Source organism: Macaca mulatta, chromosome 17 (assembly GCF_049350105.2).
Source record: "Macaca mulatta isolate MMU2019108-1 chromosome 17, T2T-MMU8v2.0, whole genome shotgun sequence".
Lineage (NCBI taxonomy): Eukaryota > Metazoa > Chordata > Mammalia > Primates > Cercopithecidae > Macaca > Macaca mulatta.
In genome coordinates this window covers 29,106,066-29,394,423 of record NC_133422.1, presented here as the reverse complement: position 1 = coordinate 29,394,423, position 288,358 = coordinate 29,106,066, and the positions used below count along the sequence as shown (strand labels likewise).

At 40.1% G+C, this 288,358-nt stretch overlaps 4 protein-coding genes, 4 long non-coding RNA genes and 3 other non-coding genes across 20 annotated transcripts; 6 read left to right on the top strand and 5 right to left on the bottom strand.

Moving 5' to 3' along the window:
- Nucleotides 1-60,611: 60,611 nt before the first annotated feature.
- LOC707459 (uncharacterized) lies at nt 60,612-83,141 on the bottom strand. Its single transcript, XR_001440784.3, has 3 exons — nt 83,002-83,141; nt 82,342-82,394; nt 60,612-60,750 (listed from the first exon to the last, which is right to left on the bottom strand). It is a non-coding gene; the product is annotated as an uncharacterized LOC707459 (long non-coding RNA).
- A 380-nt stretch (nt 83,142-83,521) lies between these two features.
- On the top strand, nt 83,522-168,858 carry LOC144336339 (uncharacterized). 3 transcript variants are annotated; one of them, XR_013408003.1, is made up of 5 exons: nt 83,565-83,740; nt 89,930-90,024; nt 97,342-97,408; nt 138,108-138,151; nt 168,499-168,858. It is a non-coding gene; the product is annotated as an uncharacterized LOC144336339 (long non-coding RNA). The 3 variants fall into 3 exon arrangements; XR_013408002.1 differs by lacking the exon at nt 168,499-168,858 and having other exon boundaries at nt 83,522-83,740; nt 138,108-140,121; XR_013408004.1 differs by lacking the exons at nt 138,108-138,151; nt 168,499-168,858 and adding an exon at nt 106,492-106,627.
- MIR15A (microRNA mir-15a) lies at nt 115,363-115,445 on the top strand. Its single transcript, NR_032066.1, has one exon. It is a non-coding gene; the product is annotated as a microRNA mir-15a (primary transcript).
- MIR16-1 (microRNA mir-16-1) lies at nt 115,503-115,591 on the top strand. Its single transcript, NR_032067.1, has one exon. It is a non-coding gene; the product is annotated as a microRNA mir-16-1 (primary transcript).
- On the bottom strand, nt 145,069-150,500 carry KCNRG (potassium channel regulator). The gene is given in 3 exon segments (XM_002808147.4): nt 145,069-145,309; nt 149,783-149,871; nt 149,874-150,500. Coding segments are annotated over 3 exon segments (819 nt in total). The 5' UTR covers nt 150,363-150,500.
- On the bottom strand, nt 151,425-228,240 carry TRIM13 (tripartite motif containing 13). Of its 6 annotated transcripts, none has more exons than XM_015121093.3 (3): nt 228,186-228,240; nt 168,140-168,235; nt 151,425-153,774 (listed from the first exon to the last, which is right to left on the bottom strand). In XM_015121093.3, the coding sequence occupies exon 3, from the start codon at nt 153,766-153,768 to the stop codon at nt 152,548-152,550; it is 1,221 nt and encodes a 406-aa protein (XP_014976579.3). In that variant the 5' UTR covers nt 153,769-153,774; nt 168,140-168,235; nt 228,186-228,240; the 3' UTR covers nt 151,425-152,547. The 6 variants fall into 6 exon arrangements, with proteins under 6 accessions (XP_014976579.3, XP_077830508.1, XP_002800814.3 ...); XM_077974382.1 differs by lacking the exon at nt 228,186-228,240 and adding an exon at nt 169,353-169,722; XM_002800768.4 differs by lacking the exon at nt 228,186-228,240 and adding an exon at nt 169,170-169,318.
- LOC144336340 (uncharacterized) lies at nt 175,001-175,879 on the top strand. The gene is made up of 2 exons (XR_013408005.1): nt 175,001-175,132; nt 175,409-175,879. It is a non-coding gene; the product is annotated as an uncharacterized LOC144336340 (long non-coding RNA).
- Nucleotides 187,291-187,351, bottom strand: MIR7194 (microRNA mir-7194). Its single transcript, NR_128380.1, has one exon. It is a non-coding gene; the product is annotated as a microRNA mir-7194 (primary transcript).
- On the top strand, nt 188,367-190,746 carry LOC114673551 (uncharacterized). Its single transcript, XR_003724301.2, has 2 exons — nt 188,367-189,215; nt 189,588-190,746. It is a non-coding gene; the product is annotated as an uncharacterized LOC114673551 (long non-coding RNA).
- Nucleotides 228,241-228,467: 227 nt separating the features above from the next.
- On the top strand, nt 228,468-252,317 carry SPRYD7 (SPRY domain containing 7). 3 transcript variants are annotated; one of them, XM_015121095.3, is made up of 5 exons: nt 228,468-228,680; nt 234,065-234,181; nt 237,541-237,707; nt 244,328-244,430; nt 251,397-252,317. In XM_015121095.3, the coding sequence occupies exons 1-5, from the start codon at nt 228,575-228,577 to the stop codon at nt 251,492-251,494; spliced, it is 591 nt and encodes a 196-aa protein (XP_014976581.1). In that variant the 5' UTR covers nt 228,468-228,574; the 3' UTR covers nt 251,495-252,317. The 3 variants fall into 3 exon arrangements, with proteins under 3 accessions (XP_014976581.1, XP_014976583.1, XP_028693341.1); XM_015121097.3 differs by lacking the exon at nt 234,065-234,181; XM_028837508.2 differs by lacking the exon at nt 244,328-244,430.
- A 23,714-nt stretch (nt 252,318-276,031) lies between these two features.
- LOC106994264 (cTAGE family member 2-like) lies at nt 276,032-278,498 on the bottom strand. The gene is given in 2 exon segments (XM_077974337.1): nt 276,032-276,146; nt 276,149-278,498. Coding segments are annotated over 2 exon segments (2,355 nt in total). The 5' UTR covers nt 278,456-278,498; the 3' UTR covers nt 276,032-276,098.
- Between the last annotated feature and the right edge of the window lie 9,860 nt (nt 278,499-288,358).

Here is a 288,358-nt window from a genome sequence, read left to right as displayed (position 1 = left end):
GTGGGTTGTAGGAATATTCCTACAAGCCATTCCTCACCCAGATGACTATGAAAGGGACTGCGAACTACATTAAAATATCACACTAAAATACATGTATCCCCAATTCAACTTCCTCTAGCCAGATCCAAAACGTGCCCATCACTTAGATACCATCTGACCGGAGGAGAATGATGATGGTGAGGAAGTCAGAATGGAAAAAGAAAGTGATCTTCAGTGACTACACTTAACACATCTTGGTTTTGCAAAATTTAGAAATACGCATGACCATGTGAACGTACTGCTAGCCTTCATTATATTGCCCGAGACTGACTTCTGGTATGCAGTAGATCACCTTATAGGAAAACAGAGTTGGAAGAGAAATAATTCAAGGGCTGAGAGGACATTTGATGGGTCATTTAATAGGGTCTCTATATATTAAAGACTTGGTTCAAAGCAGACACTGTGTAAGAGAAGAAAAGTAAAAGTCTTCTTAAAGAGTAAATGTCGTTCTTAAAGAGTAAAAGTAAATGTTAAAGGGTTAAACTTGGCCAGATGTGGTGGCTCACGCCTGTAATCCTAGCGCTTTGGAAGGCCAAGGCGGGTGGATCACCTGAGGTTAGGAGTTCAAGACCAGCCTGGCCAACATGGCAAAACCCCGTCTCTACCAACAATACAAAAATTAGCCAGGTGTGGTGATAGGCACCTATAATCCCAGCTACTTGGGAGGCTGAGACAGGAGAATTGCTTGAACCCAAGGGGCAGAGATTGCAGTGAGCTGAGATAACGCCACTTCACTCCAGTCTGGGTGAAAGAGCGTAACTCTGCCTTAAAAAAAAAAAAAAAGAGATAAAATCACCTATGTCTCAATGATTTTAACAAACTACAGTCAACCAACTGAGAATCTCCTACAAATGTCACCTCTACAATCCACTCTAAAAGAACTTCGGAAACCAACACAGCACAGTTCAATAATTAAGATCAGCCTCTTGGCCTTTTTTTCCCCTCATATTGGTAGTTTCCAATCTTGCACACATGCTTATAAAGGGGCACTTTGTAGAGAAGCTAGTAATACTATTGTCCCATGTATTATTTTTAAGAGCCTAATGTAGACTGCAAGGTTATTGTTGTCTGTCCGTCCCCCCTTTGTCAGCTCATCAAAGCTTAAATGTCTAGTTTCAGGAAAGGCAAAGTGGTTTTCATCAAGGACTGAAAAAACAAGTATGATCCCTCACAAAAAGACAGTGTGAGGTCCCCGTATTCTATTGGATATAGCCTGTAGAGTTGATCCTTCAAAGGAAAATATCCATTAATTTCATCTCCAAAGGACACACGAATTGACCCTACAGGATTTTCAGCCTTCATTTACATGCCTTATACAAACAACTGCCTCTTTTCTCTCCTGTTGCTACCTGAACTGGGTAGGATGGGCCAGGAGCTTGAGAATGCCTCTCTGCCCAGATCCAGATACACTGCAAACAAATCCTACAATCTTGCAACCCAAGAAAGAATCTCTCTCCTAATACCTAAACATAAATGTACAACACAAGTTTTTCTAACATCTGTGAGGTTGAAAACAAACAAAAAATATTTGCCATGCTTGCTTAGGACTATAAACCAAAATCACATCACAAATTATCTTGCCATACGCTGGTTCCCCAAAACAGGAAACTAACAAAATTTAGTTCCTGGCTACTATGTGCCAGGAACTTTCATACATGCTTCATGCATACCCTTTGGAGGTAAATACTATTATCTATATCTTAAAGATAAGGAAACTGAATCTCAGAGAGATGAAGACATTTTCCCCAAGATCTTTCAGCTGTGAAGAGGCAGGGGTGGTATTCAAACAGAAGACATGACAGCTTTTGAAGTAGTACCTACAGCATGAGGTGGGAAGCCCATGGACTTTGGGTTTACCTCATGGCTTGTACACAACAGCATTGTGATCTGAGACAGATGGCTGGGCCCCTTTTCTCATCCTAAGACAAGGATAAGAGTAACACTCACCTCAGAGGTATTGCAACAGCTGAATGAGTCATGGATGTAAAAGGCTAGCAATTAAAAGATGTTCAAGGGGAGGGGGAAGGGGGGAGGGATTGCATTGGGAGTTATATCTGATGTAAATGACGAGTTGATGGGTGCTGATGAGTTGATGGGTGCAGCACACCAACATGGCACAAGTATACATATGTAACAAACCTGCACGTTATGTACATGTACCCTAGAACTTAAAGTATAATAATAATAATAATAATAAATAAAAGATGTTCAAGAATTTGCATTACTCTCCCTTCCTCTCAAGCTCCTTGGAAGCAGAGGCCACATCTTTTTTTTTTTTCTTTTTCCACACACCCAGCCCTTAGCAAATATCTGTGGAAATAAATTCTGCCGTGTCCAGTGCTGGTGACAGCTGATGTGGTGTTTTCAAAGCAATACTGGCAACATTATGCCCGCAACATTAAAATTCTCATTTCAACAGATTGCTTATATGAAATATCCCATATGACAATGCAAACAGAGTAGGAAATAGGTGGGAAAATAATTTTAAAATGTATTAAACCATCAGTTCCAGTATCTCTTTTATAAAAGAAAGAAAGAAAGAAAGAAAGAAAGAAAGAAAGAAAGAAAGAAAGAAAGAAAGAAGGAAGGAAGGAAGGAAGGAAGGAAGGAAGGAAGGAAGGAAGGAAGGAAGGAAGGAAAGAAAGAAAGAAAGAAAGAAAGAAAGAAAGAAAGAAAGAAAGAAAGAAAGAAAGAAAGAAAGAAAGAAAGAAAGAGAGAGAGAAAGAAAGAAAATAATTTAAGCCAGTGGAATGTAAGTGAAACAGTAATTAAGTTACCAAACATTTTAAGCAGCTTCAGGACTCTGCAAGAGGCATGAATGGCTAGTGGGCCAGGATTACATCTGACCCTGTAAGGTGGTCCAACGGGGCCAGGCTTCTAGGCATCCAGGCCAGTTTCTAGCACATTAACCCAAGCATCAAAATGCTGGAGCCAGCCCCCAGCTTTAAATGAAGGCAACACTAATACAAGAAACAGGGTTCAGCTTACAAATATATGTTGGCAAGAATTGGTCCACTTCTCTTCATTTCTACTTCAACCATCCTAGTCTAAGCCACCATTAATTATCTCTAGCCTGGAATTCTGCAATAGCTTCTCTAACTGATCTCCTCCTCCTGCCTTTGACCTCTATCATCCATTCTCACACTGCAGCCAGAGACAGATTGTAAAAACACAAATCGGACCATGTCAGTCCCCTGGCCTCCCACAGTTCTTAGAATCAAAACCAAATTCTTCATTATGGTCTGGAAGGCCTAACGGAATCTGGCCTCTGCTTATCTCTTTATTCAAGGAATAAATGAGCAAATGAATGCATGAGAGTGATAGAGCAAAGCTCCACCTGTCTTGGATGAAGCCCAGAATGTCTTGCATAAGAGGGGTGACTGCTACTACAGTCATTTAACCTTTTTGGAATGTCTTGAGCACACTGGGCTGTGTACAAAACACAAAGATAATTCAATCTCTACATTTCAAGAGCTATATTCCAAGAGGTAGTTTTCCAAACATGGAAAGAAGAGAAGAGTCTTGCTTGGCAACACTTATTTCATTCTCTTTTTACTTCTTCAGACTTAGACAGTGGTGTGCAGAGAGCCATGAACAGCTGTAAGAAAAAAAAAACTAGGAATACTAGGAAAAAGTAGATGTATGACTAGGAGGAAGGGGGACAGAGAAATCAGTAAAAAGATAAGGAATGGGGCATGGGGGTCAGAGAAGGGAAGAAGCAATGAGGAGGAAAGGGAGAATCTATATAAGGCTTTCTGTCTTCTGTGACAGCCATTTGACTGGGACTCATCAAAAACAAAAAACAAAAAAAAAAAAACAGAAATTAAGGTAAGCTTTTGGGTCTTGGAAGGCCTATGACTATCTAGGAATGGAATTTAGTAGTTAGAAGAGTACATACGTACACTTGGCTCTCTGAATGGATGGATGAACAGAAGGCAAGAGTTATGGTTGGAAAATATTCCACCATGACTGCTTTCATTCACCTCCATTTCTGAAAATAATTTTCCTGTCAGTCCTCAAGTTTCCTTAGACACCAACTGTACATGAACAACATTGCATAAGGAAGTAAGAGATGAGTAAGCCTCCTTCCATTCTCCCTATCCCCCTTCTTCACAGAGTTTTGGAATCATCCACCAATAAAGTAAGAGCAGCAGGCTACAGGTATTTTAACTCTTTAAATAACCCTGCTGTTCCTTCCTTTTTCTAAACTTCTAAAGCATTTATGTGTCATATACTGTCTTTTCTCATTAGTTAACTGGTTCAAGTGCCTTATGTCTCTTAATAAATTGTAAGTTCCTTGAGGGTAGAAACCATGTATTCTTTCTTTCATTTGCATTCCCCACAGCGCTCAGCACAGGATCAGAAACACCAAAAACATTCAAGAAACATTGACTGCTCAAGATGATCAAGAACTTTGTGGGATTGCCAATTTATTTATTTTCATTTTTAAAATTTGTCTTCATTGCCTCTCCCAAAAAATCCTTGTTCAAGGATATGAAAATGTGTATCTTGACATTAGAGAAGAAATTGAGAAAGAATCACAGTTAAAATGTCAACAATAAATTCATAAATGGATGCATTCTACTTCCTCACCTGAATAGCTGGTCTACGATACCAAAAAACATCCTGATACCTCATGATGTAAACAGTACTAATAATAGTTCATCCTGTTGCCATGTAAACACTGAGGAGCTAGCCCATCAATAAATGTGCTGGAAATACTGATCCCGTTCTAAAAATATCACTTCCTTTTCTCTTCAAGAAGCAATTTTCCAGGTTAATACAAATATGCAAGGAGAAGTGCTGAAGTTCATCAGGGCCGCCTGGAACTCTTGTAGATCCATTAGCTGGATATCCCAAGTTCTTCTCACACTGTGAGAACTGGACTGAGCTGTCACTGCCATTGCCGACTTACTAAACCCTCCAAAAATGCAGCAGAGTCCCAAGTTGTGATGACCACTCCTTCCTGGATCCATGGCACAAATCATGAAATGAGGGAATTCTTTCCCTTGAGTCTGAACTTGGCCTGAGAACTTCTCTTGAACCCCTAAGCACCTTCAAGCAGCCTCGATCAAGCAGAATAAAGACTTCACAGGAAGTCTTTTCCCCATACCTGAGCTAAGGCCTTCTGATCTCCCATAAAGAGCTACCGTGAAGACCAAACTCCAAATTAGGCTGTGAAATGACCTATATTTGTCTTCAGTGACCCTTAAGCTCTCTTAACAACAATCCCCCTTGTTTCTAAACTGCCAAAGTTTCATGCTGTATGTCTTCCCCTGACCTACCTCCCATGAATGTTCTCAGGATCTTTCTTCCTCCAACCTGGTTCTCTGTTAAGACCCTTCTTTCTTAGTTCCAAAGATAACTGCTCATTTAGCCTGACAAACTCACCGAATGTGCAAATGCTCCACAGGAACACATTTGCATTTATGAAAGTCCCTTCTGGAAACAATGGCCAGAATGACACCAATGGGGGAAATTTCAGACCTTAATGTGAACTGGCTAGAGGAGAAATTTGGGGACCTAAAAGAGAAACTGCTCTCAGTCATACCTCCTTAATTTTCTCTCAACTGTTTTTCAACCAGTCACTGACCTGGGTCTTTTCTAGATCCATTTCAGCAAGCCTACTTAACCAACATATAAGAACACAACCCGTAAAACACCCTCAAATTCCTAAGAGAAGCTAAGGTAGCTGAAAAAAGAAGTACCTGATTTCCATGGGCACGTCCAGAAAAGTTTGCTGCCTTCACCCAAAAAAAAATCTTGCCTCTGCAAGCATTAGCCTGGTACCTTCCAGAAGCTGAATAAATTAACTTTCCAATACCACTTAAGGTAAATGGCTTAATGTCTTCACCAGATGCGACCAGGCCCCAACAACAAGGAGTGGGTGGAGATGAGCGTGTATTTTCATTTATTTCATGAGCCCTATTCTCTGTGGACTTGTTGTTTCTAAAACTATATACAAAAAAAAAAAAAAAAAAAGCTTTAACTGCATGAGTAATTTTTGTTTTGTGGTACATTATTATTCACTTTCAATAATGTAACTCAAAAATGACTTATAGGATTACAAGAATATAGTATAAAATTTCTAATACAATTCGATGACCCTTAAGCAAAAACATGATCACCATTGACTGAAGTTATCCTGTACAATGGCAGGAAACTGTCAAGCCCAATTATGTGAAAATGCAAGAGAACTGTTTAGACAAGCTCCTCACCAAGACTTTCCATTGCTCGTACAATAGAGGAGGCTTAAGATCAAAACTATAATATTAGATCAGTTTTATGATTATAAAACATGCTTTTCAAGTTAGTTCAACTTGTCTGTCCTAGTACATATATTAAGATAACATTACAATGTATTTCTAAGAGGCAAATCACAGAAACCACTTGCCAATCAAAATGTGTACACTCCAGGTGAAGCTAGACAAAATTCTTGATACAAATTTTCTCCAGAAGAATGATTTAGGAATGCAAAATACTCTAGACATACCACCCATCCACAGTTGGTGGGTCTTGTTCTATCAGATGCAATCCATTTCCTTAGACACTTGTTCAATTGAGGTTTTGTAAAACTATTAGATTAACATTGGGCATATAGTAAGTGCACAAAGAAATGTTTAATGAAAGAATGAATGAGTGAATTGTTGGATAGACTAAGTATCTTCAATAAATGCAGAAAATGCCAATGTAGAACCATATTACACTTTCTTCAAAAATGCTATTCTACTCTGCTTGTTAATTATCTCAAGATAATTTCACTTTTTTTTAATGTTTTAAGGTATTTGTTTTACTAGCAATGAATTAAATGTTAGTTAAGAATCTGCACATCTAATCCATTTAGATATAGCATGTATTTTTCTTCCCAGCTCATACATTTCATAAAATGCAAAAATTGTATAACCCTGCTAGCATAAGTCATTAGCAGACAAAGATAAAAACTCATGAGCTCTGTGTTTTATTTTATCTCACACTCTACTTCATAGTCCAACCAAGTTTCATAATGAAAATTTTTCTCAGCCGACACCTCAAAAGCTTTATTTTTCAAATACAGTTGATTTGACCAATATCACTGTGGTTTGGAAATGTTTTTCTTCCTGTTGGTCTCTGCCATGATCTCCTCTGGATATAGTTCAATTAGATGCCTTCTCACTTTTTCACAAGTTGCCTGTTATTGTAAAAGTTTGGGAAAACTTTGAAAAAGAACTATAAAACGTTTTCACTGTCAATAGAAAAAAAAAAAAAAATGGATTGCTTGAGCCAGACACAGCTCCCCGTAGAGCTAACCTTTTGATCCTGGAATCCTTTCATGCACTTAAGTCTTCACTAGCGTCAATGGGAGTGTTGTGTATGCAAGGGCAGCAGGATCAAGTTCAGTCTCTTCTTTAGTACTCTGTAGCCAAGTGGGGTAGCCAGCTGAATCTGGTTTAGTTAAGAAAAAAAAAAACTTTCCTGATGCTTTGAAGTTTTTTGGGCAGTGTAATAATGTCAGGATTTATAGGAGGTTATTTTGCATAATCCTTAATAAGATATTCTTATGGCTTCAAAAAGTTAGTGGGATAAGAGAAGCAAGAACCTCCAGCACTCATATGAAATATTTTTTTAAGTTCTGGGTAGAAATGGCTCATAATGCATCTTGGGAAGACACATAATTATAAGACTGTCCAACTGTGTGTTCAGGCAGGAATGCACCTAAAACTATTCTTGATAGAAAATTTCTACTCTATCTTTAAAAGATAGAGATATAATATAATATCTCTCAAAAGCTCTGATGAAAAAAAGAAGCTTGCTGGAGGATTCTACTATGTGTGTGGATTAAATAACTTTGTGACTAATCCAACTATTTGAATCAAAACAAGGCATTCCTTTAGAATCTTTATCACTCTAACCTCACACTCACTCACTGATGAGGACTTTTTTCCAGGCAAGGTCAAAGGGCTGACCAAGGTGATTCTGCACCACCAAGTAGAAAGGAGGCTGGAGAAGGGAGAAGTGCTGGAGCAGGACACAGAAACCACAAAATCTCTCTGCTGGAAGCCAGTTCACTTTATTATTACCAAGAAACTGAGGTTCACTTTCTGGCATTTTGGCCTGAGCATTAAAATTTTAAACTAACACCATTGAATACAACCTACTATTTTTTTAAATGAGCATTTTATTATCACTTTGTGGAAGGGTACTCAAACCTCTGATTTAGTATAATCATATGAATATGATTTATTCATATTGGGAATTCAGCAGCATGGGCAACAACAACTCGGGTCTGGGGGGAGGAAAAAAAAAACAGCCTCACTAAATAAGTGATGGTCCCACCAGGGGTTAGGAGTGAGTTTCTCATTGGTTAAGAGTGAGTTTCTCAAGCATGCATGTTTCAGTAGCGCAATGAAGCAAAAACAAACAGAATAAAGGTGAACATTGTACTTAGCAGTTGGAAATGAAGTGTGTCATTTTAATATATATGAATAACTGATTTTTCCCCCACTTTTTGGAATCCAGATGTTGGTAATCTTTGCTTCCAAATAATGATTGCCTTTTTAAGAAATCTCTTAAAACTTTAGTAGTTTTAAGAGACAAAAAGACACTGGGTCTGGGTGCGGTGGCTCATGCCTATAATCTCAGCACTTAGGGATGTTGAGGCAGACAGATTACCTGAGGTCAGGATTTCGAGACCAGCCTTGCCAACATGGTGAAATTCTGTCTCTACTAAAAAATCAAAAAAAAAAAAAAAATTAGCCAGGTGTGATGGTGCATGCCTGTAATCCCAGCTCCTCAGGAGGCTGAGGCAGAAGAATCGCTTGGACCCAAGAGGCAGAGGTTGAAGTGAGCTGAGAACGTACCACTGTACTCCAGCCTGGATTACAAAGTGAGACTCCATCTCCAGAAAAAAAAAAAAAAAAAAGACACTGACCTAGAGGTAAAAATATTCAAATTCCCTACTTTGCTACCTCTGACATGAGAACTATGGGTCCACACAAGTTCGCTTATCAGTATACCCAACTAAAAGATGCATCTTTCCCTGTTTGGGGGCATATGATAGAATTATAAAAGTAAATGACTTCATTAAGATAAAATAGGTCTCTGGTGTTTCAAGACAAAACCACTGGACAAAGAACAGACAATGCATAAAAGAAATACATAATGGCCAATAAATATACAAAGAGATGCTCAGCCTTGCTTGTAATGTAAATAATGCAAGGAAAATGAGTACAGCAATTTTTATATCAGAATGGCAAACTCTAAAAGACTAACAGCAATGTACGCATGCAGGGGAATGTGTGGAAACAGACACTTTTGTGTACTGCTCATGATAATGTAAATTTGTATGACTTGAGCATAAACTCAGCCAACTCAGCAAGTTTATCACTATCAAACTGTTAAATGTTTCCACCTTTTGACCCAACTTTTAAGAAGGTTTCCTTAAACAGATAATTGTACATGTGAACAAAGAAGATGCAAAAACATATTAATTGCCATGTGATTTATAATAGTGAAAAACAGAAAATAAATTATGTCCACTAATAGAAGATTGGTTAAATAAATTATTGCTCATTCATTCAGTCATTGGTTGAGGGCCTACTGAGTGCCAGGTAGTATTCTATATACAATATATATAATGCATCCATTAAAATAATGATGTAGATCTATAGTGATTAGTATGGAAAAGGTTACAAAAGTTTGTACTGTATTTTTTCATTCTGTAAGAGTATGTATATGTTTACCTATATATATTTATATGTGAATATATATGCATTGAAAGTCATCTGTAAAGATGACCACCAATATGTTATATTACCAGTGGTTATCTCTAGGATTGTTGTTGTTAGTATTGATCTTTATGAGAGTCATCTGTAAGGATGATCACCAATATGTTATACTACTAGTGGTTATCTCTGGGACTGTTGTTGTTATTATTGATCTTTATATTTTTTCAATACTGCTTGAATATTTTTATATAAAGCTATATAATCTTTATATTCTAAAAATATTAGGAAAAATTTTGGAGGAAAAAAAGAAAACTTTTGGTCAATTTAATCTTATTAATATGCAGGAGAAAATACCAGACAGCCACAGAATTCCAGAAATCCAGCTGCAGTTCTAAGAAGTAAGACACAAAAGCAGATGCTTGCCCACAGGATGAGGTAAACAGGGACGAAGCACAACGGTTCCATAGAGCTGAAATGCAGCTGAATGTACTCTACTAAACTCAAAATCCAGGCCAGCAAAGTCTCCAAAGACTGCAAAGGCTAAAAACTAATAACAATAAACATATCATACACAGGGCTTTTATATAACTTGGATGTCATTTGCATTGAAACATTGGTCCTTTAACAGTCTATAATGTTCCTTTCTAACTCTATATATTATTCTTCTGCCTTTAAAAAATAATTTTCCATGCACCCTCCCCATCCTTTTAATCCTACAAGACAGTTTTCAGTCTGAGCAGGTGGGGAATGCATACCTTGGTTTAAAGGCTAAAATACACTTGGCTTTACCTGATTTATGATTATCTTAGCCAAAGTATCAAGTGCATATCAATGACACTATCGTAATGCACATATATTTCCTTATTCTGCCATAATAAGTAGAATCAACAGGATGTGCATCGTAAAGATAGAGAAACCATAACACAGAGTGATATACCAGACAGAACTCATGCTAGAAATTCTCCCATGAATCTGATGAATCTGAATACATGAGTAGCTGGCTCAATATGAGCAACAGCACAGAAACTTACAATCATATCCGATCTTCTTTCTGTTAGGAATGAACATTCACAGATTTCTCATGTTAAATGCTTGCAGCAATTTCTTAAAAGCCAGGACTTCTACTGTGAGAGGTGTACTACATATTCAACTTTGAATTTTTTAAGTTTTTGTTATGCTGTTATTTAATCTTACTGGGTTACATTACATTTTTCTACCTTGTACTATGTATGCACATAAAACAGCTGCTTTCTGAAATCCATATAAACTTCTGCTCCAGGTCTTTAAGATGGAATCAAATCCCAGCAGTAAGCAAACACCTTGCTTTCACGGTTTTTACGATAAAAATTGAAAACGAAACTTGAAGACATTTGGTTCAGTCAAACGGAACAAACAAAGCAAGTACTGTAGTCTGGTGTCTTTTATTAGGCCAACTTTTAGTTCTGAACACTCAGCTCTCTTGACTACACAGAAGTCTTAAGAACACATGTTCATATGCACATGTATCTAACTCTACCACAGACCCATAAAATGCATCAAACATTCTACCTTTGTTACTTTCAAAAAACTGTTTTAAGGAATCAGGATAACCAGTCAGGGGATTTTTAAAAATTGAGAAAAATCTTCCGTGGCATATGACCTTTCTGATTAGAGAAAGGGCATATACAGAGGGTTGACCAAGCTTCAGGTGGCCATTGTTAGTGAAGCCAAAAGACTTGTTGACTTGAGTTAACTGTGTTACCTGTGCCAGAAGCACCAGGCTCCCTCTGGTTTCTCAAACTTACTCCCCATTTGTTATATTCTTTAGGCGAAAACTCCAACCTCAAGTACTCCGCTAGTGTTCCTAAAAACCAATTAGGCTCTATAGATCTGAGTGTCTTGCAAAAGCAAAGAAAATTTAGGAAGTCCCAAAAATATCACACTGACCTATGTATTTTTCGGACGTGCACCAAGTTAGTGAGAATAGGTCTTGTTATCCCTGTTGGGCAAGAAATGGTAACAGTTCAGGTTTCTGGGATTCACATTAATAGTTCAAAGTTAGACAGTGGGGTGGGAGATAGAGTGCAAGTCCTCTCCTTGCCTGCCAAAGCACGTCCTCACTGTGGTTGCTTCTTTAAGAATCTTTGTGAATGAAGCATTAAAGGAAATGATTAAAAGAGAAAGAATACACCATGTTCATTATTCTGATGCTGCACAGTAAAAAGTTACTTTCATTTTCTTTAATGACATTTTTGTAGAACAGTATCAGAAGTATAAAACAGTTTAATCTCAAACCTTCTTAAATAGTTGAAAGAAAAATCTCTAGGCTAACAACTGAAGTAGTATAATCTTTTCTCATAACTATTCAGGAATAAAGGGCTTATGTTTGGTTTTGTGTGTGTGTGTGTGTGTGTGTGTGTGTGTGTGTGTTCATAATCAATGATTCATACTGAATCAATACCTTTTGTGGTTTTATTCAATAATATGCTTGAAGTAATCAAGAAAATGTTTAACCTTGATTCAAATTTCAAATACTTAAAGCTTGGTAAATTATTTAAAACTTCTGTGCATTCAAAGGGAACAACCAAAAGAGTGAAAAGATAACCTTACAGAATGGGAGAATTCACAAATCATGTATCTGATAAGGTGTTAATATCCAGAATATCTAGGGAACTTGTATTTTTACAACAACAACAACAACAACAACAACAACAAACCTGATTTAAAAATGAACAAAAGACTTGAATAGACATTTCTCCAAAAAAGATACATAAATGACCAAAAAGCACAGGAAAAGATACTCAACATCGCTAATCGTAAGAGAAGTGAAAATCAAAACCACAATAAGATATCACTTCACACTCATTAAGATGGTCACTATCAAAAGAACAGAGAATAACAAGTATTGTGAGGATGGGGAGAAACTGGAATCTTCGTGCGCTGTTGGTGGGTATGTAAAATGGTGCAGTGATTATGAAAAACTGTATGGAGGTCCCTCAAAAAGATTAAAAATAGAACTACCATATAATCCACAAAGATATTATGCAAAGCAAAACAAGCCAGTCTCAAAGGACAAGTATTGTATCATTCCACTCAAATGAAGTATATAAAGTAGTTAAAATCATACAAACAGAAAGTAGAAAGGGAGTTTCCAAGGGCTGGCGGGGAGGAGAGAGGGAATCGGTGTTTAGTGGGTATACTTTCAGTTTTGCATAATGAAAAAGTTCTAGAGATCTGTTGCACAACAATATGAATATACTTAACACTGTTGAAATATACATTTTAAATGGTTAAGATGGGCAGGCACAGTGGCTCATGCCTGTAATCCCAGCACTTTTGGAGGCCAACGCAGGAGGATAGCTTGAGACCAGAAGTTCAAGATCAGCCTTGGCAACATGGAGAGACCCCATTTATACAAAAAATTAAAAAATCAGCCAGGCCTGGGGGCATGCATCTGCAGTCCCAGCTACTCAGGAGGCTGTGGTGGAAGGAGGATCACTTGACCCTAGGAGGTCAAGGCTGCAGTGAGCCATGTTCACACCACTACACTCCAGCCTGGGCAATAGAGTGAGACCCTGTTTCAATTTAAAAAAAGAAAAGAAAAGAAAAATTAAGATAGTTAATATTGTGAAATTTTTTTTACCACAATTTTAAAAAATCTTCAATCTAAAAAAAAGGAATATATTGTCAACATAAATAATGAAATAAATTTAAACAACAGAGTTCAATTCATTGAAAAATATTATATTAACATATTGTTTGACAAAAATAGTAAATGCACTGAGTTGTTTTTGTTAACATGATTATACTTAAATTCTTGTGATATTTATAATAATGTATTTATGTCATGGCAATATAATTTTGGGATTATTAAGCCTAGAAGTCTAGAAAAACTTACCCACTGTGTTAAACTAAATGATCTCTCCAACATTCCATCTGAGTCCAAAATCCCATAGTCCTTATCTGTTTATTAATAAGAACTAAATGGAACACTTCTTCCATTTCTTAGAGACACACATACACTCTGTATCTCAAAAGCTTAAAGGAAGGAGCAGTTTACATGAAGAAGGTATAGTGTTGAGGAAAAACATTTGAAGTCTTAAAAAAAAACTACAAGGACCCTTCACACTTCATAGGCCTCACCTTTATTCACTGAAGTATTGTTTGAGGGAGATCTTATGTATGTTTTAGCTGGGTGAATTTTTTAACCTCCTTCCCATCCCTGCTCCAATTACTACTTACCACCAAATAACAATTAGATATCAAGAAAACTGAGCCTGTGACAAGGTGAACACTGGCTCAGCCTCTGCTGAAACAGTCAAAGGCATGAACTAGCCTGGCTCTTCTCCATATCTTGTCTGGCTGAGGTCCACTTGGCTTGGTGTAGACTCAAAGGACCAGCAAAGAGCTTCCACAGGTCATCTGGTTGATTCTCCAGGAACTTAGGCAAGCCTCCACCTATCTAAACCATTCCTTCCACATCAGTTCCTGTCTTTTTTCCAAAGATCTCCAGAAAAAGAGACGCCATGGTAATGCCTTCTAATGTTTAACAAACCTCACCATTGGGAAATCCTTCTTTATTTCCAAGCTAGCTCCCCGCTGCTGAAGTTAAAGATTATTTCCTTTTGTTCTCTTCTCAGCAGCAGGAGAACAGCTGGTCACCAGTCTCCATATAATAACCTTTCATATACTTGAAAACTTTTACTAAGCCACCCACTAGTTTCTCTTTTCCAAGCTGAATAATCCTAGCTCCTTTAACCTTTCTTCATAAGTCTTATTTTTCCAAACTTTTAATCAATTTTGTTCTTCCCGCTGTATTCTCTTCTTGCCCTAGTTTGTGTAATAGCCCTAGACTACTGGAAGTGAAATCTGAGCTGTTAAGGCACTACAGTGGACTGGAGGGGGAGTTCGAGGCCTGTGAAGCAGGAGCTAGGGGTGGCAAGCTGGGATGAGAGAGAAAAAACTGGAGAAAGAATTCACACAGTAAAGATAGTCTTAGGAGTGGTCTTAACAGCCATTCTAAATTTCCCCCAATTTCTTGCAGATTCATCATATTTTCAAGGCTGTCATTGGATAACATTACGTCCAGCTTTAAATTCTGTGAATGTCAGTCTTGACCAACATTTGGAGAACATGTTTTCCAAGGCATCCTTCAGTACAACTTTAGACTGCAATAAAATAGTTAGGTCATACTGGCTGACTCAGAAGAATGCAAATCTCCAGTAACTCATCAGCTAATAAATGCTGAACACAAATATTAAACACACACCAAGACACATGGTTTGACTCTATCCCAGTCTTTCATCAAGAGATAGGGCATAATAATGTCTGAGACAAACATTCCTCGTTCTGAGATGGTCTGACACGCACTGCAGTTTTTATCTAAATCCCAGGTGGCAGAAAGTCCTGAAGATGTCAAGGTGTTTAAGAGCACCCTGAGTTCCTGTGCCCCAAAGGAAACATGCCATTTGTAACTCACCGAAAGTTTTCTTTACAAGTGTATTTTTTCTATTTTTATTAAATAAGAATCCATGAATAAATGTATTCAGATGTATAAAGTTAAACTTTTTACTCTTGATTATTATAGGAGAGTTCAGAGAAAGAAAAAAGGAAGGAAAGAAAGATAGAAGAAAAGATGGAAGGAAAGAAGGAAGGAAGGTGGGAAGGAAAGAGAGAGGGAGGATGAGAGGATAACAAGGAAATAAAGAGGAAGAAAGAAAGCTGGGTTTTGCAAAATTAAAAATAAAACCTTTCCTACTTTGTAGCCTCAATAAGGTTAAACACCTTGGCAAAATACTACTTCTGTTATACCCATTTTAACAAAGTGAAGCGTTCCACAAGTTCTCGTTTCTCAAATACAGCATTTCTATTAAAAGTGCCTTTTTTTGGCCGGGCGCGGTGGCTCAAGCCTGTAATCCCAGCACTTTGGGAGGCCGAGACGGGCGGATCACAAGGTCAGGAGATCGAGACCATCCTGGCTAACACGGTGAAACCCCGTCTCTACTAAAAACACAAAAAATTAGCCGGGCGAGGTGGCGGCGCCTGTGGTCCCAGCTACTCGGGAGGCTGAGGCAGGAGAATGGCGGGAACCCGGGAGGCGGAGCTTGCAGTGAGCTGAGATCTGGCCACTGCACTCCAGCCTGGGCGACAGAGCGAGACTCCGTCTCAAAAAAAAAAAAAAAAAAAGTGCCTTTTTTAGGGCATAATTTTTCCCCAAATAAATGGAGTTCAGTTTGTATTTCTCAACTGTAGATGAAATTATATTCTTCAGGACCAAGGCAGCTGCCTTAACAGTTGTACGCATGTACCTGCATACATCTGTGAGTTTTGTGTATATTTAGAATGTGTCTTTAATTAACCATCCTATTGTGTTGAACGAGTTGGTCTTAACCACTGATTGAAAGGGTTGAGTTGCTTATCAAAAACAAATTGTTACCATCTGTATAATAAATGACGAATGGTATTAACACCATAATGAAATTCAGAAATCAAGATTGATAAGGAGAGGGATATTTTTAATACCCAAATATTGCTTTTTTCCCTCTTCCAACCTCCAGGTACTGAAAGAAAGTCAGGCAGCAAATTGTACAGATGGGCTCTTACCTCCTACTGCGGAGCCGGAGGTAGTGAAGGTCTTGACAGGGGCATTTACATTGCAATGTAGAATCCAGGGGTGCCAGATGTACAGTGGGCTCCTTTTATGTGTCTTCTGGCCTGACTCCTCTGACTCCCACCACTATAAACTGAAATGGATAGCACAGGACCTGGCACATAGTCTACATGGCCATGTTCAAATAAGCATTTGCTGAACAAATGAAGACAAAAAGTCATAGCTTCTGAATCTCATGTTATATTGGCACCAATACTTTTCTGTAGCTGGAAAAATTAAGACAGATGAATAAAAGGCCTATCTGTATAGCATAAACTGAACACAGTGGCCAGGTGATCTTTTTATCCAGTTGTATTGTGATCATCTGATCTAATGAAGATGTCATGGAGTGTTAGGAGCCCACTTTGAACTGCTTGGTTACAGTGCTATTTATTAGAAGCATATAAAGCATGTATTGTCATGACCTAAGTTACCTACCCAGAGTAATTCAGGATACTAATTGCACAGGGCTAAGAATTAAATGCAGGCATCCTGCATTAGGGTTGTACCTGTTCCCCATTATATAATGATCTCAGTTCCTTTGTGACTAGTTATGGCTGTATTCCATTGTCATAAACTGAACCCCCACAGTGGAGTGCTATATTAAAATGATATTGGCTATATATCAAAACATTGCCTATTTGTGAACTTTCTTTCCAAAAAAAAAAAAAGCATAGCAATAACTGCAGTGTATCTTCAGAGTCACAAAATCTAAAGATCAAGAAACTTTCAACTAAAATGTAACACATGATTTGTCTTCATGGATTTAATGAATGGCTTATTACTAATGGTAGTAAATCAACAAAGACTCTTTCCCTAGGACCAGGTGCCCTACCTACTGATCTTGGACACTTTTCTCCTCCCTCCCTAACAAGGATTTTTAGAAGCTCAATCAAACCAGACTCTAGCTCCTGGAATACAAATCATAACATTTGATAATATGTTATCATTCCCAAAGGACTTTATATTTTAATAAGAGAGGAAATCTAAGTCAGTCAGTTTCTAAATTTAAGCAAAGGAATAAATTATCAATCTACAAGTCCATCATACCAAATAAAAATAGAAATATAGTATAGTGGAACTTATAACTTCCCAGGATTCTTTACAAAGTCTCATCAGAAAAGTCAAAGATGATCAAGGCACCAGGGAATCTGGATGACCTTTTCCCCCATACTCTGAAAGGAATGTCCTGGACTCAAATTGAGATAAAAACTGGTACAGTAATGATGAAAAATATGCCTTAAGTTTTGATCAGTTCAGAGTGGGAAAAGGTCAGAGAAGGGCCTCTTATATACATTTTGCAGGAATGTAAAACAGGATGACCTTTCTGTAGGGAAACGCAATATCAAAAGCCACACTTACATCCCAGTGGACTCAGGACTTCATCCTAGGGAAATAATCAAAGATGCACCCAAAGATTTGGATACAAGATATTATGCAACACTTTTTAAAACAAAATAAAATAACTTCAACCAACCACAATGTCCAGCAATAGGAGATTGAGTAAATAAAAACAGACATCCGGTCGGGTGTGGTGACTCATGTCTGTAATCCCAGCACTTTGGGAGGCTGAGGCAGGTGGATCATGAGGTCAGGAGTTCAAGACCAGCCTGGCCAACACGGCGAAATCCCATCTCTACTAAAAAATACAAAAAAATTAGCTGGGCATGGTAGCACGCACCTGTAATCCCAGCTACTGAGGAGGCTGAGGCAGGAGAATCACTTAAACCCATGAGGCAGAGGTTGCAATGAGCCAAGATCATGCCACTGCATTCCAACCTGGGCGACAGAGTGAGACTCCATCAAAAACAAACAAACAACAACAACAACAAAAAAACAGATATCCACAGTGGGAATCACTGTGGAGCCATTACTGTGAACTAGCTGGGGCAGTGGATATTAACTAGAAAATACCTCCTCACTCCTAGTAATGCAGCATGAAAGATCACAGAGTGTAGAATACTGTGAATGGAATGGCCTGATTTAAGTAAAAAACTCTCACACATGGCCATATATAAATATTTAAATACTTACATCTATTACATTTATATACTTACATCTATTACATGTATCTACTTACATCTATTACAGACCTTAAGAATATACCCCAGACTATAAATGGACTTCCCTATAGGGAATATGACTGAGAAAGAGAGAGTGGGTTGGCAGAATGCAAGAAGAGAGAAAGTTTAATTTTCTGCTTTATAAAATAAAACTACATATATAATTATAATTATATATAAGTATATATAATTCAAAAACAAAAATTAAAAGCCTTTAAAAACCATCTTTTGGAATCAACACATGGGAAGCAACTCACAATGTTTCCCCAAGTGAAAAAAACAGTACAAAATGATAGAAACAGCCAGGCGCGGTGGCTCACGCCTATAATCTGACCACTTTGGGAGGCTGAGACGAGCAGATAAGTTGAGGTCAGGGGTTTCAGAGCAGCCTGGCCAATATGGTGAAACCCCATCTCTACTAAAAATACAAAAATTAGCCAGGCATGGTGCCACGCTCCTATATCCCAGCTACTCGGGAGGCTGCGGCAGGAGAATCATCTGAACCTGGGAAGCGGAGGTTGCAGTGAGCAGAGATCACATCATTGCACTCCAGCCTCGGCATCACAGTGAGACTCCATCTAAAAACAAACAAATGGAAAAACAAACAAATGATAGAAAAAATATGATTCCAACTTTGTAAAAATAAATCATAGATGGCATAGAATATGAGAGAAATATAGAGAACCAAAAGGAATGGAAATATATCAAAATATTGCTAGTTAGTTCTGAGTGGTAAGATTAAGATCGATTTTTTTTGAATTTTATAAACTTTCTCAGTGAACATCGATTACCAGTATAACGGATAAAAACATTAAATATTATTAAGACACAAATTTTTAAAAATTGTAGGTTCAATAAGTTAATGGCATTTGCTTTTCTAATACTGTTTGGACTTCAACCTTCTGACATTGATATTTGTTTTTAAATACTAAGCGGGGTTACTCTGAAGCTTAAGATGTCAAATTTTTACAGATGAGTTTGCATTTAGCTCACTATGTTGTGCATATTCTAACAAAGACGTAAACTGTTCAATGAAGGTAGGGACCTTATGTAGTGGGCCGACACAGCTGACAAAACTGAGGTCCAAAGAGTTAAAGTGATTTTCCAAAAGCACAAATCTTTTCATTTAATGGAAGAGCTGAGACGAGAATTGATTCTAACTCCCAGTCCAGTGTTTTTCCATGACATGATGTAGCTATGTTTTGGATGAGAATCACTGAAACCACAACAAAAATAGCACTTTAAGAAATGTACAGCATAATGGCCAATGGATAAAATTTGTATGTGGCTTCACAGAAAACTGGTAAGTCCAGCAAAATACCAGGTTCCAGTGTCAAAATGCCATTGGCTTTTATGAGAATTATATCTAGAGAAATGATTAGATTCGACCTAAAAGGATACTTAAGGGAACTTAATTTTTATTCTAATAGTAACACAATTCAAAGCTGAAATGAACACATCTGGTTTCATTTTCTTTACTGATTAGGATAACCAGAGATTCTGAGACATCATGTATGACTCTGTCCTTTATTTGATATGCAAATAAAGTTCCTGGCTTGAGTGTAAATCTTCTACTTTCAGCATGCCCCTCATAACTAATTATTTTTTATATCCCTTCCTGGATCCAAAAAAAAAAAAAAGCTCGAGGTATAGTTATTCGTTAAGAAAGGCATCCTTCCCACAAAATGCCTACAGGCACAATTCCCTAAAAAAGGGGAAAAAAAGTAGGCCTTAATTAATTAGAATCCAGATTACTGGGATAATTGCCAATTCTGCTTTTTTTCCACCCTTCCCCAAAGGTTGTGACTCAAATCCAAGGATAAAACGCCAAATGGAGGGAAGGAGGGACCACATGGCACAGGGGTCAATTTCTATTGCAACTATGAAGCAGACCCATTTATTAAGAGCCACATAATGTATTAAATGATATTCAAAGATTACCAGAATCACGTTGCTTTCAATGGGACCAGACCCTAAAAACTATTCTCACACTGCCTGACTCACATTAAACATCCCCTACACACATACACACCCTCCAAAACAAACAAAAACATCCACAATCTTCATCCCTCTCATTAATCAATCAAGTTTGATATAACAGGATATTGGGCACTTTCACCTTTGCTAACGAAAACCTTGCTTTGTACCACAAAGCCAAACATGTTATTCTTTTTTTTTTTTTTTTGAGACAAAGTCACTCTGTGTCACCCAGGCTGGAGTGCAATGGCACAATCACGGTTCACTGCAACCTTTGCCTCCCAGGTTCAAGTGATTTTCCTGCCTCAGCCTCCTGAGTAGCTGGGATTACAGGAGTGAGCCACCACGTCTGGCTAATTTTTGTATTTTTAGTAGAGATGGGGTTTCACCATGTTGGCCAGACTGGTCTTGAACTCCAGACCTCAGGTGATCCGCCCGCCTCAGCCTTCCAAAGTATTACAGGTGTGAGTCACTGAGCCCAGCCAAACATGTCATTCTTGATCTCAGCAATGAACTACAATTGCTTGGGACATGTCGCAAGCAATCCTCACACTTAAAGGGGCTTAATGCCTATCTTTCCTACACAGGGCATCCCATCCTAGTTATGAATTATGCGCATAACTGACTGACAGATTCAGGGAACCAGAGTGTGGCTATGCATTCATTCATGTCAGACAACATGATGTTTTAAGAAATGGGGACCTGGAAGCCCCTCTCCCTCAGTTCTATTTCATCAGACCTAGATATAAATGATAGTTCCCGCTGAACTAGAGACACCAAGAAGAAAACTTGGTAATGGGGTACAAATACATCCCTTTCCACACTCAAGTATCATTGTCTCCCTTCACAATATTCCCAAATTTGAGGCAGAGGAAGTAGAATCCAGAATATACAGTACCTTAATTTATTTAAGCAAACAGAGATTAAATGAATGGGGAAGAAGTGACACACAAACCACAATTTGTTAAACTGCTGTTTAACTTTTAAAGTAAATAAACAAACTAGCTAGTTCATATAGCCAGATTTTTATTTGTTTATGTATTTTTATTTATTTATTTATTTTACAGAGACAGGGTCTCACAAGCGATCCTCCCATTTCAGCCTCCTGAGTAGCTGGGCCTATAGGTGTGCACCACCAAGCCCAGCTCATTTTTTTTTGAGACAGAGTCTCACTCTGTTGCCCACTGCAAGCTCCGCCTCCCCAGGTTCACGCCATTCTCCTGCCTCAGCCTCCCCAGCAGCTGGGACTACGGGTGCCCGCCACCACGCCCGGCTAATTTTTTGTATTTTTAGTAGAGACAGGGTTTCACCATGTTAGCCAGGATGCTCTTGATCTCCTGACCTAGTGATCCGCCTGCCTCGGCCTCCCAAAGTGCTGGAATTACAGGTGTGAGCCACAACGCCCGGCCTTATTTTTTTAAAGTCTTTGTAGAGATAGGGTCTAACTATGTTGCACAGGCTGGTCTTGAGCTCCTGACCTCAGGCCATCCTCCAAGTTCGGGATTGGTGCTAGGATTAGACATGAGCCACTGTGCCCGGCCAGAATTTTAAAAATATGTTCTGCGACCTACTTGTATGAGATAAGGGCAGATGAACAGCATACAGAATAACAGCAGAATTATAATCAAGTAGGCAACTGCCAGGTTATACACTAAATTTGTATTAAGCCCAATCCCTATACTTCCTACATGCCTGATGCTCCAGAGTAACAATTGAATGAACAACATTCATAACCCATTGAAGTTCACAGCAGTAATTGTGGTATCCTAAAATGCCTATTTAAAAAGTCAACTAGATTAAATTATATTTGGTATAGTTATACCAATCAATATATCTCATATTTTTTCTCATATGTTAACTAATTATAAACTGGCAAGTCACATGTAATGCAGTCTAATTAGTCAAAAATAGTTCAATACTGACCATTTAAAACCACACCTGTTGGCCGGGCACGGTGGCTCAAGCCTGTAATCCCAGCACTTTGGGAGGCCGAGGCGGGAGGATCACAAGGTCAGGAGATCGAGACCACAGTGAAACCCCGTCTCTACTAAAAATACAAAAAATTGGCCGGGCGCGGTGGCGGGCGCCTGTAGTCCCAGCTACTCAGGAGGCTGAGGCAGGAGAATGGCGGGAACCCGGGAGGCGGAGCTTGCAGTGAGCCGAGATTGCGCCACTGCACTCCAGCCTGGGCAACAGCGTGAGACTCCGTCTCAAAAAAAAAAAAATAAAAATAAAAAAAATAAAACCACACCTGTCTTAGTACAAATATGATAAGTAAACCAGAAATACAGAGCCATACTGACAACCAGGAAGCTATCAGTGCTGTACTGTCTCATCATCTAATATTACATACTGAAATATTTAAGTATTTCCAAATTTTTACATTAGTCCTGATAGCACATCAATAAATAAACATCAACAATGTCCTAAGTGCAGAAATCAAGCTGGTTTTTCTTATCCTGGCTTCCAGAATGTTCTGACCACTGCCCTACCACCACCACCCTCTCCCACACACAGACATTTTCACCCTTGAGACACTGCAGTGTGAGGAAGAGAATGGAGAAAGAAAGGGAAGTCTCATGACTTCTGAAGTTGAAAGAGGAATTATGTTCTGAAAAGGAGAAAGAAGATGGCAGTTTTGCTTAATTCAAGTATTGAGTAAATATTGTTGCTTAATCATTTTTTAAAAGAGACATTAGTGGCTATTTTTTTGGCACAACTGTTTTTATATTTAATTTAAAAGGATGACACCATGATGTAATTGAAACTTGTGTCACACACAAAAATCGCTTTGCCCCTCATGCATAACAACATCCTGCTCCCCCAAACCCAAATCATACCTTTCATGACATGGCCTTAACCTGTGTCCTCAAATATGAAGCAACCTAAATGCTAAAGTGAAGAGCCTGACACAGCTAAACTGGGAAAAACATGAAGTGGAAATGTATCTCCCTTGGAAAAGTAAGTAAAATGCATGTTAAGGAAATGGGTAATTCAGGGAACCCGAATATTCAAACAAATTCCCAGATGTTTGTGCTGCTGTCTGTACATTTTAAAAAGGAAACAGCTTTTCATTACTTCATGAATCCTCCCTCATTGTGAAGACGATTTCAAAGCCTCCAGCATTTAAGAGGGAAGGTCCGTTCTCAGAGTCGTGGGATTCCCGCTGTGTCTCCAGCACCAAAACGTTCCAGAAACTCACGGAAAAAGCTCAGGCCTGTAAACATGTCTGATTTGGATCTCCCCCTCCTAAGTCTATGTTTATATATTGATAATTAAGATGGATTTATGAAGTTCAAATAATATCACATTTCATATTTCTCTAATCAGTATCTCAAAACAATTGAAACAACAGTCATTTTAACATTAACAGCATAGGGAGGACAGCCATGAATCCCCACACCTTCCCCTGGCCATCTATATGCTCGCACCGGGAAGTTGTAACTAGTTCTGGCAGTGCCAATGAATGAACACGGTTAAAAATCAAGCAGAAAACGGCTGAATGTGCACGCTCAGCTACATGATTTTCACTGTCTAAAACTGGGAAAAAAAACTCAAACAATTTTCACCCAATTTGGCTTGCCTTTCTCGCCTGTAAATTGCAACACTGCCAAGTTGCAAGTAAAATATTCTGCCAATTTCTCAGTTTTGTGAGCAAAGAAAGAAAAGAAAGCATACTTTCCCTAAAGGAATAAAGTGTGTGTCTCTGTGTTTGTGTGTGCCTCTGTGCGTGCGTGTGTGTATTTACAGCTGATTAATTCAACATCATATGGGACTGCTGTCCAAATTTTTCAAAATACACATGCACACACATACTTGGTGTGAGATCATGAAAAGTAAATCTCAAATCCAGACTTAACTGAGAGAGACTAGGAGAAATATTGTTAGTATCTCACTTTCTACTATTGTGCAAGTTAGATAGGAACTATCTACCGCTCTTCTAGATCTTTATTCCAACATGACTCGTATCACAAATGTGATCAAGTGACTAGTTTCAGCCTCCACAAAAATGAATTTAACTTCCAGAAAAGATCCCCAAAATGAATTGACAGCCAAAGACAGTTTCACTTCAGAAGTGCTGGTAGTCACGGTGGTAGAGGTTCTAGGGTAATGTCTCATTGAGATGCGAGGATGAGGCTCTGAACTCAGGAAGGAAACACTCAAAATGTCCTGCAGGCATTATGAACAGCAGTCACTGAATGCACTAATATCCTTCCTCAGACCTCACTGCTTTTTAAAGACAGCAAAATATTGAGATAGATTTTTAATTGCAAATTCTGAAAAACAGCCACACCTAAGCCTTTAATACCTCTCTTTCTTCTCAAAGTTAGGAAAGTGGTATGCTCAGTGTCAAATAACTAATGCTGATTGAAAATAGTCAGAATGCCATTGCAGATGAAAAGTGAAGTTCTAGTGTGTGGGACAAGAACCCAAATGCATTGTCCACAATGTCTACTTCAGTACAGCCATTCTAGAATTTGCCCATATGCATCAAAAGCCTTAAAAAGTAGTATGCCATCTGGGCACAGTGGCTCACACCTGTAATCCAGCACTTTGGGAGGCTGAGGCAGGCAGATCACTTGAGCCCAGGAGTTTGAGACCAGCCTGGGCAACATGGAGATACTCTGTCTCTACAAAAACTGCAAAAACAGCAGTGTGTGGTGGCGCATGCCTGTGGTCTGAGCTACTCTGGAGACTAAGGTGAGAAGATCACCTGAGTCCAGAAGGTTGAGGCTACAGTGAGTATGATCACACTCCACTGCACTCCAGACTGGGCGACAGAGTGAGACCCTGTCTAAAAAAAAAAAATAGCATGACATTGTACCCCATAAATAGATACACCTACTCAACAATTAAAAATAAAAATTAAAAAAAAAGTAGCATGCCATAAATACTCAACAGACACACACTCAGACTACAGGATACTCAATGTAGCACTATTCATAATAGAAAAAAGGGGAAATAACTCAAACTTTCAACAATAAGAAATTTGTTAGACAAAATGTGGTACATTCTTCCATCGGTGAGGATACAGAAATTTAAAAATCATATTCTAGAACAATATTTAACAACATAAAAATATCTGCATATATTATTTAGTCATAAAAACAAGTTAAAACATATTTGGATGTTATATATGTTATCCTGCTTTATAAAGATATAAATGGAGGGATAGACATCAATGACAGCATTATCTCTGGGTGATGGCAGGGAAAGTAAATTTTGTTTCATTCGTTGGGCTTTCCTGTATTTTCCAAACTTTCTACGATAACAATATATTATTTATATAATTAGATGAATACTTTTATTTTTTAAATTAGCCATGTGTGAGTCTTACAAGAAAATTGTTTTCTTTCTCCCTCTTGGTCCTATCCCACCACTCGCCCCCTAAAGTGCAGCCTGAATTTCACCAAGTTTCCTGAATTCATGTGGGTTCTTTTCCTGATTGTGTCAAATGGAAACAGTCCTAGAGGAAATTGGACTGTAAAAGCCAAATGCTTCATGAGTTCATGTTCAAAGAAGGCAAGTAAGGACCCTGAGTAGCCAGAAGAATCTGGTGATGAAAATGAGCTGTTAAGTGGGTTCATTACCTTGGTTTTTACTAATGAAAATGTTAGCAGCTTTGTGTTCCTCATTTACATTTTGAAGCAAAATGATGGCATTTCATTCATTTATTCATTCAGTCATCATATACTTACTGTGCACCTCAGATGTGGCTGCCTATTTCCAGGCCTGGAATACACAGAAGGCAAGACTTGATGTCAGGCCCCTCAGTCTACTGAATGCATGGCTGTTCTGGTGGTTGTCAGGGCATCCCTCTTTCTCATCCATCTTCTTCAGCCACTGCAGTTCCTTATATATTAGATTTTTTTAAAGTTTTATTTGAATAAAACATTCCTTTGCTTAGAAAAAAAAATGTTTAGAACTTTTTACTGTACTGTTTTTTTTTGTTTGTTTGTTTGTTTGTTTGTTTGTTTTGAGACAGGGTCTCACTCTGTTGCCCAGGCTGGAGGGCAGTGGTGCTATCTTAGCTCACTGCAGCCTTGACCTCTCAGGCTCAAGTGATCCTCCCCCTGAATAGGAGAGACTGCAGCCACGTGCTACCACACCCAGCTAATTGTTGTATTTTTTATAGAGACTGGGTTTTGCCATGTTGCCCAGGCTGGTCTTGAACTCCTGTCTTTGCTGTACTCTTACTAGATCGACTAGATGCCCTAGAAGTGAGTGGCATCCACTAATAGTTTTAAATGAACTCAGGGGTAAAACTATTAACCAAAATGCTCCCCCTCTCCATATAATGTTTTATAATTTATGTTGCCTATATCTGCTTTGAAGACTTCCCATCAACCTTTCCCATCCATGGCACACTGAATTATCTAAATCTGTTTGAATCCTTAATCTCTGCTGGTAGAATATAACCACATCCTTGTCAACATTGTCAGAGGCTGTAAAGCTGTCTTTCTCTAGGCCACCTGACTCTAATCAAGTGGTCCAGCTCTCTTTCGCAAATGCCTGTGGAAGCAGACTTTACAAGAACTATTGGAAAACTTTAAAATGAAGAGTTGGGGCCAGGCACAGTAGCTCACACCTGTAATCCCAGCACTTTGGGAAGCTGCTTGAGCCTAGGAGTTTGAGACTAGCCCGAGCAACCCAGGGAGACCCCATCTCCACAGAAAATCAAAATATTAGCCTGGCATGGTGGCACATACTTGTGGTCACAGCTACTTGAGAGGCTGAGATGGGACCATGGATTGAGCCCAGGAGGTTGAGGCTGCAGTGAGCCATGATTGCACCACTGTACTCCAGTCTGTGCAACAAAGACCTTGGGCATCTGTTACAGCACATTTTTATAATTTACCTATTTATATGTCTCTCACCCACCAGACTTGGGCTCCCTTTTGGATAAGGAATTTTCCCTTATCCCATATCTCTGTATCTATAGGCTCAGAAATCTCTGTATCTATAGGCTTGGCATAATTCTACTGTCTCCAATAAATGTTGGGTGTTAAATTAATAAAAGAAAAGCAACAATAATAATTTATCAAAATCTGATCCTATTGAACTAGGATTGTTTTTCTACCAACAGATTATTATGACACACCTGTTATTAGGGTTCATATGCTTTTTCTCCTATAAAATTAAATTAAGCTAAACAATTAAAAAGCACTATAAAAAAAACTTTTTACCGTGTTTTGGGTTTTAAGAGTGTTCTAGGAGGTGAACAGTATAAAAATAGTCACCCAGCTGTTTTAATTGAGGAAACAGGCCAAGGAGGGATAAAATGACTAACAAGTACTCACAATTTTTACTAGTTTCATGGTCAAGGATGTAGTATAGCATAGTGAAACAAACTTTGTCTTTATTGCTGGGTTTGAATTGGAGCTCTGCCATTTATAAGCTGTACGATCTTGAACAAGTTATTTAATTTTTCTGAGGCTCACTTTTTTTCTGCGCATGTACAGGGACAGACAGCAGTCTCGTCTGAAGGATTAAGTGAATCTAGGAGAGCGTTTGGCACACGGCAGAAGCCAAGCAAGCCTTGTTTTCCTTCCTTCCTGATAGGCTGTCTCCAGTAGCAAGGACCCAGTTTGTCTTGATCAGTGTTATATCCTCAGCACACAGCACAGTCCTTGGTAGGCAGAAGATATTCAACAGATATTTGCTGAATTGATTGATTGATGTAATCCTAGGATTTTCATTTTAAGTAAAAAGCTTTTTCTTGTACCTATAAAGTTTTATCAACTCATAAAATTATAGCATGACCATAATCCCTTCTCCAGTCACAAACCTCACATGGCCTAGATGTTAATGACAGCCATCTTCAGTCACAACCCAGGGAAAGTGACCTAAGGGAATTTCCACTTAAGTGTAAGGCTAGACACACATGTGCTTCTCTGTATAATAAAGCAAAACTAATAGGTAAGCATCTCTTTATTCTGAAAATTTTCTAGCAAGCAATGGTAAAGAGAAATTAATTGCATTCTGTTAATTTAATTTGTATAAAACATTCTTGGTGTTTATTTTGATCTCCTTAAGTTTTTATATTGGTAACCCTAAAATATAATTTATAGAGATATTATAAGTTCATCCAACCCTATTTTTTTCATAGGAATTTAAAATTTTCAAACGTGAATTATCTTAATATGTTTCTTTTTTAGACTCATCACCCTCTGGGTTGGGAAGGCACTCCATGAGAAAAGGGAAGAGAACGCAGGCTTGAAATCAGATAGGTCTGCCACTTACTCGCCAAGTGGCCTTGCATAACCTCATTGAGCCTCATTTTTCTAATCTAAAAAAATGGAAATAAACATACCTACCTGATGGAGTTGTCATGAGGATTAAAAGAGACAATATATGTCAAGGGCCTATGAAACAGCAGGCACTCAAGGAATTGCTGTTCCCTCCTGCCCCTACCAATAATGCTATAAAAGGATTCAATTAAAGGCATCAAGCCTGAATATTTTCATAATTAATCACTGTAACATCAAACTACCACTTTTTTTAGTCTAGTTAGTTGCAAGACCTTTCTTTTGTTTCTTTGGCAGAGTTAGTAGCCTTTGACAATCCTGAGCCCTGGAAATATTGTGAAGGCCTTAACATTTCCAGAGAGGACTTTTTAAAGTCTAATCAGTTGCAAGAATTTTCTTTTGTCTTTCTAGCACAGTTATTAATTTACGGCGATTCTGAGCCCCAGAAATACTGTGTCTGCAGAGAGGATTTTGAATGCTATATAAGAATAAGGGCTCAGTCAATACACAAAAGTCATTCTTCTATGAATGATCTCCCAGATTTCTTTATGGGACCTCCCCAAGCTACCTTGAACTAAATGCCCCACTCCTATAACCCAACTTTCTGATAGCATAAAGCCTGCTCTCTATTCTCCAGTGAATTCATATGTCTTGTATATATTTCTCTGTATCTTCCACTGGATGGTAAACTGTGAGGACAGGACAGTGTCTTGTTCACTATCTACGATTTAATCTATAACACCAATTCTCTAACTACAATATTCTTACAAAACTTTCTGCTAGATGAGTTCTCTCAAAAGCACTTTTTAGTTGCATATTGTTATTTTAAAGTCTGAAGTATTAATCATGTGCAATAGCACAGGGATATATGTGGGGCCTGGCAGGCAAACATCAGCTCCCTTGATAAAAGTGAATCCTTCAAATCTTCACATCAGAAGGAAACGTAGTGGGTATCTGATCTAACACAGCCCTCGGCTTCATCTGCTGTGCACCATGAAAGTCCTATGATGAACTATTCACCCCTGGGTCCCCTCTCAGGGCCCAGGCTCCTCTCCTCAAGCTGTCTCTCTGTTCCCCCAGCAGGTCCTCTGCCCTCTAAGTTTCAAGGATACTGAACTTCTTGTGAGTAGCCCCCAAATAGCCACGCTCCCTTCACCCTGGATCTACCCAGGTATCCCTTTTCATGGCATCCTTTAATTGCTTTTTTTCTCTTAAGATAAAAATTGGATTGTAAGCTGTAAGGACAAGAACTGTCTTCTTCACTATCCTATTCCTGTGCCTGACATGCAGTAGTCTCTCAATAAATATCTGTTAACTGAATGATTTCCTTTTGGCAAGATTTTCAGAAACACTTGACTAAAGAGTAAACGGAAAGCAAATGAGAAAGAAGCTTAAAATACAAGAAGTTCAGCCAGGAAAATACAGATTTCCGATCCTAGTTTGGTTGCAAGGAACTCTGGCCTTGTCCCACCTTGAGACTGAGCATCTTGTCTTCTTACAACAGGCAGCAGAACTTCTCAGGCCTCCTTTTCACTGGGAGAGAGTTTTCCCAATGCCTCCAGATCCCCACTCTTCACACATACCGGCCTAGGTCCTGTCTCCTGGTCATTTTCATGCCTTTCTGCAGGCCATGTGGGACTCTCCCTACCAAGTGGGCCAGATAGGCCTTTCCCTCCACACTCTTCCTAGAGGGAAGCCCACCTCCCTAGCAAAGCACAAGACCTCTCCTGACTGGCCCAGGAATGTGGAGAACACACAATGTCCCAAGAAAGAGGTACATGTGTGAACAGGGGATGATGAATCTTTCCTAGGCCTGTAACCCACCTTTTGTCTGTGACCAGCTGTGTGAGGAAGAGAAGGAGGAAGTCCAAATTCACTTTACAGGCAAAAATACTTAGAGGATTCTAAGAAGGTAATCGGCCTTGAGTTCCCAGATTGTAGAGTTGGGAAACTTGTGTAATTCTTTTTGGTCGCAGAAGAAACCTGAACCTGAGTTAACCCCCTGCTCAGAGGCCACTGGGGCCTGGAAATGCCCTTGTGAAAGCTCTGTTCAGGCCGTAGCCTGAGGCTTCCCTGCCATTGGACCATGGGCAGAGGCTCTCTCTGAGGGGTAGGCCGGCCCCTATGTGAACGATCTTGGGCCAGATTGTGTCCTGCACCCAGAAGGCCAAGGCCGCTGCACTGCAGTGGCTGGAAGCTCTGGGTCAGGCAAGGTTTTACGGCTCCGAGCGGCGTCCCGGACCCACACCCCAAATGCTTCTGCTGACTGACAGAGACCCGAAAGATCCACAACTAGAATACAGAGTTCCCTCCACCCCTGATCCGTTCCCCGCCAGACTTGCCTGCGCTACGAAGCTCTAGAAGCGGTTTCCCCTGCGCGCCCCTTGCTCCGGGCAGAGCCAAGCAAACGCCTCCAGTTTTGCTGCTGCGCCAGAGCCCGCGTGAGCTTCCCTTGGCCGCCGTTCCTTCGTGCCCCTGGCGGGGTCGCCAAGCCGTCCCCTCTGCCCCGCTGCCGAGCGTCCCTAGGTGCCGGGACACCAGAGGATCCAGGGAGCCGAGACCGCCCCGACCCTAGACATCCAAAGGGGAGAGCCCTTAGAATTAATTATTCCCTGGCCTCAGGGCTTGGGTGGGAGGCTGGGGGTCCACTTCAAGTCTCGGTTTGCAAAAATAATAGCATCTCCTGGTCACACTGATGCCAGTACCCCACAGAAGGCAAGCGATTGATTCCGCTGGCCCTTCAGGCGTGGCGTCCAATTTGCGCAAAGCACAGTAATCCAAGACCTTTGCGCACTGAGGACTTTGAGGGGACACTGGACCGAGATCCATCTTTTCAGAGCAGCTCCGGGCCGGACTTAGAATTTTTTCTCCCAATTCTAACCGGGATGTACAGCTCTGAACTTACAGTGACCTCCGCGCAGTGTTCTCGGCTCTGCGTGAGCGGGAACCCGCTCAGGACTCAGAAAGATTCACACTAGCACCCGGGGCTTGCAGACCATTGGAGTGGAGGGCGAAATAACTGTATATGTTCACGTAAGGTGTATTTTTCTAAACTAGCTAAATAGAACTAAAATAAAAATAAAAATAAAAATAAAGTCCTGGTCCGGAAGCCAAGACTGCGCCCCTCGATCTGTCCAGATTCCCTAAGGGCGCCCGAGTGATGAGACGATATTGATGCCCCAAGTTTTCATAAGCAGGGCGCTTTGAACTTGGGTGTCGTGTGCAAGATGCACACACTGTGCCCACGCACTCATCTCCGCCGCAGCCGCGTACTAATTAGGTGCGACTATCCTCCCGCTCTCTCAGCAGGGCAGCTAGGCTCCTAGAGCCTGAACCCTTGCGGCATACACCAAGGTCATTCGCTGAGACTTGCCTTGTCATTGGGAGAAGGGGCAAAAAGACTGCGCGGAGCATTTAAAACAATATGAGGCGGGAAAGCCTATAAGGGGAGGCAAACTGAGGGAATTCTCTTCTATTTAAAGAGTAGTGCAAAGTTGCCAGGAAACTCGCTACTGTCTATTTACTCCCCGAGAATGGGCCCCAGAGAAAATAAGCCAAGACCAGGTGACCCAGTGGGATCCGCGAAGCGGCTCCAGGAGATTCTCCTCTCCAACGACTCCGCACCGGGACAAGAGGATCAGGCAGATGGGTTTTCTCCACCCGTGGGTACTACAAACTCTTTCTCCATTTTCTTATGATTTTTAAAGGGGAAAAAAAGCGCACCCGTCTCTCTTAAAAGTGGAAAGCTGAATAGCCTCAATATAAAATTGGCGCTCTGAAAGAGACAAGGTCTAGATAGATCAGTCTGCCGGCGAAGGCTGCTCTAGCAGAAATGGTAGAAGCAAACGAGTGCTGACAAATTTCGTTTTTACTGTGGAAACTGGTAAACGAAATCAGGTGGTAATAGTTACCTATTGGAACCACCAAAAAATTCGAGTTAATTTAATGTGTTTTGGATTTAGCATATGTAATCACCATTATTTTTATTTTGCCTAGATATTTCCATTAAGGTTTAATAAGCTATTAAAGTTTCCTGGACACATTTTGTGTGTGTGTGCGTGTGTGTGTGTGTTTAAATAAGTGGAGATTACATGAACCAGAAGAGAAGTTTGAGCATAATTTTTTCAGCCACTGGGAAGTCTGTATTTCCTGCCAAAATTTTCAAGGACGGGGATTAGAAAATGGAGAGAGGGACACTAAATACTCATTAAGCACCTATATATGTAAGCACCCTGATAGAGCTAGCTTTACAAATTTCATTTCATATTAATAATTGTCCACCAATAGGGGTTCTTTTTTAAAATACCGAAACCTCCTTTTTCTGCACCCAGACCTCAGATGGACAATTTCCATAATTTTATTTAATTCGAAAGAATTTCGTTCTTGAGACTTCCTTCTTCGAAGTGACATAATTGCCAAGGTTAACGGGAAGATCCATGCTTAGTGGTATTAAAGTCTGTTTTAACTGATTACATCGTTAATGTTAATCCTAGTCTGGAAAAAAAAAAGTGAAGGTGAGTCTTAGCACATGCTGGATTTCTCCTAACTCTTTGGTCCCTGTAAAAATAGATCCCTATAACTGTTTGAAAGGGAAAGGAACTTATCACTTGTGAGGAGAGCACCGTCACTAAACTCGATGTGCAAAAAAGAGAATATGCAAAGCAAAACTTTTCCGTCGCTGCAGATCAAAGGAACCGAAAACATGACCCATTTTGTGAGGGCTATGCAAACACTGTGGCTTATATTGACCATTGATACAGGCTGGGCTAGACTAGCGGGATACACACACACACACACACACACACACACACACACACACACAACTGGATACGATGGACTCCAGTACCCGGAGCTTTAAAAGGGATGGGGGGCGGGGGGTAGGGAAAGGAGTTGACAACCAGATGAAGTGGGGAAAAGGAGGGGAGAAGAATATAGTCAGGAACTGCAGCAGGCAGGTAAATTATCAAAAATTCAGTTCCTGCAACTAATGAAAAAAACAATCTCACTATAGTCTGGGGAAAATGGTTCTCTGACGCAAGCCTGATGGTGAGTCTATTTATCGTGTTTATTTTCCGGACTATCAAAAAAGGTATTTCGAGATTCAACCAATTGTTTTGACTAGGAGACAGAAAAACGGACCAAGCGTTTCCTGATGTAACGCACCGACCGCGGCAGGGCCCAGCGCAGAGAGCGCCCGGAGCTGCCCTCCCGGGGCTGCTCAGAAAAGATGCTCCCCATGGCCCTGAGAGAGGCGAGCCCGCGATCGGCCTGAGAGGACTGCCTGTGTTCTGCGTGGGGCCTGACTTCACCCTTCCTTTGGAGGAATATGCCTTCAGTTTTGTTCTGGAAGGGGAAATGGGCGCAGCTCTCCACGCGGAGACCAAGATTCCCAGGCGCTTGACAAACTTGGAAACTCTGGGACCTTCTAAACTGAGTTTCCCTCGATCCGCAGAGTTTCTTGTTATCTACTTTACCAGTGCTAAAGGACTGCAGGCCGAGGGGTGCTATTTGAGAAGATTTTTTTTCCACGTCGACTGGAGAAGCGCCGCCGCCAGTTCCGAAGGCGACTTGCCGACCTCAGCGCCCCGGGCTCGGCGAGGCACACCGCCCGCCCCTCCGCGCCCGCCCAGTCCCGCTCACGGAGAGAGCCGGCGAGGGAGTATCTTCTCCAGCAGCCAGAGCTCGGTGCCAGGGCGCTCTCCTGACATAACCCTGTCCAGGGGGGCCGAGACGTGCAATAGCCACCGCTGGGCTCCCCTGCTGCCAGCCCCATCCTATTCCAGCCAGCGTCTTCCCTGGAAGAGCCCCCAGTAGCAGAAACTCTGGCCTCACACCTCCCGGTGCTCCCGGCTTTTCCGGCCCTTTCCGGGATCCCACACCCCCACCCCGTTTCTCCCCCGCGTCGGGACCGAACACTGGCAACATTCCCCACGCCCATCCAGCCGCGCCATTTTAACCCCTCAGAGGTTTCCGCTGCCGAAGGAGCCGGCCACGGAGAATGTCCATCTTCCCCACCACTCTCCCCGCCCCGCCACCCCGGGCCCCGCCTGGGTCCTCGCCCGAGGCAGCCTAGAGGGGATTAGGAAATAACCCGGTGGTGGGCGGGGGTGGGAGGCACGCTACCTCCGGACTCTGGAAACTTTGGCAAAGTCTCGGGAACACTTGTGCTCCCCCAGGATAGTTCTCTTCGCCTCGCGGCGAGAGCGGGGTGTTCGAGTTTCTTGGCACCAACTGCAAAGAGCCTCTCCCTCTCCCCAGATCCTTTAAGGACATGTGATCTGCAGCCTCAAACTTTCTCCTCTGGTCGAAAAGCTTCGTCAGCCACTGCTAGCGACCCCAGGCGAGGCCGGGAAGGGAGCGCGCTGGTGTGGGGTCAATCAACCACAAGCCTGGCGCGCAGAGGTCGACTGAGGCCCTGCGGGTCGAGATCCCGTGCCTTGTTTGCAGGAGAAGCCCCAGGGGACCCACGCAGGGCGTGTTGTCCCAGCTGAAACAGGCGTTCCCTTTTCCAGATCATATTCCCCATAAAATCTAAAGCCAGATGCATCGTTTAGGCAACTTCCCATTTCACCGAGAAAGGCACGGATTTGTTTCCAAATTGGACTCTAAATCGAGGTTTCTGATGCCGGTTCCAATGGGGTGAGCAAGTCTGGGGCTTTCGATAGCTCTTGGGGACTGCCCAGACGCATAACGTTTTAGGTACTGAAGTCTGAACCTAGCCCAGGCAGAGCATCATTTGTGAACGCGGAGAAAAAAAAAAGGTGGGGTGCACAGCAAAGGCAACCACAGGCTTTCACATCCGTGTGCGTCCTTTTTGTTTAAACAAAGGCGAGTAGAAAACAGCAACTTCATAATTTTAGACGCACAGTTTAATAAGATAACCCAATCGAACCTGTTTCACAAAAATATATTACAAAGGAAAAAAAAGAACTTGCAACAAAGTGAGAAAAGTGACTTCGTATGAAACCAAAGGGCGAGCATGGTGAAAGCAGGCATTTTTATAGTCTGTTAAGTCAAAAACAGCTTTTGCTAAGTATTTTCAAAGAGGAAATAGAAGGCTTTTTCTAAAAGAAGTGCCTAGGAGGCTATTTCACCTGTAGCTCGCCTGTCAATTTGGGCGGAGTGGGCCGTCCTTTTTACAGTTGGGACTTTCTGGTATTTACCGTTGTGGTAAAGAGGGGGGAATAAAAACCAACAAAGCTATCTGGGATTGACTACTGCCTGTTACCTGCAAAACATTAGCAGGAAACCAAGACTGCCTTCCCGAGATTCGCCTAATCGAACTCCATCGTGCATCTTTGAAAATTACAGCTGTTTTTGAGTCCTGTTAGTAAAATGAATAATCTGCGATGCATAGGCTAAACAATGCAAACAGGTACACAATTACAAGTCTCCCAGGTTTGAAGAGCGAGGGGGCGCAGTGTGAAGATGCCTCCGAGCAGCCAGAGGTGTAATAGCCCTTGGCTGCGCCCTGCGTCAGGTGCCAGTGAGAGGAAGCACAGAGTCATTTACTCGTTGAGAATACTGCATTTCCACTTTTGACTCATTAGGATCAATAGATTTTAATACCTGCCAAAATCCACAAATATTGCCACAACAAAACGTGTTATTAAATAAAGTTAAGTGTTTATTGGGCTTAAAGATGGGGTTTTTCGACCGTTTGGCTACATAAATGTGCGAGAGCAACAGAGCGAGCGGCTCGCAGGCCAATCTGCCAGTGTTGGTTCGCTGGGAAAGGGGGCGAAACCGAGGACACTTTTAAGCTGACCAGATTGGGGTTGGCTGCCCTACCTGCGGGGTGGCCGTGGGGAGTTACCCTCAGCTCTGAAGATGCCTCCCCTTAACTGAAAACGTCATTGACCGGTAAAGCCGCCCATGCGGGCCGCGCCTCTTCCAAGTCTGCGCAGGCCGCCTTTGTCCCTGCAGTGACTGCCGCGAGGGCAAGGAGCGAGAGCGGAGGATGTCACCAGAGTTTACTGAAGTGTTTATAAGCCTAGAACTCTGGTTTTTGCGGGGAGGCGGGGTGTTTATCCAACTTCACTGTAGCAACAATTCTGTGGGCCTCGAATCCCAGGAGGCCTCCGTGCACCCTCGCTGGCCGAGCCGGAGTCCGGGCCTCTCCCGAGGATCCGCAGCCAGGGGTCAACGCTCGCCCCCGCGCCACACTCCTTTGCCTCGTCGTGCTTTCAGCACGGTCCCATTCAGTCTGGAATTTCAGCTCAAGACCCGGGCCAAAAGTTCCCTGCGGGGCTGGTATATTAACATCCGCGTTCGCTTTTCCCAGAGGCACGAGGGGCTCCGGACAACTTCTAGCAGCTCCCGGGCGCCCTCCAGGGACCGCCCCCACCCAGTTTCTGCGCAGCTTGGGCCCCCACCTTCGCCTCGCGACCCCAGATCTTGGCCTCCCACGGCCGCGCTCGGGGAGGCTATTGCGACTGATGCGCCCCGGGTGCTTTCGTTTTACTTTCGCTCCCTCCTCTCCGCAGCTGGGAAGACTGCGCAAGAACAAAGTAGTGGCGAAAAGCGCGTGTCCTGACAAAGTGTCGGGGACACTGCAGCTTGGCCCGAAGCTAGGGCGGGGAAATGAAGGCTGAGGCCCGAGGCCTCGGTATCTCTGCCTCTCGCTAGTGTGGGACGGGCCAGGGGGCCCTGCCTAGTTTTCTTCATGCAAGGAAAAGTGGTTTGTAGATATTCAGAACAAAATTGGGGCGGAAACGAATTCGCCGTCTTAGGAGGGCTGTGGCAGGACACAGCAGAAGCAGGAAGACGGGCGGCCAGGGCCTTTGCCTAAATTGGAAGGAAACCAGGAGAGACAGCGCCAGCTCCCGTACCAGGCTCCGAGCACCATCAGGTGTGAGGGGACCAAAGCGCCGTCCGGTTAACTGGGGGGTCGACTAAGCTCCACGTTTTGGCAACCCAGCAACCACTGCACAGGTTCGCTTTGGTTCCCCTCGCCTTCTTTAGAGCGAGTGCACACATTGGCAGCTGATGATCCCACCACCTAAAGCCTCCCTCTTAAAAGGCAAGCCTGGAAAGGTTTCCCAAATAGAGACAAACTTACTACTGTCTTGACTGCCCCAGCGAAAGCGCTCCCAGGTTTGGAGGAGCCCAGTGCCCAGCCAGGAAGCTCGGCTCGGGGTGTGCGAGTCCTTGAAGAGTCCCCCACGGCCTGCAGTTGGGCCGAATGACGGTCTGTGTGCGGGAACGGTTTCCCCAAATTCCGTAAGTTAACTTAACCCTTCCAAACTGTTCATCACACTGTTCAGCTGCCAGGAAAGGTCTGACGCGCTTCTTGCCCTCGTCCTAGCTCAGCTCTAGTTTCTTCCACCAGTGATCTGAGAAGCTAAATTATTTTATTCCCACCCTGTAAACAGCAATATACATAAATCACTCAGGGAAGCTGCTAAGGCAAATAACACTCAACTGAGCTACTTGCACTTGGTTTTATTGTAAGGCCTTCCTCTGGTGTTCACCGCCCTCCTTGTTTACATCAAGCTCAGGAACAGAGGCTTTAGGCCGGTAGGGAGCTCAGTTTCATTTCAAGGGTATGGCAAGGCCTCTCATTTCGTCATAAGGTTTTGAAGGATAGTTCGTCTGTTTTTGTCTCACATCTAACTCCCAGTAACTTCTCAAAAACTATATTCCTCAAACTGTAGCTCCGGTCCGCAAACTCCTGGCTCCCTAGCTGTCCGGGAAGGGGGACTCGAGCTCGCGCAAAGCCTCGCTGCACCTGCGGAGGAGGGAGAGCGTCTGGGTGCGCCGTGGAACGCCCGCACCGCGCTTCCCGCGCTCCGCCCGCCTGCCCGCGAGCGGCTGCGAGCCACCCCCACATCCCTCACACCTCTGCCCTCCCCAGTCCTGCGCGTGAGCAGGGGCTAGCACCGCAGGTCTGGAACAGCGGCGCGCGAGGGGCCTGGGGACAGGTCAGGCTCCCGGCTCCGAGGCGAGGCCCGAATGCGCGCACACTCAGCGAGCGGGGCGGCGATTGGGGAGCCGGAGGGGAGAGGGGGCGGAAGTTCGGGACGCTCCGCAGCACTCCTACAAGTCCGGGGCCCAAGATCCTCGCCGGGTGGCGAGGGCGTGGGTGCCCACGCTGTGCGTGACGCCTGAGCCGTGGCCTGAGCCCACGAGCTGGGTGAGGCCGCTGCCGCCGCCGCCGCTGCCGCCGCCACGAAGCCTGGCGGGCGGCGCGGAGCCCCGGGGAGCTGGTTTTCCCGGGCGGGCACGTGACGGGGTTGGCAGCGTTCGGGCCCTGGCTGGGAGGGGGAAGAAGCGGGGAGCAGAAGGCCGCGGGCGGGCGGCTGGCGCGCTGTGTACTTAGGTCGTGTGCTGGGGCTTTTCTCTCCCAGGAGCCGGCGGGGGGAGGGTAGGGGGAGGGGCCACCGCTCCGCCTTCTCCTTTTCGCAATGTTGACGCAATCTATAAATAGTGGAACAAAAGGACCAACTTCCTCGGAGCTTTGCTGAAACTGCACAAAAAATCGAGCCGGGGGGTTCCCTGGTCCCCGGCGATGGGGCGGGGAGCGCGGCGCCGGGGGAGGGGGCGGGCGCGGCGGCGCGGGCCCCGCCGAGGGGGGACACCTGGCTGAGGCACAGCTGCCGCCGCGCCTTTCCGCGCGAGCCCAGAGCTCCGATCCCTGCGCGGGCTCGAGAGCTCGCCCGGAACGGGGGTCTTCCTCCTCCGCCGTTGACAGGTCAGTCCGTACCGCCCCTTTCAACACTGTGGGCTTTCTTTTTCCTCCCCCGAGCCTCCACTTTTAGAAGGGAACTGAGAGGAAAAATAGAACGAGGCGCTGCAGCAACTGCCACCAAATCTGCAACCCCAGCAGTCCACGGCAGGGGTGGCCGAGGGGGCTCAAGGAGGCGGTCCCCGCCTGGCCCCTCGTCGTATGGCCAGTGTCTGCGCCGCAGCCAGAGACGGAGGAGGCAGGACTGGCGTGCGCCACCGGGGCGGTAGGGAGAGCGGAGGCGCGGGCCGCCGGGCAGGGGTCGAGGACTGGCTCCCGGCTGCTTCTCCCGCCCGTGGGCCGACCCCCGGAGGCTACGCGTCAGGGCCCGGAGGCCGCTGCGCGCGCCTCGCTCCCTCCAAGCTCGGACCCGGCGCCTCCGCCTCGTCCTCTAACTGCGGTGGGAGGATGGAGCGAGAAGAGCTGTCGCCGCACGCCGCCGTGCCCCTTGGCTCTGGTGCCCACGCAACCAGCAAGCACTGAGCTGGGGGGCAGGGTGGGACCGGGGCACGCTCGCTTCTCGGAGCCTCGACCTGAGCGCGAGCGCCCGCCGCGCCGCCGTGGCTGTTCCACAGGGCGCGGGGAGGGGGCGGAGCTGGCGCTGTTGACAGCGGTGCCGGAGCGGGGAGGGCGAAAGTTGGGGAGAGGGGGTGGGGGAGAGGTGGGAGTTGGGGCTGGGGGAGAGCGCGCGCGCGGGCTTCGGCGGGGATGGGGGGGCCGGGTCATGTGATGTACAGACACCCCCGCTACAGGCTGGCTGCAGGGGTGACGTCACCACCCCTGACTGCAGGGGGTGGCACTTCCGTTCCCTCCCGGGCTGCTGCCCAGCCCCTGGTACCGCCGGCTGGAGCCCTTTCGCAGTTTGAGTGGGCAGAGGGAGAGAGGGGTTTTCCTTCTGGCCCCAGCCCCTGACTGCCTTTCCCGCCGTCCGGAGTCCCCGTCCTGGGACCGGAACGGGAGCCGCTGCCGCCCCCTCCCGACGCGTCCCATTGTGTGAGCCGGCGGCGCAGGGCGGAGGCTGGTGCCGGCCCCCCGCAGCTCCGCGCTCCCGAGGGGGCGGGGGCGGACCCTGAGCAGTCATGGCCAGGTCCAGCCGCCCGCCAGCTTCTCCTTCCCCAGAGCGCCGTCCGCGCGCGGGAAGTCCGACGCTCTCGACTCGGTCTGGACGTCGCGGCCTCGCCCGCGTCCCCGGGGCGCCGGGTGGTGAGAGACCCGCTGGGCCGTGCGGGCCCGCGGTCCAGCCCAGCGGGTGTGTGGTTGGAGTCTGTTACAGCCCCGAGGGACGCGATCCCAGCAGTCGTTACGCGCTATTTGGGGAAACTCGGGGTTTTGGTGACTCAGCGCGGTGAGCGCTATTTATAGGTAGAAGCGTTAGGAGAAGGGAAATAAGCTTCGCTTGAATCCGTCCGTTCCTCCGCCCGAGGACTGCAAAGAGCTCCGTTTGGAGGCAACAATTGAAAGACTTCTGAAAAAGATTTGGCAGTTAGAGCCTGTGCTGTAAGACAGCAGGCCTCGCCAGGAGACTAGTTACAACAGTTTGTCTGAAAAAGTTAGAACGTTTTCTGGAGTAGATGGAGGAGTTTAAGGACACGTTATGACCCGTAGACTGTCTTTTTGGGTGTTAGTGTGTGAACCACGAGCAGTAATTCAGGTGAAAACCGAGCAGTCCTCCCAGTACATCGCAGACTATCGAGAAATGCGTTGTTAGTTGCAGGATTTGTAAAATACACATCATGTGGTGGATAGGTATAAAAGAAAACTGAATGATATTGAAAGTTACTATGCAATATTCTGTAACAGGAAGGTGTGGGTGCCGTTTATCTAGAATAAAAAATCTGGGGATTATAAATTAACACGTTTATAATCCAATTTCTCCCTCCCGAAAAGCACTACGAAAAAAGGCCTTTGGTTCTTCAACAGTGTATAAATGCTACACAAACAGTTTTGGCTTTACTTTGTGATTTTGATTCTTTTTTCCCACCTCCACCCCAGTTTGTAAATCCAAGAGGTAGATGTTAAGAGAAAGCAATTGCCAGGTTAGCTGCAGGGAGGCAAGAGTTCACCCTCAGTTTGCTTAGCCTGCACAGCTTTCTGTAAGTAGTGTGACCGGAGGTGTTTCTTGAAAGAAGGTGTGGTTTCTTGGATGGCAGAAGTTAGGCCATTTAAGAAGGAAGGAAAGAGCCTCTGAAGCTGAGCACGCAAAGTGGCATGTACCCGGGCTTGTAGTGAAGAACTACAGCTAGATCAGTATAGGTGGAAGGTGAGGCCAGGTCGGGCAGGGCTTTGTATACGTTGCATGCTGAAGAATTTGGACTTTAGCCTGAGACGTACAAGTTTTTGGGGAAAACATACCTTTTGAGGGGGGGAAAAAAAAAAGCAATGGGCTCTTTTTCCAGAAGAAAAAAAAATGCGCTTACATACCTATGCTAAAATTTTCCCTATAATTTTAGGCGGGTTACTCTGCTTTGTGAGTAAATTCCTATTCTGCCTCAGGACTAAAATATAGGAAAGGGAGAGCCATGAAAGGATTTTTAATGGAAATGTCATATTGAGGTGTACACTGGTTGAAGTCCTGGAGACTTGAAGATGGAATGTAAAACAGCCTGTGACCTAAGTAAGAATCAATTAGGACCACAGCTGTGTACCTAGGGATAGTGGGGATAGAGAAAAGAGGAATTCAAGGAAATAATTAAATTGGTGGAATTCCATTGGTGGAATGGGAAAACTGGTTGGTTGGCTGTATAGGGCAAGAGCAAGGGATACCCAGATTTCTGGTTTAGGATGTGGACTAAAAGGAGAAGTAGGCCTCAAGTCCAGGGGAAGGAACTCTGGTTTGTCCCTGTAGAATCTGAAGTATCAGAGAACTTCAGATTGGTAGCAGGGGGTGTTGAGGTAGTCTGGCTCTCTGGAGTCATTAAAATGTAGGTAGTAGCTAAAGCCTTGTGGGGGCTTAGATGGACCACAAAGGGTGCCTTGTAAGAAGTGGTCTGAGGAGGGAACCTTGGGAATACTCACATTCAGGGGAAGAAGGGGAGCAGAAGGAATCTTTGAAGAACAGTGATGAGTGACTAAAGACAGAGCGGTGTCCTTAGCATATAACTGATGAATAAATCCTGCTTCCTTGATAATAGAAACATGTTGCTGCTTTGTTCCCTTTATATGACTGAAAAAGCTGTGTTCTCTTGAATTTAGGAGGACAGTGAAGATAGGAGAGGATGAAATCTTGCTTTTCCCTTTTTATGAAACTAGAGATACCTAAGGAAGAAGAAAAGGAGAAATGGAAGAAATCAAACTTTCTCTTTCCCCTGCTCAGTCTCCAAGCCCTCAAGGAAAGGAGTTGGGATAGACTGAGTCCCCTTGATGGTGTTTTTTGCACTTCAAAACCACACTTAATCTCCAACAGTTAGTAGCAGAAGGTGCTAAAATCACTGTCTGGCTAAGGAAATAAGGAAGCAAGCGTGGAAGGAAATGGTTTTCCTTTGCCTTTTCCATTTCCTTCCTTCCAACAGGTTAACCTGTTTCAGGTAACCTGACTAGGGATTTATTGGAAGCAGTGACTCAAGTACAAAAACCACCCCAAAATTTAGTGGCTTAAAACAACATTACCTTGCTCAGTATAGAAAACTTGTTTCTAATCCACTGGATGACAGCTGGGGCAGCTCAAAGGCTGGGGCTGGCATCATCTGAAGGCTTGTCCACTTGCCTGTCTAGTGGTTAATACTGAATGATGGCTGGAACCTTAGTTGGGGCTATCAGCCAGAACACCTACACGTGGCCTCTCCATGTAGTCTGGCTGCCTCACAACAGGGTGGCTAGTTCCATAGGTCCTAAGACTGAGAACCAGATGGATACTGTATCACAGAGTCTCGCTCTGTCACCCAGACTGGAGTGCAGTGGCACAATGTTGGCTCACTGCAACCTCTCCCGGGTTGAAGCGATTCTCCTGCCTCAGCATCCCGAGCAGCTGGGACTACAGGCGCCCACCACCACGCCCGGCTGACTTTTGTATTTTTAGTAGAGATGGGGTTTCACCGTGTTAGCCAGGATGGTCTCGATCTCCTGACCTCGTGATCCACCCACCTTGTCCTCCCAAAGTGCTGGGATTACAGGCGTGAGCCACCGCACCCGGCGAAACTGTATAATTTTTTATAACCTAGTCTTAGAAGCCATGCTGAATTATATCCATCACTTCCGTTTGTTAAAAGCAAATTACTAAGGCCATATATGTTCTGGGGAGGGGAATTAGACTCCACCTTTTAATGGTAGGAGTGTCAAAGAATTTGCAGCATGTTTAAAATCACCACACATAACTTCAGATAGATTTATAAACAGTACATTTGTACATTAGAAAAGTTTAAACATAAGAAACCTAATAAATACTCTCTTTTTTATATTAGAATGAAATATAAAAACCCAAACATTTAAATGTTCCAGCAAACCTAATCCTGAGCCAACTTAAGTAGGCAGTCTGTCTCATAATCTTCCCATACCTTCTTCTCCCTGTGACCATTCCCTCCACATCAGGCCTCCTGTACACACATACCTGTCTGCCAACCTAGATAGGACATTCATAGTAGCTGTACCTCCAGGGTGATGAAAACTTTTTTCTTTGACCTCCATGAGTTGTCCCAACTTTGGACCTCACAGGATCACTAGCAATCAATGGCATAATGTCCTTACTTCTCAAAAAAGCAAAATGCTATGGAGAATATTCCAGTAAGTAATTTTATAATAATAATTAAAACAAAATGACATTTCCCAAAAGGGACAATATGCTTTTAGATGTTACAATATTGATGTTTATTGGGGCTTGTTTATTCATCAAAGTCAGTAATTCTAAAGGAACAGTTGAGGCTTTAAGTATTTCATAAGAATATGCATGTTTCCTATGAAGGCAATGTAACACTTGATTATTACAATAAAAAAATGGATACTTCTCCCACCTTTATAATGCAAACTGATTTATTTTTATTTTAAACCAGCATATATAATTATTTGTTTGGTAGAGATGCTCAAGAGTTATCCCTCTAAAAATCTAAAAATACTACTTTTCATTGAATAATCAAGGTTAAATAATCTTTTCTTATAACCTAGTATCTTGTAAAATTCTCCCTAAGCTGATAGTAACTTATACCTCTTTGGTGGTTTTTTTTTTTTTTTTTTAAAGAAATACTAAATGTGCTTCCTCTGTTACTTAGATATAGTGCTTAGGCCATTTTGATAATTTGTACTTTCCTAAAGGCTAATCCCTCTAATTTTGCATATTTACATTTATGATGAGTCAAAATCACATTGTAAGTTCATACTGTAGAATACAGGTTTTTAAATAAGTACATCCAGATAAGAAGCAAATGTATATTTATGAGCCCTTTATTTTTTGGTGTATTACTTAATGATGTTTGAAGTAGCTTTTTTAAAAAATAAAATGAAACTATACCTTTGTATTTAAAGTTTCTCGTACAGTAATGATTAAAAAAAAAAAAGGGATGCAGCATTCAGGATAAACTGATAGACTTTGCTATCAGATCCAAACTGTACTTACTTCTCTGTGAGCTCATAGCTACCATGGAGGCAGCCCAAAGGAGCTTAAGTAAACACTAAAATTACATAATGCGGTTCTGAAGGAGCAACAACCCCAACCAAACTGTGCCATATAGTTTCACAGATGCTGTTTTTCTGTATGCCAGAATGCTCTCCTATCTATAGAATGACTTCACAGTAATGATAACACGAAAGAAAATTGGAAGAGGGCCAGTCTGTCTCCAGACATTTTGAATGAAAGCAGGGTTGAGGAAATTATTTCAAAAAATTTTTAAAACCTTATAAACTAAGCATTTAGTAGCATTTGGAAAGTGCTATAGTGAAACTGGCACATCGAGAAATAAATTCAATACAGAAAATAGGATACCAGGATCACATAGCTTAGGGTCTTAAAAAAGAATGTATGATCTTGCTAGCTAATAGTAATAATGCTCTGTCTACAAATACATTAAGAAGTAAATGCAGTCTTCTTAAGTAAAAGACAAAGAATTACATGTGCTTAAGGTAGTAACGTTATTCCTATGAATATGTGAGTAAAAATTCAACTTTACCTAATTAAATTACAGAAACAGACCCCTCCCCCGTCAGATTAACAAAGATTGAAAATAAGTGCTAATAACCAGTGCCACTAAGAATGCAATAAAACTTTCAGTCTTGGCTGGGCTAAATGGCTTAAATGCCTGTAATCTCAGCACTTTGAGAGGCCGAGGCAGGCGGATTATGAGGTCAGGAGTTCGAGACCAGCCTGGCCAACATGGTGAAACTCCATCTCTACTAAAAAATATATAAAAATTGGCCGTGCAGTATGGCGTGTGCCTGTAATCCCAGCTACTCGGGAGGCTGAGGCAGGAGAATCACTTGAACCTGGGAGGTGGAGGTTGCAGTGAGCCAAGATCATGCCACTGCACTGCAGCCTGGGTGACAGAGCACACTTGGTCTCATAAAAAAAAAAAAAATTCAGTCTTATCTATTGCTGTATTACCTTTCTGGGGTCTTAAAAATGTCCAGCTCTTTGACACAGTAGTTCCACTAACAGGAACCAATCTAAAGGAGATAATCAGATATGAAATCAAAGATTTATGCATATTCACTAGAGTATCTATACAGAGGAAACAGTATGAATATTCAACAGTGAGACAGTGGTTTAATAAACCATGGTATATCAATCTAACAAAATATGTATCTCTTAAAACTACTTAATGACACAGAAATATTAATATTTAATATACACTTAAGGTTTTTAGGTTATAAAACATTTCTCATTTATTTAAAAATACATGTATAATGCATTTGTAAAATGCATAGGAGAAGGATGCAAAAATTACACCAAAATGTATTCTGTGATTATGGTCACTTTTACCTTTGTATATTTTCTAAAATGAGCACATATTATTTTAACAATTAGGAAAAAAAATCATTAAAGCTAAAAGATTTTCTTCTAAATATTTAAATCAAATGACATATATTTACAACTTTATAGCACAAGGATATTTAATAAAGTAACATAACCTATTAGTTACTTTTCATAAGTAACTTTTCATTTTGCATAGTTATAACAGTATCTACCAGTGAATAATCTGCTTACTAAAATAATGTATAGGCAAATATAGAGTATTATGCAAAGGTATAATTTGAGGTTTCACATTTTGGTGGAAAAGTTTTCAGGCAAATGTTGGTAGAATCTGTAAATTCATCTGTAAAGCTATTGTACATTAGCTATTTTACAATAGTATTTTTAAAATTTATTACTTTTAATTGTGGCAAAAGTTATAAATGGTAAATATAAAATTTACCATCGTCACCATTTTTAAGGGTACAGTTCAGTAGTGATAAGTATATTCACATTGCTGTATATGATACTATTTTATGGATAATGGCTATTGATTTTATAAAAATACATGCTCATTTATAAATAATTCAAACAATATAGAAAGTTACAGGAAAGTTTTTAAATCTCAGATGCTAGCTTTTACCATCAATATAAATGAATATCATTTTAGTATATATTTCTATGCATTTCTATGAATAAGATCATTTTATTTAAGATGAGAACATTACAGTATCTTTTTTTTTTTTTTTTTTTTGAGATGGAGTCTCGCTCTGTCGCCCAGGCTGGAGTGCAGTGGTGCAATGTCGGCTCACTGCAAGCTCCGCCTCCCAGGTTCATGCCATTCTCCTGCCTCAGCCTCCAGAGTAGCTGGGACTACAGGTGCCTGCCACCACGCCCAGCTAATTTTTTTTTTTTTTGTATTTTTAGTAGAGACAGGGTTTCACTGTGTTAGCCAGGATGGTCTCGATCTCCTGACGTCGTGATCCGCCTGCCTCGGCCTCCCAAAGTACTGGGATTACAGGCGTGAACCACCACGCCCGGCCGAGAACATCACAGTACTTTTAAATTGAAAAGTATTAAATTTAAAATTATTCTAATTTGGTGGAAGAGAAATGGAAGGAACTGCTGAACTTTTGAAAATGTTTATTTGTCACCAGAAAGCTTAGTTCCTAAAATACCCAAGATTTTAAAAATTAAGGCTTTAGAGACTTTTTAATCCGTATGTTTCAAATTCAGAAATGCCAGCAGACTCTGCTATGAAAAATATATTTTTATTGGTTATGTTATTGTTTTTACAAAGTCAAGTTTTAATGTTTGTTTTGTAACTTTCATTTCTTTAGTTATTTCATCTTGATCTGTACTTAAAAATCCAGAGCTTACAACATGCTGTGGTTCTGTATATCTTACTTATTAATTTTGATTCATCACTTAGTCATCTGCTCTTTACTAAGAAGTTTTTTTTCCCCTAGATGGACTCATAGATGCTATATTTGCCTTTTTTTGTTAATTCCTGAATGGCACTTATTATTTAGATATAATAGTTTTGGGTCATGCTGGCTTTGCCTTAAAACTGTGCAGACATTTTTCCTGTTTCCTGGCTTCGAATATTGCTTAGAGGAAGTGTAAGGCCAGCTTGATTTCCTCCCTCTTGTAAGTGATTTAGTTTTCTGCCAAGAGATTTGAAAAGTTTTTTCTTCACTCTTTATGAGCATATACCTCAATGTTGAATATATGTCCATTTTACATTGAACATTTTATTCTGCAGACTTGTTTATTTTGTGGAAATTCTTCTCTATTACATCTTTAATTGCCTTTTCTGATTCATTTGTTGCATTATATATGCAGGGGATGGATCAGCTTATATTATGTCAGCTTTGTCTTACTTCCACATTATCTTCTTTGCAATTTCTTCCGTCTATTTTTCTTTTTTTTTCTTTTTTTTTCTTTTTTTTTGAGACGGAGTCTCGCTCTGCCGCCCAGGCTGGAGTGCAGTGGCCGGATCTCAGCTCACTGCAAGCTCCGCCTCCCGGGTTCACGCCATTCTCCTGCCTCAGCCTCCCGAGTAGCTGGGACTACAGGCGCCCGCCACCTCGCCCGGCTAGTGTTTTGTATTTTTTAGTAGAGACAGGGTTTCACCGTGTCAGCCAGGATGGTCTCGGCCTCCCAAAGTGCTGGGATTACAGACTTGAGCCACCGCGCCCGGCCTTCTTCCGTCTATTTTTCTACTACATTCATTACAATATATTAATTTCTAGAATTTCTTAAATTCATTTATTAACTAGAATTTGAGTACCTACTATATATGTCAGGCACCAGTGGTAAATATGATCACATCCCTGCCTTTATGAAGATTACATTTCAGTTGAAGATGGAAGAGGAAGAAATAAACTTGTAGTGATAAGAAAAATAAATGGAGGTAAGGAATTGGGGCGGGTGGGGTGTGGGTACGGAGAGGATTGTGCATTTCAGATAGAGTAGTTAGAGCAGGCCTCTCTAAGAGGGCATTTGAGAATAGGCCTGAGTGAAGTGAGGCAGTGAGCTAGGCAAAGACCTGGGCAGTCCAGAAACGAGAAGAGCACATACAAAGGCCCTGAGGTGGGAAAGCAGTGTGCTCAAGACAGAGTGATTAGAGCCAAACGAGTAACAGGAAGTGGGTGGGAGATGAGACTAGAGAAATGGATAGGCCAGCCAGATCACCAAAGGAGCTATACACCCTAGGAAATAATTTGATTTTTGTTCTAAGTGTGATGAGGAGCCGGCAGATGGTTTATGCTATAGAAGAACCACTCTGGCTGCTGCTAAGTATTTCAAGAGTAATCACTGAGTATAAGAGATTGGTTAAATGGGTGTTACAGGACTGAAAAAAGCAAAAAGAGAGCACTGAGATAACAGAGTAACTTGGGGAAGCAGCTACTGCCCCTGGTACTGGGTAAACACAGAAAGACCTCAAGTTCCTAGAACCCAGGAGCTAGGAGGAGGGACTTGGCAGAGCTGGAACCCTGACCTCAGAGAAGGAAGTGCTGCCCATCAGCTGCTGGTACCCCTGAGAGGGTCTGTTGGGACTGGTGTAGGAGAGCCAAACATAGTTGCAGTTTTGAGCTAACTACCATTGTCAGGGTGAAGGCCCATAGCTGGGGCAACACTGACAGGTACAGAAGGCCTATGAGGGAGAGCAAGTTATTTTCCCCTCTTCTTGACTTCTAGTTTTTCCCTACTACTCTGTATTGATGAAACATAGCAGGAATTCAGCTGGCAAAGCAGAAATAAAGTTTGCAGAGTCCCAGTCCCAGCGTCACAAAGCAGTGTGTATGGAAAGGTTTATTGGTGAAAGACAACAGCTTAATAACTGGGACAAAGAGGAATTAAGGACAATTTCTACATTTTTGCCCATAGCAACTAGAAATGATGCCATATATTGACATGGGGGAAGATGTAGGGAGAAGTAAAATGTGGAGGAGAAGAAAATCAAGAGATTTGTTTTAAATATGCTAGCTTTGAGGTTCTCTTTAGACATCTGAGTGGAGTTGCTGGACAAGCAGTTGTATGTGAGTCCAGAGCTCAACAGAGGTATCAGGGGTAGAATATAAGTGTTAGGAGTCCTATGATGGTAGACAGTATTTAACACCAAGAGATTGAAGACATGACCTTGGAGGGAAATGAATGTTGATGGTGGGTATGAGGAATATGCCTGGGACTCCCAAACATTTGAGAAGAGGAAAATGATCTGGCAAGAAGGTAGTTGGTAATCTCAACAAGAGCACTTTAACTGGTGCTGTGGAGACAATAATCCAAACTGGAACGAATTCAAGAGATAATGTAAGGTAAGGAAGTGGAGATTGCAATTATCGAGTCTTTGAAGAACTTTGATATAAAGGGCCTCCTATTCCCTTTCTAAGCAGATGTGGATATGGACTGTAGGGTGATGAGGGAGAAACTGAGAATGCAGGATACGGAGGGGATAATAACAGGAACAAAATGTTTGATGAATATGCAAGAGAAGATGAGACCTAGGACACAGTAGAGGGGTTTGCCTTAGATAAGAGCAAGGATAGTTGATCTTTATAACAGGAAGAAAGTATATTTGAGTACAGATAAAAGCATATTGGTAGATTCTATGTGGGAAGATAAGTTTCTCTTGTGACAACTTCTATTTATCAATGAAACAAGATTTGAAGTGAGGAGCATGGAGATGTGGGAGATTTAGGAGAAAAGAGATGGGACGTAATCATTTTGGAGAAGAAAAGAATGAATTCATTAGGGGAATGTTCTGGGACTGCCAGTCTTCCCTCTTGGTGAGAATTTGACTTCCAGCTATGTCTTATTTCATTTCTTGCTGTTCCAAATTTATTTTGAAATAATTGCATTCTTTTGGCCTCTGTTGCCTTAGGTTGTGGACATTTGCTTTTTCTAGCTGATTCTAGTAATGCTTTTAAAGGAGTTCTTACTGTTAAAAGAGTTCTTTTAAAGGAGTTCTTACTGTTGTTTTTCCAGTATACAAAATATACTGTTGTATACTTTTTGTAAGGTATATGTGCAGAGAGATTCTGTGGTCTGTTTTCACTCCCCATTTTTTCTGGAAGTCTAGAAATGTGTTTTTATTTATTTATTTATTTATTTATTTAACTATCTATTTATGAGACAAGGTCTCACTCTGTTGCCCAGGCAGGAGTGCAGTGGCACAATCGCACTTCCTTGCAGCCTTGACCTCCTGGGCTCAAGTGATCCTCCCACCTCGGCCTCTCAAAGTACTGGGATTATAGGCATGAGCCACTGCATCCAGCCCTAGAATCATGTTTTTAAATGGGGTACTACACTTCATATTTTTTTCAGATCACCCTATGTATAGAAATATAACAAAAGGAGTCATATTAATATTATATATTACAATAGCCACTATTTACTGAGTGCCTGTGAGCCAGGCACTATGCTAGGTACTTTACATACATGAGCTTTAAAACTTATAATGACCATACAAGGTAAATCTTATTTCCAGTTACTTCCACAAGAAACCTTTTTTACTGATCGTAAAATCTTACCTGAACCTCACACAGCTGATCAAAATGAACAAAGTAAGCACAAATTTTTCTTTTTTGTGTGTCAAAAATTAGCATTTAAGGCCGGGTACAGTGGCTCATGCATGTAATCCCAACATTTTGGGAGACCAAGGCAGGAGGGTCACTTGAGGCCAGGAGTTCAAGACCAGCCTGGGCAACATAGCGAAACCCCATCTCTACTAAAAATACAAAAAAAATTAGGCAGGTGTGGTGGCATGTGACTGTAATCCCAGCTACTTGGAAGGCTGAAGCAGAAGAGTCACTTGAACCCCAGAGGCAGAGGTTGCAGTGAGCCGAGATTGCGGCACTGCACTCCAGCCTGGGCGATAGAATGCGACTCCGTCTCAAAAAAAAAAAAAAAGAAAATAAATGCAAAATAATAGTTTGCAAAAATGCACCACACAAACCAACTTTTTAATGTCATATTATATTATTAAATTCTTGGTGGGAGGGTTGCTGACAGACTCAAGGAACTTGGTAAATTAATTGAGGTATCCTTTCTCAAATTACCTTCATCATCAACTAACATACTGAAAGCCTGCTATGTCAGAATACTTAGTACATTGTATTAAACCATTATAATTTTATAAGTGACAGGATATGTATGTGTTTTTTGGAAATTTCATTATTTGGATTTAAGTAATACCAACTTTTCTCTTGGTCAACAATGTTTGTACACACACATAAACATACACACATATATTTATATTCGTGATGATACGGAAAACAGTATATAAACACGTATCTGATTATAGAAGTAGTACATGGTAAGTGAAGAAAGTGTGAAAATAGGTTAAAATAAAGAAAAAAAATATTTTAAAGGACACCAGGAAAAAATAACCAATAGGTCCTTTATTTAGAGGCAACTGTTGAGAGTTGACATATTTCCAGGCAGTTGTTTAAGCTGATGAGGTTTCAACTGCTTGTGTACACTGCCTTTTTATGTGACAATGTATCATAAATGTTTCCTCAAATGTATCATAAATTGAAAACTCCTCAAAAGTTTCAGTGTCTGCATAATGTTCCTTGTATGGATTACTACTTCCCTAAGTGGTTATTTATTTTCTTTACTTACAAATAATATTGCCATGAGCTTTTTTATACATAAATCTGTTTTCCTAAACTAGAATTCCTAGAAATGAGCTAAAAGGTCAGCATTTTTAAGCTTCATTATCTGGTAAAATTTTTGCTGTAAAAATTAAATTTCACTTTTAATTCTCTGTATATTTTAATATCAAAAATAAATCTAAGGAGAAAAATTTATGTGGACTACCTTTTAAAGTTGAGAGTCATATTCATATTTAGACCCAAGGTTTTTCTTTTGATTTTATTCTTAATATTTTAACTTTTAAGGAAAAGTCTGCTCTTCAAAACCAGACAGGGTTGCCTCCCAACTCAGCATCAGTTTAATCTCACATGTACACCACTAATTCATAGAATAAAATGACAAAAGCAAATGAAAAAATAAAATAGTTATCAACTGTAATCTAGTCAGCTCCATTACTCAGTATTATTTAAGTGAGACAAAGAAATGAGTTGGGTTCTCCCCTAAGAATGTTTAAAGTTGTACTGAGTATGATACAGAATTTTTAGGAAACATAGGATCTCTATACATCTTTTCTGACTCTGATCATTATCATTCCATTGTGCCCAGTACTACTCCTCGAATTTTCTTTTTTTTTTTTTTTTTTTTTTTGAGACGGAGTCTTGCTCTGTTGCCCAGGCTGGAGTGCAGTGGCGGGATCTCAGCTCACTGCAAGCTCCGCCTCCCGGGTTTACGCCATTCTCCTGCCTCAGCCTCCCGAGTAGCTGAGACTATAGGCCCCCACCACCACACCCGGCTAGTTTTTTGTATTTTTCAGTAGAGACGGGGTTTCACCGTGTTAGCCAGGATGGTCTCGATCTCCTGACCTCGTGATCCGCCTGACTCGGCCTCCCAAAGTGCTGGGATTACAGGCTTGAGCCACTGCGCCCGGCCTACTCCTCCAAATTAAAAAAAAAAAAAAAGACAGATTTAAAGTAAGTTCAAACTCTTTGGTCTAATTTTCAGTACTTTCTATAATCTGGTCTGCTCCAACCTCAAACATAGCATATTGTAGTAGAAAGTAGAGAGTGCTGAATTTGGGAAGTAAGCAAACCTAGATAACACAAGTAGCAATGCTGGGATTGAAACTTTAGGTGAGATATTTAATTTTCCAGGTGTTAAGTTTCCTTTGCAAAATAATGGATTTTGATTAAATGATCTCTAAAATCCCTTCAAACTTTAAAATTCACTGTTTATGTATCTTTCCTACCCCCAGTATATACGAATTTGAACCTACATCTATCTGATTCCCCAAGTCTGTGCTCATAAACTGAATGTGCCGCTTGCCACTTTCCCCCTTAAACCTTATTTTAGCTGCAGAACCCTTTTTTGACTTAACCTATGAAACATATGACAGAAAATTATTTATCTTGAAATTTTGTAATATGCCACAGTTTCATTGACAGAAATAATTAGAAAAATGTAAAAAAAAACAAAAACAAAAACAAAAAACTAATTTTAAAGTCTGAGTTTAGGTCTCTCCCAGAAAAGCATCACAAAATTAAATACCCAGAAAAATGCATTAAAACTGCAGGATTAAGAGTTCTGATTTGGGAGGGAGTAGAATCCAAAATATTTGCAAATTTGTAGCCAATAGTATGAATAACTTCTATTTCTTAGTTTTGCCCAGAAAATCAATTATTCCTCCAAATAGTTTGGATCTGTAGTATATCCAACTTTTTTTTTTTTTTTTGAAATGGTATCTCACTCTGTCGCCCAGGCTGGAGTGATGTGGCAGGATCTCAGTTCACTGCAACCTCCGCCTCCCAGGCTCAAGTGATCCTCCCATCTCAGCCTCCTGAGTAGCTTGGATTACAGGCGCGTGCCACCATGCCCTGCTCATTTTTTGTGGTGGTGTTTTGTTTTGTTTTGTTTTGTTTTTTTGGAGAGCCGGGGTTTCACCGTGTGCCCCAGGCTGGTCAAGAACTCCTGGACCCAAGCGATCCGCCTGTGTTGGTTTCCCAAAGTGCTGAGATTACAGGTGTGAGCCACCACACCTGGCCAACTATATTTTCATTTATTATTCTTTGAAAAATATTATTACTAAGTGCTAACTGGCCACCAATTCTGTAGCTTGGAAAACTAAGACATTCATTTAGTATGTACAAAACAGGTTGTATTAAAATTCAAGATGTGAAAATTGAAGAATGCTTCTATGCTTTTTTATACTATACATGTCATTTCAGAAACTCTGAAAGTACATGCCTCTCTCTAGTCCTTTCACTGCCATAAGGAGCTCAACATAAAATGAGGGTCAAGAAAAGTATTCTGTTACAGTGTCACTTTGAAAACTGTCAAACTCAATATTTTTGGTCTGGTTTTGATATACATAAATAAAATACATATGTATACAGATTTTATATAACCATATTTACATATATCACATTTTTTCTTTGAAAGTAATGTTTTAAAATTGTAAACAGAATGTGTTAACTAGAGAAATGTTGGAAACCACAAAAGTATTGTCATCTGTAATTCCACCAGCCAGAGAAAAACCAATGTTAACACTCATGTTTCCTTCCTGTATTTAAAATATATAGTTGCTAATTACTACAGTTGTATATCTTATTTTTGTCACTCAGTAGTCTATAATGACCGTTTTTTCATGTTACTGAATAGTTTTGAAAACCGGTTTTTAACATCTGCATAGCATTCCAACATACAGATACACCAAAATTTATCAGTCTCCTCATTTTTAAACATTTAGATTATTCCTCAATTTCTGCAATTATGTAAAGATATTTTTAGAATCTATACTCGTCAACTAATAGTCAAAATACTATTGTTGGCTCTCTCTTCTCTCTTGTTCCTTTGTGTGTGTGTGGGCGGGGGGAAGTTGTTATTCCTTCTTCTCATGTACTCCGGCCTATACATGGCTTTCTCTCAACATGAAAACTCCACTCTGGACAATGTTATACAGCTTGTCCTTTCTCCTTTCTAAAACAGTTATCATCCCTGAGTGAGGTCCATATTTCTGCAGCTCTCCTGCAGCAAAAGAATGTGAATTAAAGCCAATTCATGCTTGTATAAAGTCTGGATAGTGTATATTTTAGCTTTAACCAAAGTTGAAATCCAGGAGATTAAAACTCCACCAGCAGACAGACAAAAAATCATTTCTGTTAGCTATACTGAAAATATGACTTAGCACTACATAAGTAGGGAGACAGGGAGTGTGTGTTAACTATGACTTAGCTGATTTTGCCATGATCCTGAATGTGCTATTATATGAATTGTTATTACATTGAAACATTACAGTATAAACATACAATTAGGAAAAGTAAAATTTAAGGTTTTTAACTGGTAAATTCACTGAAAAACTATAAAATCTGCTGTCTAGTTTTTGACTTTTAATAGTATTATTTCAATAACTATCACATTCTGTATTAGCTTTGATATTATTTCTCCACTCATGGAGTAAAGTATAGAAATCAGAGAAGTGACACAGTGCTTTAAAATTAACTAGCCGGGCACTGTGGCACACACATGTAGCCCTTACTACTCAGGAGGCTGAGGCAGGAGGATAGCTTGAGCCCAAAAGTCAAGGCTGCAGTGAGCCGATCACACCTCTGCATTCCAGCCTGGGCGACAGAGCAAGACTTCATCTCAAAAAAATGAATAAATAATAATAAATAAAATTACTCTCAAAAACTTCGAGTGAGTTAAAAATCTTTTCAATTTAATAGCTTGTTTGGGAGAAGAGTAAAACCTCTGTTGTGCCTTGGTGAGAGTTAAACATTTTAAAAAAATAATTTCAAGTTTCTGTGAAGCACTTGGGCCTCTATAATGTCAACTTGAAATCTGAAGAAATGCTCATGTTAAGAATTATTTCAAATAGGCCGGTCGCAGTGGTTCACACCTGTAATCCCAGCACTTTGGGAGAATGAGATGGGCGGATCACCTGAGGTCAGGAGTTTGAGACCAGCCTGACCAAAATTGAGAAACTCCGTCTCTACTAAAAATACAAAATTAGCCAGTGGTGGGTGGGGGAGGGGGGGCGCCTGTAATCCCAGCTACCCGTGAGGCTGAGGCAGGAGAATCGCTTGAACCCAGGAGGCAGAGGTTGTGGTGAGCCGAGATCGTGCCATTGCACTCCAGCCTGGGCAACAAGTGCGAAACTCTGTCTCAAAAAAAAAAAGAAAAGAAATAAAAAATATTTTGGCCAGGTGCAGTAGCTCATGCCTGTAATCCCAGCACTTTGGGAGGCCAAGGCGGGCAGATCACGAGGTCAAGAGATTTAGACCATCCTGACCAACATGGTAAAACCCCATCTCTACTAAAAATACAAAAAAAAAATTTAAAAAAGCTAGGCGTGGTGGTGCACGCCTGTAGTCTCCGCTACTAGGGAGACGGGCAGTAGAATCGCTTGAGCTCAGGAGGTGGAGCTTGCAATGAGCCGAGATTGCACCACTGCACTCCAGCCTGGCTACAGAGGGAGACTCCATCTCAAACAAACAAACAAAAAAATCGGCCGGGTGCGGTGGCTCACCCCTGTAATTCCAGCACTTTGGGAGGCCGAGGCGGGCAGATCACGAGGTCAGGAGACCATCCTGGCTAACACAGTGAAACCCCGTCTCTACTACAAATGCGAAAAAAATTAGCCAGGCGTGGTGATGGGCACTTGTAGTCCCAACTACTCGGGAAGCTGAGGCAGGAGAATGGCGTGAACCCAGGAGGCGGAGCTTGCAGTGAGCCGAGATCGCGCCACTGCACTCCAGCCTGGGCGATAGCGCGAGGCTGCGTCTCAAAAAAAAAAAAAAAATCTACCAGTAGCTCTGGACATTGTAGTCATAGATGGGAGAATATTTAGTGAAAAAAGGAAAGTTTTTAAGGGATATAATCCAACTCGCATTTTACAGATGAGGAACATGAAGCGCAGGTATGTGAAATATCTTTACCGCTCAAATAGTGTACTTTTTTTTTTTTTTTTTTTGGAGAAAGGAAGGGGCTTCTAATACTAGTATGGCCTACTGCCTGCCGGTACATAAAAGGTTATAGGACTAATGTGTAGCCATCGCTATTGGACAAACCCAAGAAAGAGATCTTATTTTGATCCTAAGTATATATTTTCCCCTCAAGATTCTTGTTGGAAGATCCATTTCACCTTTATCTATTACCACAGACACAAAAGGGAAGTTCCTTTACACAAATCGATATTCATCCACAATAAAACCCATGAGAAGTTGGAGTTAGTTGGCAAAGCCACAGCATTTTACCACTCCTAGGAGGAACATTTACCTATATTCATATGTATGCATAGCTGTAGCCTCAGTTGTGCTTCAGAAAAATCCCGTTTGCATACATTACCATGTAAATGGTGACCAGTGGAGTTGTGTATCATAGGGACATTGCATATATGTTTTATATATCAAATTAATGAGGGTAGGCTAATTGCCATAATAGATCATCCCAAAAATATATAGTGGCTCAAAGCTGTTCTTGCTAAACAAGTTTACTACTTGTTTACTAGTTTCCAAGGTCTTTCTGTACCTAAGCATTTAGGAGCTAACTTCCAAGGTTTCCTTGGAGGGGTCAGTCTGTTGGGAGTGTTTTTTAGGGACAGGAGCTTAAAGTTGTTGATTTCTTTAGTTGACTTAAAGAGCTTAAAAGTAGTTGACTTCCATTCTCATCCCACTAGCTAGAGCTTAGTCATATGCCCACATCTTAACTGCAAGGGAGGCTAGGAAATGAAATTTATCTGTATGGCCATGAAGTAAGAACATGGATTTTGATGTCTAGCTGGCTGTCTTTGCTTACTTGAGTGCCCCCCTCCTTCCCAAATTCCTAAGTGGTTACCAAAAAATAAACTAGCTGACACAATTATGCTTCAAATAGAAAAAGTTAATAGTGAAACAAAGGGACTTTTATTTAAGAATTAACCTCTATCCTTTACCTCCTTTAGGCAGAATTGTTAATGCATACCAATAGTCAACTAGCAACTGAAATCTCAAAATGAGGAAAACCCAAATTTTTACAAGCATTACCTTTACATACATATTTAAATGCAGTTTGGCTTGGTTTTCTTATTCCATTACTAGTCAAATTCAGAACTCAGACTTACAGTTCCTTGCTTGTTTTAGGGGCTACCCTATTATTAAATGATGTTTGAAAAATACTCAGCTTTTTACAACAAAGATAGCAATTCCACAAATGAAAACAGCAGTAAGTTAGGTCTGTTTGTTTCCTTTGGATAAGTTGTCATAATCCTCAAACTGTACTCAACTATTCAGTTTTTCATAGAAGCACTGCATGGTTGCACTTCTGAAATCAAAAACAGGAAGTATGCCATATAAATGTCAGTAAAACTAAAACTCAGTTCTATGGTTTGATGTTTCTCTTCCCCCTATATTTTCATGTTAATGTCTGATTTTATGTGTACTTAGAATGACTGCATAAAGGTAAATGGTAATCTTACCTGATTCGTTTTCTTTGACAGCCTAACACAGTTTTAGTTTGGGTATGGGGGGCATGGAGGAAACCTGTGAAATAACCTAATATTGTAACTTTCATGGAGGGAAAGGAAAGGGCCAAAGAAACTGCTGTTAATTTGGCATCATTAGAAATTGCTTTATTACTGCCAGAATACAGTAAAGATAGATAAATAAAAGAGGCCAGAGTCTTTTAATTTAACTATTTGAAAATCTACTACAGAAAAAACTGTTACACTTTGTATAGTCTTATTTTGATACCTGAGCAATTCCTTGAATGTGTTCCACTACCTTAATTCCTTCATGAGACAGTTAAGGAGTGGCTTAAATACTGTGAAAATCCAGGATATCCCTGTTTGTTCTCTGTGAAGAAGTAGGAGTCTTCTTATAGTTCATTTAATATTTCCAATATAACATAATTCCACATAAGTTTCTATAGAAATTCCAAGAAAATATTTAAACTGACCAGTGCAGAAGTTTTACATTACTTCAAATATTTCTGGAGAAATGTTACACATAGGTGTCTCTGTTAACTTTAAAATGTTTTTCTTTAGGAAACTGTTTCTCTTCTTAGTTTGTACTTAAACTGAACACTGAAGGAACAATTTACAAAGTCACATACTATAGGAGTGAAGTAACAAAAAATAGAGCCTATCTAAACTCCCTTGAAAGACCACACTGACCCAGAAAATATGGCTTAAAGACAAAAAGGTACCCTTATTGTTTACTTTTTTTTTTTTTTGCAGCATATGAGGCACTGTTAAGTGGCACATACAATATATATACAACATTTAAGGCATTATCTTTTGATTTAAAATACAGAAGAGATATGGGTGTATGTGAGAAGTAACATAAATAAGGGTATGTTAATGAAGTGCAAACTACACGTAATTGCTAAAGAGATGTGGGAAATGAAGTTATTTAACTCTAGACTGATATTGGGTAGAAGTTTGCTGGAATAGGCAAATGTTGTTTTTTTTTTTTTTTTTTGGAGACCGAGTTTTGCTTTGCCCAGGCTGGAATGAAGTGGCATGATCTCGGCTCACCGCAACCTCCACTCCCCAGGCTCAAGTGATTCTCCTGCCTCAGCCTTCCAAGTAGCTGGGATTACAGGTGCCCGCCACCACGCCTGGCTAATTTTTGTACTTTTAGTAGAGACGGGGTTTTGCCATGTTGGCCAAGCTGGTCTCAAACTCCTGACCTCAGGTGATCCACCTGCCTCGGTCTCCCAAAGTGCTGGGATTACAGGCGTGAGCCACTGTGCCCAGCCAGCAAATCTTACATAGAATTTTTAAGGAGTAGTGAATTTGGATTGCCAGAGAAAAGATAACCATTCATTCATTCAGCAAAGGTTTATTGAGTGCTTACTGTGTGCCAGGCACTGTTCTAGAGGCATAGCAGCAAACAAAACTGTTATAGAACAGGAACAGGCAGGTCATCTCCCAGATATGACACTTTGATAGGAACACAAAATACAAATAGGAGAGCAGAAAGAGATGAAATACAAAGGGAAAGAGCTGGTATTGGGCTTATATTAATATTAAAAGGCCTTACATGCTAGATGTTTCTAAGTGGGAGAAACATGCTGAAAAGATACATGGCATGAATGAACTTATGTCCCTATGTTCAGAACAGACTGCTTTCCCTTCTCTGTTGGTTGGCTTCTAGCCTCCTAGGAACCTTTATAATCATCAGTGTGATCCAATATAAATACTGCACATATGAAGGTTCCCCGTTGAGGAGTTTGAAAGCAAAAAGGGAAAGAATGGCTGGAAAAGACTTCAATCTTCTGTCTCCTTTTATCTTCCCAATGGCTAGTAGAAAATACTATCATCAATCTCTTCCTTGCAATAATCTCCCATATGATATTTGTCTGCATTGTGACTCAATTCCTGAAGGTTCTGTTCTTCATTGCTTTCTGGTAGAATAACTGAAAAGAAAGGAGATTACATTTACATTTGCTTTTTCCAGTCAATTAGGTTTTTCTTATTCGCCCAGCAACACTTCTCTACAGAGAGTTTGATGCAAAGTATTTTATGTTTTATATAGGCTAGTGGGGACATGGGTATGGCATGATGAGGCTATATAGTACAAGCTTGAGATTTAATAGCTTGAATTAAATGGGCAATTTTTAAAATGAAAAGAAACATATCTGCAGTGCCTTACAAAGAAGTAACTATAAGAAGTAACATGTTTAGTGATCATTTATAGGGAAGAAATAAAATAAGGAAATGAACCTAAGATTCTAAACTTAAAGGTCCAAAAACTTGTGTTATCACCAATAGTAGCCAAGAAATTTGGAAGAAATACCTTGAAAAAAATAAACTTAATGTCAGATCTAAGTGGGATATTACTAGAAGACAGAGGACAAGCTTTCTTGATAAGCTATCTGGCCTGCTGATGTACATGTGAAAGTCATCATCATACAGAAATTGAGTCCAGGCGCAGTGGCTCACGCCTGTAATCCCAGCACTTTGGGAGGTCTTGAGCCCGGGAGTTCAAGACCAGCCTGGGCAACATGGCAAGGCCCCATCAATACAAAAAAATTTTAAAAAGTTAGCCAGGCATGGTGGCACACCCCTGTAGTCCCAGCTACTCTGGAGGCTTAGGCAGGAGGATCACCTGAGCCCAGGAGTTAGAGGTTGAAGTAAGCCTGCACTCCAGCCTGGGTAACACAGCAAGACCCTGTTTCATTAAAATAAATAAATAAAAGAAAGAAAAATTGATTGACTCTCTATGGACTAATGAGGGAATGGAATGAAGATCAAATGTTTACATATGAACTTTGATTGTAAGATAAGTTATCAATTTCTGACAAAAAAATTGAGTAACATACTGTATGATTCCACATATATCAGTTCTAGAAAATGCAAACTGGTCTATAGTGACAGAAAACAGGCCAGTGGTTTCCTAGGGAGAGGTAAGAGGAGGCAAGGATTATAAAGAGGCAGGGGGAACTCTTAGGAATGATGGCTATCATCAGTTGTATTTCTTCCTTTCTAACTTGAATGTGGTTTATTTCTTTTTCTTGCCTTTTCCCTGGTCAGAACCTCTGATGTTGAATGAAAGTGGTCAGAGCAAAGAAAATATCTTTGTATTATTCTTTATCTTAGGAGGAAAATGAAAGCATGCAGTTTTTCATCGTTACGCATAAGGCTATCTGTAGGATTTTTATAGATGTCTTTGGTTGAGAAAGTATCCTTCTATTCCTAGTTTGCTAAAAGGTTAGTGTTTTTGTTTGTTCGTTTGTTTTTAAATCAGGAACAAATATGGGATTTTGTCAGATTTTTTGTGTGTGTCTATTGAGATGATCAGATTTTCTTTTTTAGCTTAATATAGTAACTTACAATGATTTTTAAATTTAAAGCAATGACATATTTTTGGGATAAACCTCATCCAGTAATACTTTCTTATATTTTGTTAGATTTTACTTGTTTAGTTTAGAATTATTGCATCCACGTTCAAGAGGGAAACTGGGCTATAGTTTTCTTTTCTTTTAATGGCTTTGTGTGGTTTAGGTATCAGGGTAATGCTGGCGCCAAAAAATAAACTGGCAAGTATTCCTTCCTCTTCAATTTTCTGGAAGATTTGTGTGTAATTGGTATACACAGTGTTTTCACTAAGTGTTTGGAAGAATCTACCAGTGTTTTGTGAGAATATTTTTTTTTTTTTTTTTTTGAGACGGAGTCTCGTTCTGCCGCCCAGGCTGGAGTGCAGTGGCCGGATCTCAGCTCACTGCAAGCTCCGCCTCCCGGGTTCACGCCATTCTCCTGCCTCAGCCTCCCGAGTAGTTGGGACTACAGGCGCCCGCCACCGCGCCCGGCTAGTTTTTTTGTATTTTTTAGTAGAGACGGGGTTTCACCGTGTTAGCCAGGATGGTCTCGATCTCCTGACCTCGTGATCTGCCCGTCTCGGCCTCCCAAAGTGCTGGGATTACAGGCTTGAGCCACCGCGCCCGACCGAGAATATTTTTAACTATTAATTTAATTTTAAAAAAATAGATATATAGCTTTGGGGGTTATCTATTTTTTTTTTTTTTTTTTTTTACACAAGGTCTCAATCTTTCACCCAGGCTGGAATGCAGTGGCATAATCAGGGCTCAATCTTGCGAGCTCAAGTGTTCCTCCCACCTTAGCCCTGCAAGTAGCTGGGACTACAGTCATGCGCCACCACACCCAGCTAATTTTTTTGTATTTTTAGTAGAGATGGGGTTTCTTCACATTGCCCAGGCTGGTCTCAAACTCCTGGACTTAAGTGATCTGCCCACCTCAAACTCCCAAAATGCTGGGATTACAGGCGTGAGCCACTGCACCCAGCTCTATTTCTTTTTGAGTAAGCTTTGGTAGTTACATCTTTCAAGGAATTTGACCATTTCATCTTAAGTTGTTGAGTTTTATTTGCTTAAGGTTTTTCATAATATTCCTTTGTTATCCTTTAAGTATCTGTAGAATTTGTCATATTTCACCTCTCATTCCTGATATTGGTAATATGGGTCTTCTCTTTTTTTTCCCCCTGAGCAGCCTGGCAAAAGTTTATCAATTTTATTTATCTCAAAGAACCAGGGTTTGGTTTCATTAATATTCTCAATGGACTTTGTTTTCTATTTCATTTATTTCTACTTTGATCTTTATTATTTCTTTTGTTTCTTTCTGTTTAATTTGTTCTTCTTTTCTAATTTCTTAAGGTGGAAGCTCACTGACTTGAGATCTTTAATATTTTCTAATAGAAGCATTTTGCTTATAAATGTCTTCCTACATACTGCTTTAGTGGCATGCCACAAAATTTGATATGCTTTGTTTTTATTTTCATTCAGCTCGAAATGCCTTCTAATTTCACTGTGCTCCTATTTTAATCAATGGGTTATTAGAAGGTTATTTAGTAGCATGTTATTTTGTTTCCAAACATTTGGGGATTTTCCAGACAGCTTTCTGTTATTGATTTCTAATTTTAATTCTACTGTAGTCAGAAGACATACTCTGCATGATTTGAATCCTTTAAAATTTACTGAGACATGTTTTATTGCCTAAAACAAGGGCTGGTAAACTTCTATAAAGGGTCAGACAGTAAATATTTTAAACTCTGTGGGCCACATATGATCTTTTGTCACATATTTTCTTCCTTTTTAAAGAAATCTTTCAAAATGTAAAAACCATTTTTAGTTCATGGACTATACAAAAACAGACTACATTTGGCCTCAGGGCCATAGTTTGCTAACCTCTGGCCTAGAACATGATCTATTTGGGTAAATGTTTCATGTATACTTTAAAGAGAATATATACTCTATTACAGGTTGAGTATCCCTTATCCAAAATGCTTGGGACCAGAAATGTTTCAGATTTCAAAGTTTTTTGGATTTTCTGAATATTTGTATATACATAATAAGATATCCTGGGAATAGGACCCAAGATAATTGGGTCATGTTGGTGCTCAAAAAATTTTGGATTTTGGAGCATTTTGTATTTCAGATTAGGGAAATACTCAACCTGTACTGTTAGTTTGGTTACAGTGTTGCTTGAGTTTACTATATCTTTTTAAGTTTCTACTTCTTTTAGCAATCATTTAAAGAGGGGTATTGAAATCTCTGACTGTAACTATGGTTTCTTTCTCCTTGCACTTCTGTCAGTTTTTGATTTACGTATTTTGAAGCTTTATTATTTGAGACAAAACTATGTAGGATTATTGTATCCTTCTGATTAACTAGCCCTTTTATTATTGGCCTTCTTTATTCCTGGTAATATTATTTGCTTTGAAATCTACTTATTTCATGTTAATATAGCCACACCAGTTTTCTTTTGACTAATGCCAGCATCAGTATATCTTTTTTCATCCTTTCACTTTTTTTGTTGTTGTTGTTTTTTTTGAGATTGAGTTTCACTTTGTTGTCCAGCCTGGAGTACAGTGGCATGATCACCACTCCCTACAGCCTTGACCTCCTAGGTTCAAGCTATCCTCCCACCTCAGCCTCCGAGTAGCTGGGACTACAGGCATGCACCACCACACTTGGCTAATTTTTTGTGCAGGTCTCAGACTCATGGGCTCAAGTGATCCTCCTGCCTCAACCTCCCAATGTGCTGTGATTACAGGCATGAGCCACTGTGCCTGGTCATCCTTTTACTCTTAATGTTATTATGTCTTTGTATGTAAAATGTCTTTTTTTTTTTTTTTTTCTTTCTGTCTCCCAGGCTGGAGTGCAGTGGCGTGATCTCTGCTCTCTGCAACCTCTGCCTGCTGCATTCATTCAATTCTCCTGCCTCAGCCTCCCAAGTAGCTGGGATTACAGGCACCCGCCACCATGCCTGGCTAATTTTTGTGTTTTTAGTAGAGACAAGATTTCGCCATGTTGACCAGGCTGGTCTTGAACTCCTGACCTCAGGTGATCTAACTGCCTTGACCTCCCAAAGTGCTGGGATTAAAGGCGTGAGCCATCGCACCCAGCCTAAAATGTGTTTCTTATTGACATTATATAGTTGGATCTTGTTTTTTATTTTCCCCCCAGCATCCAAAATTTTTTGTTTCAAGACAGGGTCTCCCTCTGTCACCCAGGGTGGAGTGCAGTGGTACGATCATGGCTCACTGCAGCCTTGACTTCCTGGGCTCAAGCGATCCTCCTGCCTCAGCCTCCCAAGTAGCTGGCACTACAGGCATGTACCACCACTCACAACTAATTTTTTTTTTGAATTTTTTTTATAGAGATGGAGTTTCACTTGTTGCCCAGACTGGTCTTGAACTCCTAGGCTCAAGTGATCTGCCCACCTTGGCCTCCCAAAGTGCTGGGATTACAGGCATGAGCCACTGCGCCCAGGCCAAAGTCTTTTTAATAAGAGTAGAGGATCCAGGTTTAGTTTTTATAGCGTTGGCTGGCCCATCAGCCTCTGATGTGCTTGAACTTGGAGTGGTCACAGGGCTTAGTGTGGCTGTGCTGGGTTCCCAGGGCCTTGCCAAAATGCCAGTACACCTCTTGGCCCTTGTAAGGACCAGAGAGCAGGATGGTGCCACAGCCTTTGAGGGTGTCCAGGGCCAGCTGGTTGAAGGTGAGGATCTTGTCCCCAGCCTTGGCGATCTGGCTGCAGGCCCAACTGCTCACATGCAGTGCACACACCTTCAGTTGTGTGCACTCTTCACCACAACTTGGTTGAAGGTAGAGTTTCTTCTGGCCAGAAACATATACAGCTTAACCAACAGCCTTCAGTAGATGTCCTGGCTCTTGGGCTCCTGGTGTTGAACCTTTCAGTCGTTGTTGTGGCAGGAGACGACTTCCATGATGGTGCTTCCTGTTCATCCAGGTCCAAAAGCAGTCTTGCTTTTTATCTGACAATCTTTGCCTTTTAAGTGGGATATTTAGATAATATACATTTAATGTGATTGCTGATACGATTACAGTCTATTGCCTTGCCATTTTTCTATTAGTTTCACCACTTATTTGTTCCTTTTTCCACCTTTTTTTTTTGGATTCTATCTTATCTCCTTTGTTGACTTATTAGCTATAACTGTTTTGTTATTCTACTGGTTGCCTTAAGGCAGTATACATCTTCAACCTACCACAGTCTACCTTCAGTCTACCTGATGGTAAAAAATCATTTGTTTTCGTATGTCTGAAAACATCTTTATTTTTGCCTTTGTTTTTTGAATGATATTTTGCTGAGTATCAAATCCTAGGTTAACATTTTTTTCTTTCAGTACTTTATGTTCTACTATCTCTTCACTTGGAATGTTTCCAATGAGAAATCTGCTGTCAGCTTTATCTGTGTTACTCTATAACATGTGGCTGCTTTCAATATTTTTTATCACTGGCTTTGAATAATTTGATTATGACATTCTTTAGTGTAGTTTTCTTCTTGTTGAGTTCTTGGATCTGTGAGTTAATAGTTTTTGTCCAATTTGAAAATTTTGGCCATTATTTTTTCAAATATCCCTTTTGTATCTGCTTTTCTCCTCTCCTTTGATGCCTTTGATTATGTTTACATAAGGATTCTGGAAGTTTGTCCCATAGCTCACTGATGCTTTTGTCATTCTTTTTTCTCTCTTTCATTTCTGAATAGTTTCTTTTGCTATATCCTTCAAGTTCACTAACCTTTTCTTCTGCCATGTCTAATCTGCTACAAATATCATTAGCAGATCTCAGATATTGTAGTTTTCATCCCTAGAACCACACTGAGTTTTTAAAAATGTCTTTCATGTCTCTACTTTCTGAAAATATAGAATATAGTTATAATAATGTTCACTGTCTTTACTAGTTCTAACATCTTTCTCTGCTTAAGGTCACTTTCAGATGATTGATTATTCTTATCATTGTGGATCATTTTTCTGGCTTCCTTGCGTGCCTGGAAAGGCACTGTGAATTTTATCTGTTGGCTGCTGGATATTCTTCTGTTCCTCTAAATGTTCCTGAGTTTTGTCCTGGGATGCAGTTAAGTTACTTGGAAAAGTTTGATTCTTTGGGTCTTATTCTTGTGATTTGTCAAGGAGTGCTCAGTCTATAGCTCATTACATAAGGAAGAATAATGCAATACAGCTAAATAATATACTTCAAGGCAATCTTTAAGTTTAGACTTAAGATTAAGTCTAATCTTAAAAGACTGCAAAAGACTTAACTAAATGATCTTAGCAACAAATTTAATCCTCTAATAAAAAACATGAAAATAATAATTTCAGAAAAAAAATCACTTTCATTAAAAACTGCAAAGCACTAGAAAGAAAAAGTGAGAGGGACAGAAACTGAGAACAGTGGGTACTTCACAGATTAATTTTGTGAGTAAAGATGACTTTTGTTTAAGAACTGGTCTCTACTATATGAATGTATTTCATTCTGAGGATAGTGGTTAAAAACAGAGACATTAGGGGCAGACAGACTTGGATGCACATCAGACTCCTCCACACATTAAAACTCAACATGTATGAGCCTCAGTTATCTCATAGATCTATAAAATGCCATGTTATTTTACAAAGTAATCTAGAAGAATAAAAACTCTTAATTTCACCAATTAAAATATACAGAAAAAAGGAACTTAACCATTCCCTGATAAGCAAGCAAACTATACATCTAAATTATACATCCAAATATTGTCCCCTTTTCTGGCTCCCTCACAATTTTCAAACGGTTTTGAATGAATCAACAAACAATCACAATTTTAAAAAAAAATCTCTAGTGAGAGTGTATGATTCAAACCCTATACAATATTATCTTTGCTTTTTTCCTTGTAATACAACTATTATTCTATCTATATCAACTTAGTAACACTTAATTCTAGAGCCCCATAATTTTTCATTTGAATATAAAAGATAATGCTATCTCAAATAGATTCCAATGCTAAAATTTAATTCCATGTAACTCTTTACGTAGACAGCATACTGTTGAATATAAGCAGTCCAAAGTAAATTAATGCTTGAACCCATAACTGACAACGTAAGTTCATTATTCTTGAACAAATCTTACTTGAAAAAATCAGGTGAAATCATTTCCATTCCTAAAGTATGTATTAGCTTTTATGGCCAAATACGCCTTTTTCAAGAAAACAGTACAAAAGCTATATGAATCCCTTTTGTTTTATTCTACCAATCACTTATTTTACATTGTAAATTATAGCAATTTTTGTTTTGCCTAATAACTGGAACTGAAAACTTACCACACGAATAAACCAGGGACACTCTGTAACTCTTGACTAGGTTTTAGGTTTTTAAAAAGTAATGCAACTCATAATTTGGTAAACATATTAGAATACCACTAGATAGGAATCTTCAATAATTAGAAATCAAGAACCTCTGCTCACTCATTTTTGTGACCTACATTTTTTTTCTACCAATGAAGGCTTCATTTCAGAAGTATTGATTTGCTTATTTTTACTCCAGTTTTTTCATATTCCAGCAGCCTCTTTCATGTATCCTATCTATTCCTTTCTAAAATTCTACTGTTCTGAGCTCTGAGCTTTATGTCCCAAGCTTGAGAAACAACAACAACAAAAAAAAAAAACTCTAGTAGTCTACTTTGTATCTTGGAGAGTACTAAAATATTTTTAACCTTTTAATTCTGAGAACTGGGGTGCTTTGGAGTTACCCAAAAAAAAAAAACGTAGGAAGAAGAAAGGAAAGCTGAAGGGAAGGAGAGAGGGAGGGAAAAAAAGAGACCACTCTTAGGATGGCTTAAAGTGGTTTTGTGGGGTCAGGTCGATAACTTATGTCTTACCTCTTGTTATATGTAACTCTTTCCCTTTTGGTTTAATTGGAAAGACCCTCAACTAGCAGTTAAGAAACCCAGACTTTAGTTCCAATTTTGCTACTATCCTTCAATGTAATCACCAATCTTCTGAAATGGGACCAGACATGAAGAACAAAATTATTACAGGCTCACGCCTGTAATCCCAGCATTTTGGGAAGCCGAGGCGGGTGAATCATGAGGTCAAGAGATCAAGACCAGCCTGGCCAACATGGTGAAACCCCGTCTCTACTAAAAATACAAAAATTAGCTGGGCATGGTGTCACGCACCTGTAGTCCCAGCTACTCGGGAGGCTGAGGCAGGAGAATCGCTTGAACCCAGGAGGCAGAGGTTGCAGTGAGCCGAGATAGCGCCACTGCACTCCAGCCTTATGACAGAGCAAGACTCTGTCTCAAAAAAAAGAAAAAAAAAATGTATTACACCTGAAAGGGTTTACAAGTCTCTGGAGTCATAATGCATGGATAGTTGAAAAGTTAATACTCTTTGGAAAGGTGGGGCTATGGCCCTAGCCAGCACGTGAAATTATTCTATTTGTATAATAAGATTGTCTCATGGCATTAATAATGATGAAGTATGCATGATTACTAGGGCAAATATAATATAAAAGGATACTTCTAAATTTTTACTCTGTGAATTTCACAGTTTCTGTGACACTCACATTCGAAGAGGGTGAAAATCAATCAGTCTACTCCTTGACATACACTAATATAAGTAGTCTTGGCTAAACCGTAAAAGAAAAATGAAGGCTGGGTATGGTGGTTCACACCTGTAATCCCAGCACTTTGGGAGGCCAAGGCAGGCGAATCACCTGAGGTCAGGAGGTCAAGATCAGCCTGGCCAACATGGCAAAACCCCCTCTCTAATAAAATACAAAAATTAGTCAGGCATGGTGGCGCGCACCTGTAATCCCAGTTATTCAGGAGGCTGAGGCATGAGAATTGCTTGAACCTGGGAGGCAGTGGTTGCAGTGAGCCGAGATCCCAAGATGCCACTGCACTCCAGCCTGGGTGACAGAGCAAGACTTCGTCTCAAAAAAAAAAAAAAAAAAAAAAAAAAAAGCCGGTGTGGTGGCTCACGCCTGTAATCCCAACACTTTGGGAGCCAAGGCAGGAGATCTCTTGAGGTCAGGAGTTCAAGACCAGCCTGGCAAACATGGTGAAACCCTGTCTCTACTTAAAATACAAAATAGCCAGGCATGGTGGCGGGCACCTGTAATCCCAGCTATTCGGGAGGCGGAGGCAGGAGAATCGCTTGAACCCAGGAGACGGAGGTTCCAGTGAGCTGAGATTACACCACTGTACTCTAGCCTGGGTGACATGGCAAGACTGTCTCAAAGAAAGAAAAAAGAAAAATGAAAAGAGGCATATTATTCAACCATGAAATGGCTTAGAACCTTGCCTCTGAAAGTCCTGCTTGGGGCAAGGGGGACTTTTGGTGTGCCAGCACCAAACATGGGGCATCTCCTTAAAGATCAGCCTCCCTCAGAGATTTTGAAAAAATGTATAATCATTATATTTTTACTAAATATAGGAACATTATGGTAAGTAACACTACATTTACATTAAATCTAAGACAAAACATGAAGCTAAAAAGAATTCTAGCTTGGGACCAAGTTTTTAAGGCAGTTGTTCACTCCTCTCTGCTATTAACCATACTTTTGTGGAAAAGTTTGAGGTAGAGTGACTTTGATGACTATTCAAGACTGGTATATTAATACCTCTACTAGCTACAAAGATGAATGGTGGTGATGGTTACAACATAATGAATGTATTTAATACCATTGAAGTGTACACTTAAAAATGGTTAAGTTGATAAACTTTATGAAGTATTTTGCCACAGTTTTAAAATTTATGGAAAAAAACCTCTACTAAAGTTCAATATTATCAACAAATATAGACTATTATAAGAGGTTTTTATTTAATTTGAATATGCATTTCTGAATTGACTACTATATCCTGTATTCAGCTCATGAATCATCTTACTGTGCTCATGAAAACTATACTTGATTCCAAGTTTTAAAAATACCCATCATTCTTCTTGTGAAGAAGGACCTATGATTAACAGTTCTCACTTTTGTGGCTGTCAGCATGCCTGCATCAGTCAATACCTGCAACACTGTCCATTGTCCAGGATTCCAATCCTGGATGGAATGCACATAAATAAGCCTGTTAGAAATGGCCATAAAATAAAGATAAATAGGATCTCTATGAAGCCACACTAGAAAATCTACTTCTAAGAATCCTTATAATATAAGTAAGGCAAAAATTTAGCTATTATGCTGGGCGTGGTGGCACACACCTGTAATCCCAGCACTTTGGGAGGCTGAGGTGGGCAGATCACCCAAGGTTAGAAGTTCAAGACCAGCCTGGCCAACATGGTGAAACCTCATCTCTACTAAAAATACAAAAATTAGCCGGGTGTGGTGGCTGCGCCCGTAATCCCAACACTTTGGGAGGCCAAGGCAGGCAGATCACCTGAAGTCAGAAGTTCAAGACCAGCCTGTCCAACATGGTGAAATCCTGTCTCTACTAAAAATCAAAAATTAGCCAGGCATGATGGCACGCGCCTGTAGTCCCAGCTACTCAGGAGGCTGAGGCGGCAGAATTGCTTGAACCTGGGAGGCAGAGGTTACAGTAAGCCAAGATCATGCCATTGCACTCCAGCCTGGGGTGACAAGAACGAAACTCTGTCAAAAAAAAAAAAAAAAGCTATTAGATTTTTCGTTTTACCCGTAGAAGAAACTTGGGTGGAATCAATATAAATGCCCCAAAATAAGGACCTGCTTAAATTATAGTACATCCTTATATTCCATAAGAAAATACTTATTTAGACATTAAAGTATACAACTGAATATTGCTAGGGAAAAAAATATATGAACAACAAACAGATTTAAACAAAAAGTTTAATAACAAAGGGTGTTGGGGGTAGGTATTTCAGGCTGATGGGATTATTTTTTCCTACATCCTGCTCATTTGTACTTTCTTTAATATCAATTGCTTATAATAAGAAAAAAAACCTGAAGTTTTCTGAAATACTTATTCAACATGAGCTTATCATTCACTTATTAATTCAACAAATATTTGCATTTGTTGAATTAATTCAAACATAGTCCTTACCCTCTCCTTACCCTCATGTCTCTTAATTTACAAGGAAAAAAAAAAGGCATGATGAAACGATCTTGGAAATTTTTTACTCCTTTCTTTCATTCTTATTAATTACCCAGTCATTCCTTTTTGTTGAGGACTCTGGCCCTTTGTTGACAGTATCTGCCTCCCCTGCATTTTCTGCCATCACCTCCCACTTCAGTGTCCATATAGAAAACCCATTGAAAAACTATGAACTCTGACTCCGTAAAACCACTTCATTCAGTAATCCATACCCAAAGCTACAGCCTCTATATTCTGATAACCAAGAAATTATTCTACAGCCTTAGAGTCCAACATATGGATCTCTGACTACAACTATTCTTGCAGTTTTTTACTCCATTACTCCCTAAATACCTGCTTTCTTACCTAATTTTGACACCCATTCCTTAACTATTCTCATTTCTTCAAACTACAATCTCCCACATGCTTCGTGTCTTTTCCTATCCAGCCTAGGTTCTCAGGTACATCACCCTCTTCTGCTAACAACCTTCCTCCCTCGTTAATTCCCTCTTCCATTACCTAGAGCATATGTTTTGTACCATCTTACTTCAATTCAAACTTGCTACTTCACCTCTACCCTTATCTCTTTTATGACTCCTTTATCGGAAAAAAAAAAATAAAAAGTAAAACTATTAGCTATGAACTCCCTCAACTTCCTGCTCTAGATTTACAAGTTATACATAAAACTCTCTTACCTGTTCCCTTCTAGTCTCAGAGGAAAAGGGATCCTTTCTCTTTTCTGGGTTAATTCCTTTACCTGCACCTTTATCTCCTACTAGATCTCACTATACTTTATCCTTTCTTATTTCTCCTCTCTGATGAGTCTGTCCCCATACTTTATAAAAATGTTAAGCTCTCTTCTCCTGTAGATCTCCTCCTCTATTCTGTAACCTCCTCCCTAAAATTATCTTTTGTTTTTAAGAAAATGTCAAGAGCCTTGAAATAATACACATTTATTGTAACCTTTCTCTTTTTTCTTTTTTTCTTTGTGTTTGTTTGGGACGGAGGTTTGCTTTTGTTGCCCATGCTGGAGTGCAGTGGTGTAATCTCGGCTCACTGCAACCTCTGCCTCCCGGGTTCAAGCAATTCTCCTGCCTCAGCCTCCTGAGAAGCTGGGATTACAGGCATGCGTCATCATGCCCAGCTAATTTTGTGTTTTTAGTAGAGACAGGGTTTCTTTATGTTGGTCAGACTGGTTTTGAACTCCCGACCTCAGGTGATCTGCCTGCCTCAGCCTCCCAAAGTGCTGGGATTATAGGCAAGAGCCACCGCACCTGGCCTCTTTCCCTATTTTAATATACTTTCAACTCAACACAAACAGAATTCTGCCACCATTGTTTCATTGAAAGTGTTCTGGCAAACATTACTAATGACAGAACTGCCAAATCTTTCTTTTATCTTTTTCAGTTTACTTAGCCTGTCTTTACCTTCTGACACTCCTAACTTCTTTCCTTTTGAAACCTCTCTACCACTGGCTCCTTTAACTCTGAGCTCTGTTGGTGTTCCTGCCCCTCTTTCTCGGCCATTCCTTCTCAGTCTTCTGCTGCTTCCTCTTACTTTGCCCATTTACTAATTTTGGTTCTCATTTCTCTATGTTTAGTCTCTATGAGCAATGGCATCCATTTCCCTCATAATCTCAACTACCACCTATTTAGTGATATCCGTTTCCAGCTCAGGCCTTTCTCCTAAGCCTCAGTCATGTACGTTGAGCTCCTTACTGAACTTCCTACTTAGGTATCCCATGAGTGCTTAATCTTTCATATTCAAAATGTCCTCACTGGACTTGTCATCTCCCTCTCCTGTCCCAGCGTTCCATCCCACACCCATAAACATACACACACACACACACACACACACACACACACACACTCTCTCTCTCTCTCTTTCTCTCTCTCTCTCTCTCTCTCTCAAAAGCCATGATCCTCCTCCACTCGTCCCTGTCCTGGTTAATGATACCACCATTGTACTCTACAACCAGGACAGGGACCAGGGAGTCATTACAGATTTTTCTCTCATCTTGTATACCAGTCATCACTGCCCTAGTCCAAAAGCTCATGATTTCCCACCATGACTATAAAACCACACAAAAATACTTCCATTTAAATAACAATAATAAAGGGCATTTTTACAACATTTTTACAACATTCCCCCTAGTATTTCAATTATGAAATGACAACAGATTACCTTATTAGCAAACCATGAAGGCTATACAGCTTACACTATTCGCAGCATTTAAAACCCTTGTTTATCCCAGTACCTGATACTGTTCAGCACATGGCAGCTTGTTGCTTATCAGTTCACTTCTTAATAAAGTGAATGTGGCATATTTAAAGATATCCATAATAATTATTAAGCTATATGTTAAGCAGTCTGGGGGTCAATAATATGATATATAACAAAATACAATTATCACACCTTGTTAGTTCACCAGAATCTCTTTAAAACACACCACCCACACATACCCATAAATCAGGAAGTAAAACTGCTATTAATGAGCTTCCATTCACTCCCACCCTACTGTCATGGATAATACTTAACCTATGTATGCTCCTTCAGTTTCTAACCATTCCTCACCCCAAAATGATGAAAGTAAATACACCCTCGTGGCCCCCTTAGAGTAAAAACAGTGTATCATTAGGTGAATCAGAGGGACTTTGCTTCTCTAAGTCTTTCCTACTTTGCTCTCTGATGACTGAAAGATGCAACCTTCTGTCTCACAAGATATCAAACTGTAATTTTCCTGAAGAGAAACAAAGTACAGTATTAAATACGGCTAACTGGATGAAATGCAATCATGCTAATATACATAAAAGACAAACATGGAGCATTCTTTGGTCAACTGGGAAAGGAATTGAGGAGACAGGTATATTGGTAAGAGGCCTTCAGAAGCAATGGCTTCCAATCATTCCTGATTTTTTTCTCAGTTTTCTTTAATGTACATGTATTTTATAATTAGGAGAGAAAATGTTCAAAAGCAAGTCCACAGGTCTAGTTTAAAGGGCAAATAAGGTGGGTGCCATGGCTCATGCCTATAATCCCAGCACTTTTGGAGGCTGAGGCAGGAGGATCACTTGAGATCAGGAGTTTGAGACCAGCCTGGACAACATGGAAAAACCCTGTCTGTACTAAAAATACAAAAATTAGCTGGGCATGGTGGCTTGCGCCTGTAATTCCAGCTACTTGGGAAGCTGAGGAACGAGAATTGCTTGAACTGGGGAGGCAGAGGTTGCAGTGAGCTGAGATCACGCCCCTGCACTCCAGCCTGCATGATACAGCAAGACTCTGTCTAAAAAATATTGTAATAATAATAATTTTAAAAAGGCAAATAAAAGTTATGTACAAAGTAAATTACATCAAGTGGTTTAAAAGAAACCTTGAACTTAATTTAACTGTATATACTAACGTTTTTTATATCTAAAAGCTTAAACTTTAAGAATTTCATTTTTCTATAAAAGAAAGTAAATGAGCATAAATAAAGGTAGAGGGAGAATTGTTAGATTCAGTCATACACTATAAAAATTTCTTATCAGGAAAGGGTTTTATAGCTGCTATATTAGTAGTCTTGCAGTTTATTAAAAGTATTGCAGTTCGGTCATGTCGGCTTTGGGTTGTTTTGCCAATGGCATAAACATCTAATTATTAAAAAACAAAAAACAAAACCTCTATGCTGATAAAAATGCATCCTCCAATAAGGGGGAAAAAATTCTTTGATTAAATACATACGATATTTTTCTACATGGAAAGTTGAAATGAATTTAATCTTCTGAAGTTTCATATCAAACCTATCTTATTTTTTAAAAGAGTTTCCTTAAAATTAGGTGAACAGTTTGTATATACTGTCCCAAGTTCACTAGGTCAAAAATTAACAGTATGGGGTCATCAAGTAAATTAAACATTAACAGCAAAACTTAAAGGACTTAAATTAAAAACATAGGGTCTAATCCTATGATGAAAAAAATAAGGAAAAAGTATTCCTATAAGAGCTATAAACTGCTCACCTATTTAAAATAAATTACTTCTTCAGAGCTGCCTTAAAAGGTTAATTTATTTTAAACATATAAGAATTTCCTAGCTCCTAGCCAGAAGGGATTTGCACTATAAGAAATAAATTTTATATATTAGGAATAGAAATGTAGTATGAGGCTCAACTGATCACACATCCTCAGTCATATCTCCTACAGACCAGAGTCTCAATTTTACTCCTGTTTATTAAAAATAAATAAGACATGAATGTAATAGATTCCTGGTTCCCTATCCTCCACAACTTCCAATTCATCCCAACTCAATACAGTCTCTGAGAAAGTCATAAGTTGTAATTTTTAAGTTTTTTACTCCTGCAGTTTACATTAAAACTTTCTTTTGATAAATTTCCAATACATCCATTTCCATTATTTATGAGTCCTTGTTATGATCTAAAATTGTTCTGTAAATACAAGAATTGTAATGGATAGGACAAAAAGTTAATACCCACCCATGGTATATTTCAGACTATATATAGTGTGTGTGTGTGTATATATATATATACATATATATATATATATATATATATATATATAATTAATACCATTCTGGGGGTCACTGTTTGAGAGTGGCCTTGTTAAACAAGAATAACCAGAAGAAGGAAACCAAGATGGTGAAGGGTTTAAGATCATAAAACAATTAAAGACACATTAAAGGATGTTGGGGAGTGGGAATTCTGCTGTCATCATGATTCAAAAAAATAATGATCATATTTAAAGGGTTATTGTAAGCAGGTAGGAATAAATTTGTTCTCAGTAGCCTCACACTTAGACAATAGGTGGCAGTAAGAAGAGACATATTTTAACTCTTAAGATTCTATGATTCCAATCCTGAATAGGTTTTTATTAAGTTCTTACAATCCTTTATTAAGTTCTCACAAAGTATATATTATTTCAAAAGCAATGTTTCAAAACACTGTATTTAATATCTCATTTAAGGCCAACATTTTAACATTAATTTTAGAAAGATTAACAAAAACAAATGGGTTTATCCCTTTCCAGGAATCCTTATTGGTAGGTGAAAAAAAAAGTTCATACTTCCCGGCCGGGCGCAGTGGCTCACGCCACTTTGGGAAGCCAAGGTGGGTGGATCACCTGAGGCCAGGAGTTCAAGACCAGCCTGGCCAACATGGCAAAACCCCATCTCTACTAAAAATAAAAAAATTAGCTGGGCCTGGTGGTGCGTGTTGTACCAGCTACTTGGGAGGCTGCGGCAGGAGAACTGCTTGAACCCGGGAGGCAAAGGTTGCAGTGAGCCGAGATCATGCCATTGTACTCCAGCCTAGACAACAGAGCAAGACTCTGTCTCAAAAAAAAAACAAAAAAGGTCATACTTCCTCAATAAGTGTTGACCATTATTAGTTGTAAATGAATTTTAGTTTAGTTCCATGATTTGTGGCCAAGAATATTGTAAGCAAAATAACTCCTCATACAGGAAAAAAAATCTTAACTCAGTATCTTCAGAGAATCGAAGTTGAAAATGCTATATATGAATCTGTTCTAATCACTTTTAGAAATTGGAGCTCTAAACCATGTAAATTTCCCAAAACAATTACATTTCCTGATGTGTGTATAAATTTTCCCCCATGTAACTAATATTGGTATCCTTTAAAAAAATCACAAAAAGTTTCTTGTACATAAAACATTTATAGATAATTAAGTACTTGTATTAATCTTCCATTAAAATAATCTACCCAACTGCAAAATAAATCTGTTTCTAAACAGTTTATTCTCTTGAGCTGATACCTAAGTAATTGAAACATGTAGTTATATACTGTTTAAATAACCTCTGAGGAGAATTTTCGAATTGTTTTTAATCTGTCAGCTACAGGGAAAAGAAATTATCCAAGATACTTGACAGAACAAAGATACTGTCAACGTAACTGTAAATCAAAATGTTGCATTTTAAAAAGGGAATGTAGATGGATAAATTTGTGGGAAAAGCTCATCACATTCTTACCAAGAAATTTCAGTAAATCTTGTGTAGGTATATAATTTCAGTAGCAGATAAGATGCTGTATCTAATTAAATAGTTGTCCATCTTGAGGTCTGACACTTCACAGACCTTTAAAAAAGATAAAGAAGTACTTTTTATGGATTTGTTAATCCATTAAAAAAAAGTACAGAACAGCCCAGGCAACATGACAAAACCCCACCTCTACCAAAAAATACAAAAAACTAGGTGGGCGTGGTGGTCCCAGCTACTCAGGACGCTAAGGTGGGAGGATCACTTGAGCCCAGGAGACAGAGGTTAAAGTGAGCCGAGATCACTCCACTGAACTCCAGCCTAGGAGACAGAAACCCCACCTCAAAAAAAAAAAAAAAAAAAAAAAAAACAGAAAAATACCTAGGTGGTATTAAAAATATATATATATGTATACATACACACTTAATTACTACCATAACCACACATCAACATACATACAAAATGACTTTTCACATCCTTTATTAGTTTCCTAATGCCATAAAATTACCATAAACAAATTACCATAAACTTAGTGGCTTAAAACAACAGAAATGTATTATCTTACAGTTCTGGAGGTCAGAAATTCAAAATGGGTCTTAGCGGGCTAAAATAGAGATGTAGGCATGGCTGCCTTACTTAAGAGTCTGTTTTCTTGCCTTTTTCAGCTTCTAGGGCTCATGAACTATTCTTTGGCTCATGGCCTCCTTCCACCTTCAGAGTCAGCAATGGCTTTCTCACATCTCATCATTGATACGGATTCTTCTGCTTCCCCTTTACACACTTAAAAGACCATGTAATTAGGCCTCCTCAGGTGATCCAGAATAATCTATTTTCAGATCATCTGAGTAACAACCCTAATTTTTATCTGAAACTTGAATTATCTCTCACCATGTAACATATTAACAAGTCCCACATAGATTAGGACATGTACATGTTTGGATATCTTTGGTAGACCATTATTCTGCTTACCATATGTATGAATGATTTTTTCTTTACTTTTCTTCAGGAACTCCATGGACCATCATCCACCTCTGAAACTATATGCAAACTATTCACATATATGCATGATTCTAGAGAAAGGGTCTATAACTTTCAATAAATTTTCAAAGTTTAAGAATCACTGAGCTGGGTGCAGTGGCACTTGCCTACAGCCCCAGCTACTCGGAAGGTAGAACGGGATGATCACGTGAGTCCAGGAGTTCGAAGCCAGCCTGGGCAATATAGAGAGACCCTGCAAAAATCGGACTAGCTCATAGAACACCAATGTTCCTTAAAAGAATGGTTTCGCAGTGTCAACAATGCAAAATTTTAGATTGGCTTTTTGATATGTATTTTTTTTTTTTTTTTTGAGACGGAGTCTCGCTCTGCCACCCAGGCTGGAGTGCAGTGGCCGGATCTCAGCTCACTGCAAGCTCCGCCTCCCGGGTTCACGCCATTCTCCTGCCTCAGCCTCCCAGTAGCTGGGACTACAGGCGCCCGCCACCTCGCCCGGCTAGTTTTTTGTATTTTTTAGTAGAGACAGGGTTTCACCATGTTAGCCAGGATGGTCTCGATCTCCCGACCTCGTGATCTGCCCGTCTCGGCCTCCCAAAGTGCTGGGATTACAGGCTTGAGCCACCGCGCCCGGCCTGATGTGTATATTTTTAACTATAATCATAAAACCTTGATATGGATTGAAAGTTTTTTTCTTGCATTTTTCCTCTGTGTGTTTTTATAGACTGTGTATAGAGAGAGAGAGAGAGAAAGAAAACTCACCCATGTACAAGAGCAAGAAAATGATATGGATGTTCTTGGAACTCTTTTTAATATTGTAACTTTTTGTAAATTTGAAATTATTTCCAAAAAAAAATGTATTTTTTAAATTAAGTCCATCTCAGAGAAACAAGACCAACAGGAAAATAAAAGGAACCCGAAAACCCTGCTAAGCAAACTTTTTAATACATTCAATAGTATATACTGTTTCAAAGTCTGCGTTCTTTCTTGAAAGACGAACAGACCTATAGCTTTCACAGTTTTATCTAAATAAGTTAATATGTTGAAGCCAACATTGCATCAGTTGTAGCTTACTCATTATAAACAGCAGGAGGGAAAAAAAGCATAGAAATTACAAGACCTCTGTTCTTCACACTACCCATATTTACCATCCATTTGCTGGTGACTGCATTTCAGTTTCCAAGAGCAAAACCCCAGATTTTAAATTATGACTTCAGTTCTACTCCTATGACAAGTAAAGAGGGGTATGCAGAGACACTAACTGTGAGTGGAAAGGGGTAGGGGAGGGATGATTAACTCTTGACTGTATTGAAGAAAGCAAGCTGACACTTCTGCCCTAATTGAGCACCTAAGTAATTGAGTTCTTTCTTCTTATAAAGTACATTACTTTTAGGGTATTAAAGTTCCAGGCAGGAATTCTTACTAATTTTTAACCCACGAATTTAATGGTCTGAAGTAAAAGCACTTTTTCCGTTTTTTCTTTGAAATGTAACTCAGGAATTTGCACCCCCTTGTGGTCAAACATAAATTTCTTAGTTTTCAAAAGACCATTTTTTACAATTGGGCTCTCTGTTCAGGCACAGGAACTACTGTATGTTAGTTGGTTTTGTTTTCTCCCATTTTAGCAAATCAAGAAGCTTTCATGAAAGAATTTTTCGTAAGACTTTAAACACAATTGGACTTAAATCTTCTAAAAATGACTTCCACATAAACTTCAGTCTCTGCAAAATAGAGATAATTGCACCCACTTCATGAGTTACATGAGGATTCAATGGGAAAATGCATGTACCTGTTTAGCCCAGTGTCTGCCACATATTAGGTCTTCAATAAATGTTATCATTTATCATCATCACTTTAGAATTCTCTTAACAGATTATATCTAGAAGGGGACTAAGATAAAAAATTCTACAGTGAGGAAACCAGATTGTGTTACTTACTTATTTGTAAGTTCTATTACAATTTTACAGATGTCTCCCAAATATGCCACTTATCCAGACCCCCCCAACTGATTGTCCCCAAAGGTACGTTATATTTTTAAAATATAAACAATATGTAGTTATCCCTGGATGCTAGAAATTTGGATGACTTTTACTTTATATATTTTAGATGGGCCTGGGTTTTTTAACTTTAACAATCAGAAAAAGCAATAAATCTATTCCATTTCCATGTATTATTCTTATGAGATGGTAAAATAAATTAACATCCTTATTCGCCTAACAGGGATCATTATTCATATTTGGGAAAAATCATTTGTCAGTCTGATTTATCATTTTAAGGAGCTCTTGAAAAAGAATGCTAACCCCGACTGGTGTGGTGGCTCACGCCTGTAATCCCAGCACTTTGGGAGGCAGAGGCGGACAGAGAGGTCAGGAGTTAGAGGCCAGTCTGGCCAATATGGTGAAACCCCGTCTCTACTAAAAATACAAAAATTAGCCGGGCGTGGTGGTGCGCACCTGTAATCCCAGCTACATGGGATGCTGAGGCAGGAGAACTGCTTCAACGCGGGAGGCGGAGGTTGCAGTGAGCCAAGATCGTGCCACTGTACTCCAGCCTGGGCAACAGAGTGAGGCTCCCTCTTAGAAAAAAAAAAAAAATGCTGACCCCTAATTGCACTAACTGTAGTATGATTTTTTTAAACAACCATTAAAGAAGCCAGTTTAAAAGATCAATGACTGACTGACAATAACATTTACTAATATGCCAGGCACTGTTGAAATTCCTTTAATATTAGCTCATTTACATCCTTACAACAATCCAATGAGGTGTTAATAATACTTGTTTTACAAAAAGTCCAACAGATAATTTACCCAACAAGGCCACACAGCTAGTAAGTAGTGGAGCTGGGATTCAAACCCAGGCAGTTCGGTTCCAGAGTCAAGCCCACTTAAGTAGTGCACAAAAGTACCAGAGATTAAGTAGTTTATTTATACTACTCTGCCATGTTACTTCTTGATCTGAAATTGCTAAAATCCATTTATTTTCCAATACACTTCAATAACGCAAACCATGCTACCCTTCTCCCACTTCCTTATTAGTACTTCAGGCACTTTCATATCTACTGTCTTATTTAACATTCACAATGAAGGTTTTAAAATATTTACAACTTTATTATCGTTAATTGTCCTATCAGAGTGCCCATTTTTTTTAAAGTAGACAGGTTTGCCTAGATATGGTGCTTCTACTTACCAGTTCTAAGACTTTGGGGCAGATTTCTTAATCTGAGCCTCAGGTGTCCTCATCTGTAAAGCGAAGATAATACCTACTTCATAAGGTTGTTGTGAGCAATAAACACGATTAATCCGTAAATCATTTATTTAGCACAGTGCACAGCACACAGTCAATACGTGGTAGCTGTCAGTTTACCAATGCGTTGCACAACAGAAACTCGTCTTTGCTGGATTCAGTTCACTTACCACGCCATTAAAAAAAAACAAAAAAAATCCTAAGTGACACAGAAAACTGCCCATTCCTATCTCAAAAGTTTAAGAACAAGTTAAGACGTAGGAGAAACTGGATTCAATGAAAGCGCGTTCGCAATAGGCAGCTTAGGACCGGAAAGAAGGGCTTCAGCAAACTTAATCATTAACTCTAGGCAGGCAGGCGCGCGCGCGCGCGCACACACACACACACACACACACACACACACACCCGTTGAGGAAGGAGACCACGCCTCCTGTGTGGGCTCAGGTTGGAGCGTACAGCGTGGTAGAGAACTCCAGGGCTGCTGAATCTGACAGATGTGGATTCATCCACTTCTGTGCCACTTGTGCTGTCTTGGGCAAATTACTTAATGTCTCTGAGCCTAGGTTTCCCGGTCTTCAAAACGAGAACAGTAATAGTTCCTACCTGGTAAAGTTGTTCCGAGGCTTAAGTGCGATAACCCCTGTAAAGCGCTGGCGAACAGCAAGAGCTCAACACGCCGGCGGGGCCGTTTTAAATGCACGTGTATCCATATGCAAGGTCTCATTGATACATTCCGTTGTTTGGAGTTTAGACACTGGCTGTAAGACGTTTTTCTTTTCTCCTAAGCTGGACCCGTATTTGTTTACCTCCAACGTAGACTAAATGCCTGTGGGCTGATAGCTATAAGTGGACCCTCGGCCCCACAGCCTCTACCTTCACTTCACCTCCGAGTCTTTGCAAAAGCGCTACACGCACGCGCAATAAAAGAAGCAAGAGGATTGCGACCGTAGAAGCAAAGGGAGAGCCGCGCACAACGATGATTCTGCGCATGTGCACGGCGGGAGGAGAGCGAGAGTTGGAGTTTGCGCATGCGCGAAAATGTCGGGAAAGCAAGAGAAGTGGGGGTTAAGAGGCGGTATTGACAGCTGTGGAGGCAGCCCGCGTTCCCGGCATGCCCCGGGGCGGCGGGGTTGGCTCTAACGAATTTGAATGAGGAGCCTCAGCGCTTTCGGCGCCATTTTCGAGTGATGCCTGATCTCATCAATCTAGCGGGAGAGACAGGATAACCTGTCCGAGAGTATAGCGCCACTGTGACTCCGCCGGAAAAATTACTTTAAAAATCACCAAAAATTACTTGGAGCAAAGGGCAGTCGGCGGAGCTTCGCCAAGGCTGGCGCAGTCGGTAAGAGCCTGAAGAAGTAGCAGAGCGGGACTTGGGAGGTGGCAGTGGTGGGACCCGGAGGCAGTGGGGGGTGCAGGGAGTGGGCGCAGGGTCTGCTCTCAATCGCGAAAAATCCGAGGAAGTGGGGTTAGGGGCAACTTGGGCGTCTGCGAGTGGGCGGCGGCGAGCGGAATGTGGCGGGAGCGCAGAGAGACGGGGCTGTGGGGGGAGGGGAGCTGCAGTTTGAGCGGGACCTGGACCGGCTGCGGCGGAGCAGCCGCCGCCCAGCGGATCTGTCAGCAAGACCCCCCGCCCGGGACCGGAGCCGGGGACGGCGCACGGCGTGGTCTCTGCAGGCGGCCGCTCCTTGACAGGAGGACTGGACGCGCGCCCCTCCCCCATTTCCGAACCGGGCCGCCTTTTCTCGCCTTTTTCCCGACCCGGTGATGGCCGTCATCTCGTGACAAGAAACTTAAGGTCGACAGAAAATTCAGGACCCGGAGTCATGGGTCCCTCCGGTGGGTCGTGGCAACAGTTCCCCCCGCCACCGCCCGGCACCCATCTTTCTATATTGTCTTTTGACGCTAAATGGTGAGGTGCCCCAGGAAAGAGAGTTTCCCAAGCCCTGGCTGCCCTCCCCCGGCGCGCCGGGTCCCGGTGAGGTCTCTAGGTAGGTTGGACTGGCCGCGGCTCGCGCTTCCAAGATGGGGCAGGGGCAGGCATTTGAGGTTGTAGCGGGCTCTTAGGAAAGATGCTGGACTTTAGCTTCTTTCTGGGGATTTTTGTCATTTGCTCTCGCAGCGTTGTCCTTTCTCAAGGGGGAGGGGTGTTCACGGGTGAGATGAAAGATGGGGCTTCGAGCTAGCGATTTCCTTCTGGCTATTTCCTCCGAGTCGCACTTTTCTTAGAAGACTTTTTTCTTCTCCGGTGTTTGAAACATTTCGAAAAGAAAAAAGCAATCTGTGAAACTATTGATGTTTTCCTCCCCCAAAAGTCTTTACCCGGACAACTTAACGGTAATTTTGCGATCCCCACCTTTTCTTGACGCTGCGGAGGAGGGACGAGAGTTGTTATTTGTCTTTCCCTTCGGTGATTTTTTTCCCCCCTTAGCTGGTGGTTTCTATCAATTCCTACTCCACAGCTCTTGAGTAATGTGAGCCAGTGACGGCATTAACTTTAGGTAATACTTTTATGGCCTTTGTAAAAATCCCGCGTTAAGGATGTATTAGATCTTGAGTTCTTTTCCGCGCTGGAGGCACCACTACATTAACCCTTTGCCGGTGTATTGCGTGTCGGGCGCACGGCTCTGGGTTGCAAATACTCCGGAGATGCTTTTTGCAGCAGCTATTCTGTTCAGTTGTTCGCAAAGAGGAATAACGCTTCCTGGGAACCGCAGTGACACGCTTCTTTAGGACTGCCTGCCTACAGTTTTTCCCCCTGGAATTGATATAACGATTGATTTATTTTTTATATTCTATGAAGACTAGGGGACCCGCCCTCGCTTAGAATGTTTCCCGGAGGAGAATAGAAGAGTGCAGTGTGATGTTTTTCAAATTGTGTCTAACGGAGCTCCCTAAACTCTGGACTTGTTACCCCCTGATTGGCTGGAAGGAAGCGGGCCTTGGGGGGTTTGAATGTTGAACGCTAGTTTATAATTCTCGACTTTACGAAAAATTATACTTTTAGCCAGAGAACCACGGAAATAGCTACGAAACGTTAGGACGAGAGTTTAGAAAAAAAAAGTTGGTTTTTAATAGTTTTTTTCTCTCGGAAAGGATTTTCGTGTAGTTATCAAATGTATATTAAAAGTAAAACTGAAGAGGCTGTTTTCGCAAAATTATGTTTCTGCTGGTTGAAATTACAAGACATTTATATATTTGTCACTGTTCTTTATTGGTTAAAAACTGAGTGAAATATTTAGTTTTTTTCCTTTGATAGGACTTTTTCACCTTAAACTACATATATTTGTTGGATGCAGATTACCGGACAGTTGTTTCTTTCATTTTGATGCAAATAAACTTTAATTTTCTTAATGTTCACGAATGATCTTTTTAACATTTTCCATAAAAATTGAACATCTTGTTTAAAAAAACTTTTCGCATCTAGTGAAAATAGACATTTTGCTAATTCAGTAACTGCAGTGAACTAAAACTTTAATTTACAAGACATTCATGTTAATTTAGACAACAGGTAAGCACAGGTGCGTATATATTATTTCGTTCCTTTGATAAATTCATTATGAAGAAATATATTGTATACAACAGTGTCAGTGTGCTGTTTTTTATGTGGTGATTTTCAGTTGATTTTTGTTCGATGTTGCTTGAGATAGCCGTCAATATATTTCCATTTATTACCGAGCTTGTCATTCTATTTAATTGCATCTTGATAAAAGGCAGGTGTGGTTTTCAAAGAAAAGCGGTAACCTCACTGATAAACAGCTGTAGATACTTTAAGAAAGAATTGTTTTAATTTAATAGAAGTTTATATTCTTTTATGAATAGTAGTTAAAATTTTGAAGCTTATAGTGTGTATGTTCGCATTAAGTCAAATACGCATTGTTAAAAAATATTCAAATAAAAAATCTTATGGCTTTTATAAATCTCTGTAGGGCTGTAAATATAATTTATATTAGTAAGTGGAATGGCTGAGTTTATAATTCATACCATTTTGTACTGCCCTCATAACAAGAATTGTGATAACAGACCCCTTTTCATTACCTTTGTTCAGAGCTATTTATTTTGAGTCATCTTATGAAAATTTCATAAAAAGTGCTAATTATCTTCTCTATAAAATTTGATTTAATGAAATTGTAGGAGATCTCATTTCTATTTTAAACGTAATTATACCTAAAGTACCAGAACTCCTGGGTTTTGCTTTTTACTGATGGTTTTTGTTTTGAGTTTTGTATTTTCATTCAAATTATGTGAGTTTTGGGGAGAGTTGGGGGCAAGCTTTAAATTCCACCAGGCTGGTTAAGTATAACCATACATTTTTAGCACTTTGGTTTATGGGATTTTTTTGTTTGTTTAGGGGGTAATGGGTAAAGGATTGTTTGTTTAATAAGCCATTTTTAAAAGAAGCGAGTGATTCCTTTATTTAAAATACATCACTTCAAACTTGAGAATACACTAGCGCCTAAATAAAATCCACAGCATTCAAAATATTTTCACTTTTATGTGATGCTATATAAGAGGAAGATGTTGGTTTTAGATTTGTGGGCATATAGATATAAGGTACAACAGATGTGTATTTTTTAATGTTTATGTGCACTTATCCATATTTTTCTGTAGAAATTGACAGCTGTAATTTGTATTATAAGGACTAGTAAAGTCATTTATTACCATAGGAAAGCAACTGCGGGGTGTGGTGTTGCTATAATAGGTCACCTCTTTTTAAGGCTATGTTTACATATTGTGGGGGAAAGGGGACTAGAGAGGGTAAGGTATCAGTCTTCCTGGTAGCATTGATTTTCATTTGTTTACCTCCACACTATTTTTAAAAATTCAAATAAAAGTGCAGTTACAGACTTTAAAAAAAATGCTGTTAACCTTAGTTGTACATTTACAAAATGTAGCCTCGGGTGTTTGTATGTAACACTGCATATTTTTTCTAATCAGATTAATATCAGTTTTAATGTTTTGCATGAACTACAGCTAAGGATAAAAATTTTAAAGTAGCTTTCATAATCTGAATTCCTAGTTTCATCATGCTTTATGTAGTTTGTTTTTTGTTTTGTGGAGACTTGTATATATTTTTGTTTGTTTGTTTATTGGTAGGTAGTAACTATTTAGAATGTCACAGAATACTTAAAGCCAGAAATATGGGTCAGTTGATTTGGTTTACAAAATGAAAAAAATTCCTAGAGACTGTATTAGATAATTCTTATATATGACACATTAGTTTTCTTCAAAAGATTATAAATTTATAGTTTCGAAAAATTATTCTATAAAAATTTCTCTTATTTTAAAATATTACCTAAAATTGGCTCGTCTTTTTTTTCTTTTGTCTAATAAAGCTTAAAAAGTCACATATTAATTTCTTTTTAACCCCTTTTTAGAAGACAGATTTTTGGTCTGATTATAACTAGAAAAAACATTTTAGAAAAAATTATCATACATATAGTTTCGTGGGGGTTTTTGGTTTTTTTTTGTTTTTAATTCAGCAAACTTTGAAACATTGTATGCCAGGCAACTAATTTTGGCACATAATTAGAGCTCAAACTATGACTTGCTGAAATTTTGTAGCCCCAAATCTCATAACACCAAAGGAAATCAGTAGTAAAATACCACTTTATTTCAAATAAGCATTGAAAATGAGATTAAGCATTTAATTTTTAGAAGTGACAGTATTAAAACTTTAACGTGATTGTCTTAAGAGTAACAAGATGGATTTTTAGAATATCACATTACTATTATATGTTTATCTCGTTATTTGCAAGTACAAATGATTGTAGATCCTTCATATAAATATTACTTTCTGGCGGGGAACTGAATTTTTTTTATTTTTTTGACTTGGTTGGTTTTTTGTTTTTATTTTTTGGTCTGTATAAGAGATGCTCTAAAGGATCTTCCTTTTAGAAAGACAAGTTTTAAATATTGGAATTGATATTAAATATATATTTGAATATTAATATTTCTTATCAAATTATAAGAAGTTTACTATACCTTTGTTTAATCCTGCCTTATTTCAGTAAAGAAAATTTGTACTGGAATAACTCATAGTGGTTTCTAAGAATAAATAGGAAGCTCTATTTTGTAATAGATTTTAGATTTGAGTTTTACTATTTGAAGTGTTTTTAATATCGTCTTTTTTATCATACACATTGGTTTATTATTTTATTTATCTCCAAACCTCTTTTGCTTCTTATTGCTTAGTATTTTTCGTCTCCCTACTATTTAAAAATTTAACATTTGGCATGTAGTACATTTTGTTTTCTACTGTTTTCCTTCTATGATTTTTAAACTTAAGATACCTTAATTTTCAGAGTGCTCAAATATAGAAAACTGTGTCTTTTGAGGAAGACTGTGTATAAATGATTGTAATTTTTTAAAATGTCATGGCATTTGGATTGGTGTTTGTAAGTTATGGATAATTGTGTGGGTTTTGTCATTAAACAATCAAATATTTGGAAACAGAGCAATAAAGGTTCTTCTAGTTTTTATTCTTTCATTTTCCTAAGCTATTCTTAAATATAAGTGGAAAATTTATTCAGAGCATTATGATTTACATGTAATACATGATACACCTTTGGTAATTTAATATTTTTATATAGTCGATTGCCACTGAATCATTATAATTCAGAAAGGTGAAACAAATGAAAAAAAAACACTTAACATATATTCAGCTACATCTCACTGCTACTTAGAAACATTAAAAAACCATTTGGTCTAGTAGTGGTCCATTTATTATTTGTAAATATGTTAACTTGTTAAAAAAAAAATAAGCTCCACATTTTGGTCTGTTAGGACTGTAATGTATTAAAATATTTGGAAATACTGATGTTTTTCACTTAGGCTTGGCAATAGATAAAGTTGAAAATAATGGTAAATTCTTAGCCAGGCATGGTGGCGGGCACCTGTAATCCCAGCTACTTGGGAGGCTGAGGCAGGAGAATCCCTTAAACCTGGAAGGCAGAGGTTGCAGTGAGTCTATATCGTGCCATTGCGCTCCAGCCTGGGCAACAAGAGCAAAACTTCGTCTCAAAAGAAAAAAAAAAAAAAAAAAGAAAGAAAAGAATGGTAAATTCTGTCATCCTTAAAACATTTGATAATTTGGAGAGAAAGTTAAATTTTGTCCCTGTCCCTTCAGTAACTTTTTAAACTGTGTGGAATTTATGAGTTTTACAAGTACAAACTACGGTTCTGATATTTTCCTTATGAACTCCTCTTGTACCAGTCCTCTTAACAGCTACCCGCATACACACTCACTCATACTACTTTGAACATGAATGCCCTAAAGAGAAATGAAAGCAGAAACATATTAATCTGATTTGTTTGAAGAGGCTTCGGATGATAAAGCATATCACAGGTGTTTCTAATCAAGTTATTTCTATTTTAAAAACATTTTCAAGTTAGAACTTCCCTGAACATTGGCAAGATTGGGGTCATTTTGAAGACCATACCCCTGTGTTCAGGGATCAACTGTGGAACTGCAGGAGATGGAAATCTGTTGAGTGTCTTCATGCTATAATACATGACGTTTTTATTGCAGGTTTTGACCTGTAGCAGAGAACCAATTCTGGAGAACAGCCTCACTTCTTTGATTGAATACTCACATAATGCATTGGAACATGACATGAGATTAAGGTATACTAATGAATTTTAAAACCATATAATTTTATGCCTTCGCAATATTTATTAATTGGACTATGCAATTGGTAAAGCTGAAACTTTTATGTGAACTAAAATCAATAATTACTAATAAACAGAAATCATCATGTGAAGTGGCCATAGCTGAGTTGTCTAGCTTACTAAAACTCCAAATTTTTTTTATACATTTAATGTTCTTTTCATCATCCTAAGGTGTAACTCCAACTGAATTTATTCCAAAAATATGTATATATAGTAATTTTTATTTTCTTAAGGTTATTACAGTGTACTCAGTAAAATATGAACTTTTTATCTTATAAAATGGAGAGTTTAAATCAAATGGAATTTGGTGCTTAGCTGTTTGACAGGTGGTAGAGTAGTAGGTAGAGCCCACAAAATTAGGTAAAATTGATGAGAATATTTTAAGAAAATGTAAAGTATTCCAAGTACTGCCCTAACCAAAAGTGGCAATATGGTCGAAACTGAAAAAACCACTTTCTTAAGCAGAAATTACTAGTGTCTTACTCAAGATACGCTGAGTAAAATAAGTTGTTAATATCAAAAGTTGCAGACTCTAAAAATAAAATTGTAGAATCCCTAAACCTCCAGTGATTTTTATAGTTTTAGTTGAAAATTTCAGATAGTATTTAACTAATACAGCTTTTATTTTCTAAAATAGTAATCTAGTATAGTGAAAATGAACTTATTGAACAGTATTACTAAGTATTACTTGGTTAATTCTTTCATAGTAAAGTATTATATGTACATATGTATGTGTTTATGTAAAAACTACTTGCTAAAGTAAGGTTTACTAACATAGTACAATATTTATTTTGATTTTTTCACCTAAAATATTTATATACTTAGAGGAAATGTCAAAAGTTGTTTTCATGAGAAAATTATTATTTAGTCTTAAGAATGAAGTATATCATCATGATCATAGAACTGCTTTTAACTTCCAACAATGTAAAATTTTTAAAGGTGAATTCTGAGATGTGTTTAAGAGTGAATGTTGAAATACATATCAAAATACTAAAAACTGAAATTTGATATTTCTATATTGTTGGATATTAGGTAGATAATCCAGGAATTAATCGATTAACAGTTGAAGTTAAACAAAATGTAAAAATGTTTAGAAATCAGAGTTTAATATAAGGGTGAAGTTTAAATACTTTTATATTGGTGTCATATTGTAATGTGATTGAGATAATTATAAGGTGTAGAATGTCTTCATATGTTTGATTTGATTTGATTTGATTTTTTATGAAAAAGCAGCTTAGTTTGAATAGAATGAAAATAAATGCAATTTTTCCCTCCCTGACTTAACAAGTATTTTTCAGGTTAGAGAACATTAAGATGAAAAGTGAAAAATATGGTTACATGAGTGTCTGGGGAAAAAAATCCAGGTTCAGTTTATCACTTTCAGTGCGTATCTTTACAACAACCTTAATGAGTTAAATAGGAAAAGAGAGACAACATTTGAGTTTATATGGTAGATAAGATATAAATCCACAGAGTTGTTCCAAATTTAGAGAGTTTATGATTTGTGATCTTTGAAGATATCCAAACTTATTTTGAACACAAATATATAGCATCACATAATTGTTCTTCCTATAGTTATTTTACTAGGTTATAAACTTCTAATAATTTAGCTTAGTAAATAATTTCATATCTAGAAGAATCAATACAAATATTAACAGTTTACTTGTATTTGGTAAATTCTTACAGGGTGAGAAACTTTAACCTAATTAGGAGTATGTTATTTTAGGAGACCAATTAACAAAGGGTTTAACGCTATGTATGATTGGCTCTCTTTTAACTACCCCTTGAAAGACATTTTGTAAAGATTTTGGCTGTTTTAAATTTGCAAACCTGATTATCTAAATTTAAGCACTGATATGTAGTTAATTATGTCAGAATTTGGGGGAAGAGATTTATTGTGTTAATTTTTATCTTTTTTTCAGTGATTTGTATCGCCTTTGTTCAATATTTATGTTTTTGGCTAAATGCATAATCAGGGTTAAATAACATTCACTTTTGGGAAAAATTCTTAGCTGTCCCTAAAATACAGTTATACCATGGTTGTTCCTGTCTTACTGAAATAGTTTTTTTAGGATAGAAAGAATATTTGAATAAACTAGAATAGAGGAAACTTAACATATCTACATATGAAGGAACTTAAAATTATTTGTTATTTGTCAGATGTATAATACTAGTTTATAAGGATATGTTACATTTTAGGCAGTTTGTCAGCTATGACAATTTTAATAGAGGTTTTATATATTGCTTAGAATTTGTTAAATAATAGATACAATTAACTTTTTAAATAAAAGTTTTAAAAGTATTTATTTGAAGCAGTTTTGTACATGTGTGTATTTTATATGTTTTTTCTTAAACTAGCAAATAACATCCTTAACCTATTTCAGTTGTTTTTCTTCAAATGAGATCTAATGTATCAGAATTATATTTTCTGATAAGCATTTTTCAAAGGGTAATAATTAATGTGAGGGTTTAAAATTCATATTAAATACATTTTGAGGTGAAATTTCTATTCACAGCACCACAAACCATACTTTTGATACTTCATTAGCATATTATTTGATTTAGTTTTACTTTCCAATTTTCATGGTTAGAATCTTGGAGGAGATATGTGAAGCATATTTCACATGTGGCTGCTGAGACTGATTAATCCTACTGGTTAATAGTTTATTAATCCATTACTGTTTCTAAGTGTCTAGATTTTTTAAAATCTTTCTTTAGGATTTGCTGTTAGTCTTTTTTATTTTATATCCTTCATACCAAACAAATAAAGTATCTTGGTATCCTCTGATCTTCAGAATTATTTTTATTATTATTAACATTTTTTGTTCCTCATTGAGCTGCTAAGCAGAAAAATTTTTCAATTTTGATAAAAATAGAAGATTGGGGTTGGGTTTTCATTTTTTACAAAATATCTAAATTTAAAATATTGCTACTGTTTCATACTTTTATTTTAAAATGTCTCAAACTTAGCCTTCTTGATTAAGTATTATTATTTAAACTTACTAGCCAGTTCTAGCCTATGTGGGTTTTTCTTTTTAATAGTTTATAGATCTCCAAATTTTTCTGACTTTTTATATTTTCCTGAATCACAAATTGCTTAAGGTTCTAAAAGATGAGTTGCCTTTAGAGTTAAAGCTGTAAATCTATAAATAGCATCACATTACATTTAAAGGTAATTGAACAATGAATATTTCTGTTACTCATCAATTAATACTATGTACTTACCGAGTTTTTAACTTTGTATTGCATATTTAAAATAGGTAAATTGCATATGGAAGTTTTTCTAATGGGATTTATGCAAAAACATTATGGACTAAAATCTTACTTCTTTGCTAATAGTAAGAAGTATTATTACAACTCATCTAAAGTCAAACATATGGTGGTAATTAGATATGGGGTTCTTGGGAGCCAGAGGCATTTTGTAAGTAAAATAAAGTGTCATTTCTTGATTGGAGTTTGACACTTTCTTATTTTCCAGGAGAATAGGTAGGGAAGTTACTCTCTTTATGAATTTACCCCAACATTGGTTAAAACTCTTCAGAGAATTTTGATAATTGAGCGGTTAAATCTAAACTTACAAGGGGAAGATTATTATATACGTCATTAATTTCCTTTTCCTTGCATACATTATAGGTTCCCTTCCTAATCAAAACACCAATTTTGTCTTTTTTCTCTCCCCACCCCACTTTTTAAAGAAAAAATTATTTTAAAAATAATTTTATCATATAGTGATATAAGCAGACCTTGAGAGGTAGGTTGATCTCTGAACCATTTTTCCTCTGTGTGTCAGTTGTATAGTCTTTTCTCAGCTTGCTGTTTAAGAAGCAGCAGCAGCAACAGCAGTGAATAAACAAGATATCACCACAGCCCTTGTTCTTACCCCTTACAGCTGGGAGCAGAGGCTGGGAGATCGATGCTGCTTGTCAGCTGTTGTGCAGAATAACATCAGTATGCAATAATGGTAGCCAAAGGAGCCTGCACCCATCCGTTTTTACAAACCTAGGTGGGAAGAGCCCAACTGTCACTGTACCACATACACAGTATAGAGAATACATTCTTTAGCAGAAAGGTTGCAGCATAAAGAGAACAGTAGATACTTGTAGTTCTTAGACTCTATTATTTTTTTACTATTTACTCTGTGGCTTTAGTTCATTTAATTTTTATTCAGTTAATTCCATCCATTAGAATGGAAAACCTGTCTTGTTTCTAGAGGTATAGGTAGTATGTTTCATGTATATATGGTATGTTTCATGTTTTCACTTTTAAGCAGGTAGACTAAAAAAAATTATAATTAGTTGCTGATATCACAAGTTAGGTAATATATTGAGGATAGAAAAGAAAAGTTGGCCATGGCCACACAGGAGTGTTTCTTTCACTTTTGGACCATATTATCTTTGTTTTATAAAAGCCCAGTCTAACAAGGCCAAATTCTTGTTGATTTCACTATAATAGAAGAAAGAAAACAACATTCTATGTTAACTTAGTGTTGTAAATAACTAAAAGCAGGCAACAGATGAAAACTTATGTCTTTTTTCTTACTACTAAACTATTTTTCTATTTACCATTTCTCACTGAAATATCTTTTATCTGAACTTTTTATCTAGAAAGCTCAGATTATTCTAAATCTTTTGGAAATAGGACTTTGTAATTTCAAATACTGTAGAAGAATGTTTTTATTTTTATAATTTGAATTTGCACAGATTTTTATAACCTAAATATTCAATTTTTTTTCTTCCTTTTACATCTAATTTCAATAGGTGAGAGTTACAGAGAAGTGTGAATATTGGATTTCTATAAATGTTCTGAATTTATTCGTAGAATTCTTGGTGGGAAACTACTAAGGGGGTGGGTGTGTGTGTGTGTGTGTGTGTGTGTGTGTGTGTGTGTGTGTGTATGTATAAAGCCAAATGTCCTGATTAAAGTTTGACATTTGCAATAGCTTTCTGTTTAAAAGGTAATCATAGTTGCTTTCTGGTCATCTTCATTAAAATCACTCCTGATCACTCTCACTCTTAATATTTTCCTGTGCCATTCACAGTAAATTCAGAACATTACTTCCCTGCTAATATTACTAAAAAGAGCTTTGTCATAGTATGTGTCTAGTTATCTGAAAAAATAAATGAGCCCACAACCTTTTCTGGCATTGTGAAGTCAAGCATATTCAGCCATAAACTGAGGTTACTTTTTCGTTGTTGTTGACTAATGCTAGAGGTTTTTAAAAAAATATGTTTATGTAATTTAGCAGATAACATATTAATTACTGTTACCTCCCCTAACTAAAACATGAGTTACATAATCCTCTGTGTTGAAAACACCTCATTTTTAATCATTACTTACTGCTTAATGCCTGCGAACCACCTGTATGAGAATAACCTAGAATCTAAAAAATAAAATAAAAACATTTTTCCAGACCTGGAATTTGCATTTTTTTACAAGCTCTAAGAGATTTTTCTTAGGAGCACCAACCACATTTGTGAGAAGCACTACCCAAAATGAACTTGGGGGAGGGATTGTTCATACCAACTAACCAGCTACTTTTCCTGCATGTTTTTTTCCCTCTTTGGTCATCTTGAATCTAAGCTTAATATTTAATTAGGAATCTTATCATTTCTAGATTAAGTTCTTGAATCTTAAATTCAGCTGATTAAAAAATAGATTAGGTCTTGGTATTTCCTCAGTCGTATAAGGAAAATCTGTGTTATCAGAGCTTTGTTTTCATGTAAGTGCCTTGGGCCAAATTTCAGTCTATTCTCTTTGTTTGGAACATTTAGTATACCTATGTTAAACCAATACTTGATGAAAACCAAAGGAATTGATCACTTACGAATTTTTAAATTTTCATATAGATAGTAGCTGTTTTTCTTAAATATGCTTCCAAATGTTGGAGGAAATATAAAATGAGGAACTTTTCATATGCTGCTTGTGGGAGCATTTAGCAGTATCTTTGTAAAATTGAAGATACAATAGGCTTTCACCCAACAATTTTATTCCTAGATGCTCTAGATAAACTCAGACATGTAAAAAAAAAGTCTTGGTTATTTGTAATTGGAAAAAAAATGAAAGCAATGTAAATGTTAAGCAAGAAGAGAATGGCAAATTGTGACATCGTCATGTGATGAACTGTATAGCTACTAAAATGAGAGCTGTGTTTGTCATCATGAGTGAATATCCTACCTCAACAAACAAAAATAAGTTGCATAAAGGTTATATACGGAGTAACATGTGTATAAAATATGTATGATATTATACCATTTATCGATAGCTTGAAAGCAATGATAAAATTGGACATCATCTGTATGTGTAATCAATTTTCATAAAAAACAAAGCAAAGTAAGCATGGCATAGTTTTAGATTTCAGTACAGCTGGATTGGGAGTCCAGAGATAGGATGTGGAGGTTCATTTTGGTATTCCCTTGATTTTTCTATGAATTTTGAAGCAAATGATTTTGAAATTTTTAAAAACATGCTGTTCTTCTTCTGTGAAGATTAGTCTACATTAAAACATATACTTGCAGTTCTCCGTTAAGAAAATGGATGGGTTTGTCATATTCTTTCTATTCTTTATCTTATAGTAAGTGCTTAACTATTAGTTGATGTAACAACTACATCTTAGAATCATGACCCACAGAAACCAAACATGCTAACCAACTCAAATTACCAGCATATCTTTAAATATATGTCATATGTTCCTTCCTTTGTGTACTTGGAATTGTGCAGTATATAATACATGGATTATAGATTATGCAATTGTATGTGTGTGAGAGACATGAATCAGTCTTGGGATGTGATCTTGAATTTATCTTAAAATATCTGCAAATATATGATGTCCTCCAGAAGCTCATTGGACTCCAAGTTAGAGTTTTAGCTTTGACTAAAATTTTTGAGTTAAACTTCAAGAGGGCAATAGTAATAGAATAGCAAATTATAAAAGCCAATGATAAGCAGGATGTAGTGGCATGCAGGCCTGTAATCCCAGCTACTTGGGAGGTTGAGGCAGGAGAATAGCTTAAACTCAAGAGTTTGAAGTTACAGTGAGTTAGGATCACACCATTGCACTCCAGCCTGGTTGATAGAGTAAGACCCCATCTCTTAACAAAAAAAACTAACAAGAATGCTGCACTGGGCTGAAACATACAAATGCTGCTGGGTGTTTATAATCTGATTGTTCTGTGCTATATAAGGATCAGAATACAGTTGTGGCAACCTCAGTTGAAATGTTCTAACTTACATATAATGTGATGAAATTTTTAAAATCTTCCCTCTTTTTCCTAGGTTTAATAATGATAGAATGAAGACCATAATAAAAGAGATCTCTACTTAGCTCAGCAATTCTTACCTTGTAAGTATTAATTCTGAGTCTCCCTATCATTGTCATAAAAGGTTACTGTTTGGTGTCATGTTCTGGTTTATTTCTGATTTTTTTTTTCCTGCTTATCCTAGTATGCTCACTTTCTAGCCTCTCCTAGCCCCTCTACACGTTGAGATTTAATGTTAATTAATAGTTTAGAGCAAGAATAATGCCATTGCCCTGGTAAGTTATTTAGGGAAGTATTTTATACCCGGGCCCTATAATCTCCAAGTCTGAGAATCACAATTTTGAGCCCTTTTCCTTCAAAGGAATTAACAGATAAGTAATTGTCTTTTTTAGTACTATCATTATTCAGGTTTATTGGTCTTATAGTTTTATAAATTGAGAATATTCTCTCCACTTGAGAAATTATTTTGTAAAATTTGTTTTTAATTTCATTAGGTTACACTGAAGACTTTGTGAAGAGCTTAACATTTAGCTGTTAAAACTTGAGGAGGTGGGAGAAACATGAAAGCAGTCCCTTTTCCTTCCCTTTTGTTTTTTTTGTTTTTTTAAATTTATTCAGTACATATTTCTTGAGCATCTACCATGTTCCTAGTACTTTTCTAGGAGCTGAAGGTATAGCAGTGAACAAAACAGATAAACAAGTAAGTACATAAATTAGAAGATTTCTGACATGGATTCAAAGTCAGAGGTTTCGGGTCGGGGCCAGGACCCTGCATCTTTAGCAAGCTTTACCCGAGTAGGATGGCAGCTGATCTGTGGTCCATGCATCGTGTAAAGAACCCACTCCAAAGAGCCAGGGAGCAGTGTCCAGCTGCAAGTCCCCCTTTCTTCTGTCAGGGAAGTTTGCAGAAGTGAATCAGTGGATAGCAACACCCAAGTGATACCTTCAGGGTAGACAGGAAGACAGTCTGTTTAGTTGAAGGTCAGGAGCAGTCACCTTAATTATTTAAGACATCATTTCTTGCCCTGGATTGCCCCATCACCTCCCAACTAAACCTCAGATATTTCCTGCAAATATCAAAATGAGGATTTGTTTTTCTCCTTTTTCCTTCCTTTTATATATACACATGCATACCTCTTTTTTAGAATAAGAAACATTTTTCCCCAATTCATTTAACTTTTGAGACACTTAGAAATTCTAAAAGAATAATTTTAACAAGTTAACTGAAATTAATATTATGCCTCTGGAAAAACTCACAAGATCAAGGGCATATAAAATGCTCAGGATACTTGTTTCCATAGAATTATTTGAGACCCTAAAATCAGTTACCAAAAAATGTCATTTCCATCCATTCCTTGAGCTAATTCTGCATCTCTGAAGAAAAACTCAAGGGCAAGACTTTCTGTTCTTAATGATGTTGAGGGCATGTCTCTGTTTAAATGAAACAAGTGCTTCAGATGCTTTTATTACATTATCTCACAGTGACTCAAATGTGTATGTGTTGGGGATGGCCTTATGATCATAGACAATCAGCCATTGAACTCAATAAGGTGAGAATTTTTAGGTGGGGGATCAATTAAATATTGAAAACTGTTAATAATAAGCCAGTTTGCAAAGTAGTAGCCAAATACCACAGGTCACTTTCTTTTTCTAATTTTCTCCCGGTTACGTTTTTGTCTCTGGAAAATTAGAATGGAAACATTTGCAAATCCCTAAAGAATCCTATATAGTCCAGGCTTGAATTCCTTAATTAGTCCCTTGGAAGCCAGCTCAGCCCTTCTTCAACTTAACTCTTAAAAAAAGAAGTCTTTTTAATTCTTATTACACTCGGACTGGAGGGCAGTCCACTTTTCAAAAAGAAATAGGTATCATTTAATTTCTAACAGATACATAAGCACAGATAACATCACATTCTTCATTTCATCTCCTTTATAAATTTCTAAGCTAGCAGTCTTTCTTGGATACTCTCCAGCATCTTTTAAACATAAGCCATTTATCATATTTCATAGTTGGAATGCTTTCTGTTGTCTGTTCTAGGTAGATTCCCCTTAATCTTAGATCCTAAAATGGTGATGTTTCCAATTAAACAATACCCACAATAATAGGTACATAGTGACTTACAATAGTGAGTGATGCTGTGTGATTGTGTGTTCCCCTTCTCTCATTTTTTTAATGTTTGTTTAATGCCATTTTTTTAAGATGGGATATATATAAATAGGGATATATATAGAGATATATATTTTTTCTTTTTTTTTTTTTTTCTTTTTTTGAGACAGAGCTTCACTCTTGTTGCCCGAGCTGGAGTGCAGTGGTATGATCTTGGCCCACCAAACCTCCACCTCCCGAGTTCGAGTGATTCTCCTGCCTCAGCCTCCTAAGTCGCTGGGGTTACAGGCATGCGCCACCACGCCCAGCTAATTTTGTTTTTTTTGTTGGTGTAGACGGGGTTTCTCTATGTTGGTCAGGCTGGTCTCGAACTCCCGACCTCAGATGATCTGCCTGCCTCAGCCTCCCTAAGTGCTGGGATTACAGGTGTGAGCCACCTCGCCCAGCCTAAGATGGGATTTTTTTTTTAAGCTGTTCGTTTGTGGAATGTGGATGTTCTAGAAGTTGTAGAACAGTGATGTTCATGTATACAATGCTGTCAAACAATGGCAGTTTGGGATTCATTTTTACAAATTAAATATAGAGATGGAATATTTTTCAAGTTTATTTTTCAATTTAGAGATCTTAAACTTTCGTTGCTTAACAAAAAATTAAGAAAGAATTATATGTCTTTTTCTTTTTTGAACTATTTTTATTTTTCACATGGCATTTTTGAATAGATAAATTATATATTTCTGTTTGTAAATGTAAACATATGATTACCTGCAAAGGTAAATGCATGTTTGCATCTTTTATGTAAATTTAAATATATATTTGGTGCTTAAAAAACATCTTTAGGTACATTGTCAGCAGTTAAGAACATTACATCTCTCTTTTTAATAATCCACAACAATAAAAAATCTTAAAACATTGACTTTATAAATAGAGAAAGAAAAGATGAAGCAGAAAATTCACCAGTGCTGTCAATGTTAGTTCCATAAACAAAAATGATAGACATAAATTACTTCCTAATTCCAAAGACTTGCTAAATTTGGCTGCTATCAAGAACAAGGCTAGTAAAAAGAAATAACAAAATATTTCTCACTTATGACTAGTTATCAATAAGTTTTTAGAAGTATTATCAAGTTAGCAATAAAAGCAATGGCATGTAATCATATTGGCCTAGAAAACATTGTCAATTGTTAAATTATAAATAGTACAAATGTAGGACTGACTGAAAATACTGCAAAAAAAATCACAATATTTTAATTAGTGTAGCAGTAAGTAATCGATGATAGGGCAAATGATATAAAATCTGTTGTGCTTTCAATAAAATCATAATGATGTAATTATGTTATACACTAGACATAGCCAAAGTTTCTCCTATTTTTAATTATTGTGACAGAAATTTACTGTTGTGTAAATTGCTGTGTACCTGTGCCACTGCTGAGGAAATTCTATCTTGAATAGTTTTAAAAATGGGAATGTTTCTGGGAGAAAGGAATTTCCCAAAAGAGAAAAAATAAATTGCTCTTTTGCCAGTTGGATTAGTGGTGAAGAGTGTTATAATCCAAAAATTTCATAAAGGTACCAGCTATTGTCAGCATTTGGTAGTAAAGAGAATGTCTTATAAACTTATTGATATGAAGTGCCATTAATTTAGTAAATATATAAAATCTAGGCTCTTGTGTATTCTATAATTTATGAATATAGAGAAGGTTCACAATATGCTGCAACTGTGTTTCATTGTTCAAATAATTGCTGTTTTGAGAATTAGACATTTAATAAAAATGCCAGGTGTTCCTTGTCCTCATTCTTCCATATTTGTCTTATATATGTTTAGCAAAATGATTGAGTTAAATATGAGCTTTTATGTTCAAACGATGGCTGTGTTTTTGCTCTTAATAAAATTGCAGCCATAAAATTTGATTTTTAGTGCCAAAATTATAAAAAGGGGTTGGGTTTGTTTCAACCCGAACAACTTCTTACCTTCAAGATGGATGATTCAAAGAGGAATAATAGGGAATTTCTTATTTATGAAGTTACTTGGTTGTTTTCTTAGGAAAACAAAAACAAGGTAGAATTTAACAGCATGGGGCCTGATTTAAATAGAAAATAAGTGTACCGATATAATCAACTCTGCTGTCATGGGGATTTCAAGTTATAAATGTAACAGGTAATATCCCCTGACTTATTCTATATACTTTTGCCCTAATCTACTACCTATTAGTCTGAAACTTGAGTTTTTAAACTTAATCTCCATGTAAAAACAGGAATAAATTGAATGCATAATTAAAATATATGTTGTCAATTATCATATCTTTTTGCTTAGACTATAAATAAGCTTCATTTTTCCTGTTATAGTCACTATATTAATTTATGCTTGTTTTTCCATTAAAACAAGTTACTTTGACCGGGTGCGGTAACTCATACCTGTAATCCCAGCACTTTGGGAGGCCGAGGCGGGTGGATCATGAGGTCAGGAGTTCGAGACCAGCCTAGCCAACATAGTGAAACCCCATCTCCACTAAAAATACAAAAATTAGCCGGGCATGGTGACCGGCACCTGTAGTCCCAGCTGCTCAGGAGGCTGAGGCAGGAGAATCGTTTGAAACCAGAAGGCAGAGATTGCAGTGAACTGAGATCACGCCACTGCACTCCCACTTGGGTGAAGGAGTAACACTCCGTCTCATAAATAAATTAATTAATAAGAAAAATTAGCCGGGCATGGTGGTGCACACCTGTAATCCCAGCTACTCAGGAGACTGAGGCAGGAGAATTGCTTGAACCTGGAAGGCGGAGGTTGCAGTGAGCTGAGATCGCACCATTGTACTCCAGCCTGGGTGACAGAGCAAGACTCCATCTCAAAAGAAAAAAAAAAGAAAAAAACAAGTTACTTTAAAATGTCTTATAAAATCTCAGTTTCTTATAGTAAAACTATTTGTAGCTAATGAAAAGGAAGTTTTGATACATTTAACAGTATTACCACTAAGAATGCCATCCTTTCAAGTACTCTACCACTGGTCAAATTTCAGAACCTCAGTTTAAAATGTTTAGGGAGGCCAGATGTGGTGACTCATGCCTGTAATCCCAGCACTTTGGGTTACTAAGGCAGGTGGATCACCTGAGGTCAGGAGTTCAAGACCAGCCTGGCCAACATGGTGAAACCCAGTCTCTACTAAAAATACAAAAATTAGCCAGGCGTGATGGTGAGTGCCTGTAATCTCAGCTACTGGGGAGGCCGAGGCAGGAGGATAGCATGAATGCAGGAGGCAGAGGTTGCAGTGAACCAAGATCAAGCCACTGCACTCTAGCCTAGGCAACAAGAGCGAGACTCCATCTCAAAAAAAAACAAATGATTAGGAGAACAGCTGGGCATGGTGACTCACACTTGTAATCCCAGCGCTTTGGGAGGTCGAGGCAGGTGGATCACTTGAGGTCAGGAGTTCAAGACCAGTCTGGCCAGCATGGTGAAACCCCGTCTCTACTAAAAAATACAGAAATTAGTTGGGCATGGTGGCACGTGCCTGTAATCCCAGCTACTTGGCTGAGGTGAGAGAATAGCTTGAATCTGGGAGGTGGAGGCTGCAGTGAGCTGAGATCCCACCACTGCACTCTAGCCTGGGCAACAGCACGAGACTCCATCTCAAAAAAATAAAATAAAATGTTTAGGGAAACAGTATCTGAATTAAAATTCAGAACACTTCAATTTTAAATTTTCATTATTTTTAGTTTTTATATCCTTAGTTCAACTGTTTGTTTCTTTATGCCTCTAGTATTTGGTGCCCTGTAGTCAGAACTTAAAACTGGCAATCTGTCTTCCAAATCCTTAACAAGACAAAATAGTAAAGTACACTGAATTTTTCTAAGTCAGTTTTATGTTAAATTAAACTTTATTTATTTTATTTTGACTCTAGAATATTAGAATTAGAACCAGAGTAAACAAATGTTTTCCTTTATGTTATAAATTACATTTATGTTAATTAACATAAAATAAATTTCTCATCAGGGGGCAGGTTTAAACTTAGGACAGTAAGTCCTCACTTAAAGTAATGAATAGATTCTTGGAAACTGCAGCTTTAAGCTAAGTGACATACAATAAAACCAGTTTCACCATAGGCTACTTGATAAAAACAAGAGTTAAGTTCCTACAGGCTATTTCTGGTCGCAAAGAACATCACCAAACTTCTAAATAAAGATCTAACACATTTCAACATTGTGAAATAAATGTGAGTTATACATACATTTAAGAAAGATTAATAGAAACAAGATCATTATTTACCCAATTTTTGATGAGTCAATGAGCGATGATGGTCATAGTGGTGGTGAGTTAAAATAAGGAATAAATGTTTGTAAAGCGGAAATTATAAGGAGCACCTTCTACCACCATGTTCAAAAACAAGCAATGACAAATAGGGCATGCTTGCTGAGCACTTTAATACTATATCATTTGTTGTCGTGCATTTGTATGATGATTGTATATTTGACAAGTTTTTATTTTGCAATAATTTACATTCATTCATTTTCCAACCCACTTACTCCACTTTGGGGTTGCAGGTGGCTGGAGCCTATCCTAGAAGCTCAGGATGCAAGGTGGGAACAAACCCTGGATAGGATGCCATTCCATCACAGGGTGTCCTCATACCCCCACACTCAGCCATACTGAGACAATTTAGATGTGCCAACTAACATAACATGCACATCTTTGGGATGTGGGAGAAAACCCACGCAGACATGGGGAGAACATGGAAACTCCACACACCGTGGCCCCAGACAGAAATCTATATATTTTCCCTCTTCAGTGTTAAAAATGAAATGATGTTGAATGAAACAACATCATTTGAAGATCTTCTGTGTATAACTTTGTTCTCTGGCCCTAGATCTGTCTAAAAATTGTTTTTATGTCTTTTCTCTAACCTGTACATTCTCAGGTCCTTCCACTGTTGTCATAGCATTAATTTCTAGACCATTAATATCTTGGATACCCCACTTTGCATCTGTTACATTTTGTTAGTATTCCTTTTAAAATAACTGTATATAGAATTGAGCTCAATATACTTAATGTGGTATAGGTACAAAACACATTGCATTTATGAAGTTCTATAGTGCAGTCTGATTGCACTAGCTTTTTTGTTTTCATCAATACTATTGGGTCATGTTGAGCTGCAGTTCACTGAAACACTTAAGTGTGTTAGAATTTCAAATCCTAGTGTAAATTTAGATTCAGTAGGCATTTATTGAATACCTGTTCACTACTAGATGTGCTTGTATAAATTTCTACTGTTTATTTTACTGATAAAAAAATGTGGAAATTGACCAGTAGATTTATTGTACTGAGAATGATTTTATAGTTTAGGAGACATGACAAGAATTTCAATGAGAACAGATTGTGAGGACAGAAATAAATTTAAAAAAAAGAATTTCTAAATGGTTTTGTTAAATGCGATAACAATTTTATATAAACTACAGATGAACTAATATTAGAGCTCATGTAAGAAAATGTCTAAAAATGTTATTGGAAATAAAATTAGAGCTGTAAATCATTAACAAGAAAAAACCATTATATACAATTTATTTTTTCCATATTTCTTAAAATAATTAAATTCTAATATAGAAAGAAAACCAACTTAAGATATTTAAAGATTCCCATCCACTCAGATTTATTATATTCAAGTTGGATTATTAAGCAAAACATTTACTTATTTTGTCTCACCTTTCAACATAACTACTTTTATTCTTGGAAGATTATAAGAATGGAGAGTTCTGGTATATCAAAGGCCAGTAGAGATGTTAAAGACCCACACCCCAGAATATAAGCCACCAGACCTGGAACTGTGGTTGTTGTATAAAGGATAAGGACTGAATGATTCTGTCTTCGGAATATTTTTGTGTTTTTTTAGAAGCTCTTTTCTTTGACTCTACATGTAGCCATTAGGGCTCTTTCTGTATCTGGTTAGGGAACGTGGCTTTTCTTTCAACCAGCAACGTAAAAGCAGAGATTTAAGGGATGGAGTCATGATGGTATTTCCAGTGGACTAAGATAAAGGATTAAAGAAATGGCATGGTCTATACTAGTAAAGATTTCCTCACAGCTAGTCCATTTTGAATGGAGAGATAGGTATGGAATAGGGAAACCAGTTACCTGCCCAGCATAGTACCTAATAATGAGAATATTCTGTATTCAAAAGTTCTTAGTGGTTGTTAATGTCTTAAAAGAGACCATTTAACTGGAATGGAAGTGTTTTCTTTGGAGAAAAGTAGGAAACATTGGATAGGTCTTAATTATACAGACCTTAGACAGAAAGTAAGATTCTACTTAGGAAACTAGAAATTACTTTTTTTATTTTTTTTGAAACAAGGTTTTGCTCTGTCACCTGGGCTACAATGATGCAGTGCAGTGGCATGATTATGGCTCAGTGCTGTATCAGACTCCTGGGCTCAAGTGATTTCCCCCACTTCAGCTTCCTGAATAGCTGGTATTACAGATGCCCAACTGATTTTTAAGTTTTTTGTGTAGGGGGGCTAAATGATGAGAACACATGGACACATAGAGGGGAACAACACACACTGTGGTCTTTCAGAAGGTGGAGGGTGGGAGGAGGGAGAGGATCAGGAAAAATAACTAATGGGTACTAGGCTTAACACCTGGGTGATAAAATAATCTGTGCAACAAACTCCCATGACAGGCCTGGCATGGTGGCTCACGCCTGTAGTTCCAGCACTTTGGGAGGCTGAGGTGGGTGTATCACTTGAGGTCAGGAGTTCAAGACCAGCCTGACCAATATGGCAAAACCCTATCTCTACTAAAAATACAAAAAGAGTTAGCCCAACTTGGTGGCACTGGCCTGTAATTCCAGCTACTCGGGAGGCTGAGGCAGGAGAATCACTTGAACCCGGGAGGTGGAGGTCACAGGGAGCCAAGATTGAGCCACTGCACCCTAGCCTGGACAACAAAGCGTGACTCCATCTCAGAAAAAAAAACAACTCCCATGACAAAAGTATACCTGTGTAACAAACCTGTAGTTGTACCACTGAACTTAAAATAAAAATTAAAAAATAATAATAAATTTTTTTTTTGTAGAGATGGGATGTTGCTATGTTGTCCAGGCTTATCTCTCAAATTCCTGGGCTCAAGCAGTCCTCTGACCTCAGCTGCCAAAAGTGCTGGGATTACAGGCATGAGCCACTGCGTCCAGCCTAGATACATTCTTGAATATGTAAGTTTGGGAAGTTTTATTAATTGATTAAGGACTAGGAGGTTCAGCTAAAATGCAATTAGAGTTACAAGGTACTTAAACCTAGGTTTAAGGTATGAAATCAAGAATGGCAAAGAAAGCAATGAACTGAGGCCTTAAGGAATCAATTGGCTTTATTGACTATCTGAATACAAGGGATGATTGACACAAGATGAAAATTGAGTGTTAAAGAATAACAATGGGCAATTATGAATAATTAGGACATAAAAGGAAGCAAAAGAAGAATGTAAAAAGAAAAAATGTAAATAGTGTATTTATTAAACCTTTTATATTATATTTCTTGACTAACATGATGTATTTGTAATTTAATCACTGTTAGTATTTAGGAAGTAAAATCATCAAATAAAATATGAATGTTTGATTTCTAAGAAGTTTAACTTTTTGTATAAGGAAATGATTATAAGAGAATCTAATATTAAATGACATTTGGGGAGCTTGTATAGTCTTGACTTTCTAGAATAAATTTTCCAGATTGGAATCTACTTCATACATAGTTTTTAAGCAATCTTTCAGTCATTTCTTCATCAGAAGAAATCAAGGCAGTTTAGAAACAGTAAAAATTTATATTTGCCTAAACTCAACAATTAGGTTTTTTGTATTATAAAACAGTCATTTTGGATTAAATCTGATTATTTTATTGAATGCCTATTCCTAACACTGAATTTTAAAGGTATCCTCTCTAGTTAATAGAGACTTTTTGTTTTTAAGTATTTATATTCTAGAAACAAGAATCAAGCAAAAGCACATTTTAATCTTTCCTATAAATGTTATATATTTGGACACTTTATAAGACTTTCAACTTCATAGTAGGGTAATAAAAAATTACCATGTTTCCCCAGGCATGATTACAGGCTTATGCCTGTAATCACAGCACTTTGGGACGCCAAGCTGGGATCATCATTTGAGGTCAGGAGTTTGAGACCAACCTGGCCAACATGATGAAACCACGTCTGTAAAAATACAAACCTTAGCTGGGCATGGTGGCACAGACCTGTAGTCCCAGGTACTTGGGAGGCTGAGGTGGAAGGATAGCTTGAGCCTGGGAGGAGGAGGTTGCAGTGAGCTGAGATCATGCTACTGTACTCCAGCCTAGGTGACAAAAGAACACTCTGTCTCTAAAAAAATAATAATAATACCGTGTTTAGTGAAATTGTCATGCAATTTAGTTTAGACCCCATAACTCAGGCCTTTACATAAAAATATTAAGGAATAGCTATTTATAAATTTTCCATCTGGAAATAACATACTGTGTATTATTCCACTGTCATTGAGCAAGGATAGTCGTTCTGTGTCCCAGGCACTGTATATACACAGTTCCTTAGAGCTTCAAGTGCAGAATAAAATTAAGGCATATTTGGAGAAAGTAATTACCATTACAGATTGTGTTGATGCTGGATTGAAAGTAAAATTAAATGTTCAGAAAACCTAAAGTAACATAGTGCCATATAAGGACATGTCTAAACAACAAACTAGCAAAACCATATTGACGGCATGTATTAGTATCTGAATATCCCTATCGTGTGAGTAGAAATAGTCTAAACTTATAGGCTCAAGGAAATTTTAAATGTAAAATAGTCCCAGTTTGAAGGCATAGTACAAAACCTACTTTCGCAGCCCCCAAGTCAAAGATAAGTAGAAAGGAAAAATCAAACCGTACCACACTGGGAGGAGATTATTATTGTTATTAAACACAAGAAAAGAAAGAGGTATATCTTCTCTGTTGCCTGGAATTGTTCCACTAAATCTTTCAATTTGTTATACATTTAAATGAAGAATTTTCATTTTTTTCCTGGAGAATTGCAATAAATATTAATGTATCAGGCTTTCAAATATAAATCAGATAGTTAGAAATAAAAGGAAAATAGGTAAGGAAAAAAATCTTCCACCATGGTTGTTTACTAAACATCAGTGATAAAATTGCAGCGTTGTTACAGATAGTAACAATCTTTAAGAGATAAAATTATGCTGAGATAAATTGTTGCACATTTTCTGATAGGAATCATGCAACAGAGAGGAAGATTAAAGATGCAGGAGAATATCTAAAGGAATATCCTTAAGTAAGCAAGTGAGGATAAAAGAGAAGGAATTTGTCTTATGAACAGTGAGGGTTCATTGATAACAGAAAGAAGGAAAAGTTGTATGCGCACAGATACATGTTGGATCGATTTGGTGGGAACTGAGGAAATCTCTGATGGTTTCTGTTTTGTCAATGAAAGTAAGAGTGAAAGGGAAGGTGTTGGAAGTTTGAAAGAAGAGAGGGGACACAGCTGTCTGATGTTTTTCTAGGAGAATTAGAGAATGAATGGACCAAGATTGCCAGAAAGCCCTTAAACCAATTTTAGATATAAAAGGTAATAGTAAAAGAAAAGTTATCTCTGTTCACAGATGACACAATCATGTATGTAGAAAACCGTTAAGATTCCACCGAAAACGGTTAGAACTAATGAGTTTAACAAAGTTGTATGATACAAAATCACACAAAAATCAATTGTGTGTCTGTTCACTAACAATGAACAATTCAAAAAGGAAATTAAAACAATTCCATTTACAAAACATCAAAAATAATAAAATATATGGGGATAAACATAACCAAGGAGGTAAAAGACTTGTGTACAGCAACTACAAAAAAAAAAATTGCTGAAAGAAATTAAAAACAATAAATAAATGGAAAGGCATCCCACATTTATGGGTTGGAAGACTTAATATTGTTAAAATGACAGTACTACCCAAAATGATCTACAGGTTGAATGCAATTCCTATCAAAATCCTAAATTTCATTTAACAGAAATGGGAAAATTTATTCTCACATTCATATAGAATCTCCAAGGACATGAAATAACCAAAACTAATTTTAAAAATAGAGTTGGAGGTCTCACTACCTGATTTCAAAACCTCCTTCAAAGCCACGGTAATCAAAACATTATGTTGCTAGCATACAGTTAGACATATAAATTCATGAAAATAGACCCAAGGGCCCACAAATAAACCCTTGCATATATGTTCAAGTAATTTTCACCAAAGGTACCAAGAAGTGCCAGAGATCCTCATTCAGCAAAGAAAGGACTGTCTTCAACAATTGGTATTGGGAAAACTGAATATCCACACCAGAAAAGAACAAAGTTGGAACCTTGCTGTACACCATATACAAAAAGTAACTAAAAATTAATTTCTAAATCAAAGACCTAAGCATAAGAGTTAAAAATACGAAACTCTTAGAAGAAAACAAAGGGCAAAACCTTCAAGACATTGGATTTGGCAGTGATTTCTCAGATATGACACCAAAAGCACAGACAAAACAAGTAGATCAATTGGACTTTATCAAAGTAAAACTTCTGGCCAGGCACTGTGGCTCACACCTGTAATCCCAGCACTTTGGGAGGCCGAGGCATATGAATCACAGAGTCAGGAGTTCGAGACCAGCCTGGCCAACACGGTGAAACAACACAAAAATTGGCCAGGTATGGTGGTGGGCACCTGTAGTCCCAGTTACTCGGTAGGCTGAGGCAGGCAAATCACTTGACGCTGGGAGGTGGAGGTTGCAGTGAGCCAAGATCGCGCCACTGCATTCCAGCCTGGGCAACAGAACGAGACTCCATCTAAAAAAAAAAAAAAGAAAATTTAAACTTCTGTGCATCAAAGGACACTATCAATGTGAAAAGTCAGTCTACAGAATCAGAGAAAATATTTGCAAATCATGTATCTAATAAGAGATTAATATCCAGAATGTATAAACTCAGTAAAAAGTAAACAACCCAATCAAAAAATGGGCAAAGGACTTAAATAGACATTTCTCCAAAGAAGGTATACAATTAAGAAACACAAGATGCTCAACATCACTATTCATTAGGGAAATGGAAGTGGAAACCACAATGAGATACCACTTCATTTTCACTAGAATGGCTATTATCAAAAACAAAACCAGAAAATACATGTTGGCAAGGATGGGAGAAGTTGTAAATTGTTGGTGAGAATATAAGTGTAGCCACTGTAAAACACAGTATGGCAGTTTCTCAAAAATATTAAAAGAATTACTGTATGATCCAGCAATTCCACTTGGGCATATACCCAAAATAATTGAAAGAAGGATTTCAAAGAGATATTTGTACACCATGTTCATGGCAGCATTATTCATAATAGCCAAAGACAGAAACAACCTAAATGCCTATCATGACATGAATGGACAAACAAAATGTATACACACACAATGGAAAACTATTCAACTGTAAAGAGGAAAACTTTGTTGCATGCTACAACCTGGATGAACCTTGAAAAAGTTACGCTAAATGAAGTAAGCCAGACACAAAAGGACAGATACTGTATGATTCCACTTACATGAGATAACTAGAATAGGCAAATTCATAGAAACAGTAGAATGGTGATTTCCTGAGGCTGAGGGGTAGAGGAGATGGGTGGGCAGTTAGTGTTTAAGCAATATCACTTGGAGAAGATGAAAAAGTTCTGGAGATGGAGGGTTGCAACACAGGGCAAACATATGTATACCACAGAAGTATACACTTATAACTGGTTAAAATGGTGACTTTTATATATATTGAACCACAATTTTAAAAATACAATTGACCCTTGAACAATGTGAGGATTAGAGGTGCCAGCCCCGTGCAGTTGAAAATCTATGTATAACTTTTGGCTTCCCTGAAACTCAACTACAGATAGCCTACTGTTGACCAGAAGCCTTACCGATAACGTAAAGTCAATAACATATGCTATATGTTATGTGTATTATATATCATATTAAAGTAAGCTGGAGAAAATATATTTACTTTTAATTATATAGAAGTGCATCATCATACAGGCCTTCATCTTCACTGTTCACATTGAGCAGGCTGAGGAAGAAAAGGGGTTGGTTTTGCTCTTTCTGGAGTGGAAGAGGTGGAGGAGGTAGGAGAAGAGGCAGGAAAGGCCAGGCACATTTGATGTAACTTTACAGAAATACATCGTAATTTCTGCCTGACTTTTTTGCTTTTTTTATTTTTCTAAAAAAATGTTTTTATATATTACCAATCCTCTGTCCACCCTTTGCTTTAGTTTTAGTGCCCATATTATAGACGGGTCCATGTCATAAAAGAAATCAAAAGTAGTCTTGAATAATTGCAGCCCTTCTGCCAGACTCTCTAATGTCAGTGCCAGTAGTGTATGTCTGGTACTGCTTCTATGTTGTCTTCCTCATCATCTGGCACTAGTTCAGAACCAATCATTTCCATCAAGTTGTCTGTTAATTTATCTGGTGTGGTGTCTGTTAGCTATTGAATTTCTCAAAGATCCATATCTTGAAACCTTTCACCCCCCCGCCCCCCTGCACCATACCTTTTTTTTTTTGTCATATCCACAGTCTCTTTCATGATTTCCTTGATTGTCTCTGTCACAAATCCTGTGAAGTCATATATATCATCTGGACACAGTTTTCTCCAGGAATGTGTTTAAGACTTGATGGCTTTCACAACTTTTTCTGTAACAACAGTGGCATAATCAGTGGTATAATTCTTCCAGACTTTCATGTTATTCTGTCAGGGTTCTCTTCCACAGCATTGATAGACATTTCCACAGAGTGCAATGTATAATGAGCTGTAAAGGTCCTTATGACCCTAATACAGAGGATGAAATATAGAGACATTGTGGGGGCACATAGACCACCTCAGTGCTTTTGGTGTTGAACTTGTGGTTCTGGGTGGCCAGGAGTATTGTCCAATATCAAAAGAACTTAAAAGGCAGACCCTTATTGGCAAGGTACTTCCTGACTTTGGGAACAAAGCATTGATGGAAGCATTCCAGAAAAAGCATTCTCATTGTCCATACCTTCTTGTACAACCAAAAGACTGGCTGCTGGTGTTTTTTCCCTTTGAGGCTCAGGAATTAGCAGCTTTATGGCTAAGGACAGCAAACTGACGGCATTTGCACAGAACAGTAGAGTTTGCTTATCTCTTCCTGCCTTAAATCCTGGTGCTTTTTTTTCTTCCTTACTAATAAATGTCCTTTGTGGCATTTTCTTCTGGAATAGGGCACATTTATCAGCATTAAAATCCCATCGTGGGCTCAGCGTGGTGGCTCACACCTGTAATGCCAGCACTTTGGGAGGCCAAGGTGGGTGGATCACGAGGTCAGGAGATCAAGACCATCCTGGCTAACATGGTGAAACCCTGTCTCTACCAAGAACACAAAAAATTAGCCAGGCATAGTGGCAGGTGCCTGTAGTCCCAGCTACTCGGGAGGCTAAGGCAGGAGAATGGCGTGAACCAGGGAGGCGGAGCTTGCAGTGAGCTGAGATGGCATCACTGCACTCCAACCTGGGCAACAGAGCAAGACTCCGTCTGAAAAAAGAAAAAAAAAAAATCCAGAAAAACCTATCCTTTCTCCTCAGTGATTTTCTTAGTGGTGTCTGGGAACTCTGCTGCCTCAAAGCTGCTTCTCCTGTTATGTTGACATTTTTAGAATGACACCTCTTTCTGAAACTCAAACCATCCTTTGTTGGCACTAAATTCTTCAGCTTAAGATCTTCACTTTAAGTTGTCTTATAATGACTACTCTTTCTGAAAAGACAGTGTCTATCTGGTATTCTACCAACTAGTGTAATAACTGGGACAGTGCCTTGCACATAGTAGGTATTCAATAAAATATTTGTTAAATAATTTACAGGCACCTTTTATGTTTGAAAAAAATTATATTTAAGTTTTTATCTGGAAAATTTACGTGATGAGGGGGACCCTGAAGGACAATTCCTTAACATAATTGATAAATACAAATATACGTTATATATTTCTCAAGTGAATGCAAACGGATTTATCTTGGTTACATGTTAAAACTTGTGCAGGCCAGGACAGGCGCAGTGGCTCACGCCTGTAATCCCAGCACTTTGGGAGGCCAAGGCAGGTGGATCACCTGAGCTCAGGAGTTCAAGACCAGCCCGACTAACGTGGTGAAACCCCGTCCGTCTCGAGGAAAAAAAAAAAAAAATGTGCAGGCCAGACATGGTGGCTCTTGCCTGTAATTTTAGGACTTTGGGAGGCCAAGGCAGGAGGATTGCTTGAGGCCAGGAGTTCAAGACCATCCTAGGCAACATAACAAGACCCTGTCTCTACAATAAAATAAAAATGTAAAGAGCTGTGCGTGGTGGTGTGCACTTGCAGTCCCAGCTACTTGAGAGGCTGAGGTGGACAGATCACTTAAGCCCAAGAGGTCAAGGCAGCAGTGAGCTACGATCATGGCACTGTACCCCAACCTGGGAAACAGAGTACTCTGAGATGAGAAATAAAACAAATCCTGTAGCTCTTGATCTTCCTATTCCCTACGTATTTCCGGTCCATTTACCAGGTAAGGAAGTATACTCCTAAAGTTTCCACTTACTCAGATGTAGAAATGAGGTTTGGTTTTTTTTTCCTCTAAAAGGTACAGAAACTGCTCTTTAAAAAATAATAATAAAAAACAAAAAAAAAATGTTGTGCAGAAACTTGAGACAATAAGGAGCAGAGTTATATGTGAAATCCAGGTTGCTTAGATAGGAGATTAGCTACGTATATTTTTTATTAATGGGAAAAATACTCAGAAAAAATTCATATGGAATGTGACCCTGTGCTTTGTATAGATAATTAGATATTAGAATGGAAGAACAAATTTTAGGGCTTTCCTTGTGTACATCGCCTTACTATACTGTAACAGATGTATTCTAACTTCAGCATAGTCATTTTAATGATGAGAGCATGGGGCAAAAAAGATTATCTAGGCTTGAGTGGTGGCACCACTAGAGTGGTGGCAATTTTCTAATATCTTTTAGAAAGAAGAATTTCATTTCTATATCTGAGTAAGTGGAAACTAGGAGTGTCTTCCTTACCTGGTAAATGGGCCAGAAATAGGGAATAGGAAGATCAAGAGCTACAGAATTTATTTCTCATCTCAGGGTACCAAATTAACTCATTATCCCAAGGATTCATATTTTAGAATTACTGTATCAAATGATATCCAACTCTAAGGGAACTTCTAATATGGAGATCAATGTTGAAAGAAAATATTTAGATTATTAATAAATTATTTAAGGGAGAATTGGTTTAGAGCTTTTTTTTCTTAACTATTTAGAATTAAAATATCTTAATTAGATGTTTAATAAAATTAACATTTTATTTAGAATTAAAGTATTTTTCTTTAAAAGTACATTTGCATTTTGCTAGCTTAAGTTTATTGAAACTGAGCTCTTGTATGTCATTTCATGTTTTTCTCTTGGTATGAAGTCTTACCTATTTGATGAAGATGTCTTTTGAAAGGTGTACTGCAAGGAACAAAATGTTTGTAAATTCTGCTTTTACCAAGGTAAAGATCAAATTTTATAAATTTACTTTTTTGTTTATACAAGGAAAAATAACTTCATATATTGAATATATTCAAAAGTTTAAACATTTAATTGTATTGCCCTGTTAAGCTGTCATGGCAGATAAATGCTTTTCTTTTCCTCATTTTATTCTTTGTGTTTCCTAATCTATAGCACTGTGCTGGGCACAGAATGGACTTCAGTTAAGTTTTTGGTGTAGAAATGTTTTATTATTCTACTTAAAATCTCCTTTAAAATAATTAATGCGTATTACATCAATGTTGTAATGTTTAAACATAGATTTTTTTACATGCATTCTTTTTTTTCTGAAAGAAAATATTTTTTATATTCTTTAGGCATGAATGTGTGTTTAAAAAAAACAAAACCTTGGAGTAAAGTAGCAGCACATAATGGTTTGTGGATTTTGAAAAGGTGCAGGCCATATTGTGCTGCCTCAAAAATACAAGGATCTGATCTTCTGAAGAAAATATGTTTCTTTTTATTCATAGCTCTTATGATAACAATGTCAGCAGTGCCTTAGCAGCACGTAAATATTGGCGTTAAGATTCTAAAATTATCTCCAGTATTAACTGTGCTGCTGAAGTAAGGTTGACCATACTCTACAGGTGCATTTTAATGTATATTAATATTACTGTGTTTTCAGTTTTATTGATAGTGTCTTTTCAGTATTATTGATAATCCTGTTATTTTTAGTATGATTCCATGAAAATAATACTAATTTTTCAGATGTATTGTCTCTTAAAATAGTATAATTGCAATTTTATAAGTGTATTGAATGCCATCAAGAGTTTTTTAAAAGAGCTTATGCAGCATTAGCGGAATTTATTTTAATGTACATTTATATTCAACATAGACATTAATTCAGATTTTTTTACTTGGGATAAAACAAATTCTAGTTTTCCCTTTGTTTTGAAATTACTTTTAAAATATGTCTTTATAGATAAATATAAAATATATTAAGCATTTTGAACAGAGCTTAGAAGACTATTTAGTACTGTTTCTGAACATTTCTTTATATCTGAAGGGGAAAAGCCGTCAAAATATGTGAATTAAATACCTGAAATTCTGGTTCTCAAAATGCCACACTTAACCATAACTTTAAAGGTAGGAAAACCTAACAAGTGACCAACCCACTCATTGGATAGCTGAGGAAACACAAAACTCAAATAATTTGCTACACATGGCAGATTCGGGTGTTAGTCCTATGTCTTCTAACTTTATAACAGTATACTGGTTTTTTTCATGTTTTTATTAAAATGTTTTCTTAAGTCCTTAGCCAAAGATTTTTGTTTGACAAGTCAAAAATACGGTCTTGTTTACTTTACTTTTTTATATTCAAGATTTAACTCAGAGTAAGACCAAATTATGATTGTAGTTAATTTTATAGATATAAATATGTAAATAATTTTTTTAATTGTTTATGTTTTTTAAAATTTCTATTAAAAGTAAAAGTAGATGGCTGGGCGTGGTAGCTCACACCTGTAATCCCAGCACTTTGGGAGGCCGAGGCAGGCGGATCAGGAGGTCAGGAGATTGAGATTATCATGGCTAACACAGTGAAACCCTGTCTCTACTAAAAATAGAAAAAAATTAGCCGGGCATGGTGGCGGGCGCCTATAGTCCCAGCTACTTGGGAGGCTGAAGCAGGAGAATGGCGTGAACCCAGGAGGCGGAGCTTGCAGTGAACCGAGATCACACCACTGCACTCCAGACTAGGTGAGAGAGGGAGACTCCCTCTCAACAACAACAAAAAGAAAAGCAGAGCTGGGCACAGTGGCTCATGCCTGTAATTCCAGCACTTTGGGAGTCCGAGGCGGGTGGATGATCTGGGGTCAGGAGTTCGAGACCAACCTGACCAACATGGTGAAACCCCGTCTCTACTAAAATTACAAAAAATTAGCCAGGCATGGTGGCACATGCCTATAGTCCTAGCTACTCGGGAGACTGAGGCAGGAGAATTGCTTGAACCCGGGAGGCGGAAGTTGCAATGAGCGGAGATCACGCCATTGCAATCCAGCCTGGACAACAAGAGTGAAACTCGGTCTCAAAAAAATAAATAAATAAATAATTTAAAATAAATAAAAATTTAAGAATTAAAAATAAATAAATAAAAATAGAGACAGGGTCTCACTATGCTGCCCAGACTGGTTTCAAACTCCTGGGCTCAAGCAATCTTGCTTTAAAGCTGCCCACTGTGCTGGGATTACAGGCATGAGCCACCACCCCTGGCCTAATTTAATTAAAATCTGAACAAAAGGCAGGGCATGGTGGCTCATGCCTGTAATCTCAGGCCAAGGCACGTGGATCGTGTGAGGTCAGGAGTTCGAGACCATCCTAGGCAATGTGGTGAAACTCTGTCTCTACTAAAAGTAAAAAATTAGCCAGGTGTGATGGCGGGCACCTGTAATCCCAGCTACTTGGGAGGCTGAGGCAGGAGAATCACTTGAACCCAGGAGTCGGAGGTTGCAGTGAGTGGAGATCGCACCACTGCACTCCAGCTTAGGCAACAGAGCGAGACTCCATCTCAACAGCAATAACAACAAAAATCTGAACAAAAATGCTCATTTATGTTCTTCTCCTTATCTGTGGTGTTTTAAAGTCATTAAACTTATGATTAAAAGTCATTAAATGATGTTTAGGAGAAGATGAGTATATTTGTGTAGTGTATCATAACTCTGATGTTATTTTGTACAAGGAGTGTCTTAGAGTTTTCAGTTGTAACCATGCAGAAAATCTATAAAATAAAAGCAGTTGTTAATTAGTCCTTTACAATCAGAATTGTCTATTTTGGAAATTTATGAAGTACTTCAGATTTAATTTAAGAAATTGTATTTGAGCCAGGTACGGTGGCTCACACCTGTTATCCCAGCATTTTAGGAGCCTGAGGCAGGTGGATCACGAGGTCAAGAGTTCGAGACCAGCCTGACCAACATGGCAAAACCCCATCTCAACTAAAAATACAAAAATTAGCTGGGTGTGGTGTGGCGTGCGCCTATAATCCCAGCTACTCAGGAGGCTGAGTCAGGAGAATCACCTTAACCCAGGAGGCGGAGGTTGCAGTGAGCCAAGATCACACCACTGTACTCACTGCACTCCAGCCTGGGTGACAGAGTGAGACTCTGTCTCAACAACAGCAAAAAAAGAAATTGTATTCGAAAGGTAAAGAACCTTTTTGTTTAAATTCTAATTTGAAGATAAAATATTATATAAAAACTCTCAGTTTTTATCCAGCAACATTTTGTTCCCAATATACGATACATAGTGGATAGAACTAAATGCCAGCATTTACATGGAAACACTGTCTTGGTGCTTTTAAAAATCATTTATCAAGCTCTTAACTTGTTTTCTTTATTTCCTTTCAACCATTGCATGAAAGACTTCACCAAATATATAATTTTTGATTCCACTAAAAATATTCCAGGACCTAACACAAATGCTTAGAATATTTATTGAATGAGACCAGGCGCAGTGGCTCACGCCTGTAATCTCCCAGGACTCTGGGAGGCCCAGGCGGGCAGATCAAGAGGTCAGGAGATCAAGACCATCCTGGCTAACACAGTGAAAACCTTGTCTCTACTAAAAAATACAAAAAATTAGCCAGGCATGGTGGTGGGCGCCTGTAGTCCCAGCTACTCGGGAGGCTGAGGCAGTAGAATGGCGTGAACCTGGGAGGCGGAGCTTGCAGTGAGCCAAGATCGCGCCACTGCACTCCAGCCTGGGCGATAAAGGAAGACTGTCTCAAAAAAAAAAAAAAAAGAATATTTATTGAATGAATTACAAAGTTTACCCAATACTGCCTAATATTTTTCAGAACAACTCAGGAGTTAGGTATTGTTTGTTTCTTTTTCTTTGTATTCCTAAATGTATCTGAAGTCAGGTTTTAGAAAATTATATTCAATCTGTCTTCTAAATGGCAAGAAAACATTTGCATTTTACATTTTCAGATGACTCTTTACATCTTTAAGTGCTCTTAAGCATGAAGAAGGATCATTTGGAGCTTTTATAGCTAAATGAAAACTTTTCTTGTTTTTAATCCTGACAGTAGATTTAAGGAAAATTGAAATATTTGAGAAGTAAGAAAATACAGGAAAAATGCTTCATTAAAACTTATTGAAGTAGTATATACATTCCAGTCTCTTCTTAGAGAAGAAGAGGTGGCCTGTCGATACCTAATGAAAAATAACATTTAGGAAACTCTCAACAGTACTAGATATTTTATTTGTAGAGTTGTAATTTTGAAACACATAAGGAGCCAACAGTAAAATGAAAGTTTATACCTTTCAGTGTTAATCTTATTTTGGTTTTTTGTTTTGCAAAACAAACTGCACATAGTTATATGGGGGTATATATTAAGTTTTCATTTTTTCTTATTTGGAAAAAAATACTAATATTTTTCATTTAAGTTTCTTTTTTAATTGATACCAAAGAGTTCCAATATTGAACATCTTAAGTCTGTTATTTGGAATATGGATTGATTTTGGAGCTTACTCAGAGGACTACAGGAGAGTATCCAGGAGGTAGCAAGAAATGTATTTCAGTTACTCTGTTTGCATTTTGTATTCAAGTATAAATCTCTCAAGATCACACAGATTAATATGTGATAGTAGATTTGAAAACTTAGCCTAGCTGTAGACTAAGTTCCATATTTAACATTAAAGATTTTCTTCAGTTAGTTATGGATCTTTTTGGTAAATTCAGAGTTACAGGTGTTTTTAAGCCGCTAAGTGTCATTACTGGTACATGCATCAGTTAGCCCTACTTGGATTAGCAAGATTATACTTTCATAAATTATTCTTTCTCTAAATATATTTATATATTTAGAAGTTGACATTCTAAATCAAATTGTATTTTTTTCCTTTTGCAGGTGGATAATTACAGTACCTTCCTCATGAAAAAAGTTTTATTTAAAGTGTTATTTCTCATTGAATACTATCAAAAAGGAAAAAAAAAATGACCTAAACTTTTGAGATAGATTTGGCTCTAGTAAGTATTCAGATATATCACTTGCATATCTGGGAGAAGAAATAAGAGACTATCATCAATACATTCCCATCTACTAAAAAATTTTATTTTACACACGTCAAGGGATTACTTCCATTTTATTACTAACAGCTTGAACCCTTTTAATGAAGACCTAACTCCTCCACCAGAAATTTAAGTTTATGTTCTTTCTTTGTTTACTTATAAAATACATCTCAGGTATTTTGGATGTCTTTTTTTTTTTAAGCCTATATGCAATGAAAACTATATTGGCAAAATAAATGTTTAAACCTTTTACGTTAAAATTACTGTGAAAGATGACAAGTTAGCTGCTGTTTTTGTCTACATTATACTGAAATTAAATGTTTATAATTTATATTTTGGGTTTATTTATTTATAAATCATGGAATTTATGCAAAAACATGAGTAGTACAGATTCTCCTCCAATTCTGTAGGACTTTAAATAATGTGATATTTTTCTTATAATTGGACCTTTGTGTTTTGAAGAAATGCCAGCTGCTTGAAGAATCTCCTTGTTATTTGTATTATTTGCTATAGGGTTAGATGTTGAGAAATTCTGCTGACAAAAAATTTTAAGCCAGTTTTACACTAAATATTCCTCAGTCTGATTTTTTATTGGATGTATTCTGTATCTTTTGTAATTTGTAACTTTTATCCACTTAGCACGAATGATTCTATTAAAGAAAATCTTTAGCAAGTGGTAGAAACATCAAATCACCCCATAGTTTGCCTGTTTCCACATTTTATTATCTTATAATCTTCGGGCGTGCTTACACTTATGGAGCTAACATTTTCAGAGATACAGGTTCTCATAGTACCACTAAAACTTTTTTCCTCTTTGGACTGAATACCTGTGATTATAACTATATGGTAGTTTAAGTTTCCTTGTGATTAGTCAAAAATACCATTTTAGTATGAAGCAATGAAGTCTATTATTTGTTGTCCCATAATTGAGAAAGTTTAAACGTACCTTGTATTAAGAGTTTGTAAATTTTAGCTTAGTCTACACAGATTTTTATGTCAATTTGTTTATATTTTTATTAATGTCATTTCTGGAAGTGTGAAAATGTTAATGTTCGACAAGCAACATTAAAAATAGATTTGAAACATTTATATGTAGAGAGGTACACATTTATTTACTGTTTAGGTACTGAAGATTGTCACTGAATAAAAAAGATATATCCCAGCCCCCGTGGAGCTTGCTAATCTTGTGGGTAGAGGAGTGAGTGATGGAATGAATGGACAGAAAATCTGGTAGGTACTATATTTGGTATGGCAGAGAGTGACCAAAGTTCTGTGGTGAAAATAAGGCAGGGAAAGTGGGAATGATGTGATAAAAGTGTTTGTAAGGCAGAAGAGAGATATTTTTAAATAGTATGGTCAGGAAATACCCTACAGAGATGTCATTTGAACAAAGACCTAGAAATAATAAGGGAACAAACCCATGTAGGTACCTGGGAGAAGACCCTTCTGAGCAGAGGAAATAACAAATACAGAGACCCTGAGGCTGAAGTATTTTGTGTGTGTACATGGAACAGCAAAGAGGCGCATGTGGCTGTGATCAAATGTAAACAGGAAGAATAGTAGCTAATAGGATCAGAGAGTTGATAGGGGCCATATCTTGTAGCTGTTTAAGCTTTTAGCCTGAGCTACAGATTCAGTTTTTCATACTTTGAGTAAGAGTCTCACTCTGTTGCCCAGGCTAGAGTGCAGTGGTGCAATCTCAGCTCACTGCAACCTCCGCCTCCTGGGTCCAAGCAATTCTCCTGCATCAGCCCCCCGAGTAGCTGGGATTACAGGCACCCACCACCATTCCCGGCTAATTTTTTTGTATTTTTAGTAGAGACGGGATTTCACCATATTGGCCAGGTTGGTCTCTAAAACTCCTGACCTCGTGATTCGCCCACCTCGGCCTCCCAAAGTGCTGGAATTACATGCATGAGCCACCATGCCCGGCCCAGTTTTTCATACTTCTTTAAGACAATCTTGACAGGTGTATGTGCCTTATCCTATTTGACGTCTGCAGATACGACAGAATATTTTTATGACTCTGATTTGAGACCCCCCCCCACCATCAGACCACTTAGAATACAAACAGAAGGCCAGGTGCGGTGGCTCAAGCCTGTAATCCCAGCACTTTGGGAGGCCGAGACGGGTGGATCACGAGGTCAGGAGATCAAGACCATCCTGGCTAACATGGTGAAACCCCGTCTCTACTAAAATAAATAAATAAATACAAAAAACTAGCTGGGTGAGGTGGCGGGCGCCTGTAGTCCCAGCTACTCGGGAGGCTGAGGCAAAAGAATGGCGTGAACCCGGGAGGCAGAGCTTGCAGTGAGCTGAGGTCTGCCCACTGCACTCCAGCCTGGGCAACACAGCAAGACTTCGTCACCAAAAAAAAAAATACAAACAGAATGTTTAAATGGGTGGTTAATAGGTATATGTGTGATGATCAGGACTGCAAATTTTGCATTGATTGCTTTGAAATTGTTTTCTGCGTGATCAATTTAGGTGGATCCAAAACTAATGACCCCAAGAAACACACTGAATTTGCTCATGTTTGTCATATACCCAAATGAACCACAGTGTCTTTGATTCCTTCATCCTTGAAATTTCTACTATAATTAAGTACTTCGTTGTTTTTCACTTATTTCTATTTAGCAGCATTTTAACTAGTTCTTTTCCTCTAGCTGTTTTGGTGGTGGTTGTTATTTGTTTTTTGTTTTTGTTTTTTTGAGATGGAGTCTTGCTCAGTTGCTCAAGCTGGAGTGCAGTGGCACTATCTCAGCTCACCGCAACCTCCACTTCCCAGGTTCAAGCAATTCTCCTGCCTCAGCCTCCTGCAGATCTGGGATTACAGGCATCTGCCACCACGCCCAGCTAATTTTTGTATTTTTAGTAGAGACAGGGTTTCACGATGTTAGCCAGGCTGGTCTCAAACTCCTGACCTCGTAATCCACCCACTTCAGCCTCCCAAAGTGCTGGGATTACAGGCGTGAGCCACCATGCCTGGTCACCTCTAGCTGTTTTAAACTAACAGTTTCATCTTCTATATAATATATACTACTATTTTGATCTTCCTAATTTTTTTCCCTATAGTATAAAATTTAAATTTCTAACTTTGATATGTTGTGGTCTTGTCCCAACATTTTCTATGTTGTTTAATTTTTCTTCAAATTAACTAGTTCTAATCCATTTTTCTTTCTCTTTGCCTTTATTTATGCCATTTAATCACTCCAGTTCTCCCCCAACTAATGCCTGTACATTTTTTTTTTTTTTTGATAAGGCAGAATTTCTCATGTGCACTGTTTCTTGACCTTAACAGTCTAACATTAACCATCCTTCCCATGGTATGACCTGAGGTATATAACACTTCTATCATTGTTTCTCATTTATTCATGTAGGTTAACCTTTTAAATGTATTAGCAATATGGAAAAAAAAAGTTAAATTTAAGAAACTTCAGAACAGTAGCCTAAACATCAGGTCCTGAGGTTCAGGTATTAATTTTATACTGACAAGTTATATAGTTGACTTTTTAAATTCTTCAAATGGTTATGTATGAACCAGTTATGTTATATCCTTAAGATTTATGAACATTAAAAGAATAATTATCTCAGTTTTCCAATACTGTAAAAGCAGTTAACAGATCCACTTTTTAAAGAAGTAATCCATGTGTGTGTTATAGTATTGTTTATAAAGCATTCAGTAATAAAAGGCTGATTAAATAACGTTCAGTAGGATACTGTGCAGTTATTTAAAATATCAAGTGAATATTTAATGAGCTAAAAAATTGTTCATTATTGAATAAGTAAAAGATCATCAAATAGTTGAATAGATTCACCAGAATAATTCATATGCTAAACTGTTTTGCTGGTTTACTCTGGGTGAGAGATAAATCTTATTGGGGCAAGAGGGATCTTCTTGATTATAAATAAGCATGTATGATTTTTGTGATGGGCAAAGTGTTTTTTGAAAAGGAGAGAGAGAAATCCTTGAAAAATAAAAGTGATTATTTGAAGCAACCTTACCTCCACATACTTACTTTGGAAATCTATAAAAGGGAGTCCTACTGTGTTCAGGAACTTTAGACATGATAATGAATTAACTGTCATGGAAGAAAACTTTCAAAATCAGATGAGTTTAAAATCAGTTTCAGAGGAACAGCTTGCTCTTAAGTTCTCAAAGCAATATTGAAAAGGAATTCAAGAATTACTTCTTGAGTTTGTGGTTGAGAGATTTCACTGTCCTTTCCCCACTCTTCAAGCCCCCCAGACCTCGAGAAAAGGTAAGTGTAAGAAAAGGGGTATTTAAATCTGTTTTAATTTGAAACTGTATTAGTAAACAAACTAGAGAAATACAAATCTGGTTTATTTTATACTGATAAAGATTTGATAATGCAATGAAACTTTCGTATCTAAAAATTTAGCATTTTTCTGTTAATTTTTCTTATAAATTAAAATAAAGTACTATATAGACATAGAAACCTCAGGAAGAGCAAAAAAAATTTTATTTAAAAATCATTTTTATCATCCAAAGTCAGTTGTTATTAGCCTTATATATACCCTTCTAGTTGGATATTTCGATTAGTGAATTTATTTCTTAATCCAATTCATTACTGTGCCAGGGACTAGAAAGATTATATTTACCTCTAGAGAAGAGGTTTAGTGCTGTGCTTCTGGCTCAGAGATATTTTCCTTAAATTTGAATTTTATCTAAAAATTACCAACTTTATATCTATTCCATAGTATTGTAATGTAAAAATGCCTAAGATTAGAATTTTTCCTCAAGATCGAGGATACAGGAAGATGCATCTTGTTTACTCTGGCTTCCTCCTCTACCATATCCACATGTCATCCCCAAGGATACCTTTTCATAGTGGAAAAAAAAAATTTGAGGCAAGGGAGGTCATGAAGTATTCTGAGCAGGAGGGTAAGAAAAATAACTTCTGAAATACGTGTACTGGTCAGAATTTGCTTAAAGAGAGAAATCTGGCCGTGGTGGCTCACGCCTATAATCCCAGCACTTTAGGAGGCTGAGGCCAGCAGATCACCAGAGTTCAAGAGTTCAAGACCAGCCTCGGCAACATGGCAACACCCCATCTCTACTAAAAATACAAAAATTAGCCAGGTGTGGTGGTGCACGCCTGCAGTCCCAGCTACATGGTGGGGGGCTGAGGCAGGAGAATTGCTTGAACCTGGGAAGTGAAGGTTGCAGTGGGCCAAGGTGGCACCGCTGCACTCCAGCCTGGGTGACAGAGCAAGACCCTGCCTCAAAAAAAAAAAAAAAAAAAAGACCTGTATATCAAATTATGAGTTTGTTTCTTCTTTTGTACCTCAATAGTTACATTTATCAAAAAGCTGAGCTGTTATAAAATTGTGGAATTCACATTGGATATTCAAAAAACATTTCTTACTATTAATGACAGCCAATAGTTACGGACATTTCATTTTAAACATATGGTTATAAAATGTAAACATGACACGAATAAACAATAAATGTTTGGGCTATCTAGTATAATACATTTTTCTCAGAATGTGACCCATTTATGATGTAAGCGAAAATGGTATGTCTTAATCCATTTGTCTCACACACTAATTTTATAATTTAAAAGAGCAATAGTAGTTTCATTCAGAAAGGCCAAGTTTAAGGCCAGGCACAGTGGCTCACACCTGTAGTCCCAGCATTTTGGATCACGAGGTCAGGAGTTCAAGATCAGCCTGGCCAAGATGGCGAAACCCCAACTCTACTAAAAATACAAAAATGTCAGGCGCATGTAATCCCAGCTACTCAGCAGGCTGAGACAGGAGAATCCCTTGAACCCGGGGAGTGGAGGGTGCAGTAAGGCGAGATCCTGCCACTGCACACCAGCCTGGACAACAAAGTGAGACTCCATCTAAAAAAAAATGTTTAGAACCAGAGAAACAGCTGGGCTAACAGAATAAACTACATTATTTTGGAGGTCTAAAAGTCTGGCTATTTTGGAGGGGGGGTGTTTGTTGCCAAAACAGGCCTATGGTTCAGATTTGAAGTCAAACCCTCTGTTACGCCACTTTTGTCAGCATTTTAATGGGTGCTGGGCAAAAGCGAAACTCCGTCTCAAAAAAAGACAAAATGACTCAAATAGTTAAGCTGTTATGCCATTTTTGAATTAATGATTTTTAGATGTGTTTAGATACCTCCAAAACCCGAGGAATTTGGAGCTTTTCCTTTTTGTATGGGTTTTGAGTTTTTTTCTTTTTTTTTTTTTTTGCGGCAGGTTCTTGCTGTATTGGCAGTGCAGTGGCACAATCATGGCTTACTACAGCCTCGATCTCCCAGGCTCAAGTGATTTTCCCCACCCAGCCTCCTGAGTAGTTGGAACTACAGGCATGCACCACCACACCCGGCTAATTTTTTAAATTTTTTGTTAGTGATGTGGTCTCACTTTGTTGCCCAGGCATGTCTACTTCTGGGTTCAAGCAGTCCTCCCGCCTCAACCTGCCAAAGTGCTGATATTACAGCATTAGCCACCATGCCTGGCCTGAATTTGGAGCTTTAAGAATTGATAACTTGTTTTTTCTAGAAAGTTCTACATAGGTATAACCTCAGGAAAAATTTGTAATGATTTTAAAATACTCCTTATATTCTATTAAGAAACCAAGTCCCTTTGATGTTTCTTTTCAATAATGCCAGATGGTCTTGATTTCTGTATACTCAAGTTGGAGAATTTAATTTGGAGTTTATAGGTAAAGGTTCAGCAAATTTCAAAGCTAGCATGCAAATTAATTATTTATTTGGGTTAAACTGCTATTGGCTGATAAACATTTGTTTCCCCAGACCATTGTTAATTGGCAGTCTTGGTATGTAGCTCGTATCAGGCCACATGTAGAATATGTAGATGAATGTGAACCAACTAGAGTGGATTCAGAGAATGGAAACTATGAGGTGTTTGAATGTCGTGAGGAGTGTCTAGAGGTACTGAGAAGCCTGCTTGAAAAAGGAAAAAAAAAATAATCTTGTTTATTCTTTATTGCACAAGAGGGCAAAACTGGGCAAATCAAGTTTCAGGGAGGCAAATACTCCAAAGCAAGGGTTTTCTACTAATAGTGGATGTGTACATTATAGAAATGACTGCCTTACAGGACCTTAAAATTGGTAAAACAGGAAAAACACTGTTAGTCAAGATAATAAGGCATCTTTTGAAGTGAAGCAAATCACCATATCAGCTTGAACAAATCCTAGCTTTAAAAATGTAAGGTAGAGCCGCGCGCTGTGGCTCTCGCCTGTAATACCAGTATTTTGGGAGGCCGAGGTGGGTGGATCAGGAGGTCAGGATTTTGAGACCAGCTTGACCAACATGGTGAAACTCCGTCTCTACTAAAGATACAAAAAAAATCAGGTGGGCGTGGTGGCGCACACCTGTAATCCCAGCTACTCAGCAGGCTGAGGCAGGAGAATCACTTGGACCCGGGAGGCAGAGGTTGCAGTGAGCCGTGATCGCGCGGCTGCACTCCAGCCCAGGCGACAGAGTGAGACTCCATCTCAAAAAAAAAAAAAATTGTAAGGCATTAGTGCTAACAAAAGATGATTTTTGACTAAAGGAAATGGTAAGAAAGTTGGATTTTGTTTAAATTTTAGAATAGTTTTTACTAGAAATAAGCAGAGTTTTAACAGAACTGACAGTATTGAGACCTATAAAACAAAAATATTGGCCAGGCACACAGGATCACGGCTGTAATCCCAGCACTTTGAGAGGCTGAGGCGGGCAGATCATTTGAGGTCAGGAGTTCGAGATCAGCCTGACCAACATAGTGAAACCTTGTCTCTACTAAAAATACAAAAAATTAGCCGGGTGTGGTGGCTCATGCCTGTAATCTCAGGTACTTAGGAGGCTGAGACAGGAGAATAGCTTGAACCCGGGAGGCGGAGGTTGCAGTGAGCAGAGATCGCTCCACTGCACTCCAGCCTGGGTGACAGAGCGAGACTTCGTCTCAAGTATATATATATATATATATATATATATATATATATATATATATATATATAAAATGAAGATACTAGGGCTAGGGACATAATTTTTAAATATCTCTAAAAGTTTTTGTAAGTTGGCGCTTGTCTTCAAGAAGAAGATTTCTTGGAGGCAGTAAGAAACCCAGTATAGAACTGGATTATTAAGTAGTCATTTCCATCTTAAGACCATAAAAGCAAATAAAGGTGAAGAATCTGGATAAACTGGAAGGAATCAATTCCACAAGGATATATAATCATAAACTTTTGATTTGGGGAGAGTTGAGTTAATAATATCAAAAGAGGATTTTTTGATGTTTATATTCTAGGACGCTTAGACATTAGTGAGACTACAGAGCCATAGCTTAGGTTTAGAAGTACTACCCTTGGAATTCTTTTTCTGTAGTTAAATAGGAATTTAGCTTCAATTAGAGGTGTGTGTGTGTGTGTGTGTGTATATGTGTGTGTGTGTTTCCCACTACCAGGCACATGCTAAGTTATTGATTAAAAGGAGTGTTCCCAGTAAGTCAGTCTTACTCTGAAATTGACAGTGGGTCAGTTGATGCTGGCATTATATATATGCAGAAAATACTCATTCTGTACTGTCTTTGCCAGTCTTTTGAACCTAAATTATTGTTGAGAGTTGATTAAACAATATCACTTGGTTGAAAAGATTGTATTTAGTGCATCCTTTAATGCAGGCTCTTCAGTTTTCAAGTACTTTTTAGACTACCTTGGTTCTCTTCCAAATTATAAGATTATGGATATGAGAAAGAATTGTAAATGAACATCAGCCCTGACACATTTGTTAATATTTATTTGCCCCTCTGGAAAATAGGCCAGTAAATTTTTATTATTTTATGTGATTATTATAGTGAAAAGGACCCAAACCATCAAATAAAAACATTTTAATACCTACCTGAAAGGGTTGTTGATTTTTCTAAAGTGTATATGGAAAACTCAAAGTTTATGTGCTATTATTAGCGGTAGAAATAGAACTGCTAACACATTTAGTATTTATCCTTTGCCAGCAACTTTCACATTTATAAGCCCATTTAGTCCTCACAACCACCCTCTGAGAGAGGTCCATTGTTATCCATATGTTATAGGTAAGGAAACCAAGTCACAGAAAAATAGCATGCCTCATGTCACATAACCAGCAAGCCAGGGAGTCCAGATTCAAGCTCAGATGCTTTGACTTCGAAGTTCATGCTTTTAGGAATTATATCTACAGCTTCTATCCTATAACCAATAAGAGGCAGAGGAGACAAAACTACATTAAATAAATGCTCAAAATGATAGTGATGCCTTCCTTTTAGGTAGTACTTTTAGTTTCCAAAGTGCTTTTAGTCTTACTTTATTGTCTTGTTTAATGCTGATGTCTTGTTTAATGCTGATGTCTTGTTTAATGCTAGTTTAATGCTTCTTTTATGCCCAGGTCTTCACACATTGTACTGACTGCTTCCATTGAAATAGAAATCAGAGATAGTATGATAGGCTTTTACGCACTTGTTTTAGAAGGGAAAAAAATATTAGAGACGAATAACACTGACATTTTTACAACTTATTTTTTGTAATGTCTTAAAGATAGGTTTGTATGTGAAAATACTAAGTACAAGTTATCTTCTCATATTCTCTATTGGTCCCACCACCAGGGAGTCATGCAATGAGAAATATATTTGAGTAACATTGGAGATGAGGTATATATGTGTTCATGTCATGTGTGTATTTGTGATACATGGATGTACATACAGACAAATGAATTTAATAGAGTCCTTAATGTAATGGCATAGTTCCCTGAGAAAACTACGTTCACCCTACTGTCCAGAGTAAGTCTACACAATGTACAGGTCATACTTGGTTGTTTTTAAAGTAAAGCACCAGGCCAGGCACCGTGGCTCACACCTGTAATCCCAGTACTTTGGGAGTCTGAGGTGAGTGGATCACCTGAAGTGAGGAGTTTGAGACCAGCCTGACCAACATGGTGAAACCTTGTCTCTACTAAAAATAAAAAAATTAGCCGGGCATGGTGGTGCGTGCCTGTAATCCCAGCTACTGAGGAGGCTGACGCTGGAGAATCGCTTGAACTGGGGAGGTAGACATTGCACTGAGCCAAGATCATGCCACCACACTCCAGCCTGGGCAACAGAGTGGGACTCTGTCTAAAAAATATGTATATATAAATATATATATATATATATATGCACCAAATGTCAGTTAAGGACACTGTCCCTCTTTGGATGCTTACCAAAATCTAGAAGAGAAAATACACCTTTTGCAACTAAAAGGCTGCAAACTAAATAATCCAAATTCTAGACATACAATTTTCTTAATATTTCATATCAATTTAAAGATTTGGACTTATGGCAAGGCTTAATAACAATCACTAATTTCATTCTACCTCTTGTAGAGCAATCATGGTAGTGTAGCAAATTCCTATTCATCCTTCATTTTCTTAGGTATTACATCAGAAGGGCAACCCCACCTCCCACACATACACTTGTGTTAAAAATTAATAACTGCCGGCTGGGCACGGTGGCTCACGCCTATAATCCCAGCACTTTGGGAGGCCAAGGCAGGAGAATCACCTAAGGTCAGGAGTTCAAGACCAGCCTGGCCAACCTGGTGAAACCCTGTCCCTACTAAAAACAAAAAAATTAGCCAGGCACGGTGGCGCATGCCTGTAATCTCAGCTATTTGGGAGGCTGAAGCACAAGAATCACTTGAACCCAGGAGGCAGTTCTCGCAGTGAGCTGAAACCATGCCATTGCACTTCACCCTGGGCAACAAGAGCAAAAGTCCGTCTCAAAAAAAAAAAAAAAAAAACTGCCTTTTCTCTACTATCACGCTTAAAACAGTCTCATTATTGCTTATGTTAAGTCATCACATTATTTACATGCTTCTATATTTCCCTGCTATTAGCCTGTAAGGCTACTAGGCTTGAGCCCAGAGACTCTCTTAGTGAACTCAGGTCATTTGGTGACTAGTATAGTAAATAGAGCTGGTTACCTCATATTCAGTACTATGTTAATTCTCTGATTAAAAAATACATTGATACCAATATTGGTATGGGTACTCAGAAATTATATTTTCAGTAGAATTCTCCTGGCCTCAATTAGATCAAATTTATAGATCATCAACATCACAGTCTCATTAAAGGATCAGAGAGGAAAAAAATGAGAAGCATGAAATGGTACTTGCCAAGTACAATAATGTAGTTTCGCATCTAAGATAAGTCTTTGTAAGGGCTCTATTTCTCGTTGAGATAATGTGTCAGCAGAAGAATAAATTTTACGCTTCTTTTACCTCTTTGGTAACAAGGACAAGAGAAACCTTGACAATATATCTGATGTAAATCTTAAGTCTCTTAGCAGACTAAACTGGATTCCCAGATGTTCTTTCTGAGATGTTGCAAGAAAGCACTATAGAGGTCCGGAATTCCAGTTAGTTTTGCTACTAGCTCAAGATACAGGATTTTTTAAAGTATTAAGTTGTAATACTTTCTAAAAGTATTTAATTGCTGTTTTTTTCATTTCATCATTCATCTGGTTGACCCTATGGTTTCTCTACAGTTTATTCTTTAAGACAACTTCAAAATCCAAGGCAACCTTGCTTAGGCTGATGAATTCAAATTAGCTTGTATGTTAGAATCCAATAAGAACAGGAGTTAATAACTTCCTCGTTCTACCTCATTAAGAAACTATTTCATTTGTATCTGTCCCGCCTGAATTGTAAGGCGTGACCCCTTTTCCTAGCATTGCATTTGTGTTTTTCCCAGCATCTGAATTCTACCTGCCCACCCAGACCCACAGTACTCTGCCTCTGGATCTTGCCTACCTAAATCCGTATCTTTAAAATGCTTTGCCCTGAAATCATCTGGCTTTTGGACTACACTGGAAAATCGTCTGGCTTCTGGACGACTTTGTGTAGGGACCCAAGCATATTTCCAAATTAGGCCTTCTATGGAGAGAACTCCTTTTTTAAAAAGTAGTTGAGAATTCCCTTTTTGTTTATTTTGATTTTTTTTTTTTTTTTTTTTTGAGACAAGAGTCTTGCTCTGTCACTCAGGCTGGAGTGCAGTGGCCTGATCTTGGCTTGCCGCAATCTCTGCCTCCCGGGTTATTCGATTCTCCTGCGTCAGCCTCCTGAGTAGCTGAGATTACAGGCGCACACCACTATGCCCAGCTAATTTTTGTACTTTTAGTAGAGATGGGTTTCGCCATGTTGGCCAGGCTGGCCTCGAGCTCCTGACCTCGTGATCCACCCGCCTCAGCCTCCCGAAGTGCTGGGATTACAGACATGAGACACTGTGCCCAGCCTAGTATTATAATTTTTTATATAAAATTGTGCTGCTTAATTTTCATTTTAATGTATTAATTTAGAATGTATAATTTTACAATTTGTGGTATCTATTTTAACTAAACATAATTTTCTTCCATATATAAAGAAAACATTAAAATGAAAATGTCTGACACAGTAGATAATATCTGTTTGAATTAATAATGATTTAATCTGACTTATTTAGCATGGCAGTTTTAAAAGATAAATCAGACTTTTAAGAATCCTATTTCCAATAAACAAAATCTTAGGGCCTTCTCTGTTTTTCAGACTATTTACTTTTTTTATTCAGTATTTTTGTATTTAGTTTCTCTCAGTTGAAAAGATAAAAGTTCTCATAGAAATTATAAAGTCAATTTTTTGGATTAAATAATCCTTTTTATAATCTTTCAATTATCTTACTTGCTCTTATGGGGGAAAATGCTTTAACAGGCATGTCTAAAGAAATAACTTAGGATTCATTGAAGAATTCATACAAGAATTAAGAATAATATGCAAAATGAAGTAAAATTATAAATTAGAAGTGAAAACATTCATTAATTTGATGATTCTTATGTTGAGAATCTATAAGTTATTTTCTGCATTGTCCTCATTTTTAAAGTCTCAAACAATGGTCAGTTATGTGTGTACAGCTATTCATTCATCCAATATGTCTCTGTTCAGAGGCACTTGCCTCTGTTACTAGTCTCTTCAGTGTCATCGGGATGCATTTTATTCAGATAACAATTGAGCATGTACAAGAAGCTAAAGCTTACCTACAGGTTTAGAAGGCCATGACATGAATCAGAATAAAAGATTATAATGTGTTATAATAAAATTCATGTTCGTGAATATTGTGATAAAGAAGTATTTAGGTAGCTTGGTAACTTTGCCAGAGAAATGACAGTGTAAACAGAAGCTTAAACTCTTCCTGTCCCAGAAAAGTTAATTGTGGTCATATTCAAATACTTGAAAATTGGCTCTGCCATTGCTTAGTTGAAAGACCTTAAGTTATTGTCTTTCTCCAAGCCTTTAAATTTTAAATAAGATATTGAACTTGGCTTTATCTTGTCCCAGATTTTTATAATCCTAGAAGAGAGTCAGCCTTCAATATATTCATTTGTGAAATATTTAGTACACTGGTGTATTACTTAAAACAGCAGATGGGAAAAATTAAATATAATCTCATAGATTTATGTGGAAAATTCAGTATCATCTTAGAATTCTGGAAATTGTGTTTAACTTTACCATTATAGAAATTATGTTAGATTTCATTACTCTTACCCTTTGTCAGATCGACACTTTGACTGTGTGAGACATGATTAACAAAAAGGAAAACTACCCCCACTGGAAGTTGTTAAAGGAAAGGCAATGTAAATGAAAAAAAAGAAGAAGAATTTCTAAAAGTTTTATCAGACAAAAATTTAATTGAATCAATGGGGCAATCTGGAGTTCTGGATGATTCTGTTAACTGAAGTTTACAATCATTTTAATTTTATTTTTATTCATTTATTTACTTATTTATTTTGAGACAGTCTCACATTGTTACCAGGCTGGAATGCAGTGGTGCGATCTCAGCTTACTGCAACCTCTGCCTCCTGGGATCAAGCGATTCTCATGCCTCAGCTTCCTGAGTAGCTGGGATTACATGCATGCGCCACCACACCAAGCTAATTTGTTTGTTTATTTGTTTGTTTGTTTGAGACGGAATCTTGCTCTGTCGCCCAGGCTGGACTGCAGTGGTGTGATCTTGGCTCACTGCAAGCTCCGTCTCCTGGGTTCATGCCATTCTCCTGCCTCAGCCTCCCAAGTAGCTGGGACTACAGGCATCCGCCACCACACTCAGCTAATTTTTTGTATTTTTAGTAGAGACTAGGTTTCACTGTGTTAGCCAGGATGGTCTCGATCTCCTGACCTTGTGATCTGCCCGCCTCAGCCTCCCAAAGTGCTGGGATTACGGGCGTGAGCCACCGCGCCCAGCTGTTTTTTTGTATTTTTATAGAGATGGAGTTTCACCATGTTGGCCAGGCTGGTCTTGAACTCCTGACCTCAGGTGACCCGCCTGCCTCAGCCCTCCAAAGTGCTGGGATTACAGGCATCAGCCACTGCACCTGGCCTAGTTTTTAAAAAATTTTTATTTAACACCTATAAAGCTTCTGGAGTATAATTATTTTAAACCTTGTTTGAATATTTTCTAAAACGTTAATAAAAATGGCACTATTTCAATATATTTTCTTGCCTTAATAAAGTGTATGCTGAATATCATTACATTTTATAAACATGTACCTTATTATCAAGTCTTATGTAATACAGTAATGTCTCCCATTTTCCACGTATTTAGTTACACAGTCAACTGAAGTCTGGAAATATTAAATGGAAAAACTCCAGAAATAAACAATGCTTAAGTTTTAAATTGTGTGTCATTCTGAGTAGCATGATGAAATCTTGCACCATCTTGCCTAGGACAGCAGTCATCTCTTTGTCCATTGTATCTATGCTATAGACACTATCTGCCTGTTGGTTACTTAGTAGCCATCATGGTTATCAGATTCACTATTCCAGGATCACAGTACTTGTGTTCAATAATCCTTATTTAATTCATAATGGCCCCAAGCCGCAAGAGTATTTGATGCCTGCATTTTTTTATTGTTTTATTTTAGTATTATTCTTGTTAATCTTACTGTGCCTAATTTACAAATAAAACTTTATCTCATATATGTATAGGAAAGCACATAGCATATATATATAAAGTTTCATACTATCCACAGTTTCAGGCATTCACTGGTGGTCTTGGAAGGTATCTCCTGTGGATAAGGGTGAACTACTACTGTATTCTGTAATGTAGGTATAGAGGTTTTAAAAATTGTGCTGAATGTGTTTTAAGTCAAGGATGTTTGATCGCAATTTTTCCTAAGATTGACTTTTTTTTTTTTGGGAAGTAGAGTGCTAGTGACTAATGCAAGTTAACTAAAGCTTCAACTTGAATAATCTTCACTTCCTTTAAGCAAAATTTCACTTCATTCCAAACTGAACAAAATTACGTTGTATTTATGATTTCACTACACATTTGAAAGATGCACACTCCAAAGGATTCAAATTACAAACCTTTTCCATTATAGGCCTAGTGGTTGTTAGCAGGCTATGTATTTGTAAATCTCTACTACTGCCAGAAATTGTTTGGTTCAGAGGAGATTGGGTTATCAATAATGACTGCCGCTTTTGTTCATGGCTGTGTTGTGTATAAGTGATAGAGTTGGACAGTTTTATTCATATGAAAATCTTTTTTTTTTTTTTTTGAGATGGAGTCTCGTTCTGTCGCTCAGGCTGGAGTGCAGTGGCACTATCTCGGCTCACTGCAAGCTCCGCCTCCTGGGTTCACGCCATTCTCCTGCCTCAGCCTCCTGAGTAGCTGGGACTACAGGCGCCCGCCACCTCGCCCGGCTAATTTTTTTTTTCTGTTTTTAGTAGAGACGGGGTTTCACCATGTTAGCCAGGATGGTCTCGATCTCCTGACCTTGTGATCTGCCTGCCTCAGCCTCCCAAAGTGCTGGGATTACAGGCGTGAGCCACCGCGCCCAGCCACAAATCTACTTTTTAATAGCATGATGATCTGAGGTGATAATTTGAGGTTTCAAGTTCTGAAAAGAAGAATAAATATAGTTTTATTTAATCTAAAATAGTTATTGTTAAAATACTACTTTTAAATGCCTTAAGCGTTTTCTGCTTGCATTTTTAAAGTGACATTATCTTTATTATTAAGGGCCTATTCTAGGCCCAGTACTTCACTATAGTCTATAAAAGATAGTCCCTGTCAGCAAAGAACTGTACCCTATATGGGAGTATTATGCTAACATACAAGAAACAAGCAGAGAATAATGGAATGTAAACTCTGGCTTGCTAACTTAAGTGTGGTAGAAGCTTGAAGGAAATGTGGACTTAAACTTATCAGAGAAGACTTATAAGAGGATATGAAAGGCAAGATGGGCTGAAAAAGTGGTTAAGATTGATTATGTGAAATGAAGGAATGATAACTTGCAAGTGCAGAAAACAACATGAACCAAGACATGATGAAGTAGCAAGGAGTAAAGTATATACAGTAGAATGAAGGCAAAGAGTAGGTACTAGGGAATTGAGTAGGGAAATGAGTATAACCATGTTTGAGATTGTTTTCCTTCCTTTGCATAAGGTACCCTCATTTCTAATCAAAGAAAACAAGGGTAGTCAGATTGCCTGCAGCCCTTCGAGAGCCATGGTGTGTTGCTTTGAAGAAAAAAAAAAAAAAAAACTTGTAGGAAATACTGGAAGGAAACCTAGGCATAAATAAGTTTACCCTAAATAATTGGGGGTCTGTGGCTTTTAACTCAGCAAATCAGGTGAGAAATCTTGAGAGGAAAGGGTTAACTAGGCAAAATGCTATATCTAGGATATTTTTTGCCTTAAGTAAGATTGACTTTACCACTATGAGAGTAATTGTGAATGAATACCATAATACTGTTGTTAAGCCAAAGAGAAATAATACTTTTTCAAACCTCACTCAGATTTTCATACGAGCCTTAGCTCAAGTTTTTACTCCTAGAATGTCCTTTCCCTCATCTTCAATTGTCTAAAACTTAAGCTGTTTAAGCCCTACATGAAATTTTTTCAGTTCACTTTTCCTCCTCAGCCAAAAATACCATTTCTCTCATTTAAACTTCCATACCTGACTTAGAACAAATACATGCTGTCTTATGGGAAGGGGCCATCTTATTCTTTATTGTATATTCTGCAAGTCTAGCCTAGTGTCTTAAACATAGTGGGTGTAAAATAAGTGACCATTGATTGCTGAAAATCAGCAGTAATACCTTTATGGTAAAGTGGTAGAAAGGCTGCATACCTGCTAAATACAGAAATATGCAGGTTATTTTCTGATAATTTAGGAGTGCTCTCTACTTTTTACTACTTCACTGATCAAAGCTCTTCTCATTCTATGTCAGCTATTAACATTCATTCCTCAGGTCTCAGGTACCTTAAAATGTCTTTTTTTTTTCCCCCAGCAAAACCAGAAACATGTGGGTAGGGGTATGAATAATCAGGCCTGTGAAATTTTGATATCCTTTTGGGGGTCATTAGTGATCCAATTGATCATTTCTAACCTTTCCAATGAAGTGTGAAATTCTATAAAGTTTAACTGTTGTTTTTTGGCCTTTATTTGACGTGGTGGTAGAATAAAGAATCCTTACATTTAAAAATACTTTTCAAGAAACACCATTACCATAATCACAGAAGCATTGAGGATCTGCTATAATTCTTTAAGATAGCTCTAAAATTAATGGAATGTTTTTGAATGCCTAAACTTACTGGAGCCACCTTATTGAGTGATATAAACTTTCTTGGACAATTTTATAGGAGACCAAATGCCTTTCCTCCTCCTCCCAGCTCTGCCCTTCAAAAAGAAACCAAGTTACACCAAAACTTTCAAAAAAATCTAAGAAGGCAAAGAAAGTTGTGCATCAAATAAGTACCATTTGTTTACTGCTATGACATTTAAATCATTTATAATAAGGATATATTTTTATGTACCCTTATACAGCATTTATATAAAATTTATAGGACATTTCTATCTGTTTTCCAGAACCCAATGTATACATTACATTGATTGAAAAGCCTGTTGCTGTTGGTTTTGGTTTGGCTTTGAGGGTGGTTGACATATTTGTTATATTTACCTTTTAACCAAAAGTCAAGAATTCAACCAGCAATTAAATAATAATTCCTGTGGTAAAGCACTTTCCCTTCTGTATTGATTTTCTTTATGACCTGTTTTCCAGGTGTAAATTTTGATACCACCATTGCCGCCCTCCCCTCAAAAAAGGTGAGAACTGACTAAACTACTGGTACTTAGACCATGTACAGAAGGAACTGAAAATGGAAACAGAAACACGTCTGTACAGAGCAGAGTGTCAGACAATAGCTCACTTTAGTAGAGGGCAATAAATGCCACATGAGATGATCACCTCAGCAGAAAACTGTAAGTAACGGGGACTTGCAGGAGAATTGAACAGTTGTTTCTGCTGACTCAGTAAAAATGTCTTCATTTTATAATTTGTGGCCTGCATGCTTGTAAATTAAGATGCATTGAGTTGTCAAGTAATGGACTTGTCTGGTTTGTAGGTAGGAATTTAAGCCAAAATTGAATGCAACATTCCCCCAGAAGTAACCTGGGATCTGTGCCATAAAGCCTAAGGCAAAGGTTACATGAATTTGGATTACTAGGTTAGAACTAGGCTATTGAGCCTTTGCCTAGAAAACCAATTAGAGGATTTTAGTCTTGATATAGCAGGGAATAGGGAGGCATTATAGCCTATTGATTTGTTTGGAATTAAGTGTGGCAATACTATATATAGAAATGTCTAAGAAATAAAGTATGGTAGCAAGGAAACTGGGCATGTGACTATTGTAGTAATCTAGGGGTGAAGAAAACCTGAACAGCAATAGTGGCATGAGAATGGAGGTGAAAGAATAAATTTAAGATATTTCAAAGGAAAAAAATTGTTGAATATCATGATGGGTTGGATAAAAGGGAGGTGTAAAAGATTATACATTTTCTGTAATGGAAGACAATGGAGTTATCACTGAAAGAAAGGAGATAGTTAAGAAACTAATTTAAGGCTGGGTGCGGTGGCTCATGCCTGTAATCTTAACACTTGGGGAAGCAGAGGTGGGTGAATCACTTGAGGTCAGGAGTTCAAGACCAGCCTGGCCAACATGGTGAAACCCCACCTCTACTAAAAATACAAAAATCAGTCAGACGTGGTGGCTCATGCCTGTAATCCCAGCTACTCAGGAGACTGAGGCAGGAGAATCACTTGAACCTGGGCAGTGGAGACTGCAGTGAGGCAAGATCATGCCACTGCACTCAAGCCTGGGTGATAGAGTGACTCTGTCAAAAAAAAGAAAAGAAAAGAAACTAGTTTAAGAGGGGGAAAATGTGTTCCATTTCTGCAATATATTTAAGGTGATATTTAGACATTAAGCTTGAAACGTCTTCATTTAAGGTCGCTGGATATACAGAACTGGAATTCTATGTAAAAGTCAGGCTGGAGAGGTAAATTTGGCAGTTACATAAGGCTGATAAGGGTAGAAAAGCTCACTGAAGCTCTTTATGAAGGACAGTGGGTCCCTTTTACAAAAATATATGAACACATTTATGTAAATAAACTATCATTAGGTATGTAATCTTAAACATTTCTAGAATTGAATAAGAACTCTCCCTTTTTTCCTTAGAGTGTCGTATCTCAAGCCTGTGCCTGTTAGAAAACCCCTACACTTACATCAATTATGAGAGTCAATGACTGAAATGTGTTAATACTCTTGAATCTTTCCTTCTCTTAATAAAACCAAGATCTTTCCCAGTTTTAGGCTAAGGGAATGAAATTGAGAACTTAAACTCAAATAATTCAGTCAGTTAAAACTTTATAAAATTGACATGGCTTTAATTTCTCAAATGGAAAGCAAGTAATTGAATTGGGGGAAGTGTGCTAGTCTCCAGTTTCAAGAAACAGTACGGCACAAAGACCTGGCATTCTAGCTGAAGAGCTGTAATAATAAACAGAAATTTGAAAACCAGGAAGACAAGTTTTCCAAGAGTGCAACTGTGGCATTTCAAAGAAGATTTAACAAGAAATTCCGGAAGATGGCCAAAAATAGGTTTAGATAATTGAGATTCTCTATTTGAATACTTGTTTTTGATGGAGAAACACACTTAAGAGGAAATGAAGGTTCTGTCTAAGATCTGAAACTTTTTCTCACCCTAAAGCAGGTTTGCTTCTGAAGAAAACTATTAGCAAAAAAAAAAAAAAAAAAAAAAAAAATCAAATAGGAATTCAGTGCTGCTTAGATTGTAGGAGTTTAAAAAGTGACCAACGCAACCTTTTTAGAAAATTAATTGAAAGCAAATATTTTTGTTTTCTAGGAGCAAAACCTTGTTTTCTAGGATTCCTATTCGTAAAATTAAAGTATCACTCTGTTTATCCAGTTATTACTTGCCATGAAAAATAGCCTTCCAGCATCAGACAGAAATACGATGTTACTCTACATCTTTAATTGTTTTTTATTCCAGTCATAAAACAGCTTCTGAAATTGATTTTTAATATGGTCTATTTTAATGATATGTAAGGAAACATAAAATGTTAATCTCTGTTTTCAAATTAGCCTTGTAAAACCTCAGTAATATGTCTTCTGGATATATCAGGATCTTTTGGACCATTTTACCTTAATTCTTGAACCACTTGATTAATCCAAATTCAGTAAACTTATGACCTCAAATTGAGTTACCCAGAACTAGGAATATTTCTGTATTTCGTCCTACTTACATCTGATTTACATGCCTGGTCTGCTAACTTCTCCTTTCTTTTCATGACTCCTAAGTTATGGAGGTAAGTGAAGATTTACTATCAATTATAGTCATGTGACACTCATTTTGAACTTATATTCTCTTAGTTTTTTTAATTGCTAAGCATTCTGGTAGCATTACATTATTCTTAGTAAATTAAGTATATCCCAATTTTAACTGGACTATTTTACTATGCTTAAACATACAATTTTGTGTAATTTGCAACAAGTTTATATCCCTATATACATCTATATTTTCATCTCCTTTCCGTATGGCATTACGCAAGTAAACTTCTTTTTTTCTTTTTTTTTAATGGAGTCTCATTTCTTCGCCCAGGCTGGAGGGCAATGGTGTAATCTCAGCTTACTGCAACCTCTGCCTCCCAGATTCAAGCAATTCTCCTGCCTCAGCCTCCCTAGTAGCTGAAATTACAGGTGCCTCCGACCACACCCGGCTAATTTTTGTATTTTTAGTAGAGACGGGGTTTCACCATGTTAGTCAGGTTGGTCTCGAACTCCTTACCTCAAGTGATCCGCCCACCTTGGCCTCCCAAAGTGCTGGGATTACAGGCGCAAGCCACTGCACCTGGCCCCAAGTAAACTTCTAATTGAAAATACTCTGGGGTACTTTCTGTAATCTGTAACTTGAGTCAACTCTTTCAGATTGTATTATTTAAATTATCCTCATCCGTCTTTGAATCTACTATAAATCTTGTTTTTCCAAGCATCTATTTACTGAGACTGTAGTTTACAAATGTTTCAGTTCAGCTCACTTGAGCTTGTTAGATGCCCAGCACAGTGGGGGAGTATGAAGACCACTATAGCACAGTGTCAGTCTTCATCTTAAAATAACTCATGGAACCTTAAACATTGCAGCCAGATTTCCTCAGGGTCTCTTATTACAAAAAGGGTAGACCAGGTGCAGTGGCACACGCCTGTAATCCCAACACTTTAGGAGAGTGAGATGGAAGGATTGCTTGCGCCCAGAAGTTTAAGACTAGCCTGGGCAACATAGTAAGACTTCATATTTACAAAAAAATTTAAATCTTAGCCAGGCATGGTGGCATACATTTGCAGTCCGAAGTACTCAGGAGGCTGAGGCTAGAAGATGGCTTGGGCTCTGGATTTTGAGGTTACAGTGAACCATCATAGCACCACTGCACTCTAGCTGGGTGACAGGGTGAAATCCTGCTTTAAAAAAAAGCGTAAAACAAATCTCTCCGATTTGGCCTCATACGCGTGAACCTGAAGAAATTCACATTCTTTCCAGAAGTGTTGTGAGATGATGAATAATAATATGAAATGAAACAGTTATTTGGTATGTTTTACCCTACTGATAAAAAGCCATTTGTTTAATAAAAAGCCATTTGCTTTAATGATTTCTGGATTTTGAGGTGTTGGTGTGAAATCTGAAGGTGCAGAAGACTACTTACCTAAAAGCCTTGTGTGGTTAGACAAGTCTTAAGCACATTTTAGTTTTGGGAGGAAGGTCCTATTTATTTTGCTATCTGTTTAGTTCTGTTTTCATTCTGTGCCATGCTTAATACCGATTTTCCATTTTCACCCATATAAGATTTTAGCCTTTTATCCATGAAAATATTTTTATGATTGGATCTCATAGTTTAGTTAAATATTAAGGTATTTTAGATGATGATGTTTTTTGATAAAATTTGTACTTTTCATTTATAATAGGCCCAACAGAAATCTTTTTTTTTTTTTTTTTTTTTTGAGACAGAGTCCCATTCTGTCACCTAGGTTGGAGTGCAATGGCATGATCTCGGTGGAGGCTGCAACCTCTGCCTTCTGGGCTCAAGCAATTCTCCTGCCTCAGCCTCCTGAGTAGCTGGGGACTAGAGGCACATACCACCATGCCCAGCCAATTTTTGTAATTTTTGGTGGAGACGGGGTTCCATCATGTTGGCCAGGCTGGTCTCCTGACCTCAGGTGATCCACCCACTACAGCCTCCCAGAGTGCTGGGATTACAGATGTGAGCCACCTCACCCAGCCAGAAATCCTAATAAGTCTTGAGGTATAGTTCTACAGCAAAGCCAGTGATTGTGATTTTTGTTGTTGATTTTTTTTTTTTTTAAATAGAGAGATGGGGGTCTCACTCTGTTGCCCAAGCTGATCTCGAACTCCTGGGCTCAAGGGTCCTTCTGCCTTGGACTCTCAAAATGCTGGGATTATAACCACCAAGCCCAGCCCAGTACTTTTGTTTTTTACTAGGTCATCGATATTCCAGAAATCTAAGTATTTTTAGTAATTTTTAAATTTCCTATCTTTATTTCTGAGCATTTGTTTAAAAATGCTAAGTCTGATGCCACACTGCTGTCTCCCATGAGTCTTTTGGTTCCAAGAAGGTAATAAAATTTCATAAATGTATTTTTGAAAATTTCCTCACAGTAGCTTCTACATTGCTAAACTTGCCATTACAGTCAACTTCCCTAGCACAGAGGAAAAATAGCAGTAGAATATAGAAGATTGAGTGCTCTTAGCAAATCCTTTATTACCCCAGCATAGTCTCTAGTGGTGTAATTCTCTATTGATGTGAACATTTCTATTATTTATGATAGAGAATCAGTACAAAAGTTTATAAAGCAATGAAGTTTATCACTTGTAAATGGTATAAATGACAAATTAGAAACAGATTATGATTTCCTAAACCATATATTTCTCAAGCTGCTTTCTTGTGACCATTTTATACTACTTCAGGCTCCTGATTTCAAATACATTTTAAAAGCAACCTAAATAGGCCAGGCACAGTGGCTCACGCCTGTAATCCCAGCACTTTGGGAGGCTGAGGCGGGCGGATCACCTGAGGTCAGGAGTTCGAGACCAGCCTAGGCAACATGGTGAAACACCATCTCTACCAAAAATACAGAAAATTAGCTGGGCGTGATGGCACGCACCTGTAATCCCAGCTACTCAGGAGGCTGAGATGGATCACTTGAGCCTGGGACATTGAGGTTGCAATGAGCTGAAATTGCACTATTGCACTCTAACCTGGGTAACAGAGTGAGACCCTGTCTCAAAAAAAAAAAAAAAAAAAAAAAGCAGCCTAAATTAATCTTGACTTTACCATACCCTAAGAACTCTTTGTAATTACAACTTGGATATTAAATCCAAGAGTAAAATTAAGCATTAGAGCTCTTTTTCAGAAAAGATTTGTAGGGAGAACTTCTAATCACTTATAAGGTAAATTATTGAGGTTCAAGAATCATAAGCTAAAATCTTGGTGCCTTGGCTAGGCATGGTGGCTCACACTTGTAATCCCAGTGCTCTGGGAGGCCAAAGTGGGAGAACCACTTAAGGCCAGGAGTTTGAGACCACCCCGGACAACATGTGAGACCTCGTCTCTACAAAAAATAAAAAGTAATTACCCTGGCATGGTGGTATGCGCCTGTAGTCCCAGCTACTTGGGAGGCTGAGGTGGGAGGATCACTTGAGCCCAAGAGTTTGAGACTGCAATGAGTTATGGTTACACCAGAACTCACTACAGCTTCCAACTCCTGCACTCCGACCTGGTGACAGAGTATTATATAAAGATTATTAAATAAATAAAATATTTGGTGCCTTGCCAGAAATGAAACTGTGATTGATAAAAACATGCTGGGGCCGGGTATGGTGGCTCACGGCTGTAATCCCAGCACTTCCGGAGGCCGAGGCGGGCAGATCACGAGGTCAAGAGATTGAAACCATCCTGGCCAACATGGTGAAACCCCGTCCCTACTAAAACTATAAAAATTAGCTGGGTGTGGTTTTGCATGCCTGTAATTCCAGCTACTCAGGAGACTGAGGTAGGAGAATCACTTGTACCCAGGAGGTGGGGGTTGCAGTGAGCTGAGATCGCACCTTTGCACTCCAGCTTGGGCGACAAGAGCGAAACTCCATCTAAAAAAAAAAAAATGCTGAAACAAACAAACATAAGTGGGAAAATACGGGAGGCCCAACTATTTTCTTGTTTACATATAATATTTCTACATATTTATTGGGTACATGTGCTATTTTGTTACATGCATAGAATGTATAATGATCAAGTCAGGGTACTTAGGGTATCCATCAGTTTGAGATCAATTTTTTTTTTTTTAGACAGTCTTGCTCTGTCACCCAAGCTAGTGTGCAGTGGTGCAATCTTGGCTCATAAGCATTCATGAAGAAGAGTAAAGGAAAGATGTATTGAAGGTAGAACATATACCAAAGCACCAAGTACATGGAGTTGTCTAGAGAGCAGCAAGCATTATGGCTTAAGCACAGTTGGGGCCTGGTTGCCCAGAGGTGGCATGGTAGCAGATGAAGTCAAGAGTTAGGCTGAGTATAGATTTGGCTAACATGTATGCCCTAAATATGTAATGAAACAAGAAAAATGACAATTTCTCTTTAAAAGAGAATAGACAACTTCATTTCTTTATCTGAGATTGCTCCGGTATGATGATAGTCTCTGGTTTTGGTGTTTCGTTCATGATGAGCGCTTTAGGGCTTTTTATCTTTTCAAAGCTATAGCATTCAGTTTTGTCTTCAGAGGATACTGTTCTAGTGCTGACCAAATGAAAGCCTTCCTTTAATAAAGTATCAATCAATAAGCCGAGGACATTTGTTCCATTGGCCAATTTTCAGTTATCAGGTTTTATAGAAACATACCTAGGACACACAAAAAGAAGCTTAATTATAAAGCATCCCTTTAATAACTAGCAAAACTATACACATAAATTTGACTTACAACCTCAAAGGCATCATACCTTCTCAAGACAGATTTTTTTTTTTGAAATTTCATTTACAAATCCAAATCAGTAATTTCCTTTTTTTTTTTTTTCTTTTTTTGACATGGAGTCTCAATCTGTCACCCAGACTGGAGTGTAGTGGTGTGATCTTGGCTCACAGCAACCTCCGCCTCCCAACCTCTGCCTCCCAGGTTCAGGTGATTCTCCTGCCTCAGCCTCCTAAGCAGGTGGGATTACGGGCACACACGGCCATATCCTGCTAATTTTTGTATTTTTAGTAGAGATAGAGTTTCACCATGTTGGCCAGGCTGGTCTCAAACTCTTGACCTCAAGTGATCTACCCCCCTCAGCCTCCCAAAGTGCTGGGATTACACGCATGAGCCACTATGCCAGGCTGCCAAATCAGTAATCAGGTGCTGAAAATCGAGACCCTGCTGTGATTTTGAAAGTCATTTCAATTCCATATTTAGAAGTAAATGAACACTCATCAATTTGATTATTTTCTAAAGAAAACATTTGATCAAACAAATTGTCTTATTTTATATAACTATTTCCAATTTTGTTTTGAATTTGCTACTAATTAGTTGATTGAATCAAATATTTCAATGAGTGCTATGCACTTACAATTTCCCTTCCAGATTTAATCTTATCAGTTATTAGCACTGACATTATGGATTTTCCTTTGTGACTTACTCCTATCAAATCTACCTTTTTTTTAAGTGAAAATTTGCAGATATGAAATGTCAAGATTTTATTGTCACTTTTTATGCAATAACTCTCCATTGTCAAAGAGCATAACTTGGGGTCAAAAGCCTCTGGAGTGGAAAGAGCAAAATCTTCTATTCACTAAGGTGCTTCACAGAACAAATGCAGTACACAGAATCAATTCAAGAAAAATGCACATGAGGAGGCGGAGCTTGCAGTGAGCTGAGATCGTGCCACTGCACTCCAGCCTGGGCGACAGAGCGAGACTCTGTCTCAAAAAAAAAAAAAGGAAAAGAAAAATGCACATGAACTTTTCAGATTAGCTATCTGTTGGCTTTAATAATGTCAGCATAGGCTGGGCACAGTGCCTCACACCTGTAATCCCAGCATTTTGGGAGGCCGAGGCCGGTGGATCACCTGAGGTTGGGAGTTTGAGACCAGCCTGACCAACATGGTGAAACCCCATCTCGACTGAAAATACAGAAAGTAGCCAGGGGGGTGGTGCATGCCTGTAATCCCAGCTATTTGGGAGGCTGAGGCAGGAGAATCGCTTGAACCCCAGAGACGGAGGTTGTGGTGAGCCAAGATCACGCCATTGCACACCAGCTTGGGCAACAAGAGTGAAACTCCATCTCAATAATAATAATAATGATAATGTCAGCATAACATATCTGCATGGACACAGCTTTATGACTCCTTCCTTACCTGCCATCAAAGATGTTTTCATAAAACTCTTTGTGTCCTCCCACCATTAGTTTATGAGACGTGAAGAAAAAGCTAACTTAGATTAGTTCAGGCAGAAACCTAAACCATCTGTAGTTTTAAATGGATAAAATGATCCTTGGGGACATCCCTAACCTTCTTCTAATGATCACACTTGAAGTAGAGTGGTTTTTGTAGTTCACATTTAGAAACTCATTCTAAGCAAAGAAACCAATAGTAAAATCTAAGAATTACCAAACTACAATGCACATCTCAAAAAATGTTTATTATGTTTGATACAACAGATTCTCAATATTGGCAAATCATTCCACTTACCCCCAAGCCCCAGATCTTGACTGTATAGTCTAGAAATATTTGTCAAAGAGAAAAAATGTTACAGAACATCTCATAAAAGAATTAAGATACAAATAGTATATACAGATAGTAGATAGTAATAAAGCGGAATGTACTTGCAAGAAATCACCTAGCTAAAATACTTGATTCCCTATGAGGACAAATTGAAAAATAAAAGATTTCAAGCACACAAAGAAAGGACAGAATAGAAGAAACCAAAGGAAAATAGAAAGTCTAAACTTATTTTTTAAATTTAAAAGCAACTACACTTTTCCATTTGAGCCAGTTCAAAATGAAGTCAGATAAAGACTCTAGAATCCTATGACCAACTATAACTTGAGCTTGATAACACAAATGGCCATCTGAAAGATGCAAGCCAAGTATTTCTAGTACTATGACCTTGAGAGATAATAACTGAGCAACCTGCTAGATTAACCTTGAATGGTAAATCATATTGATAGAACAAACTGAATAAGGTGAATGATACACCAGACAATTAGGCACCAATTAGGCTCACTTCTCCATTTTCCAAACCAACCAAAAATATCTGAATAGACAGATTCAGAGCAGGGAGTGAGCAAAAAATAAAAATGATTGCTAATTAGGCAATTATATACTAAAAGTGGGCCTTTTAAGGCCAGAGTTTTCATCCCAATTACTAGAGATCTCCATAATGTCACTGTATTCAGATTGGCTATCTCTACTTTTAAATTGGCACTGTCTGGGCCGGGCGCGGTGGCTCAAGCCTGTAATCCCAGCACTTTGGGAGGCCGAGACGGGCGGATCACGAGTTCAGGAGATCGAGACCATCCTGGCTAGCACGGTGAAACCCCGTCTCTACTAAAATACAAAAAAAATTAGCCGGGCGAGGTGGCGGGCGCCTGTACTCCCAGCTACTCGGGAGGCTGAGGCAGGAGAATGGCGTGAACCCGGGAGGCGGGGCTTGCAGTGAGCTGAGATCCGGCCACTGCACTCCAGCCTGGGCAACAGAGCCAGACTCCATCTCAAAAAAAATAAAAAATAAAAAATTAAAAATTAAAAAAAAAAATAAATTGGCACTGTCTAAAAATTCACAAACATTTATGGAATGGAAAATATTTTGAGCTCCAAACAATTGAATACCATTTGGTGATGCAAGAAAATGCTAATTTTTAAAATAGCTTCTGATTTTGGAATTATGGAAGTCTAAATATGTTTTCTCACTTTAAAATGGAAAAAACTTTTGTGCTGTTTCTAAAACACACACACTTAACATAAAAAGGGCACTCTGTACACACAGGAACATCCCAGTTTTAGTTTCTAATCATGTTTTTCAAGATAACAATTACTTTCTCCAAATGCATGGTTTTTAAAGAGTATTTCGTATTTCCAGGACATCTTCTTTTGACCTAGTGTGTTTCTTCTTAAAAATCAATGACACTTTTTTCTCTAGGTTTCTGACTTTTTGAAGCATGATCCCCAAAGAGGTCATAATCACTCAAATTTTAAAAACCAAAAAATGTTTCATTTTTGTTAAAGTATCCCATCAATTAAAATAAAGTTGTACAGAGGTTTGAGATAAAGATAAGGTATTAGATTTTCTTCACAATCAGCCTACTAGCTTGACTGGCTCTCTTTTCCCAAAATGACATTTCAACCTCTTTGGAAGGGCAGGAAGTTATAAAATGTAAATACTTAAGAACTGTCATACTCGGTTATACTACCTAGTATCCTCCAGTTGGTAAGCAAGACCAAGGGGTGTGTTATTAAGACAGAGAGACACTGGTATCCTTCCTGTTGACTACTGCTGAAGTTAAGAAAATATCTTAAAATACGTCTACCTTTACCAAAAAAAAAAAAGTATATTTTAAATGCTACCAATAAAGAACACAATGCAGGCTTTTCTTTTCCTCCTAAAAACTAAAGCCAGCTTTCACAGTTGGTAAAATAATGGTAGGACAGCATTAAGACATTTTACGGGGGGAAAAAATGTTTGTGACAGCAGAGTGGAAATCAGCGTTAGGATCCAGCCAAGAACAACAGAGGGAGTAAGTGAAGAATTGACTCAGGAGCAACTAACCTTAACATACTGACAGCCTATCCCAATATTTTGAGTTAAGAGCCAAGGCTGTAACAGGATACCAAATTTGCCAGGAGATATATCTGTCTTTAAGGGTGTTTAAAAATACAGTCAGCTGAAGGAAAAACAGTAGTTGAATCATAAGAACTGAAAGAACAAATTATATAGTATGTAAGGAACTCAAGAGAAACCAGTGAGCGAGCCTTTACTTTATATGAACCACTGAATCTCTTAAAAATAAGGCAATTCTTTTGTAAGTCAAATTCATTATCAATGGAACATAATCTATTAAATTATTTTCTCCTATGATTTGAATGTCCAGTCTCTGTTTTTTTTGGGCAGTCTTCATTTATTCCTTTTGTCCCACCTAGTAATAGCCCCTTTCACTCTAACAAGTATCCCAGTTTAGAAAATAATTATTTGGTCATTCTACCCAACTCCACTGGTTACCCCAAAACATTATTTTGAATAATCATCTTTTCCAAGAGAAGTTACAGGCCTGAGGAACTTCAAGTTTTTACAGAAAACATCACAAACTGGTATACAAGAGAAACACTGCAAAGTACAAAATACGTGACTCCAGTTTGGTTATCAGTACTGCTGTCAGAACCACACTGGAAAACCAGGTCATGGTAAGAAGGTCTTTGTGGAGGCAGTGGAAGTTTAAGGTCATCTGAGGAGGGAAAGAGTTACTACTCCAGGTCGGTGCTGAAGGTTGTTCTGTAAACACTGTAATCCTCCCAGTTAGCATCTCAATTGTTTTGCTGCAAAAGCCAAACACCCTGAAAAAAGCTTGAGTGTTCCGGCTTAGGAAATGCACCTCCACAAGAGCAGGTCTTGGCTGTAGCAGGTACGGGTTTAAGAGATCAACTAGAGAACGAAGTTCATAGAAAAGAGCCTCTCTCTGAAGCCTAAGATAGTCTGAAAAGTCAGTGGGTAATAAAAGCTGGTGAGTTCTCAAAAAATCTAAGATGAAACTAAATAAAACACCATCTCTGTCTACAAAAATCTGGCCACCAACCATCTTGAATTCTTGGTCTCTGCCATCTAACATGCATGCCAACTGAGAAGCAGGAAACTGCTTTATCGTAAAAAACCTGGTCGTGAATATCTTCCCTCCCACATTCAAAGTGACCAGTTCCTGACTACTCATTCTTCCCTCACTTCAAACTAGAGGTGACCATCAGCCACACTTAGGAACTATCAACCTATAACCTTAAATGTTGCTAGTTATACATGATTATACAACAGAGGAGAGGGAAGAATAACAAAAACCAGAGACTTAGATTCCCAGGAAACTACTGTAAGGTAAATAGCGTATCCATGGCTGTGTTTGCAAATTTGAGTTGCCTGGGAACTTGCAGTATACAAAATGAAAAAGCAACAGATGAGGAACTAAATAGTTTTAAGGAAAACTGCCAATATATCTGAAGATAGACATCAAATAGATCCCTTTCCTGTCTTACATTTAAAAAATTCTCCATGAAAACCTGATAAATGTAACACTATATAGATTTTTTTTTTTTTTTAATTACTGGGAGGGAAAAAGCACTTCTCCCTCCCCATACCTGTCTAGCACGCAGAGGCTAGACTTACACGTTTTTCTTAATTTCTTATGATCTCCTTAGCAATTTAGTGGCTAAATCATGAATTACATGTTAGGAACGCGACAGCCATTACCTCGCCTGGCAAGCTCAATTTGACTATTTTCATGGCTAGAAAGAAATCATTTCTTCTGTGCTTTAAATTTGGTTGCGACCTTTTATCCTGTCCCCATTTTCATTACCTCCTCTCAACCAAATTAAAGGAAGACTGAGGTAAAGATCTCTATTTTCAGAAAGTCTATTCCACTTAATGGGCTTTCAAGGAGTATCTTACTCTATGCCAGAACTAAGGCAGACTAGAGAGCAGTTATAAGGTTACTTCTTTGTTATATGAATTCTAAGGTGAGTTTTTTTATTCCATGAGAGGGTATCTTTATCTCCTGTGAGCAGACAGAACAGCGTTAGTGTTCAGCTGGTTACTTTGTGATAGCTGACAGACTGTTTTATCTGTTGTCAAATTAGCAACTACACTAAACATTCTTTCTGTAAGCAAGTGGATTAGTTTGGTTGTACACTTGCCATCTTTGGAACAAAACAACACATAGCTGCAAGAAAAAAAGCTAGTCTTCCCATTTCCTGCTCTTGCCATGTGTTTCAGAGAGAGAGAGATGTTTTTGTTTTTTTTTTTTTTGGTCGAGACTGGGTCTCGCTATGTTTACTAAGCTGGTTTCGAACTGGAACTCCTAGCCTCAATCCTCCCACATCACTGTCCCAGAATGCTGAGATTATAGACGTGAGCCACCATGCCCAGCCACCTGATCCTTTTTAACGTATCTATGCTTTTGCTTGCATAGCCACGTAACATTTCTAGTTGATCATCTTTGGTGAAAACTACAAAAACAAAGAAAAGGGCAGACTGAAAGCTCCTCTCTCCTAAAAATGTAAACTTATCACAAGAAAATGCCAGGTTTTGTATGTACCATTCACATTTTGGTGATAATTAACTCTGTAGAAAATTTTGGAAATCTAACTCAGTACCCTCAGTTGTCTCCCACACGTGCGTGTGTGGGAAATCTTCTACACTATCTTTCCTTTTTTAGAGCATGTTCACTGTCAAAAAGGTGCTTTAAGAGTAGTCTTTGGCTGGGCACAGTGGCTCACACCTATAATCCCAGCACTTTGGGAGGCCGAGGTGGGCGGATCACGACGTCAGATCAAGACCATCCTGGCTAACACGACGGTCTTAAGAGACAGTGAAACCCTATCTCAACTAAAAATACAAAAAATTAGCTGGGCGTGGTGGCACGTGCCTGTAGTCCCAGCTACTCAGGAGGCTAAGGCAGGAGAAACGCTTGAACCTGGGAGATTGAGGCTGCAATGAGCCGAGATCGCACCACTGCACTCCAACCTGGGCAACAGAGCAAGACTCCATCTCAAAAAAAAAAAAGTGGTCTTCACTGCATGCTTGATGAACAGTCACTATTATACTACCTATACCTCCATTAATACAATATTAGATCATATGATCTCTCACCTATTTTTATCACAGCATAAATACAACCAATATTTGGGGTGGATGCTTATTTCAAAAGCACTCTTTAAACAAAAAAGGGTTCAGGCCTATACTAAATTTCACTTTTATCTTTATGCTACCCAACATGTATAGGAGATTATTTTTGGAAGGAATACTTTTGGAGGAAAATATGTGACTAGAATCGTTGACCAAATCTGAATGACCACTCTCTATTCTCTAACAATTTCTAACAAAAGAGAACTGCATACTTGAAACAGATTTTATAATAGTTTATATTTGCACACAAATTCTGCCGCATTGTTCAGTACCACCAACGTAAAATTCTTGAATCTTTCATTGAAAATGAAAAACCCATCTGTCACCTGTTCCCAGTAAAAAACTGATTGTTCTATAAAATCGACTGATTTAGTCAGATAGGAACTAAAGTTTGAAAGACAGTCTTTCCAAGTTGCCAGGTCATCAAATAATGACCATTCTAGGAACATGGTAGGACCAAAGAGAACGACAAGGCCAAGCAGGACTAGCAAAAATAACTTATAAAAGCTCCAGGGAATCTTGTTAATGAATGTGCCAGTGTCTTGAGGCAAAGAAAGTTTATCCACATCAACTAGTTTTATGTCTTCCCATTGACTGGTATCAAAGTTCTTCATTAAGGGGCTTGCAGGCAAATTAGAGGGAGGTAAAGGAGTTTCCTTGATTACTTTGATTTTCTCCCTGAACTCCTGCATCTGTTGCAGAAATACAATGGGTTCTGACACATCTTTGAAAGCCTCAGCAATGTTAAAGGCCATCCGTTGCTCCTGCAAGATGGTGTTGAGTTTGTTGATCTCTGGGTCATATGCTTGCATAACAGCAAGTTTCATGGTCTCAAAGTCAGACAGAATTTCATTCTTCTTTTGATCTAATGTGTGTTGTAACTTCTCAAAAAATTCCTTCACTTTATCTGAATCTTTAGTCAGTAACTGTAGGGATTTCCTCTTACTAGTTTCCAAGGTATCCAAGCGAGAAAGAGCATCTCCCCGACGCCAGGTCTCAAAGCTCTGGAAGAGGGACTCAAAGGCATCCCTTTCCTGAGCATAGGCATCTTCAATAGAACAGAAGACATGCTTGGTGTGGTCCCCACGAGTAGCACAGATCCCACAAATCAACTGCATATCAGTCAGGCAGAAAATGTTGAGAGGCTGCCCCAAGTGTCCTTTGCATACTGGCATTTTGGGAGAGATCTTGATCTTGTTATACTTTTCCACAATACCCTTCAGGGAGTAATTAACCTGCAGGCTATTAATTCCAGTAGCTGAAGTTTCCTTACGGCACGTAGGACACTTGAAAGGAGCTGGTCTCCACAAGGAATTCCGCACACTCCCCTCTAAGATCCCTTCTAAGCATTTTTTGCAGAAGTTGTGGGAGCAAGGCAAAACCCGTGGATCATCAAACAGACTACAACAAATAGGGCACGTGAGATCTTCTTCAAGCAGCTCCATCACATCCTACCAGAAAAAAAAAAAATTTATTTTACTCCAATAATCTCACCACTAGGACTATGTAATAATTAGAGGAAACTGTCTTCACATTAAAATGATCATTCACTGAAATAACCAGCCAAACAAAGGAAGTGAGAATTGGTAAGGGAATGCACACCAAAGCAAATTTAATCCGCTGACACTAGAACATGCTCCTTTAATAGTAAGGCATCCTATACACAGGCCTTTGTGTGGGCTTTCCAACAACAGTCTTTGGATAAGACAGACTCAGGACTAGGACAACGGCAAGTTGAGCCAGCAGGACCCAAACAATTGTTTTAAAACAGAGCTGACTACTGACAAAAACAAGGCTATTCAGTGTCTAACAGAATGAGCTCTTTACTCTGGGCCCACAAATATAAAATGGTATGTTATATAAAAGAAAGAAGCACAGAAATATAAATCCAAACATGGACTCTCATGCAGACTTTATTATGAATTGGCATATTTTTCTATTTCAAAGGCAAGATTACAATTTTTAAAATCACAGGTAAAAGCACAAGATAAGAGTTGCAATTCACTCTTCTAGGTAGGAGAACTAAATGAGGTTTTTTGTTGTTTTTAAACCACCAGAACAGTAATCGAAGCCATTTTGTATTATCTAGAATCATCAATTTTCACAATGTGGTGGGCAAAAACCTGGATGTCCCTCTTTCGGGGCATCTGTGAGATCAAAACTGTTTTCGTAATAACACTAAGATGTTACTTGCTTTTTGCACTGTCAACATTTGTACCAATGGTGTAAAAGCAATGGTGTGTAGACACTGCTGAAGCCTTAGGGATCGAGCAAAGCTGTAAGCAGCACTGAATTGTATTCATCATCACCACCCAAATTAGGGTTGGAGTACCGGTTTCATTTAAGAATGTTCTTGATGCAGCAGTAAAAATTACTCATTTTACTAAGTCTTGAGCCTGTGTACAGTTTTTTAATATATTGCATGACAAAACAGGCAGTACACATAAAGCACTTCTGCATACCAGCAGATGTTGTCTGGAGAAAAAGCACTTAAGTGATGAGCTGCAAGCTAAACCAGCTGCTTTTTTTCATGGAACACCATTTTTACTTTCTGAAAGAACAAATGATAAACTCTGGCTATTCAGACTTAGCTACCTGACATCTTCTTGGAAAAAAAAAATGAGCTTGTTACTTCAAAGAAAACAATTGACAGTATCTCTTGCTAACGAAAAGGCTGGGTTTTATGTAAAAACTGGAATTCTGGGGCCGGGCGCGGTGGGTCAAGCCTGTAATCCCAGCACTTTGGGAGGCCGAGGCGGGCGGATCACAAGGTCAGGAGATCGAGACCATCCTGGCTAACACGGTGAAACCCCGTCTCTACTAAAAAAATACAAAAAACTAGCCGGGCGAGGTGGTGGGCGCCTGTAGTCCCAGCTACTCGGGAGGCTGAGGCAGGAGAATGGCGTAAACCCGGGGGAGGCGGAGCTTGCAGTGAGCTGAGATCCGGCCACTGCACTCCATCCCGGGTGACAGAGCGAGACTCCGTCTCAAAAAAAAAAAAAAAAAAAAAAAAAAAAAACTGGAATTCTGGAAAACATTTTATATTTATGAGCCTGACAGCTTTCCATTAATTAAAGACTTTTATGATGAGATGGGTAGTGATATTAATGAATGTGAGGATTTTTTGAGGGGAAAGGAGTACTGTATAATGAAATCTGTCAATATTTGGAGATCTGCAAAACACAGTGAATATTATTTCAAGTCACTAATGCATGTTATAAATCAGGCATGGGTAAAAGATCCATTTGAGGTTCACGAAAGACCAACAGGTTCATAAATACAATTTCAGATTCCATACTCCAACAAAGAAACTAGCACTTGCTGAGTTTTTGTAGAGTATCAAAGATGATTCAGGCTGGGAGCAGTGGCTCACGCCTGTAATCTAACACTTTGGGAGGCTGCAGAGAGTGGATCGCTTGACCTCAGGAGTTCACGACCAGTCTGGGAAACATGGCAAAACCCCACCTCTAAAAAAAAAAAACAAAGAAAATTAGCCAGCTGTGGTGGCATGTGCCTGTAGTCCCAGCTATTCAGGAGGCTGAGGTACGAGAATCCCTTGAGCCCAGGAGGCAGAAGCTGCAGTGAGCCAAGATGGCACCACTGCATTCCAGCCTAGGCAACAGAGTGAGACCTTGCCTCAAAAAAAAAAAGGAAAAAAAAAGATTAACTTACCTGAAAAGGCTAAACAGTATTCCTTCCTTTACCAACTCTGTATCTGTGTAAGCCTAGATTTTTGTGTACTTCCTTTTTTTAAGAGATGGGGTGTCTCGCTCTGTCACTCAAGCTGGAGTGCACTGGCACGATCATAGCTCACTGCAGCCTTGAATTACTGGGCTCAAGTGGGATCCGCCCAAGTAACTCAGACTTCAGGTGTGCACCACCATGTCTAGCTAATTTTTAGTTTCAGTGGGTTTTTTTGTGTTTTGTTTTTTGTTTTGAGATGGAGTCTGACTATCACCCAGACTGGAGTGCAGTGGCGCTATCTCGGCTCACTGCAACCTCTGACTCCCGGATTCAAGCAATTCTCCTGCCTCAGCCTAGCAATTAGCTGGGCCTATAGGCGCATACCACCACGCCCGGCTAATTTTTGTATTTTTAGTAGAGACGGGGTTTCACCATGTTGGCCAGGCTGGTCTTGAACTCCTAACCTCAGGTGATGCATCCGCCTCGGCCTCCCAAAGTGCTGGGATTACAGGTGAGAACTACCATGCCCAGCCATAGATTTTTTTTTATAAACTATGTTGCCCAGGCAGGTCTAGAAATCCGGCCCTCAGGCAATCCTCCCACCTCCACCTCCCAAAGTGCTGGGATTACAAGCATGTGCCACCACACCCAGCCTTCTTTGTATATTTCAACCAAAATAATTTATTGCAACAGGTTAAATACAGAAGCAAACAAAAGACTCCAGCTGTCTTCTATTAAATAGCCATTCATTACAGGCCTATATTGCAATGCCATGCTACTCTGTATTTTGTTTTGGAAAATTGTTATTTTCCTAAATTATCTGTTAACTTGTAATGGGCTTATCATTGTTATTTTAAATGAGTATTTTTTAAAAATAGTTTTAATTTATAATAAAGTAAATATCGACAGTATAAAACATAAAAAATTTCTTGGCATTCTCAATTTTTTTTTTTTTTTTTGAGACAGCTCTTTTACCCAGGCTGGAGTGCAGTGGTGCAATCTCAGTCCCCTGCAACTTCTGCCTCTTGGACTCAAGCCATCCTCCTGCCTCAACCTCCGAGTAGCTGGGACTACAAGCATGCACCATCACACCCAGCTAATTTTTTTTCTTTGTAGTTTTTTTTGTAGACACGAGGTCTCACCATATTGCCTAGGCTAGTCTCAAATTGCTGGGCTCAAGTGATCCTCCCTCCTCAGCCTGCCAAAACACTGAAATTACAGGCCAAGATTCTCAATTTTTAAGAGTGTAAAAGTGTCCTATGACCAAAATATTTGAGATCCCTGATGTAGGCAATGCCATTTCTCAATGCAGGTTTATTATTTTTCATTTTTAATTTGAGAGACAGGGTCTTGCTCTGTTGTCCAGGCTGGAGTACAGTGGCCTAATTATAGCTTACTACAGCCTCAAACTTCCGGGTTCAAGCAGTCCTCCTGCTTCAGCTTCCTAAGTAGCCAAGACTACAGGCATGCACCACCACACCTCGCTACTTTTTTTTGTAGAGACCAGGTCTCACTAGCTGGCTTCAAGCAATCCTCCTGCCTCGGCCTCGCAAACCACTGAGATCACAGGTGTGAGTCACTGCACTAGGCCACAAATTTATTTTAAACATACATTTATCTCTATAGTTAAAACACCAAGAGTACTATATATTTCTACATTGTTTACTCAGGGATATATACACATATCATATTATCACCAAAATAATAGGACTTAGTAGGCCATCTGTAATAAAAAGTGAAATTTTTTAACAGTAACTTCAACAGCCATACATGACTGGACTATATCTAGAAGGTAAACAGTATTTAAAAGACAAGCTGAACTTGCAGGGTTAATATTTATTGCTTTTTTTTTTTTGAGACTAAGTCTCGCTCTTGTAACCCAGGCTGGAGTGCAATGGTGTGATCTCTGCTCACTGCAACCTCCACCTCCTGGGTTCAAGCAATTCTCCTGCCTCAGCCTCCAGAGTAGCTGGGATTACAGGCACCTGCCACCACGCCCAGCTAATTTTTGTATTTTTAGTAGGGACGGGGTTCCACCATGTTGGCCAGGCTGGTCTCAAACTCCTGACCTCAGGTGATCCACCTGCCTCCCAAAGTGCTGGGATTACAGGGGTGAGCCACTGCGCCTGGCCTTTTTTTTTTTTTTTTTTTTTTTTTTGAGACAGAGTCTCACTCTGTCTCCCAGGCTGGGGTGCGATGGCGCAATCTCGGCTCACCGCAACATCTGCCACCCAGGTTCAAGCGATTCTCCCGCCTCAGCCTCCCCAGTAGCTGGGATTATAGGCACCTGCCACCGCACCTGGCTAATTTTGTAGTATTTTTAGTAGACACGGGGTTTCACCATCTTGGACAGGCTGGTCTTCAACTCCTGACCTCATGATCCACCTGCCTCAGCCTCCCAAAGTGCTGGGATTACAGGCATGAGCCACCGCGCTGGGCCCTAAGTTTTTATTTATTTATTTTGAGACAGTCTCCCTCTGTCACCCAGACTGGAGTGCAGTGGCACAATCTCGGCTCACTGCAACCTCTTGCCTCCTGGGTTCAAGCGATTCCCCTGCCTCAACCTCCTGTGTAGCTGGGAATTACAGGCGCGCGCCATCACACCTTGCTAATTTTTATTTTTTTACTGGAGGCAGGGTTTCACCATGTTGCCCAGACTGGTCTCAAACTCCTGACCTCGAGTGATCCGCCCACCTCAGCCTCCCACAGTGCTGGGATTACAGGTGTGAACCACCACGCCCAGCCAGTTTATGGCTTTATATTAGATTGTAAGATACATGTATTTATAATATATAACATAGGGAGAACTAAAGCAAAGATTATTCAGTCTCAAATTTAGTGTCATATTGCAAAAAAAAGTGTAACAGCTGATTTTTCTGAAAAATCCTTTGTGATATGACAAATCATATAACCTTTGAAAAGCATTGGGAAGAGAATGGCTATAGAGACTAAACTTTGTCTTCTGAAAGAGGTTACCACGCGGTTGTAAGACACACAAACTTTCAGAACAGTGAAGTCAAACTTTTGATGATCTGCCAACCCCAGTCCCGCTCCACACTTTTCACTTCCATTACTGTCATCTTTTGCCTAAGAATTCTACACAAAGGCCAGATTTTTGAGAAGGCAATAGAAACAGGAAAGTGGTAAGGGCAACACTCAATAAAATAAACCTAATTTACTCATCTTTGCAATGTTAATACCTGCAATGTTAATACCAGAGAATCCTATCCAAGCATATTAAATAAGAAGAAAACAAAGAATATACCAAGTGATTGGGTGGGATGAGGAGGAGAAAAAGGACACTGAAGGCAAAGAGAAACTATGAAGAAAACTGAGGATACAAAACAGGGGCCAAGAAGAATTTTCAGGCAAACAAATGTGACCAAAAGTGAAAAGGAAAATGTCACACACAGGAAAACTTAAAATAATAAACAGTCATCCCAAGGTCATGATCAACTTACAGCTCTTAAAATGAACCAGAGGGAAAAAAAATACCTATTTGGAAAGTCTCTTTTTTAAAAAATTGCATCAAAATTACAATAGATCCTCTTGTTTCCTTTTCAGTGATTTAACTTACAAATTTTGGTTTATAATTTAAAGATTCTTATTTTCATTCACTTTAAAATCTAAATATTTCTGGCCGGGCGCTGTGGCTTACACCTGTAATCCCAGCACTTTGGGAGGCCAAGGTGGGCAGATCACCTGAGGTCAGGAGTTCGAAATCAGCCTGGCCCACATCGAGAAACCCCGTTTCTACTAAAAATACAAAATTACAGGCGTGGTGGCGCATGCCTGCAATCCCAGCTACTCAGGAGGCAGGGGCAGGAGAATCGCTTGAACCCATGAGGTGGAGGTTGCCGTGAGCCGCAATCGCACAACAGCGAAACTCTGTCACAAAAAAAATAAAATTAAAATTAAAAATCTAAATATTTCCTTTTCTCTTCTTCCTTTAGTTTTATGCCTTCTCTTTTTTTTTTTTTTTTTTTGGAGATGGAGTCTTGCACTGTTGCCCATGCTGGAGTGCAGTGGCGTGATCACAATTCACTGCAACCTCTGCCTCCCAAGTTCAAGTGATTCTCCGGCCTTTGACTCCACGAGTAGCTAGGATTACAGGCACCTACAGTCATGCCAAGCTAATTGTTGTATTTTTAGTAGAGACGGGGTTTCGCCATGTTGGCCAGGCTGGTCTCGAACACCTGATCTCAGGTGATCCACCCGCCTCGGCCTCCCAAAGTGCTGGGATTACAGGTGTGAGCCAACACGCCCTGCCTATGCCTTCTCTTTATACTCAAAACTTTCTCTAAGACAAAACTATGTGACCACTTCCACAAGTGACGAATACCTGATCCAAGAAACCTTGGTAGACATCTTTGTTGCCTTCAAAGTTTTAAAGGATAATATAGGTTAAAGCTTTTAATCTCATAAATAAAAGGTACTCTTCACAGCAAATTAACTTACAGAATCTTAAAGTATGGCTAACACAAAATCTGAATAATCCACCAAGCTTACTCCTTTGACATGAACTAAAAAAGCATACATCCCCTCCACCTCTTTTTCGGGGTTTCTTTTTTTTTCTTTTCTTTTGAGAGGGAGTCTCACTCGTCGACCAGGCTGGAGTGCAATAGCGCCATCTCGGCTCACTGCAACGTCTGCCTCCTGGGTTCAAGCGATTCTCCTGCCTCAGCCTCCTGAGTAGCTGGGATTACAGGTGCCTGCTACCACACCTGGCTAATTTTTGTATTTTTAGTAGAGACAGGGTTTCACCACGTCGGTCAGCCTGGTCTCGAACTCCTGACCTCAGGTGATCCGCCCTCCTAGGCCTCCCAAAGTGCTGGGATTACATGCATAAGCCACCGCACCTGGCCTTTTTTTTTTTTTTTTTCAAGACGGGGTCTCTGTTGCCCAGACTGGAGTGCAGTGGCGCCATCTTGGCTCACTGGCAACCTCCCCACCAGCAACCTCCGCCTCCTAGGCTCAAGCAATTCTCTTGCCTCAGCCTCCCGTGTAGCTCAGATTACAGGCATGTGCCACTACCACCTGGCTAATTTTTGTGTTTTTAGTAGAGACGGGGTTTCGTTATGTTGGCCAGGCCAGTCTTGAACTCCTGACCTCAAATGATCCTCCCACCTCAGCTTCCTAAAGTGCTGTTATTACAGGCATGAGCCAACGTGCCCTGTCTGTTTTGTTGTTTTGAGAGAGTATCACTCTGTTGCCCAGGCTGGAATGCAGTGGCCCTAACACAGCTCACTGTAGCTTTGACCTCCCCAGGCTCAGGTGAGCCTCCCACCTCAGAATCACGAGTAGCTGGTACTACAGGCACATGCTACCATTCCCAGTTAATTTTTGTACTTTTTTTTTTTGTATAGATGATGTTTTGGCATGTTGCCCACTCCTGAGCTCAAGCGATCTGGACTCAGCCTCCCAAAGTGCTAATTATACAGGCATAAGCCACTGCACCTGGCCTCAAGCTAGTTTTTTCCCCAATATAGAAGTCAAAAAACTTTATGTAAACAAAATTAATATTCACTGTTCAAATTTCAACTTTAAGTCAGATTAAGCACATAAAGGCAAACAAGTTTTCCAAAATTCATTTCTTCCTTTGAATGTTTCTGAATACTTAGAAAATTCTCAAATTTTGAAGCACAAATACCTTTTTCCCACTAATTAAAAACTTCCCAAATGTTTTACACCAACAGTTTTAAAAGCTGACAACTTTTTAAAGTTTCCAGAGAGGTGGTAGTAGACACTAGTTGCGGGAAAAAAACCTTGTTTTCCTGCCATATTGATATTTTCTAATATACTTTTAAATTTACATACAATGAAATTCACTTTTTGATTTACAGTTTTATTTTTAACAAAGTTGCATACCACCACTACAGATTTATTTTTTTTGAACAAATTGTCAAGCTATCCACAAACAAGGATTACAAAAAGCACTTTATCAATCCTACCTCAATTAGTATTTGGCAACAACAGCTTCTATAAATGAAAACCATAACACAATCACTAAAATAATAAAAATGGAAAAGCCAATACTTACAAAGTTAAGGTATCATAATACAGTAGAGTTAATATATATGTATTGGACTTCTTCCTTCTAGAAATTCTTCCAAGAGATCAACCTAAAATGATTATACTGCAAAAGGTACTCATTTATTCACTCTGAAACAAAAGTTAATTTTCTCCTTATAAAATCTATTAGTAAAAGAAACTTTCCTATTGAGGTCTTTAAATTCCACTGGCTGTTAGCAATATAATAAAGTTGTTCAAAATACTACCCTTTTTTTTTTTCATATCCCATTAGGGAACAAAAAGAAAAGCCAATAAATATATCATGCTTTTATCTTAAGGATTTAACCCAAATTTCCATCCTGCTTTGAGGCATCTTTGAATGCAAGAATTTCAAAAAGTACCTAAGTATCTATCAGGTGCTAGACAGCAAACATTGAAACTCACTTCATAGACATTAAATTATGCTAAGCTTTACTGAACTGAGAGTCACAAATGTTACTTCGAAATAATTCCTATAATAAAATGGCTCATTAAAAAAAATCATTTCCTCTGAGCACACTAATTTTATTTTCAAATAGTGTACTATATTCTCCCATCTCAGCCTCCAGAGTAGCTGGGACTACAGTCATGAGCCACTGTACCTAACTCTGTTTCAGTATGAGATCCATTAGGCCAGGTGCATTGGCTCATGCATGTAATCCCAGCACTTTGGAAGGCTGAGCCGGTGGATCATGAGGTCAGGAGTTCAAGACCAGCCTGGCCAAGATGGTGAAACCCTGTCTCTACTAAAAATACAAAAATTAGCCGGGCAAGGTGGCAGGCGCCTGTAATCCCAGCTACTCGGGAGGCTGAGGCAGGAGAACCACTTGAACCCAGGTGGCAGAGGTTGCAATGAGCAAAGATCGCACCACTGTATTCCAGCCTGGACGACAGAGTGAGACTCCATCTCAAAAAAAAAAACAAAAAAAGGAGAGACAGAGATCCATTAATAAATGTTTTCTTGAAACTAAGTAAGGGTCTTATTAACAACTATTAAAATCTAGGTAGAGGATGTAAGAATACTTACTGTAATATTCTCCTGAGTCTTCTCTGAACATTTTCACAATAAAATGGATGGAAAAACTAAACAGCCAATTATAAGAAAACCATATTGAGTTTAAAAAGTAAAACTTTGAAAAGAGCTAAATATAAGCCTCATAAGAAGTTTAATCTGCTGTAGTATGGTTTTTGTTTTTGTTTTTAGACAGAGTCTTGCTCTGTCGCCCAGGCTGGAGTGCAGTGGTGCGATCTCATCTCACTGCAGCCTCCACTTCCTGCGTTCAAGCGATTCTCCTGCCTCATCCTCCCGAGCAGTAGCTGAGATTACAGGTGCCTGCCACCACGTCAGGCTCATTTTTATGTTTTTAGTAGAGACGGGGTTTCACCATGTTGGCCAGGCTGGCCTCAAACTCCTGGCCTCAAGTATCTTCCTGCCTTGGCCTCCCAAAAGTGCTGGGATTACAGGCATGAGTCATCATGACCAGCCTATGGTTTCATCTTTCATAAAATTTTTTTTTTAATGTATTACTGGAAGTCTCTGAATCCAGACCTGTGAGGAGACTGACATACTTCTCTGGCTCTCAGTCTGTAACCTCTGACAAACGACTTATACATACTAGTTTCTCTCATTTGTACAGCTATTTTAAAAGGTATATGAAAATTATTTATAAAGTTTTTATTTTAAATACTCTCTATCAATGTGTCATTACTCTTCATTCTTTTAGAGACTGTCCCGGTGACTTATATGATCAAAACAGGACAAAGTAAGACGCAGAGATCAGGTTTCAGATATAATCTCTAAAAATGAAAATTAATATATTACATATAGCACCTCTGTGATGTATATGATCAACACAGGACAAAGTAAGAAACATCAGGTTTCAGATACCTCTAAATATGAAAATTAATATATTACACATAGTATCTAAAATAATTATGTGGCTTTTGCAAACAATATAAAAGTTACCTATGTGTCCATATAAGACAGGAAGTAACCAACCTTTTCTGGCATTATCCTAGAATGAACAGTAGTTAAAATTTCCAAGATATTTCTAGCAGGGACCCTGACAAGGCAAAACAGAGCTAGTACAGAAGGTTCACTAGGCTTGGAAAGTTCACCTACTCAGAAAGTTCACAAACGGTTGTCAGACTAAGATGAAATTCTCAAAATATAAACCAGGCCATTCATTACCTCGCTAGTTCAGAGCACTAAGAAAAACTTTTTCCTTTTCCTTCATTCTCTTCTCTGTACCACAGTTTAGCCTTGACTCTTTCCTGCTTGCTTTTTTTTTTTTTGAGACAGAGTTTTGCTCTTGTCGCCCAAGTTGGAATGCAATGGTGTGATCTTGGCTCACTGCAACCTCTGCCTCCTGGGTTCAAGTGATTCTCCTGCCTCAGCCTCCCAATTAGCAGGGATTACAGGCACTTGCCACTATGCCCAGCTAATTCTTTGTATTTTTAGTAGAGACAGGAGTTTTACCATTTTGGCCAGGGTGGTCTCGAGCTCCTGACCTCAGGTGATCCGCCTGCCTCAGCCTCCCACAGTGCTGCGATTACAGGCCTGAGTCACTGCACCTGGCCAGGTGCTGTTATTCTAGAAGGTATGATAAATACTTTACAAAAGTCACATAAAAATAAGTTTCAGAGATCTGCTCATGTCTACAGTTAACACTACTGTACTGTACACTTAGAAATTTGTGCAGAGGATAGGTCTCATGTTAAATGTTCTTACCGCAATTAAAACCATAAAATATTGACACCATACTGAAATCGAAGTTATCCATGCAACTAGCTTTTGTGTCTTCTTAAATTATAAAAGCAACTTCTTTTTATTATAGAAAATTCAGAAAATACAGAGAAAAAGCCACCCATAATCACATCAGCAAGAAATCACCACTACTATTATTTTGGTGTCTTTATTCCAATCCTATGTGTCTGTGCATGTGCACACATTTTAACAAAACTGGTAGAATACAATTTCGTATCTTGTCCCCTTATTTTATTACATGCCTTTCCCCTATCATTATATATTCTAGAAAAACATGACAGTCCATGTTGTGGATATGCTTTCTTATTGCTTATTTATGGGTTTGTTGTTCTTGTTGTGTTGTTTTGTTTGTGAGTTTTCTTTTTAATTTATTTTTTGGGTATTGTAACATTTAGATAAACACCTTATAGAGAAAAGTCTTGCTCCACAGCTCTGATTATTTCCTAAGACAATTCCTTTAAATGTACTTTTGGGTCAAACAGTAAGGCTTTTTTTTTTTTTTTTTTTGAGATGGAGTCTCGCTGTGTCGCCAGACTGGAGTGCAGTAGCGCGATCTCGGCTCACTGCAAGCTGTGCCTCCCAGGTTCACGCCATTCTCCTGCCTCAGCCTCCCAAGTAGCTGGGACTATAGGCGCCTGCCACCACGCCCGGCTAATTTTTTTTTTGATTTTTTAGTAGAGATGAGGTTTAACCGTGTTAGCCAGGATGGTCTCAATCTCCTGACCTCATGATCTGCCCGCCTTGGCCTCCCAAAGTGCTGGGATTACAGGCGTGAGCCACCACGCCCGGCCACAGTAAGGACATTTTTAAGGCTCTTCAAAAGATGACTAGGTTTCTCTCTAGAAAGGGTTTATATCACTTTATGAACTCTAACCAATGATGTATTAGAGTGGTCCACCTCTCGATGCAGTTCCTAACCTTACAAGAAAACCTTACTTTTATAGGACTTAATAAAAAACCAAGAATAAGACACACATGTTACCATACCTACTCGAGTTTAAAATATAAAAGTTTAAGGCAGTTAACATTAGTCTGCATCTGTGTCTTACCTATATATACATACATATATAGGCAATAAATGGTAATAAAATTTATGGGATAGGAATAGAAATACTGGGCTTAAAAGCATCTTAGAAATCATCAAAACACCTAACTTTAGGAGTCAAAAAAACTAAGACACCCCCACCACTCAAAAAATGGAGACTTATAAGTTGTACACAGCAAACTAGGCATCATAGAGCCTGAGTTTTCTAATTCTTAGACCTTAGCACTGTATCTAGAAAGTGACTCAAGAACTCAGTATTCTTATTCATAAAATGAAGAGGTTTAATCATAAGTTCTCTAAAATCCCTTCTAAAATTTTGCAATTTTTACAAACTAGGTTTAACAGGCTCTCCAGTGAAGGGAAAAGCACAAAACCTGCTTTTGAGTACCTGTGTTCAAGAACCAGTTTTATCCTTCATAGAATTAGGATTTTTATATCTGGGAATGGTGCCATACACTTGTAGTCCCAGCTACTCTGAAGGCTGAAGCGGGAGGATCACTTAAGCCCAGTTCAAGACACAGTTGAGAATCCCATCTTTTGGAAAAAAATTAAAAAACGAATTTTATACTATTTACCTCATGATGAAATGGCTCCATTGTCTGGAGGATACACCCGTGGTTGTCTCGAGCCAAGAAAGAATTCAGGACATGGACACACACGAGTGGGTTTAGGAGCGGGAAGTTTAACAGAGAAAGGTTCCTCATGCTGAGAAAGGTCACCCAAGAGAGGGTCTCTGGGTTTGAGGTGAAAAGCAATCGATTTTGTACAGAGCAAGGAGGTGGTGATTTACACAGAGCCCAGGGGATTGGTTTGACCAGGTGTACCATTTACATAGCCCGGCTAAAGACTGACCCTCCCATCCTAATTTTGTTATGCAAATGTGGCTTCTATCTGGGGCCCGCCATGACACCTGCACCTGTGGTTTTACCTAGTGATCGCCAAGACGCTCACATAGGTGACAAGGAAAAGGAAGCAAGAAACCCCATACTGAATGTACCTGGCTTCCAGATATAGCTGGCGACATTTACATACAAAAGCTTCTAGCCTGCATATTTCTGGTTGCAGCTTGACTTTTCAGGCTGCTTTCTGTTAGAAAATAAATGGTTTGGGGGCTTTTTTTTTTTTTTGGTAACCAGAGTCTCTGTTGCCCAGTCTAGAGTGCAGTGGCGCGATCTCACCTCACTGCAACCTCTGCCTCCTGGGTTCAAGCGGTGGTTCTGCCTCAGCCTCCCAAGTAGCTGGGATTAATAGGTGTGCACACCCCCACACCCAGCTAATTTTTGTATTTTTAGTAGAGATGGGATTTCCCCATATTGCCAGGCTAGTCTTGAACTCCTGACCTCAACTTCCCAAAGTCACCGGCCGGGAGCTGCTTTTTATTAAAGGAAAATTCCACCGAGAACTCTTTTACCCTTTCTAGCTGCCTAAAAATAATTTTTCAATAACTCCTGTATTACAGTAATGTGTGAGAATTCCATAAACTACAAAACTATACAAACTTAAGGTTTAATTACATATATGCAAACTCTACACATTTAAGGTGTTATTGTGGAGCACCAGTGTATCAAGCAAGAAAAGGTTCTAAACTTGAACTGTGATTTCAAGGCAAAGCAAAACACATATAGGGTGTCAGGTACAAAGCAGTGTCATGAAAATGAGCATATCTGAACAAAAGCTGTGGCAGAATTAAGGCCAGATAACCTATCATAAATGTATAGAATGAACAGAACAGCCCGGTGTTAGGCAAGGACTTCCCAGGGAGGTTTAGTAAGCCAGCTGGTAGAAAGGAAAAAAAATGTATTTTTAGGGAAGGATAGGGAAGCTCCCATTGTGTAAGAAGGAAGTATCGTCAGTTAACAGCTCCATCAAGTTCTACTAGAAGGAGTGCCTATGTAAATAAAATTCTGCTTTAAAAATGCCTATTATATAAAGGTCTCTAGAAAACTCAAGCCCTGTTCTATAAGCCCTAGCAGCCTGACAATTCCCTAAGCATAGGAGAAGGGAAAAAAAACTAGGAAAAAAGTGTGGAAGCTCCTTTCTTCCTTTGCAATATAAATGTTTGGATATATTTAAGACAAATACCACATAAATAGATGCTAAACGTGGATTCTATTTTTCTAAGTTTTAACAAAATATGAAAAGAACAAAGACCACCAATGAAAAGTGGATGGGAACATACGTATTCTACACACAGTTCCATTCGGGGCCTATTGAAATTGGGTGTTTAAAAAAAAAAGGATAACATAGGAAAATTATTGTTGTATTTTACCTCTGTCTCCTATAAGCTGATGTATTTGGCAGGGTTACTATTTCCCAGGGCAAAGCAGATCTTTTTTTCACGTTTTGACTAACGAACTACAGGCTACTGCAAAGAGAGAAAAAAAAGAACAGTATTAACGCATTTATTTGCACAGGACCCCAATCTTGACCCTCAATTTTTTCAATCGCCCCCAAAAATAAAGCCAGGCTGTTTAGACCTGGTCAAACGCCAGGAGCCTGGAGCTCTTTGTATTAAGCAGCTTCTCGGTTAGGGCGCCCTCCCCCGGCGCCATGCAACCTCTCCAGGTCAGCGCCAGACGCTGGCGGCGCGCTCTAACCTACGGCCCACACCCATCTTTTCTTTTCTAGGGAATGTGGAGACGCTGGTAGCGGGGCCCGAAAGGCTCCGGGCAGCGCAGGTTTTCTGGACCACAGACACACTGCTCCGGCGCCCACCGCAAGCCGCTCCTCCCCATGCCCGTGACAGTGCCGCGCTGCCGGGACTGGAGATCAGACGGCCTTCGCCAGCCCCACCCCACGCAGTTCCCTGCTGACCTGGGCAAGTCCCCACCCTCGCTGCAGGTTCGAGGACCACCCGCTTTCCCGAGAGGAGCTGGGCGGCGGGTACTTATCTCCGACCTCCGGCGAGTGGGAGAGGCAGCGCGACCGCCTGTCCTCCAGCCGTGGGGACCACATGGTACGCGCCAGGCACAGCCGCAAAATGGACTCGCGGCTCCTGCGAGCCCCGCCCCGCCCCCTCCCCTCCCCTCCCCTCCCCTCCCCTTCCCTCCCCTCCCCTCCCCTTCCCTCCCCTTCCCTTTCCCCTCCCCCTTTCCCCTCCCCCTTTCTCCTCCCCTCCCCCTTTCCCCCTTTCTCCTCCCCTCCCCCTTTCCCCTCCCCTCCCCTTCCCCCCCTTCTCCTCCCTTTCCCCTCTTCTCCTCCCCTTCCCCCCTTCTCCTCCCCTTCCCCGTCGCCCGCCTCCCCCCCTGCCGCCCTCCCCCGCCACTTTCCCCTTCCCCGTCGCCTGCCTCCGCCTGCACCTCGGGCCCCGCCTCCCCGGCCCGCTTCGCTGCGTCCCGCCTTCCCCGCCGCGCCTAGCCCCAGCGGAGGGAGCCGGGAGGTGAGACCGCGCTCCTTCCGGCGTCTCCAACCGCCGCCGGCTCCCGCCGTCCACCCGCGCGGGCCGCCTGGGACGGGGAGGGCGGGGCTGCGGGCTTTTCTACCTTCCAGAGGCCTGCGCGCGCCCGAAACTCTCCCGCAGGGGCTGGGCCGCGGCTCCGGGAAGTGGACGCTGTTCGCCCAGACGGTGGGCTCGACTGAAGCGGCGCCGTCCTGGGTGGGGCCGCCCGGGAAGAAAGTCTCCCAGTTAAGCTGCCGTGCAATTAAGATGGTTGGGTTTGGATTGTTGTACTTTTTTTTTTGTTCGTTGCATTTTTAGGAACAAAAAAAAAAGCCCAACCCTTCACACCACTTCATCCGCATCTCAAGACCAGAAGCCGACCCCAGCGGCTCGGGGAGATGGAGCCCGCACCCCCCAAGGGGGAGGGTGGGACGGGCACCTCCGCACTGCGCGGCCTGCGGAGTCACCGATTCGCGTTGGGAGCGCGCCAGGGTTCTAGCGGGGGGCTCAGGGCAAGGCGCAACCAGAAGAGGGTTCAGTATCCCCCATCGCCCCCACCCCCAACCGTGACCCTCTTTCTTTGAGGGGTTTAGGTTGGACACCAGAGACCCAATTCTGTTTAAAATTCTCTTTTAAGAAAAGGAACGCCTGTTTTTGCCTTTGGGGGAAAGGATGAACTTTCAAATTGACTTTAAATTATCCACCACGAGCAGTTACTCAGTCGCTAACCTGACTTCTGACGTCCGCCTTGCATTTGAGGACCTTGCCCAATAGCAAATGTACTAAGCACTTAACTATGAACGGTGTGGAGGATGCAAACATGGATGATGAAGGAATAGCTCCCTCCAAAATTTACAATCTTGGGGGAAGTGAGGCGAGTACAGAATCTCAGAACATGCTGCAGGACTGAGTTCGATCCTAGTTGAGGAAGTTTGGGTTTGGGGAGGAAATAGGTTATTTTGGAGAAACTGTATTCAAGATCTACCATATATAGCAGTTCAGCTTCTTGACTAATAATGCTTAGCCCAACCCCCATAAAAAGCCCCTGGCCACATCCGTCTCCTGAGATTCCCACTTCTCTGTGCATCTCCCTTCCTGCTGTAAGAAACCTAACTTTGCCTTCGTAGAACACTTCTTTTAATTTCCGTCATTCAGTCTCTTAAGAACACTGTATAATAGAAATTATGATCTTCATCCTATATAGATGAGAAAACAGGTGAAGTGACTTTTTCAAGGTAAAAAAACAAGAGGCAGAGCTGAGGCTAAAGGCAGATTCCAGATATGGGTTCTTTCTACAGCACCATAACTGTCAGTGACAAAACTGCACCCCAGTTGCTTACTTAAATTTAGTGTTTTTAGGCCAGGAGCGGTGGCTCACACCTGTAATCCCAGCACTCGGGGAGGTCGAGGCAGGCAGATCACCTGAGGTCAGGAGTTCCAGACCCGCCTGACGAACATGGTGAAACCCGGTCTCTACAAAAAAATACAAAAATTAGCCAGGCATGGTGCCACATGCCTGTAGTCCCAGCTACTTGAGAGGCTAAGGCAGAATCGCTTGAACCCGGGAGATGGAGGCTGCAGTGAGCCAATATCGTACCACTGCACTCCAGCCTGGGCAACAGAGCAAGACTCCATCTCAATTAATTTAGTGTTTCTAAAAAAATCACTAAATTATAGATCTAAAACTATAGATCTAAAAAAGTGATCTACAGAAACATCTCATTTATTTGTTGTCATTGTTTGTTGATTAATTTTGAGACAGGGTCTAGCTCTGCCCCCAGGCTGGAGTGCAGTAGCACGATATGGCTCACTACAGCCTCAACCTCCCGGGCCCAAGTGATCCTCCTCCCTTAGCTTCCCAAGTAGCTGGGACCACAGACATGTGCCACCACGCCTGGCCAATTTTATTTTTTGTAGAGATGGAGTCTCAATATGTTGTCCAGGCTGGTATCAAACTCCTGGGCTCAAGTGTTCGTTGGGCCTCAGCCTCCCAAAGTGCTGAGATTACAGGTGTGAGCCACTGCACCCAGCCATATGGAAACATTTCAGATATCCTAATATTAAATGATATTTCACAAGAGTGGACAGTTAACTCATGTGAAAGGAAAATCTTGGGGCCCCAAAATCACTAAGCTAAAGGAAAAAGTCAAGCTTCCGGGAACTGCTTAGGGCAAACCTGCCTCCCATTCTACTCAAAGTCACTCCTCTGCTCACTGAGATAATATCTGATTGCCTCCTTTGGAAAGGGTAACCAGAAACTCAAAAGAATGCAGTGATTTGCCTCTTCCTAAAACCTGGAAGCCCCCTCCCTGTTTTGAGTTGTCCCTCCTTTGCTTCGAGTTATCCTACCTTTTCTGGACCAAACCAGTGTTCATCTTACATACGCTGGTTGATATCTCATGTCTTCTTGAAGTGTACAAAACCAAACTGCTCTGACCACCTTGGGCACGTCACAACTTCCTGAGGCTGTATCATGGGCACTTATCTTCAACCCTGGCAAAATAAACTTTCTAAATTAACTGGGACCTGGCTCAGATTTTTAGGGTTCACACTCAAAACCCACAAATCATCCTTAATATAATTATGTAATACATATTTATGTAGTTAGATCTCGGTGGTGGTAGATACTAATAAGCTTTTGCCCAACTAAGTGTAAAACACATTAAATCTGTATAGCAATCTCTAGACTATTACACAAATTAAATACTAACTAGAAGACACAGTATATTAAATTATCTTAAGTGTGGAAAAAATGGAGAAGGAAGAATAACCTTTTCTCTCCTCCCGTGGTCCTAACACACAGAAGAGCGACTGGGAAACTGCCACAGGTCATGTGACTAGAAAAAGATGACTGTCCAACTAAAACCTGCATACACAGCTACATCCTTCCCTGGAAGAGCACGGTGGAACTAGATCCTAGTAGAGATAGCACAAGGATTGTCAACATTCTTGTCACACTGAAATTCCTTTTTTTGATCTTCAAATAAGTAACTAACAGCTGAAACTTGGAATTTATAAATCAGCACAGCACTAAGATTATAGATATATCTAATCTTATGTAAGTTTCATCTTGTGTGATAAATGTATCACCCTCCCCCCACTCCCGCCGGCCCCTCCGAGAAATGTATTTTTACAGGGTAGAATTTCTAATATATATAAAATATATAATATTAAATAATGTTTACATATTATATGTGTTATATATTAATATTAAATATAAAATATACATATTTTTAAATATAAAATGTATGGTATTGCATTGATTTACTTCCTGGTGTTTTCATCCTGGGCCTTGACAAAGATAAAAACTTCTCGGCCAGGCGCGGTGGCTCAAGCCTGTAATCCCAGCACTTTGGGAGGCCGAGACGGGCGGATCACGAGGTCAGGAGTTCGAGACCATCCTGGCTAACACGGTGAAACCCCGTCTCTACTAAAAAATACAAAAAACTAGCCGGGCGAGGTGGCGGGCGCCTGTAGTCCCGGCTACTCGGGAGGCTGAGGCAGGAGAATGGCGTAAAAACCCGGGAGGCAGAGCTTGCAGTGAGCTGAGATCCGGCCACTGCACTCCAGCCTGGGCGACACAGCGAGACTCCGTCTCAAAAAAAAAAAAAAAAAAAAAAAACTTCTCAGCCCTCCTCCCCCCCTACCCAGACAGAAGTGATCAGATGTTCCATAATAAAAGGGACAGTGCCAAATTTAGTGTATACTGAAATGTAAATTGTCAGAGTGAGGAACATCTAATAACAAAGCCTGGAGCAACTGTGCATAGGGGAAGGGGTCTGGTAAGCCTCCCCAGATACAGTGGAACTTTTTTATTATTATTCTGTCCTTCCCTTTAGCTGCCAGAGTTATAAATGCAAACCCCAACATTCCCCAGTGAGAATTCCTGCCACTAAAAGACATTGACAGTGCAAGATGTAGAGAAAAGAGCATAGGCTTTGGAATCAGTTCTGCATCCAAACTCCAGCTCTGCCATTTACTAGTTGTTCAAGTTACTTAGCATCTCTAAGCCTCGGTTTCCTCATTTGTAAAATAGGAATCATGATACATTTGATCATGAAAATTAGGTAACATATAAAGCAACCAACATTGTGTCTGACATATAGTAGGTGTTTAATAAGTAATTGGTGCTGTTATCTGCAAAAAGAAAACCTTGCTCATTTGTAAGCATGATTTCCCTAGATTTGTAAACTTAGGACTTAAGTACAATAGTCTTAAGCAGAGCTAAACTGGCTATGCAGTAAAGGAAGCTAGCACCATAATTTCTGCTTTTCTGCATCTAGCCCAGGGTGGCTTTTCAAAAGCATGTATCCCTCTGCTTTTATACCTCTTCCTCTGTGCTTGGAGAAAGGAGAGAAAAACAATAAACATCAAACTCAGTGAAAGAAAGACCTTACTGTTTTTTGGGTTTTTTAAAGTTCTGTCTTTTTGGAGAAATTGAACATTCAAATATTCCATTAAAAGGAAGGTAAAAATGCATTTATCACAAAACACAGGAACTTACCTAAGACTTGATGAAATTAAAGGGAATTAGTCCCTGATTTGAGGAAAATTCCAGACTCTGTATATTTCAGTTGCACAATGAAGAGTATGCATTAAATGGAGACAACAGCAAGATCAGTTAGCTTTGAAAGGGAATGAGAGACACTTAAGCAATAGTAAATTTGGCCTTTAGTTATACTATTTCTGTAGATAGAAAAACTGTAAGAATAAAGTAAAATAGGTCAGAGGTAAGGTAATACTAGCATATGCTTATAATTTTATACTCAGATTTTGTAATTCTCAGGATTGTGCCAGGCATCAAAGGTAATTCCCATTCGGTTAAGAGACACAAGGTCGGGCACAGTGGCTCACACCTGTAATCCCAGCACTTTGGGGGACCAAGGCAGGTGGATCACCTGAGGTCAGTAGTTCGAGAGCAACGTGGCCAACATGGCAAAACCCAGTCTCTACTAAAAATACAAAAATCAGCTGGGCGTGGTGGCGGTACCTGTAATCCCAGCTACTCAGGAGGCTGAGGCAGGAGAATCACTTGAACCCGGCAGGCAGAGGTTGCAGTGAGCCAAGATCGCACCATTGCACTCCACCCTGGGCAACAGGAGCAAAACTCCATCTCCTGAGATTCCCACTTCTCTGTGTGCATCTCCCTTCCTGCTTACAGCAGGAAACCTAACTTTGCCTTCGTAGAACACTTCTCAAAAAAGAAAAAAAAGGGGGGGGGGCACGAGTACTGTTAGTCAGTACATAATAGTGGTTGTTTAAAACCCAAAATAAGTGATGAAGACAAGGCCAGAGGAAGGCACCAGAAGCATAAGGGAAGATTTCATAAGGGAAGTTGGTGGGAGTTGAACTGTAACTTTAAAAATCACAAGATTTGAAGGAGAGAAAGAGGAAGCGCTTTCAAGGTGAGGAACATACCACAAGCTCAGGGTGGAGATGAGGAGCATGGCCTGCTTTGGAAATAAAGTTTGAAGTCAAATATTGAAATGTTTTACATGTCAGAACAAAGAGCTGAACTTCATTTTGTAGGCAGTGGGGAGCCACTGAATAATATGCATGAATGAAAGCAAATTTTTAGAAAGATCGATCTGAGACCAGGTCCAAGATTTAAAGGGAAGACATTTATTTATTTATTTATTTAGAGACAATGTCTTGCTCTATTGCCCAGTTGCAGCTCACTGCAGCGTAGGCCTCATGGGCTCAATGGATCCTCCCATCTCAGCCTCCCTAGTAGCTGGGACTACAGGTACCCTCTGCCACACCTAGCTAATTTTTGTATTTTTTTTGTAGAGATGGTGTTTTGCCATGTTGCACAGGCTAGTCTCAAACTCGCAGACTCCAGTGATCCATCTGCTTTAACCAATCAAAGTGCTGGAATTACAGGTATGAGCCACTGTGCCAAGCTAATAAATTTAGTATTTTGAGATTTGTTATTGAAAATTACAGATTTTTTAAAATGCAACATATAAAAGTACAGCATATATGGTTCAGTCTTATTGAACCATTTAATATATATTTTGTTAAAGTACTCAATTTATAAATAAAATATAATTGTGACAAATATTTTCCTAAAATCTTCCAAAAGGAAATTATATACGTGTGAATACATATAATTTGCTTGTATGTCAATCATATGTATGATTCATCTTTTTTTCTCAGAGTCTTGCTGTGTTACCTTGGCTGGAGTGTAATGGTGCAATCTTGGCTCACTGCAACCTCCATCTCCCAGGTTCAAGTGATTCTCCTACCTCAGCCTCCCGAGGCTTACAGGTGCCTGCCACCACACCTGGATAATTTTTTGTATTTTTAGTAGACACGGGGTTTCGACATGTTGGCCAGGCTGGCCTTGAACTCCTGACCTCAGGTGATCCACCCACCTTGGCCTCCCAAAGTGCTGGGATTACAGGCATGAGTCACTGCACCCAGCCAATTTATCTTAGTAGAATGATTGTAACTGTGTTGTGTAAAAGGCCAGTGTTAATAGATTGCTTAGCTACATTTTGGAGTATGCTCTACTAGAGTTTTAAAAATCATTACATATATATTCTCTGAAATGTATTATACTGCTTTGATATTTTAACAATGATTAATTACATTCAATTATGACAATTAAATGTTTTTCTAAATTCCCATAAATGTAGAATTTTATTTTTTACAAACAGTAACTTTATGAGGGCCTTAAGAAATGATTAATTCAGCTAAAGACTAATAGATACTGTATATTTGCAATTGTTGGAGAGCTTGATTTGTTTAAATGGTTTATTTTGAATATTTCTGAGCTCACTCATCATTATGTGCTAATCTTTACCCTGGGAAGTGTCAATTATGATAACATTTTGGGTTAGAAAACTACTTTCATCCTGTTTTATGGGAGATTTTAGAGCATTTTTAGAGCGTTCTATAAATAAGGATACATCATGGATAGGGGTTCTGCAGTTTTCAGTAGCTGGTAGATACCTGTACCTTAAGCACACTCTCTTTGTCTTAAATAAAGACAATAGACCAATGCATAGAATTTTGGTTCTGAGGATCTAAACTTATCAGATACTTCCTATACAGCATTGCATAAGACATAGATGCTTCATTGTTTTTAACATGAGCCCAGTTGGGTCTCTCTAATATTAAAGCATTGGGTAATAAATGCCTTGTTAAAATGTGTTTATCTTATAATGGTCTTACTTGTAACACTATCTGGACTGTTGCTAGAATGCCCCCACATCTCTAGAAGTGTGGAATTTGATCTAAAGCAACCCACACCCCTCCCAATCAGGCAAAAGATACAGATAATTCAGAAGATGCTTGAAACTAATTATACAATATCAGTGCATTTTAAGCATTTGTGAAGGTCATTGGCCTCCATGTTGCAAACTCCAACAGATATTTTTTCAGTTCTCATTTTCCTTGATCTTTTGGTAGCCTTCAACTCTGAGTACCACTGCCTCCTTCTTAAAAGGCCCTCTTTTCCTCTGCCATTAGTAACACTAAACTCATTCCTGGCTTTTTTTCTTCAGACTCAGGAATACTTGCTGGGTCATCCTTTTCTATCCAGTATTTAAAATTCTGGAATTCCTCAAATACTCAGTTTTAGGACCCTTCTAGTAGTTCAGTGATCATTTATTGACTCTTACAATCCCTGTAAAAAACACAAACTGTTTGCCTATTGTTATTGTATTTTTAAATGATGAAAACTGAATTTTAATACTTGAGAGGCATGTCAGTTCTTCCTCTCCCACAATCCTTACTCTCTGTTGGCATTTGGGTTAGCCCTTGTGTTACCTGAGGCTCATACTGCTTCCAGCAGCCAGGCTCATGCACCCTTAGTTCCTTCCCTTACGAGGTCCTCACCAGCCACCTCCCATCCCCATCTTCCAACCATAGCACAACTGACAGTCTCAGGTGAACTTTCCCAGATGTTTCTGGCCAATTAACAGACTCTGTTAATCATCTCATACCATCTCATACTGCTCTTCGATCATGCACTCTGCCGTTCGTTAAATTTATTTGTGTAATTATTTGATTAATGTTTGTTTTCCCACTTGACTATAAACCCCATAAGAACTGGGATTTTGTGTGTGTGTGTGTGTTTGTGTGTATGTGTGTTTTCTCATCATTGCATTCCTAGTACCTAACCCAGTGATTTCATGAATGTCTTAAGGAAGTAAGAGTCTATTTCACAGTATTGATGTATTTCAGACTTCTAAAAATTTGCTGTTGAGACCAGCTGAAATGGTAAGTACTCTGAATTTTAATTTACTCAAAATAGGCACTTCAATACATTTTATTTTATCAAACAAAGTGGCTTTCCATCCTTTCTTTACACAGCAAGGTTTCCCATACTTCTCCGATAGTCAGACTCTTCCTAGAGTTTCCACAGAAGTGCTGGTAGTCTTCATTTTCACAGAACAGCATAGCATAACTCTTAAAATGAGGAGAATTTCCTGAAGAGTCATCAGAGATTTCCTTTTTTTTTTTTTTTTTTTTTTTTTTTGAGACGGAGTCTTGCTCTGTCACCCAGGCTGGAGTGCAGTGGCGCAATCTCGGCTCACTGCAAGCTCCGCCTCCTGGGTTCACGCCATTCTCCTGCCTCAGCCTCCCAAGTAGCTGGGACTACAGGCGACTGCCACCACGCCACGCCCGGCTAATTTTTGTATTTTTAATAGAGACGGGGTTTCACCGTGTTTGCCAGGATGGTCTTGATCTCCTGACCTCATGATCCGCCCGCCTCGGCCTCCCAAAGTGCTGGGATTACAGGCGTGAGCCACTGCGCCCGGCCCTTTTTTTTTTTTTTTAGACAGTCTTGCTCTGTCACCAGGCTGGAGTGCAGTGGTAAGATCTCGGCTCACTGCAGCCTCCACCTCCCAGGTTAAAGCGATTCTCCTGCTTCAGTCTCCCAAGTAGCTGGGATTACAGGCACGCACCACCACACTTGGCTAATGTCTAATGTGCTCTCACTAACGTTAAGAGTCTATTTATGCCTGGGCGATAGAGGAAGCCTACAGTCTGGAAGCCTGAAACAGCATTCAGGCCCAGCTACTGGAGTATTTGTAGCAAAGTGATGCTAAATTCTCATTTGCCAGTGTTCTCTATTCATGTTTTCCTTGGGGGATCTTTGGTGTGGTTGTGTGTGGTTACAGCATAGAGATGAGATTCTATCATCTTTGTGTTAGGCAGCTATAGTGCCTTTTTTTTTTATTTTGTTTTTTGTTTTTTTGTTTTTTGAGACAAAGTATCCCTCTGTCACCCAGGCTGGAGTGCAGTGGCCCAATCTTGGCTCACTGCAACCTCTGCCTCCTGAGGGCAAGTGATTCTCCTGCCTCAGCCTCCCAAGTAGCTGGGATTATAGGTGCATGCCACCACACTTGGCTAATTTTTGCATTTTTAGTGGAGACAGGGTTTCACCATGTTGGCCAGGGTGGTCTTGAACTCCTGACTCCAGGTGATCTGCCCGCCTTGGCCTCCCAAAGTGCTGGGATTACAGGCCTGAGCCACCACACCTGGCCTATAATGCCTTCATTTTTTTTTTTTTTTTTTTTTTTTTTTTTAAACACAGAGTCTTGCTCTGTCGCCCAGGCTGGAGTGCAGTGGCACAATCTCAGCTTACTGCAACCTCCACCTCCTGGATTCAAGCGATTCTCCTGCCTCAGCCTCTTGAAAGCTGGAATTACAGGCATGTGCCACCACGCCCGGCTAATATTTTGTATTTTTAGTAGAGACGGGGTTTCACCATGTTAGCCAGGATGGTCTCCATCTCCTGACCTCATGATCTGCCTACCTCAGCCTCCCAAAGTGCTGGGATTACAGGCATGAGCCACTGCACCCAGCCTTTATAGTGCCTTCTTAAGATGAATAGTACCTCACCCTGATTTTTAACATGTAGCATTTTGCATTGCACTATATCTACTGACAATGTTAATCACTTCTGCATCTTTCCATAGCTTTCAACATGATACTTTTCAATGGCTGCATAATTTCATTAATACACCTAAATGTAAGGTGTATGTAAAGGAAAAAGACAGTTAAATCCTTGTGTGGCTATTCATACAAGTCCTATTTAGGGAGCAAATGATTATGTGGGGCCAGGATATCATGGTTGTTAAATGACTGCCCATGTGACACTGGGCAGGGAGTGTCTCTAATACTAGGCAGGCTAGAGGTGATGTTTTTGGAACCAGGAAGGAAAAGCTAGAAAAAGTGGCATAAATATAGGAAAATAATAGGAATTTCAATAATTGAGTATAGTCTTAAATGTTGACCAAAAAAAAGTAAATTGAGCCCTGAAAAATGATAGAAAAAATGATTTTACCAGCCTGGCCAACATGGTGAAACCCCATCTCTACTAAAAATACAAAAAAATTAACGAAGTGTGGTGGCACATGCCTGTAATCCCAGCTACTCAGGAGGCTGAAGCAAAAAAATCACTTGAACCTGGGAGGCAGAGGTTACAGTAAGCCGAGATCGTGCCACTGCACTCTAGCCCGGGTGACAGAGCAAGACTGTCTCAAAAAAAAAAAAAAAAAAAAAAAAAAAAAATCAATTATGTTACTAATGATTTTAGGAAAAGAAATTTTATCTCTGTTTTGGGGCCAAAGGTAGAGGAAGGGAAAGGGTTAAAATGAAGTATTTACTGGCCAGATGAGGTGGCTCACACCTGTAATCCCAGCACTTTGGGAGGCCGAGGTGGGCAGATCACCTGGGGTCAGGAGTTTGAGACCAGCCTGGCCAATATGGTGAAACCCCGTCTCTACTAAAAATACAAAAATTAGCCAGGCATGGTGGCACATGCCTGTAGTCCCAGCTACTCAGGAGGCTGAGGCAGGAGAATCACTTGAACCCGGGAGGCAGAGGTTGCAGTGAGCCGAGATTGTGCCACTGCACTCCAGCCTGGGCAACAGAGTGAGACTCCATCTCAAAAAAATAAAATAAAATAAAATAAAATAAAATAAGTATTTACTATCTGCCAGGGACTATATTGGAAATTTTTCTTGCATTACCTCATTTTACAAGTCAGTGGGGAAATTGAGGGTTGGAGTAGTTCATTAACCTGCCCACAGTCACATAGGGCAGGTTACCCAGGTCAGTCTTCATTCCACTCCAGTCAGAAGTGAATTAAGATTAAGGAAGTGGAGACAAGGAGTATGAACAATTCTTTCTGGAAGAATGATGGGGAAAGAAGAGAAAGGATTGATAAAGTATAGGGACAGGGAATCACTGCTTTTATAATACAAATAAAGCTCAGCTTCTCTGAGGTTGACACTGAAAAAGAGTCCCCAAGTAACTGCAGGGGCCAGAAGCAGAGACAAACCCTGGCCCCTGGCCCGGAGACTCATCTTTCTCCTGAGACTCTCTTACTGATGATCTTGGCGTCATCAAAGCCTCTTTGGGTCATTTCTTCCTTTCATATCTGAGGTACAGGCAATGGGATGACAAAAGGCATTTTTCAACATCCATCCACAACTAAGTCAAAGCTGAAAAGTTTAAAGGACTTTTCTAAACGTGACGGCAATGTTTCCCAACCTTTTGAGGTCATAGAAACTGCTCTGGATACCGGTTTAAATATACAGAATCTTGGGGGACTTGGATTTTGAAGGTCTGCAGTGGGAGCCTGGGAAAAAGGTATTTTAAAGTAGTACCAGTTACCCTTAAATGTCTGCAAGTTCTAGTATCACTGTGCTGGCAAGTAACAAAAAGAAATAAACACAGTAGCATAAAGCCTGGCATGTAGCCTGGCTCACAAAAAAAAAAGACCTGCTTATAACCCCATTCTGGAGTCCTCACCTGCCCCTGCAGGTTTGATGCTATCTTGGCACATGCTGGCTGTTTTTATCTCCTAGAAAACAATCTAGGCTCCACAGAGGGAGGTCCTTTGCCAAATTATAAAGTGGTGGGGGAGGAAGGGAAGAGGCTTCTTCATCCAATAATTTTTCTTTTTCTTTTTTTCTTTTCTTTTCTTTTTTTTTTTTTTTTTGAGATGGAGATGGAGTTTCACTGTTGTCACCCAGGCTGGAGTGCAATGGCCTGATCTCAGCTCACTGCAACGTCCACCTCCTGGGTTCAAGCAATTCTCCCGCCTCAGCCTCCCGAGTAGCCAGGATTATAGGTGCCCATCAACACACCCGGCTAATTTTTTGTATTTTTAGTAGAGATGGGGTTTCACCATGTTGGCCAGGCTGGTCTCGAACTCCTGACATCAAGTGATTCACCCGCCTTGGCCTCCCAAAGCACTGGGATTACAGGCATGGGCCACCGTGCTTGGCCACTCAATATTTTTCAAAGACCAAGTTGTTAGTCTTTTTGTTTTATTTTTTGAGACAGTGTCTTGCTCAGTTGCCCAGGTTGGAGTGCAGTGGCGCAGTCATAGCTCACTGCAGCCTCTAACTCCTGGGCTCCAGTGATCCACCTGCCTCAGCCTCCTGAGTAGCTAGGACTATGGGTACATGTCACCAGGACTGGCTAATTTTTTTTTAAACTTTTTTTTTTTTTTTTTTGTAGAGACAGGGTTTCACTAGGTGGACCAGGCTCATCTCAAACTTCTGGCCTCAAGCAATCCTCCCATCTTGGCCTCCCAAAGTGCTGGGATTATAGGCATGAGCCACTGTGCCCAGCAGCTGTTAGTTCTTTACCAGCACACCATGTAAGTCTTCCCAACACAGACAAGGTCTAGCTTGGCCCACCAGACTGCTTCTGCCTTGTTGTCCCTCCAGCAGTGGGTGGCAGAATGATGGCAGCTAGCTTTCTCCCACAGGCTGCCCAGTCTGACTATACGTTAGTATTAGGGAAGGTGACCATATATGTTCAGGTTTGCCTGGGAAGAGTCCTGACCACACCTTTGAGCCCAGACTCTCCTCCACTTAATCTTTCATTTTCATTTATTCATTCCCAGTTTGGATGATAAATGATATAGTCACCCCATCTGTGAATAACAGAGCTAGAACAAAAATACAACTCCACAAAAGCAAGAAGTAGACTGCCAACAACTTAATAACTTCCATTGATCAAGCAAATCATGTGACACCACACACATCATTTCAATTCATCCTCACAGCAACCTCACAAGGGAATTTTGGAGACACGAATTTTGCAGATGAGGAAAGTTAACAGGGTGAAGTGAGTTGGCCAGGGTCATCCAACTATGAGGAACAGAGCTAGGGTCAAAGGTCCACCTGCACAAGCTCAGCTTCTGCTCTAGATGGGCCTACCTGCCTCCTCAGGGCATGTGGTCACCTCACTCACCAATTACTGACTGCATTAAGAAATATAACTTTACCAAGAAAGTTGCTTGATTTCAACATGAAAGAAATACTCTCAATATTCATATTTTCCATCTTAAATTTGAAAATAGAAATCTGCTTTCTGCAGCTGTGTGTCTAATTCAGCTCTTGTTTCTGTAACCTAGTTTGAAAGAAGCAACTAAAGAAAGAAACTTTGAAAGAAGCTTCCAAAAGAAGCAACCAAGTCTCCAAAGGCACAGTTGACTGAAATGGATCCAACTGATTAGCAAATGGAAAATAACATGGAGGAATATATTTTACATGAGAAGCATAGCAGCTCCAAGTCATCCCTAATGAAGCTAAAAATTTAAGTGCAACCCAGAGAATGGATGGTTCAGAATCTTTAAAAAATTTTTTATTTTTTTATTTTTTCTGAGATGGAGTTCCACTCTGTGGCCAGGCTGGAGTGCAGTGGCGCAATCCCAGCTCACTGCAACCTCTGACTCCCAGGTACAAGTGATTCTCCTGCCTCAGCCTCCTGAGTAGCTGGGATTACAGGCACATGCCACCATGCCCAGCTAATTTTTGTATTTTTAGAGACGGGGTTTCACCATGTTGGCCAGGATGGTCTCAATCTGCCTACCTCGGCCTCCCAAAGTACTGGGATTACAGGCGTGAGCCACCGCGCCCGGCCCAGAATCTTTGCCTTATGTTTGCATAGTTTAATCTTCTAAACTAGTTGCTTTCCCAGAAAAGGTGACTTAAAGTCATAGCCTTTGTGTTCATCATCATACTCTCCACAGTTTTACAAATTATTCAGTTTATTTTTAAAAGGGGTAATTTTAAAAATTTTAATTTTTAATTCCAAAGCATTCCTTTTAATGCATTCTCTTGGGAAAAAAATCACACATAGTGATTGTGTGTGGCTTAAGTGGCCATTGATCAATACCCCAATCTCAAGCCTGTACACTGTTACTGATTGACTGGTTGGTTGCCTGGTGGGCTTTTTGTCCTTCCAGATGCGGATGTTTTTCTACCTTCTGCCTTTTCCAATAAAGTTTCCATTATAGGAGTATTTTCCTTCTTCCCTGCATACCCCACAGAAGGGAAGCTGCTAAAATCGCAGAACCGGAAAGTTCCAAGGGGGCTGCAGCAGCCCCTCTCTCCTAGTTTTTGCTCACCATTACTAAGAGCAAGGCCACTCAAGTCAGACTGCTGTATGTGCATTTTGGCTCCATCATTGAGCGAGTTCATTTATTCACTATTCATTCAACAACATTTGAGCACTTATCTCTTCCTCCGTGGCCACCATTCTAGCCCATTCCACCATGATTTATTGTTTCTGTCTTTGATGCCGAGCCTGTCTCCCAACAGCCACATCATCCTTCTACACAATCATACCACTGCTCTGCTTACATCCCTTCCCCAGCTTCCCACCCACTTAGTCCAAGTCCCTTGGTTGGGATCCAACAGATTCCTACAGGTCTACCCTTTCCCCAACCCATGGCTAAGCCATCTCTGACTTCTGCCTGCGCTCTCTACTTCTAGCCACATCAGCCTCCTTGCTATTCCTCACACATGCCAAACTCGCCTCTTCTTTAGCACCTTGACATTTGCTTTTCCCTTTGCCTAGAATGTTCTTCCTCCAAAGTCTACTTGGCTCACTCCTTCCTCTCCTTCAGGTGTTCTGCTCAGATGTCACCTTCGCAGGAAAGTCTTCCTGGCCATCCTATTACAAATGGTGGCCTCTCACTGCCTCACAGCACTCCCTGGTCTCCTTTCCTGCTTCATTTTTCTCCATGCCACTTATCGCCACCTGACATACTTTGTGTTTCTTTGATTACTGTCTCTTCCCACTAGAATGTGAGCTCTGTACAGAAGCAATATGCTAGCAGCTATGAGTGTCTGGCACATGGCAGGACCTCAGTAAATATTAGTTGAATTAATGAATGAAGAGTTTGCATGCAGCAAAGGGGAGCCAGATCATGTAAGGCCTTGTAAGTCCTGGAACAGACTTTGGGTTTTATTTTAAATATGAAGAGAAGCTATTGGAGAGCACATCATCTGATATACAGTTTAGAAAGATCACTCTGGGCTAGGAGTGGTGGCTCATGCCTATAATCTCAACACTATGGGAGACTGAGGCAGGAGGACCACTATAGGCCAGCCTAGCAGCCATGCATGGTGACTCACACCTGTGATCCCAGCACTTTGGGAGGCCAAGGTGGGTAGATCGCCTGAGGTCAGAAGTTTGAGACCAGCCTGGGCAACATGGTGAAACCCTGTCTCTACTAAAAATACAGAAATTAGCTGGGCATAGTGGTGGGTGCCTGTAGTCCCAGCTACTCAGGAGGCTGAGGCAGGAGAATCGCTTGAACCCGGGAGGTGGAGGTTGCAGTGAGCCAAGATCACACCACTGCACTCCAGCCTAGGCAAAAGAGCAAGACTCCATCTCAGAAACAAAACAAAACAAAGCAAAAAACCAGTCTAGGAAACATAGCGGGACTGCATCTCTACAAAAAATTTAAAATTAGCCAGGTGTGGTGGTGTGCACCTGTAGCCTAAGCTGCTTGAAAAGCTAAAGTAAGAGGACCACTTGAGCCCAGGAGATTGAAGCTGCAGTGACCTATGACCACACCACTGCACTCCAGCCTGGGCAACAGAGTTAGACCCTGTCTCAAAAAACAAACAAACAACAACAAAAAACCCCACCCTGCCCATTGTGTGGAAGGAAGATGGTACTAAGGGTAAGAGTGGCCCCAGGGGACAGTTTGGAGGCTGATGCGACATCCAAGCAAGAAAGATAATGAGGACTTGAGCTAGGGTAGGAAAAAAGGTCATATTTTAAAAATATATTTTGGAGTTATAGCTGACAGAACTTGTTAATAAATTGGAGGAGGGGCCTAAGAGGAAAAGAGAAATGGAGGATAACTTCCAGGCTTGGGGCCTCAATACTGAATCTCCCTGAACCTGTTTACTCTTCTGTAAAATGGCGGTAACTGGACACTCCTCCTCACGGGATCTCTGTGAGGATGGAGGTAGAGGATACAGAGTGCCCATACTGTCAGGCGCATGGTAACCCTCAACACACGTTAGCTCTTATCATTGCCCTAGAGATGACTGTGTTTTCCCTGCTTTGTCCATAAACAGGATTACAAAAATAACCACCCCATAGAGATTGGGGGAAAAAACTTCTTGTAGAGTGTACCCTCCCCTCCTAAGGGATAGATTTGTACTTTAACAGAATACTTAACAGTAGTGTTGGAACATGTTATTTGCACACAGATAAATAAAAGAGTTCCTCACATTTCAAAAGAAGTGTAACGCTGTATTAAGTAGTGTTTGTCCATTCAATACTTAACAGCAGGAGTAACTAAAAGCTGAAATTACAAACCCCTGCTGATTAAAAATAAATCAAAACATAAGATATAAAGCACATGTGAAATAATAATGGTTTTTTTTTTTTGTTTTTTTTTTTTTTGAGACAGAATCTCGCTCTTGTCGCCAGGCTGGAGTGCAGTGGCATGATCTTGGCTCACTGCAGCCTCCGCCTCCCAGGTTCAAGCAATTCTCCTGTCTCAGCCTCCCCAGTAGCTGGGACTGCAGGCACAGCAGCACCATGCCCAGCTAATTTCTGTGTTTTTAGTAGAGACAGGGTTTCACCACGTTGGACAGGATGGTCTCAATTTCTTGACCTCATGATCCACCCACCTCGGCCTCCCAAAGTGCCAGGATTACAGGCATGAGCCACCATGCCTGGCCATAATGATTTTCTTTTTTTTTAGATGGAGTTTCGTACTTGTTGCCCAGGCTGGAGTGCAATGGCGGGATCTCAGCTCACCACAACCTCCATGTCCTGGGTTCAAGCGATTCTCCTGCCTCAGCCTCCTGAGTAGCTGGGATTACAGGCATGCGCCACCACTCCTGGCTAATTTTTTTATTTTTTATTTTTGTATTTTTAGTAGAGATGGGGTTCTCCATGTTGGTCAGGCTGGTCTGGAACTCCTGACCTCAGGTGATCCACCCACCTTGGCCTCCTGAAGTGCTGGGATTGCAGGCGTGAGCCACCGTGCCTGGCCGCAATAATGATTTTTTAAAAAAACAAGCATTTACTGCATTTTCACACACTAGAAGCTAAAATACCATGCTGTCCAGTTCAAAACAGGACACCTGGCAACCCTGTTCCTAAGTATAACTAAGCTTTCTGCAAAGCCAACACCCAGTGCTTTCTGGCTGCATTGGCCTGTCCTCATTTCCCCCTGGAAAACTGTTTTAAATAGTACAGATAACATTCTGCCTCTATTACAATTAGCAGCTTCTCTCACCAGGTTAGCTAGTTTGGCAAGTGCTAGTGTGGAGTAACCTAGTATCTTCTTTCAAAACCTCCCAGTGGCTGCCTTCAGGTAGCATGTGAAAAGCTGCCTATGGAGAATTCAGCAGGCCCTCCAGGCCCTCCAAGGTCTTTCTTGCTGGCATCATCTTCTGCCTCACCAGATCGCCCTGATTATTAGATGATCTGGGCCCCCTACCTAATAGAAAACCAGCCACTCTTCTTCCCAGCCCCAAGGGATACTGATGAGGGGGTCCTTAAATCTGGGATCCTTTCCTCTTCTTGCCCAATAATTGAACTCCTAAAATCCTTTTAGTACCTGGGAATCTGCAAAGACAACCTTGAATTTGAACTGGAGCTAGGACTTCCTCCCAACGAATTTGCCCATGGGTGACTCTCTGATACATGGTCTCTATTGTTCAACTTTCTCTATTCTGAAGTCTAGAAGACACTCTTGCTTCTGAAAGTGGGGCCTAAGAACCTGCAGCCTCACCAGGGAGCTTGGTAGGAATCCAGAATCTGAGGCAGGATTCTAGACTTACTGGATCAGACTCTGCATTTCAACAAGATTCCCCAGTGATCCCTAGGCATCTTCAAATTTGAGAGGCCAGAAAAATGCTCAGGCCCTTCCCTTCCCATTGGCTGGGGAGAATTCCTGTAATTTGCCCTGTTTAAGGGTCCTCAATCCCAGCTTCACTGTCCTCACTTTGCAAAGAATCCTGACTGGCTTCCTTCCAACACCTCATCTGTTTTCCCCCGTGCCCCTGAAGCCAGGGCCTCTTTTCAAGGCCACCCTCCATCTCATCTCAGGCTGAGGCTCCTCTCTTGAGGCCATGTCCCATGGTAGCATTTCTTTGAGGGCTGCTTTTCTGCTGCTGTTCTCCCCAGGTAGGGCCTCTAATACGGATGGAAGTGAAGTGCTATCCCTCAGAACTGCTTCAGCCCTTAGAGCTGGGCCAGGGTCTGAGTGGGCCTCTCACAGGGCCACAGGACTGCCCTTTCCCCCAGCTTGCCTAGAAACTGAGACCACTCACACCACATGAACATGCTATCCTTGTTTCCCTTTCCTGCCAGCCTCAATACAACCAGAATACAGCCCAGTAATGGCTGCCTACAAATGGGAGGCACCCAGGGAAGGGAGGGGGGTGCTGATCAAGAACCAGCCTGGAGGAGGGTCATGGTTTCTCGGAAACAAGGAGGAGGTGAGGGTTGATGTGGAAGGTATATTATAAATGTTTTAAGCACTTGATGCTTTGAGGGTTTGGGGATTTGAGTTTGCGTTTGTTTTTTAAGCTTAACTATGTGAAAAAGATGTCAAATAACTTTTCTCAACTGTGGCAATCAGAGCCTTGTCCAGAATCATAACTTAATGGCTTTTTGGCTCTCAATTTGATGGTCAGTTTGACTAACCAACACCTTTTACTTCTGTATTATTTATTACACAGTTGATCCCCCCATAACATGTTAAAAGCCTACTTCCAACCTTTTAAAAGGTATCTTTGGAGTGCTGTCCAGATTCACCATTAAAATAGTGTCTTTCCAAAGTCTTATGTATTTTATTCAGCAGTTACTACAGTACTTTTTTTTTTTTTGACAGGATCTCATCTGTTGCCCAGGCTGGAGTCCAGTGGTGTGATCACAGCTCATTATAGCCTTGACCTCCTAGGCTCAAGCTATCTTCCCACCTCAGGCTTCTGAGTAGCTGGGACTATAGGCACATGCCACTATACCTGGCTAATTTTTAATTTTTTGTAGAAACTGGGCCTCGCTATATTGCCCAGGCTGGTCTCGAACTCCTGGGTTCAAGCATTCCTCACACTTTGGCCTCCCAAAGTGCTGAGATTACAGGCATGAATTGCCATGCCTGGTCATATTTTTATTTTTAAATCTATTTAAATAAGGAGAGGGAGAGAGAAGGCTCTATGTGCATTTTTTTCCAAATGGACACCTTGCCACATGTTTTCAACACATCTAAAGCCTGAATTAAGAGTATAATTTTTCTGTAGATACATCACCTTGAGGAATTTTATAAACTTCAGTTTCCTCATCTGAGAAATGAAGTAGTTGGATTAGATGAACTGGCTCATCAAGTGAGTGTAAGGAGTTTTCCAAATTTAATAATTACTAATATTTCCCGGAAGACTAACCAGGCAACTTTTCTTCTTTAGGTTAGACTTTCTGAGATGTCATGGCTTAGTAGTATTTAAGCAAATCCTGGAATGTTATTGTCCTTTTGGAATAACTGTAATGTGGATTTGTTCTGTGCAACTGATGATATTCTAATGTGTTTGGGCAGGTTTAAGTCTAAATTTCCAAAGCCTCACACCTGTGGTTTCACCGAAAAGGTACCGCTGCAGGAAACCAGTGATGGACAAAGGATGCACGGTATAGCTATGATGTAAGAGCGCCCTCTGCAGGCCACATGAAGGTGAGTCTGTTTCTTAAAGGGTAGCTCTTTCACTCTTGGTGTACAGCACAACCCTTCCCTTCCCCCTGTAGCATTCTCATCAAGAAACATTTGTTTAGTGCTTACCCTGAGCTAGGCACAGTGTGCTTAGGGCTGGGAACACAAAAATAAAAGCATCCTAGCCTTAAAGGATCTCACAGTCTAATGGGGCACATCCCAATCAGATCATTATAATGCAACTTGAGAGGTGTGTCACTGGAGCTGTGCCTCATGTCCCCATTAGTTTGCAATCACAAGTTGCACACAAGAGCCGAAATCAAACAGCACAGTACAATGCTCTTTTGTTAGGAAAGAAGGACTGGTGACTCACCCTAGCATTTTCTCTTTGCACAGAAACAGATTGCCTGCCCAGAAGCAACATGGCTAACTGCGGAGACCCAGGCAACCTGAGAATAGTCCTGGCAGCCAGACCTCCAGGGTGGAAACGGGAAGAGCAACAGAGAAAGGTCAGGATTTAACAGGGAAATGGAGGAGGGCAAGAACAGGGGTCAGGAAGTATCTATGCATTTTGATATGAAATTAAGAAGTTCATTTAAAATATACAGCCAAGGCCCGTGGCACTTTTTGTAACAAGATGCTAGCTTATCTTCCCACTAGATCTTGTTGGACTTTTTTCAAACTGTATCTGATTGTGTTTTTCAAACTAGGCCAGGAGGGCCCCTCAACTTCTAAAATACAAAAATTCTTTCTGCTCCTCTTTTCAAATCTTCTCAGATTCTGGACACACCCAGCAATTCCATGTGCCTTTTCATTCCTTTAATCCTGTTAACTTTTTGTCTCTTCTTAGCAATGACTTCCTTTCATTTTAGAGAAAGTTCTGCTGGTAACATACTATATAAGCCAGGAGAGAAAAAGAACTTGAAAGAGGAACACAATTTTCTTTTTTTTTTTTTTTTCAAAAGAGATAAGGGAAAAAAATAAAGGAAGAGGAGAAATATACTACTCAATACAGTTGTCAAACAAATTTCTTGGAACCATGGCCTACAAGAATACCTATCTTAACTGCACTGCACTAGAAACCACATTTTCATATTCCTTTTGTGATAATTCTAAGATAATGAATTAGATGTTAGCCATTGTTTTCCAGAATAGAATTTCTGGAGTTACTGGTAGTTCAGGGAATTTTAGTCACAAGATATATGTTTTCTATAGCTTTGTGTGTGTATATATGTGTGTGTGCATATATACTTATATACATGCACATATATACACATACACAAAAACATACATGTGCTATAGCTTTTGAATGGAGATATATGTGTACATACACACACACACACACAAACACATTCATTCATTCATTTATATTATACAGCTTCCCTGAAGACCAACAGAAGAAAAATGCAGGAAATATAAAGGCAACCTGGGGTCGGTCCTATGCAGTGAGCTCTTTGAGGTCTCTATCAGAAATAAAAGATTTCAGTCTTTTTTGGCTGGGCACAGTGGCTCACGCCTGTAATCCTAACACTTTGGGAGGCCAAGGTGGGAGGATTAACAAAAAATACAAAAATTAGCCGGGGGTGGTGGTAGGAGCCTATAGTCCCAGCTACCTGGGAGGCTAAGGTAGGAGGATCACCTGAGCCAGGGAGACAGAGGCTGCGGTGGGCCATGATCACGCCACTGCACACCAGCCTGGGTGACAGAGTGAGACCCTGTCCTAAAAAAAAAAAAAAAAAAATCAATCTTTTCATAGTTATTCAAATTAAAACAACAAAATAGAGATGTGAAGACTTGGCTCAGGAAGATTCAGTCATCTCAACAGTCACTGTAAAGAACTGCCATCAGACTCCTTTTGACTCTAAATGGAAAAGGATACCAACACTGTTCTTCCTAGGAAGCTAATCTATAGTTAAAATATGCACATTACATAGCTCTGTGTATGTACAGTGTTGTAATTGTTTAACAAAGCGGAGATACTAAATGCACTCAGTGCATAAAACATGTTTTATTTAAAATAGAGAAGAAATTCCTGAGGAAACAATAAAATCAAGGATGTTACAGTAATTTCATGAGCCATCCAGATATAATTACCAACCAATAAAAATAAAATATTTCATAATGCTCTCAGTTTTCTTTAAATATTGGCTTATAAGACATTGTTCTGTTATTTTCTTTGGTTAAAACAAAGTTTTTAAAATCAGTATCTCATACCTGTTAGTATGTATTAGTAGGAAACCTTTATAATAAAGGAATTTTATGTGCAAAAGCTGCCTCGTTTCCAGCTCTGGGGCATTCAGGGAGCGCAAACCTCAGGGGCATCATTGTGGCCCAAAGAACCTGGGGATTGAGTTGATGGGGCCTAAGGGCCTAAACAACACAGTTAAAGATGGAGAAGCAGGCCGGGTGCAGTGGCCTCCCCAAGGCAGACAGATCACCTGAGGTCAGGAGTTCGAGACCAGCCTGACCAACATGGAGAAATCCAGTCTCTGCTGAAAGTATAAAATTAGCCAGGTGTGGTGGCACATGCCTGTAATCCCAGGTACTCGGGAGGCTGAGGCAGGAGAATCGCTTGAACCTGGGAGGCAGAGGTTGCAGTGAGCCAAGATCGCGCCATCGCACTCCAGCCTGGGCAACAAGAGCCAGACTCCGTCTCAAAATAAAAATAAAAATAAAAAATAAAAAAAAAGGAGAAACAGAAGCCCAGGGTTCAGCTGTTAAGAAGCCCAGGGTTCAGCTGTTAAGATAGGCCTGGCAAGGGATGGTCAATAATGGGAGAACAGTAGGGGTTAGAACCTGGATGCCAAGAATAAGATAAAACAAGGCTTCACAAGGCCTGAATCAACTAGAAGTAAGTTTAAAACTAAAGGTACAGATGAGAAGATATGCAAGAATATTCCTTGTCCCTCTTAAATTAGCAATTTAGTTTACACTGAGAAATGTATGGCCATAAGGGACCAAAATGTTGACATGATTGGCCGTTTTTTTTTTTTCCTTTTTTTTTTTTTTTTTTTTTTTTGAGATGGAGCCTCACACTGTCGCCCAGGCTAGTGTGCAGTGGCACGATCTCAGCTCACTGTAACCTCTGCCTCCTGGGTTTAAGCAATTCCCCTGCCTCAGTCTCCCAAGCTAGGATTACAGGCGCCTGCCACCATGCCCAGCTAATTTTTTTTTTTTTTTTTAGTAGAGACAAGGTTTCATCAGGTGAGTCAGGCTGGTCTCGAACTCCTGACTTCAGGTGATCCATCCACCTCAGCCTCTGAAAGTACTGGGATTGCAGGCATGAGCCACCGGACCTGGATTGGCTTATTTCCTTCTCAAATTCTAGACATGTGGTGTGACAGCTCTTAATCACAAGCTATTTTATGGGTTTACCTGAGAAAGCACTGTTACAGAGACTAGAAATACCCGAAGAAATACTGCAGACCTACATGGGAATCAGAAGGTGGACTGCTGAACAACGGATCAGCATAAGAAGTTCAAAGAATGAAGTTGCAATGTCATTAGGCTATGATAGCTTAGGCATCCATCTGACTATTGGAGTATCTTATTCCCATACAGCATCTATATTAGGGCTAGATTTGCCACTGGGGCCAGAAATGCTTGCAGTCCTATGGTATTCAGAGCCGTAAAAAAAGAGCGAATCAAAAAGACTAGGAGTTCATTTTGACAGTCTTGGCAATGTATAGGATTTTGCGATTTTCTTTCGTAAATTGGAGATTCTCTTTTTCATACATAAAACATTTTTCATAGAACCCTAAAAAGCTCCCAGACCCTTGGTGTGGGGTCTATACTATTCAATGGATAAAATGGTCCTGTCTGTCATAGCCTCAAAGATGTAGGAACCAGCATTCCTGATAGAATTAAGGGAGTTGGAAGTGCTAGTTACTGGGAATAAGCCACAATGGAAGCTCCAGGGGAGCAGAAGCAAAACTGTATCCCCAGCACCTACACAGGGCCTGGTTCCTAGTAGGGAAAGGTAAATATTTGAAAATGAATGAACAAATTACTAGATAAACCAGAAAGTGAAAGTAGAAGGGAGATGAGATCATTAGATTTAAGTAAACCAAACCTCAAGAGATCAGAAATCAAGAAATTATATCAAGTATATTTAAAGGCTCTAGCAGGCCAGACGTGGTGGCCCATGCCTGTAATCCCAGCACTTTGGGAGGCCGAGGCGGGTGGATCAAGTTCGAGACCAGCCCTACCAACCTGGTGAAACCCTGTTTCTACAAAAAATACAAAAAATTAGCTGGGCATGCTGGCAGGTGACTGTAATCCAGCTACTTGGGAAGCTGAGGCAGGGGAATCACTTAAACCCGGGAGATGGGGATTGCAGTGAGCCGAGATCACACCATTGCACTCCAGTCTGGGTAACAGAGCGAGACTCTACCACCCCCCAACCCAAAAAAAAAAAGGCTCTAAGCATCTGGTAACCAGAATACAGGTCTAATCTTTCACAGTTCCTGCTGACCTAGGGTAGCATCACATTTCTAGACATTTCTCCAATATATTATTGTGAAAATTTGCAAACATATAGCAAAGTTGAAAAATTTTATAGTGAACACCATATACCTATCATGTAGACTACCACTAACATTTCACTATAGTTGGCTTATCACATGTCTGTACCTTTCTCTAAGTATTCGTCAATCCCTGTTTCTGGTTTTTTTTTTTTGGACGCATTTAAAAGTAAACTGTAGACATCAGTAGTAGACTTCTGCCTAAATAACTCAGCATGTATATCATTGACTAGGTTAAATATTTGTTGACTTTTTTCTTTTGGAGTAAAATATGTATACAATGAAATGTATAAACCTTACGTGCTTGTGTTTAAATTTCCAAGTTTTAATAATAATAAATGTCTATACCTTTGTATCCCAAATTGCTATTGAGACATAAAACATTACTATCACTTCAGAGATTTCCTTTTTTTTTTTTTTTCTAATTGAGACGGAGTCTTGTCACCCAGGCTGGAGTGCAGTGGCACAGTCTTGGCTCACTGCAGCCTCAACCTCGGGCTCAAGCAATCCTCCTGCCTCGGCCTCCAGAGTAGCTTTTTTGTAGAGACAGGGTTTCACAATGTTGCCCAGGCTGGTCTTGAACTTCTTGGCTCCAGCGATCTGCCCACCTCTGCCTCCCAAAGTGCTAGGATTATAGGACTGAACCACTGCGCCCAGCCCCATAATTTTTTTTTTGAGACGGAGTTTTGCTCGTCGCCCATGCTGGAGTGCAATGGCATGATCTTGGCTCACCGTAACCTCTGCCTGCTGGGTTCAAGCGATTCTCCTGCCTCAGCCTCCAGAGTAGCTTTTTTGTAGAGACAGGGTTTCACAATGTTACCCAGGCTGGTCTTGAACTCCTGGGCTCCAGCAATCTGCCCACCTCTACCTTCCAAAGTGCTGGGATTATAGGACTGAGCCACGGCACCCGACCCCATAATTTTTTTTTTTGAGATGGAGTTTTGCTTTTGTCGCCCAGGCTGGAGGACAATGGCATGATCTTGGCTCACTGCAACCTCCGCCTCCCGGGTTCAAGCAATTCTCCTGCCTTAGCCTCCCAAGTAGCTGGGATTACAGGCATGCACACCACACCTGGCTAATTTTGCATTTTTAGTAGAGACGGAGTTTCTCCATGTTGGTCAGGCTGGTCTTGAACGCCCGACCTCAGATGATCTGCCCACCTTGGCCTCCCAAAATGCTGCGACTACAGGCAAGAGCCACCGCGCCCAGCCGATAGGCCCCATAATATTTTTAATTTTTTTTCTTTTTTTTTTTTTATTGCTGGGGGTAGAGGAAAGGACAGTAAAAATGTTGAAACTTCAATATATTCTGATTGCAGCTTCAAACAGCTCAGGACAATTTGCAGGAGGCGTTACATTAGGGAAACTATCATTGCAGGAGGTGTTATACATCATCTTAAGAAATTATCTCAGGCCAAGCACAGTGGCTCACGCCTTTACTCTGGGAGGCCGAGGCAGAAGGATTGCTTGAAGCTAGAAATTCGAGACCAGCCTGGGTGACATGGCGAAACCCTGTCTCTACCAAAAATACAAAAATTATCCCACCATGGTGGCACATGCCTGTGGTCCCAGCTACCTGGGAGGCTTAGGTAGGAGGATGGTTTGAGCCTGGGAAGCAGAGGTTGCAGTGAGCTGAGATTGTCCCATTGCACTCTAGCCCGGGCAACAGAGCCAGACCCTGTCTCAAAAAAAAAAAAACTCAAGTAATGAGATCTAGGAGAACGATTACTTGCTTACTTACTATTCTCAAACTTCAGTCTCCAGTTGAAGAAAAGGCAAACAAACATAGAGCCTTAGCAAACCTCTTTCCTGTTTGACATGCACCCTCCATTGACAGACACTCAGAAGAACAGTGCTCACTGACACCCCCACCTTCTGTCCTATAATTCAGATGGCCTAGGGGCCTGGAACTGCTGGGCTCCAGACTGCTCTGGGGAGCTTTCTGTACTTTTCCTAATGCCTAGGCAAATTCAGTTCTTAAAACCAACAAGCCAATAATTCAAAATGCTTTCTAAGTATATATCTTAATAAAATAAAATTTACATTCCAGATTGGATCTTTATGTAATGAGCAATTTTTTGTTTTGTTTTTTTTTGTTGTTGTTGTTTGGTTTTTGGTTTTTTTTTATTGAGACGGAGTCTCACTCTGTCGCCCAGGCTGGAGTGCAATGGCACAATTTCAGCTCACTGCAACCTCCGCCTCCTGGTTTCAAGCGATTTTTCATGCCTCAGCCTCCCAAATAGCTGGATTACAGGTGCCTGCCACCATGCCCAGCTAAATTTTGTATTTTTTTTAGTAGAGATGGGGTTTCACGATGTTGCCCAGGCTAGTCTTGAACTCCTGACCTCAGGTGATCCACCCACCTTGGCCTCCCAAAGTGCTGAGATTACAGGCGTGAGCCACTGCGACCAGCCAATGAGCAGTTTTCTATGCAACATTTCAGATGGAGCTTCTGGTTTTAGAACATGGAACTTCAGTCTCATCTGTGCAGTACCTGGACATTGTGATATCATTTAAAAATACCATATTAAAATACACTTTTAAAACTTTTATTATGGAAATTTTCAATCACACACAAAAACAGAATAATCAATCCTCCTGTACCCATCACCCAGTCCCAACAATGATCCTCTTAGGAAAATGCATTTTAAGATTGACCCATGTTTTTGTATGAATCAATAATCTGTTCCTTTTTATTGCTGAGTAGTATTCCCTTATATGGATTACCACAATTTCTCATTTTTAATTGCTCATTTTGGGAAAATTATGTATAAATACTCATATACATGTTTTGTATGAGTGTAAGCTTTCATTTCACTTGGATAAATACCTAGAAGTGAGATTGCTGGGTCATATAAGTATATGCTTAACTTTATAAGAAACTGCCAAATTTGTTTTTCCAAAGTGGCTGTACCATTTTGTATTCCTACCAGCAATGAATGACTCTTTCTGTTACTCCACATCAAGGCCAATATTTTGTATTCAGTTCTTTATTTTAGCCATTGTAATAGGTGCATAGTGGTATCCCACTGTGGTTTTAATTTGCATATTCCTCGTGACTAATGATGTTGAATATCTTTCCCTGTTTATTTGCCATCCATATATCTTCTTTGGGGAAGAATCTTTTCAGACATTTGCTCATTTTTAAGTTTAATTATTTGTTTTATTATTGTTATGGTTTAAGAGTTCTTTATATATTCTGCATACAAACTCTTTATTGGATATGTGATTTGCAAATATTTTCTCCTTGTCTATGGCTTGTATTTTCATTCTCTTCACAGATTTTTTTACAAAGCAAAAGTCTTTTTTTTTTCTTTTTTTGAGACATAGTCTCGCACTTTCTCCCAGGCTGGAGTGCAATGGTGCAATCTTGGTTCACTGCAAACTCCGCCTCCTGGGTTCAAGTGATTCTCCTGCTTCAGCCTCCCAAGTAGCTAGGATTACAGGCGCCCGCCACCATGCCCAGCTAATTTTTGCATTTTTAGTAGAGATGGTGTTTCACCATGTTGGCCAGGCTGGTCTCGAACTACTGACCTCGTGATCTGCCTGCCTCAGCCTCCCAAAGTGCTGGGATTACAGATGTGAGTCACCATGCCCAGCCTGCAAAAGTCTTTAATTTTCATAAAACTCAATTTCTCATTTTTTTCTTTGATGGGTTGTGCTTTTGGTGTCATATTTACTCATAGTTGGCTGGGCGTGGTGGCTCATGCCTGTAATCCCAGCACTTTGGGAGGCCAAGGAGGGTGGATCACCTGAGGTCAGGAGTTCAAGACTAGCCTGGGCAACGTGGTGAAACCCCATCTCTACTAAAAATACAAAAATTAGCTGGGCGTGGTGGCACATGCCTATAATCTCAGCCTCTTGGGAGGCTCCAGTAGGAGAATGACTTGAACCCAGGAAGCGGAGGTTGCAGTGAGCCAAGATCACGCCATTGCACTCTAGCCTGAGTGACTAGAGCAAAACTCCATCTCAATAAAAAGCAAACAAACAAACAAACATCATAGTCAGACTCAAGGTCTCTTACACTTTCTCCTAGACGTTTGTTTTATATTTTATATTTAGATCTATAAACCACTTTGAAATAATTTTTATACAAGGTATGAAGTATGTGTTAAGGTTCCTTTTTTGAATATGGATGAAGAATCATCCTAGCACCATTTGTTGAAAAAACTGTTCCTTCTCTATTGAATTGCCTTTGAACCTTTGTCAAAAATCTGTTGACTATATTTGTGTAAGTTTAATTTGGGCTTTTTATTCTGTTTAATGTATATACGTGTCTATTCTTTCAACAATACCATGCTATCTTGATTACTATAGCTTTACAGTAAGTCTTAAAGTAGTGTGGGTCCTCCAACTTAGTTATTTTGTTGTTGTTTTATTTAAAAAAAAAAAAAAAATGGGCCAGGTGTGTTGGCTCATGCCTGTAATCCCAGCAGTTTGGGAGGCCAAGGTGGGTGGATCACTTGAGGGCAGGAGTTTGAGACCAGCCTCGCCAACATGGCAAAACCCTGTCTCTACTAAAAATACAAAAATTACCCAAGTGTGGTGGTGGGTGCCTGTAATCCCAGCTACTCAGGAGGCTGAGGCAGGAGAATCACTTGAACCCGGGAGGCAGAGGTTGCAGTGAGCCGCGATTGCACCACTGCACTCCAGTCTAGGCAACAGAGGGAGACTCCGTCTCAAAAAAAAAAAAAAAAGAAAGAAAGAAACCAAAAACCAAAAAAAATTGGCTCTTGTATTTTAATTACCTTTTCCATTGTATGTATGTATGTGTTTATTAAAAATAGAGACAGGATCTCTCTATGTTGCTGCCCAGGATGGTCTCAAACTCTTGGGCTCAAGTGATCTGCCCACCTTGGCTTCCCAAAGTGCTGGGATTATAGGTGTAAGCCACCATGCCCAGCCTCCATATAAATTTTGAATCAATTTGTCAGTATCTAAAAATGTGCCTGAGATTTCCTTGAGATTGTGCTGTTTGTGGGAGAATGACATCTTAATCATATTGAGCCTTCCAAACCATGTAGACACTTTATCTGTACATTTATTTAGATCTTCATTTCATCAATGTTTTGTAGTTTTCAGCATATGGATGTTGTACATATGCCTTAAATTTATACCTAAGCTTTTAATTGTTAGTTGAGCTATTTTAAATGGTGCTGCCTTTTATAAATTTCAAATTCTAATCTTTCATTGCTGTTATACAGGAATATATGATTGACTCTTTTAAATTAACGTTGTATCCTGTGACCTTGCTAAAGTTGTATTAATCCAACAGTTTTATTGTAGATTCTTTAGGAATTTCTTCATAGATAATCAAGCTGTCTATAAATAGAAACCATTTTGTTTCTTCCTTTCCAATCTATATGCCTTTTATTTCTTTTTCTTGCCTTTCGCCATTAAGTATGATATTAGCAGTAGTTTTTTTTTGTAGATGCCATTTAGATTAAGGAAGTGACCTTATATTCTTAGTTTCTAAGAAGTTTTCTGTGGAGTTTGTTGCTTGTCTGATTGGTTTAATCATGAATTGAATTTTGTCAAATGCTTTTTCTATACCTAATAAGAGCATTCTTTCTTCTTTTCACCTATTCTATTGATGAATTATATCAATTGATTTTCAGATGTTGAAAACACCTTTGAATTCCTGGTATAAACCTCTTTTTTTTTTTTTTTTTTTTTTTGAGATGGAGTCTCACTCTGTCACCAGGCTGGAGTGCAGTGGCGTGCTCTCAGCTGGCTGCAACCTCCACCTCCCAGGTTCAAGCAATTCTCCTGTATCAGCCTCCTGAGTAGCTGGGACTACAGGTGCACGCCACCACACCCAGCTAATTTTTGTATTTTTAGTAGAGACAGGGTTTCACCATACTGGCCAGGCTGGTCTTGAACTCCTGACCTCGTGATCCACTCACCTCAGCATCCCAAAGTGCTGGGATTACAGGCATGAGTCACTGCACTCGACCCTCATTTGGTCCTTAATTGATAAACTTCAGTTTTTAGATCAGTTTTAGGTTTATAGCCAAATTGAGCAGAAAATACAGAGAGCTCCCATATACCCTATTCCCCCACAACACAACCTCCCCAACCATCAGCATCCCATACCATAGTGGTACACTTTTTACAACTGATGGCCCTACAATTACACATCATTATCACCCAAAGTTCATGCTTTAGAGTTCATTCTTGGTGTTATACTTTATATAAATTTTGACAAATGTATAATGACATATTCACCATTGCAGTATTATACAGCATAGCTTCACTGCCCTAAGAAAGTCCCGTGTTTCACCTATTCATACCTCCCTTTCTCCCAACCCCTGACAACCACTGATCTTTTTATTGTCTCCATAGTTGTGTCTTTTCCAGAATGTCATATAGTTGGTGTCATATAGTATGCAGCCTTTTAGATCAGCTTATTTCACTCAGTGATAAGTATTTGTTTCTTCCATGTCTTTTTATGGCTTGATATCTCATTTCTTTTAACTGCTGAATAATATTCCATTGTCTAGATGTACCTCAGTTTATTTATCATTCACTTAGTGAAGGACATCTCGGTTGCTTCCAACTTTTGGCGACTATGAATAAAGCTTCTATTCACCTCCATGTGCAGGTTTTTGTGTGGACACAAATTTTCAGTTTATTTGGGAAAATAATAAGGCATGCATTGCTGGATTGTATGGTAAAAGTATATTTAGTTTTATAAGAAGCTGCTGTCTTCTGAGGTGTCTGTACCATTTTGTATTCCCATCAGCAAGGATTAATATGCCTGTTGCTCCATATCCTTGCCAATATTTGGTATTGTCAGTGCTTTGGATTTTAGTTATTCTAATACATGTGCAGTGATAGCTCATTGTTTTAATTTGCAATTCTCTAATGATGTAATATGTTTAAATATTTTCATATGTTTACTTGCTATCTGTGTATCTTCTTTGATTAGGTGTCTGTTCAGGTCTTTGGCCCATTTTTTAATCGGGCTGCTTTACTTGCTATCTGTGTATCTTCTTTGATTAGGTGTCTGTTCAGGTCTTTTGCCCATTTTTTAATTGGCTGCTCATTTTCTTATTGTTGAGTTTTAAGATTTCTTTGTGTATTTTGAATACAAATCCTTTATCAGATGGTTCTTTTGCAAATATTTTCTCCCAGTCTGTGGCTTCTCTTCTCATTCTCTTGACATTGTCTTTTGCAGAGCAGAAGTTTTAATTTTGTTGAAGTTCAGCTTATCAATTGGTTCTTTCATGAACTGTGATTTTGGTATTGGATCTAAAAAGTTATCACCATACCCATATGTGTTAGTCGGTTTTGTGTTACCCTGAAGGAATAAGTAAGGCTGAATAATTTATAAAGAAAAGAGGTTTATTTGGCTCACAGTTCCACAAGCTGTACAAGAAGTGTAGTGCCAGCATCTGCTTCAGGTGAAACCTCAGGAAGCTTACAATCATGGCAGAAGGCAAAGGGGGGAGCTAGTGTATCACATGGTGAGAGAGAGCAAGAGAAAGGGGAGGAGGTGCCAGGCTCTTTTAAAACTAGCTTTTGCATGAACTAACAGAGAACTCACGTATTATCTCAAGGAGGGCACCAAGTCATTCATGAGGGATCCACCCCCATGACCCAAATACCTCCCACCAGGTCCCACCTCCAACATTGGGGATCACATTTCAACATGAAATCTGGAGTGGATACACAGCAACGTCATCTAAGTTTTTCTCTATTATTTTATAGGAGTTTTATAGTTCACATTTTACATTTAGGTCTGTGATTCATTTTGAGTTAATTTTTGGGAAGGGTGTAAGGTCCATGTTTAAGTTTATTTTTTGCACACAGATGTCCAGTTGTTCCAGAATCATTTGTTGAAAAGACTATCTTTGCTCCATTGTATTGTCTTTTCTCCTTGTCAAAGGTTAGTTGGTTCTGTTTATGTGGGTTTATTTCCAGGCTCTCTGTTCTGTTTCATTGATCTATTTCACGAATATCACACTGTCTTGATTACTGCAGCTTTCTATAAATCTTTTTCTTTTTTTTTTAACTTATTAGAAACCAGGTCTTGCTATGTTGCTCAGGCTGATCTTGAACTCCTGGGCTAAAGTGATCCTCCCACATCAGCCTTTTGAGTAGTCGGGATTATAGGTGTGAGCCACCATGCCTGACCTCTAGTTAAGTCTAGTAAGTTGGGTACTATCAGTCCTCTAACTGTTCTCCTCCTTTATTGTTGAGTTGGCTATTCTGTGTCTTTGCCTCTTCACGTAAACTTTAGAATCAGTTTATCAACATCCACAAAGTAACTTGATTGGATTCTGATTGGAATTGCATTGAATCTATAGATCCAGTTCAGAACTGACATCTCAACAACACTGGGTCTTCCTATCCATGAAATGGACTATATCTCCATTTATTTAAGTCTTCTTTGATATTTTTCATCAGAGTTTTGTGGTTTTTCTTATATAGATCTTCTACATATTTTGCTAGATTTATACCTATTTCTTTTCAGAGGGATATAAATGGTATTATGTTTTTAATTTAAAATTCTGCTTGTTCATTGATTACAGTATATCAGAAGGCAATTGGCTTTTGTACATTAACTTTTTATCCTACAACCCTGCTATAATTGCTTATTAGTTCAAGGAGGGTTGTTTGTTGATTCTTTTGGATTTCTACAATCATGTCATCTGCAAACAAAGATAATTTTACTTCTTCCTTCCCAATCTGTATACCTTTTCTTTTTCTTGTGTTCTTGCATTAGCTACGACTTCCAGTATGATGTTGAAAAGCAGTGGTGAGAAGGGACATATTTGCTATGTCCCTGATAGTATGAGAAAATCTTCAAGTTTCTCACCATGAAGTATAATGTTAGTTGTAGGTTTTTTGGTAAATGTTCTTCATCAAGTTGAGGAAGTTCATCTCTATTCTCAATTTATTGTGAGTTTTTAAAATCATGAATTGGATTTTGTCAAATGCTTTTTCTGCATCTATTTATATGACCATGTGATTTTTCTTCTTTAACCTGTTGATGTGATGGATTACATTAATTGATTTTCAAATGTTGAACTAGTTGTGCCTACCATGGATAAATTCCACTTGGCCATGGTGTGTAATTCTTTTTTTACATTGTTGGATTCAACTTGCTAGTATTTTGTTCAGGATTTTTGAATCTATGTTCATGAGAGATACTACTCTATTGTTTTCTTTTCTTGTATTTTTTTTTCTGAGACAAGGACTCACTCTGTTGCCTAAACTAGAGTGCAGTGGCATGATCATAGCTCACTGCAGCCTTGATCTCCTAGGCTCAAGTGATCCTCCCACTTCAGTTTTCTGAGTAGCTGGGACTACAGGTGTGTGCCACCATACCAGCTATTTTTTTTTTTTTTTAAAAGTAGAGATGAGGTCTTGCTATGTTGCCCAAGCTGTTCTTGAACTCCTGAACTCAAGTGATCCTCCCACCACAGCCTCCTAAAGTGTGAGATTACAGGTGTGAGCCACTGCACCCGGCTTTTGTAATGTCTTTGTATAATTTGAATATTAGGGTAATGCCAGCCTCAAAGAATGATTTAGGAAGTATCCCCTCTGCTTCTATCTTCTGGAACAGATTGTAGAGGATTGGTATAATTTATTCCTTAAATGTTTGGTAGAATTCACTAATGAATCCATCTGGGTCTGGTGGTTACTGTTTTGGAAGGTTAATTATTAATCCAATTTCTTTGATCACTATAGGTTTACTAAAAATATTGATTTCTTTTTGTGTTAATTTTGGCAGATTGTGTCTTTTAAGTAATTGGTCCATTTCATCTAGGTTATCAAATGTGTGGGCATAGAGTTATTCATAATATTCCTTTATTATTCTTTTAGTGTCCATGGAATCTGTAGTGATGCCCCCTCTTTCACTTGTGATATTAGTAATTGTGTCTTCTCTCTCTTAGTAAGCCTGGCTAGAGATTTATCAACTTTATTGATTTTTTTAAAACTAGATTTTGGTTTTGTTATTTTTCTCTATTGGTTTCCTGCTTCCAGTTTCATTGATTTCTGCTATCATTTTTACTGACTTTATTCTGCTTATTTGGATCTAATTTGCTCTTCTTTTTCTAGTTTCCTAAGGCAGAATATTGGATTATTTTACTTTTTTCTTCGATGGCATGGTGGAGATGGCTGGTATTGTATGAACTCAGATTCAGGACAACTGAAGAAAGCTGCACCTTGGCCTTCTCTGAGCTAAAAGCTGAAAGCTGGATTCATGATTTTAAATCTTCTTTTCTAATATATGTATTCAATACTATAAATTTCTAAACACTGCTTTTGCTGTATCTTACACACTTTGATAAGTTATATTTTCATTTATTTCAAATATTTTTAACTCTCTTCATCAGACTTTTTCTTTGACTCATATATTACTTAGAAGTATTTGATTAATCTGGGAGGCCAAGACCGGCGGATCATGAGGTCAGGAGATCGAGACCATCCTAGCTAACATGGTGAAACTCCGTCTCTACTAAAAAATACAAAAAAATTAGCTGGGCATGGTGGTGGGTGCCTGTAGTCCCAGCTAACTTGGGAGGCTGAGGCAGGAGAATGACGTGAACCTGGGAGGCAGAGCTTGCAGTGAGCCGAGATTGCACCACTGCACTCCAGCCTGGGCGACAGAGCGAGACTCCATCTCAAAAAAAAAGAAAAGAAAAAAGAAAAAAAGAAGTATGTTGTTTAATCTCCAAGTATTTGTGATTCTCAGCTATCTTTCTGATATCAATTTCTAGTTTAATTTCATGAGGTCTGAAAGCAGACACTATATGACTTCTTTTATATTTGTTGAGGTGTGTTTTATGGCCCAGAATGTGATCTATCTTGGTGAATGCTCCATGTGATCCTGAGAAGAACTGTAATCTGCTGCGTGCTGCTGGATGAAATATTCTATAGATGTCAATTATATACAGTTGATTGATAGTGTCCTTACTGGTTTGCTGCCTGCTGACAGTGTCCATTTCTGATACAGGAGTGTTAAAGTCTCCAACTATAATAGTAGATTCACCCAGTTCTTCTTGCAGTTCTATCAGTTTTTCCCTTACATATTTGGATGCCCTGTTGTTAGGTGAATACACATTAAGAATTATTATGTCAGTCGGGTGGAGTGGCTCATGCCTGTAATCCCAGCCCTTTGGGAGGCTGAGGCAGGGAGACCACCCAATGTCAGGAGTTCGAGACCAGCCTGGCCAACATGGTGAAACCCAATCTCTACTAAAAACTACAAAAAATTAGCCGGGTGTGGTGGTGGGTGCCTGTAATCCCAGCTACTCAGGAGGCTGATACAGGAGAATTGCTTGAACCGGGAAGCAGAGGTTGCAGTGAGCCGAGATTGTGCCATTGTACCACTGTACTCCAGCCTGGGTGACAGAGACAAACTCCATCTCAAAAAAAAAAAAAAAAAAATTATGTCTTCTTGGGGTATTGAATGCTGTTTCATTATGTAATTTCCTTCCTTATCCCTGATAACTGTCCTTGCTGTGAAGTTTGCTCTGCCTGAAATTAATATAGCTACTTCCACTTTCTCTTAATTAGTATTGGCATGATATATCTTTCTTCATCCATTTACTTTTAATCTATATATGTCCCTATATTTCAAATGTGTTCCTTTCTTTCCCCCCACTTTTTTTTTTGAGAAGGAGTCTCGCTCTTTTGCCCAGGCTGGAGTGCAATGGCATGATCTTGGCTCACTGCAGCCTCCGCCTCCCAGATTCATGCAATTCTCCTGCCTCAGCCTTCTGAATAGCTGGGATTACAGGTACACACCACCATGCCTGGATAATTTTTGTATTTTTAGTAGAGATGGGGTTTCACCATGTTGGTCAGGCTGGTCTCAAACTCCTGACCTCATAATCCACCCACTTGGCCTCCCAAAGTGTTGAGATTACAGGCATGAGCCACTGTGCCTGGGATAAAATGTGTTTCTTGTAGACAACATATAGTTAGGTCTTGTTTTTAGATCTTCTCAATCTTTGTCTTAGTGAAATTTAGATCATTAACATTTGCAGTCATTATAGATATAATTGGATTAATGTATCATGTTTGTTACTGCTGTCTATTTGTTGCCCTTGTTTTTTATTCCTGTTTCTGTTTTCCACTGTTTTTCTGCCTTTTATGGTTTTAATTGAGCACTTTATACAATTCCATGTTCTCTTCCTTCCTGGCATGTCACTTATACTTCTTTTTTTACTTTCTTTAGTGGTTGCCCTAGAGTTTGCAGTATACATTTATAATTAATGCAAGTATACTTTCAAATAACACTGTACTACATCATGGGTAGTGTATCTTGTAATAGTAAAATATCATTAATTCATCCCTCCTGTTTCTTGTATCACTGCTACAAAACATCACTTTAAAAAATTAAAGAACATACAAATAAATGGAAAGATATCCCATGTTCATGGATTGGAAGGCTTAATATTGTTAAAATAACAATACTACCCAAAATGATCTATAAATGAAATGCAATTCCTATCAAAATTCCAATGGCTTTTTTTTTTTGCAGAAAAAATTTAAAAACCCTAAAATGCATATAAAATCTCAAAGAACCCCATATAGCCAAAAAAAATTTAGGAAGAGAAACAAAGCTGGAGGTCTCATACTTCCTATTTTGAAACATATCACAAAGCTACAGTAATCAAAATAGTATTATATTGACATAAAGACAGACACACAGACCAATGGAACAGAAGAGCGAGCCCAGAAATAAGCCCTCACATATACTGTCAAATGATATTTGACAAGGGTGCCAAGGCCACAAAATGGGGGAAAGACTAGTCTCTTCAACAAATGATGTTGGGAAAACTGATTTTTCATGTGCAAATTTAAAAAATGACTTTACACCATGTACAAAAATTAACTCAAAATGTGTTAAAGGCCCGAACATAAGACCTGAAACTATAAAACTGCTAGGAGAGACAAATGAAATTATTTTGCTCCCAACTTCTCTGGTCATATTAATCAGAGTGGCTGATGGAGTGGCATGCTCATGTAAAAACTCAAGTTTGGCCAAGAACATATTGGGCTAAGCGGTGTATTTTTCCAACAGGCAATCTGTCATTGGCCTTGAGTATCCCTGTATGTTCTTGCTGGGCATACGAGGAATGCAAAGCCCTGACCCTTCTTTACCAGGGCTATTTCTCAGGAGAGTGTTTGCACAAGCAAACCTGAAGGATGGGGTAATATCTCCCCAAAAGAGCGGGCTGGCTTCCACTTGCCTTAAAAACAATGAATACCCCAAACTCAGTGTTTCTTTACTGTAATGCGACCAACTACATTCTAAGGCATCCATCATGAGCCCTTTGTATCACTTCCAATAAGACCTGTGGGGCATGGAGACTGACACAAACAAATATGAAGTTCTGAATACTACTTTTGCTGTGGACAGTAAAATCCTTTGTCTCTGACTCAGGAATCTTCTGTCTCCTGCCAGCGTCCATGAAACCAAAACAGGCTAATTTGTTAGCTTATAAGTGAGGCAAAAATCCCAGGCCTTGCACAGCTCTTGACAGTCCCACATTCTCTATTTAGCTGATTGCACTCTAACAGAGTTATTTAACTTGTTCTTTACCCCATATTTTTTATAGACTAAAAAATAAATTGAGAAATTTCATCAGATTCAGGTTCAGCTTTTAAGGCAGGAATACTTTGCAAGTGGTGCTGTTTTCTTATTGCATCACATTAGGAGACATAATGTCAGGTTTTCCACTTTTAGTGATACTAGGCTTATTCAGGTTAAAGTTTTAACATTTATTAATGATCCAGTATTTCATTAGTTCCTTTAACCACTAGAATTCTTCAGTAATAGAGAACTTTCTATCATCAACTTTGTTGCCCTAAAATTACTTCAGCCCTTCAATCTAGGCAGCAGGGCACTCTTCCCTGGGTTCCTTGTTCCAGGGGGCCCTGCATTTTGGGGTATCTTCCTCACAATTTTCTGAGTCTCCCTCTGATCCCTGGGACTGACAAGGGCTATCAGAGCCATCCAGGTGAGATGCCCCCATCTCACACTGGGACCTGTGTGTGTCCTAGTTTCTGCTTTTTCCCTTTGGGGTATTCTACAACTCTCTATCCCATACTTGGGATGGACCAGATGCCCTGAGAAGACACAAAAATCAGAGCTGGAATCCAAAAAGGAGACCTGGAAAGTGAATTGCTCCTGTTGGCATAGTATTTCTTTCCAGAGATTGTGCAAGATTGGGTTGTCAAATGGTGATGACATGCTGATTTTTAATAGCCCTTGGCTCTGGGCTACCTGTGGTTCACTATCAACCCTTGAGCTTGAGCCACATGTGTGGATCTGTGTATCCTACAGCACCCCAGGTACCTCATGTCACTGGCACTCAGGGCAGTCACCCTACAACACATAGGCTCTGTACCTCATGCCAGGCAATCCTTCCGGAGTGGCAGTGCCTATCTCCCTTAAAGGCTTTTGAGACCATACCTCTGCAATGTCAGTCAGCCCTTTTAATGAGTATCCTTTCCTGCTTCCTATTAACTTGGTGACATCATGATCTCCCTGGTTGATCTTAAGCTTTGCTAGCCAAATAATGGACATTCCTTGTGTAAAGAGGAGAGCCTCTCACCAATCCTCCCTACCAGTGGTGGTATGTGAAAGGTAGGGATGTGGTCAAATAGGAACGTTCTAGGAATATAAAGGTTACAGTCTAAAGAGTTCAAGAGAAGACCTGATCTTCTCTTGAAAAAATTCCCAAACAATAAATTTAGCATGACAAGAAAACAAAATATTTTTCATTTTTTTCTGCATAATCTGGGTGAACCCTGTGTTTGTGGTCATGATTGCAGTACCATAACCTGTGAAAGAGTCATTAGAAGCTAGTATTCTTGGGCAGCATGATGAAGGAAGTAGCCTAATGAGTTTTCATGCAATCGGCATTAAATAAATGCAGGGCAAGAAGATCTATGTTGCTTCAATACATTAAGATTATGAAGAACCATGGTGGCATGTGAGTAATAACAGAATGCTACTTGTTTCTCACATGAAACATGAAACTAAACAGGAATGATACATTGATACTGTCAATGACACACTGACAATAAAGAACATGAAGAGATGGTTCCTGGACACTACAAGAAACCTGTGGTCCCAGCTACTCAGGAGACTGAAGTGAGAGGATCACTTGAACCCAGAAGGTCAATGCTACAGTGAGCCATGATCATGCCGCTATACTCCAGCCTAGGTGACACAGCGAGACTCCATCTCAGAAAAAAAAAAAAAAGAAAGAAGGAAGGACGGGAAGGAAGGGAAGGAAGGGAAAGAAGGGAAGGAGGGAAGGAGGGAAGGAGGGAAGCAGGGAGGGAAGAAGGGAGGGAGGGGAAGAGGAGAAGGAGAGGGAGGAGAGGAAAGAAGAAAGAAGAAGGAAGGAGGAGGAGGGAAAAGGAGAAGAAAGAAGAAATGAGAAGAAGGAGAAGAAAGAAGAAGAGGAGGAAGAAGAAGTAGAAGCAGAAGCAGCAGCAGCAGCAGCAGCAAGAAGCAGAAGCAGCAGCAGCAGAAGCAGATGCAGAAGCAGCAGCAAGAAAAGAGGAGGAGGAGGAAGGGGGAAGGAGGAGGAGGGGGAGGGGAATGGGGAGGAGGAGGAGGAAGAGGCGGCGGCAAGAGGGGACTGGTCCCAGCAGGGTAGGAATCTTTAGATGGTTATTAATAAATGGAATGAATAAAATGGAAATTGATGGGGTTGGCTGCACATGGTGGCTCACACCTGTAATCCCAGCACTTTGGGAGGCTGAGGTAGGAGGATTGTTTGAGCCTAGGAGTTCAAGACTAGCCTGGGCAACATAGTGAGACCCCCATCTGCAAAAGATAACAATAACAACAAAAAGGAAATTGATAGAGTTAAAACAAAGGTCTTAACGTAACACTACCCTGAAGGTTGGGTGAACCAAAGGGAGCCAGCCCCTTTTGGTCCTCCAACATTAAAGGGCCCCAAACCAATTTGCTGTATTTCTCCCAGTTTGGAGAAATTTAAAAAGCTAACAGGCAGAGGTTACAATGAAAAATCTGATCTGAATTTGCCTGGGGCAATAGTCGAGCAGACTAACCAAGATTTTAAAGATTAACAAGAGGACCAGGGTTCTTTGGGTCAACCCTTGGCTGGGTACCCAAAGACTTTTACACAAGAGAGGGTAAATGGTCTGGGGGTAGAGAAGAAAAGTTCCTGAAACTAAAACAGAAAAATGTACGGGTTGATAGGACCATAAAAGTCGGTATATTTGAACACACTTCATGTGAAGTAGTTGCATTTTTTATCTGATTGTATCATGGGAATGAACATTGTCTCTGTGTGGGGGACTGTTTTCCCTACCTGGTACTGTAAAAGAGAAGGCATTTAAATCTGCCCTTCAAGCAATATTAATTGGACATGCTAAGTCGGAACCAGGGAGACTGCCCAGGCCCACACAATGCAGAGTAGAAGCTACAGTGCTGGTAGGGACAAATTCTCCACTTGATCACCCTCTATGGAGCATTTCCTGGAGCTTATGGCAAAAGCCTGTGGGCACCTCCCAGCAACAACTACTGGGACTTTGGACTAGAGAATTTCCACTTGAAGGGCATTTACTGACTTGCAATGAAACGTTTACTAAAGCCATCCCTCTGTACCTGAGATAGGCATGCTGACTCAGATGACGTCAGAGAAACATTCTAATGGGGATGGCAGTGCCCAGAAGAGTTCCATGACACAATGGAAATGGTTTATAGAGGATCATGCTACTCAAGGAATGCAGGGAATTTCTTCTCTCCTAGGACTGACTCTGGGACTGTGTGAGAAACTGCTGGATTCTACAGTGCCAGATAAACAGCTCTCAACTGACCAAACAAGAGCTGCTTGGTATATGGATGGCAATTCCAAGGCACAAAATGCTAGGAAGAACTGTTTTTTCTCAGTAAGACAGAGAGAAATTGGCTATGGGAAAGATTTCCTGGTGGGAAGGCCTTGAACATAGCTGGCAAGTGAGACTGATGCTGGCAGCCTTGGGGGACTACAAATGGAATAGGAATTCTTGAAAGGAATAGACACTGACTCTAGCAAAGGCTTTGCTTATCCAATGGAAGATGAAAGTGTTCAGAGTGCCATTAAAATATATATATATATATATTTCAAGGATTTGGATGGCTGACCATTTCTTCAGACAAAGGAACACACTGTACAGCCCATAATGTCCAAAAATGGGCAGAGAGATATCCTCCTTAGAGTAATAGTTTGATAGATAAGTAGAATGGGCAATTAAAATATTGGTTGTCTAAAACCGGGGTATCGATAAAAGCATGAAAACCTGGCTTATACTCAACATGAGTGAAACTAGAGTGCTCCTGGTAGGTTTTTTCTCTGTTTTTCTGGTTGATCTGGGAAAAGGGAGTGGGGAGAATACTGAGATGACTATGCAGTTCTCATCAAGAAAGGAGTAGACTGGTAAAATGATGATATATTTTTCTTTCTTTCCAAAATGACCTCAAAAATAATTTTTCTCGGCTGGACGTGGTGGCTCACGCCTGTAATCCCAGCACTTTGGGAGGCCAAGGCAGGCAGATCATGAAGTCAGGAGATCGAGACCATCCTGGCTAACCTGGTGAAACCCCGTCTCTACTAAAAATACAAAAAATTAGCCGGGTATAGTGGCGGGCACCTGTAGTCCCAGCTACTTGGGAGGGTGAGGCAGGAGAATGGCGTGAACCCAGGAGGCAGAGCTTGCAGTGAGCCGAGATGGTGCCACTGCACTCCAGCCTGGGTGACAGAGCAAGACTCTGTCTCAAAAAAAAAAAAAATTTTTTTTTCTCTCCCCTACCTGATGTAGTGGTCCCAGGGCCACAGCTGCAACTACAAGTGCTAGAACAGCAAGAAAGAGTTGTAGGCAAAAAAAACTATGTTTTTAAACCTATGTCAAAATTTCTAAGGGCATGATGGGAGTGGATTATGCCTTCACCCCATCTAGCAAAATTGGGGCTAACAGTGAATGCAGCTATATTGCCTGGTGGTGAAAAGAGCTCACTAGTTCTGTACCTATGTAACCTTACCCTATCTGAATGGGAGTGAGATACCTGCTAGACTTGAATTGAGGAGGAGATACTTGCTGGACTTGTATTGCTACCTGCAATCTAGACCAGCATAGTGGTGATTCTAATGTCCCTTCCAAAGGTGAAAAGGTTTGGGTATTAGTGGAGAGAAGGAAAAATAATAGCTGAGAGTAAATAAATAAATTAAGCTGGCACATTGGCTCATGCCTCTAATCCTGAAACCTTGGGAGATTAAGGCAGGAGGACTGCTTGAGCCTAGGAGTTTAAGACCAGCCTGGGCAACATAGGAAGACCTTATCTCTGCAGAAAAAACAAAAAGTAGCCAGGCATGGTGGTGCATACCTGTGGTCCCAGCTATTCAGGAGACTGAGGTGGGAAGATAACTTGAGCCTAGGAGGTTGAAGCTATAGTAAGCAGAGATCATGCCACTGCACTCCAGCCTGTGTGACACAGCCAGACCCTCTCTCAAATAAATAAATGAGTTATTAACTGAGGAAAATTCAATATCACATTAACAAGTCAAAAGAGTCTCAGAGCAAGAGATGACATTGTCTCTTAGCTCAATTATTCCAGATGACTGAAAAGGTGCAACTGTATTTACCGAGGCCACTTCTGCTTTTGGAACCTGACAAGATTGAGAGGAAACCTGTAAATCCGAGTGGCCTCATCATGAGAGTCATTCAAACAGTATAATGGACTGGATTAATTACTAATGACTGTGTATGTATATATACATAATCATTAATAAAACATATATATTTTATGTAAAGGATCCATGGTTGAAAACCAGAGGATGGCATGTGGTGTTACGCTATATGTTGGTTTTTGTCCACAGTTCCTGGCTCCAACTGCCATAGCGCTTGTTACAGTTTTTTGTTAGAATATTGGGTGGGTTAGGGCTGGGCACGGTGGATCACACCTGTAATCCCAGCACTTTGGGAGGCCGAGGTGGGTGGATCACTTGAGGTCAGGAGTTCGAGACCAGCCTGGCCAACATGGATAAACCCCATCTCTACTAAAAATACAAAATTAGCTGGGCGTGGTGGCACGCTCCTGTAATCCCAGTTGCTTGGGAGGCTGAGGCAGGAGAATTGCTTGAACCCTGGAGATGGAGGTTGCAGTGAGTCAAGACTGTGCCACTACACTCCAGTTTGGGCAACAAAGTAGGACTCTGTCTCAAAAAAAAAAAAAAAATATATATATATATATATATATTTATTTATTTATATATATGTGGTGGGTTAAGACTCAGGGCCAGGCCTCTGACCTCCCACCCTCCTTCTAATGTTCCCCAGCCTATCTGATTATAGATCTAATGTTCCCCAGCCTGTCTGATTATAGATCTTAAGACATTCTCATGAGAAGGTACCACCCTATACCCTGGGGGAAGGAATGCTGACATCATGAAGCTTCCATAACAACTCAAGAGGACAAGGTTCAGTGAGTTTCTGGATAGCTGCAGGTTTCTGGAGGGTGGCGCATCGAGGGAGGTGCATCCACAGAAGCTCCGCACCCCTTCCCGCATACCTTGCCCTACCTGTCTCTTCATATGTATATTTTTTGTAATATCCTTTATAATAAACCAGTAAATGTAAAAACAAAACAAAAAAACAACAGTTTTCTCATATTATAGTTCTAGAGTTTAGAAGTCTAAAGTGGGTCTGAGAGGCTGTGTCAAAGGCATTTGAACCAGAGCAACTCCATCTTGAATAGGGGCTGGGTAAAATGAGGCTGAAACCTACTGGACTACATTCCCAGACAGGCATTCTAAGTCACAGAATGAGATAGGAGTCGGCATAAGATACAGGTCATAAAGGCCTTGCTGATAAAACAGGTTGCAGTAAAGAAGCCAGCTAAAACCCACCAAGACCAAGATGGCAACAACAGTGACCTTTGGTCATCCTCACTGCTGCACTCCCACCAGCACCATGACAGTTTACAAATGCCATGGCAATGTCAAGAAGTTACCCTATATGGTCTAAAAAGGGGAGGCATGAATAATCCATCCCTTGTTTAACATATAATCAAGAAATAACCATAAAAATGGGCAACCAGCAGCCCTCAGGGGTTAGCTGAGGGCTATGGGGTAGCCATCTCTTTACTTTCTTTTTGAGATGGAGTCTCGCTCTGTTGACCAGGCTGGAGTGCAATGGCACAATCTCAGCTCACTGCAGCCTCCACCTCCCAGGTTCAAGCAATTCTCCTGCCTCAGCCTCCCAGGTAGCTGGGACTACAGGCATGCACCACCATGCCCAGCTAATTTTTGTATTTTTAGTAGAGACGGGGTTTCACAATGTTGCCCAGTCTGGTCGGGAACTCCTAACCCCAAGTGATCCACCCACCTTGGCCTCCCACCCAAAGTGTTGGGATTACAGGAATGAGTTATCATGCCCAGCTGAGGTAGATCACCTGAGGTCAGGAGTTTGAGACCAGCCTGTTCAAAATGGTGAAACCCCATCTCTACTAAAAATACAAAATTAGCCAGGTGTGATGGCTCATGCCTGTACTACCAGCTACTTGGGAGGCTGAGGAAGGAGAATCGCTTGAACCTGGGAGGCAGAGGCTGCAGTGAGCCAAGATCACACCATTGCACTCCAGCCTGGGCAATAAGAGTGAAACTCTGTCTCAAAAAAAAAAAATAATAATAATAATGTTTTAAGAAAGTTTACAAATTTGTGTTGGGCCACATTCAAAGCCATCCTGGGCCACATGCAGTCTGCGGGCCACAGGTTGGACAACTTGTTCTAGAGGCTGTCCACATTCCTTGTTCCACCACACTCCAACCCCTGCTTCCATCATTATATATCTGATCATCCTGCCTCCCTCTTATAAGGACCCTTGTGATTGATTATATTGGGCTCACCAGGAATAATCTGAGATAATCTCCCCATCTCAAGATCCTTGACTTAATCATATCTGCAAAGTCCCTTTTGCCAAATATTCACAGGTTCTGAGGTTTAAGATGTGGAGATCTTTGGGGGCCATTATTCTGCCTAACAGTTATGAATAATTATATTTTTTAACCCTGATTTTTTTTTTTTTTTTTAAGACAGAGTCTCATTCTGTTGCCAGGCTGGAGTGCAGTGGCATGATCTTGGCTCACTGCAATCTCCACCTCTCTGGTTCAAGCAATTCCCCTGCCTTAGCCTTCTGAGTAGCTGGAATTACAGATGCCTGCCACCACACCCAGCTAATATTTTATATTTTAGTAGAGACAAGGTTTCACCATGTTGGCCAGGATAGTCTCAATCTCCTGACCTCGTGATCTACCCTCCCCGGCCTCCCAAAGTGCTGGGATTACAGGCATGAGCCACCGCACCCGGCCTTATCCCAATTTTTAAATAAGAAAAAAAATAAATCTATGAATAATAGATTTAAAAACTGTGCAATGATAACGAAAAACAATTTGAAATTTGAATGCCTTCTCTAAGCTTGTCAAAGGAAGTTATTTTAAAAGACTTTGTTCACTATTTGACAGTATTGTAGAATTTTTTGGTTCAATGAAAAATTAAACACTTGAAGTTAAAATATTGTAAAATTATATGACATACCTTTTCAATATATTGAAAAGTTAAATGAGCTCTTTTTTAAGTACCAGAAAATGAGAATGATCTCATTAAAGTGAAGGATATTATCATGGAATTAATTAGCAAATTTACATTATTTTAAAATAACCTTTTTCTTCAAGATTTTTAAATTTCACCCATCACCTGAGCATTGTACACTGTACCCAATGTGTGTAGCCTTTTATCTCTCACCCCTCTCCCACCCTTTCCCCGGAGTTCCCGAAGTCCATTCTATCATTTTTTATGTCTTTGTGTCCTCATAGCTTAGCTCCCACCTATGAGTGAAAACATACAATGTTTGGTTTTCCAGTTTTCAGTTATTTCACTTAGAATAATGGTCTCCAGTTCCATCCAGGTTGCCATAAATGCCATTATTTCATTCCCTTTTATGGCCAAGTAATATTCTATGGTGCATATATATACATTTTCTTTATCCAATTGTTGATCGATGGGCATTTGGGCTGGTTCCATATTTTTGCAATTGTGAATTGTGTTGCTATAAACAGGCATGTGCAAGTGTCTTTTTCTTGTAATGACTTAATTTCCTCTAGGTAGATACCCAGGAGTGGGGCTGCTGGATCAAATGGTAGATCTACTTTAAGTTCTGTAAGGAATCGCCACACTGTTTTCCACAGTGGCTGTACTAGTTTACATTCCCACCAACAGTGTAAAAGTGTTCCCTTTTTACCACATCCATCTTTTTGATGGGACTGTTTGTTTATTTTCTTGCTGATTTGAGTTCCTTGTAGATTCTGGATATTAGTCCTTTGTTGAATGTATAGATTGTGAAAATTATCTCCCATTCTGTGGGTTGTCCATTTATTCTTCTAATTATTTTTGTTGTACAGAAGCTTTTTAGTTTAAGTTCCATCTATTTATCTTTGTTTTTGTTGCATTTGCTTTTGGTTTCTTGGTCATGAAGTCTTTGCCTAAGTCAATGTCTACAAGGGTTTTTCTGATATTCTCTTCTAGAATTTTTATGGTTTCAGGTCTTAGATTTACATCTTTCATCCATCTTGAGTTGACTTTTTTATAAGGCGAGAGATGAGGATCTAGTTTCATTCTTCTACATGTGACTTGCCAATTAACCCAGCACCATTTGTTCAATAGGGTGTCCTTTCCCCACTTTATGTTTTTGTTTGCTTTGCCAAAGGTCAGTTGGCTGTAAATATTTGGCTTTGTTTCTAGGTTCTCTATTCTGTTCCATTGGTCTTGTGCCTGTTTTTTGTTTTTTTTTTTTTTTTAGACAGAGTCTTGCTCTGTTGCCCAGGCTGGAGTGCAGTGGTGTGATCTTGGCTCACTGCAATCACTGCCTCCTGGGTTCAAGCAATTCTCCTGTCTCAGCCTCCTGAGTAGCTGGGATTATAGGCATGTGCCACCACACCTAGCTAATTTTTTATATTTTTAGTAGAGATGGGGTTTCGCCATGTTGGCCAGACTGGTCTCGAACTCCTGACCTAGGTGATCTGCTCACCTCGGCCTCCCAAAGTGCTGGGATTACAGGTGTGAGCCACCACACCCAGCCTATGTGCCTGTTTTTATACCAGTACCATCTTGTTTTTGGTGACTATGGCCTTATAGTATAGTTTGAAGTCAGGTAATGTGATACCTCCAGTTTGTTCTTTTTGCTTAGTCTTGCTTTGCCTATGCAGGCTCTTTTTTGGTTCCATACTCATTTTAGGATGGCTTTTTCTAGTTCTGTGAAGAAGGATGATGGTATTGATGAGAATTGCATTGAATTTGTAGATTGCTTTTGGTAGTATGGTCATTTTCACAATATTCCACCCATCCATGAGCATGGGATGTGTTTCCATTTGTCTGTGTCATCTATGATTTCTATCAGCAGTGTTTTGTAGTTTTCCTTGTAGAGGTCTTTCACCTCTTTAGTTAAGTATATTCCTAAGTATGTGATTTTTTTGCAGCTATTATAAAAGGGGTTGAGTTCTTGATTTGATTCTCAGCTTGGTCGCTATTGGTGTACAGCTACTGATTTGTGTACATTAATTTTGTATCCTGAAACTTTGCTGAAGGAGCGTTTTGGATAAGTCTTTAGGGTTTTCTAGGTATACAGTCATCAGCAAACAGTGATAGTTTCACTTCCTCTTTACCAATTTGGATGCCCTTTATTTCTTTCTCTTGTCTGATTGCTCTGGCTAGGACTCTATCATTTTAGAAAATTTATTTTGCAGGCCAACTTACACCTGTAATCCCACACTTTGGGAGGCCAAGGTGGGCAGATCACTTGAGATCAGGAGTTCGCAACCAACCTGGCCAACATGGCAAAACCCGGTGTCTACTAAAAATACAAAAATTGGTCAGGTGTGGTGGTGCATGCCTGTAGTCCCAGCCACTCAGGAGGCTGAGGCAGGAGAATCGCTTGAACCCAGGAGGCGGAGGATGCAGTGAGCCGAGGTCATGCCACCGCACTCCAGTCTGGGCAACAGAGTGAGACTCCATCTCAAAATTGCCAGAGTTAAGGACGCACCCATCACACAGCCTCAGGAGGTCCTGATATGTGCCCAAGATATGTGCACAGTTTGGTTTTATACATTTTGGGGAGACATGAGACATCAATCAAATACATTTAAGATATACACTGGTTCAGTCCAGAAAGGCAGGACATCTTGAAGGGTGGTGGGTCCAGTTACATGTAGATTAAAAAATTTTCTGATTGGCAATTGGTTGCAAGAATTACTATGAATAGAAAGGACACTCTGGGTTACATAAGAGGTTGTGGAGACCAACGTTTTATCATGCAGATGAAGCCTCCAGGTTACAGATTTCAGAATAGATTGTAAATGTTTCTTATCAGACTTAAGGTCTGTGTTGATGTTAATGCTGGTCAGCTTTTCCTGAATTCCAAAAGGGAGAAGGGCATAATGAGGCATGTCTGATTCCCCTCTTCCCATCATGGCCTGAACCAGTTTTTCAGGCTAACTTTGGAGTGTTCTGGCTGAGAAGAGGGAGTCCATTCAGACAGCGGGGGGAAGAAGGGGCCTTAGAATTTTATTTTTGATTTACACATTTAAAGATTTTTATAAACTTAAAATACTGAAGTGGGTGATTTATACATTTGAAATGAACATGGTCCATGTTAGCTAACTCTGTAGGAATCCTTAAAACAAATAACATACTAAAAAAAAAAAAAAAAAAAAAGATTTTGAGGTCATAGAACAATTTTTTTTTTTCTTTGAGAAGGAGTCTCGCTCTGTCACCCAGGCTGGAGTGCAGTGGCACCATCTCGGCTCACTGCAACCTCCGCCTCCTGGGTTCACACCATTCTCCTGCCTCAGCCTCCCAAGTAGCTGGGACTACAAGGGTGTGCCACCACGCCCGGCTAATTTTTTGTGTATTTCATAGAGATGGGGTTTGACTATGTTGGCCAGGATGGTCTCGATCTCCTGACCTTGTGATCTACCCACCTCAGCCTCCCAAAGTGCTGGGATTATAGGCATGAGCCACCATGCCTGGCCAGCTTTACTACTGACTTTTACAAAAGTAACTGTAAAATGAATAGTCAATAGAAAAACTCCCAGCAGTATTTTCAATCATAAATATTCCATACAGGTATATTCAAAATCTTGGTATGATTTCTGACTATCCCTATTTACAAATATTAAACTAAGCATGATTATTCTTTGTAGTCAAAATCTTAGTTAATTCAAGTTATAAAAAGTCTTGTATTACAATTTTCAACAAGGGTGACAAAACAATTGAACAGAGAAAAGAATAGTCCTTTCAACAACTGGTGCAGAGACGATTGGACATCTATGTGCAAAAGAATGAAGTTGAACTTCTTCACACCATATACAAAAATTAACTCAAAATGTACCAAAGACTTAACTGTAAGAACTAAAAGCATGTAACTCTTAGAAGAAAACAGAGGAGTAAATCTTTCTGATCTTGGATTAAACAATGGTTTCTTAGATATAACACTGATTAGTTGAGGTTCTCCAAAGAAAAAAACCAGTAAAATATACATACAGACATATAAGAGGAGATTTATTATGGGAATTGGCTCACTCAATTATGAAGACTGAGAAGTCCCACAATATGCGGTGCGCAATCTGGAGACCTAGGAAAGCTGGTTGTGTGATTCAATTCTAGTCTGAAAACCTGAGTACCAGGGAAGTCACTGGTGTGGCTTCCAATCCAAGGCCCAAGGCCTGAGCCCTGAGGAGGGGGAGCGTGCTAGTGTAAGTCTCCAAGGTCAAAGGCCCAAGCCAGGAGCACTGATGTCTGAGGGAAGATGATGGTATACCAGAAGGGGGAAAAGGAATTTGCTCTTCCTTCACCTTTTTGTTCTATTTGAGCCCTCGATGTATTGAATAATGCCTGCTCACATGGGTGAGGGCACATAAACTTTCTCAGTTTACTGATTTTTTTTTTTTTTTTTTTTTGAGACAGAGTCTCACTATGTCACCCAGGCTGGAGGGCAGTGGCATGATCTCGCCTCACTGCAAACTCCGCCTCCCAGGTTCAAGTGATTCTCCTGCCTCAGCCTCCTGAGTAGCTGGGATTACAGGCATGCACCACTACGTCCAGCTAATTTTTTTGTATTTTTAGTAGATACATGGTTTCGCCATGTTGGCCAGGCTGGTCTTGAACTCCTGGCTTCAAGTGATCCATCTGCCTCAGCCTCCCAAAGTGCTGGGATTACAGGCATCCACCACCACATCCAGCTAATTTTTTTGTATTTTTAATAGAGACAGGGTCTCGCCATGTTGGCCAGGATGGTCTTGCACTCCTGGCCTCAAGTGATCCACCTGCCTAAGCCTCCCAAAGTGTGGGATTACAGATGTGAGCCACCATGCCTGGCCCAGTCGACTGATTTAAATGCTGATCTTTCATTTAAACACCCTCACAGAAATACCCAGAAATAATGTTTACCAGCTATTGGGGCATCCCTTAACCCAGTTAAGTTGGCACATAAAACTAACCATCACAAGTACCAAAGCACAGGTGACAAAAAAAATAGATAAATAAATCTCCGTCAAAATTAATTTTTGTGCTTCAAAGGTAAGAAAGTAAAAAGACACCTCATGGAATGGGAGAAAATATTTGCAAATTATCTGATAAGTGGCTTATATCTAGAATATATCAAGACTGTTACAACTCAAGAACAACAACAATAACAATATCCCAATTTAAAAATAGACAAAGGATCTGAATAGGTATTGCTCCAAAAAAGATACACAAATCGCCACTAAGCACAGGAAAACATGCTCAGCATTATGTGTCAAGAGGGAAATGCAAATCAAAACAACAATGAGATAATACTTCATACCTACCAGGATGGCTAAAATAAAAAAGACAGATGATAACAAGTACTGGCAAGAATGTAGAGAAATTAGGACTCTTGTACATTGCTAGTGGGACTGTAAAATGGCACAGCCACTTTGAAAAGCAGTTTGTCAGTTCTTCAAACAATACAGTCATTATTTGATCCAGCAATTTTGCTTCTAGATATACAATGAAGAGAATTTAAAACATATGTTCACTCAAAAACCTTGCAGCATTACTCATAATTGCCAAATAGCAGCAACAACCCAAGTGTCCATCAATAAATATATGGATGAACAAAATATGGTATATCCATATGGTGGAATATTATTTAACCATAAAAAGGAATAAAGTATTAGGAAGGAATAGATACTATAACATGGATGAACCCTGAAAACATCATATTAAGTGCAAGAAGCTAGATAATGAAAAAGACTATATACTGTATGATTCCATTTATATGAAATGTTCAGACTAGGTAAACCCATAGAGTCAGAAAGTCATTTAGTGGTTTTCAGGGGCTGGAGTAGGGAGGAATGGAAAGTAGCTGCTAATAATATGAAGTTTATTTTTGGGGATGATGACAATTGTACAACTCAGTGATATTCTATAAACCAATGGTTCATTCTAATCATTAAACATATACTTTAAAATGTTGAATTCTATGATATGTGAATTATATCTCAATAAAACTGTTATTTTTTTTAAATCTGTGGCTGGGCACAGTGGCTCATGCCTGTAATCCCAGCATTTTGGGAGGCTGAGGCGGGAGGATCACTTGAGGCCAGGAGTTAAAGACCAGCCTAGGCAACAAAATGAGATCCCCCCATCTCTACAAAAAAATTTAAAAAATTAGCCAGGTTGGCCGGGCGCGGTGGCTCAAGCCTGTAATCCCAGCACTTTGGGAGGCCGAGACAGGCGGATCACGAGGTCAGGAGATCGAGACCATCCTGGCTGACACTGTGAAACCCCGTCTCTACTAAAAACTACAAAAAACTAGCCAGGCGAGGTGGCGGGCGCCTGTAGTCCCAGCTACTCGGGAGGCTGAGGCAGGAGAATGGCGTGAACCCGGGAGGCGGAGCTTGCAGTGAGCTGAGATCCGGCCACTGCACTCCAGCCTGGGTGGCAGAGCAAGACTCCGTCTCAAAAAAAAAAAAAAAAAAAAAAAAAATTAGCCAGGTGTGGTGGCAGGCACCTTGGTCCCAGCTACTTGGGAGGCTGAGGCAGGAGGACAGCTTGAGTCTGGGAGTTCAAAATTGCAGTGAGCTATGACTGTACCACTACACTCCAACCTGGGTGACAAGAGTGAGACCCCATCTCTTAAAAAAAAAATTGTTTATAGAAATCCTTTATATAGCAACCTGCCCTAGTGCATTTAATGTGGAAGTGTTTTTCTAAGAATTCAGTTTACATACTACTTTCTGGGTTGTAGATTAAATGAGGTGTAATTAGAATGTATTTACTTGGCCGCATGTGTTGGTTCATGCCTGTAATCCCAGCACTTTGGGAGGCCGAGGCACGTGGATCACGGGGTCAAGAGATCGAGACCATCCTGGCCAATATGGTGAAACCCCGTGTCTACTAAAAATACAAAAATTAGCTGGGCGTGGTGGCATGCACCTGTAGTCCCAGCTACTCAGGAGTCTGAGGCAGGAGAATCACTTGAACCTGGGAGGTGGAGGTTGCAGACAGCCGAGATTGTGCCTCTGCACTCTAGCCTGGCGACACAGCAAGACTCCATCTCAAAAAAAAAAAAAAATTTACTTATTTGGGGGGCTTCATTAATTTATCGTTTTTATAAATATCTACCGAGTGCTCACTATATAGCAGACATCAGTGAATTAAGAACATATAAAATGGAATTTTCCTTTTTTTCCTAAGAAACTGGAAAAATTAAAGTATCTTCCTAACTTCTCCCTTCCTTTCCAAGGCTTCACATATTTTTTTTTTAAGAATGTATTAAATGTTTTATGTAGACTGATATCTGCATTAGATGTAAGACATGATATCTACAAACAGGAAGTTTACCTTCTTAAGAAGGGATGTAAAATAATTCTTAAGGCATTTGGGCCGAGCGCGGTGGCTCATGCCTATAATCCCGGCACTTTGGGAGGCCGAAGCGGTTGGATCACGAGGTCAGGAGATGGAGATCATCCTGGCTAACACGGTGAAACGTGGTCTCTACTAAAAATAGAAAAAAATTAGCCAGGCATGATGGTGGGCGCCTGTAGTCTCAGCTACTCCGGAGGAGGAAGGAGAATGGCGTGAACCCAGGAGGCAGAGCTTGCAGTGAGTGGAGATTGCGCCACTGCACACCAGCCTGGGCCACAGCGAGACTCCGTCTCAAAAAAAAAGAAAAAAAGAAAAGGATTTGGTTAAAAGTTTGGAATAGCTAAAAATAAGAAAACAAGTATTTTAATTATACTCAATTCTTTGCAAATCTATTCTGCTACACTAAAGTTCTCTTGGCCATAAACATATCCCTGGAGCTTCTTCTCACTAACTCTTGGTATTTCAAAGTTATTTCACGTTTTTGTTCCTGTTTTACAAATGGGATCTTGCTGCGCTGCCTAGGCTGGAGTGCAGTGGCTATTCACAGATGCCATCACAGCACACTACAGCTTTGGACCCTTGGGCTCAAGTGATTCTCCCACCTCACAAGTACCTGGGACTACACACATGTACTATTGTACCCAACTCTCACAGGGTTGGTTTTTGTTTTTTTGGGTTTTTTTTTTTTTTTTTTTTTTTTGAGCATTTTTCAAACAATCCAGAGTTTCATAAACTTTCACCAACAATTTTAAGTAGTCCCACCTTCCCTACGACTCAGGTTACAGAATCTATAAAGCATAGTGGCCTAGCAGTTGTCCCCAGAACTACACTAATTCTATCCGGCACCATATCTACAACCATAGACACGCTTGCTTTAACAGAAGTATAGCAGTTCCTTCTCAACACAAAAGCCAGGTTTCTGACAGTCCCTGGGTCTGGGATATTCATCTGCAGGGCCATTATTGAGAAAATAGGTTTGAAGGGATTGTCACTATAGGTGGAGCCTCTTGAAAAACTTTACAAATATTTTTACATTCACAAAAATAAAATTATAGAGACTAAATGACATTGTATCTATCCCAAACTAGTAATGTTGGGTACATTTTAATAATCCATGTGACCTTCCTTGTTACTAGAAATATTTTAGTCACAATTTCAACAAAATATTTATAATTTTGTTTTTTTGCAGATATTATATATACCCAGAAGTGTTTTTTTCTTCTGTCTCGTCCTTTCTGCAAATGTCGAGTGCTTTTTTACTTTATAATCTGGAGATGGTGACTTCTTGCTCTTTGGCCCCTACTGTACTTTAAAAACAGCACTTCAGGAGGCCAAGGTGGATGGATCCCTTGAGCCTAGAAGTTCAAGACCAGCCTGGGCAACATGGTGAAACCCCATCTCTATAAAAAAACACAAAAAATTAGCCAGGCGTGGTGGTGCCATTGCACTCCAGCCTGGGCAACAGAGTGAGACCCTGTCTCAAAAACAGAAAAAGAAAAAAAAAAAAGTACTAAATATCCTTTTTTTCCAGTACAGATAGCCTGTTAAGGACAAACCTGAAAAATATTAATATTCAAAGGCACCGCTAACAGAACCAACTAATGGCAGTCTGTTGCAGTTACAAGGTTCACATTATTTTTCTTATTTATTTTTGATTATTCAATCTAGGTAATGTAACTTATAATTCAGAAATCCAGATTAAATGAGCACAATTCATGCCAAGTAAATTTAAATGTCAATCTCTGAGGTAAGGGGATAGAAGGAGACGAATACAAATTAGGAATGTACATTTATTTATTTATTATTATTATTATTATTTTGAGACGGAGTCTCTCTCAGTTGCCCAGGCTGGAGTGCAATGGCACAATCTCCGTTCACTGCAACCTCCGCCTCTAGGTTCAAGTGATTCTCCTGCCTCAGTCTCCCAAGTAGCTGGGATTACAGGCGCACACCACCACACCCGGCTAATTTTTTTGTGTTTTTAGTAGAGACAGGGTTTCACCATGTTGCCCAGGCTGGTTTCGAACTCCTGAGCTCAGGCAATCCACCTGCCTCGGCCTCCCAAAGTGCTGGGATTACAGGCGTGAGGCACCACCCCAGACCTAGGAACGTATTTTTAAATGTAACACCCTAGGAGGCAGTTTGCAGAGTGGTTAAGAACACAGTCCCTAGAGCCAGAATGTCTGTTTGAATTTAGCTTCATCTTTCATTGACTGTGCAACTTTTGAGTGTATTTCTTATTTTTTCTTCAGCTTCCTCATCTGTAAAGTGGAGGACAGTTTTTCCCTCACATGGCTGTTACAAAGACTAAATTAGTTTATTTTAAAAAACACTTAGAACAGTGCCTGGCAATAATAAGCACTACATAAATGTCAATTACTATTACTCAAAATTATAGTAATTAATTGGCTAAGGCTCCAGAAATATGTCAGTTTTTAGAAAAATGAGTTTTTGTTAATGTTTCTGATTTTTAAAAGATCACAAATGTGGTTTGGATTAGTCTAAGGAAAAATATTTTGTTTAATAACTGATTAATGAGTTTTTAAGAACTCATTTCATATGACCCAGTACAGAATGGGAAATTCACTAACAGAAGACGTCCAGCTGGCATAAAAAAACATTAAAGAAAATCTTAAGCATAACGTTAATCTCAACTCTAACGTTAGATTACTCTTGCTTTACAAGATTGTTTTACATTATTGTTCTCAGTTCTCGAGTTCCTGGCATATCTTGGAAGCAGACAGACTCTTTTTTTGAAGTAGTCATTCTTACTGCTTTTGACTTAGATAAATGACCTTCAGAAACTATTTTTGGCTTTATTTGTGATTGTTATTTAAAGCGATAGCTGTGAAAGAGTGTCAAAACATCTTTAACGTTGTGCTTTTCAAAAAGAGGATAATTCCTTTGAAAGTAATAATGAATGGGTATTAGAATCCCAGATATCAGAAGGAAAAGTGAGCTCATGGATGGCGTTAATCTGCCAAGACAGGGAAGTCTGTTTTGGGAGCTAACCAGTTTTGCTAACTTCATTCTGCTGAGCACACTAGAGATGCTAGGATGGGGGCAAAGTGCACCGGGCAGCGCCCCAGCAAATTACTTTTCCAGCCAGGAAAGACTATGGCCCTTCTGCTTCTCTACAGTAATGTCCAATTCACGGCCATTTAGCGTCTGGCTTTTTACTGAAGATGTGACTGACCTGAATGGCCTAAATGTTTATTACATATATAATACATGTACTTCTTTTAATAATATTTCTGAACAAAACTTTTATAACAACTAATTTTTATTATATTTTATTGTCTATACATGCATTATGGCAGCTTATATCCAATGTGGAGATAAATGAAACACACAAAAAAGGGCAAATCTGCATTTTGAATTGAGAGTTTGTTCAAGAGGATTATAGCATTAATTATAAGAGTTAGAAAGAATTTGAGAAGCAGTATTAAAGCAAAATAAATATGGCCTGAGAAGGATTCTGTAATTCTGTATTTGAGTCCTTGTGTATGAACTGTAACCTAGGTTAATAGGCAGACAAGCTTGAAAACCTAATTTAGGGGTATGCACCTGTAACAATAGCTGAGTCTTGGCCAATCCCAGCGGCCATACTTCAACCAGTCATACGCTGCTGATTGTTCAAACTGTGTTCAAATAAGGCAAACACCCACCTGTAACCAATGCAGCTGTTTCTGTACCTCACTGCCAATTTCTGTACGTCACTTCCCTCTTTTTGTCTAAAAATTTGTTCTGACCACGAGGCATTCCTGGAGTCTCCCTGAATCTGCTGTGATTCTGGGGGCTGCCCAGTCGTTCATTGCTCAGTTTAACTCCTTTAAATTTAGTTCAGCTGAAGTTTTTCTTTTAACAGGAATCAGACTGGTAAGCCTTGAATCCTGTTTACCTCCTGCTCATCTGAAGTTGTAAAGTTTAGTACCTCTAGGCCTATTTCTTCACCTATAAAATGGGGACAATACTGACCTTGAAATCTTGAAATAATTCAACAATATATATATATGAACGGTAGAAAAATTTTGTCTCTCCAACATTCTGTTCAAATTCTCACCCCCCGCCCCGCCCCCAGCACTTCCCGTTGCTGGGGAGCGGGGGGCGGGAAAATCAAAGCACTTAATTCCCAGCATAAGGATAAAGGTTTCCGTAAAAGAGAATTTCTCATGTGAAATGATTACCAAGAACGTACTGTATACGCAACGGGGGAAAGGACCAACCCTCAATCAGTTTAATAATCACCTTGGTTATTAATTCTACGGTAACAATTTCAACGTACAAAACTTTCCCTTAGTATTGTAATGAAAGCACTATTTGTATACAGTAAACAGAACCAGGAACCTGAAAAATTCCCTTCATTGCATAGGTAGAAATCCTCTTTAAAAAACATTTGTAACTCGGGTCACTGAAAGTTATGTATGGGAACTCATTATTTAAGTAGTGGGCGTTTTATGTCCAGTTTCCCAGGACTTGATGATCCATCTCTAGGGAAGCCTTCAGGATGAAACTGATCTGGGAACAGAGGTTTGAGCTAGGTGGATTCTAAAGGTCGTCCCAGACATTTCCGGACGCCAAGTGGTATCTTACTTTTTTTTTTTTTTTTTTTTTTTTTTTTTGGAGACAGAGTCTCTATTGCCCAGGCTGGAGCGCAGTGGCGCGATCTAGGCTCACTGTAACCTCCGCCTCCCGGGTTTAAGTGATTCTCGTGCCACAACCTCCTGAGTGGCTGGGATTACAGGTGTGCACCACCGCACCCGGCTAATTTTTGTATTTTTAGTAGAGACGGGGTTTCACCCTGTTTGCCATCCTGGTCTCGAACTCCTGACCTCAGGTGATCCGCCCACCTCGGTCTCCCAAGTGCTGGGATTACAGGCATGAGCCACCGCACCCGGCCTGAAGATGTAAAATCTACTACAGAAGAATGATCTAAGTGGGGAAGGAGATGACAGGTGACGGCCTCCTGTGTGGAAGCACGAAGGAGCGGACGGTAGGAGCCGAAGGCTTCCCTCGGGACCCAGCAGGCTTCCCGCAGCCTCCAGGGTTCCCGTCACATTCCTCGGAACCCTCAGTGCACCAGACAGGGGGAGCTTGGAAGAGGCAGGTCACGAATCGCCTCCGACCCCGCCCCAGTGGCGTGCTCCCAGGGGCCTCCCGCGCGCCCCGGACTGCCCAGCCAGGTAGAGCGCGTCTCCGCACCGAAAATGCATTAGGGCCCGCGTGAGCCCCGGTGCACATCCACAGTGCAGTCACTAACACGCATTACTCCTGGGGCCCTCGTGAGTCTATTTAGGATGTGAGGGAAACCAGCCACGGCAGGGAGACGGGGGCTCTCCATGGTGGCAAAGCCTGCTCAACCTGGGCCCGCGGAGGGAAACCTCGGAAGTCATTTCCATTAGCTCCCCTTCCCCCAAACTGATTCGCTTCTGTCAATCCGTCCATAGAAATAATGTCGAGACCGGGACCAAGGGGTGCTGCGTTTTAAAAATTCTGCACTGGAAAACCCCTGAGAGTACTGAGGGACAGACAGCCCCACTCACCTGTCAGCGCTGAGGGCGTGCGCGAAACAGCCCAAGAGGAAGAACCAGCTGGTGCGCAGGCGCACGGCGTCCCACAGCCTCAGGCCGGCCACGCCACGCCCCCTGCCTCGCCTCCGCGCGCCACTAGCCCCACCCGTCTCCCCAGCCCCGCCCCGCCGCTCGCCCTGTCTGGTCCCTCCCCGGCCCCTTTGATTCTCCGCGTCTTCCTCGCAGGCCGGCCTAACCTCAGCCTGCATTGCGCCCTCCCGGCCTAGGGTGTCGCTGTACCGGCCTCCGAGCTCCACACAGACAAGTCCAGCGCTCGGGCGGGGGCAGGAGACAGAGCGGAGCGGCGGGGGGCGGTGTCGTCTCTGTCTAGGGACGGCGACGGAGTCGGTGGTCCCTGCGCGATGGCCACCTCGGTGTTGTGCTGCCTGCGGTGCTGCAGAGACGGCGGGACTGGCCACATCCCTCTGAAGGAGATGCCGGCCGTGCAGCTGGATACGCAGCACATGGGTAAGGGCCCTCCCTTCCCCAGACCCAACGGCTCACGGGGGCCGGGCGCGGCGGGCAGGGGGACCTGCAGGGTCAGAGGGTCCCCACGCTGCCCCGCCGCGCAGGCGACGCTGCCCCGACACCATTTCGTCTCACAGATCTTTCCAGACGCCGGCGGACTCAAACTGGGCCCGGTTCTGTGTTCAAGGCTGCGCAGCCCTCTCTGTGTCTGTCATCGCGAGTGGGCGTGTGGACCTCCCATTTTCACAGGAACTCCGAGGGCTTCCTCCGGAGATGTCACACGTCCCCAGGCGAGGGGGCGGAGAGTGCCCTCCTGGCGCGCCCCAGTCAAAACCTACACATTTTCAGAATGCTTCTAGGTCCGGTTTTGCTCCTCCTCCTGCCCTGACTGTCGGTCGGGTCTCTTGAGCCCCATCATTTATAGGTTGAAACCTGTATTATTGGAAGTAATTTTCCTATCACTTAAAGTCAAAACGAGGCAGACTGCAGAAGTCTGAAGTCGCACCTCAGGTCAGAACTTGCCATTTCAACTAAAACCTCCCCTTGCCCGACTCCTTAGTCATTGTTAGAGGTACTGTAATTTCATCTGATGGGTCTCTTCCCTACAGGTCAAGCTGTTGCAAAATAAAATAGCACTTTGCTCCTTTGCATCTGCTTTATCCTTTTAATTCCAATCCATATAATTTATCTAACATTCTTCCTCTCCTGTCATAGCCTCTTTCACTACCTTATTTCTGTTCTTAGACTTTTCCCAGGTAGTTTCATGCTTCTGGAATGTGGTTCTAGAAGGAGAGATTTCCCAATATACTTATTTCAGTTAGAGTAATGTGTTTTGTGGATTATTTTATTCTAACTATACTTCTGCACTTTTGATTTTTCACACATTTCTGACTGTTTAAAGGACAGTGCCTTGAAATAAAAAGGCACTTCTTAATATTTATGATAAAACCCTCTCTTGCCCAGATTCCTAATAATTCTGGAAACACTCTGCCCACTACATTTTTGTATAACACATACTAAATGTGATAATTATGTAATCACCTTGTACGTGTGTATTTACTTTTAATTCTTAGATCTCCCAAATGTAGCACATATCCTTAATACATAAGTAATCTTTAAATTATTTTTTATCCATCATCATTTATAGACGATGGAGTTCAAATCCTATAGTTTTCCCCAGAAAATATTTCCATTTCAGTTACTCATTTACTGAAGTAATATTTATTAAGCAACTATCAGGTGGCAGGCATTGTTATAAGTGCTTAGAATATAGTGAAGGACAACCGTACATAGTTCCTGGAACTCATGATCAGCTGCAGCACTTCTTATCTTTACTGTTAGACTCTTGAATTACTGCAGTCTGCTCTTTGAAGCATTCCTTTTCTCTGGCGTCTGTTTCCTCTAGGAAGAGCTGGTCAGATATACTCATTCCACTATGTTTTATTTCTCCAAAGCTGTCCAGCAACTGTCAGCTACTAATTGGATGAAATAGAGTAATGTCATCTCCAAATTTTCTAACTGCATGGAAGTTTTTTCTTTTTTTCTTTTCTTTTCTTTTTTTTTTTTTTTTTTTTGAGACGGAGTTTCACTGTTGTTGCCCAGGCTGGAGTGCAGTGGCACAATCTCGGCTCACTGCAACCTCCGCCTCCCGGGTTCAAGTGATTCTCCTGACTCAGCCTCTTGAGTAACTGGGATTACAGACACCCACTACCACACCCCGCTAATTTTTGTATTTTTACTAGAGGCGGGGTTTCACCATGTTGGTCAGGCTGGTCTCGAACTCCGGACCTCGTGATTTGCCTGCCTCAGCCTCCCAAAGTGATGGGATTACAGGCATGAGCCACCGTGCCTGGCCAGGAAGCTTTTTCTTAGCCTTTCTGTAAACTTAAATTATTCATTCACAGAGGAGCCTGATTTGAGAACCTGAATAAAATGAAAGAAAAGGGTTGTTGAGTTAGAAGAGCATGGATTGATCTTGACTTGAAACTAGAAACACATGGATTTGGTTGTGTGAAACATTATTATATTAAATAACCTAAGAAATATGATTTTTTAAAATAAAATTGTCTGTATACTTCAAGTGATTATCTCTCAGGGTTGTCATTTTGGTGATGTTGTATTACTTAAAACCACTTTGGAATTCCTCTTTTGTAATTTTCTATGGCATAGTTTTTGTAAGTATTATCATTGATGCCATATCTTTGGCTTTTAATTGTGAGTTGACATTTTAGAAACAAATGACTTCCAAGGGAGCTACTTTGAAAGGGATACCACTCATTTGGAAATTTATGTTTCTTAAAACATCCTCTGTGGCTATGTTTATGCGGCATTCTGGCTGTACTCAAATTTGCCTTGACTGTCTAAGCAGTACCAATCATTAAAACTACAGATTCAAATACAGGACATTTGTGTACTTAAGAGAAATGGGGGCCGGGCGCGGTGGCTCAAGCCTGTAATCCCAGCACTTTGGGAGGCCGAGACGGGCGGATCACGAGGTCAGGAGATCGAGACCATCCTGGCTAACACGGTGAAACCCCGTCTCTATTAAGAAATACAAAAAACTAGCCGGGCGAGGTCCGGGCACCTGTAGTCCCAGCTACTCGGGAGGCTGAGGCAGGAGAATGGCGTAAACCCGGGAGGCGGAGCTTGCAGTGAGCTGAGATCTGGCCACTGCACTCCAGCCTGGGTGACAGAGCGAGACTCCGTCTCAAAAAAAAAAAAAAAAAAGAGAAATGGGATAAGCTTAAAATGATTCCCTAATGATTCATAAACACCCTAAATATTCTTTTTTTTTTTTTTTTTTTTTTGTTTGGGAGGGAATCTCGCTCTGTCACCCAGGCTGGAGTGCAGTGGCCTGATCTCGGCTCACTGTTACCTCCGCCTCCTGGGTTCAAGTAATTCTCCTGTCTCAGCCTCCTGAGTAACTGGGACTACAGGCGCCCACCACCACGCCTTGGTAATTTTTGTATATTTAGTAGAGATGGGGGTTTCACCATGTTGGTCAGGCTGGTCTAGAACTCCTGACCTCAAGTAATCTGCCTGCATCAGCCTGCCAAAGAGCTGGGATTGTTAGCCACCGTGCCTGGCCAAGAGTGTTTTATCCCATTGTGCTGGCAAAAGTCCTGAGATTCTAATTGTAGTTGATTAGGTCATGTAGCAGTTCTTAGTTACTGTGGACAAGAAATGTGCAGGGCACTGATTGCCTTAACCTAGGTCAAATGTTGTACACCTGAAGCAGAGATAGTCAGCTTTCTTGGAACTGTTTTGATCTCCAGAGGGAAGTCCGTCAGGAAAAGGGGAACAGATGCTGCATGTCCACTACAAAGTGCTTAGCCCAGCATATTTATTCATCCTTTATCATTTATTTGATGAGCAGCTGCTCAATGCCAAACACTGCATGGTCTTTGCCATCAAGGAAGATGCTCTCCAGTTGAAACTACTGCAGGTATATGGAGTAGAAAGATGCAAATTATTTATAAAGGTGCTTTCCCAGAATTTGGGAGTTAACTTTTTAAATTAGAAAAAAAAAAAAGGATGCTAATGAATTTTTAGTAATCATACAATAGGATCTCAGTTTTACCTTGTTTAAGGGAGAGCATGTCTTAACCAGTTTAGAATTGTGTTAGAATCTGAAAATTTTGCATTTCTCTTATGTATTTGTCCCAAATAATTTTGTTTACCTGTGAATTCAGCCTTTTGTTACTATGACCTAATTTTTTTAACCCCTTCTGGAAGAGTCCCATACAGTTCTAATATTCAGATCTGCTTGGCTGGTACAGTTATTGCCAGCAAAGTGGTAGTAGTGGCCACAAGTATTGGGAGTTATAGGCATTGGTGTATGGGCTATTTCTTACATGTTAGAATTATGTGTATTCTCTGATATACATGTTTTCCTAAATCAAGTTGGTACTAGGAACACATCAGGAGACAGTGTCTCTCTTTCTCACTCTCATCTATAGATGCTGTTTCATCTAAAATAAAAATTTTCCACGAGAATAAACCGTGTGTAAGACTGTTAAAATCTTGTTTACATATTTGCAATGTGATTGAAGTAGCTATCTTAATAAACATTTTAAGATCTTAAAGTTAGCAGTTTTTCACTGTCAGGTACTTCAACATAGATGTGTGTTCTTTTGCATATTCCCTGTACTCTTCAGTTCTTACATGACTAATGCACAAGTATAGTAGCTTGTATTTAGTAGGCATTCAGGTGGCTTTTAGTAAATTGTTTTAATTCATTTGAATAGAATTGAAAACTACCAATTTACTAAAGTCTCTTGTGTTTATGTTTTGGTTTAAATTAAGAAATTATGAAATCATCAATTGGTATCCTGGCTAAATATTAAAGGAGTTAGTCTATTTCTACCTTAAAAGTGTTTTAAACGTTCCAAATAATTCAGAGTTATTACAGTTTACTTGAAACTGCTTAATTAAAACTTACTTCTCTCGCCCAGGCTAGAGTGCAGTGGTGCAATCTCAGTTCACTGCAACCTCTCCCTCCCAGGCTCAAGTGATCCTTCCACCTCAGCCTCCCAAGTAGCTGGGACTACAGGCTCATGCCACCACACCAGCTAATTTTTGTATTTTTTGTAGTTATGGGGTTTTGCAAGGTTGCCCAGGCTGGTCTCGACTTCCTGCACTCAAGCAGTCTGCCCACCTCGGCCTCCCAAAGTGCTGGGATTACAGGTGTGAACCACTGTACCCAGCGTGCTTAATTAATCCCAGCTACTCGGGAGGCTGAGGCAGGAGAATGGCGTAAACCCGGGAGGCAGAGCTTGCAGTGAGCTGAGATCCGGCCACTGCACTCCAGCCCGGGCGACAGAGCGAGACTCCGTCTCAAAAAAATAAAAATAAAAATAAAAATAATTTATACATACAAATGAATATTACTTATAAATGTTCCATTAGGAAAAAATAGTGAATTAAATATTTAAAATAATTCAGCTATATTTCAAAGTACTTACAGTGTCCCTATTTTTTGTGGACTGAGTTAGAACTGAACAAATTAATCCTGATTGTTGGATTGAAAATACAAAACTTGGCCGGGCGCGGTGGTTCACGCCTGTAATCCCAGAACCTTGGGAGGCCAAGGTGGGTGGATCACGAGGTCAGGAATTCAAGACCAACCTGACCAATATGTTGAAACCCCCGTCTCTACTAAAAATATAAAAATGTAGTGGGGCATGGTGGCGGGTGCCTGTAGTCCCAGCTACTCGGGAGGCTGAGGCAGGAGAATCACTTGAACCCAGGAGGAGGAGGTTGTAGTGAGCCAAGATCATGCCACTGTACTCCAGCCTGGGCGACAGAGCAAGACTCCGTCTCAAAAAAAAAAAAAAAAAAAGGAAAATACAAAACTTTACATAGTGTCTGCATTTTTTATTTAGGAACAGATGTTGTTATTGTAAAGAATGGAAGAAGAATATGTGGAACAGGAGGTTGTTTAGCCAGCGCACCTTTACATCAAAACAAAAGCTATTTTGAATTCAAAGTCCAGTCCACAGGTTGGTATAATGGTACTTTACTATTAAAAGTCCTAATTGTTCTAAATATTAAGAGTAAATTGTAACATAGAAAAGATTCAGAAGGTAATATAAAAGCACCAAACTCTTAGAAGATCTGGGTCTTCCACTTCTTATTGTATGATCCTGGGTAAATTAGTTAATTTAGTTAAATTAGGTACAGTTTTCTTTTTCTTTTTTTTTTTTTTGAGACGGAGTCTCGCTCTGCCGCCCAGGCTGGAGTACAGTGGCCGGATCTCAGCTCACTGCAAGCTCCGCCTCCCGGGTTTACACCATTGTCCTGCCTCCACCTCCCGAGTAGCTGGGACTACAGGCGCCCGCCACCTCACCTGGCTAGTTTTTGTTTTTTTGTTTTTTTGGTTTTTTTTGTATTTTTAGTAGAGGCGGGGTTTCACCGTGTGAGCCAGGATGGTCTCGATCTCCTGACCTCGTGATCCGCCCATCTTGGCCTCCCAAAGTGCTGGGATTACAGGCTTGAGCCACCGCGCCCGGCCAGGTTCAGTTTTCTTATCTATAAAATGGGTATTACAGATGCTGCCCTTTCTGCCTCACGGGAACTCTTTGTATGAAAGTGTTTTAAGACAAGACATGCTGTATAAATATAAGACACTAGTATTTTTAATGGGATCCAGATGAACCCTCTTGTTTGGTCAAGCATATAAGGTCAAACATATAAGCAGCATATACTGTTGCTATTTATCTTAGGATTAAAGTCAATCTGTTGATTCTGAGTTTTTCTTTTTTTTTTTTTTTCTTTTTTGAGACAGAGTGTTGCTCTGTTGCCCAGGCTGGAGTGCAGTAGCGCAATCTCGGCTCACTGCAACCTCCACCACCCGGGTTCAGGCGATTCTCCTGCCTCAGCCTCTTGAGTAGCTGGGATTACAGGGATGCGCCACCATGCCCGGCTCATTTTTATATTCTTAGTAGAGACGGGGGTTTCACCATGTTGGTCACGCTGATCTCAAACTCCCGATCTCACGATCTGCCCTCCTCGGCCTCCCAAAGTGTTGGGATTACAGGCGTGAGCCAGAGTTTTTCTCTTAACTCAGTTATTAAGATACCCTGATTCAGTGTTTTGAAGCAGTCATCAAATTCAGAATTCAGATAGAAGTCTACAGTCTATATTTCTCTTTTTAAAATTTATGGAGTTTCTTGATAATTCAGATAGAAGTCTACAGTCTATATTTCTCTTTTTAAAATTTATGGAGTTTCTTGAACTGTAAAGCAATTCTATGTGATTGTAATAGGTTAGTTAACTGTGTCTGTATTGTATATGGGAAAACTTTTTAAATAAAAGCTTTATTGTAAAGTGGTCGGGCATGGTGGCTTATGCCTGTAATCCCAACAACTTTGGGAGGCCAAGGTGGGCGAATCACCTGAGGCCAGGAGTTCAAGATCAGCCTGGCCAACATGGTGAAACCCCATCTCTACTAAAGATACAAAAATCATCCAGGCATGGTGGTGGGCACCCGTAGTCCCAGTTACTCGGGAGGCTGAGGCAAGAGAATTACCTGAACCCGGAAGGTGGAGGCTTCTGTGAGCTGAGACTGTACCACTGTGCTGCAGCCCGGGCAACAGAGTAAGACTCCATCTCAAAAAAAAAAAAAAAAAAAAAAAGTGGCTGGGCATGGTGGCTCACACCTGTAATCCAGCACTTTGGGAGGCTGAGGGGATGGATTGCAAGGTCAGGCATTTGAGACCAGTCTGGCCAACACAGTGAAACCCCGTTTCTACTAAAAGTACAAAAAATTAGCCGGCGTGGTGGTGGGCACCTGTAATCCCAGCTACTTGGGAGGCTGAGGCAGGAGAATCGCTTGAACCCAGGAGGCGGAGGTTACAGTGAGCCAAGATCATGCCACTGCACTCCAGCCTGGGCGACAGTACAAGACTGTCTCAAAAAAAAAAAAAAAAAAAAAACTTTATTGTAAATAAACTTCTAGTGAAATACTGCATCAGTAATATGGGTAGATAATAGGAAAATGAGAGTGGAGTAAATGAATCTTACTATTACTTGACTAGCCTTGAATGATATGAAATTTCCCCCTAGGGCTTATTTTCTAAATTAGTTTTACTTATTTATTTATTTATAGATGGGGTCTTGCTCTGTCACCCACGCTGGAGTGCAGTGGCATGATTATAGCTCAGTGCAGCCTTGAGCTTCTAGGCTCAAGCAGTACTCCTGCCTCAGCCTCCCCAGTAGCTGAGACTACAGGCTCAAGCCACCGTGCCTAGCTCTAAATTAGTTTTAAATGATGATTTTCAGTGGGGCATGGTGGCTTACACCTGTAATTCCAGCGCTTTGAGAGGCTAAGGCAGGAGGATTGCTCAAGGCCAGGAGTTTGAGACCAGCCTGGGCAACATAGCACAACCCCATCTCTACAAAGAAAAGAAAAATTAGCTGGGTGTGGTGGCTTCAAATACTGGGTAAGAAAATGATTTTACACCTTATTGTTAATTTCTCCTCTCCATGATATTGCTTATGGCATATATTGTTTGTCACTCATTGTAGATGTAAAAACTGAAGACAGTATATTCCCACTTTTCAGAGGGAGAGCTTGAAATTGAATTCCAGGCCATTTAAATTCAATGTGTAGCTTTTTAAATATCTTTTTGAGAGAATAATAATGATGATGATGACAGCTAGCATTTTCTGAATACTTATTGTGTGCTTTACTTACTCATGTTTTGGAGTACTTACACTGTTCCAAGTGCTTTACTTGAATTATCTTGTATGTTTTCATAACCTTGTGAGGTGAGTACTGTTAGAATCCTCAGTTCACAGATAAGGGAACAAAGAAAGGTTAGGTAATTTGCACAAGATGACATAGCAGAGTCAAGATTTAATCTTCATTTGCACAATTCCAGGGCCCACTCTCTTATCTCCTAGGCTGCATTACATCTGTGGAGAACATAGTATGGTTTGCAAACTACTTTTACTTTATTTTATTTTATTTTATTTTATTTTATTTTATTTATTTATTGAGACAGGGTCTGGCTCTGTTGCTCAGGCCGGAGTGCAGTGGAATGGTCATGGATCACTGCAACCTCAACTTCCCTGGCTCAAACAATCCTCCCACCTCAGCCTCCTAAGTAGCTGGGGTTACAGGCACATGCTCACATGTCCAGCTAATTTTTGTATTTTTTATAGAGACAGGGTTTGGGCATGTTGCCCAGGCTGGTGCAAACTACTTTTAAAAGAAGATTTTTTTTAAAGAGTAATAGAAAACAATTTAGTGATAATACAGTACTTCCTTTAAAAAGTTTATACTCCCTTTTAAAATAACTCTGTTTATGGTTGTAGTCTTCAGATTTTGAGGGCATTTAAACTATTATATTTTTAGGAATCTGGGGTATTGGTGTTGCAACTCAGAAGGTTAACTTGAATCAGATTCCTCTTGGCCGAGATGTGCACAGTCTGGTGATGAGAAATGATGGAGCCCTTTACCACAACAATGAAGAGAAAAATAGGCTGCCAGCAAACAGTCTTCCACAGGAAGGAGACGTGGTGGTGAGTTCCTTCATGGAGTTGCTTTCCACTGTAAATGACGAAACTTGAACTGCTTTTAGTATCTACAGCTTTGCCTGGGAGTTTGTGGTTTGAATTCCAAAGCAATGGAATTGGATCTAATGAGATGGTGCATTTTCCAGGAGAGCACTTGGTATAGATGTTGTGCCCTACTCAAGTGCCCCCTCCTTTTTAGAGCTGCCACTGGCCAGGAAAATCAGTGTGAACCCTTATTTCTACTCTGGAGAATTAATGACAGGCTGGCTGCTGACCACACATTCCTGTTTCTCTCACATTAGAGAAACCTTGGCCCACAATTCTAAGTTTGGTTTGCTGAAGCTTATATTAGAAAATGCTAGATATTTTTGAGGCTGGATATCTCTTAGGGAAAATGTTCACATTTATTTCTTGGATTTTGTTTTGTTTTGTTTTGTTTTGTTTTTCTTAGAGTCTTGCTCTGTCACCTAGGCTGTAGTGCAGTGTTATGATTTTGGCTCACTGCAACCTCCACCTCCCAAGTTCAAGCTATTCTCCTGCCTCAGCCTTCTGAGTAGCTGGGATTACAGGCACACACCACCATGCCCGGCTGATTTTTTTGTATTTTTAGTAGAGATGGGGTTTCGCCATGTTGGCCAGGCTGGTCTCAAACTCCTGACCTCAAGTGATCCACCAGCCTCCGCCTCCCAAAGTGCTAGGATTACAGGCCAGAGCCACCGCACCTAGCCACACATTTATTTCTTAATTTGTTATGAAATTCTGTTAGAGAATTACAGCATTTTATCAGAAATGTTCATCTTCATTAAACTTAACCTAATTAAACTCTTCAGAGAACAGAACTCAAAATCCTAAAGCTTGATTGTAGAAAAGTTTTTCTTTTTTGGAAAGCAGAGGATAGTAAAAGTTACATGTTATTAAGACTTTTCTGTTTTTACTCCTAACTGGCTATATTTAACTCTTTACAAAGCTAGCACATTGAAAATGTAATCCAAAGATTTCTTTCTGTCTTTTCCAGATACTTCCTCCCACACTGCGTATCCAAAACCCCTCCCTATCCACTGAGGTCAGGCTACTGATTGAGAACAGAGTCCTGGAGTCTCCTTGAGCCGAGGTGCCATTGTACACCGAACCTTGGGTTCTCAATTCTGATATCAAGTTGAGAGGAATCCGTGAATCATGAGAGAAAGTTTCTAATAAGATGATACAGATAAGAGAAATCCAGGTTAATTAATTATAAAAAAGTACAGTATTTTAGAAAGAATGAAGCAAGGTGTGGAAATTAAGATTTTTAATTATGGCCTGATCTTTCTTCTCTTTTTTGCAATTTAAAAAATATGAACAACAGTAAGTTTTTAATTGTTGGAAGTTTTTTTCCGGAATTTACTAAAGAAAAAATGAGATGAAAGGCATAAGCCATTCAAAAAAATCTGCTTTTCCCCATTCTTTTTGAATAGCTGGTTCTGTATTTGTAGATCATTACCAGATGCCCATAATATGGAACAACCTTATTCAAATGGTGATTTCTTGAAAGAGAATCTTGAAGTCAAGTTGATGCTGTCAACCTGTTTACCCTAAAAGATGAAATTCAAACATAAGAAAGGATAATCAGTAACAAATGTTTTTCTTTGTTGATGAACTGAAACTTCTACCTGCCTTCCTATCTCATTTCATTCATTGTAATGTCTGATAGCATAATGTGACAGACTGAAGAATGCCACTTTTAGTCTGTCAGTGTCGTTAAATTAGACTTCAAGTTTTCATGCTTATTCTCATAAAAGGAGAACTAAAACTATGAAATACATGCAGAGCCAAGAAAAGAAAAACATTACCCTGCCATTTTAACTTTATCTTCCTAGTTCAAACACTGGAGAACAAATTTTACCAAATTGTTAACGGTGGCATGGAATAAGTAGAATGGATTATAAGAGAGGAAAAGCATTCTCATGTGTTTAGAATTAAAGTCATGTACCATTCTCTGAGGAGAAATCAAGAAAAATAAGCTCTGAACATCTAACCAAATGATTATATGATTATATTCATATGATTATCACCCAGTACAGCACAGCCTGCTACAGAACTAGAAAGAGACACATGACACAGTTTATGCTTACTTTCTCCTTTTTCTTTTTTTTTTTTTTTTTTTTGAGACGGAGTCTCGCTCTGTCGCCCAGGCTAGAGTGCAGTGGCATGATCTCAGCTCACTGCAAGCTCCACCTCCCAGGTTCATACCATTCTCCTGCCTCAGCCTCCTGAGTAGCTGGGACTACAGGCACCCGCCACCACACCTGGCTAATTTTTTGTTATTTTTTTACTAGAGACGGGGTTTCACCATGTTTGCCAGGATGGTCTCCAACTCCTGACCTCATGATCTGCCTGCCTTGGCCTCCCAAAGTGCTGGGATTACAGGTGTAAGCCACCGTGCCCGGCCTACTTTCTCCTTATACATATAATTCTGAAAAGTTCAAATTTCATTTTAACATGCATTTATCAGTTTAATTTTAGAGAAGTCTTATAAACACTCTAATAATAACAATAACGAACACTTCTAAGCCTTTATTTATTTATTTATTTATTTATTTATTTATTTATTTTTTGAGATGGAGTCTCACTCTGTTGCCCAGGCTGGATTGCAGTGGCGCCATCTCGGCTCACTGCAGCCTCCACCTCCTGGATTCAAGCAATGCTCCTGTCTCAGCCTCTCGAGTAGCTGGCACTACAGGTGCATGCCACCACGCCTGGCTAAATTTTTGTATTTTTTAGTAGAGATGGGGTTTTACCATATTGGACAGGCTGGTCTCAAACTCCTGACCTCGTGATCCGCCCACCTTGGCCTCCCAAAGTGCTGGGATTACAGGCATGAGCCACCATGCCCAGACCTAAGTATTTATTATGGGCACTGTTCTAAGTGCCTGGCAAGGATTAAATTGTTTAATGCTCATAATGGCCTTTTGAAATAGGTATTATTATTATTATTTTTTTTTTTGAGATGGATTTTTGCTCTTGTTGCCCAGCTGACGTGCAATGGTGCAGTCTCAGCTCACTGCAAGCTTCCCCTCCCAGGTTCAAGCAATTCCCCTGCCTCAGTCTCAAGTAGCTGTGATTACAGGTGCCTGCCACCACTCCTGGCTAATTTTTTTGTGTTTTTAGTAGAGACAGGGTTTTGCCATGTTGGTCAGGCTGGTCTGGAACTCCTGATCTCAGGTGATCTACCCGCCTCGGCCTCCCAGAGTCCTGAGATTACAGGCGTGAGCCACCGTGCCCGTTACAGTAGTGGTAGTATTATCCCCATTTTACAGATTAAGAGAAGTTAAGTAACTTCTTATGTGAGTTAATTATGAGACTATATAGCTTGGCCAGGTACTATGGCTTATGCCTGTAATCCTAGCACTTTGAGAGGCCAAGGCAGAAGGATCCCTTGAGCTCAGGAATTTGAGACCAGCCTGGGAAACATAGTGAGACCCCATCTCTATAAATAAATAAATAAATAAATAAACAAAATTTAAAAAGAAAATTAGCTGGGCATAGTGGCGTGCCGCTGTAGTTCCAACTACTTGGAAGGCTGAGGTGAGAGAAACGCTTCAGCCCAGGAGATAAACGCGGCAGTGAGCCATGATCCTGCCGCTGCACTCCACCCAGCGTGGGCCACAGAGCAAGACCTTGTCTCAAAAACAAAAACAAAAACCAAGATCGTACCTGAAGCAGTCTAATTTCAGAATCTGTTCAGTAACCTGCACACAATTATTAATGAAGACATAGAGCATACAGTATATTTTGCTATTATTTTGGCAGAGTCAAACCCAGTTTCTTCATCATAGAATAGATTAGGTTAGAAAATACTTGAACTGGCCCATCACAGTGGCACATGCCTGTAATCCCAGCACTTTGGGAGGCTGAGGCGGGCGTATCACACTGAGCCAAGATCACACCACTGCATTCCAGCCTGGGCGACAGAGTGAGACCTAGTCTCAAAAAAAAAAAGGAAAGAAAATACTTGAACTAAACTATACTGGAGGTGGGACTTCTCACATCCTTCCTCTCTTCTTTGGTACTGGGATCTTGCTGCTGCAGGCTTGGGTTTAATACTTGCTTGTTTGATGCTGGGTGCGGTGGCTCACACCTGTAATCTCCGCACTTTGGGAGGCCAAGGCGGGCAGATCATTTGAGGTCAGGAGTTCAAGACCAGCCTGGCCAACATGGTGAAATGCCATCTCTACTAAAAATACAAAAATTAGCCAGGCATGGTGGCGGGCGCCTGTAATCCCAGCTACTTGGGAGGCTGAGGCAGGAGAATCTCCTGAACCCGGGAAGCGGAGGTTGCGGTGAGCCGACATCATGCCATTGCATTCCAGCCCGGGTGACAGAATGAGACTCTCTCAAAAACAAAAACAAAACTTGTTTGTTTGCGATCGGCCACTGGGGGATGAAGGTGCCTGGATTACAGCCTCACTGATGTGAACTGCTAGATTTCTGGTAGTCCCATAATGAGAGTAACATACTTTCTTTTTTTATGTAATTAAGTTTTTGTTTTTTAAAATGAAAACAGACTTTTTCATTAGAAAAGTGAATCCCAGCCATCAGTTAGCTTTATTACTATATCTAAAGACACAAACTAAAGTGAAACAAAGGCAATCTATGTACTATTTATCTTTCTCAATATTCCTTAATTATTAATAATTGTTTAAGTTAACCCTGGCTTTGCTAAGAATTGATAATCTTTCATAGCACTTACCACATTAGCTTCTCTGGGCTTTTGCTGTCTTGCTTTTAAAGAGAGAGAATTAAGACTAAGATGATCTATAAAATCTTTTTTACCTCTAAAAAGCTTTTAACTTGGTAGAATTTTTCTACAGTCAGAAATCCTGAAATCCTTGAAGTGGTTTGCTTGTTGGTCTATGATGACGTCTCTATTGAAAGATCTCTGCTGTCTTTCAAGGGAAAGATCTCTTTTTGTTATCAGTAGCTATTGTATAAAGTTTTAAAGAGAGATATGGTGATTAAGAACAAGTGTTTAAAGAGAGGCATGGGCCGGGCGCGGTGGCTCAAGCCTGTAATCCCAGCACTTTGGGAGGCCGAGACGGGCGGATCACGAGGTCGGGAGATCGAGACCATCCTGGCTAACACGGTGAAACCCCGTCTCTACTAAAAAAATACAAAAAACTAGCCGGGCGAGGTGGCGGGCGCCTGTAGTCCCAGCTACTCGGGAGGCTGAGGCAGGAGAATGGCGTGAACCCGGGAAGTGGAGCTTGCAGTGAGCTGAGATCCGGCCACTGCACTCCAGCCTGGGCGACAGAGCGAGACTCTGTCTCAAAAAAAAAAAAAAAAAAAAAAAAAAAGAGAGGCATGGTGATTTAGAGAGAGGTATTGTGATTAAGAGCAAGTATTCTGAAATCATACTGCATGGATTTAAATCACAGCTTTTCCACTTCCTAGCTGTGCAGCCTTAGGTAAATTACTTAATCTTTCTGTGCTTTAGCTACCTCATCTGTAAAATGGGGATAATAATACTGTCTTCTTGTGGGGATTAAATGAGTAAATATGAACTGCCTAGAATAGTAGCACTATTGGTATATAATATGGGCTAAGTCTTTTCTAGCATTTTAACAATTATTATTAATATCACTAATTGTGATTTTTGCCATCAATAGTGTACCAATTAATTTTTATTACATTGTTTTTTAGATCATTTGAGCTGTTATTTTTCTATTTTTTAACTTGAAACTAATTACCAATTTTATTCAGTTGTAAACACCAGCTTTTCCTTGATTATACACTTGACAAATTTGAAACCAGGGTAAGGAGATGTAGAAATGTGTTATTTCCTTCTGGAAATAAATTGTATAGAGATGTTTCTTCAAAATTTGGAAACAGTGACAGGTAGTAAGTCCTGACAGTGATAAAAACCTTTGTTTTTCCTTCTTAAGATCAAATTCTGTAGAGAGAGAGCAGTGTTTTCTGTATGAGTGTGAAAGTTTTATCTATTCATGGTATGTAGTACTTACATTATCTTAGCATTCAAAATATAAAATCCAGATTATACAAATATAATTCTAGGATTTAAACTGAATCCTAGTTCAGTTTTACCTTAATCTTTTACCTCTAATGTGGACTCTTGGGATGTTACCTGACTTTATCCCCCCTCATAATCACTGCTAATTTTTTTAGCTCAGTTCAAGTAGAATTCTACCAAATTGTCAACCCTTAATGAAAATCATTGGGCCGGGCGCGGTGGCTCACGCCTGTAATCCCAGCACTTTGGGAGGCCGAGGCGGGCGGATCACAAGGTCAGGAGATCGAGACCACGGTGAAACCCCGTCTCTACTAAAAATACAAAAAATTAGCCGGGCGCGGTTGTGGGCGCCTGTAGTCCCAGCTACTCGGGAGGCTGAGGCAGGAGAATGGCGTGAACCCGGGAGGCGGAGCTTGCAGTGAGCCGAGATCGCGCCACTGCACTCCAGCCTGGGCGACAGAGCGAGACTCTGTCTCAAAAAAAAAAAAAAAAAAAAAAAAAAAAAAAAAAAAGAAAATCATTGTCAACCTATGCTTAGCTTTTTGTGTTTCCATACTTCCCAGTCAATGCTTTCTGACAGCTCAGCTTTTATGGAACATTTCTGTTTTTTCCTTCCTAGGGTATTACATATGACCATGTTGAGTTAAATGTATACTTGAATGGAAAAAACATGCATTGTCCAGCATCAGGTATACGAGGGACAGTGTATCCAGTTGTTTATGGTAAGCTGAAATATTTCTAGTGTATTATTAGATATAAACTTTTGTTTGGCATGTGTATCAGTCCATTTTCATACTGCTATAAACACATACCCAAGACTGGGTAATTTATAAAGGAAAGAGGTTTAATTGACTCACAGTTCTGCAGAGCTGGGGAGGCCTCAGGAAACTTACAATCATGGCAGAAGGGGAAGCAAACACATCCTTCTTCACATAGCAGTGGGAAGGAGAAGATTGAGCGAAGTGGGGGAAAGCCCCTTATAAAACCATCAGATCTTGAGAGAACTCACTCACTATTACAAGAACAGCATGAACGTAACCACCCCCATGATTCAATTACCTCCCACCGGGTCCCTCCACAACACGTGGGGAATATGGGAACTATAATTCAAGATGAGATTTGAGTGGGGACACAGCCAAACCATATCAGCATGTATGTTACTTTTATAGCTATCATCTAGAAATCTGGACACACTGTTAATAAGGACCTTTTTATTTTATTTATTTATTTATTGTTTGAGATGGAGTCTCACTCTTCACCCAGCGCGGAGTACAGTGGCACAATCTCGGCTCACTGCAACCTCCACTTCCTGGGTTCAAGAGATTCTCCTGCCTCAGCCTCTCGAGTAGCTGGGATTACAGGTGCCTGCCACCATGCCTGGCTACTTTTTGTATTTTTAGTAGAAATGGGGTTTCACCATGTTAGCCAGGCTGGTCTTGAACTCCTGACCTCAGATGATCCACCCGCCTTGGCCTCCCAAAGTGCTGGGATTACAGGCGTGAGTCACCATGCCCGGCCATAAGGACCTTTTTATATGGAATGTAGTCAGTAGGATATTACAATCCCACTTTGCAAGATTAAGGATAGTTTCTGTTCCCCATGTATTTAAAAAAAACTTGCTAACTACAATGATTATACTTAAATATGCAATAATCATACTCCCTTTTTCAACATGTAGTTTTATGTTTTAGAAAGTTTGAAAAAGCTTTACTGAATTTAGAAATTTTTTTCTGCAAGTTATTGGGAATGATTGCATGACCAGGAAACATAATTATAAATAATATTTTGGAATTAGAGATGGGAATTTTATGTAGACTGTGCATTAATAACCTTTGCAAAATTCCCTAAACGTTAACACTTTTCTGAGGGAAATAGTGACTTGGAATAGTTTCATACTGATTGTTTTGCTTTGGTAGTCGCATATGTATAAGTGCTATTATTTCTATACAAGTGTGTCCCTCCAAGACTTGGGCTGCTTGAGAGATGACTCTATACCACTTAATTACTTTAATTTTTTTTTTTTTTTTTTTTTTGCAACAGAGTCTTGCTCTGTCCCCCAGGCTGGAGTGCAGTGGCTCGATCACAGCTCACTGCAGCCTCAAACTCCTGGGTTCAAGCAATCCTCCTGCCTCAGCAACCCCAGTAGCTGGGACTACAAGTGTGCACCACTATTGGGATTACAGGCATGAACCACCACATCTGGCCTACCTTAATTTTTATTATAGAAAATTCCAAACATGTACAAAAGTAAAAAGAATAGTATAATAAACCCTCATATACCCATCAGCCAGCTTCAAACAGTTATCAACTTGGAGCCAGTTGAGTTTCATCTACACCCCCCCAACCCCCAACGCTGCTATTGTTCTTCACTTACCCTCCTTGGATTATTTTGAGGCAAATGCCAGATAATATATAATTTTATTCATAAATGTTTTATTCATATCTCTAAAAAAAGCTCTCTCTCTTTCTCTCTTTTTTTTTAGAAAAACATAACCACAATGTCTTTATCCATTCTGCTTCATTTTTTATATTATCAACTTTTTTTTTTTTTTTTTTTTGAGACAGAGTGTCTCGCTCTGTCACCCAGACTGGAGTGCAATGTTGTGATCTCAGCTCACTGCTGCCTCCACCTCCTGGGTTCAAGCTATTCTCGTGCCTCAGCCGCCAGAGTAGCTGGGATTACAGGTGTGTATCACCACGCCCTGCTAACTTTTGGGTTTTTTTGTTTTGTTTTGTTTTGTTTTGAGACAGAATCTCGCTCCGTCACTAGGCTGGAGTGCAGTGGCGCGATCTCGGCTCACTGAAACCTCTGCCTCCCGGGTTGAAGCGGTTCTCCTGCCTCAGCCTCCTGAGTAGATGGGACTACAGGCACGCACCACCACGCCCAGCTCATTTTTGTAATTTTAGTAGAGAGGGGGTTTCACCATGTTGGCCAGCGAGCGTGGTCTCGATCTCTTGACCTCGTGATCTGCTTGCCTTGGCTTTCCAAAGTGCTGGGATTATAGGCATGAGCGCCTGGCCAACTTTTGTATTTTTGCTAGAGACAGGGTTTCACCATGTTGGCCAGGCTGATCTCCAACTCCTGAGTTCAAGTGATCTGCCCACCTCGACCTCCCAAAGTGCTGGGATTACAGGCATGAGTCACTGCCCAGCCTATTTTATATCATCAACTTTAAATAAACAGGTATATGATTTTTCTGCCTGTAGTTTTAGTAAGTCTAAAAATATTTTCTCATTTAAGTTCTTAAATTTGGGTTATAATAAGAACTAATTAGGACCGGCAAGGTGGCTCACACCTATAATCCCAACACTTTGAGAGGCTGAAGCCGAAGGATCACTTGAGGTCAGGAGTTTGAGACCAGCCTAGCCAACATCGTGAAACCCTATCTCTAGTAAAAACATAAAAAATTAGCCAGGCATGGTAGCGCACTCCTGTAATCCCAGTTACATGGGAGGCTGAGACAGGAAAATCGCTTGAACCCAGGAGCTGGAGGTTGCAGTGAGCTGAGATCGTGCCATTGCACTCCAGCCTGGGTGACAGAGCAAGACTTCGTCTCCACAAAAAAAAAAAAAAAAGGAAAGAAAAAGAACTAATTACGCCAGGCACAGTGGCTCAAGGCTGTAATTCCAGCAGTTTGGGAGGCCGAGACAGGTGGGTCATTTGAGGTCAGGAGTTGAAGACTAGCCTGACCAACATGGTGAAACCGGGTGTGATGGCACACACCTGTAATCGCAACTCCTCAGGAGGGTGAGGCAGAAGAATCACTTGAACCCAGGAGGCAGAGGTTGCAGTGAGCCGAGATCATACCACTGTGCTCCAGCTGGGGTGACAGAGCAAGACTCCATCTCAAAAAAAAAAAAGAACTAATTAAATGTTTTGTAGTTTACTGTAAAAGCAGCACTGGTGAAATAACTCATGCCTGTAATCCCAGCACTTTGGGAGGCTGAGGTAAGAGGGTTGCTCGAGTCCAGGAGTTGAGAACCAGCCTTGAGCAACATAATGAGAACCCGTCTCTACAAAAAATTTTAAAATTATCCAGGTGTAGTTGTGCGTGCCTGTAGTTCCAGCTACTTGGGAGGCTGAGCTGAGAGGATCTCTTGAGCGTGGGAGATCAAGTCTCCTGTGAGCAGTGATCATGCCACTGCACTCCAGCCTTGGCACCAGAGTAAGACCCTGTCTCAAAAGCAAAATAAAATTAAAATAGCAGTATCAATGATGACAAACTGGGATGTCAGAAATATACAATAACAGGCCAGGCGCGGTGGCTCAAGCCTGTAATCCCAGCACTTTGGGAGGCCAAGACGGGCGGATCACAAGGTCAGGAGATCGAGACCATCCTGGCTAACACGGCGAAACCCCGTCTCTACTAAAAACACAAAAAATTAGCCGGGCGAGGTGGCGCCTGTGGTCCCAGCTACTCAGGAGGCTGAGGCAGGAGAATGGCGGGAACCCGGGAGGCGGAGCTTGCAGTGAGCTGAGATCTGGCCACTGCACTCCAGCCTGGGCGACAGAGCGAGACTCCGTCTCAAAAAAAAAAAAAAAAAAAAAGAAATATACAATAACAGATATAATAATATGATAATAGCCAAAGCTTGTGATTACCTTTTAGTTTAAGGTTTTCATTAGCCTTCTTTTCTCCTAAAATTACTTTTCAGTCATTTTACCTTCTGTGTCCTTGCATGTAAATGTGTATTTTAAAACTCAGTTTAGTGTTGCATATTGGGTAAGCCTAAGAGCAATTCTTTTATTTACTTGAGTAAATGGAAATTTAGCTTGATATTTGAAATAGGTTAGCCTGAGAAATAAAATAAATATCAGTAGAGTGAGTTATACAAGTTAACTGTAGCAAATAAGTTTAATGCTCTAAGCTGTTTCTTTTATTCAACATTATTTGTAATGTACTAAGGTTATAGATACTAAATTATATTTCATAAATTGAACTCATAAATCAGTCCAATTAAACCAAGTATTTTAATAGCCTGATCTTGTCAAAGATAAACATGAAACTTAAATCCCCGTACCCTTTTGCCTTCTATCCCTAATCCTTGATCAATCCAATCATTCATTTTGTCTCTTCTTACACTTAACCTATAGAGAGAAAAAGACTGCATAACATTGAAGAAGTGTGGTTACAAAGTTATGACTTCCTGGCCGGGCACGGTGGCTCACGCCTGTAATCCCAGCACTTTGGGAGGCCGAGGTGGGCAGATCACGAGGTCAGGAGATCAAGACCATCCTGGCTAACATGATGGAACCCCATCTCTAGTAAAAATACAAAAAATTAGCCGGGCGTAGTGGGCGCCTGTAGTCCCAGCTCCTCAGGAGGCTGAGACAGGAGAATGGCGTGAATCCAGGAGGCGGAGTTTGCAGTGAGCCGAGATCGCACCACTGCCCTCCAGCCTGGGTGATAGAGCGAGACTCCGTCTCAAAAAAAAAGACAAAAACAAACAAACAAACAAAAAAAGTTACGACTTCCAGCCTAATCTGAGTTCTCAATAATTTTCAGCAATTCTTTGTGCATGTCTGTGCATTCTGTGCTTCTTGCATTCTCTATTCATCCTTTGAAAATGCCTTGCCTTCTACTTTACAAAAAACAGACGATCACAAGTGAACTCCAGCTTCCCTCTCTCTTCAAGTCCAGTCCTGCCTTCTTTCCATCTCATCTCAGAAGTGGTGCTCTGCATGTTGCAGACACTCTTATCTGTAGTCTGGGTTCCAAACTCCCCAACTCTGGAATGTCACTTTGACAGTTTTTTCATTGATATCTCATGTCATGGGCCTCCCTTTTCACTGCTTATAAACATTGAGTCCCATCCCAAACACCCTTCTTTGGGCATGCATCCCTCACTAGTCCTGTGTTTCCCCTTCCCCGGATGGCCACATTTCTTCTAGAATAACCTACATCCGCCATCTTTATTGTTTTTGTTTCCTTTTTTTTTTTTTTTTAACATTTAGGTTAGGGGGTACCTGTGAGGGTTTGTTACACAGGTAAACTGGTGTCACAGGGGGTTTCTTGTATAGATTACTTGACTAGCTCAGGGGGTAGAGCATTTGACACCTTTATTGTTATTGTTCGTTTGTTCTCCAACCCCATCCAGCTGCCATTACACCACTCATTGAAACCACCCTTGTTAAAATCACTAGTGACTTCATGAATGTCAAATCCAGTATTTACATTTTTTTCTGCATTTATGCTGAAATATAAAGTATATAGTAACGTGCATTAAACTTATATGTGCAATTTAACAAACAGCTATTGGCCAGGCGCGGTGGCTCAAGCCTGTAATCCCAGCACTTTGGGAGGCCGAGACGGGCGGATCACGAGGTCAGGAGATCGAGACCATCCTGGCTAACATGAAGAAACCCCATCTCTACTAAAAAAATACAAAAAACTAGCCGGGCGAGGTGGCGGGTGCCTGTAGTCCCAGCTACTCGGGAGGCTGAGGCAGGAGAATGGCGTAAACCCGGGAGGCAGAGCTTGCAGTGAGCTGAGATCCAGCCACTGCACTCCAGCCTGGGCAACAGAGCGAGACTTCGTCTCAAAAAAAAAAAAAAAAATAGCTATCGAGTGAACACCCACATTATTACGACTTAGATCAAGAAATAGAACATTTTCTTGGCCCAGATGCAGCCCGCACCACAGCTACATTCCTCTCCCAGGGGGAGTAATCACTGTTGGATGGCAGTGCTAATTATTTACTTGCTTTACTTTACGGTCATGTTTTGTTTTGTCATCACCGGGGTCAAGTTAATGAACATACTCACCACCCCAAAGCTTTCCTTCTGCCTTTTATATCCTACTCACCTCTCCCTACCCCAGCCCCAACCAAACAACCACTGATCTGCTTTCTGTCACTACAGATTAGCCTGCATTTTCTGGAGTATTATATTAACAAAATCATATGGTCTTTTCTTTTGGTCTGGCTTCTTTCACTCAGCAAAATTATTTGAAGATTCATTTATGCTGTAGCATATATCAATAATTCATCAGTTTTTATTGCTGAGAAGTGTAGCACTGTGTGGATATATCACAATTTCTTTATCCTTCACCAGTTGATGGACATTAGGCTTGTTTCCAGTGTGGGGCGATTACAAATAAAGCTATCGTGAACATTTGAAAATATGTCTTTGGATATACACATTCATTTCTCTTGAGTAAATGCTGGTAAAAACATTTTGAAGCTGAGTAAGGCCTGCAGTCTAGTTCACAGTAGTGCGCCAGTGTCAGTTTCCTGGTTTGGATGTTGAGCTGTAGTTATGTAAGATGTTACCGCTGGGGCAAACTGGACAAAGGGTACACTGGACTCTTAACATTTTTGCAACTTCCTGTGAATCTATACTTTTCCAAAGTTAAACATTTAAAAAATATATATATCTTAATTGTATACAATTGAGAAAATACAGATAAGCAAATAAGAAAAAAATTACTCATATTCACATCCTCTTGAGAGAATTAATAATATTTTTATATATATCCTTCCAATGTTTTTGACAGATTTTGATTTTTGTTGTGGCTGTTTTTACCCATAGGATTATGTTTTGTATCAGGGACAGCAGATATATTTATTCTTCTTACCTATTAATATTGTAGTATTATGGAGACAGTTTATTTTATTTTATAATTATGTATTCATTCAAATTAAAGTGTTTGTTTCTAATTTATTTTCTTTCTTTTTGTATCCTTTAGTTGATGACAGTGCAATTTTGGATTGCCAGTTCAGTGAATTTTATCATACGCCTCCACCTGGTTTTGAAAAAATATTATTTGAACAGCAGATCTTCTGAATGTATTTGTTTTTGAAACTTGTATTTCTGCACTGTTAAAAAATGTTTATCATTTAATAAAACTTTACCTGGCCTATAGATGAAAATATATTCTTAAAAATATGCTTGTTGATGCTGTCTAAGGAACCAGTGTATTCAGTATACCACCCTGAAGTTGTGATTTGAAATACTTTATGTTTTGTGAAATGAAAATAAGCATTTGGGCAGTTTATTTAATTCTTATTTAAATAAATAGAACTGTGGGTTTAATTAACAGTATAACATGGCTATATATACATATATATATTTAAAGGGGACTCTTTCTTACATAATATATTTGTTTTGATAGAGACAGAGTTGGGCGGGTGTTTTTGTCACTCTGAAGTTTAGACCTCGTTAAGTATTTTAGGTCTGCAGTTGGATAATTTTGCCGCTTAGTGTCCTTTTTTATATACAATATAACAAAGTGAGAGAAATTTATGTTATTGGCAATTTCATTTTTGGCAATCTATTTACTGTATCATGTACCACTTTTCTTAAAACTTAAATTGCTTATTTTGTTGTGTAATGTCATTGCTTTTGATTTGCTTTGTGAAAGGAGATAAACGTTTCAGTAACTCTCAGAGCATTTTGTTGCCTCAGGCTGTGTTACCTCAATTTCAGAGTAAATAGTGGTTGATTAGTAATGTAGTATACACTGGCAGACATCTAGAATACATTAGTAATGTAGTATACACTGGCAGACATCTAGAATGATGCTTTATATTTAAATGAGATTATTCTTTTAAGGACTTTTATTTGTATGTTTTCTGTAAGAAATAATAAAATAATTGTAATTAAGGAATATGCCATACTATATTAAACATATTCTTCCTATTTTGTTAGTTACACACTAAGTTCACATCACCTGTGATTATTTCATTTCCGAGATAAGTGAATCCTCTTCACGACCCTGAGTCTTTGCTGGGTTCCTAGAATCACTGTCCTTTAACTGTTAACGCCCTGGGACCTGAACCAATTACTCTATACATCTTTAGATATGTTGTCTGTTTTCAAATGAGCATGGCAAGGATGCATACATTTCCCTCCTTTATCAACTAGAAACAGTACATTGTTCAGGAAAACATGGGTGTTAGAAAGAGATCCAAATTGTAGTTTTGCTGCTCATCCCATTTTCTCCTCTCCAAGTGTCAGATTCCCATTTATAAAAGGAGCAATCATACTGACATAAGATTCTAAGATTAGATAAGGTAATATATGTATAACACCTTAATAATCATAGGCACTTGTACCAGGTGCGGTGGCTCACGCCTGTAATCCCAGCACTTTGGGAGGCCAAGGTGGGCGGATCACAAGGTCAGGAGATCGAGCCCATCCTGGCTCGTCTCTACTAAAAATATAAAAAAAAAATTAGCCAGGTGTGGCAGGCACCTGTAGTCCTAGCTACTCAGGAGACTGAGGCAGGAGAATGGCATGAACCCAGGAGGTAGAGCTTGCAGTGAGCCGAGATTGCCCCACTGCACTCCAGCCTGGGTGACAGAGCGTGACTGTGTCTCAAAAAAATAAAAATAAAATAAAAATCATAGGCACTTAATAAGTGTAGTTTCCTGGATGGTAAAGCATCAGGGAAAGTGGTTTTCTTTTTTTTTTCTTCTTTTTTTTTTTTTTTGAGACGGAGTCTTGCCTTGTCACCCAGGCTAGAGTACAGTGGCAAGATCTCGGCTCACTGCAACCTCCGCCTCCCAGGTTCAAGTGATTCTCTTGCCTCAGCCTCCCGAGTAGCTGGGACTACAGGTGCCCGCCACCACACCCGTGTGATTTTTGTATTTTTAGTAGAGATGGGGTTTCACCATGTTGGCCAGGCTGGTCTCGAACTCCTGACCTCATGATCCACCCGCCTCGGCCTTCCGAAGTGCTGGGATTATAGGCGTAAGCCACCGCGCCTGGCCAGAAAGGGGTTTTCATGATGTGCCTCAGACCGACAACATCAGCATCACTGGAGCTTGTTAAAAATGGACACTCAGACTCCACCCCAGACCCACCAAATCAGAAACTGGGGCATAGCACCCAGGAATCTGTGTTTGAACAGTCCCTTCAGGTGAATCTGATACACACTAAAGTTGAGAACTGCTGTTCAGTGGAGAATTATTTGCCTACTGTAAATTTTCTAAGGATTTATGATGGGCTATTTTTGACCCATAGGCTCAAAGAATCCTGCAAAATCCTTTTTTATTGTTTATTTGGCAGACAAAAATGTGAAAATATGCTTTGAAAAGATAGATATACTGGAGTGATACTTATTTACATAAACCCCAAATTTTTCCTCTGAAGGTATATGAAATTTAGCTATGTATGTATTACTTATGCATTTTGTCTGGCTTTCTATCATAATTTTAATTTGTAAAGAATGTGCTTATTTGGGAAAGCAAATTAAAGTGACTACTGTTTGCTATTGTTATGATGTTATCTACCTCTTTTTTTATTTTTTTTTTAATTTTATTTTATTTTGAGACAGAGTCTCGCTCTGTCACCAGGCTGGAGTGTAGTGGCGCGATCTCAGCTCACTGCAACCTCTGCCTCCCAGGTTCAAGCAATTCTCCTGCCTCAGCCTCCCGAGTAGCTGGTTCTACAGGCTCCCGCCACCACACCCGGCTAATTTCATACTTTTAGTAGAGACAGGGTTTCACCATGTTGGCCAGAACGGTCTTGATCTCTTGACCTCGTGATCTGCCCGCCTCGGCCTCCCAAAGTGCTGGGATTACAAGCATGAGCCACTGCGCCCGGTCTCTATCTCTCAGTTTTTTTAAAGCCAAACTTTTGAAAATCATATTCTTTTCTGCCTCTAATTATACAGCAGAGACATAATACTAAAAATGATACTTAGGTTTATATCCATGACAACAGTTTGGTGAAATCTAGGTGTGTTTTCATCTCCATACATATCAAATTTGTCTTAAGAAAATTACATTGAGCTGGCTGTCCTTCCACAACCCATAACCTTAGTCTAATCATGAGAAATGAGACAAATTCAGAGGGGCATCCTATGAAACACTTGATGGTGCTCCTCAAAACTTTCAGGGTCATCAAAACGTGGAAAGTCAGGGAAACTGCCACACCCAGGAGGAGCTGAAGAGGACATGACAAGTGTAATGTGGTAACCGGATAGGGTGCTGGAGCAGAAAAAGAACATTAGGTGAAAACTAAGGAAATCTGACTAAACCATGAACTTTAATTAATAATGTATCACATGAACTGTAACAAATGAACCATACTAACATAAGATGTTAATAACAGGAGAAACTAGGAGAGGATATATATGGGAACTTGATGCTGTCTTCTCTTTTTCTATAAATACAAACTGTTCTAAAAAACTAAGTCGACCGGATGTGGTGGCTCACATCTGTAATCCCAACACTTTGGGAGGCCGAGGCGGGTGGATCACCTGAGGTCAGGAGTTCAAGACCAGCCTGGCCAACATGGCAAAACCCCATCTCTAACAAAAAATATAAAAATTAGCCAGATGTGGTGGCATGTGCCTGTAATCCCAGCTGCTCGGGAGGCTGAGGCATGAGAATCACTTGAAACTGAGAAGCAGAGGTTGCAGTGAGCTGAGAAGCTGAGACTGCGCCACTGCACTCCTGGGTGACGGAGTGAGACTCCGTCTCAAATAAATAAATAAAGTGTATTTTAAAAAGTACATTGACTAGGAGAACTTTTAAAATAAAACCTTTTGTTAAGCCAATAGAATGATACTAGCACAGTATGATGCCCATACCTTAAATATATAATGATAGCTAAAGATGAATGTAGATAGGACACAAAACATTCTTGTATTTTAACATGCAAAGACTTGTATTTTTTCCTGGCTCAAGAAGGCATTGTTCACTGTCTTGATTCTGTTTTTGCAAAAGTCCATTTGTCCATACTAGTGTAGTTTTTCACACTCAGACTGAAAATTAATCAATGATATGTTTTCCATGTTATTTCAGTGATTTAAACTTTGCGAGATATGTTAAGTATGTGAAATGAAAATTTTATGAACAATCAGTTTACATATTAAAAACCAGAAAAAGAATTTGGTTTTTAACTGCCTTTGGCTCATCAGGCAAAATTACTGGGCTATGTTGTAACTTGGATTACAAACTATTATGGGTTAAGAATGGTATAAAATTGTAATTTGAATTAAGGCTTTTCTAAATCACTAACAAAAGCAGACAAATGCATGGTGTTTTACTCACATCTTTTTACTTTATGTTTACTTCTTAACGTAAGTCTAGATAGGGACCAAAAGCATAGCTGGAGATGTAAGTGAAATCTTGAACGTGGTAAGAGATATTAAATCAATAATTTATTTTAGAGAATACAATAACCCTGAAAAAATTGTGAGAAAAGAATCTGTAATCGAAACTGGAATTTTTCTGTATGCAGGCATAACCAAGCATAGTACTCGTAAATGGAATATAATCAACGATTACTTATATTAATTTGCATTATTAATGCAACCTGGCAGGGAGACACTATTGGGAGCCGACTGGGCTGTTCATATGGATGAGTGGAAACAATAGTAGAATCAATGAACTATTGTTCTTCCATTTACTGTGTCAGATATGAGACTGTCTTCCAACTTGCTCTTTTAAAATAATTGGGACCAAATTATTAAAGTAAATAGTGAATACGAACACAGAATAATGTTAGCTATAATTAGTGATGTAAATGAATCACACCATCCAAGAGTTCTATGGAAATTTAAAGGAAAAGTTGTCCCATTATTGGCTGAAATCTGTAACCTGTAGTCTCAGAGGAATCATTACAAGATAGTCATTTTGTATGTGTTGTGTTTCATAAATACAATCATGTTGCTTAATGATGAAGATAGTTTCCGAGAAATGCATGTTAGGTGATTTCTTCATTGTAGGAACATCATAGAGTGAACTTACACAAACCTAGATGGTACACACCTACAGACCCAAACACCTACAGCCTCCTACACATCTAAGCTATGTGGCATAACCCATTCTTCCTGGTCTACAAACCTGTACAGCATGTCACTGTATGGCCTACTGTGCACAGTTAAAGCACAATGACAAGTATTTGTGTATCCAAACATAGAAAAGTACACTAAAAATATAGTATAAAAGATTTTTTTAAAGATATGCTTGTATAGAGTACTTACCATAAATAAATGGAGCTTGCAAGACTGGAAATTGCTCTGGGTGAGTCAGTGAGTAAGTGGTGAGTGAATGTGAAGATCTAGGACATTACTGTACACTACTGCAGTCTTTATAAGCACTACACACTTAAGCTACACTAATTAATTAAAATTTTTTTCTTCAATAATAAACTAACCTTAGCTTACTCTAACATTTTTACTTTATAAACATTTAAACTGGAGCCAGGCGTGGTGGCTTACGCCTGTAGTCCCAGCACTTTGGGAGGCCAAGGCGGGCGGATCACGAGGTCAAGAGATCGAGACCATCCTGGCCAACGTGGTGAAACCCCGACTCTATTAAAAATACAAAAAAATTAGCCAGGCATGGTGGCAGGCACCTATAGTCCCAGCTACTCAGGAAGCTGAGGCAGGAGAATCACTTGAACCGGGGAGGCAGAGGTTGCAGTGAGCTGGGATCACACCACTACACTCCAGCCTGGAGACAGAGCGAGACTCAGTCTCAAAAAAAAAAGTTTAAACTTTTTAAAATGTTTTTACTCTTTTGTAATAACACTTCACTTACAACACAAACACATTATATAGCTGTACAAAAAGATTTTCTTTATATCCTTATAAGCTTTTTTTCTATTAATTTTTTTTAACTCTTTAATACTTTTTTGTTGAAAACCAAGACATAAACGCACACATTAGCCTCGGCCCACACAGGGTCAGGATCATCAATATCAGTGTCTTCCACCTCCACATCTTGTCCCACTGGAAGGTCTTTAGGGGCGATAACAGGCATGGAGCTGTCACCTCCTATGATAACAATGGCCTCTTTTGGATACCTCCCGAAGGACCTGCCTGAGGCTGTTTTACAATTAACTTTTTTTATATATATATAAGTAGGAGTACACTGTAATGACAAAAATTATAGTACAGATTGGTCCAATGGCAGTGGGTTATCAGAATATATTAACATTTAGTGTCACTAAAGTTGGTATACAGCCCACCACTGTTAAATTTGAATGGCTTACTTTTAAACAAAACAAAAAAAGAAAAATAGGCTGGGTGCACTGGCTCGCATCTGTAATCCCAGCACTTTGGGAGGCCGAGGTAGGCAGATCACTTGAGGTCAGGATTTCAAGACCAGCCTGGCCAATATGCTGAAACCACATTTCTACTAAAAATACAAAAATCAGGCCTGGGGGAGCACACCTGTAATCCCAGCTACTCAGGAGGCTGAGGCAGGAGAATCACTTGAACCCAGGAGGCAGAGGTTGCAGTGAGCCAAGATAGATAGCACCACTGCACTCCAGCCTGCACGATAGAGTGAGGCTCTGTCTTAAAAAAGAATCATATAGTATATACATAAATCAGTAACATAGTTGTGTACTATCATTATCAAGTATTATGAACTGTACATAATTGTGTGTGTTATACTTTTATATGACTGGCAGTACAGTAGGTGTGTTTATACCAGCATCGCCACAAACATGAGTAACATGTTACACTAAGACGTCATGATGACTCTGATATCACTAGGCAACAGGAATTTTTCAGCTCCACTATAATCTTATGGGATAATTGTCATATATGCAGTCCATTGTTGACTGAAACATCGAGTGGTACATGACTGTACTTAAGATAGTCCCTGCCCTAAGGCCGGGCACGGTGGCTCACGCCTGTAATCCCAGCACTTTGGGGGGCTAAGGCGGGAAGATCACGAGGTCGGGAGATCAGGACCATCCTGGTGAACACAGTGAAACCCCGTCTCTACTAAAAATACAAATATATATGTATTTATTAGCCGGGCATGGTGGCATGTGCCTGTAGTCCCAGCTACTCAGGAGGCTGAGGCAGGAGAATGGTGTGAACCTGGGAGGTGGAGCTTGCAGTGAACCGTGCAGTGAGCCGAGATCGCACCACTGCACACCAGCCTGGGCGACAGACAGAGACTCTGTCTCAGAAAAACAACAACAGAAAAAAGAAGATAGTCCCTGCCCTCAAGGAACTCTGCTAATAATTGTAATTTATTCTTAAGTATGGCTCTAGATTATCCAAGATATATTGATAATTGAGAAAAGCAAGTTGTTAAACATTTGTATGTATAATTTTATCCATTAAAAAAACTAGAGCTTTATGCAGAGGAAAATGTATGAAGTAATGTATACCAAAATATTGTATCTTAGGAATAAGAATGTAGAGAACTAGCTATTTTATATTTATCTGATCATTTTTCTACAGTTTACATGTATTATCTCACACCTGTAAACCCAGCACTTTGGGAGGCTGAGGCAGGAGCCCAGGAGTTCAAGATCAGCCTGGGCAAAGCAACATGGCTGCACCCTGTCTCTACAAAAAAAAAATTTTTTTTTAATTAGCTGGGCATGGTGGCACACATCTGTAGTTCCAGCTACTCAGGAGGCTGAGGTGGTAGAGTCACTCGAGCCTTGGTGGTCAAAACTGCACTAAGCCCTGATGGCACCCATGCACTCCAGCCTAGGCAACAGAACAAGGCAAAAAAAAGTTTTTTTCGTTCTTGAGTTTTAAAACTTTTTCTAAGTAAAAGGAAAGAAGGATGCTGTAATGAGGCTCATATACTTAACAATGGTGACTTTTACATACATAACTAAAAATCCAAAAAGCTGCGGTAGTGGCCAGGCGCTGTGGCTCATGCCTGTAATCCCAGCACTTTGGGAGGCTGAGGCAGGGAGATCACCTGAGGTCAGGAGTTAGAGACCAGTTTGAGCAACATGGAGAAACCCATCTCTACTAAAAATACAAAATTAGCCGGGCATGGTGGCACACACCTGTAATCCCAGCTACTTGGGAGGCTGAGGCCGGAGAATCGCTTGAACCTGAAAGGGTGAGATTGAGGTGAGACAAGATCGCACCATTGGACTCCAGCCTGGGCACCAAGAGTGAAACTCCGACTCAAAAAAAAAAAAAAAAAAAAGCGACTGTGGAATTACTTAGTTATAGGATACAATGCGTTCCATGGTGATTGATTTAGAAGGACCCAGACATGTTGGTCAACGGCATACCAAGCAATAGAACATACCCACTCTCTAGATCAGGGAGGGAATCGTGCCAGGGAAGCATGTGTGGTAAGCCAGTAATAGTAAATCCACATTTTATTGTTTTTATTTTTTCAGATGGAGTCTCACTCTGTCTGCCAGGCTGGAGTGCAGTGGTTCCATCTCGGTTCACTGCAAACTCCACCCTCCAGGTTTGAGCGATTCTCCTGCCTCAGTGTCCGGAGTAGCTGGGATTACAGGCTTGCACCACCATACTCAGTCAATTTTATTTTTTTGTATTTTTAGTACAGGCAAGGTTTCACCATGTTGGCCAGGCTGGTCTCAAACTCCCAGCCTCAACTGATCCACCCGCCTTGGCCTCCCAAAGTGCTGCGATTACACGTGTGAGTCTCCATGCCCAGCCTACACCACATTTTAAGAAAGACACTGATGGCAGGTTGCGGTGGCTGACGCCTGTAATCCCAGCACTTTGGGAGGCGCAGGCAGGTGGATCACCAGGTCAGGAGATGGAGAGCCCTGGCTAACACGGTGAAATCCCATCCCTACTAAAAATACAAAAAAATTAGCTGGGTGTGGGGATGGGCACCTGTAGTCCCAGCTACTCGGGAGTCTGAGGCAGTAGAATCGGTTGAACCTGTGAGGCGGAGATTGCAGTGAGCCGAGATCGCACTACTGCACTACAGCTGGGTGACAGGGTGATACTCTGTCTCCAAAAAAGAAAAAAGAAATGGCTTTTTACCTGTCAGGTTTTACAAATTCAGACTTTATGATATTCAATCTATAAAATGTCTTTTCATAGTTTTATATTCAAAGGACTCTTTAAAGCAAATATTGTATAAATTCGGTTGGGAGAAATGTGTAAAACCACCACAAAAACAATTTTCCAACATTTTAGAAGCATATGTCTTCCTATAGTTAACTGTCATGCTAGTTGTAAAACTGTTCCTGCCTATTTGATAGTGATCCTGGAAAATAAGATCGGCATAATTGGCATAATTTAATTATTTCAAGCCTGCTCTCAAGGAGCAGTGGTAGAAACTGCATAAGCTCTTATAATGCCAACATTATATAGCAAATGTCCTTTATGATTCTTTTGGGAGGACTGAGCTTATTCATTCAGCAAATATTTTCGGCATCTATATGCCATGGACAAGGCTGGGTTGCAGATGCAAAGCTGGGTAAGACACATGCTTTACCTTCAAAGAATCGTAGGACGATGCTCATGACTCCACCAGCGCTAACAGAAGGGAACTGACAGGGACTGGTCTTTTCTAGCAACATGGTGAAAATATTTCATGGTAACAATAGACTAGAATCCTTAGGATTAGTATCACACACCTTGGTTTTGGGAATTTGTATTGTCAAGAGAGAATATTTAGTTAGAAAATCTCTTTCGTTCCTACTGCAGAGTTAGATTTTTAAGAAGTAATGATTCAGGATCTTTATTACTATTATACTTTAAGTCCTGGGTTACATGTGCAGAACGCGCAGTTTTGTTACATAGGTATACACGTGCCCTGGTGGCCTGCTGCACCCGTCAACTCATCACCTACTTTAGGTATTTATCCTAATGTTGTCCCTCCTCTAACCCCCAACTCCCCCGACAGACCCCAGTGTGTGGTGTTCCCCCGCCTTCAGTCCATTAAAAATAAAATGGGAAATACAGGCCGGCCGCGGCGGCTCACGCCTATAATCCCAGCACTTTGGGAGGCCGAGGCGGGCGGATCACGAGGTCAGGAGGACCAGACCATTTTAGCCAACATGGGGAAACCCCGTCTCTACTAAAAAATACAAAAACTTAGCTCGGCGCGATGGCTTGTGCCTGTAGTCCCAGCTACTCGGGAGGCTGAGGCAGGGGAATCACTTGAATCCAGGAGGCGGAGGTTGCAGTGAGCCGAGATCGCACCACTGCACTCCAGCCTGGCGAAAGAGCAAGACTCTGTCGCCAAAAAAAAAAAAAAAAGGAAACATAAAGACTTAAAGCCCACAAAAGACAGCTCTATCCAAGCACAGTTGCTTCAGTAATCATTGCAAAAGCACTAGTTTTGCTTTAATTATTTGAGTAATTGCTGCAATCATTATTACATGTCGATTGCTAAAAATAACTACTAATTCAGTTCATAGATACATATGCCTTGAAATAAACAATACATCTAATCTGCAAATACTGTTTTACTTGAATCTATTATAATGGCTATAAAATATGGCCCATTTGAACAGAGCCAAACATGATGGCTGACACCTGTTAATCCCAGCAACTCTGGACGCTGAGGCAGGAGGATCACTTGAGGCCAGGAGTTGTAGACCAGACAGGGCAACATAGCGAAACCCCTTCTCTTGAAAAATGTGCAAAACATGAGTTGGGCATGATGTTGGATGCCTATAGTCCTAGCTACTGAGAAGGCTGAGGCAGGAGGGTCACTTGATCCCAGGAGTTAGAGGCTGCATGGAGTGAGCTATGGTCATGACACCACTGCACTCTAGCCTGGATGACAGAGCGAGATGAGCACTCTTAAAAAGAAAAAAGAAAAAAAAAAAGGCTGGGCGTGGTGGCTCATGCCTGTAATCCCAGCACTTTGGGAAGCCAAGGCTGGTGGATCACTAGGTCAGGAGATCGAGACCATCCTGGTTAACACGGTGAAACCCCGTCTGTACTAAAAACACAAAAATTAGCCGGGCGTGGTTGCGGCCGCCTGTAGTCCCAGCTACTCGGGAGGCTGAGGCAGGAGAATGGCATGAACCTGGTAGGCAGAACTTGTAGTGAGCAGAGATTGGGCCACTGCACTCCAGCCTGGGTGATAAGAGGGAGACCCTGTCTGAAAAAAAAAAAGAAATAGAAAAAAAGGCTCATTTGAGATTTGTTTTTGTTTTTGTTTTTGTTTTGAGACAGAGTCTCGCTCTGGAGTACAGTGGCATGGTCTTGGCTCACTGCAAGCTTCGCTTCCCGGGTTCACGCCATTCTCCTGCCTCAACCTCCCGAGTTGCTGGGACTACAGGTGCCCACCACCATGCCCGGCTAAGTTTTTGTATTTTTACTAGAGACAGGGTATCACCGGGTTAGCCAGGATGGTCTCGATCTCCAGACCTCGTGGTCCGCCTGCCTCAGCCTCCCAAAGTGCTGGGATTACAGGTTTGAGCCACCGCACCCGACCCCATTTGAGATTTTGAGATGATCTGTCGTTTAACCTTTTCTCTGATCTAGATTTATACAACACAGTGTTTCCTCAAAGTGTGTTTTATAGAACAGTAGCTCAGGAGGTCAACAGTTACTGTATTTACTCTGGGATTTTCAAAAGTCAACCTGGTAACCGAGGGAGTATATATGTACAACGTCACCATAACATATAATCCAAGAACTCTTTTTCTCAGAACAGGATGCTGAGCAACACTTCTTCAAAGACTTATCTAATGAATGCAGAAAGGAAAATAACTGACAGTGGGTTCTAGGCATAATACTGTAACTTGCTTCTGCATTTCAAAGAGACCAGGAAAGAAAATAAAATTGAGCATTAACTGTATGCCAGACATTGTTTTAAGAACCTCACATGCATTGGCTCATTTAATATTCAAAGGACTTTATAAGATGGGAACAATCACCCCCTTTTTATAGATGCAGAAATTGTCCAGGTTTAGACAGTGGCAAGTGGCAGAATGAAAATTCAAACCCAGGTGGCCTCCAACAGAGACTGTTATTAACTATTCCACTACGCAGCATTTCTAGGCCTACCCTTCTCTTATCTTTTATTTTGTATAGATGGAGGTCTCACTATGTTGCCCAGGCTGGAGTGCAATAGGCTATTCATAGGCACCATCATAGCCCATTACAGCCATGAACTCATGGGCTCCAGCAATCCTCCCCGCTCAGCTCTCTTCCCAAGTAGCTGGAACTACAGGCACGCACCAGCACACCCAATCTTCGGCTATCTTTTTTGAGACAGGGTCTCACTTTGTCACCGAGGCTGGAGTGCAGTGGCACAATCTCAGCTCACTGAAGCCTCGACCTCCTAGGCTCAGGTGATTCTCCCACTTCAGCCTCCTGAGTAGCTGGGACCACAGGGAGTTGCCACCACGCCCAGCTACATTTTTGTATTTTTTCATGGGGAGGGGGGTCTCTCTATGTTGCCCAGGTTGGTCTCGAACTCTTGGGCTCAAGTGATCCACTCGCCTTGGCCTTCCCAAAGTGCTGGGATTACAGGCAGTGAGCCACCGTGCCAGGCTCCTTCTGTTATCTTGATCTGGAGCAATATTAACTGATTTAGTTAATGTCACTTTCTAGAATTTTTCATATCCTACAGGACCCATATCCCCCCTGTACTCTTCTTTTCCAAGATTCTGATCACTATTTTCACTTGTTTGTTCTTCCAGATAACTCACATTAGCTTGTAAAGTTGAAGAAGCAAAATAAAAATTCTGTGGGACTCTGCAGTTGTATTAAAACTCAAGGTTACTTACTGTGGGAAGAATGGACATTTCAATTTTCTCATCTAGAAGTGTGATCTCCTTTCAGGATTGTTCTGAGGGTAGGAGGGGACAGGGTCTGGTTCTGTCACCCAGGCTGCAGTGCAGTTGTGGGATCTTGGCTCACTGCAGCCTCAGCCTCCTGGGCTCAAGCAATCCTCTCACCTCAGCCTCTGAATTAGCTGGAATTACAGGCGCACTACCGTGCCTGGTTAACTTTTTAATCTGTTTGTAGAGATGGGGTTTCACTTCGTTACCCAGGATGGTCTCAAACTCCTGGGCTCAAGCGATCCTCCCGCCTCAACCTCCCAAAGTGCTGGGATACAGGAGTGAACCAGCGCACCCAACCCAGGATTTTTTGAAATCTTGGGTCTTCTTTTATTTCTCAGGCAGTCTTATCGTTTCCTTCAAGTGTATTGTAAATCATTCCCTCTTTCTTTTTTTTTTTTTTTTTGAGACGGAGTCTCACTGTGTCGCCCAGGCTGGAGTGCAGTGGCCGGATCTCAGCTCACTGCAAGCTCTGCCTCCCGGGTTTTTACGCCATTCTCCTGCCTCAGCCTCCCGAGTAGCCGGGACTACAGGCGCCCGCCACCTCGCCCGGCTAGTTTTTTTTGTATTTTTTAGTAGAGACGGGGTTTCACCGTGTTAGCCAGGATGGTCTCGAACTCCTGACCTCGTGATCCGCCCGTCTCGGCCTCCCAAAGTGCTGGGATTACAGGCTTGAGCCACCGCGCCCGGCCAATCATTCCCTCTTTCTTTAGAGAACATTTGGGTTAGGGGAACTCCCTCCAAAGCCATCTCAGCCCCTCCTACCATGCTATCCCCCCATCCCCAGCATTTGGCCCATCTCCTCATTCCATAATCTAGCCCCTAAACTGCACTTTCCCTCTGTACTTCTTGATAGACTTTTGAAGTCTTCGTCTCCTATTTGATGCTTCTGTATTATTTATGCTGCTGCTACCATCCCCTGAAGTCCTCCAGCAAGGCCAGACCCCTGGACACCTTCCTTTACATCTACCAATACGTCCGGCAGAGCCATTTCCCTTGTACCCCTCCATCTACCATCGCACAGCCTGGCCCTCCCCCTGCCCAGACTTAGCTATTATTGGAATGCGACCCCCACTCGCATCACAGGGTGTACACCCACCATGAGATTAGAGTAATATTTCTCTTAGATTTTACGAAAAATATCATCAGATGGTGTACATCCACTGCAATGTGAGGAGTAAGGCTCCCTTAGCTATTATGAATAATATTGCAGATGTATACCCACTGTGATATTAGGAGTAATATTCCTTTTAGATATTACAAATAATATCTTCACAGGGTGTACACCAACTGTGATATTAGGAGTAATATCTCCTTAGATAGTATGAATAATATCATAACATGGTGTATACACAGTGTGATATTAGGAGTAATATCTCCCTTAGGTATTACGTATATCATCACAGCGAGTACACACAGGGTGTACATCCACTGTGATATTGGAAATATCTTCTTAGATGTTACGAAGAATAGCATCATAGGGTGTAAACCTACTGTGATGCTAGAGTAATATTTCCTTTATATATTACAAAAAATATCATCACAGGGTGTACAGCCACTGCGAAATTAGGAGTAATAGCTCCCTTAGATACTATGAATAATATCACAGAGTGTACACCGACTGTGATATTAGGAGTAATATCTCCCTTAGATACTATGAATTATATCACAGGGAGTACACCGACTGTGATATTAGGAGGAATATCTTTCTTAGATATTACAAATAATATCACAGGGTATATAACACAGCGTGTATACCCACTGTGATATCAGGAGGAATATCTCTCTTAGATATTATGAATAATATCTCGGTGTACACACATTGTGAAAACCCACTGTAATATTAGGAAAAATATCTCCCTTAGATATTACGAATAATATCGTAACACGTCTACACACGGGCTGTACACTCACTGTAATACGAGGAGAAATAGCTCCTTTACATATTACCAGTAATATCATGGGTCTACAGTCACTGTGATATTATGAAGAATATCTACCTTAGATTTTTCCAGTAATATCACAGGGTGTACACCCACTATGGTATTAGGAGTAATATCTCCCTAAGATATTATTAATAATATCATAACAGTATGTACACCCCCTGTGATTTCAGGAGTAATATCTCCGTTAGATATTACTATTAATAGCATCACAGGGTGTAAACACAAGGTGTACATGCACCATGATATTATAAGTAATATCTCACTTAGATTTTAGAAATAATATCATCACAGAGTGTACACCCATTATGATATTAGGAGTAATAGCTCCCTTAGGTACTAGGAATAATATCATCACAGGTATGCACCCACTGTGATATTATGAGTAATATCTCTTTTAGATATTACAAATAATACCACAGGCTGTACACACACTGTGATATTATGAGTAATATCTCCTTTAAATATTACAAATAATATCATCACAGGATCGACACCCACTGATATTGTGATATTAGGAGTAATATCTCTCTTAGATATTGAAAATAATCTCATCACAGGCTATACACATACTGTGATAGTAGGATTAATGTCTCCCTTAGATACTATGTTCATATCATTACAGGGTGTACACCCACTCTGATATTAGTAGTAATATCTCCCTTAGATATTTCAAATAATCTCATCACAGGGTGTACACTCACTGTGATATTAGGAGTAAAATCTCCTTAGATATTACAAATAACATCATCACAGGGTGTACACCCACTCTGATATTAGGAGTAATATCTCCCTTAGATAATATGAATCATATCATCACAGGGCGTACACCCACTGTGATATTAGGAGTAATATCTCCCTTCCATATTATGAATAATATCATTACAGGGTGTACACCTACTATGATATTAAAACTAATTTCTCTTCAGTATTACTAATATCATAACAATATCATCACAAGGTGTATACACATGGTAACATTAGGAGTAATATCTCCCTTTGATATTACAAGTAATATCATAGCAGCCTTTACACCCACTGTTATATTAAGAGTAATATCACCCTTAGATATTATGAATAATATCACCACAGAGTGTCACCCACTTACCCACTGTGATATTAGGAATAATATGTTCCTTAGATATAGTGAATAGTAACATCTCAGGGTCCTCATCCACTGTGAAATAAGGAGTAATCTCTTTCTTAGATATTACAAAAAAATAAAGTCACAGGGTCTAGTCATTCCTAATATCAAAGCCAGTGTACATACACCCTGTAATGATATGATTTACTACTCATATGATATTACTAGTCACTCCTAATATCACAGTCGGGGTAAACGCTGTGATTATGTTATTCATAATATCTAAAGGAGACATGACTCCCAATATGACCTTGGGTGTATACCCTGTGTATATACCCTGTGATATTATTCGTAGTATCTCTCTTAGATATCTCTCATAATATCTAAGAGAGATATTACGAGTAATATCATCACATGGTGTACACTTGTGGTATGTATTAGTGTCTAATTAGAGATATTAGTATGATATTATGAATAATATCATACGATATACACACAGGGTGTACACCCACTGTGATATTAGGAGTGATATCTCCTTTGATATTATGAGTAATGTTATCAAAGAACATATATCCACTGTGATATTAGGAGTACTATCTCCCTTAGATATTATCAATAATAATACAGCGGGGTGTACATTCACTGTGATATTAAGAGTAATATCTCCCTCAGATATTACAAATCATATCACAGGGTGTATACCTACTGCAATATTAGGAATAATGACTCCTTTAGATATTATGAATCACGTAATCACAAGGTTTACCTGACTGTGATATTAGGAGTAATATCTCCCTTAGATATTATGAATCATATAATCACAGGGTGTACACCCACTGTGATATTAAGAGTAATATCTTCCTTATATATTATGAATCACATCATGACAGGGTTTACAGCCAGTCTGAAATTAAGAGGAATATCTTCCTTAGATATTAAGAATCGTATCATCACAGGGTGTCCCCCCACTGTGATATTAGGAGTAGTATCTCCCTAAGGTATTATGAATAATATCACAGAGTGTATAACCACTGTGATATTAGGAGGAATATCTCCCTTAGTTCTTATGAATAATAAAATCATAGAGTGTACATCCTCTGTGATATTTAAAGTAATATCTCCCTGAGACATGACAAATAATATCATCACAGGGTGTAAACCCACTGTGATATTAGGAGTAATTTCTCTCTTAGATATTATGAATAATATCATCAAAGGGTATACACCCACAGTGATATTAGGAGTCATATCTCAGATATTATGAATCATATCATTACAGGGTATACACCCACTGTAAATTACAAGTTATTTCCCTTAGATATTATGAATAATATCACAGGGTGTACACCCACTGTGATATGAGAAGTAATATATCCCTTTGATATTATGAATAATATCATCTACTATAGGCACCTGCTACCACGGCCGGCTATTTTTTGTGTATTTTTAGTAGAGATGGGGTTTCACCATATTAGCCAGGATGGTCTCAATCTTCTGACCTCGTTATCCACCCGCCTCGGCCTCCCAAAGTGCTAGGACTACAGGCATGAGCCACCATGCCCGGCCGCCCCTATACTCTTAAGTATGGTTTTATTTCGTTGTTTTGAATAGTTCTCGAGATTTCGGTTAAATTTATATCCAGTAGAATTTCTGTTTTTCTCCAGTAGAATACTTCTCTCATTTGATGATGAAATCCAGCATACTAAATAAACCATAGTAACACCAGTGTTTCTAGGTTCTTCCACGTCCATGTGTCTGTAAGAACACAATCCTCTGTGGACATTTATTGAGTCCCCACTCTCAGCTGGGCACTGCAGAGAGTTTATTAACAAAAAGAGAAGGTGGCTGGCTGCAGAGGCCTGTAATCCCACCATTTTGGGAATCCAAGGCAGGAGGATCGCTTGCCAGGAGTTTGAGTCCAGCCTGGGCAACAGGGCAAAACCTTGTCTCTACAAATAAATTAGTTGAGCATTGTGGTGTGCACCTGTAATACAAGCTACTCAGGACGCTGGTGTGAGAGGATAATTTGAGCCCCAGAGGCAGAGATGAGGTAAGATGGCACCACTGCACTCCAGCCTGGGCAACACAGCCACGCTCTGTCATAAATAAATAAATAAATGAAGGCAGTGGCTCTTGTTCTTCAGATGCTCCTGTTTGTGATGTGTGAGTGTGGGACAGACTCCATCAGAAATCTTATTTTCTCAGCTTCTGCTCTGGGTAAAGACCAGGCCCCTGAGACTGTATTAAAGGGAAGCTTGTCATCCAGACACTTCATAAGGAAACAGAAGACCTCAAGAAAGCTTCCCTCAATCAGTATCACTGTCCATTTTCCTCCCTGAGTCATAGCCTGGATGGGTGGGAACCAGGTCGTCACTGGACCATCCGTGTGGACAGCACAGGAACTGAGACTGGAAATGAAGGAAGTGAGTCCTTTAGGTTGTTGGTCTCCAGGGAAGAGGGGCAGAGGCTTCAGCATCTTACAGTCTCTGCTGTTTCCTAAAATAAACCTTTTTCAGGACGAAGAGCTATTTCATGCTCTGTTCCACTGTCTGTCCATTATTAAGGCAGTAGGTCTTTGGCTTCATCTTATTCAGGGAAATAAATGTTTATACTGATGGCTCAGAATGCAGTGGTCTAGAATGAAGAATGTGGCACTTTTACTAAAGGTAAAACTGCAGATGTGCCACTAGAAGATAGCTCTAAAACGTTGTGGCCTTTTAAGCCAAGCATAGTGGCGTGCACCTGTGGTCCCAGCTACTTGAGAGGCTGAGGCTGGAGGATGGCTTGAGCCCAGGAGTTTGAGGCTCAGGGAGCTATGATCATGCCTATGAATCGCCACTGTGCTCCAGCACAGGCAACATAGCAAGACCCTGTTTCTAAATCAATAATAAAAATTTTAATAATTGTGGTCTTCTTAGTTATTACCACTGGCTGAGCCACCCTCTTTTCTCCCCCAAGTTACTGTAGTGGCCTCCTCACTAGAGGTCTGGCACCGAATCTGGCCCCTCTGAGTGAATAAGTGAATGTTTGATGTGTCTCTTAAGACTTCAACTCAATCTGTTGACTATAACAGGTATTTAGTGCAACGTAGTTAAGAAAAGCAAATATGAGCCAGGCGCAGTGGTTCAAGCCTGTAATCCCAGCATTTTTGGAGGCCAAGGGGGGGTGGATCACCTGAGATCAGGGGTTTGAGACCAGCCTAGCCAACATGGCGAAATGCCGTCTCTACTAAAACTACAAAAATTAGCCAGGCGTCATGGTGGGTATCTACCCAGCTACTCAGGAGGCTGAGGCAGGAGAATTGCTTGAACCCAGGAGGCGGAGGTGGCAGTGAGCTGAGATCACACCATTGCACACCAGCCTAGGTGACAGGAGCAAAACTCCGTCTCAAAAATAAAAGAAAGAAAGAAAGAAAAGAAAAGTAAAGAAAACAAAATACGATTCTGATCATTACCAGACAGAAACATTTTACTTTATTTTACATGTTTTTCTTTTTTTTTTTTTTTTTTTTTTTGAGACGGCGTCTCGCTCTGTCGCCCAGGCTGGAGTGCAGTGGCGCGATCTCGGCTCACTGCAAGCTCCACCTCCCGGGTTCACGCCATTCTCCCGCCTCAGCCTCCGAGTAGCTGGGACTACAGGCGCCCGCCACCACGCCCGGCTAGTTTTTTTTTGTATTTTTAGTAGAGACGGGGTTTCACCATGTTAGCCAGGATGGTCTCGATCTCCTGACCTCGTGATCCACCCGCCTCGGCCTCCCAAAGTGCTGGGATTACAGGCTTGAGCCACCGCGCCCGGCCTACATGTTTTTCTTTTATTAATCAGCTTTCTCAGGTTGAAGGAAACATTTTCATGAGTTTGTTTCCATCCATCTGATGACTAATTTTTGTTTGTTTGTTTGTTTGTTTGTGTGTTTGTTTGTTTGTTTTAGCTGGAGTTTCACTTTTGTCATCCAGACTGGAGTGCAGTGGTGTGATCTCGGCTCACTACAACCTCCACTGGCTGCGTTCAAGCAATTATCCTGCCTCAGCCTCCCGAGTAGCTGGGATTACTGGCACCTGCCACCATGCCTAGCTAACTTTTTGTATTTTTAGTGGTGACGGGCTATCACCATGTTGGCCAGGCTGGTCTTGGACTCCTGACATCATAATTCACCCACCCTGGTAAATTCCAAAGTGCTGGGATTACAGGCTTGAGCCACCACTCCTGGCAGACCACTAACTTTTGCTGAGCCTCTCCTGCATTCTGTTTTCTTCACATCAGGCACCGGGCAGCTCCTGGTATGTAGGTAACTTGGTAAGACATGATGTTCTTTGCCTCTGAGGAGCTTACAGAGTGATCAGGACAAGAGATCTGTGAAGAGATCATTACAGCATGACTCTACAAAGAATGTGTAATGGGAACACGCAGAGGGAACAATTACCTCTTCTTTCTTGGGATGGGGGAGGAATAGAACTAGTTTTTCAGAGATAAACAGCATAGTCTCAACCTAAAGAGACACACATTCCAGGCAGAGGAGACAATGTGCACAAGCACAGGCCTGGCCAGGGAACAGTGAGCAGTAGGCAGGAGCGGGGGTGAAAGGAGGCTGGGGCCCACAGTGGCGGGTCTCATATGTAGGCTAAGGAAGTAATCCTTTATCCTCTAGGAGCCAAAGAAGCATTCTACATAGGCGGATCTAGTAACTCCAGCAGCAGGGTAGATGATGGTTTGGAGTAAGGAGAGAGCAGAGACAAGGAAACCAATAGGAGGCTGTGGCCAAGGTCCAGGAGACACTGAGAGTCTGAGATAATGTCTTAAATCTTGTGAAGTGGGCCGGGCATGATGACTCATGCCTGTAATCCCAGCACTTTGGGAGGCTGAGCTGGGAGGATCGCTTGAGCCCAGGAGTTTCAGACTAGCATTGGCAACATGGTGATACCCTGTCTCTACAACAACAGCAGCAAAATAAACATTAAAAATTAGCCAGGGGTTGTGGACTGTGCCTGTCATTCCAGCTACCGGGGAGGCTGAGACAGGAGGACTGCTTGAGTCCAGGATGTCAAGGCTGCAGTGAGCTATGATTGTCGCACTCCACTCCAGCCTGGGCAACAGAGCAAAATCCAGTCTCAAAAAAAAAAAAAATCTTGTGAATGAAGGGGAAATAACCAAGGCCTTCTCAATTCACTGAAAGGAAGATTTATTTCTCTGTAGCTTTCAAGGACACTCTTAGTATTAAATGAAGAGGGTTTTTAAAAACGGGTAAAAAAGACCAGCATGGTGGCTCCCGCCTGTAATCCCCTATAATTCCAGCACCTTGCAAGGCCAAGACAGGCAGATCACTTGAGGTCAGGAGTTCGAGAGCAGCCTGGCTGATGTGGTGAAACCCTGTCTCTAGTAAAAACACAAAATGGCTGTGAAAGGCTGAACTTTGAGCTTGACCTTAGTGCTTAAGCTATCAGAAAAGTAAATAATGATTCTTATATGCTGTGTTAGAGACTGCTTGTTATCTTCAATATCTGTTCTGTTTTACTCTTCTTTGGTAATGTAATTTTTTGTTTTTAGCTGACCACGTGGCTATAGGGAATAATGATGGTGATTTTTAACCTCATTTGCAGCTAGATACACTATGTTGTTTATTTCTTCTGGCCCACAGGATGTGAGCAGATGTGTTATGTGTCATTTCCAGGAAGTATCATTAAAGGGTGGGATGTGTACCTTCTTCCTAGCTCCCATCTTCTTATGACCAAAATGAGAAGGTAATGCCTACCACCTCCGCAGCCACTTGAACCACAGAGTGATCTACAGAATGGATGCAATGCACAGCAGAGAATGAAATAGAAGGTTTCTTGGTCCCTATCATCATGAAGCTGCCCCGCACTGTTCACCATCAGACCTATACAGTAGAAGAACTAAGTTTCTCTCTTGTACAAACCATTTTTTATTTTGCACACAAACCTAATCCTAACCCTAGTGACTTAAAATGAAGCTTGAAAAGGAACCTAAAAGCTAAGCTTCATTTCAGCACTTTTTAGACTCAAATGATCTCAAAGCCTTTAGTGACTTAACCCTGAGGAGCTTCATACTTACTTGTCCATTTGCTGCTGCTATAATAGAATGCTACAGACTAGGATGTTTACAGATAATTCAAGTTTATGTGGCTTATAATTCTGGAGGCTGGGAAGTCCAAGATCAAAGGTCTGCATCTTGTAAGGGCTGTCTTGCTACATCATAACATGGTGGAAGGCAGCACTTGGCAAGGAAGTACATGAGACAGAGAGAGGAATGTGGCTGAACTCCCAAATTAATGAACACACTCTTGTAAGAACAGCATTAATCCATTCATGAGGGCAGACACCCTCATGACCTAATTGACTCTTAAAGATCTTACCTCTTAGTACTCTTACAATGGCAGTTGAATTTCAACGTGAGTTTTGCAGGGAACATTCAAATCATGGCATTCATTTGTTTATGTAGTTTGGAAACACTACCACAATTTGGGAAAGGAAAAAGGAAATAATTGAGATGGCCAATATCACACAGCTTTTGGATTATTGTTGTTTCACCACAAGCTCCAGGAATCTGCCACCCTTGTTGGAGTTGCCTGGGCACGTCCACAGGGAATTCAGAGGTGTCTCATTTCCTCCAGGGAAGCACTTTTCTCCGCCCCCTTGAGCATGGTGGGTGCAAGTTAGGTTGGTCTGAAAGTGAATGTGCTGCTGTTGGCTGTTCTAACATGTCTGTCATAACAAGCGACAGAGTGAAATCTCATTACTGAGGACTACACTTCTGTAACAAACTCAAGAAGAAATATATTTCCATAAAAGTTAATGATGCTATAGAAAATTTTTTTGAAGTGAAGAACAACTTCCATGAATAAATTCTCAACTAGTTCAAAAGAGCAGGAACACAATTTGAAATGCATGATGATTACCAAAACATCAGGAGTTCAGTCTAGGTCCTGCTGCTTACCCCAAAGAAAGCCAATCACTGAGACAATGATTGACTCAAAGATCACCCCAGAGTTCAAAGTGGCTGCTGAGGCTCTAGGCATTACCTCTTGCCAAGGAAGAAGGCTTTAATCAGGTGCTGCAGCTGAGAAGATGGAGATCAGTCTCAACTCCATCTCCCTGGACAACTAAAATTAGGGGTTTATATAGCAAGGAAGAAATGTAACAATGTGTAGGAAAATGGGAACTCTTGAGAGGCCTAAGGAAGAAATCACAATGAATGAGGGGTCTGGCATCTCATTGTCTGCATGTGGTGATCTAGTGAGTTTCAGTTCTTTATACTTTTTGAGAAGTCTGGGGTCCTTTACTGAGGAAGGAACTCAGATAAAACAAATATAAGTTTCAGGCTTTAAGACCAGAGGGGTAAATTTCTATCTTCATCAGAAAGAACTGTCTTTGGGACTACTGGGTGCATTTCAGTCCCCTCTTTTATCAATTCCTCATTTTTGGGAAATCTGGTCATAGATCTTTCCGGCTGCTCTTTCGTAATATCTAAGGCAGATATTACTTCTAAAATCACAGGGTATACAGCCTGTAGTGATATTATTCATAATATCTAAGGCGATATTACTCCTAATATCACAGTGGGGGTACACCCTGTAATGATATTATTTGTAATTTCTAAGGGAGGTATTTATCCAATATCACAGGGGTGGACATCCTTTGAAAATATAATTTGTAATGTCTAAGAGAGATATTACTCCTAATATCTTCTTTTAGATATTAGAAATAATATCACAGGGTGTGCATTCACCCTGTGGTGATATTAGGAGTAATATCTTCTTTAAAATATTACTAAGGTTTTACATGACCTTGTGGCTTCTGCTGTCTTGAATGGCCTTTGACATCCCCTACGGGAGCTCACTCTAGAGGCCTTCATCAGAGGCCACGTGAAGACAGAGGCTCTGATACCATATTAACCATATTTTTTAATGTATCCTGACGCTGTGACATCTAGGGCCTTGCTGACCTTGCCAGGCCTGTCCCTCCCAGGGTTAGCCAGTTCCTAGAGACAGTAAACAACTTGCCCATGAGCGTGCTTTTCACACACAAGCTAACCAGTCCAGAGCTCGTGCCCCCAGTTACCTACTCCATCAGCCTTCCACAGGACTCACACACTCTAGGCCACTGTTCCTCTGCCCTAAGCACCCCAGGGCCAGGTACCTGACAACTAGGGACAGCCCCTATACCCAGAGCCTGCTGAAATTACTCAAACTTAATAGCTAACCTTAACCCTGCTCATCTTGCCTCACTCCTTCCCGTGGAAACCACCATAAAGGCTCTGCCCATGTTTTTCCATCACTCCTGCCTTCTCGCTGACCATAGTGCCTCCCTATATGGTGCTGCATGGCACAGCACTTTCCCTTCTCTTGGGATCTGTGAGTAACAAACTCTTTTCAGTGGCAATCAACTCTTGATCTGTCGGTCTCTCCATGCCTGAAGAATAATGCAACCCATATATATTTTTAAATCAACTAAAATTTATTTAATTAAGCATAAAGTTACTTTCACATTTGGCTACACCCACAGTAAATACAGTTCTTGGCATAAGGCCATGGCCTTTAAAATTTAAAGCCTCCCCACCCGCAAAATTACATATATAAAACTCCCACTATTGTTTCTATAATAGTGGATTTGTTCATCAAATTAAAATAGTTATACTATCTAGAATAAAATAAAATGGAAATAATTTACTCATAAGATTCATATTTAAATCATCCTTATTTACAATATACTATCCTGAGAATTATAATTCCATTAAGTTTCAATTTGAGCAAAGTGTAATCATTGAAGTAACAGCAGTTACTTCAACTGAAATGAGAACAGTCAAAATGACTTTTGAAGAGAGCAAAAATATTGTCAGGTTTCTTGCCGTGATTCTGGATCTTCAGTAGCAGGCTCATTTGAAGGCAGACTCAACCCTGAAGGGAACTCGCTCTATCTTCAGAATGTGGGGGTGGGGGGGGCAAAATCCAGGTCTTGGGGGAAGGTAAGGAGGAAAACCCCTCGGTGGATAGACATTTCTCATTGCAAATGGAGCACGTGGTGGACCTGGGACATCCCTTGGTGGCAAATAATCTGGAGAAGCTCCAAACATGGTTCCTGGAGGAGGTGGAGGGAAAGGAGGTCCTCTTCTCATGAACGGGCCCCTCATATCCACTGGCAACAACGGACCTCTGATTGGAGCGAGAGCTGCAGGAACAAATCCAGGTCCAGTTGTTTCATTTTCAGCGGGGAGAGATGAATCAGGCACATTTAAATTACCAAGATTATCTTTGGTATCATTTCTACTGGATTCCCTTTCTGAAGGCATTGACCCATCCATTTTATCCGAAGAAGGCATATTAAAACTTCCGAGTTCTGCTGGTCCAGAGCGTCTAGCAGAATTAGAATAAAATGTGTCTTGCCTTTGTGGAGGAAGAGCTGAATCAGGATATGATTGTCCTGGTGGAGGAAACATCATCCTACGGTCCTGTTCCCACGGAGGCGACAGGGGCCCAGTGTCAGAAGGAGCCCTATGAGGACTGGTTAACCTCTCACAGCTTGATTCTCCTCTTTCATTGGTAATCTGATGGTCCAGAGGATTCCCTGGGCCTCTTGGGCCTCTTCCTCCTCCCGCTGGAAGCAAAGGTGAGAGTCTCCGTGGACCCTCCGACAAAGCTGGAGGATAGAGAAAAGCTCTCATTTCAGATGAAGGCCGACCCAGTGGAGAGGGACCATATGAGGAATGCTGTCTGCCAAATGCTGTATTTGGAACATCAAGCGCATAAGGATCTTTTTCTAAAAGTTTCATTTTAAACTCTGTTTCAGCTAATTTTTGTCTGTTGTGAGCATTTTCTTTCCTTAAATCATTGAGGTTTCTTTCAGCAATCCAAGCTGCAAAACAATTACCATCTACTTTTTTCTTATAGGAAATAATCTTCCCTTGATAAAAATGAAGAACTCTCTCAAATTGTTCTTCCAGATCTTTGGCTCGCTTTCTGCAGGTCTCCAGCTCTCCAGTGCCAGGGCTGATCGTTTCGTCTGCTTTAGAAAGTTTCTCATTCTCTGACCGGTTATTTTCCTCTACTATTAATTTCCTGTATAGCTTCATTCTATTTTCTTGATATAATTCTGTCATTACCTTTAGTTTCTGTTGAAGCTTCTGATTCTCACTTTCAAACTGTGTGTTTTCCGACTGCAAAGATGCTTGTTCCGTCTGAAGGTTTTTAATATGCTCTCTGAGTTCCTTCTTGGTTTCATCAACTTCAGATAACTGAATATAAAGTTCGTTTCTTTCTCCTTCTAAGGTTGTTAAAGAATCATTTAACTTAGCTGCACGAATCAGTTTCTTCAAAGCTCGTTTTGGAGGATTGTCTAAGTTAGCACCATCTTCTGATTCACCGTTCATTTCGAATTCCAAGTTCCCATCATCTGTTATGTCTTCTTCCAGCATAGCACCCAGATCTTTCATCTTTCGCAAGCGTTCAGTCAGAGTCTTGATGTGATTTTCTTTACCATTTAGAACTTGTTCTGCATGTACTTTGGAGTCTTCAAATGTTATTTTCTGTTTATTAAGTTCACTCACTTGTTCTTTCCATACTTCAGCTTCTTGCAAAAGCTGTTTCTGGCTTTCCCGAAGTTGAGAATTTTCATTCAAAGCATCTTGTATTGCTATCTTCAGTTGTTCTTCATTCATTTGAAATCTCTTCAAGGTCATTTTGGCTTCAGCTACTTGGGATTTGAGGGATTTTGACTCATCTTCTAGAGACTGTATGCCTTTGGAAATATCCGCCATCAATTCATCCTGTTCAGAATGTTTCGATTTCTCTTCTTTTAACTCTTTTTCTAGACAGAGTATTTCATGCTCAAGTTCAGAATTGGACCTGTTCAGCTTTTCACAGGTTGCCTCCAAATTTTGTTCTTCTGTTGCCTCCTTCTCAGAGCTGGCATCCTCTAAAGATGACTCTACTTCATAGGCTTCATACTCTTTTTGAACAAGGCTAAACTTTTCAAGTAATCTACATTTTTCTTCAATTAGTCCAGAAAGCGCCTCAGCAAGGTTTTTCTCTCTTCCCGCATAAAGCCGACTCCTAACCGATCTAAAACTTCTCCACAAGAAAAAGGGAACAGCAAAAAATCCAACGACAGCTGCACATATCACCAATTCCCATGGAAAACCATAAGGAGTCGAATCTGGTCTCCTGCCTTCAGGCAGTGCTGCCATAACCCTGCTTGGCTCCTCCAGGACCAGCCCCCAGTAAGGCTGAGGGGTAGTCCCGGGCTCCTCCATAGCGCCAAGGCTGCTCTGGCGGTGGCCACCGCAGTAACCCAGACCGTCCGGGCCACAGTTAGCCGCGAAGAACACACAGGCTCAGGTTAGGAACAGAATCTGCACCTGGCAACCGGAGCAGACCACTGCGGTTCCGGCTGCGGGGGGAGCTGGGGGACGCGGGAACCCACAGACCTTAGGGGGACGCAGGAACCCACAGACCTCACAGGCCCATAGAAAACGTACAGTAAAAATATAGCATTAAAGATTTTTTTTAAAGATATCCTTCTATAGAGTACTTATCATAAATAAATGGAGCTTGCAAGATTGAAAATTGCTGTGGATTAGTTAGGAAGTGGTGAGTGAATGTGAAGGCCTAGGGCATTACTGTACACTACTGCAGCCTTCACAAGCACTGCACACGTAAGCCACACTAATTAATTAAAATTGTTTTAGTCAATATAAATCAACCTTAGCTTACTGTAACTCTTTTACTTTATAAATGTTTAAATTTTTTTAACTTTTTTACTTTTTTGTAATAACACTTCACTTACAACCACATTGTATAGCTGTACAAAAATATTTTCTTTATATCCTTACTTTGTAAGCTTTTTTCTTTTTTCTTTTTTTTTTTTTTTTTACTTTTTAATAGTTTTTTGTTAAAAACCAAGACATAGACACACACATTAGCCTCAGCCTACACAGGGTCAGGATCATCAATATCACTGTCTTCCACCTCCACATCTTGTCCCACTGGAAGGTCTTCAGGGTGGATAACACGCATGGAGCTGTTGCCTCCTATGATAACAATGCCCTCTTTTGGATACTTCCTGAAGGACCTGCCTGAGGCTGTTTTACGGTTAACTTCTAACCGTACACTCTAAAATAATGACAAAAATTATAGTACAGGTTGGTCCAGTGATAGTGGGTTATCACAACTTACAACATTTAGTGTCACTAAAGTTGGTATAAAACCCTCCACTGCTGAATTTAAATGGTTTACAGTTTTTGTGTGTTTTTTTCTTTTTGTTTTGTTTTTTGAAAAAAATAGGCTGGGTGCACTGGCTCATGACTGTAATCCCAGCACTTTGGGAGGCTGATGCAACCAGATCACTTGAGGTCAGGATTTCAAGACCAGCCTGGCCAATATACTGAAACGTCTCTATTAAAAACACAAAATTAGTTGGGCATGGTGGTGCACACCTGTAATCCCAGCTACTCAGGAGGCTGAGGTAGGAGAATCACTTGGACCGGGAGACAGAGGTTGCAGTGAGCTAAGATAGCACCACTGCATTTCAGCCTGGGCAATAGAGCGAGACCCAATCTTAAAAAAAGAATAATATAGTATATACATAAATATCAATTCCTCATTCATGAGGAATCTTGTTGATCATTCCAGTTTCTTCATATTGAGGAGGGGCATCCTGGGCAACCTCATACCATGGGTAACTATGTCGTCCCCCAGGAATCACAGGTTAATCTAATACTGTCCTTTTCTTCTGAAACAATCTTTCTTTTTCCAGTCCCCTACTTCCACCAAAGACAAATGTCAGCAAGACAAACCTACCTGCACAATAAGCTGCAGTCCCATAAACGTGGCCTGATTACCCCAGAAAGTGCAGCAAGAATTACTGTCCACATAGGCTCTCCTAAATTGGCCTTGCTGGAACCTCTCACAAGGTCATTTCAGTCAAAGACCTGGGTAAATAGCCAGTTCATCCACCTGTGTCACAGTATAAAATACAATAGATTCTTATTGAACTTATGCAAACAAACACATTGCCATTAATTAAGAATAATCACAAATAATTTACAAATGAAGAAATTAGGCATAGAGAGAACTATACCTCAAATTCTGTTTGAGGAAAGCACATTGGATTCAATATACTTAAAGTCTACTCAGAGGCAATAAAAGCTCCAAAGAAAAAAAATTCTCCAGGCTCTGAAAAACAAAACAAAAAAAAATCAGCAATATTTCAAATGAAAAAACCATAAAAAATTATTTAGTCTCCATTAATTCTGTCCATGCAATCAACTTCTGGTATGCTTCATATTGAGTTAGCAATCTTTATGAACATATCAGCATTTCAGTTAGTGCCCTGGAAGTTTTCTCTCTAATCCAATGGCACAGTCTACAAAGTTATCAGAAACCTGCATTCGAGAGGTTGAATTTTTCATAAACTTCCCCAAGGAAGAAAGCCCTGGACTGTAGCTGATTATAAGTCACTTTTTGAGAAGGATCAAAGCAAAACTACAATTGTGGATGACTAAAGTTTTAAGACAGCCATAGTTAAAGGCACAGTTAACGAGGGTATTTTGTTATTCCTGTGGCATACAAGTTAACATAATAATAATAATAGTGTGACAACATATATTAAGACATATCAGAATTTTAGAACTCTCATATCATCCCGGAACTTCAGGAGGCCAAGGTGGGTGGATCACCTGAGGTCAGGAGTTCAAGACCAGTTTCATCAACATGGCAAAACCTTACATCCACTAAACATAGAAAAATCAGTTGGACATCATGACTCATGCCTGTAATCCCGGCTACTTGGAAGCCTGAGGCACAAAAATCACTTGAACCTGGGAGGCATAGGCTGCAGTGAGCTGAGATTGTGCCACTGCACTCCAGCCTAGGCAACAGAGCAAGACCCATCTAAAAATAAATAAATAAATAAATAAATAAATCCCAAAGGAAGCTGAACACCACCTCTGATTGACAATGCTTCCTACATAATTCTAACATAACAAACAAGCCAAATAAATGTAATATATCCCTCTTGGACTTCAGGGAACCTTATACCCAAAAAAGTTAGTTTGAGGTCAAAAAGACTGAATTTAGAACTTGAAATTTTGCCATTGGAAAGTTTGTCAGAGATGAAAGTTTTGAGACACCTGACATCACAAAATAGGATTATACAGGTCACTATAAAATAGCCATTCATTTAGCAAAAATGATAATACAAAACAGCTTACCCTTTGATAGTGAGGAGACTCAGCTTCCCAAACAATAAGCCCTAATAAAGACAGCATGAGGCCAACTAAGAGGGAGAGACTCTCTTTTTCTGTAGTTTTACCCAAAAATCTCTTATCTCTTACATGAACATTTTGTTGAAGAGAAAACCAAATTTTTCCTTTATATGGTATATTATTAATGTTAAAACTAATTTTAATAAAACCTTATAAACAAATCTATCCGATTGTAATCAGTTTGATCATAAGGTAAGATTTCCATAAACTTTTTATAATCTTTTACAATTTTCTGTTAAGGAGTAGATTAATGCTCCAGGAAGGCCCAGATGCTGGCCTTGCTTCAGTGTGGTTTTGGTGTTAATGTTTAATTTATAGAAAAACTGAAATAATTTTTTTTTTTTTTTGAGACAGAGTCTTGCTCTGTCACCCATGCTGAAGTACAGTGGCATGATCTTGGCTCACTGCAAGCTCCGCCTCCCAGATTCATGCCATTCTCCTGCCTCAGCCTCCCGAGTAGCTGGGACTACAGGTGCCTGCCACCACACCTGGCTAATTTTTTTTTGTATTTTTAGTAGAGATGGGGTCTCACGGTGTTAGCCAGGATGGTATCGATCTCTTGACCTTGTGATCCACCCACCTCAGTCTCCCAAAGTGCTGGGATTAGAGGCGTGAGCCACTGCACCTGGCCCTGAACTAATCTTATCCCTCAAAACCAGCCCTTACAATCTCATGTGCCTACCTCTTCTGCAGTAGTCCCTGAGCCTAGAGGGATTGAATAGTTTTAATTTTCTGGCCCTGTGTCTTTTTTTTTTTTTTTCTGAAATGGACTGTGGCTCTGCCACCCAGGCTGGAGTGCAATGGCACAATCTCGTCTCACTGCAAACTCCGCCTCCCAGGTCCAAGCGATTCTCCTGCCTCAGTCTCCCGAGTAGCTGGGATCGCAGGTGTCTGCCACCATGCCCAGCTAATTTTTGTATTTTCAGTAGAGATGGGGTTTCACCATTTTGGTCAGGCTGGTCTCGACATCCTGACCTCAGGTGATCCACCCACCTCGGCCTCCCAAAATGCTGGGATTACAGGCGTGAGCCACTGTGCCCAGCCAGCCCTGTGTCTTTTGAAAGCAGATCACGGCTGGGCACAGTAGCTCATGCTGGCAGATCACGTTAGGTCAGGAATTCAAGACCAGCCTGACCAATATGGTGAAACTCCATCTCTGCTAAAAGTACAAAAATTAGTCGGGCATGGTGGCACATGCCTGTAAGCCCAGGTACTCAGAGGCTGGAAGCAGAAGAATTGCTTGAGCCCAAGAGGTGGAGGTTGCAGTGAGCCAAGATTGCACCACTGCACTCCAGCCTGGGTGACAGAGTGAGGCTCCATCTCAAAAAAAAAAAAAAAAAAAACCCAATCATTTTGATTGTCAGTTTCTCCCGGGTCTGACGACAAGGCTTTGACTGGTGTCAATGCTCAAGATTAAGCAGGAGTCGGTGCCTTCTTCAGACCCAAGAGTCAAAGCCCTGTAATTTAACAGCACAAGGATTAGTTAATAGATATTTTTACTGCAGAAAATCCTATCATTCTAATACGTCACAAATTAAAGCACTGTGATTTGGTGTTTAGGAGCTACTGCCTGCAGCACTTCAAACCACAGTATTAAAGTAGTTAGGCTATTCATTGCATATGCCTAATTGCTAGCGTTCTAGTGACAGAATTGTGGCTAAAAGCATAAAAAATGTGATAGGTCCTACGCGGAACTTATCAAAGTAAGACAACTAACATTTCTCTCCATCACTAAAATATGGTAAATACAAATACCAGTTTTGGAAATTCAGTATGAGGATAAATAATCTCCTTTCACTTAAATGCTATACAACAAAACAAGCACAAAGTAAGAACAAGCGCACAATAATTTCTTTTCAGCTATTTAAAAGAGCATCATTGTCAGGTATGGTGGCTCACACCTGTAATGCCAGCACTTTGGGAAGCTGAGGAGGGCATATCACTTGAGGCCAGGAGTTCAAGACCAGCCCAGTCAACATTGTGAAATCCCGTCTTTACTAAAAACATAAAAAAATTAGCCAAGCATGGTGGCACGTGCCTGTAATACCAGCTACTTGGGAGGCTGAGGCACAAGAATCATTTGAACCCGGGAGGTGAAAGTTGCAGTGAACCCAGATCATGCAATTGCACTCCAGCCTGGATGACAGAGTAAGATTCCATCTCAAAAATAAAATAAAATAAATAAATAAAAGAGCATCATCATACATTTCCAAGATTGGTTTCTAGATACAGTACTGTCAACTGACTAGGTAACTTTCACCACTAAAATTTTCAAATCAATGCAACACTTGTGGATATTTTGTTTTCAAGTATACATAGGAAGGCCCATCAGTGATAAACACCTTGGGATCAAAAATCACTAGAAAGTCTCATACTTGTTTTTGTTACTACTTAATCCAAGTCGATGCCACTTAATGTTTTTTGTTTTTTTATTGTTTTTTTTTTTTTTTTTTTTTTTTTGAGATGGAGTCTTGCTCTGTCGCCCAGGCTGGAGTGCAGTGGTGCAATCTCGGCTCACTGCAAGCTCCGCCTCCCGGGTTCACACCATTCTGCCTCAGTCTCCCGAGTAGCTAGGACTACAGGCACCTGCTACCATGCCCGGCTAATTTTTAGTATTTTTAGTAGAGACAAGGTTTCACCACTTTAGCCAGGATGGTCTTGATCTCCTGTCCTTGTGATCCGCCCACCTCAGCCTCCCAAAGTGCTGGGATTACAGGCGTGAGCCACTGCACCTGGCACTTAATGTTAATAATAGTAAACACAACTAAGGTAGTTTGAAAAAAATCTCAATCAATATAATTTCCATAAGGACAAGGCCAGTTTTTCCTGAGCATTAAAATTTTGTAACCATATTACTGTTGTTCCTCATTAAAGGAAAACATCTGAAACCAACTCAAATTATTGATTTCATTGAATTACCTTGGAAATAGGCTAGACATGGTGGCTCATGCGTATAACCTCAGCACTTTGGGAGGCCAAAACGGGTGGATCATTTGAGGTCAGGAGTTCAAGACTAGCCTGGCCAACATGGCAAAACCCTGTCCCTACTAAAAATAAAAAAATTAGAGGTGGTGGTGCACGCCTATAATCCCAGCTACTCAAGAAGCTGAGGCACGAGAATCGATTGACCCCAAGAGGGCAAGTTGCAATGAGCCGAGATTGTGCCACTGCAGTCCAGTCCAGCCTGGGAGACTAAGCAAGACAATATCTCTAATATTAATAATAATATGAAAAGAGTAACCTTGAAAGTAAACACCATTTAAACATTTTAATTCTCACCTATCTTTTCAAACAGCAAAATAAATGTACTATCTGCTCAAACATTATAAAAAACGACTTTTATTTATTTATTTATTTGCCAAGAACCTTAAGGCTCTCATAGATCTCAAGATCATCAGAGGTAAGCAAAACCAATCAAAACAATTGTTTTATAGTTTAATTCTGGGATACATGTGCAGGACATGTAGGTTTGTTACATAGGTATACATGTGCCATGGTGGCTTGCTATACCCATAAACCCATCATCTACATTAGGTATTTCTCCTAATGTTATCCCTCCCCTTTAGGTCTTATGTTTAAATATTTAATCCATCTCGAGTTAATTTTTGTATAAGATGTTTCAGTTTTCTGCATATGGCTAGCCAGTTTTCCCAATACCATTTTTTAAATAGAGAATCCTTTCCCCATTGATTGTTTTTGTCAGGTTTGTCAAAAATCAGATGGGTGCAGATGTGTGGTGTTATTTTCGAGGCCTCTGTTCTGTTCCATTGGTCTATATATTCGTTTTGGTACCAGCACCATCCTGTTTCGGTTCCTGTAGCCTTGTGGTATAGTTTGAAGTGCAATCTCCACCTCCTGAGTTCAAGCGATTCTCCTGCTTCAGCCTCCCAAGTATCTGGGATTACAGGCACCTGCCACCACGCCCAGTTAATTTTTGTTATTTTGGTTTTTTTTTTTAGTAAAGATGGGGCTTCACTGTGTTGGCCAGGCTGGTCTTGAACTCCTGACCTCGTGATCTGCCCACCTCAGCCTCCCAAAGTGCTGGGATTACAAGTGTGAGCCACCGCATCCAGCTAACGATTTTTTTAAATAGCCAGGACCTAAGTAAGAAACTTAAAGTTAAATATATAAGCATTTTTTGCCAGTAACTCAGAATATTCAGCTAACAACGTTAAATTAGTCTCATTTGACAAAGAAGGTACACAAACAAAAATTATTTTGTTTATTTAGGCTGGGTTCAGTTTTATAACCTTCTATGCCAAACCCTGACACCTCAAAATATCTAGCAGAGGCAAATACAAAACCAAGAAAAAAATGTATGCTGACAATTCTGAAGACATTTCTCCTTTTATTTTATCAATAATTTTAAAGCCGGTTTGTTTATTAAAGGTTTAAGTAAGTCATGTGAACTTGAAAAAGACTTTGGACTTAATGTATGAGTGTTTTTTTATTTATAAGCCAATTTGGTAGACACAACCTATAATGTACATATATAAACATATATAGACATGTATACACATATATAAACAAAGATACAATAGCCTTTGCCTTTGAACTCTAGCCCTGAGATAGCAATACAAATCACCAGTTTATGTGGCTATACTTTGTTTGCCTGGATAGGCAATCCAGTGAAGGCTGTGAACCAAAATTGTGGGTAAAGCAGTTTCCATGGCAATTTGTTTTTTAAAGGCCAGACCTCTCCAGACTCCAAAGAATGCTGAAACCAAACAGCACCATGGGAGAACATTGCATAATAACCAGACCCAAGGCTGGGCATGATGGCTCATGCCTGTATTCCCAGCACTGTGGGAGGTCAAGATGAGTGAATCACAAGGTCAGGAGTTTAAGACCAGCCTGACCAACATGGTGAAACCCCATCTCTACTAAAAATACAAAAATAAGCTAGGTGTGGTGGAGCACACCTGTAATCCCAGCTACTCGGGAGGCTGAGGCAGGAGAATCACTTGAACTCGTGAAGTGGAGGTTGCAGTGAGCTGAGATCATGCCACTGCACTCCAGCTTGGACAACAGAGTGAGACTCCATCTCAAAAATAAATAAATAAATAACCAGGCCCAACCCTGCTTAGAACAGCAGCACAAAAGCCTGGATACACAGAACTCCATCCCACTTTCCCATTCAACAGCAAACTCCAGATTCCAAACAATATTGGGGTCAAACAGTATTACAAAAGAATTTCAGTGTATTGAATTTTAATTTCCCATGGCACGCACACAATCACCAAAACACAATCCAAATGCTACAGCCACAAACAAGCCCCAAGAGTGTCCAAGCTGAAACATTTGGGGTGCTTCCTCTCTATTGGTTGGGCTTGATCAACGTGCAAATAAAATTCCTTTGAAATTTCTCAAATTGAGAGGATCCAATCCTGCTGTGTGGTACCCGCAAGACACTCACTTACCTGGACACACACACACACAAACACACACACACACACAAAACACACAATTACAAACAAGCACCCAAGAATGTCCACACTGAAACAGGGTGCTTCTCTCAAGTCAGTTGGGCTTGTTCAACCTGCAAATGGAAATTCCTATAAATATTTCCCAAATTGAGAGGAGCAGATCCTGCTATCTGGACCCACAAAGGACACTATCCTATGTGGATGCAGATGTCAAATTTCGAAGGGTGCTCTTTCTAGGCAATCAGGAACATGTTTGGGGCCAACAGCAGGACCAGGGGGAGACCAAAACTCACCTCCAGGCAAAATTGGGTGGGCAGCTGCTTAGGAGGGCTTCTGAGATTCCTGGCCTGCAGCAGCCAAATCATGAGCAATGTGTTCCTGGTCAGGGAACCAAATTCTGTTACCAAAACAGCAGGGTTTGGTTTAGGTCCTTCTGCTCCCCACACAGAAAGCCAATGACGGAGATGATGAGTACTGCCAAGGAAGAAGGCTTTAATCGGGTGCTATAGCCAAGGAGATGGGAGGTCAGTCTCAAATCCATTTCCCTTACCAACTAAAATTAGAGGTTTATACGGCAGGGAAGAAATGTAACAATGTGTGGGAAAACAGGAACTAGGGAGGAGTAAGAAAGCAATCATGATGAATAAGAAATGAGATCATCTCATTGTCTGCATGTGGTGATCTGGTGAGTTTCAGTTCTTTGATACTTTTTTTTTTTTTTTTTTTTGAGATGGAGTCTTGCTCTGTTGCCCAGGCTGGAGTGCAGTGGCGCAATCTCGGCTCACTGCAAGGCTCCGCCTCCCAGGTTCATTCTATTCTCCTGCCTCAGCCTCCCGAGTAGCAGGGACTACAGGTTCCTGCCACCAAGCCCGGCTAATTGTATTTTCAGAAGAGATGGGGTTTCACCGTGTTGGCCAGGATGGTCTCCATCTCCTGACCTCATGATTCACCTGCCTTGACCTCCCAAAGTGCTGAGATTGCAGGTGTGAGCCGCTGTGGCCGGCCATTATCAAAGAAATAAAACAAATACAAGTTTAAGGCTTTAAGACCAGAGGGGTAAATTCCTGTGTTTATCCTAAAGAACTGTCTGTGACACTATTGGGTCACAGATTGTCAGAGAAAGCTGGAACACAGACAATGTCTTACGTAAAGAAGAATCACTGTCATTGCTATCTTTTAGAATAGAACTTATTTTATTCTGATTATAAAATGTTATAGAATTAGCCATCAGAGAAACACAAATCAAAACCACAATGACATACCCCTTCATACTCATTACGTTGGTTATAATCAAAAAGGCAGATAATAACAATTGTTATGAGGATATGGAAAAAGTAGAACCCTCATACACTGCTGGTAGGAATACAAAATGGTACACTGCTTTGAAAACACCGTCTGGCAGTTTCTCTATGTTAACAAAGAGTTAACATATGAGCCAGCAATTCTACTCCTCAGTATGCACCCA

Coding starts and splice junctions, on each gene's coding strand:
- SPRYD7 (XM_015121095.3), top strand. CDS start 228,575: ATGGCCACCTCGGTGTTGTGCTGCCTGCGGTGCTGCAGAGACGGCGGG. Junction 228,681..234,064: donor GCTGGATACGCAGCACATGG/GTAAGGGCCCTC, acceptor TTTTTTATTTAG/GAACAGATGTTGTTATTGTA. Junction 237,708..244,327: donor CACAGGAAGGAGACGTGGTG/GTGAGTTCCTTC, acceptor TTTCCTTCCTAG/GGTATTACATATGACCATGT.
- TRIM13 (XM_015121093.3), bottom strand. CDS start 153,768: ATGGAGCTGCTTGAAGAAGATCTCACGTGCCCTATTTGTTGTAGTCTG.